The sequence below is a fragment of the Brassica rapa genome, chromosome A10 (genome assembly GCF_000309985.2).
Source record: "Brassica rapa cultivar Chiifu-401-42 chromosome A10, CAAS_Brap_v3.01, whole genome shotgun sequence".
Classification (NCBI taxonomy): Eukaryota; Viridiplantae; Streptophyta; class Magnoliopsida; order Brassicales; family Brassicaceae; genus Brassica; species Brassica rapa.
Window position 1 is genome coordinate 2,899,546 of NC_024804.2, and position 224,341 is coordinate 3,123,886.

Consider the following 224,341-nt stretch of genomic DNA (forward strand, 5'->3'; position numbering starts at 1 on the left):
CATTACATCGACTTTACGACGAAAGGTTTTTGTCGTTAGTTTACGAGGAAATAACGATGATACCGTTATTCACGTAAAATCCTCGTAAAGTTGACGTAAATTTACGAGGTTTGTTTTTCCTCGTTAATATTCCTCGTTAAGCTTGAGTTTTCTTGTAGTGAATTACTTATGCCTTTCAATGTCTTTCTAGGACTTTCTCCATCAGTTGTTATTGATCCCTCAAGTGACAAGCTTGAAAGTGGGTGCTCAAGCGAACCAATCACTTCACAAAGTGGAAAGAGGAAAAATTATTAGAAAGATACATTTCAGAAAGGTTATTTCGAAAATAGTATTTTGACATACACCTACAAGAGAATGCAAGCTTTTCATATTTAAATTAGTTGAAAGAAGAATAGACCATAAGGTACTTGCATTAATAAATACATAACTGACGTGTTCACAAAGTGAAATTTCTTTTTGATTTTTTCATTAATGGATTGTTTTGTATTTATTTATAAAGTTTTTATAACAAAACTACTACACTGCACGTGTTGTTTTTTTCTTTCAGATTGTTGAAAAAATTTGTGAAATGGAAAAAATTATGAGCTTTAAAGATAGAGTTTTTGCACTAGATGACTATGATATGCCAGTTATTTAGGTAAGTAGACATTTCCCCTTTTGAATGAACCGGGAAAATAAAAATACCTATGTTGCATATCGGTCAATTAGATTGACATGTTGTCGGTTTAGTCAAGCACGCTTCTGTCGTAATAATGTTCGATTTTAGTGGTTCGTTTACATATATTCATATCACATTTGGATTGTTGCATTTGTTATGAATATACGGAAATCCGGTAATTAAGCTTTAAAACCGGTTATGTATATGTTTGGACATGTTAAAACCGGATATACAACAGTGCAACTATATGCACGTGCACACACACGTGAGAATTATAAAAATTTATCTTCCTGTTTTATTGATATTCTTGCTTGCCTTGTGTTGCAGGGATCAGATGGGAGGACATGTCCTGCTACTTCACGGTTGCCTTTTGTTTTGCACGTTTGAAACCGGTTTCTGAGAAAACTAATGTTATTGTAAGCACGTTTGAAACCGGTTTCAAAATTAAATATCCGGAGTTAATGAACCATTATCGAATAACATTCCAATTAGATGTCTTTGCAAACCAATTAATTTCGGTGAACTAGTATTAGGCCACATAAGTGTCTCTACTTAACACTACAAGATGAAACAAAATATCCCAATTCTACATGGCCACATACGTTGCTTTTCTTACCACCACAAATATCAAACTAATTTTACACCATAAGAATGTCACAAAAGTCAATTTCGTTCAGTCTGACACATCTCTACTGTCACTTGATGTTGCGACACTTCCCTGTTTCACTCTGCACCTACTATCCCTATATTTCTCACGTAATACGGAGGACATAACCGACTTTGTCTCCACCCCAACTACACGGTTCGCCAATTAATAAAAAATATGCATAACTACCTAATGTCCATCGTTCCCATGTATATTGGGTTAATTAGTCCTTAAAGATAAGTAATAAATGGCTACTACTACTTCATACTCTTAAAATTCATGAAAGAAGTACATATGTTTTATTCAAGTAATATATCTTTTTCTTATTATTTGAGGAGCATTAGATAAAATTAACTTTTACTTCATGTGTTTATTACATGCGTGTCATTTCCGACGTGGCATTACCACAAGCTCTCACACACCTTATATTCAAAAATCCTTTCTTAACTAGACTAATTACAAAATTTGCCATTGCTAATTACGTTAAACCTTCTGTATATACTATAAGCTTATTGAGTGACAAAAACATTTATCCCCCGTCTACTACTCTTCCATTACAAACGGTTTCATCTTTAACTATGAAGAGATTTTATTGCCATAAACTGAGATTCTTCATAATTATCGATTTCAATATGGCAATTCGTATAGTCTAACTTAAATATTAATGCCTTTCTCTATAGTTAGACTACATTAAGTATTATTACCCACTTTCGTACGTATGTATCTCTATATCTGCTTATATGCGTGTTGCTATATAACAAATTCGTTATATATGTGTTGTCAATCACAATGTTCACGAATTCGTGTTGCTATATAACGAATTCGCAAAATTTTCTAGATATATACGTACACTTTTTAAAAACAAATAACATAAAACGATCCATTATATAGTATTTTTAAAAGCTAATAATAGTTTCAAATCTCCCCCATTGCATGTTAACCATGTTTATCGTTTCCATAATTATCAATGCAATTATGTAATTGACGACCATTTTATTAGAGTAGAGATTCAAGACAACACAATTTAATACATTGTGGGAACCGAAATTCGCACTGTCGATTTCCGTTTAAATAAAGAAACTAGGAAAACCCTAATTTCCCAGAGGTCTCGGATCTCTGCGAGAGCCAACGACAAGTGATCGAATATATGCGGAAATCATGAAAAGATAACAAACGAGTTTAGAGAAAACAGTAGATCTTATTTCGAGTCCGCGTAAGAGCGTTGCGATCATTACAAGAGAATACAAAGGCTTTGGCCGCAGGGGCCGTCAGCGAGTTACCTAGTTCTAGCAACATAAAACCCTAATCCTAGTTGAGTCGCAGCTCGATAACAAAGGACGAAAAAGATATCTAAAAGGCTTAGATTGATTTCGGACTGAACCTTGTTAAAGGCTGCCTACGTACCCCTTTTGAGGATCAAGCCGAACGTAGTTCAATTGATAGAGCTGGACAAGAGATCGAACTGCCTGGGCGAGTTCGTCTAGTAATTGAGTGCCAGTCATAGAAACCGAACTTGTCGAGAATAAGCCTAAAGTTTCTTAGTGCAGAGAATTCCGAATCTAAAAAGTTCTCCCCCTCTTGCTCCTCGCCTAGGACTCCTTGTATACTAGCTCCAAGGTCGGTTTACGCTTTTACTCTTCTGCCCTTAACCCGTCATAGCATAAAAATGGAGATATTCCATTTTTCCCGATCTTCACAATTATCTTCAAAACTTCCGTATTTATCCGCGGAAACTTGACATTTATCCTTCCTTGTGGACCAAGCGTAAACCAGTCTGTGGTTTACGGGCTTTTGGTTAGGAAAATCATAGGATGGGCCTCGAGTCGTGTTTTAGGTCCCTTTGGGCCGTCTTCCGACTCGACACGTTTACTACGAGTTTTCCGCGGTTTCTAATCCGCGAAGTTTGATCGATGAATTAGAATGGCGGAAAACATGGACTGAGCTTGCTACGGTCTTCGGGAGATAGCATTCGAAGGTTTTGACAAGAATGCAAGAACTGGTGTCGTATTGACGTTTGGAAAGGGTCAATCGCTACACAGCGACCGAACTGTGGCTCGAGCCCGGTCGCTTCGTAGCGACCGAGCGGGACGAGCCCTCGGTCGCTACGTAGCGACCGAGCTTTGGCCCGAGCTCGGTCGCTACGTAGCGACCGAGCTTTGGCCCGAGCTCGGTCGCTACGTAGCGACCGAGCTTTGGCTTGAGCTAGTTCGCTACGTAGCGACCTAGCGGGACGATCGCTCGGTCGCTACGTAGCGACCGAGCTATGGCTCGAGCTCGGTTGCTACGTATGGCTCGAGCTCGGTCGCTACGTAGCGACCGAGCTTTGGTTCGAGCTCGATCGCTAAGTAGCGACCGAGCGGGACGATCGCTCGGTCGCTACGTTGCGACCGAGCTTGGCTCGGGCTCGGTCGCTACGTAGCGAGCATGCTTGGTCGCCGCGTATCGATCGAGCTTGGCTTTTCCGTGGTCTGATTTCCATACTCGAGCTTGTCCGCGGCCGATTTGGATACATGTCCGTTTCCTTTGGACAATCGGTATTTAGTGGTTCGATTGAGATTTGGACGATATTTTACTGCAAGGCTGTTCGTAAAGATATCTTTACGAAGATTATTTTTCGTAAAAACGGTTATGCTGACTTTTACGGACTTTCAGGCATTGATTCCGTCGTGACCGATTTTGACCCCAACATACATTACCATTTCGAGTGTTCCCATAATATATGAATCAAATATGAATCGACAATCGCGTGATCGAATCAATTATTGTGAATGGCAATGTTAGCGTGATAATGGCAACAAAATATACGTGAAAAGAGTAGTTTTCTATAGAAGTGATTTAACGGATATTTCATCGTTGTTATTCGAATACGGTTTCACCACGCAAAAGTTATTATGAAAACATGATTGTCCATCTCTGACTTATAATAAATTTTGTACCAGAAGAATTTTTACATGAAATTTGTGTGATTGGATCTTCATATTGTTGCCTATTTTACGTAAAAACATATCACATTGCTATACAAATAGGCAAGTAGTATATTGAGTATCAATTTGATTACTGAAATATCGAAAGAGTCATTAACTTTCTTATGATTTGTTTTGTCTTAAATTCATAATAAATAATTATAAGTTATTGCACACTATTATACATTTTTTTCCTTATAATATTTCTAATTTACAAATAAATCAATTACACAACCATAAAAAAACAATTAAGTTTACATTATACATACATGCACAATTTTAAAATTAAAAAAAAAAACTGTTTTCGGTCACTCACCCCGCGCAGGGTGCGGGTATCACCTAGTGCATATGTTAAAAATAAAACTAATACAAATCAACATTCCTTAGTTGTTTGAGAAATTGCACCCAATAGCTAAGAAAAAAAACAAAATTCACTATCTAACTAAAATCCCACCCTCTCTCCTCTTTTCTCTTCCTATCTCTCTCTTCTCTCTCTAAAAATCTAATTTCTCTTTTTTTTTTGGTTATTCCCTAAATAAGCCCGTGTTGTTTTCCCCTTTTTTTGTTGTGCTATCAATTTTATTTAGCCATGAACTTGCAATTTCATGCAACTTTATTAACACAATCTTCTTCGTAACACAAAGTTGCATGAAACTTGGTCTAACTCCAATTTCAATTAATTAAGATCCAACATGAAATTATATTGGATCTTACAAACTTTGTATAAACGGGAGGTAGACCAAAATAATTTCATGCAACTGTAGTAACAGAGAGGTTTACAGTGTCGTCTCAAATTATATATGGATCTTGTTCAAAAACATATTAACGGTATATTTAACAATATATTAAAGTAGTTTTAAAAATTTATAACTATATATATATATTTGACTTTTTCTAAAATTCTAAATTCTAAATTTAATAATATATTTAAATTTCAAAGTTTAAACTATAATTTATATATTTATTTTCAAAAGAAATCTTGATTTCATTTTTATTTTTAATTTTGGATCCTATTTGACCGTTCCACAATTTTAAGCAAAGATGTTTTTCCTTCCCTGAAATCATCAAAGCCTTGTCAACATAACAACAAGATATAGACAACAAAAGAAGAAGAGAAAGAAAAAGTTTAGATATGGGAGGATGAATCTCACTGATCACTGGACGTCATAAGTGAGAACCAAACAGGACCATTCCCCATCTCCTGTTTTGCACTCTTTTCATACTCACGTTTATATCTGCTCTTGTGGTCCTTAACTCTGGGTTGAATTTGTTTGTGAGATGATGAACTAGCCTGCTCAGATTTCGAACCTGGCCCTTGAGAAGCACAAGAAGACTTCAAGGTCTGTGTCCTGTTCGCCACTTCAACCAGAAAATTCAAAGCTTTCCAATAAGATTCGGGATCCCAAGGCTCATCACTATCCTTTTTATTCTGAGTGGATTTGTTGGGTGAGCTTGTGCTCTCCAGAAGTTGACCCTTAAGAAGAGATTCTTCTTCCTTCTCGGCCAATGAAGCACTGTCTCGTAATAACTCTTTGCTCGTGACCGTTTTAGTTCTTCTTCTTCCAGCTTGGTCTGACGCCTTGGTTTCGGTTACATCAACCAAATAAGACATAGACCTCTCCTTCTTTCTTGCTGGCTCTGGAGCTTTCACTTTTCTTCCTTTTAGAGGAAAGATTTTGGCTCTCAGGTCTTGTAAATTGTGGTCAGGCCTGCATAAAAGTAGCTCATCAACATACACACACACACTTAAAGTTTACCTACAAAGCTCACATCTGTACAGGACAAGATTATTTGCTCACCTAAGCTTGTCCAATGGGGTGCCACCAAGGTCGATATTGCACACTGGACAGCACTCTATCTCGTCTTCTGTGATTTTCTCATAGATGCATTTCCTACAAACTGCATAGGAAGAGTAAACTCATCCCAGTCTCCAGTAGATAGCAATTAGAAATGTAGATTAGCAAATATTATTCTCAGCTGATATGTTAAACAACAGTTATGCAGCTAAATAAAACAAGTAACCTAACCAAGCGAAGAACTAATATGAAATTGACACATACAATCTTCAACTTCAAAGGAAATTAAAACCATGGCAGTGAATCTTGAAGCCTTTGTGGGTTAAAAAGAGGAACTAACAAGTGTGAAGGCACTCGGAGACAGTGGTGGCGTCAAGGAGGATACTGTCGCAGAGAGGGCAGCTCAAGCACTCCCTCATATTATCATATTGTTATGTATAATTAACAAAACATAAAATTAAATAATATTTCTAAAATTTATAAATATTTTTAAAAAATCATAATATGATTAGAAAATTATAAAAATCGACCACCTAGCCGCCTGGGCGTTACACGTCACTCTTCCGCTCTGATTTATGCCAAATCGGTTAAAAAAATCGGATATCCGATTTTCTCCGTCTAAGCGGACCGCCTAGCCGCCTAGGCGGCGGCATAATCTATTTTTTATTATTATGTTTTTTTTTAATATTATTTTTATTTATTTATTTGATCTTAAATTTTATAAATATCATTTATATTCATAATTTTGATGAAAATTACACTATATTAAGTTTATATATTCTATTTGTGTGTTTTATACAATCTTAAACATGAAAATATATTACTGTTATAAACAATTAAAAGTTAACATGTTTTATAACATAGTAAACAATCTCAAAATTCTGCCCCGCATAATTTTCGATTAATCTCCGATTTTCTTTTTAGGCTCTAGGTCCAACCCGACCGACAGACTATCGCCTAGCGCGTTCCCAAACAGGGGTAATTTATAGTAGAATCAGATATTATGTTTGAACCAAAGACTAAGTCATGTATCAAAAAAGTTACCTTACATAAACTCTTTCCTTTACGTTGACAATGTGATGATAGACATCACCAGTTGGAATGTCTGACCAATGAAAATAAATCATTCCACCACTTCCTCCACCACCCACTACAATTTCCTCCAGTACTAGATAGAATCGCAGACCTCGCTATGTCAAGTGTGCGCAAGAACAAAAGTACGGTTCCACGTGAACCACCGCTAGGTCCTAGATGTGAATTAATTATGCCTTTCACTGTCTTTCTAGGACTTTCACCATTAGTTGTTATCGATCCCTCAAGTGACAAGCTTGAAAGTGGGTGCTCAAGCGAACCAATCACTTCATAAAGTGGAAAGAGGAAAAATTATTAAAAAGATACATTTCAAAAAGGTTATTTCGAAAATAATATTTTTGACATACACCTACAAGAGAATGCAAGCTTTTCACATTTAAATTAGTTGAAAGAAGAATAAACAATAAGGTGCTTGCATTAATAAATACATATCTGACGTGTTCACAAAACTACTACATTGCACGTGTTGTTTTTTCTTTCAGATTGTTGAGAAAATTTGTGAAATGAAAGAATTATGAGCTTTAAAGATAAGTAATAAACTATATTATAACCCGCACTATGCGCGGATTTATATACATTATATTCATGTGTTATGTTTTTAAATTAACATTTCATGATTTAAAGGTATTTTATAAATCTTGAGGTAAAAGTGAATAAGAATATTTAGATGAGTTACTTTTAGATTAAGAGTTCATGATTCAATGGTATTTGATAAATTTTGCTATTTTGAATAAATTAGATTAAGTTATGTTTAGTTAGATATTATGGTATAATTGTAATATACCACACATAATTAAGATATGGTGGAAATGTTTTTTTTTCTTTTACTTTTTGTTCAGATTTAATTGAAATAACTGTTTACTGTGTTTTATATTATTAAAATATGATCAATAAATAATTTAGTGTTAAGCAGATGTTAGAAATATATATTTTTATTTTGTAATATTGTTTGTGTACGAAACAAAAGAACGTTATCTTGTCATATTATTATTCGGGAGTTTTTTAAACTTTGGAAAGATATAAAAGGATCATTTCTGTTTTTGTTAACATTATTAGCTTAATGTTATGAAACTGTTTGAGATAAATATTGTATAATCAAATTATAAGGGATGTTAACTTTAATTAATTTCTTTTTTTTTTTTTTTTGTCGTCAACTTTACAGACTCATATAGACTCTGTAAACCAAGCCGGAAGATATTGATCCATGTGAACGACGAAAGACGGCTGAATCCTAACACTGCGTGCTAGGCTATCCGCCTTTGTATTCTGCGCTCTTGGTACATGGACGATCTCTGATTGTAGGAAACTTGCTCTCAGCCTTTTGATGTCTTCCAAATAACTTGCAAACGCTGGCCACTCTTCTGGTTCCGAAACCATCTTCACCAATTGAGAACAATCCGTTGCAAACGTAACCTGAGATTGACGTAAATTCCTCATACATTCCATAGCCCAGAGTAGTGCTTCCATCTCCGCATGGAGAGGAGAAAGACTAGCCCGAACATTCCTCGCCCCTAGCAAACCAGCGAAGCCTTCTAAAGTGCTGTGCCAACCCTGGCCGGAAAAAGTATCTTTCTCTTTCCAGGAACCATCTGTGAAACACCATCGTCCTGGATTTAACAATGAAGACCGAATCTCTTCCTGTGGGACCATACTCTGTTCGTTTAACAATGAACACCATCGTTCATTAATTAATTTCTAATGAATGGTAAATAGATCCAAAACTTAAATGACAACTTTTTAAGTAGATAAAAAGTAGGACTCTATTTTAGTAGAGTAGACGGCTATGTTATAGTTACTTGATGATTGAACTAAATATTATTTAGTACTAGATTTGGACCCGTGTGTTGCAACGAGCTTTATTTGATATTTTAATTTAATAAAAAAATATTAAAAAATCATTTTATTATTGTTTAAAATTGTTTTGCATATGTTATGTGAAATTTATTTTATAATTAAGAACTCTTTTTTACACATAAGTTTCAGTTAATATTTGTTAGAGCTAGAAATAACATTTAAACGTAAAAATTTAAACCGGATCCAACCTGAAATAATAATTATAATGAAATAAAAAGGAATTTGGAAGTTAATTAAGGCCATGATGACAACATTATATACTTTCTTATGTAATAATTTAATGTTTTATTGAACTTATCTGATGTTAAATAATTTTCTGGATTCATTATTTATTAATGATATATTTTCATAATAACATTTTAATTAAAATATATTATAAACTACTACATATTAAAAATAAAAAAACGTAATAAGATAACAATGAATATTGATTTGTTTTTGACTAAACATATGTACGGCGACAGTAATAATTATCAATTTTTTATGAGCAAACATGAGAATATATATATCAAACATGTGTTTGATTTTCGTACAACCAAACACATAAATACCAATCACGACAACATCCTAAGTTTTGATTTTATTTTTAGGAATTTAGAAAAGGAAAAGTATTATCATATAAACTTTTACAATTATCTTCTGTTTAGAATTTCAGAAAAATCTTATTGCTATCAACTATAAATAATTTTAAAATTAAGTTTTTTACAGCTCATATAAATACTATTTTTACACTTCATTTTTAATTAAATACTTTTTAGTATCATGTTCATCATCAAATTTTCTTTTAAAATATACTATCAAATAACTTCTTACAATTTTCTTTTGGTTAGGAATTACAAAATATGATACAAATCTCTCTTGTTGAGGATTTTTTTTTTAAGTTAAAAAAACTATCAAATAGTTTTTTACAGTTTTAGGTGTTAGAAAACAAAATTAAAATTACATAATCTTTTATAATTATTTTTTCTAGGAGTTAGAAAATAAAAATACTATCAAATAACTATTTCCAGCAAATATTAACTATTTTAAAAAGTTGCTATTTTAAAAATTCGTTTACTCAATTTTACTAATATTTTTAATTAAATATTTTCAGTATTATATTTATCATTAAATTTTAAAAGTAAAAATTACTTTTACAATTCTATTTGGTTAGAATTTCAAAGGAAACAATCTCATTTGGTTAAAATTAAAAGAGGAAAATGTTATTTTTCAAATTTATTTTATTTAGGATTTTAGGAAAAAAAAATTATTTTCATATAATGATAAATTTTTATTAATACATGCACAATTTGTTTTTACAAATGTCACAATAATATCGGGTCAAATATTTGAAGTTATTTTTGGTTTATAATTTTTTAAGACAAAATTATCTATTAAAAAGAAAATTTATTATTTTAAAGAAATAATTTACTTTTAATTGTTTTAAAAAAAGAAAAATTCCAACTATAATTCGTTTTTGTTTAAGACTTTTATACAACTAATATATTTTCAATAAACAAATTATGTTTAGTCAATTATATATTGTGTCTTATACATACAAACATATATATTTCTCATATTCACACATACTTATGTACGACAAAAACATCATAATTTTAAAAAAATTGTGTTAGCATCATAAGATGTAATATGGATGATAAGAAATTGAGTTGTTTACAGAAATTGAAAGAAAATACTCAGATATTATTTTTCTTGTAAATACTATTTTTTGTAAAAATAATATGAAGAAGCTTAAACCTAAATAAATATGTGAAAATAATATTTATTTTGGTATATATTTTTGTAACATACATTTATCTGTTAAAAAGGAAACTTAGCTATTTATATGAAAATAATAAGAGTCCTTTAACATTTTTATTTTCTTAGGTTTTAAAAAAGGAATAACACTTATTTTATAGTTAGTTTTTCTATTTGATTTTTATCAAATAATTTCTTGTACATGTAGGATTTTATAATTCGTTTAAAAAAAATATTTTCTCTTATAATATCTTTCTTTAGTGTCTTTAAAGATGAAAAATATATAAAATATTTTACAAAGAAAAAATACTTTTAGAAAGCTTTTTACAATTATTCTTTGTTTCTAGAATTTTCAAAATTAAATTTACTATCAAATATTTTTAAAAGACTATAAAAGAACCATAAAATATATAATTGTAAAAGGCTTGGTTCTTCAAAATTGATAATTAACATGATCGCGACATGTGTTAATTAACTTATTAAGATTGTGACATGTGTCAAAAATATGTTACAATTATTTTTTATTATGATTTAAAAAGATTTAGAAAAAAAATTATTATTACATTTTTATTGAAAATAAAATTATTATTCCATTTTTTTGGACACTAGAAAAGAAAAATTATTACAAAATATAATTTATTGTTCTTTTTATGAGTTTAGAAAAGGAAAATTACTATTATATAGTCTTTTATAATTATATTTTTATGGTTCCTTTTATAGTCTTTTAAAAATATTTGATACTAAATTTAATTTTATAAAAAATTTATAAACAAAGAATAATTGTAAAAAGCTATTTGAAAGTTTTTTTCCTTTTAAAAATATTTTGTATATTTTTCATCTTTAAAGATACTAAAGAAAGATATTATAAGAGAAAATATTAATTTTTTAAAAAATAATCTTAAATAAAAACGAATTATAAAATCATACAAGTACAAGAAATTATTTAATAAAAATAAAATAGAAAAACTAATTATAAATTAAGTGATATTCCTTTTTTAGAACCTAAGAAAATAAAAAAGTAAAAGAACTCTTATTATTTTCATATAAATAACTAACTTTCTTTTTTAACAGATAAATGTATGCTACAAAAATATAAACCAAAATAAATATTATTTACACATCTATATTTAGGTTTAAGCTTCTTCATATTATTTTCACAAAAAATTAATATTTACAAGAAATATTATCTGTGTATTGTCTTTTAATTTCTTTAAACAATTCAATTTATTATCATCCTTTTTACATCTTATGATGCTAACACAAGTTTTTTTTAATTATGATTTTTTCGTCGTACATACGTATGTGTGAATATTAAGAATATATGTTTGTATGTATAATACACAATATATAATTAACTAAATATAACTGTTTTATTGAAAATATAATAGTTGTATAAAAATCTTAACAAAATGAATTATAGTTCCAATTTTCCTTTAAAAAAAAAATTAGAATTAACTTATTTCTTATAAATAACTAACTTTTCTTTTTGATAGATAATTTTTTGTTAAAAATTTATAAACAAAAAATAATTTCAAATATTTCACCTGATATGATTGTGACATTTGTATTAAAAAAATAAAATTGTGTATGTATTAATAAAAATCTATCATTATGTGAAAATAACTTTTTTTCCTAAAATCCTAAATAAAAAAAAATTTGAAAAATAAAATTATTTAACAACAAGAAAATTATCCTAAATATGTTTAATTAAAAACAAATCAAGATTCATCGTTATGTTATTACATTTTTTATTTTTACTATGTAGTAATTTATAATTAATTTTAATTAAAATGTTATTATGAAAATATATCATTAATAAATAATGAATCAAGAAAATTATTTAACATCAGAATAATTTAATAAAATATTAAATTAGTACATAAGAAAATTAATGTATAATGTTGTCATCGCTTCTTGGCCTTATTTAACTTCCAAATTCTTTTTTATTTCATTATAATTATTATTTCGGGTTGGATTCGGTTTAAATTTTTACGTTTGGATGTTTTGTCTAGCTTTAACAAATATTAACTGAAACTTATGTGTGAAAACGAGTTTTTAACTATAAAATAAATTTCACAATACATATGCAAAAATAATTGTAAAACAATAATAAAATGATTTTGTAATGCTTTTAATTAAATTAAAATATCAAATAAAGTCCGTTGCAACGCACGGATCCAAATCTAGTTGACACATATCGCGATCATGTTAATTAGCAACTTAAAAAAACTAAACTTTATATAATAAGATTACAATTACCAAAGAAAGTAAAATCGTATAATATTACAATGGGTTATATAATATTCGGAAATAGTAATAGTATGTTTTGGTAAAAAAAAAGAGGTAATAATATGTTTGAAACAAAATCTAAGTCCAGTTCGAAGATTACTAGGGTTCCTTGTTTTCGCTGTTCTCGATGGCTACTTCTTCGAAGAAATCGGCCGCAGAAGCTAAATCATTGGGCAAGCGAAAGAAGTCGGGATCTGATTCGGAGCCAGCTAATTTATTGGTGAAGCATAAACTGAAAGATGATTTGGAGACCAAACCTATGATTCTGAAGAAACATAAGGCGGAGGAGGTTGTCGTAAAAAGGAAAACAATCTTGCTTCGTGGTCTCCCTAAGGACGCTGGGATAGCAGATATCATCGATCTCTTCGAAGATGTTGGACAAGTTGTTCGTGTTCAACTTGTTGTACACCACGGTTTCAGGAAGACAGGGAAATAGGGCTTTGTCAAGTTTGCTTCTTCTAACGAAGCAGACAAGGCTCTCCAAACGATTAAAAATTTGCACGGTCGCCAGATTATTGCTCAGATTTTCCCTTATGTGTACATCATATCCAAGTATTGCAAAGATCACACAGTCCGGAACAAAGATTTCATTCTACGAGAAGAAGATGAGACGCCACCTCCCAAGTTTGTTGAGAATGTTCTCTTTGTTTCCAACCTCTCTCCTCAGACAAAATTATTCCATATCATCGACTACTTCAGTCATGTTGGAGAAGTTGTTAGTGTTCGACTTGTCGTAAATCCCGAGGGCAAGCATGTAGGCTATGGCTTTGTCGAGTTTGGTTCTGCTTACTAAGGCGCTGGAAAAAATGAATGGAGAATATTTGCTGGATCACATGATTTTTATTGACGTAGCTATGCTGCCTCCCTACCGTCTCCTACCCATGTACAACTTTGCAGAGAAGCTCTGTTACGAAGACTATCGTCGACGAGGGATCCTTGTGAGAGAGACAGAAGATAGACTTTATCAAGAGACAGTTGCTGTAAGATATAAGACGATCTTTGTCAACAATCTCCCTTGCCCAACTATAATAATACAACATCTCATCGATTTATTCAAAGATGTTGGAAAAGTTGTTCATGTTCGTCTTCTTATAGACTGTGAGGGCAACCAAATTGGCGATGGCTATGTTGAGTTTTCTTCTTCTGAAGAAGCAGAGCAGGCCTTGAAAAAGGAGTATTTGCCCGATCAAGAAATTTTCCTTTGTTCGGCTGAGGGATTTCCAGACCTTCGGGATCCCAAGTATTGCATTGATCACAAGGTTTGGTACGAAGACTACCTTGGACGAGAAAACCGTCTGATCGAAGAAGATGATGATAGGGAGGAAGGATTCGATGAAACTCATGATTTTGCTGAGGAAGTAGCCTTAAGAAAAAAAACTCTCTTTGTTTACAATCTCCCTCCCGGAATAAGAAGATTTAATCTCATCTGTTACTACAAAAATGTTGGAAAAGTTTGTCGTGTTCGACTTGTTGTAAACCGCGAGGGTGAGCATGTGGGCTGTGGCTTTGTTGAGTTTGCTTCTGCTGAAGAAGCAAAGGAGGCGTTGCTGTACGAGAATAGTAGAGTTCTGAATATTCTCTCCGACGTGGTTGAGATGGCTCCATACCCTATCCGACCCAAGTACAGGCGTGCAGAGAGGCTCTGGAACGAAGAGTGCCTTCGACCAGAAAGCCTTCCGACAGAAGAAGATTATGAAGAAGATTATCTGGAGAAACCGGAGGTAACTGAATTATTCTGCGGTAAGAAGAAAACCTTCTCTTACGATGACTGATGGAAGAAGATGAAGAAGCTATCTGGTGTTTTAAACTTATAATATACAATGCAAGAAGCTATTTGGTGTTTTTAACTTACGATACATTCTTAGGTTCTAGTTAATTTATTGTGTGAATGAATCTAGGGATTTTTACAAAATTGACCTACAACTTAAAGTCAAACACAAAACTAACCTCCTTTTTTTTGAAAATTGGTTTTACCCTATTCACCCCACAAGTTCATATAATTTACGAAAATGCCATCAATTTTTTTTTTTTTTTTCGAAAATGACATCTTTACTCTTTCACCCTCATCATCTTCAAGTAATTACAAGATTGCCATTGTCATCAATACCACAACCACCATGAACAACCAATTTGAAGCTCTTAATGCTCCTAAAATCGATTTACCCTTCTTCTTTTTCCATTCTTGTGAACTAAACACAACATATCTCTCACTTTCTCTCCACAATGAGCTAAAAAAACTCAAGATTTTGATTCTAAAATTTTTATGGTTCATAGGGTCATAGAACCTAACGATTATGGGTGGGTGACTTCCGTTTGTGATTCTGTGTGCTTGGAGAAGCCTTATGTATGCTAAGGAACTTATCTCACCAATTTAAGGTATGACATCGAGTTTTTTTCCAGATCTGTTCGTCAGACGACTTACTTGGGAAGTCGTCTGGCTGTAGACGACTTACCTTTCAGTCGTCTGGCTGTAGACGACTTACCTGGAAGTCGTCTGGTCAACGCAGAGGTTATTTTTGCAATTGACTTTGAAATCTGTAACCTGAGACGACTGAAAGTTAAGTCGTCTACAATTGTTTGGTTTCAAAAAAAATTCCAAAGAACCTAGACGACTTACATTTCAGTCGTCATAGGTTAGTTTTGTATTTGACTGGATAATTTCAGAAGTTTGACTTCCTCAGACGACTTACATTTCAGTCGTCTGGCAAAAATTAAAATAATAATATTTTTTTTTAAAGTAAACGACTTACAATTAAGTAGTCATAGGTTAGTTTTGCAATTGAAAAAAAAAACTTCAAGATTTAATTATACACAGACGACTTATAATTCAGTCGTCCACCAGACGACTTAATTGTAAGTCGTCCAGGATTTTTTCCGAGATTCTGGTCAAACCTCGTAAATTCTGGACGACTTACATTTCAGTCGTCTCGTGGATGACTGAATTATAAGTCGTCTGTATATAATTAAATCTTGAAGTTTTTTTTTTCAATTGCAAAACTAACCTATGACGACTTAACTGTAAGTCGTCTACTTTTTAAAAAATATTATTATTTTAATTTTCACTAGACGACTGAAATGTAAGTCGTCCAAAAAGTCAAACTTCTGAAATAATCCAGTCAAATGCAAAACTAACCTCTGACGACTGAAATGTAAGTCGTCTAGCTTTTTTGGAGTTTTTTTTAACCAAACAATAGTAGACGACTTAACTTTCAGTCGTCCGAAATAACAGATTTCAAAGTCAATTGCAAAAATAACCTCTACGTTGACCAGACGACATATAGTTTAGTCGTCTAGACAACTTAGATTGAAGTCGTCGGCGTCTTCTCCACTAGTTTTTAAGTCTTCTACGTTAGTTTTTGAATAACTTGTATTTTTAAGAGTGATAAGTAACTTCAAGATATGTAAAACTCATATTTACAAAATATGTTCTCTCCCTTAGTTTTACTAAATTTGACTAAGTTTTTCAATGCAAACTTATAAAAAATATGATATGCTTTGACTAGTTACTATTGTTTGTTTCCATCTCTTACCAACATTCTTGTTTATTAAGATGAGAAAAAGGCCATTGGAGTTTATTATTGCATATGAGAGATCCAAAGATAAGAAAAAGGCTACTGAAGTCTATTATTTCATTGATTTGTAAATGTGTAAACACATTGTTAGCACATTTAATACATCTTGGAAAATATTATTACTGATTTTACAAAAAATTCACAACTAAAAGAGTATACATGCAATTCATAAAACAGACCACAAACAAAACTATTATAGATCATTCATCTATAAAGACAAGCATGGATTCCACTTGAGTAGACAAGACCAGACAACTTTTAAGAAGTCCAGACGACTTCTAAGAAGTCCAGACGACTTCTAAGAAGTCCAGACGACTTCCAGGATGTTCAGACGACTTTGCCAGAAGACTTTTAGGAAGTTCGGACGACTTCCAGACGACTTTACAGGAAGTCCAGACGACTTTTAGGAAGTCCAGACGACTTCCAGACGACTTCCAGATGACTTCCAGACGACTAACAAGTAAGTCGTCCCAGAAGTCTTCCAGATCTGAAAAACCTGCATATTAAATCCATATCTGAAAAACCTGCATATTCAAAAACGTTCAAATGGCTTAAAAACAGAAAAAATGAGTAGAAGATTAGATAAATCTACCTTTACAGAACACACAAAAATACATATCTAAAAATAATAGATCTACCTTTAAATTAGTGGAAGATGAGTACCAAATAATTAAAAACCTGCAAAAAAAAAAAAATAGATTAGTAACAAAGACATGAGACAAAATTGAAAAATTCATTTAAAGTTTGGTGTTTTCAAGTCAAAGAGATTAAAGTGGGTTTGGAGAGTTTTAGTTTGGGAAAAAAGTAAGAACTTTATACAACAAGAAGTTACCAAATGAAGAAAAATCAGACATAAGAACTTACCAAAACGCTGAGAAAAATCCAGACGACTTCCTAGAAGTCCAGACGACTTCCTGGAAGTCCAGACGACTTCCTGGAAGTCCAGACGACTTCGTGGAAGTCCAGACGACTTCCTGGAAGTCCAGACGACTTTGTCAGAAGACTTCCAAGAAGTCCAGACGACTTCCAGACGACTTCCAGACGACTAACAGGTAAGTCGTCCCAGAAGTCTTCCGGATCTGAAAAACCTGCACATCAAATCCAGATCTGAAAAACCTGCATATTCAAAAACGTTCAAATGACTTAAAAATAGAGAAAATGAGTGGAAGATTAGATAAATCTACATTTATAGAACACACAAAAATACATATCTAAAATTAATAGATCTACCTCTAAATTAGTGGAAGATGAGTACCATTTGATTAAAAACCTGCAAAAGAGATAGATTAGTAAGAAATACATAAAACAAAACTGAAAAATTCATATAAAGTTTGGTGTTTTCAAGTCAAAGAGATTAGAGAGAGGTTGGAAAGTTTTAGAATGATGAACATTACATTTTTGTTGCAGCCATTTGAGAGGAAGAGAGAGAATGTGTAAATTTTTCTTTATATAGGGAGACAAAAAATCCAATTAGATTAAATATTTTTGACTCAGACGACTTCCTGGACGACTTACATTTCAGTCGTCTAGTGAAGAAATTAAAACAGACGACTTACATGTAAGTCGTCCAGAAGAGTTTAATATTTTTAGCGGGAAATTAAATATTTTTAGCGGGAAACTAAAATAGAAGACTTTCCAGACGACTTACAAGTAAGTCGTCTGGACGACTTACAAGTAAGTCGTCTGGACGACTGAAATATACGTCGTCCGGGTAAATTATTCAACAGACGACTGAAATATAAGTCGTCCACACCCTAAACATAACCCCTAAACTTAATTATATAATTAAACACTTCATAAAACCAAATCAAACTTGAAAAGTGTTTACTATACACAAAAATAAACACATATAGGTGAAAACTAATTTTTGAAAAAAACATTTTAGTTTTCCAAAATCTAACCCTAACAATACATACAATACTACAACATATGTTTGACAAACTCCTAAACCAAAGTATTTCATGATTCACTACTTCCACTCATATATCTTCAAAACAAATCAATTTTATCATATCTTAATTTATATCAGTTAAAACTGTTTATAATTACTTGATTTTTATTTTTTACGCATCAAAATATTTTTTACAAGATTTATAAATTATTTTTAAAATAAACTGGTACCAGACGACTTACACTTCAGTCGTCCAGACGACTTCCAACATCTCAGACGACTTAGACGATTTACTGGGGCTATATTCGTAAAAATGGCTTCTGTTTTTTTGTTTGGTCACAAGGGGCTGAGCTGTAATTTCACTAGGCTTTTAGGTTAATTTTACATTTGATTCAATTTTGGGTATAGGTTTGGAATTAAAATCAAGTTGTGGGTTAGTTTTGGCAAAAACCCCATGAATCTATGTTAAAATATGATTAACTTGTGATGTTTTGGTGGGTGGGCAAAGCGAAAAAGACTAGTGGTAGAATCATTTAGATTAGTAAAAAAAAAAGTATGTTTGAAACAAAATCTACAAGTGTGGTCCTTAAAGGATTTCCCATTATTATACGTGTTTGCCAAACTATAGATGTTTTGAAACCAAGGGGGAAAGAAAGTAATCTAAAACGCCGCCTAAACATGTCCGTTGTGTAAGTAGGATTTTCGTCAAAATAGTCGTTCCATAGTTGAATGTGGCCTTGTTCCCGATCTATTTCGATATAATTCCGTTTCTTTGGGTTGGTGGCTTGTTCATAGAGTAGGGAGTTGAGGATATTATCAAATTCTTCGTCAAAATATTCTTCAAAAGCTTCATCTACTCCATCGGATGATGAGGACGACATTATTTGGCTACATTTGATTTTAAGATAAAAAAGAATAGTTAGATAAGAAAATATAAAATGGATTAAGAAAAAATGGAGATAGAACAATATATGAATGGGGTTTAAGAAAAAATGGAGATAGATGAATTGTTTTTTTTTTTAATAAATCAAATGGAGATAGAACAATAAATGTGGTTTTAGAAAAAATGTGGTATTTTCAAAAGGAGATAGAACAATAAATATGGTTTTTTCAAAAGGAGATAGAACAATATATGATGACATTTTACAATTCCCATATATATTATAGTCTGATTAATTTAGAAACAAAGAGAGTGGAAAAACAATTCCCATATATATTATAGACTGTGGCTGTCTGAAATTAAGCAAAGTGTGTGAGTGTGCTTACTAGAGAAGAGATGCTGTCTGAAAGGAATTACCAAATTCGAGATGTGGGCTTATGTGTGCTTCAGTGTTGTTGTGTGATTAATTACAGAGAAGAGATTGGAAAGATGGTTTTGTTCTGATTGTTTTGAGAGAATAGATCGAGATGAAGATGAGAGCAATGCATAAAATGAGAGATAGATTATATAGTGTCTTTCTTGACATCATCCGCGACAAGTACATCATTAAAAAAAAAAACAAACGAGTTTCTCCCGTGAACTGAGCACATGTTTTCTCAGTAGTACAACCCGTGAGATGACCCATCAACCTCAGACTAAACCTTGTAGAACCCGTGACCTCCACAACCAACAACCCGTGACCTGTAGAACCAACAAACCTTGTAGAACCCGTGACCTCCACAACCAACAACCTTCACCTGTAAAACGAGACAGAAGAATATAAGTTAAAGTCAAGTAATCAGCAAAATCATCATGTAATGAACAAAGTTATCAAGTAATGAACAAAAGAATCAACTAATGAACTAAGAAAATCCTCAACTAAGCACAAGCAGTTGTCAAATTATCACCTAGAGCATCTCAGAAACGAGTTTCTCCTTAAGAGCCACCTCACTTTCAGTTAGAGTTTCATGTTTCTTAGAGAGGAGACGATCTAGAATTTTTTGTTTTGCTAGGTTGCGTTTCAAGTCTAGAATGGTTTCTAGTCGATCAAAGGCTGCTTCATTCCCCTTTTTCTTGCGTTTGGCTGCTTTGCAAGCCTTAACACCAGGAGGCCTAGCCTCATCCGAGTCAGGGACTGACTCTGCAGCTTCCTTCCGTTTCTCCTTTGCACCATCTTTTGAGACAGAGTTGGATCTCCACTTTTGATCAAACCTCAACTCCCTCCAGCCGTGTTCAAGATTGAACTTCGTCCCGTAGTCGTTGAAGAAGATGTCATGAGCAGACTTCATGACATCGTTCTCATTTTGGCCACTAGCTTGCTCCTTCAAAGCCGCCTCATAGCTTCCCACAAACTTACAAACCTGCTCATTAATCCTTCCCCACCTCTGCTTACACTGACTCCACTCTCTAGGAACAGCGCCAGTGAGCTGAGGGCTTGAATTAAAATAATCCTCTATTCTTTTCCAAAACGAACCTAACTTCTGCTGGTTACTAACTATGGGATCCTTGCTGGTGTTCAACCAGGCACTGATGAGGACAATGTCCTCTTGTGTTGTCCACTTTCTCCTCTCTACGGGTTTAGGAACACCTGAGGACCCTACATCTATGGTTTGAGTTGTTTGAGTGTTTTGAGTGTTTTGAGTGGTTTGAGTGCACTGGGAAGATAATAGGGTCACAAACCCGACAGAATTAAGAGAAAAGTGATCCATTGTGGTTTCAGGTTTTTGGGAGTTTTCACAAGAGCGTGGTGAGTTAGAGTGATTTGTTAAAGTTGGTTTGTGTTTACAGTGGTTGGTTTCAGTATCTATAAAAACGATTTACTTCCTTTGTGTCTCTAACTACCAAACATTCATTAGCCTTAATTACAGATGACGTAGTTTACAAAATGTATTCATTACACATCAAATCAATATTTTTAATGAACATTCATCACAGCAACCAACCAACACCCATTTAAATTAACCTAGGTGAGTTCATAGTTATAATCTAGTACAAATACTACTCCACATATTAAATGAACCTAGATGAGTTCCTAGTTAAGTTTCAGTTCAACTACAGCAAACAACACACCTATCAGTACACGGAAAGAACTACTTCGGTTTAGTTTCTGTGTTTACCTGTTTGAATTTCACTCGAAACACACCCTCTCCAGAGCAGCCAACTGCACTGTGAGGTTATACACGTCACCAGTGAGCTTATCAAGCAGCAAACTCAGCCTTTTAACTTGTGCCTGCACAAGAAAAAAAGAAACGTTGTAAATGACTTTTTAAAAACCTTAATTAAAATAAAAAATCAACTCTTAGACAAAGTGACAAACCTCGACACTCTCAACCAGCATTGGCACCGACTTGATCACCTCATCAGCCTCCTCCACACGCTTACGCAGCATTTCGATATCCTCCTGCACACCACAAACCCAAGGCTGACGATAATGTAACCCATCAGCCTTGGTTAAACAATAAACACATCAGACAACACATTCCAAATATTGAACTAAAGCACAGGTTTGTATCTAATAATTCAACTGGATAACAGGGTTTGTATCTAACCTCGTAGTTTACACAGCTGAAGAAGCGTTTCCCTGGCTGAGTGTCGAACTCATCCTTCACTCGAACCTCGTGTATCATTCTCCCACCACAAGCGCATCTTTTGGGCATCCCATGTTCCGAATCGGAAACGTAACTCAGGAGGTTTATGTGCTCCAGTTTCCTCTTACAATCTGTTCTCTCATCTGCGGGATCCATCTAAAGCACAAAACAAGAATTGATTAGCACAAAAAAAATGTAAAATACGATCATACCAACCGTCTATCCAACCACAAATCGAAACCCCCAAATTTTTTTTAACCCTTCATCGAAAACCCCTATTGGATTTTCAATCTGCAAATCTCGGACCATTAATCGATAAATAGAACCCGTAGACGAGGTTATACAACCCTAGATCCAAACACATCTCGATTTCGAACCCTAACCCGAGATCATAAAATCTTTTGACAATTCACAATGGCGATCTCGACAACAGAAGGCTAATATCTAAACGTCAATCGACTCGGAACTCACCTCTGGTCCTGGAGGAGACAATCCGGCGCCGAATCGATCGAGAAAAGAGGAGAAAATGGGTGAGAGCTCGGCGTCGCAAATGAAATCGCCACACAGAGCAAACCCTAGCTTTCTCGCAAAAATGAGAGAAATGATTCTCTCTCCGCGTTCAAGCGCGTGACCTCTACTCCCCTTCACCAATCAGAATGCGACACCTGTGCTGAACCCGTATCGGACGGGATCACAGGTAAGAGGCGGGTCGCCAAATTAAACCCAATTTCTCATTTATTTTTATCCAAAAGGCCTCAAAACCTGAGCCCATGAACCTGTTTAAAACCCTCAATGGGGTTGCTCTAAGGATGGGGAAAATCCATGATCCACTCAGCGGAAAAGGGCGAGTCAAAGATATTCTTTTCTGCGACATGATGAAATATATACACACTTTTGTATGTTTGTCTTATTTGCGATTTGTTATTGATCTACTACTTCATACTCTTAAAATTCATGAAAGAAGTACATATGTTTATATTCAAGTAATATACGCATCTGTTAAAATTAAAACTAATACAAATCAACATTCCTTAGTTGTTTTTCCCTTTTTTTGTTGTGCTATCAATTTTATTTAGCTATGAACTTGCAATTTCATGCAACTTTAGTAACACAATCTTCTTCGTAACACAAAGTTGCATGAAACTTGGCCTAACTCCAATTTTAACTAATTAAGATCTAACATGAAATTATATTGGATCTTACAAACTTTGTATAAACGAAGAAAATTGTGATATTTAAGACGGGAGGTAGACCAAAATAATTTCATGCAACTGTAGTAACACACAAGTTTACAGTGTCGCCTCAACTTATATATATGGATCTTGTTCAAAAACATATTAACGGTATATTTAACAATATATTAAAATAGTTTTAAAAATTTATAACTATATTTATATATATATATATATATATATATATATTTGACTTTTTCTAAAATTCTAAATTCTAAATTTAGTAATTTTAAATTCTAAATTTAGTAATATATTTAAATTTCAAAGTTTTCAACTATAATTTATATATTTATTTTCAAAAAAAATCTTAATATTATTTTTATTTTAAATTTTGGATCCTATTTGACCGTTCCACTTACTCGCTCGTGCTATTAACCGGCTCTCTGGGTTTATATGATATAAAACACATAATAAAATGTAGTGAATAGCTATTTCATGATAACAATTTGCTGAATTTTCGTGTTATATCTTATCACTTCGTACTCAATTTTAGTTTCGAAAGGAAAACATTCTTGTTCTTGACCATCCATCTTGAAATCTTTATATATAAAGTAAGGTTTGTTCTCTCCAGGATGCGCCACCTAGGATTCCACCTAGAAAAGTCGAAGTCCCAGGATGCAACACGTGTCCCGGCCATTTAATACGCTTCACTTCATTTAATTAGAAATCTGTTGGGTTTAAAATCGGTCTTTAAGCAGCGTGGCCTACACGCGCCTTTTGTTTTCTCTCTCCAAAGAGAGATCACCATCTGCGTGTGTGGAGGCTCTCCGGTTTACATTACGGCGACCTCGCCAGACCCGTGTGTAGCTCTCCCACCCCTCCCTTTCAAGATCTTCAAAGCTTAATGGTCGGAGCAGTCTAGATCCCGCCTCCGGAGGTACTCTCTTCTTCTCTTCTCGGTTTGATTCGGTAAAGGCTCTGTTGCGGTGGTCCTGGTGGCTCATCGGTTTCTCGGGCTTCTGTGCTCCGTTTCAGGATGGTGGAGTTGCGGCTGGAAACGGAAACATAGACATCGGGGCCTAGGGTTTATACTTTCGGATCTTCGAGAGAATTTGCCAACGACGGAGCAGTCTTTGAGGATGGCGGTTCCTTGGGATCTGTCTCCTCCGGTGCGGATTTCTTCTCGGCTTAGAGGCGATGGCGGGTTGTACGCGATGCGTCGGACCTGCGAGTTTGGTGGCGTAACAGAGTAATTGCGGTGGTTAGGGCTTTGGGTTTCGATTTCTTTATAGATCCGGCGTCAGTGGCCGCGGGTCCCCTCCGACAGTGGTCCCTTTGCGGTGAGTATTGACGAAGCAGAGGCTGGTTTGGACACCCAGCCGAAGTAAAGTCACGATTTCTGGATTTGGAGACTTAAGTATTCATCGGAGTTAAAGCTCTACTTCTCACCGAGGAACCGAATCATCTTGCTATTTGTAATTGCTGTTGTTTCATGTTCTGCTTGCTCTTTGGAACCTATGGCCGTGCTTTTCTCCGGTAAACCGGAATTGATGTACTGTTTCGAGATCCCTTTTTAAGGGTTGATTTTTAATTAATTTTATTATTAAAAAAAAATCTGCTGGGCCTTTTGCTACATTTCATCAAATCATGCGTGACATGTGTACTACGTTTTTCTTCTCTGCCTGACAGATTTAATTAAATGGGCTTTCTAAATTTGTTGTGTTTACTAATCAAACCCATAACATACACACTATAAATACCCTCTCCGTCTTCAACATTTTCATATTTTTGGTTGTTTTTTAACATTTTCATATTTGATTTCTAAGGTTCAATAATGTTCTTCATCCTCTGCTTCGGTAAACTGTCCACAGAGTTTTTGAACGGTGATGATAGAGGAGAATCTCAGGAGCAATTTGACATACGTGTCTTAACGCTGGGTAAGAAAAATTGAAACGTTGCGGATGCATTCAATCGTTGTCATTAACGACGATCTTAATTTCTTTATCCCATTCATATCATGATCCTCATTCAATGCATCTCTCCTCTCTTCAGTCGGTAAATCTCATTTATAAAAAGATTAGCCGTCATGTCCTGAACACCATCCTTTCATTTCTTACAATCCAAAAAAAAAAAAAATTCTGCAGAATGACGATCTCATCTATCCTTCCCACGGATTTAAAATCAGGTCTCTGTAGACCATCGTCGAAGTTTGTTTCCTCAATTCTGGGAGTCGAAGAATGTGCGAAGAGGCGGCGAGCCTATCTACGTCAATATGATTCCTCTTGACTCGAAGGTATCTTTGGCGAATCTAAAAACAAACATTTTCCTTTTCGATTTATAAGTAACGATGGGATTAATCTTACTTTGAATGTATCATAGCAGCCAGAATTGGTTCGAGGTTTATCAATCTTTACCTTACTTTAAGAGATTGAGAGACAAGTCTTCTCTTCAAGGAAGCTGCAATGATGGTTCTTGGATTTGATTCCATATGAAAGCTATAAACTATTTCAAAGCTTCTTGCTGCACAAGTAACTGATTATCTACATTTGAAAATAATTCCATAATAACGACCAGCCGACAATACTGAAGGAATCTATCTCGTACCATCTAAAGATTAACCATTTTATCTTAGTTTCCCCTTGCCAAAAATGGAAAGAACTAATTCCATTTTGAAGGTAAATAACAAAGTTCATTCAATAATGCTGTCTAAATGTTTGGACTAGGAAAACCATATGGCACATTGTGTTGTTTGGGGTCATACTATATCAGATTCACTTGTTAGATCGCAGTAGAGACTGCGAGATTCTAGAAAAGATAGCGAAGCCAAAAAGAAATGGGGGCCTTGGGTTTAAAGATATTACCTCTTTCAATGACTCTCTACTTGCAAAACTGGGATGGCGCATCTTAAAGAACCCAACATGTCTCCTTGCTCAATGTCTCCTTGAGAAATACTGCCATTCTGAGTCTTTCTTAAAATGTAAGACGCCGGCATCTGCATCACATGGTTGTAGAAGCGTTTTGATTGGTAGAGACCTCCTCTTAATGCAACTAGGCTGGATGGTCGGTAGGACGACCCTTGGCTGTCCCATTCTGAGGAATTACGACCAATGAGACCAGCACCTGAAGCCTTCACCACGTTGAATGTCGCAGACCTTCTCACACATGACTCCGCCGAATGGAACGTGGAAAAAATAGAGCTGATCCTCCCCTTCCACAAGGAGCAAATACTAAGACTCAAACCGAGTAAGCTTGGTGTCCCAGATGAGCTTGTATGGCTCAAAAACCCAACGGGTGAGTACTCCACAAGATCAGGATAAAACACTAATGGAAGACAAGACCAATGCAGCTCCTAGGGACCAAGCAGCCCCCATCAATTGGTACTCAAGTGTTTGGGACATCAAGACCTCTGAAAAGATCAAAACTTTTATCTGGAGATCCCTATATGGTGGACTACGAGTAGGAGAACAATTCGCCTTTCAGAACATTCAAGTTAGCCTTCTCTGCCCACGCTGCGACGCAATAGAATCAATCACACACTTTCTGTTCCAATGCCCGTATGCTGCTAAAGTCTGGGATCTAGCCCCATTTCCTACTGAGATCAAAGCAAATGACTTCGTATCCTTTCTAGAAGGCTGGGAAAAGGTCAGGAATCTCCCCTCTCTTCCTCTAGTGGGCCTTGAAGCGGGAACTCTTGCAGCCTCCATCGTTTGGAACATTTGGATATCCAGGAATCAGCGGGTCTTCGAGAAGAGAGAATTCACGCTTGAAGAAACCATACTCAAAGCGATCTCATATATAGGCGAGGGAATGGATGTTGGCACAACTACCTCCGAAAGCTCCTCTACCGAAACCTTTGATCATAATTGAACTAAACCCTAAAAGATCGGGAGTAACCTCGATCTATACAGATGCAGCTTGGAATTCCTCCTCAGAATCTGCAGGATTAGGTTGGATCATTGATGATCTGGTTTCCCCATCTCATCACTCAGCGACCTCAGGTCATGTGTCGTCACCCCTTATGGCAGAAGCCTTGGCTGTTCGATCAGCCATAAACTTTGCCCTCTCATGCGGAATCGATGCCATCTCGCTCCTCTCTGATTCTCAGACCCTCATCAACACCATCAACCTAGAGAGATGAAGCTACGTGATATCTACCTCAGTACAAGCTCATTTAAGACTATCCAGTTTATTTTTATTCCTAGATCGGCTAATGATAAAGCTGATAGTGTTGCCAAACATGCTCTGTGGTCTCTAAACCTCTTTTTAAAGTTTTAAATTAGTAACTAGACTTTGATCCGCGCGACCGCGCGAGTATTTAATTTTTGTTTGTATTTAATAATATATTTGTAAATATAGTCTTATTTGTAAATGTAAATGTTATATTTGTATTTAATTTTATATTTTAGAATTTTAGAGTAAAATGTATCACCAATATTGGGTATTATATAAAAATTATAACATTTATATAATTAGATCCATGTCTAAGATATATAGCGAATAATGTTTTTTAAATAAAAAGTACAAAAATAGACAATTGTGAATTAGCATGCTATTTATAAATGATACATTAGCTATAATATTTGTAAGAAAATAAAATGATTGTTAAATTTCTATCAAATTTGGAACATATACAAATTAAGATATAAATTTGTAAGAAAATAAAATAAAAATATAAATTTTATGTAACTGATAAGAAATTATAAATGAGCTTAAGTTTGTGTACATTTAAACCATGATTTTGCGGATGTTTGCTTTTATTTTTGTAAATAAATTATTTTGTCTAAGTGATAGTATATATTTTAAAATTTTACCTGTGTTAAATGATTATTTAATAACATTTATAAGAATAATAATTTATAGTTTATATTTTTTTAATTTAATTTTGTCTTGTAAACCGTCAATTGTATTACCACCATTTTTAGAATATGATCCTTGCATCTATACAAATGTTTTTTTTGTTTTTTTTGTGAATCAAAATTTTACGATAATGTCTAATAAGTTATTTTATACATGGTAAGTTGGTAAATAATTTTAATGGTGCATGTAATATATTTATATTGGTAAGAAGAAGAGTTTGTTCAAAAAAATGAAGAGTAACGTGAACTATAGAGGAGAATGAGACAAAATGTAACTTATATTGTTACATAAATATTTTGTGTATATTATTGATGTTCATTAATGTTTATAATATTAATATGAAATAGATAAGTTAAAAGATTTATATTGAATTTGTTGTGGTCACGAAATCCATGGTTCAGCCAGAGTCTCACAAAACCGTCCAAACCGGCCATCTAGGAGGTACCAGCGACCGAGGTTCAGTCCAAGGCGTATATCTCTACAACTAGAAGGAATTTAAATACGAAACCAATTTTATTGGATTATACACTCAAGCAGGAGTCCATCCCAATTGGAATAGAGCAAAAATATTCACGGAGCAAGAAGTTATGAATTTTACAAGTCATAGGTTTTCCAGCCCGTCCATCTGCGAGTATCCGACTTTAGAAAGTAATTCCAGCCCAAGGAAGGAGCGGCCTGAACCAAAGCCCATCATAGGATCCAAGAGGGATCTCTCAGGTTTCCAGAAAGCCCAAGATCAAGAGAAATGGCCACGGAATTATGAAGTTATGATCCAATCTCCAAAACCGGTCAAACCAGTTCTACACTTGCCTCAATTGGAAGCTAACCGGTTCAATCAGCTTCAAACCAGACATTGGCGACCAGGAGATATATCTATGCATTCAGGAAGTCTATCCAATGGTCCAGAAGAGTCAGACAAGTTCATTCCATACACCAGCCCACATAGGATCAGGAGGATCCTCATTAACCCCAACTTGCCTTATTTGGAGCTTCTTGCTATCCAGCTCCAACAGCTCTTTTTCCTTCAGATTAGGCACGACCTCAGCACCCTCCAAGCCATCAAGAAGGTTCCCAGGAAGCTTAGTTATCCCCTCAAACCGTCCAGATACAAGGAGAACACCATCTACATTCATTTGGCCAAGATTCTCATCATAAAGCCTCCAACGGCTAGTTTTCATGGAGCCATCAATTCCTTTGCTTCCAAGTTTATTATTTCGACTTTATTAGTTTCCTTATGTCATTTTATGACTGTAAGAGAGTCCCAGTAGTCGAGCCTATAAAGCTCAAGTTGTTTCTTCATTGTAAATCATCCTTGAACTTTTATGAATGAAAATACAGTTTTTCTAGTTTTGTCAAAACTATTGTTCTAAGTCTTTTGAGTGTGTGAAAAACAGCTCCAGAGCAATCAGGCTTATCAAAGATCCCTTCCATAGATCTTTGTGGTGTTTATCAATCCATTTGGTCCATCCCAACCACTGGTCAAGCTTGAGAGAGTTACACAACCAGCAAGCAAAGCTCCATCTCATTCCACTTCAACCATCATTTGATCAAGCTGAAAGTGTTACACAATCAGCAGCTTGATTCCATCATATCCTTTGTTTATTTATCTTCTTTTATTATCATTATCATCATCATCTCATTAGTTTTCATTTGCATTATAAAACTCTAAAAACTTATAAAAATCGGTTCTCATTGTTCTCAGGTTGTAGTTTGGATCCAACATCTATCAATTCGTGAGTTACCCCTCCTGTGCCTACAACAGAATTGATTGTGAATTTAATTTAAGAAATGTTTTATTAATTTTATAAAAGAAATGGAAAGCATAGAAGTAGGAGTAATTATTATTTTTTTAATTTAAAAAAAGACAAAGATTAGGTTTATTTAATTATTTCAATGGCATTAGGTTGTAAATATTGTGCAAGTTTAATTGTTAGTTTTAATTTGTATTTTTCTTTTAATAGATTAGATGAAAAATTTCCGGTTTAACAAAAGAAAAAAAACTTCGTACCAGGTCCTTTTCCGATTGGTGATTAATTTTCCAAAAGAAGACAAATGATCACATTAATTACTAGCAGCTTCATCAACGGAGTAATCAGTAATCACATGCCTTCACATGTACGCCTGCCCGCACCTGATCCGCATCACTGCGTCCTCGGTCGCTCTTCACGGTAACATGTGACATGACATGTTAACACGAACACCCAAAAACCTATAACAAATTAAAAAAAATAAATTATTTCGACCTATAGACTATACTGTATAGATAGTTGCACAAAAAATACTATACTGCATAGTGTACATAAATATAATTAAAAATATATATAAAAAGAGCAGAATCGCCGGATGATGCATGAAGGAAGGAAGGAAGGAAGCTCTGAATCTAAAAACTCCCTCCGACCCCAAACCTAGAATTTTTGAAGCCGAAGAAAACACACATAATCTGAGGAGGATCGTATTGTCTTCAGCTTTGTTGACCAATCAGAAAAATCTCTGCTGATTCTTCTTCCCGGAGAAGGAGAAAGCGTTTGATGAGATACGATTAGTTAATTTCTTTTTTTTTTTTGTGTTGGCGTAGTGATGAATCAAATTCGTCGATGGCAGAGGATTCTCTTCCTCTCCCTGCTATCGATCTCCGTGTTGGCTCCTCTCGTTTTCGTCTCGAATCGGCTTAAAACCATCACTCCCGTTGGTCAGCTTCTTCTTCCTTTTATTCCCTGTATGGATGATCCTGTAGAATTACGTAATTGCTTTGATCTTCGATTGATTGAATCTCATGATAATCGTTATCGAATTTGTTTCCTGGGCAGGTCGGAGAGAATTTATCGAAGAATTATCCAACTTCGTAAGCTATCCTTCATCACTGCCTTATGATAAAGCTAATGCAGTCACGATCTTAGTCTTGCGGTTTTATTATTTACTCTTTAGGCTTTTTTATCATGCTATCATTTACTTTGCAGAGATACAGGACTAGTGACCTTAGGCTTAACGCTGTTGAACATGTAAGATACAAGTTACTGCTTGGTTTCTCAATGTCCTTTTGCCCATTCATTTAATTAAAATTGTTGAGTTTAGGAGGATGGAGAAGGCTTGAAGGGGCCAAGGCTCATTCTCTACAAGGACGGGGAGGAGTTTAATTCTTCAGTTAGTGATGACAAAGAGAAAACTATCGATTTACCAAATATTGATGATGGTTGGTGGGGTCATTTTTTTTGCAACTTAGCTTTGTTTTCCTGTTAACTCTTCAGCTTTCTTATCGGTACTTGTTATGGCTTTCAGGAAATAATCATAAATACAGTGAAGAAAAAGTAGTTGATTCACAGCTGACGAAACTAGTCTCTGATTCCAAGGTGTGTATTATTTTCTCCAGCTGTTTTATTTGATAACATATGAATGCTCAGGGTATGAAGCAATTCTAGTATTGAATCCTAGAATCAGTTTCCATCAATATATAAAGATCAGACGTATTGATGTTAAGGTTTACTATTGTTTTGTTTTGTGACAGGATCATAATCTATTAGTTAACCAACTTGGTAATAAAACGGAGTTCAAACCCCCTTTATCCAAGGGTGAAAAGAACACAAAGGTTCATCAGTCTGATAGAGCGACAGATATGAAGATAAAGGAGATCAGAGACAAAATTATACAAGCCAAGGCCTACCTGAATTATGCCCCGCCGGGAAGTAATTCTCAGATTGTGAAGGAGTTGAGAACTCGGATGAGAGAGCTGGAACGGGCTGTTGGTGATGTGACTAAGGATAAAGATGTGTCAAAGGGGTAAGAACAACTACCTTGATTCAAAAGGAGACTATAACTGAATAGCATCCATAGACTTTCTGTTTACTTATGTTAACCTCTGGTGTGGTTGTTTCTTTCAGCGCGCTTCGTAAGTTGAAGCCACTGGAAGCTACATTATACAAGGCTAGTCGTGTCTTTAACAATTGCCCTGTCATTGCTACCAAACTCCGTGCCATGAATTATAACACAGAAGAACTAGTTCAGGCGCAGAAAAATCAAGCATCATATCTAATGCACCTTGCTGCAAGGACCACCCCAAAAGGGCAACACTGCCTCTCCATGCGGTTGACGTCGGAGTATTTTGCCCTGGATCCTGAAAAAAGGCAGATGTCTAACCAGGAAAAGTTCAATGATCCTAGTCTCAATCATTATGTTGTCTTCTCTGACAATGTTTTGGCTTCTGCAGTTGTTGCTAACTCTACAATATCTTCTTCAAAGGTACATTTTCACATGTCCTTATGTTTTACTATATGTTATGTTTCAAGTGCGTTGCACTATATCGTCTCATTTGTGTTAAGCCACTTGTTAATCTGAGTTCCTAATGCTATTTGTAGGAACCGGAAAAAATAGTATTCCACGTCGTGACTGATTCACTTAATTACCCAGCAATCTCAATGTGGTTTTTGCTAAACATCCAAAGTGCAGCTGCTATCCAAATCCAAAACATTGATGATATGGATGTCCTGCCTTTAGATTATGATCAGTTGCTGATGAAGCAAAACTCCAATGACCCAAGATTCATCTCTACCCTCAATCACGCACGCTTCTACCTCCCGGATATATTCCCGGGGTTGAACAAGATGGTACTCTTTGACCATGATGTAGTTGTTCAACGAGATTTAAGTAGACTATGGAGCATTGATATGAAAGGGAAGGTGGTTGGTGCTGTAGAGACTTGCAAAGAAGGTGAACCTTCATTCCATTCAATGAGCACATTTATTAATTTCTCAGACGCATGGGTCTCTGGGAAATTCAGTCCTAAAACTTGCACGTGGGCGTTTGGGATGAATCTAGTTGATCTCGAAGAATGGAGAAGACGGAAGTTGACTTCTACATACATAAAATACTTCAACATGGTACGCAGATTATACTCTCTACTGCATTTACTCTCCTCACATAACACTGTAACCTATAGCTGCTTAGGATTCGCTTCTTCAAATAATTTCCATGTGGGTTCTTCGATTCATTTACACACCATTCTATCTGAAAAGTCCTAACAATAATAAGTATTGGGTGTTAGTTTTGGCTGTGTTGGAGAGGAAAGATTTTGAATTTGGTACTTAGACTAATATTCAGAATAAAGGGCTGTATCTAGAAAACGAACATAAGTGAATCTAGTATAATTCCTAGAGAAAGAGTGGTTACAATCAGCAACGTCTCTGTTATGTGTGTCAACCTAAACCTAACAGTCGTTTTTGGAAATTTCTTTTCTGGCAGGGAACAAAAAGACCTTTGTGGAAAGCTGGAAGCTTACCGATAGGGTGGTTGACTTTCTATAGGCAAACAATACCGTTGGACAAGAGATGGCATGTGATGGGGTTAGGTCGCGAGTCAGGCATCAAAACGGTTGACATTGAACAAGCCGCGGTTATACACTACGATGGGATCATGAAGCCGTGGTTGGATATCGGAATAGATAAATACAAACGTTACTGGAACAGACATGTCCCGTTCTATCACTCCTACTTGCAACAGTGCAACATTCACGCTTGATACTAAGAAACAACTTCCCACAACATAGGTTCAGTTCTAGATTCTTTCTTTATTTATTTTTGTTAAAACAAGCTTATGAGCATGTTACGAATGGTATGGTATGATTAGCTTCATTCTTTTACTCTTCTGAGTGTAAATCTTGGCTTTTCTTTTTCATTTTTGTCGGAGCTTACTTAATCTTAGACCTAGCCACAGCGAGATATTAATGTCTTCTCTTTGAAACCTGTACATAATGGTTCCGAGCTCTTCGTTTGTAAATGCTCGAAACTTTAAAAGACGAGAACTCACTAAACATTATTCATGTGCTATGTAGAAGTTTGGTCAAAAAATTTGTCGGAACTCTAGTGTGGAGAGGCAAAGATTGTGTGGTAGGAAACGGCTGAGACGTGACAGGTGGAGAGAAACAATTGGTGAGATTGTTGATAGAATGCAGATCCAATTTCAGATTAAGTACTTTCCCCACCACTTGATAAAGCTACAAGCCTACAACTACCAAATCCCAAAAAAAAAAAAACAGAGGCTCATTTGATCAAGTCTTGCGAGTTTGGGAAAGCTAAAGACAATGGCGAGCTTCACTTCCTCCGTCACTTGTCCTACTCTTCTTCTCAAGCCTTCAGTCACAGCTATTTCCACTGAGCGTGTCAATGGTAAACCTCTGTTTGCGTAGTAATCTCTCTTCTACTTGTGAATCAGAACCGGCACTGTTATTTATGGTTTGCTTCTGTTCAGGTCTTCCAAGCATGATTAGGAGAAGCAGTGGAGTGAAATGCTCGATGGAGACAAACCAGCCGAAGAAAGAGAAGAACTCAACGCCAGTTTTCTCCGCGGTGGGGGTTATGTTGACAGCGGTGATGAGTAGTAGCCCAGCAATGGCGTTAGTGGACGAGAGGATGTCAACGGAAGGAACAGGATTACCTTTTGGTCTGAGCAATAACCTGTTAGGTTGGATTCTGTTGGGCGTGTTTGGTTTGATATGGGCTATTTACTTTAACTACGTTTCTTCTCTCGATGAGGATGATGATTCTGGTCTTTCCCTCTGAAAGCTCCCACTCTCCGGCTCTCCGCCTCTCTCATTTTTAAGTGAACATGAAGTGAAAATGCTTTGTACCTTCTTGTAAAGTTTCAAGTAAAGACGCGAGGACCTTTACCTTGTGTAAATGTACTATCGTTTGTGGGTTTAATATATTGGGCCAATAGAAAAGCCCATTAATATTCTTGGTGGGACTGGGAGTCTTGTTACCAGATAGAGCAGCAAGAGTGAGACCTGAGCCAAACCTCTATGTCGACTAAAAATTCTTCCAAATTACTGTTTATTGTCATAGCATAGGGGTTGAGAAGTTATTTCTTTGTAGTATATATATATAAAGCAACGATACAGATTAGAAAGATTAAAAAAACAAAAGAAAGTTTTGATGTAATTTACAAGAGAGTTAAGAAGGGTGATGGAGTTGGGTGAGAAGATGATGAATGTCAGGAGCATGGTGGTCCTCTGCACGGATGCGATCTGGTTGAATCCAACGGCCATCAGTGTGCCTAACCATTCCTTTGTTTGCATCTTGTCGCCAATAAGGAGGTACCATAAAATGGTCTTTCAGAAAATCAGACGCTTTGTTCACTAACGCTGGATCTCTCCCACTAGATAACACGAATCTCTGTCCTTTCCCATGATACCTGTTACAGAAAAATCATGAAACTGTTTAATATTATCGTTTTCCAGATACGTCAAGTCATACTGAAATGGTCATCTATGCGCTAAGTTACGTATACGACCAATAAGAGTGATAAATAGCAACCAAAGCCTGACAGATAACGACACGGCAACAACTTCTTTAAATTATTAACTAACTTTTTCTTTATTACTTTCAATAATTCTCTCCCTACCGTAAAGTCTGCCACGTTAATCAAACTGAATGATCACATTCTCATATAGTCCCGCATTTAAAAAAAATACAATACGTTTACTAAATCCCCTAAGATAGTGTATTATTAATAAAGAAAGTTCTTGGAAAATACGAGATTTCAGAATCCCAAGATACACTGAGATATGTCTCCTCGAGAAGTCTTTGACTTTTCTCTAAAGATTAAGCTGACAAGTTTGTGTTTCATACGTTATTGTATAATCATTAAATATTTCCAAAAATTATAATTAATTCGTTTAATCTCTAACCAAAAATACTGCCTGAAATTTGAAAAAAAAAATGACTTGTAAATTTCATAAATAGTTAAATTACTGACCCGTCAAGTAGATGGAGAAGAGCTTCCAAGTTATGAGCCGTGGAAAGATCAACGGACGGCTTCAAAAACGGAGAGTTCTGGTGATCCAACGCTAGCTTCTCCCCCACGTGGCAGTAACACCACGGCAACCCTCCCGCCAACTGCTTAAGCGCGTCCGGCGCGTGCTCGTTCAAAAACAGCCCCGGCGATTTCGGGACGACGTCGTGTTTGTTCACCACCCTCAGCACCTTCACCCCCAGCTCCTCCATCCTCTCCTTGAACCGTATGTTCCCAACCCGCGGAGCGCTGTACGTGAACACCGTCACCGGAACGACCTTCCCCTTCTTCGTCCTGTTCAGCCCCATCTCCGCCACGTCGTACGCGCTCAGCACCGCCAAAGCACCGCCGAGGCTGTGTCCCGTCACCGTGATGCTCAGATCGTCTCCCTCCTCGTCGCCGTATCTCTCCACCAGCCGCTTCACCTCCGTGAGAAGCTGCTCCCTCGCCGAGAACTTCGAGAAGTTGCACGACGTGTCTTTGTCCGTGTAGAGATCCAGGAACCCGGACTCGGCTTTAACGGCCGGGTCCCGGCACCGGAATCCGTTTCCGGATACCGGTTTGAGGAAGTCCTTGAGATCCGCTATCCACTCGAGCTGCGTGACGGTGCCTCTCCACGCGATCGCGATGTCGCGGCGTCCGAGACGGTGGCGCGTGGCTTCGCTGTCGTCGGAGACGGCGACGTATCCCATCCAGTTGGCGTTCTTGCTCCACACCTTGGACCATCTCGATTTCGAGAAGAAGTTGGGGAGATTGATGTTCGACGTCGCGTAGAGGTAACGCGCCGCCTCGTAGCCGGAGTCGAATATCCCGAGCGAGTCGAAGAGCTTTTTGCGCGTGAACCTGCAGCTTCCACAGTATTTGGAAAACGGATCGAAATCGAAAGCGTCGTAACAGGCCTGGGCCATTTCTCCGTAGCGGATCAGCTCTGATCTTAGAACCGGATCCATCGGATCCATTAGCCCGGCCCAGTCATCTTCCCCTTGGATCTTCCTCCACGTGTCCCTCAAACTCTTTGATTCTTTAGCTTCTCTATCCCGCCGGCGAACATCCTCCGCCGCCGTGATCCCGTAGTTCTCCAGCGGCTCGAGTCTTGAGGATGTCGAAGCTCCGTCGGTTGTGGACAGAGCCCTCGTGACGGCCACCGGTGATGATCTCGCCGGGAAATTAAGAAGAGTAGAGTGTGGTTTAAATGAAAGAGAGTGAGCTGATTGGTTGATCGGCTTAGGGAGAAGAAGGTTGTGGGAAGGAATGGTAGCCATTGTTGAGAGAGGTTGATGAGTTGTTTCAGGGACATCAAGAACCCTTTTTATATATGTATACTTAACAACATACAATAAACAATAATAAACACATGCGCTCATGCTGCATGCATATCATTTTCAAATGTAGGGTTCGATGCAGTAATACGTTGATACAATAATGTATTGAGATCCATCAATTATTCAACACCTATCTCTTCTATTTTCTTTAAAATATCTTTTTCCTCATTCCAATGCATCCCATCACATTCGCCATCACATATTATTTTTTTTCCTACTACAACTCTACAATAATAGATATGGTTTTCAATCGTAAGATTTTTTATTTTTTTTTTTTGGTACTCTTTTCAATCGTAAGATATTTTGCAGGTTTGCAATTACATCAATTCTGAAAGAAAAAAAAACGTGCATGTGGAGTCGAATGAGATTTGTAGCTAGTATAAACTTGGTATAATAACGAAGTTGAATCATCACAATGCAGTATTATTATAAGTTAATTTTTTTTTGATAATCCAGGTATCCGGACTTCTCATCCGACTATTCTACCGCATCCAACTAGAACTGGCGAAGAAAGTTCTGGAGACCAAACAGAAACCATATTAAATCTACAGTGGCCGGAGCTCGAACTCGTATTATAACTTAATTTGGTATTCATCATTTCAACAATTCACACGCGCATGTTATCAAATTCATTTTGAACTATGATTAGACGATATTAGTTAAATATTTCCTTTTGTATACTATTATGTTCCGGTTTCGCATAAATCTCTAAGATGGTGTTAACAAGTAGGATATATATAAAAATTCCTCAGAAGACCAATAATATCTCTAATATATATAAGAATTCCAGTTGTAAATTGTTTGACAGGGATACATGACTGACCCACTTGGCTAATAGATGCCATCTGTAATGTGAATCTATATATCTTTAATTTGATTTCGATTAATTTAAAATTATGCATTTGTTTAATTGTGTAATGAAAGTCTATATGAATATATTTGACTTGACCACACAACATAAAAATTAATCTAACATGTTCTCAAATGCGCATATACGTGTACAAGGTGTGTAAATGAACTTGAATTTGTTTTCCATATTCCACATTCAACACGTTTCGAAACGTGTTGATTTCGTTAGAAATTTCAAAACAGTGTTGAAAAACAAAGAAAATCGAATCAGTAGAATTTCTGTATTTTATTATTCTTTTAAAGATAAAATAAAAAGCTTCAGTAGCTCTGGTTAGAGCATGCGACTGTTAAGTTAACCTCAAGGCAAGAGGTCATTAACATGAAAAATGGTAAAAAGATAAGAACAACACATGTGGGGGGGGGGGGGGGGGGGGGGGGGGGGGGGGGGGGTTGAGGCAGCATAATTAAAATTTGACTTGTTTCGGTCCTAGATAAGGTTATATGACTCATATTTTTACCTTACAATGATCCTCTTTTTCAAACTAAAGCCGCCTTCATGGATTTGGGAACACTTACATTGATCTTTACTAGCTTTTCTCCTTTGTAACGCTAGAAATATGCTAGTGTTCGTTCTTAGCCAACCAAGTGAACGAAGGACAGCATCAAGTGCATGTGATTTTCTCTGAAGCCATACATATTAAAAGGATGAAAACGTGATTGATTCTTCTGCCCATACCATTCAACAAGTTACTCCATATCTTAAAAGGACGGCTTCTCTCACCAATGTGAGCAGCTACGCGATGAGCACACATCACTCCCTAGAAAGCCACGGCTATAACTCCCTGTCCAGGAAAACAACTATCCGCGACACAATATAGACCCATATATAGCTTATTATAATTCTCATTTCCTATGTATTTAATGTTCCTTCATCCTTTATATGTTCCAACAACTGCTTCTGCTGCTATGGGCTTTTGTCTTAAGACCCAACTAAGGCCTAATAGCTATGAAAAGTTGAATGCAAGTGGGTTTGTTTGTCGCAGTTTGGTCCACCAATATTCCACGTCCAGTATTCATCAGAATAAATCATAAATCATATGGTCCAAAAGCATCAAAGCGTGAATCAATATTCAACGACAACGGCTCTCTTTTTTAGCAACTTGTACGAGTATCGTTGAGACCGTATCTTTGAATCTATAAAGATGCAACTCTTCTTGGTTGGTTCTTATAAAACAAAACAAAAAAAGGTGAAACTCCCAACAAAAAAAGGTTCGGTCTCCTCGAATCATCTTGTTCATAGTAAAGCTGCTTTATGTAACCTTTTCACCACGATCTTCTTGTGATCTCTGCCATTCTTTAAATCTTTGGATTCTGATTCTTCCTCTGCCTTGTGTTATAAATAACCTGCAACTCAAGCAACTAGAGTCACAAGCAAAAACCAAACTCCAACTCCCGGTTTGGTTTAAGGAACCTCCTCCTTCATTTTCTTGAAGACAGCTAAAACCAAGAAGAAAATGGACAAGGTTCTGAGAATGTCATCCGAAAAAGGAGTGGTTATATTCAGCAAGAGCTCGTGTTGCTTGTCCTACGCGGTTCAAGTCCTCTTCCAAGATCTTGGGGTTAGCCCTAAAATCCACGAGATCGACAAGGACCCCGAATGCCGAGAGATCGAGAAGGCACTGATGAAGCTAGGCTGTTCAAAGCCAGTTCCAGCCGTCTTCATTGGCGGCAAGCTCGTTGGTTCCACAAACGAAGTCATGTCCATGCACCTAAGCAGCTCCTTGGTTCCCTTAGTGAAGCCATATCTATGTTAAAAGAAAAGGTCGGAATGTATTTCAATAAGGAAACAAATGTGAACCAAATCTTTGTAATGTGTTTTACTATTATGTTGGTTGTGTAACCTTACAAATTATATAAATGTCTTTTCGTTCAAGAACAAAGAAATGGGAAGCCCACACGGGCGGGTGGTACGGCAAGCTTGGAAAGACGCTTAGATAAACTCTGCACATATGTGAATAGATAAACTTTAGCCCCCACACCGAGTTTGCAAGGGGTATCAGCAAGAACGCAACAAAGCTCTCTCAAAACGACAAGGCTTCAAGTAATCAAGCAATGGGCCGTAATGATCAGTCCAACTCTCAGCCCATCAAGCAGAAGCCTAGTCCTCTGTCTCAACGGTCGGATGCTCTGTCGGATAAGAAGGGAAAAGGTAACTGATGACGCAAGACAACAGTACGACCGGCTCTCCACCATTACAGCTGAGCAATCGTTTCTCAGCCCTTGATGAAGCTAAATCCTCAAAATCTTGCCATCTAGAATAGTGAACTAGGGTTTCAATTCAGTTGTATAAATACACTACTCTATCTTGTAATGAAACCAAGCGGAAAGCAATTTATAAAACTTTATCTTTGAAGCTATAGCTTCCCTTACAGTTTGTCTCCTGGTCTCTGGAATTAGTCGGGTCTTTTTGGGATTCGGACGACCCGGGTTTCCAAGAAAAAAGAAAATTGAGGAAAGTGTAATGGAAAGTAGCTAGATGCATTCTTGATTAGTAAGTAAATGATCCAAACCAAACATACAAAAGCAGAACTACATAACGTACTTACGTACATAACAAGAATTGGCAACAAATTTCACAAGCGCCAAGACTATCTGCAACATATACTAAACTACTGTTACATGGATTACAATAACTTCTTTCTGTACAAAGTACAAAGAAAGAACAAAAACAAAAACACACTGAACAATCAAACAAAGAGTGTGTGGTATATATATGGTTCGAAGAAACTTGGCTATCTAGGTGCAACAGAGGGAACTACTCCACTGACGAGGTCAGAGCCAGAGACATCCATCGATGTATAAGGATGTGGATTCTTCAAGTATGAAGAGTTTGATGACGATGACGGCTGACTCGTTGTCTCAGACATATCCTCCCTTTTGGCTGTCTTAGATTCCGGCATCAGTTCCCATATGATTTCCAGTTCTCTTACAACTTCCGCCATTGAAGGCCTCGCGTCAGTCTCCTCTCTGCAGCATCGCAGAGCTAACGTTGCAAACTTCTCGATGCATTCAGCTGGAACTGAGCTCATTCTCTTGTCCACGACTGATGATATCGAACCAGACTGGTATGCGATGTTAGTCTGGCGAAAAAAACCGGTTATAGATAATGCCAAGAAGGAGAAAAAGGCTCTTACCATCTATAAATAGAGTTACCTCTCTAACTATGTTCTTGCCATGTGTGATTGGCTGCATTCCTGTCAAAAGCTCCAGGAACACTACGCCTAAGCTATATACATCGCTTTTGTCAGTCAGTTGATGAGTCAAGAAATATTCCGGGTCAAGGTAACCCTGCAAGACACAAAAAAGTCTAGTCATGAGACTGAGAAACAACTTTACAGCAACCTTGTCACCTTTATCCAAAACCGACGAACCGAACCAAAAAACAAAATTTGGTTCGGGTTCGGATCTTATCAATTATCGGATCCTATATCTCTAAAACAAAAAAAAACAAAATCAAGAACCCGAAAGGATATCCGAATTTTTATAATATAGTTTATATACTTATAAATACTAATTATATTTATTTTTAAATAATCAAATATTTCAAAAGTACTATTTATAAGCCGAATTACCTGAAATTACCGAATACATTTTATCTGAAATATTTAAAATTATCCAATTTTTTAATCCAAAAACTCAAAAACTGATAATAAATCTGAAAAACTCGAATTTTCTGACTTTTAAACAGCAACCAAATTGGACCCGAAATTATCTAGGATATTAGTTGTTTCTCAACTTTGATATTAGAACCGAACCAAAAACCGAAAACTAAAATAAATCAAACTGTTATCCGAAATGCCCAGGCCTAAAAACAATGCAGCCTGAAATAATCGAACCAAATTTTCTAAATACCCAAGCGGATCTTATATCTTTAGAACCGAAAAACCAAAAACAAAAATAAACCAAACGAACCTATACTTGCCCAGGCCTAGCAACAATGCAGGAGAAAGATCTTACCGGAGTCCCTTTTACAACAGTAGAAACATGATGAGGCGAGATGCCTTCCATATCAGGCACTGGAGCGAGTCTCGAGAGTCCAAAATCAGCAACCTTTGCAATGAACCTTGAGTCCAACAAAATGTTACTAGCTTTGATATCTCGATGGAATATTGGTGGATTAGCTTCCGTGTGCAAGTACAGGATCCCCTTTGCTGAGCCTATAGCAATCCGCATTCTCATCGCAAAGTCCAAAGGCTTTTCCAACTTAACTGTCACACCACAAAATTTGTAAATCAAATGGTAAAGTGTTATCCACAGTGAACAGAACCACACAAGAGAAACAAGTAACAAGCATACCAGAAATGTTGTCTCGCAAAGTACCATGTTCCATGTACTCATAAACCAGCATCTGCACGATTGAACAATAAGAAGCAATAAGAGAGAAACGTAAAAGGCTTTGGACCTTTAACCAGAAGAGGGGTGGGTACCTGTTCGCCTTCTTCATCACAGAATCCAACCAAAGCAACAAGGTTCCTGTGATGTAACCTCGACAACAGTTCAATTTCAGTTAGGAACTCCTTCTCACCCTGCAACGATCCCTCTTGTGCTCTTTTAATTGCCACAGCCGTTCCATCGACAAGGATACCTTTGTAGACTTTTCCATAACCACCTTGCCCAATTTGAGTGGAACTACTAAAATTATCCGTAGCCAGAGCCAGCTCAGCATATGTGAAGCTCTTTACCCCTTCTATCTTCAAAGAAGCCTTGGAAGCTGCCAATGGATATGAATCAGAAAACAAATCCTCAAAAGAAACTATTCTCAACATCCAAAAGAAAAAAAATGCTTACATCGCTTTCTCCTAGAAACTGCAGCGTATCCTTTCATACGTTTCCTCATAATGATAAGTGCAATAATAGCAGTTATCGTCACTGCAGCTGCAACTGAACCAAGTACTATACCCGCTATTGCACCCTTACTTACACCAGACGGAGAACCTTGAGGAAACACTAAAAAACAAAACCAAACCAAAGCATGCATAAGTTTTATGATCCATCAGCCTGAAACCACAACATGTAATATTAGTTTCGTCTCAGCAGTCATTTCCAGTTGAGCTAACGACCTCTGGTCTATTTTCAAAAATAAAACATCAGAGGACGTATATACTACTGCTACTGACCATCTCTGTAGACCTCTAACAATGTGAAATTCATAAGCTCATAAGGCCCAAAGAGATCTCCGTCAGGGATGTTCCATCCAGTGAACATGCCCCTTATCCGCCTAACCTCGCTCCGATTGAATATGAAAGAGTTGTTGGGATTTGAACCATAAACAGGAAAGAACTTGAGATACATTCGAAGTCTAGGTCCTTTTTGCCACCGGAACGAGTCAATGCGCAGCTGATACAGATCCAAATTAAGACCAGAGGTGATGTATTGCTGAAACTCGGATACGTAAGGAACAAAATCAGAGAAACCGGGACTTTTCAAACGATATCCAACGAGCAGAGGAGCAGCGCAAAAGCATTCTCTAAGAGGTTCTGGAGATAGCTCATAAGGAGGTGGGCAGATAGAACAAGTTGTATTAGGTCTGGTTGGGCCCTGGTTATTGTCTTGTTCGGTTAGAGATCCACACAACTGAAGAAGGTTTCCATTTGAGCATAACGGATTCCCCTGAAGCCTGGAAGAAAAAAAAACGATGATGTCAAATAGATAATGGAAAGGTGGACATTAATCCTTAGGGAAAGAGTGTAGCACATTTCAGAATGAGTAGACAAGATCAAAAGCTGTTATATTCATTAAGTAGCTAGTGTGAGTTGCTGTCTAAACCGATTTTTAGAACACTGAATTAATAAGCATGCATGAAGATCTAAAAAAAGGGGGAAATAGGAAAAGTGCAGAAGCAAACCAGACGGTCACATTTGGACGGGGATCAGATCTGCCAGTAATATTTGAAAATCTATTGTTCCGCAAATCCCTGAAAAAACATAAAGGAAATACAGATTGTCAAGAGATATGAGTGTAGGTCAAAGAAAAGGGAGATATGATTGTGTGTCATACACGGTAAGAGTCTCGGTTGAATTCAACACTCTGTCCTGGTATATGCTAGAGGGAATGGAACCACTCAGAGCATTGTTTGCAACCGACCTGCCACATTAGATAGCCAACCAAAGCAAAACCATTATCCATCTTCATGTCCAAAAAATGATAAAACTAATAGCAGCATCCAAAAAAATGATAAGACACACTTACAACTTTTGAAGCCGCGGAAGGTCTGAGAAATTTGTTGGAATGGTTCCAGTAAAACTGTTGTTGGACAGATCGCTGCAGTATTTTTTTTCATCAGAAGATATTAAAATTTAAAAGCAATCCATTTCTAACAAAAAAAAAAAGAATAATACTAATCATAGTTCATAGCTCGGAATAAATCAAAAGCCAGAATCACTAAAGGTGCTAAGAGTTTTACATGGTTGTGATGTTATCAGAAAGCTTCCCTGTAGGTATAGATCCATTCAACTGATTTCGACTTAGGTCCCTGGAAAACAATCAGAAACAAAATGATAATTAATACGCCAAGGCAACTGCAGAGATTTTGGGGACTGTATGCCACTTAGTATAGATTTCAATTAAAAAAATTTGTATAAATTTGGAGTCTTATATCTAAGAAATTTCCTTAAAAAAAAATTAAAACTTCGGAGCCATAGGCGAATGTTTCATTTGGTTTTGTCCAGGACTGGCCCTGCCAGGAAGACGTTAGATAAGTTACAAAACTTACAGATAACCAAGTTTTGGGATACTGCTAAGATCAGGCATTGGTCCTTGCAAGCTGCAGTTCCTAAGACTCCTGCACATGACAGATACAAAAACATGCGTAGGTTAGCTTAGCAAACGCATATATCTTATGTTAAATGCATTAACATATTATGACATTCCTTCCACTTTCACACTTCAGTGACTTTTTGAGTTCAAGATAGTACATTGTGAAATTAGCACTTACATCTTCAAAAGCTTAGTCATGTTTCCATAAGAGGGTGGAATCGTGGTCCCATCAAAATGATTGTTATCTAATTGCCTGCCAAAAAAAGAAAGGTGAAGAAGAGAAGAATAAAATGCATTGATCACCAGAAACTGTGACATAGACTTACAGGATAAGCAGATTAGGCATGTTTGCTAACTCAGGAGGAAGATAGCCAGTTAAATTGTTGTTGTCAAGAAGGCTGTAAGAAAAATAATAAATGTTCATCAAAATTAGATAGGTAAAAGCATGTGTGGCATGCCATCGACATAAAAGCTGAGTTTAAGATACCAAACTCACATGTGAACAATTGAAGGTAAGCTTCCAAGCTCTGGAGGAATCTGCCCGCTAATTGAATTATTGTTCATGTGACTGCAAAGAAGATAAGATGGACAAAGAAAATGCAATGAGTGTAACATACTCAAAAAATGAAGGAATCGTTTTAAACAAAATTATGTACAATAAGATAATATGATTAAAAATAACTCACAAGTGCTTAGTCTTGTTTAAATTGGCAAAGGATTTGGGGAGTGATCCTGAAATACGGTTTTCATCAATCTGTATTCTATCCAAGTTTGGAAGATAGCCAAGCTCCTCTGGTAAGTTTCCAGTTAATAGATTCCCATTCAATAGCCTGAAAGAGTTCAATGAGCCAAGACAAAACAGATAAAAGGCATAACAAGAATAAAACTTGATGGACTTTACAAGAGCTCCAAAGACTTGATATTCCCAATTTCCTTTGGTATACTTCCGGTTATCTTGTTCCACATGAAATCTCTGAAGATAGTACAATACACAAAGAAAAGTTATTCACCATTATTACAAAGGTTAAAAAATAGTTATTTAAGCACGTACAAGATAGTAAGACGAGTCAGCCGTCCAAGGTCCGGGGACAAGTTCCCTGAGAGATTCATGCTTAGCAATTGCCTATAAGTAACACAAAAAAAAGAACTTTTAAAACAATTCATCGAGCAAAATTTTATTGCAAGAAAAAAAAAAACAATTCATCAAGGAAGACAGTTGATAAGGATTAAACAAAAGAGCAGTAACGGAGAAGGAGAGAATACAATTCTTTGACATGGAGATAACCATCGTCAAGAGTGGAGTTCCAGCAGAGAACACCTGTCCAGTTGGAAGCACACGGATCACCACGCCCCCAATTTCTCAATCTCTGAACTGGATCGTTTAAACTTTCCTTTATAGCTCGCAAAGCCCTCACTGAATCCACAAATTATCAAACCATCAAAAATAAGAAAAGCAACGAAAACCCATTTGAAGTATTCGAAATTCTAAACCGAAGAGAAGGTGAAATTAACAACCTTCGACGGGATTGGTGATACCGTCTTGAGCAAAAACAGAGGACCAGAAACAGAGGAGGAACAGAGGAAGGAGACGAGAGACATGTGACCAACACATATTGGGAGAAGAAGAAGAAGTGACCCAAGACGCGGATAGATCGAGAGAGAGAGAGAAAGAGAGTTAAAAGGGAAAGAACATGATCAGGTTGCAGAGACAGTGAAACAGAGAGGAGAGAGATGGTCAGAAGACAAAGTAAGAGGAAAGTGGTTGGGGTTTTGTTGAAAGCATTGAAGAAGAGTGTGATGAAACGGACATTTTCTTATGTTTGACCATATCAAACCGTGGAGGAGAGCGTCGAGGCGTCATCAATAGTTTCACTTTCGCCGCCACCATTACTCAGCCACCTTCTCTGCTTCCGTCAAAACCGTATGTTTCTATTTTTCTTCATTTTTTTTATCATGATTGCGTTTTGTGACCTGTCTTTGACCTTTGTGTTTTTCAAATTTGAGTAATTGACATTAGGTAGATTAGATTAGTATAATATAATGTGCAAGTGCGATGAATTTACAATTATTGTACAGTGTTAATTAAATACACTAACCTTTTTGAATCTTCCATGATCAAAATTATTTTTTTGTATTTTAAAAAAGTATTCCAATGGCAAATAGCAATAAGAAAACAAAATAAATTATTGGTTATATTAGATATATGGAGTTTTGTTGATGTATCAATATCTATGTGCATTTTGGACCCCACGAAACTATAAAAAGTCACGACTGTATTGGAACATTATCAAATTTAGTGTTGAACTGTTGATTGTGACCGACTTTCTAGAATGTTATAGTCACTATGTATTATGTAGAAGATGTCGTATGAATGAATGATTATGATTCTAGCACACTAGAAAAATAAGAAGATAGTATTGACAGAAGAGAATGTCAAAACGTGTACTGACTCGTGAACTATTATGGATTAGATAACTTTCCTGACCCAAATTGATCTCTTTCTTGAAAAGACAATAAATCTACAATGGAAACCTACTTCCATTGATATAAAGCTTATCTCTAAATTCGAAGAAAAGTCATCTGTATACATTTGGTTAAATCATAAAATAAGACAAAAGGAAAATAAAACTTTAGCTGGTATAAGTAAGCATTAGGAGTATTCTTAATTGCCAGTGGGTCGATGTTTTAAATGATACCGGTCCACTTCCGGCGCTTAATTAAGATGCCTCCTAACTAAAAAGAGAAAATCGCATAAAAAAACCTTGAAAGTGTCAATTACTGGCATTTTAAACCTTAAAATTTTTTTACTAATACTTTTAACCTTCAACGTGACATTTTTATCATAAAAAACCTCCAAATAAGAAAAATGACCGGCTGAACAGGTTAAAAAACAGGGTTTTTTTTCAAAAAATAATTATTTAATCATTGAAATAAACAAAAAAAATTAATAAAAATCAAAAAAATTAGCAAAAAACTCATAAATTAAAAAAATGAGAAAAATAAATAAAAATAACAAAAAATTCAAAAAATAAATAAGATCAAATTAAAATAGAGAAAAATAAAAAAAAAATCATAATTTTTTTTTTAAAAAATGAAAATTCAAAAAAAAATTCATATTCAAATATTTTTTTTATCAACATTCATTTTCAAATATATTGTCAGAAATTAGCATTGGAGATATGCCAAAAACCGTCATTAGAGATATGTCGGAAATTATATTTGAAAATGAAAAAAAAAACTTTTTTGAATTTTCAATTTTTTGAAATTTATTATTTTTCTGTATTTTAATTTGATCTTATTTATTTTTGAATTTTTAGTTATTTTTATTTAATTTTTTAAATATTTATTTATTTTTCTCACTTTTTTTTAATTTATGAGTTTTTTGTTAATTTTTTTTATTTTTATTAATTATTTTTGTTTATTTATTAATTAAATAATTATTTTTTGAAAAAAAAAACTGTTTTTAACCTGTTGAGCCGGTCATTTTTCTTTTTTCGAGGTTTTTTATGATAAAAATATCACTTTAAAGGTTAAAAGTGTTAGTGAAAAGACTTCAAAGTTTAAAGTGTTAGTAAGTGACACTTTCAAAGTTTTTTATGCGATTTTTCCTAACTAAAAAGGTAAAAACAATTTAAAAGTAATAAGGACAAATTGAGGAGAGATCTCTTCTTTTATACTTTGACCAGAGCAAATAAAGTGATACCCAACTGCCAAATGGCCCCAGTGAAGACAAGGCCCAAAACCCATCATCACAGATTCACAGAGGCTATATTTATATTAACTAAAAATGTTAACAACGCGCCAGGTAGGGGTCGAACCTACGGCTTTCTGCTTAGGAAACAGACGCTCTATCCACTGAGCTACAGGCGCAACAAATTGGGTTTGTTAAATGGATAAGTGTTTCATTTATATAGCAATAACTGTCCCGATATAAGGCGTTGTTAGATAAAAAGAGCAAGTGAATTATAGATGCATTCCCTTTGCAAAGATGGATATGACAACTTATAAACATATAACTACAGTTTATTAAACAGATAACTGTTTACCTGCGTTTTGCCTAGGTAACTTTGCTCTGTTCCACACAAAATGCAACTCAGTGTTGTTTGGATCGATCAGAGAGACACAAATGGACTAGCAAACGAAAATACAGAGCATAGACTTAGGTTACAATAAATGGAACAACAAGCTCTGCTTCGTAATGGTATAATAAATAAATAAACTAATTCTTTGTTTGCATTTTGGTTTACTCTGTCTGCCTCAGTGATTTTCAATCTCTTGGTTTTGATTTTTTTTAAAAAATGCAAAAACAGCTTTAAACGGAGAAGCACTGAGGAAAGAAGTGGAAAGGATGAAGATTGAAACCGGAGAAGTCTCCGGTAATTCAGAATCTTCTGATATGGGAATCATGCAGCAGATTCAGTATTCTCCTTCGACGTTCACCGTATCAATTATGGTTCAGTCAACGGCCAGGATTTGCGGTTCAATCAAAACCAGCTAATGGAGAAGTCGAATTCTCAGAGCGTGTCAGAGACTCAGAGTTTCTACAGAACGGACGGTTGCAAGGGGGTGGAGATAGTCAAATCTGAGGGACCTTCCCTCACTAGCTCTGCGTATTGACAAAGACCATGAAGAATACAACTGTTTATAGGCCTTTTTATAAAATGATCACTTGATCCTTTGTTTTTTTTAGGTGCCAAAAATACCAGACGTATAAAAAAAAGTTCATGTATTTTATTGATTTTCATGAAAAGTGAAAAAAACGAAGTGTGATGAAATGAAAAAAATTGAGCTCAGGATTGTGCTATTCCATCGATGAGATGTGAATTCGATGGACCCAACCATCGCTAAGCGTTTTCTTCATAGCTCAGGAATGCACCAGCCGGGAATCGAACCCGGGTCTGTACCGTGGCAGGGTACTATTCTACCACTAGACCACTGGTGCTTAGATGTTAGTCATTTGGTGTTAAATTATAATATACCAATTTGATATAAAAAAACTTCTTTTTGCATTTCACTCATTTCTGTTGTTCAATATAAAGGAGGTTAAGTTAAAAAGAATGTTCCGTGAGTATTAAATCAGAGTGAAGAATCACTTTAGTAATTGTCTAGGACAACCCTGAAGCTGGTAAGAAGATTAACCAAATCCAATATCTATGGCCAGATACGTCCACTTATTCGGTTGCATATTTAGGCCCATTGACCCATAGCAATATACAAATAATACCAAAGTGGAGTAATCTCTTGTAAACATGTCTTATTTGCCTTTAGTCACTTTTGCGTGTTAAGAAAACCAAAGCTCGTATAAGAACTGGCACCAAATAAAAGAGAAAGGAGGCTCTCTCTCCTTTCTTAGTGAGAGAATTTTCTCTCCAATTCTTTAATCTTCGTATCAAAATTTCATTTTTTAGAAGGTTTAGAGTTTGATTTGAAGGAGTAAAAGTCTAGCGTGTTTGTGTACCGGTTTCGGTACTTTTGACCGGTTCTTGTCTCCGGCAATTGATCAGTTTTTCTGATCGTCCGGCTTTGTCTCTGAAAAGCGGTGATTTACATAACACTGACTTTTCTGGCTTTTGTCTCCGGAAGGTGATGGTTTCCTCACCATCGTTCTCGCCGGCTCTCTGTCGGGGTTCTCCCGATATCATGATCTATGATTTTGGACCCTCTTGTTTTCCAGCCTCTCAATTTGATACTCCGATGGTTTTTTCATCTCCTAATTGTTCGGTGTTGCATCTTCGCGCTTAGATAGATTATTAAAGATGTATGTAGCTGCATACAAGTAAGTCGAAGGCTTGAAGATCGATTGTAGGCGGTTAATCTCTTCGACGATTCGTAGATCCACCACATCTGACTTCGCGACTCTAACTTTGCGTAGTCTATTATGGTTGAACGGCTTGTCTCGGTTTCATCTTCCTTGTCGACGGTGATCCGTTGTGTCTCCTTGCTGGCTCCGGAAGAAGATGGCAGGCTTTCGTCAGTACTCAGTACACATGCATAATGGTCACTGCAACCAGACACGTGATGGGATGAGTCAGATTATTTCTTTTGGGCTTATGGCCTAATGTCGTCTAATGCAGTACTCCATTTGTTTTGAGCTTGTTATAAAGTTTTGTTCGTTTGTTGGGTCTTTGTGTACTTTCCAGTCGGACTTGGTCTTGTTAGACTATGTTCCATGAATAAAATATCAGATGACAAAAAAGAGAATTGACACCATGAATGAAATATGTTATCACCGTAGAAACTCGTTTGCTATCAAAATATGCATGCATGTAGCCAACATTCATGAATTATATTATTGAATTAATACTCCTTTAGATTTCTTAGAAAAATATAATACTATTGGATTTAATGGAAATCATTTGGAGTCGACATCATGAGATTTTATTGTTTGTTGTTATGGCATCTCCAATGGTACCCAAACATTATTCTATATTTCACTCTATTATAGAGTAATTCTATTATAGAGTGAACTATTTGAGCAAATTCAATTTTATAATAGAGTTACTAGAATAATGTTTAAGTACCATCTGTGGTTAAGGAAAATACCTCAGCTAGAAAAGTAGACGAGTGTTTGTATGTTTCGGAAAGACCTTAACTAAAAAAAAAAGGCTAAACAAAGATCAAAGCTGAATCTTTCTTTTGATTAGGTCGTGGCCAAACTCTTAGCCTCTTTAAGTTAACTACGACTAAGTATACAATACCATTATGTATTTTAATATAGTAGACTGATCTACTCCACCAGAAATAGCAGCGAAGCATCTCATATACGAGATGACGTATGCACTGATGTCATGCGCTTTCTTTCTTCATGCACTCCACATATTATTATACAGAGTCCGTACCCAAACCCGTTTACTTTGGTCCGTCTTTATGTAGCCACGTAGGCAACATAGAAACATACTCAAAGTTGATAGTGGAAGGAATGATGGCGAAGTGTGAATACTCTCTACTCACAAAAACATTTTACCAATTTTTTTGATTGGTTAAGATATGTCATCTAATAAAGTTTGGGGACAAGAATGTAAACTGCAAATTTTATGGGTCCCACCCATTTGGCCCTAATTTAATTGCTCTCTCTCTGCTCACAACCTTCTTCTTCCCCATACCTCTGGAGATCTCCAGATTTCTCTCTCCTCTTCCTCCTCATCGCACCTTCGCCGGCGTAAAGTCCCTCCTTTTCTCTCGCCGGCAGTTTCGAATTTCTAATTCCCCGATTCAATTTTCAAAATTATGGCGATTAGGGTTACCCTCACCTACTCCAGCTACGTCGCTAGGAACATCGCTTCCTCCGCCGCGGCTCGCGTCGGCGCCGGAGACGTCCGCTCGTGCTTCGAATGCTTGACCCGTCCCAGAACCTTCACCCACAGTCAGATCCCCGATATCGATAAATCCCCTCCTCGTGCTCGCCCAGCTTCCTCCTCCATGTACAGCACCATCGCGAGGGAGCTCCTCGAAGAAGGAAGCAAGAGTCCTCTCGTGCTGGGGATGATCTCAATCATGAGTCCGAATTTGCTAGGGATGAACAACAACGTACTGGGGATCTCGCCGTTCAAGACTTCTTCTGTGATCCCGTTCCTTAGAGGGTCGAAGTGGATGCCTTGCAGCAGCATTCCGGCGACTTTATCGACGGATGTGGGTGAGATTGATAAGGGAGGGAAGGCGTCGTGTGATGTTGTTGAAGTGAAGATGGAGTTGGGTCGTGATCATAAAGGCTCGAGCTTTGTTGGAAACGGGTGGGTTGGTAAGCTGTTGAATATCTGCTCCGAGGATGCTAAGGCTGCTTTCACGGCGGTTACTGTTTCCCTCCTTTTCCGTTCGGCTTTGGCTGAGCCCAAGTCTATACCTTCCATGTCTATGTACCCTACTCTCGATGTGGGTGATCGTGTTATGGCCGAGAAGGTGAGGTTACTAGTTTCTGGCTGTTTAATTGTGCATGCATTTTGAGTATCACTAGAGATCCTATACTGTTTAAATGTGTTTGATACTTAATTGCTAGGTAGTAAGTGGTGGTGTGTTCTTCATATCTGAGTACTTGACTCTGTGTATGTGTTTTTGGTGTTGGTCAGGTCTCGTACTTGTTCAGAAGGCCAGAGGTTTCCGATATTGTCATCTTCAAGGCTCCTCCGGTTTTGGTGGTAGGTCTCTAATCACCATTTCTTGTTTTCTTTTCACCTGTTTCAGAGGTGTTTGATATTCTTCTCTTTTGAAAAACTGCAGGAACATGGTTACAATTCTACTGATGTTTTCATAAAGAGGATAGTTGCAAGCGAAGGTGACTGGGTTGAAGTAAGCCCTTTTATCTTAAATCAATTCTTAGTTAATCCTATTTGTCCAGCCTCCTCAAGACAGGCCTTTACCCTGTCTAACCTATCGATCTTGTATCATGTAGGTCTGTGATGGAAAGCTCTTAGTGAATGACACCATTCAAGTAGAGGATTTTGTCTTAGAGCCAATGGACTATGAAATGGAACCAATGGTAAGCAAACTTGCACTTTCCTAGTTCAATGATTCTCGACCTTAAAGTTGTACAAGAGTAACACAGCTAAGTTGGTTTATTCTTTTATTATTTGCAGTTTGTCCCTGAAGGTTATGTCTTTGTCCTAGGAGACAACCGCAACAAAAGCTTTGACTCTCATAACTGGTAACCACTTTGGAAGATATCTGCTGTTTCATAGTTCTTGTGTGTTAAATGAACAATGTTGATTCATGGATGATTGTTAAATACAGGGGTCCACTTCCAATAAAGAACATCATTGGAAGATCCATGTTTCGTTATTGGCCGCCGAGCAAAGTTTCAGACACAATACACCACCATGAGCAAGTTATGCAAAAGGAAGCTGTTGATGTTTCATAACCGGTACAGATGTGTGTTGACAGTTCTTAGGATTAAGTAGGAGATTGGATAGATGATGAGGTGGTGCCATCCATTTTGGCCCTGAAGCCAACGGAGCAATTTTTTTCGTTCTATGTACTCTCCTATGGAGGACATGGAATGCAATGGGAAATCCCAAAAGAAAATGAAAGATGGAAACATTTGTTTGTTGCTATGATTTTTTTTGTTTGTGTTGAATGAAATCTAAAAATGCAACCTAATAATCGTAACGACAGTCATCAAAGAATAGGCGTAAAGTAAGTAGTAATCCGGAAAATAAGCTAGAAAAGCTTAGTTTCATCTCTCTAGCAAACTAGATAGAGTGACAAAGAAGCAACTAAAAGCGTACCTGCTTTCATGCACCCTGACCAAAAAGAAAGAAGAGCTCAGGTGCGGCGATGTCATCTGGATACCAGAAGATTGCGAAGGACCCAACCATCGCTTAAGCCACAATTTCATCACAGCTCAGAATGCACCAGCCGGGAATCGAACCCGGGTCTGTACCGTGGCAGGGTACTATTCTACCACTAGACCACTGGTGCTTTGTTGTTTCATATATTTCATATAAATTGACATAAAAGAAAAAAAAGAAGTGGGATTCTCTGTATATAATCCATGTAACGGAGTCCGAAATCAAACACACGTTTCCGGCATTGATGAATACAGCCACAACATCAAACATGAGATAAAAGAAAACAAGAAGTGAGGAGGTGTATATAATCCATGTAAAGGAGCATGAAAATCAAACACAAGTATCTAAATAGCCATAACCTTGGTATACAGTTGTACCACTAGTTCCAAATATGACAAAAAAAGTGCTCTGTAGAATAAAGTTGGATCATCGAAGTTGCGTCTTCCCTCTCACTCTGATTTCTTCCTTTTTCCCATACGGTGTGGAAAGCTGTTGTTTTCTTTCAGTCTCCCCTAATTCTCTGCTATGCGATTGTAAAAGTGAACAAACAAACAAAAGAGAGAATTAAACAAGTTTAAAAAAAAAAAAAAATCTCTCTGAACGAAGCTGATACAAAAGAGAGTTGACATATATATAAAAAAATATAACGATGTTCAGCTTTTAGGCTTAAAATTCTTTATTTGAGTTCCATACAGGAGCCGCCGTCTTTTGCACACCACCACCACCGTCTGATAACACTCCGCTTCCATTTTCAACTGCTATTAGCGGATCCTTCTCGCTCTCTTTCATCTGCTAAACCAAAACTAACATGAGTTTTTGTTTTCTCTTGTTTACTTAAGGACACCAATATAACATCACACAAATTCAGCATAGACCTTTTTACCAACCAAAACAATGCCTAAGATTCGGTTGTTAATTCTGATAGCAGCAGTCTTTGCCCTCTAATTATTTCTTTTATTGCACCAGCAATTAGACTGAAACCACTTTCTTAAGGAGAAGATGGTTTCGAACGAGAGAAGTAGGTTACTCCTAATTAGCTAGAGGAAATATACCTGAGGCAACTGAGTTGAAGATGTTTCACTTGCCTTCTGCTGAGTCTCAATCGAGCAGAAATAGGAATACACAACCATTCCAATCACCGCCACCATAATACCGAGAATGTTGCGCCAGTTGAATGGGTCTTTCAACAACACATAGCCAAATGCTAGAACCAGGCATGTCTTAAGATGTCCAAGAACCTGATATGTGACCGGAGACGTTTTTCCAATCACTAGAAAAGTGCTGAAGTTCACAGAGACTGATATGAGGCAGGACAGGACGATGAAGAACTGCAGTAAACAAAAGAAGCACGTGTAAATATATGTACACGGAAGCAAGAAGACCAGTGATTAAGTTGGGTAGAATCCCTAGTATATTGACTCTTACCACAACTTGAGAAGTGTACTTGAAAGCAAACACATTCTGGTTGGTTAGGAGCCCATCTAAAAATGGTCCAGTGACGAAAAGTGTAATTGCTTGATAAGGGCAAGACTGATAAAGAAGTTGCGTGGATGAAACTTTGAACTTCTTCTGGATGGTATTTGTCATCTGTATACAGTTGGTTAAGGAAACACGAAATGGCACAAGATAAAATATAAGCAATGGGCAAAGAAGGGTCAAGTATAGGATACAATTTGAGCAACACAAGTTGTGATAACAGCCAGCAGCGACAAGACAGAACCCAGCATATTAAGCTGAAGATCTGTGACGGTTGCAATTCCAACACCAAGGAGAAGGATGGTTAATGAAAACTGAATTTTTCGACTGCAAACAAAAAGAAGAAACGTGTCATAAACTAGGCCCTTGACCAGAGATTACAAAAGGGACATTAGAGTATCACTAAGTTGCTCGTCGTTAAATTAGAAGTCTGATAGTCAACTGCAAATGCATGACAATGGGAAAAGATAGATGATGTCGTATAAAACAGTATCCTCCAAACTAATAATTATTTAAGTGTAATAGAAATGTACATTGTGTAAGAAAACTTTTGAGTGCTAACCTGAACATTTTCCTGAAGAAGAGTGTCTCCAAGAGAACAGTACAGGGGATGATTGCTAGTTTCGTCATCTAATATCAACAGAGGAGAAGATGTGTCAAAAGGAAATCATCATGTGGCAACTGGAATGTCAAAGCTATTACCTGGTAAAAGCCAACGGAATTAAAGCCAAGGCTAAGGTTCAATAGTCCTATGGAGATCCCATTCAATATACCAAATCCCATCACAGCTCGTGGATCAAAAGGCTTGTGTTCAAACATCTTCATCCATAGTGCCACATGAAGGGAACAAAACGTGACCAGAAGATGCCAACTAGTCAAAGTAGTCGCTGTACATAGAAAAAAATAACAAGAATAAGTAACAAGATAGCCTATGAATGAAATCAATAGAGCATATCATGAGATATAAGGCTGACGCAGGCTTCAAAAAGAGTTCGATCATCGTCCTGCTCAGAAGTAAAATGATCTCTAACCAATCCTTTCAACACACAAGAACACGTATAGATCCAAAGGAAATAATCTCTAACCCCTATGATACCTATCCATCAACGCTTAAGAGTAAATTTAAGCATACGTATAGATATGGAGAGGAAATAATAGAAGATGGATACTCAACGGGGGGAAGAAAGAGGTTACCGAAGGTGAAGCCAAGGGTGCTAATAAGCGCCTTGTTACAGATCACGATCGACACAGACGATACGACGGATAAACTCAAAGCGCCGATTGTTCCCAGCTGGAACTTCTGGCCCTCGCTCATCTTCGCTCTCCTAATTTTTTTATTTTTTTATTTATTAATCTCTCGCTTCAATCACGATCTATCTATCCACCAAAATAATTTCACATCGGTTTCCGAATCACAGGTGAGAAAAAAAACGTTAAGGAAACAAGATCGATCTGGAGAAAACGAACCTCATACGGAAATGCGAGAGAATCGAAGCTGGGGGAAGCTCAACTGCAGCAAAAACGAAAGTCGTTAGATAAATTTTGAAACAGAAGTTGGAGAACGAAGGAGTTATAGAAACGGAAAGAAGCCATAAACCCTAGATCTGCCGTTGTGAGAGCGAGGGAGAGAGAGATCAGAAAATTAGTTGGAATGGATATTGAGGAGACGCGAAAAGGAAAGAAGGAGAAGATATTAAGGAGGGAGAGAGAGAGAACTCACGGGAGAAGGAGAGGTGATTCAAACTTCGACGGAGGAGAAGAGATTCAGATTCTTTTGGTATAGAAGAGAGAATCCTATTTTTGCGATTCGATGATGGTCTGCACTCACCACCATACAGAGGAAAATAGTGAGAGAGAGAGAGAGAGAGAGGACGAAGATAGTTTTCGCTTGATTCTTGTATTGGCCCCACCAGCAATTTACCGCGGGATAAAAACCTAATAAAAAGTTACAAACTCACCACTACTATATATTATAAAAATTATTATTACAAATGATTATATAATCGGTAATTTTATAATTTTAAATTATATAATACGAACTAGTTTACGAGTAACAATTTTCTTTGTATCATATAATAAAGTAGTTTATTTTTGTTAATTTATGATCAATAATATTTTTCTAAAACATTAGTTCAAAACTTTAATATATAAAATGTTAATCAATCATTTGACTTAGGAAGCTTCTACTACGATGTTATATTCTAAATCAAATTCTATTAAAATGGTCACTAGCTGGCATGCTTGTATAGATCTATACCTCAACCAACCGACAAAACATATTTTAAAATGCACAAACAATCATAATAAAAGCGACATTTTGGTGTTTTTTGCTCAACGTATAACAAAAAATTTAAGCTCAATGAAAAAAGAATATCAAATGAAGAATTGAAAACTAGAGTATACTAGTAGTGTTGTTTCTCACTAACTAACAGAGGCTTGGGTAAAATTTAGAAGTTGACTTGAAAGCCACAGCGTCTGCAATGACCTGCATCGACTTGGGATCTGTCTGAGTTTCTTTCATATCGGTGTTGCATCCCCACACCCTAACCGCAAGCCTACGGCATTTTCGTGATGATTCTCTGAAATAGGTTTTGTACCACTCAATCACATCTTTCTTCTCTATGCTCCTTAGTTCTTCTGCCTCTTTGTGGGAGAAATCAAACATGTACCTATGTGATAGATAGAGAGAGAGAGTTAACTCGATTTTTGTCAGCGACGATGAAGCAACTCACTGAACTTTGATATGAAACTACGGATCTCACGCTTTAAACCCTTGAGATCATTTACCTTTTGTCAACAATCTGACTCCATAAGTCATTTGTCTCAGACAAGAGAGAAGGGTCCTTTTCTAGCAATCTAGCAATCATACCGCTTCTATAATCTTCAAAGGAATCTTCATCCAGTTGTTCCTGCAAGTAACATTTGTGGAATGAGATGGGAAAAGGCTTCAACGTAAGCTTAACATCTTCTTCTTCTTTTTTTTATTAGAGACTTACCAGCAGAGCTTCGATGTCTTTTATGAAATTGTCGACTCTCTCGAGCAAATGTATTGGACCGTATTTGGAAGATTGAACACAGAAACAGAAACCCTGGACACGATAAGTTAAGCGAGGGCCACACTCGACAACATAGCCAAGCTGCTCCTTTGTCCTGTAACCAAAATTTATTTATATGACTATACATAAATACGGTTTGATCTATTACAAAAACTAGAGAAACATGTGATGACTAACCTCAACTGATTGAACAATGGCTCTCCTATGATTTCATGAAATAGATCCAGCATAGCTTTCATTCTTGTTGACTGAGCTTCTTCAGGCTCGATTTGATAGTAAAGCTGCAAAACAGAATTCATGTTCAAATTCATAACCATGACTATCCGAGAAACCTACTATATCTTCTACTTGGCTGACTTTACCTCGACTACTGAGTTTGTTTCAGATTTGTTCTTCACAGTGACATCTCTTACAAGTTTGGCATTCAGAGGGAAGCACATTATCTGCTCTCCATGTCTACATTTGACTGGGAGCGGTTCAACTGTCAGACTGTTCTTGAATATGTTTGATATGTTCACTGTTTCGTCTTCCGACAAATTACCATGACACAGAGCCTCAATATATATCTGCAAACATAAAAAGTTATAATCTAACCGTTGCCCAATTTAAACAAAACCAGAGAACAATTGCAAATGCAAGTAGTCAAGTATTTAAGTAAAAGGGAAATCACATAAACTGTGGTTGGTGAAGGATGTTACCTGAGAGCGGACTACAGAAATAAAGCTGTTGAGATCAGCTAGAGACAAATCATTTAGGACAGACAACTTCTCGTCGCTGTCATAGATTCGTTTACACAAGAGTTGCAGTCTCAAGTATGTGGAATGGTTCAACGGCTTCATATTACTATTTCTAAACCCTCTCTCCATGTTTTCTTTGATAACCTGCAAGGTTAGATAGAGAAGGTTGTCACCGATGAGGAAGTTGAAGAATGAATGAGAATAAAGAGTATTGACAAACTATACATGCAAAATTTCACATACCTTAAATCGGTCCAGGCTTGGCATGAAGGATTTGGCTATGGCTAAGATTTTTGATAAGAGAGCTGGAATTTTTTCATTAAAGCCATACACTTTAAGCTCTAGTTTATCACCATACATGGATAAAGAAGTTTCGAGTTTTGCTATACTCGCCTGCAAAAGATAAGACATTCATGTCAGTAAAAAAACATCTAAAACGATTTTCCTAAAAGGTATCTTGCCTGGTATATAATCTCATTTAGCTCGTCTTTCAGAAGGTTGATAAATAGTTCCGTCAAAAGGCAGTTCTTCACACTGTCATATGCCCCCTTCAGATTTATGCGGAAGTACGTATTTGCTCGGGGAACCTTAAACGTTTCGTCAAGCTTGTACCAGAACTTCATTAACGGTTCATCAATTAAACATTTAGGGGGAGACTGACTTTTAGGATCCGCATCCGAATTAATAGCCCGGATGGAAAAATCACAAGGGATGAACTGGTTTTTTGAAGGAAGATGCAAAGAAGTATCTACTTCTGAAGGATTGCTCCATGTTTCCATCAAAGTCAATGGAACATCTTCTTCTACGTAACGAGAACCGAACCAAGGCTCAGTTTGGAACTCTGAAACCAGGAAGTTCAAAAGAAAGATGAACATTAATATGCAATCCAAAAGTTACATTCTCAACAAATCTCGAAAGTACCTTCTGACTTGACTGACTTCGAAACAACATCAATCCTCATGTTTTTTGGTGTGAAGAAACCCATGAGATCTTCTATCATTTTTGGATCCCATGTCTGGTATACATAATCACCATAAATAACGTGCTCTACTGGATAAGCAAGCATATTCCCTGTAGAATAACACTTTCGATGGTTATTATACAACAATGCGTAATAAATTATGAAAATATTTAGGCTTTACATGCCAACATAACCACTATTAACGTCTTAGAAGAACTAGATGAATGACAATACAAGTACGAACCTGAAAGCTCAGCAGCATAATCATCTGCAGCCTGCTCCTCAGCATATCTAAAGTCCATGTTCCCAATATCTTGGAGTTCCTTGAATATCCATTCTTGTGGTGACGCATCACGCAATAACTTGAGATATTGATAAATGTAGCCAATGATGTCATAAATCTACAAATAGAAGTTGCCATAAGGTCCAATGAAAAGGAGTAACATAAAAAAAAAAAAAAGAGAAGGACGACGGTATATGAAGCTATATACAGTTGAAAACGATTGAATCAACCCCTGCGTTAAGCTTAGTTAAAATATGTTAATTTATAATATTAAATTACCTTCTCTAAACCAGAGTCAGTGAGATGTATGGACATTCCAAAAACATAGGCCAGAGACGAGCGGTTTATTCCATCATCCCCAACACCAGCAGACAGAGAGGTTATCAAGCCCTTAACTTTAAGGAATGAATGAAGACTTCCTCTACCCTCTAGAAAAGATAACGGTACAAACAACGTTCTTCAATATGCAATTTACATGAGTGCATGCAAAAGCACGCTTTAAGAAAACTATATATAAACCATTAAAAATGGATGTGATTTCTCACCGTGTCCTAATAGATGTGCTAGATAGTCCTCCGGCTTCTTCACATAGGCATGGCGAAGAGGAGGGAGAGTCCATGTCAAATTAAGAGTATGAACATCTCTGACCGCTTCTAGGCGATATAATTTACCGCCTTCCCAAATAGGACCTTCTGCCACCAGAGTTGGCCTAATTTTGGATCCGTTTTTGACATCGCCAAATAGTTCTGCAACCCAACTTTCAAGCAAATCGAGAGGTTCTGCAAGATTTAATAGGTAACCAATATGAATGCAAAAACATTTTCCAAGAATTAGAGCGAAACACATCATAAACCTAGAGACTTTTACCTCCTCCAATGACAACGAGTTTCATCAATCCACCGTGGTAATATTCCTTGTACAATTTCACGATGCATTCCCGTAGATCAACACCATTTTCCATTGCACCACTCAAGCTCTTCTTGTTACCTTACATCGCACACGAAAAACAGATTAACTATAACTTGTTTCATGAACAACTGAAGTGTGGCAACAAAGGTACACCGAGAAGTACTTACCCCATGCGAATCTATTTAATGGATGACCCTTTGTAGACGTATGGCACTGAAGTTGTTGCAGACGACATGCATCATTTTGGAGGGCCTGGTTAAATTCTACAAATTTGGATCTTGTTAGCAAGACACATTTAACTATATAAGAGGTTAGTTTATCTGATGATGATTGAAGACTAACAAAGGAACAAAGGGCATGATTAACAGGCATACCTGAATCAACAGCAAGGAGTTCTCGTTCCATAGCTTCAGTCTTCATCAGCGGTGCAACAAAAAACTGAGAGAACCTAATAACAAGAGAACAAACCAAGGTCAATGATAACAAACTCTAGTCATGCATACCGACAAACATATATCGTCCACCTTGGTAAATTTACAGCAGATGATAGTTAAATAGATAAGTGAAGTGTCAGCGGAACCAAATGTTGTACCTTTTTAAGGCACCCTGAAGGAATTCTCTCTTGACTTCAAAGTGATAGCACGTATGCTCCATTTCGGTGTATGCGTTGGAGGATCCTCCATGCTTAGACAAGTAACTATCATACTACAAGCAAAACAAAGTCAAACCCAGAAGAACTCAAAGGATATATCATTCTAACAAAACAAAGTATGTACAACGTTGAAAAGACGAAATCCATTATCCAAGTTCTAAGTAAACATCTCAGTTATATCTAATCATGCTAATATGGTTAGTTCCTTAAACCTTAATTCAACGATAGAACCATCAGCATATGAATCTATAAATAGTGAAAAAAAACATTGCAAACATAGAACATAATGCATTGCTTACTTCATTCTCATCGGGGAACTCAGTGCTACCCATAAAAAGCATGTGTTCTGAACAAAACATTAACATGAGAGTGAATCCACACCATAAACAAAGGAAGTGGAATAATAATAACTCACAGAAAGATGAAAATACCAAGAAAGTGAGCCAGGCCTTGCGCCTCGGGAGGATCCAAGAAGCTGCCCATTGCAACACACATAGCTGCAGCTGCCTATAAACCCACAACACAAAACATATGAGTAAAAAATAAAAATTTGAGAAAAGAGTAAGAAAGCAGGTGATGTAGAAGACCTTTTTGGTCTGATGATCCCCTTTCTCTTTCACTTCATCCTCATCCTCATCTCCTTCCATTTCTTCATCGTCATCATCTTCAGAGCTCCCGTCACTATCTTCCTCTTCTTCTCCGTCCTCATCATCCTTATCCATTTGATCACCGTCGGTTTTCTTTCCATCAGCCGCAGAGCCGTCGAGATAAATATCTGGATCGTGGATAAGCAGAGCAGACAATCCGTTCTCCAATTCAATCACTCTGTATAACCTCCGATCGTTGGGTGACTTCACCACCACATCGTCCAAGCTCGAAACGGCTTTCGTAACAGACATTGTTCTCGCTCTGAGAAGATAACGACTCGTGAAGAAGTAGTTGTGCTGCAAGAGTATCTCCTTCTTAGGTCTTTTGAATCCGATTCCGCCGCTATTGCCTTCTTCTGAAATTTCCATTTATTTTTTTATTAAAAAACAAATTAGAATCAATGGAAAAAAAAACTGCAACATCTTGCCGTTATCTCTTTAGAGATACGACATGTACGTCGTTTCAAGCTAGAGAAACGACATTGATGATGGTACTTCTTCCACGCTTAGTCTTCTCCTTCGCTGTCGCCTGTGAAATCGAACCTACATCCGGGAACGAAAGAGAATTGAAAATTTGAATAATGAAAGTAGTTACAAACCTAATTGACCTTTACTGTACAATCCAAATCGAGGCAATGAATCGACGAGCGATAGAGTGCGGATATCTCTGAAAAATCCTAACATTGTGTGGTTGAGTTGGCAACGATGGCACTGGGAGAGATTTTCATGGAGATAGAGGACAGAGTTGTGGAGGAGAAGAATCTCGAGCGGTTAGAGAATCTAGTGGAGATTCTGCATGAAGAAGGCTCCAAATCAGTGAGTAAAGCGTAGTGTGGAGTGCACAGCAAAGTATCTTGCTTATGTGAGAGAGAGAGAGAGAGAGAGAGACGCAAAAGAAGCAATCAGATCATTTGTTGGCTCCGTGGGAATATGCCTTTATGCGATAAGGTTGGTATTTTGGTTACTAGTGACCTCTTATATAAGCTGTAGACGATCGTGGACGGGCCCACCCACAGTGACGCAACGCAAAGGCTTGTGAGATGTATGAGAGAATACGAGAGACAAAAGCTATGGCTTCTTTGTATGCATGAATCGGAAGAATCTAGGGAAGAAACAGGACAGGAGAGACAGAGCCAATGAACAAGTCTATCAAAACTCTACAGAAGCTGAGTCCCCACCTAGTCGAGTCAAGACCATTTTACTCTCCAGTTATTACCAGAGCGCTTGGAAAGAAGCTTTGAGCTTCCAAAATCGACCTTAGAAAAAGGAGGACCTTCAAACTTCAACGTTACGTGGATTACAGAACAAGAACATTGACGTTGACGTTGCTAATCCTTCTGCTACAAACAGGCCTAGCTTGATGGAGCGAAGAGCCACAAGCATATACTTATGAGGTACAAAATATTTTAAAGTTCATCTATGATATTGTTGTAGGTCTTCCTGTGTTTGAATAGCTAGTTTGATGGAACACCCAAGTCACACGTATTCACTAAGTTCATAGAGCAATATTCTAGTGTGCAGCTTCTCTAATCAAGTTTCTTCATTTCTCTTGGTTGATACTAACTTAATACTATCACGTTTCTAATAGTAGATACAACATCCATGAGTAGGTGGGGTGGGCTACACATATAAATATTGTACATATAGCAAACTGAAAAGAGATTGCAATATTTTAACAACTAGTCTTTTCTCATTCAAAACTATCTTATATTACAAAAAATAGGACCGTAAAGAATTAAAAAAAAAAACTTTTGAATCTGAATCTACATCTTCTTGGCCTAATAAGTAAAGAACAAAAAGTCAAGTCTCTTTGTCTTTTCATTCCCTTATAATTGAGCAAACCAGAAACAGATAAGTCAGTTCCTCAGAAACTGTCCAATGCCTCAGCTGGATCGCTCTAGGGTCTCTTCGGCTAAGCTCCTTTCTGTGGTCGTGGACGGCGACTATTATGGCCGATCATCTGCTGCGGTTCCCTTCAAATGGGAATCTCAGCCCGGAACTCCCATAAGACTTTTCAAACGATCTTCAGGTTCTGATTCCGATTTCAACTCTCCTGTTTCAGCTCCACTCACACCTCCTCCCTCTTACTTCAGCGCTTCTCCTTCCTCTACAAAGCTTAAAAGAGCCAACGTTCGTTCTGGTTCCTTGGTCAACAAGAATCGTAGCGACCCCTCATCTCCGGTTGCTTCATCTTCATCATCCTCGTCTTCAACATCTTCTGTGCCATCCTCTCCAATGAGGACGTCGGATTCGTACGGAAGGAACAGCAGAAGACCAATGTGGTACGGATCTAGACATTATAATGCTAAGTCTTCAGGATGCTACGGTTCCATCATCAAGTTGTTTCTAAGAGATGTCAAGTAATTATGTTTTTAAATCTCTCAAAAAATATGTTGGGTTTCTACTCTTTTTTGTAATCTTGGGAAATAATTTTCTGAAACTAATTGTCCTCAGATTCATTTCATCTCAATGAATCTACTGGTTGGGTCATAAGTCATAATCATATGCTTTTCATTAAACTCTGATACTTCCATTTTTCTAAATTACTTACCACATAAAGATTACACTGCAGTCTATATGTCAATATGTGTATAGAATCTGTGCTCAGTGTAACTTCTCGTCATTTCAAATTCACAACTTACTCCCTCCATTTAAATTTTTTGAAATCTGTGAGAAACAAAATTTTCTTCACTTAAATATTTACAGCAAACCATAAAAATAAATTGACCTTTAAGCATAGTTAATTAAATCAACATAACATTACATGCTAGTATATATTAAGATCAGATCTATAAATGTTCAGTAGTATTACTTCACTTTTGTACAGTCATGTAACACCATAACAGATAAACAATACATTTCACTTACGGTCAAATCTTTTATTTTTAGTTTTTTTCATCGAGTATTGATTTGGGTATCATTCTCTCGTTTGGCGTTCATTGACCATCACGTGACACCACATGCGCATAAAAGTCTGCTATGGAGCTCGCTCACGTTGGCTGATTCCAAGCTCCGTTTTTTATTCCACACCACACGTTAGCAAAGCCTGGTTTGAGGGAATCATGCATGGTTCTCTTCTCGTCCGTAGATTTTCAAATTATTCCAAATCAGATCATGTTTGGTTCTGATACAAAATTTTCACAGGCTTTACTAAATTTTAACAACAATATCATTCAGCTCTCTCTCAACCATAACATTCAAAACAAAGGCCAATATTATCCAAAGACTCAGAAAACGAAGTTGCCTTCTTCTGCAGCAGAAGAGAATGCACCATCTTCCATCTCACTGAGGGCCGTCGCAGTTGAATCATCTATTCCCAGCAGATACTGTAGCCTCGACACCTTTTCTGGCGCCGGCTTGGGATCACTCTTTGAATAGATACTATATAGATCGGATAACTCCTCCGAGACCTCCCATGATAACGGCTCAGCCGGCACAGCTTTGTCGCATGCCAGCAAATCATTCAGCGACGAGACCTAAAACAATAAAAAGAAGCATGCACACAGCTAATCAGACACACAATCTGACTTGTGTAAGAGAGAAAAAGAGGATTTGCATACCACTCCTTTGGCGTTTCTCTGCCTGAGCAATGCCACGGCTTGGATCAGCGAGTTAGATAATCTACTCTGAGCAAGGTCATGGACAACGCCTTTGGCCTTTTCCACATCAATACTGAGATCAGATGGGATTGTCTCGTAGACTTCAGTTTCATCGAACTCACCTGTTCCTGATGAGAATATGTCATTCACCGTCTTCTTGAACAGTTTCTCTCTCAGACTCACAGCGATCATGCTGTCCAGACTCACGTTTGCCTCCTTGAGCTCCCGTATCTGCTTTATGTTCAGTCTTCCTTGGTTAACAGCGGTTTCTATCGCGTTCGCCATTTTTGTGGTCGTTATGTTCTTTATAACCTTCTCCGCTTGTGGCTGAGGCAACCCAACTTCTTTCTGGAGCTCGTCTAACTGCTCTACTCTTGCCTTCGTCAATTGCCCATCAGCTAAAATCACTTCGGCTTGTTGCCTGAAAGCCTGCTCGGCTAAACCTACGTGAATGTTGACTATTTCTTTCGAAGTCAATCCAAGGATCCCACCAAGCTGGTTCAGAAGCAAGTACTCTGAGTCGTCTCTCTTTGTTGTGATCTGGGCGCCGAACGGGATTCTTGTTACCTCTCCGGTTAGACAGTAGAGCAAGTATGTTTTGTAGAGATCGATCCTGTCCCTGTCCGGAAGGTCATCTTTAAGAGTTATCTCAGTCTGGCCAGGCTTTCCCATCTTCTCCGCGAGTTCTTTGTCAGGTCTTGTCTTTCTGAGAGATTCGAGAGATCCCCATTCCTCATCTTCACCATTTTCTTTTTTCTCTTGAACAGGTTCCTCAGGTTCTTTATCAGAAGATTCTCCCTTAATGTCAGCCACCATTTCAGTCACAACTAACTTGTTGAAAGCAATCATCTTCTTGAGCTCCTTTGCTGACTCGGTGCGGTTCTCTGCCGATCTTGCTCGTCTGATATAGTTTGTGAAAACCCTACGGACCTGCATCAATGAAGGTTTTTTTTATCAGATAAACTAAATCTTAATACCAAACATGGGAAAAGTAAAGAGTGTGATGATACTCACAGCCTTGCTAGCAATAGACATGGCAGTCTCTCTGGATAACCGAAGACCATGAGCAGCCTTTCTTACTGATTTACGAGTTTCAGCATCATAACCATCCACTCCAGAAGAAATTGCTTCTCTGACAACCTGCAAAAGATAAACAGAATAAACACATGTAAGCAAACCTTCAGGCAACAAGGCAATCACCTGAAATGTGTCTAAACGAAGTCAATGGAAACGGATTAAAAACAGGCAAATATGTACTATTAACATGAGAGTTTCTAAAAGACAGCGTCTAAATTGCAGTACTAAGACGAAAGACCATGGGAACAAACTGGGACATAGAAGGGGACTAATAAGCTGGTTTACCTTTTCAAATATGCTTCCACAGATTTCTGCATGAGCAGCCTCAATAGTTTGCTGAGGAATACAGAGCATGACTCTTAACCTTAATAAAGCAGCAACATTGTCATCGCTCAGCTCTCCATCCGTAACACATTGTTGAAGCTTCTGCCTATAGATATCTGAAGAAAAGCAGGTGATTTTCAGATGATTGGGAAGAAAAGACTTCAGCAAACATCAAAACTGTTAGATAACAGCATGTAATGTAACCACACAAAAAGTGCCAAACTTGTTGGAAGTCTGTTAAGAACCAATCGATAACAATTAAAGCTAGTTTGCTAGGCAAGGGACCAGCAGGTTCACCAGCAATCAACCAAATTGATAAGATTCTAGTTTTTCATGGTCCCATCCATCGTATCTTTGGGCGATACAGTGGCAATTCAAACTGTATAACGTAACAACAAAAGGTCAGGTGGTCCGAATTTACCTTCATGGATTGCGCTTGCCTTCTGTGCATCAAAGTGGAGCTCTTCGCATAGCTTCTGAAGATATTTTGCTTTACTGTCTTGTGCTTCAAGGTCACCACTAGAAAAAGCGTTAGCAAGTCTTTTACGGTATGCCTTGGACGTGACATCAACACTAATAGCTTCAGCCTCCCGTGTTCCCAGTCCGAGAATGTTTCTCAGTTGGCTCATCGCCACAAGCTGCCATTCAGCAGAAAGATGATCAAAAATGACATCGCAAGGGACGGTGATAGAGAAACTGATACAAAACTGGTTTCAGCTTACCTTGTTTTCTTCAATGCGCCCACTCGATAAAGCATCCGTAACATACGCTCTATAAAGTAGCTTTAAATCATCCATCCTCCTCTCAAAATCAGATTCACCACCTATGCCACAGAGATCCAACGTTAATAGCCTATAATTACTAATCAGAAAAGAGACCGTCAAAACTTTACCTATTAAAGATATAGGGCCAACACCCCGTGCAAAATTAGCTGCCTCTGAATGACTTTTTAAGGAAACCAACAGGTTGTTAAACTCCAGTACTTTTTCAAGCTCTTCCACAACAAGTGACATACTCTTCCTGGATAAATCGTTTTATGCAATGATTCAGTAATTAATAAAATAAGTACTTTTTCGGCCCGGCCATATTCAAAGTTCAAATATATAATAATTCTCCATAAAATCATTTGATGCATGAATAATTAACAAAATACAATGCCTTACACTGCTCGTGTGCGGTTTTTTAGTACGCCAAGTGCAGATGTAATATTCTCTATGGCTACTGTTCTTGTATGTTCTCTAAACAGCTCTTCAGCAAGCTGCAAGGGACAAGAAACTGTCAGAAGAACTATAGCTAGTGGCAGTAGAAAATCAATTCTACAACGAAATAGAGTACCTCATCAGAAAGCTTGAATGATAGTTGTGCTTTTCTAAGGTCCACAAGGTTTTCTACGTTAATATCTGCAAGCACATGTTGACAAACATAACTATTTAAGTTTCCATGCTTAAAGCTGAAGATAAGGCTAAGAAGTATCGGTTATCATCCATTGCATCATTATAGTTCCAGGCGGAGCATTCAGCATCTTGCTGAGAAATGAACAGTATAAAGCTCTATTTACAAGAAGTGACAAAGTAGTTGATATAACCAGCTCAGACAACTTCCTTAATTATACAAGTGTGACAGAGTTTGTAACATTACCTCTACCAACTAATTTCAACCTTTCGGCATACAGCTGCTTTGCATTTTCACGAATAGCAATCTCAACCTATGCACAAGAGTAATACATTAGCAGAGAACTTCAGATTACCAAGTTGGAGTAAGTTGCCAATATACAGATATTACACAAAATTAAAGGTTTGAAATGCCGACCTGAGCATCTGTGACCTTCAGCACTCGCTTCCAAGGTAAGAGGAAGGAGGCAGCGTCTCCAAAAACAAGAGCTGAAACATATACAAGCCTCATAAATGCCTGCACTGGGACCATACAGACTTGTGATCACACTTGTGCTCTCTTACTAAATCAAAGCTGCCTACAATAAAAAAAAAAAGGAGTACTAGGGACTAGCGACTCACCCGACGCTGTTCTGCATCCCCTTCACGCTCCCCAGTCTCAAGCCTTTGCCTAAAAATCCTCCGACCAATCTAATCAAAACCAATGAATTAGTGAGTATCCTTCTGAATCAACTGCAAAAGGCTAATTCAAACAAAGAAGAAGGAACTAGAAAACACCTCCATGTGCATGGAGGCTGCATCAGGGTCGTCTATTCCCAGAGCACTTTTGAATTTAACAATCTTCTCCACTTCATCTCCTTTAAGAGACTGTCCTTCAGCTGGAAGCACGGAAGTCACATACCTAATCAAGATGCAAAGATTAACTAAATAACTCTCCACACTAAGCAAAAGAAGAAGACACTATCCAGAGTTCGACTCACCGGCAATATATATCACATATCTCAGCCTGGAACGCCTCATCTCCTTTATTAACACCATACCTGCAACATACACAAACGATCAATAAGCAAACTTTGTGTGTAAATCCCAAAAAGTTTGATCCTTTCGTACCTAGAAGCGATCTTTTCTATATCCTCTTTCGTCACAGAGGCGGGATCTTCGAATTCCGCGACATAATTATGCAAACCGATGGCAGCAACCTCCGGCACGGCCGAGTTCAGAGCATAGACGAGAGCTCCACCAGCTGCTCCAGCTACAGCAGCTCCACCAAGGGCGATATTCTTTGAGCCCATTAACCGAAGCCCAAGCCCATAGCCAGTAGCTAAAGAGGCCGCTAGAACGACAGCGGAAGTCGCTAGCCTCACCGGCGGCGTCATTTTCTCTACAATCGGTTGCAGTCCAGTGAGCTCCTTCTTGTTAGACACCACCAGGGGCTGTTCGGAGGGAGTAGCTGCGCAGCGAGGGAACGAAGCTCGGTAGCGACGGCGAGTGTGAGACTGAGAGTTGGATAAACGGAGAGGTAACGGAGTGAGGAAGTGGCAGAGTAGAGGGGAGCGAGTGGAAGGTGAGATTGGAGCGTTGATTGCTGTGGGATTCATGGTTAAGATCCTGAGCAGTTGTAGAGAGAAGAAGCTCTCGTAGGGTTTAACGAACAGAGAGGAAGAAAGAGGATAGAAACGAGATAGGACTACTCAAAACGCCATCGAAATGCCTTTTCGGACGCCGAAACGTTTTTAATTCGATATTGAAGACTGCGTGCTGTTTTACGCTATGATAAAACGGTAAGCAGTTAAATGAATAGCAAATTAGATGGCGTGCGTCAAAGATTTCTGTTTATTTTTTTATTTTTTTGTTCAAACTATACTTCATTCATTGCAATCAAAATAACACAAGAGTTACACCACAATGGGAGAGTTCATACAAGAGCGGAGGGCAGACTTAGCTAACCCATCGGCTAAACCATTCTCTGAACGAGAAATGAAACAAAAGGAGATAGATGTAAGAGAACTACTCAACACGCGGATGTTGTGGAGGATCCCTTGAAGCTCAACAATAGACGAGTTCGTTGTGAGCATTAACACTAGACTACGAGAGTCGGATAAACACCTTAGGTCGCCGAGACCCATCTGAGATTTCTGTTTGTTTTGGGCTCGAAACTAAATAACTTTTCCAAGCCTCTAAGCCCATGTTTTTCTTGCTTCTATCCAGGGCCGAGCCTGGTTCGACTGATCTTCATAACAACCGTTTTTTTTTTGTCAACGGTATTCTATTGATTAAGCCCAAATGGGCATGTTACAAGGCTTGTACGTTACAAAGCTGAGATCCAATAAAACATAAGTACAAAGAGAAACTAATAATAACATAAGGCCCAAGATGATCGGTTAGTGATTGTTGTCCATCCCGTGCCCGATGAAGAAGAAGCGCAAGACACGTGCAAGACGGCAAACACAACTGCCGCAGTTCTTCGCCGCCGGGAGTTTTGTAGGTCGATCCTCCATCTCCTGTTTCTCCACACCATAAGATTCATGGATTTCTTTCTGCAAACGCCAAGACCTTGTACCTCTAGCTTTCGCTTCAACCTATGCTTGTATTCTGGAAGCTCCATCCTCCGTAGATGATAATACAGAGATAGTTCAGTTGATGAACGAGAGATCTTTTACCGGACCATCATCCATAAGGAGATGCAAGCTCTGCTAAACCTCTGTTAAATCAACCGATATCAACCCAACTCCACCGCTTCCTCTCCGCAAAGAAACTTTACTAAAAGAAATCCGATTACACGGAAGAGAAATTGATCAAAGATAATATATTTACATCAAAAAAGATAATCTCGATCCTCTGTGAAAGATAGATGTCTGTGAACAGAGGTTATCGAGAGACAAATCTCTCTCTCATAACAACCGTTAATTAGTCTTTTTATTAATTTATTCTATTTTTAGAGGGTAACAATAAAGGGTGTAGTTTTTTTTTTACAAAAAAAATCAATTAATTCAAGAGCCTTTCAGTTTTGCATGCTGAGATGGGATGTTTACTTTGGGAAACCTCTTGTACGATAGACAGAAAGATAACCTCAGGTTTGAGACGGACTACTCAAACTTAGTGAAAATGACTACAAATCTAATGGATTGGCCAGCGTTCACGACAGAGATTGAGACTTTCCAAAGACTACATGAAGACTTTGAAGATGTGAGTATGTTTCATATTCTTCGGAGCTGGAACGACCGTACGCATTAGCAAATGATGCAAAGACCAAATGCTATTTTTTTATATAGATCAGATCCGAACAGATGGAGGAGAATCGGTTCGTCTGTTCTCCACTTGATCTAGCTTAGATGAATAGACGAGAGAAAAAAATCAAGTTTTGAACGGATAGAAAATATATTTCTCCAGAGAGTATTGGGAGAAAATGAATGAGGGACAGATGAGATTGGAATCTTGCCAATAAACAAGAATTCATTTATAAGTAAAACAGAAACAAAAAGATTATAGAAATTGATTTTTGATTTACCATGACATGAACCAACAAACCTTCCATTTCTTAACGGATTGTCATTTGTATTTTAACGTTAGTTAAGTTTAATATCAAATGTACGTGTTATCATTTTTATTGTGCACAACTATTCTGGAGCTTCCCGAATTTTCAACTGAGTAACATGTTTTTTCAACAAATCTTCGGTAGTGAGTTGTGAGTCTTGTGAATTTATGGGCCGAAGTTTCAGTCTAACTATTCTCGTGTGTATTTGCAAATTTACAGTAGTGTTTACTGTCTGTTTTGGAAATGACTATTAATCACAGTATCGTTAATAAACGTTTGTGAGATGGATTCAAAACATTTAGATATATTAAAAAACAATCCATGTACATAAACTTGGAAGCATTAATGGCTAAGGCGTATGGTGAAGATGGGCTGTTTGGACAAAACTTAGTAATGTATGCATAGTTGCATACACATTTAACATTAATAGTAATCGTAGACCATAGACAGGAATAAAATAGAAGAAAAGGAAAGATGGGTGTCTTATGGAGATGGGGCATAGAATAGGGAATCCATGTGAAGGCAGTTGATTCAGATGGGCTCGCCAGCTTTCATTTTCGCTTTGTTTACTGGTCATTTCTCTGTAAATGTTTTAATAATAAGAAGAAGAATAGTTTAGTTTTTGTCTGATACTTTATTGTAAGAATTTCATTTTTTATAGATCACTTAACTTGTAGCTATAGCAATCTCCAACCTTTTTCCCCAATAAAGAACTTTTAAACAAATTATAATACATTTCAATGTAATTTCATGTTTAAAGCCTATGGTATTGTATCTGCTATAAGTGAGTTGTTGCATTAGACCTATATTAACCCATATTCCCTTTCAACGTTCAACCAATCACAACTAATTAATAATATAAAAATAGTCTTTTTTGCAAACATAACAATTAACATCTGACATGTTTAAACGAGAAGAATAATAGTAATTTTGGTTACGCATGGATATATAATTTAATTTACTTTTGTCAGAAAAACAATATATAATTTATAGATATCGGCAGCCTAAAGTTTAAAACGAAAGCTGTATAATCGACATAATTCATAACTAGATTTTTCAGGATGTGCGGGTAGATTTTTATTTTATAAATATATAACAGATATCATCGCAAAACTTTCAAAGATATAATTTACATTTTAGTGTTATATATTGTGTAAATCTATAATATGTTATTGGTTATGTTTGTTATTCGATATTATTAATGTATAATGATTTGTTTTATATATATTACTTTATTATTAATTGTTATTATATATTAATATATTTTCGAGTTTAGTAAAATAAATTCATAGTCTGAAATAAACAAATTGAAAATCTCATTTATTTTTTCTAATTTTTATAGACTGAATACAATATGTTTTAAAATTTTAGTTAGTTATACTATAGAACTGATATTTTCTTAGCATAATTTATATTTCTATGTTATTTATTTTAGTATATTGTGGGATTTTATAAGTAAATAGATTATAATAATACTATATTATTAATTATGAAATCAATCGCTGCATTAATTTAAAAATATTTCAAAATTTTATTAAGATTTTGTTAGATTTTTTCTAACATATTTTGTTATAAGTAAAAATAAAATTTAAATTTACAGTTAAAAATTTATTTATTAATATCTATATAATTTATAAGATTTTTTAGAAATGTTATATATTAAATAGATTAACTTAAATAATCAAATAGATGTAATTGATGAAATAGACCTAGTATGAATTTTTTATGGCATTTTTTTTAATAAATAATATATAAAATATAATAATAAAATTTGGAAAATAGCATACACTTTTATTTTATTTTGTTTTATAATAAATCTTATTTAAATTAATGTATAATAGTATATATTATTAATTACGAAATTAATCAATGGTATTAATTTAAATAAAATATTTTAAATTTTTAGAAAGATTTTATAGATTTTTTTAACATTTTGTTATAACTAAAAATAAAATATAAATTTAAATTTACAGTTAGAATTAATTTATTATTAATATCTCTATATATTTAATAGATTAATGTAAATAATTAAATAAAATGGACCTAATAAAGCTAGTATGAAATTTTTATGGTAGATAAAAATGGTAGATACACGAGAAGATAAAATTGTTTCGTCTAACTTTTTTTCTAATTCATAATCATTGATACACTTTCTTGTCCATGTATAGTGGACATTACAAGTCGTTCTCCTTTATATAGAAATCAAGTAGTAACCGTAACTCAACGATCAACCTCAAACTCAAGAACTCTTTTATTGCTTTTAGAAAGAACTCAAAAACTAAAAGCTCTCAACACACGATAAGCTCTATCACATCATGATAGCTTCTTATATACTAACTCATAGTTTCCTAAACTCATTAGGATAAGCTTAACTAGATAACTACAACTCAAGATATTCAAATCCTAAACTCATTAGGATAATAACAAGATAACTTCAAGCTTAAGTTAAGTCAACATTCTCCCCCTTAAGCTTGATGTCTTCTTCCTTCACTTCTTGAACACCAATGAAGTCTCTCATCTCCTTGAACTTACATCTCCCAAGTGCCTTAGTCAAGATATCAGCTTTCTGCTCCTTACCAGCTACATGTCTCACGGTCACCATTCCATCTTCTACACATTCTCTAATGAAATGAAACCGTTTGTGAATATGCTTGCTTCTACCATGGAATACTGGATTTTTAGTCAAGGCAATAGCAGACTTGTGTCGATCAGTATCATCAGCTTGCTTTACTAGGCTCATCCACAATCTCGCCTAGAAGCTCTTGAAGCCATATGGCTTGCTTAGCCGTCTCTGTCGCTGCCATGAACTCTGCCTCACACGATGAAAGAGCCACAATTTCTTGTTTCATAGAACACCATGAGACCGGACATTCATTGAAGTAGAAAATATAACCAGTAGTGCTTCTTCCGTCGTTAGGATCTACATTGTAACTGCTATCACTGTATCCCACAAGTCCTTTCTCATGCTCTCTTTTGTAAAACAAGCCAAGAGAATAACTTCCTCGGACATACCTAAGGACTTGCTTCAGAGCCACTGCGTGTGATACCTTAGGACTATGCATATATCTACTCAAGATGCCTACACTGTAAGCGAGATCAGGGCGTGTATGAATCAAATACCTGAGACACCCGATACTCTTTCTAAACTCTGTTTCATTAACGTCCTCTTCCTCCTCTGCCTTTGAAAATTTTACACCGGAATCCATGGGAACTTGTACTGCATTACATTCATTCATCCCCGCTTCCTCTAAGATCTTGGTTGCATATCGTTCTTGTTTCAACACAATTCCATACTCAGACTGAATCACCTCGATTCCTAGGTAGTAGGTAAGCTTACCAAGGTCTGTCATCTCAAATTTTGCCGCCATCTTCTCCTTAAACTCTCTTATGACTTCTATGCTTGATCCTGTTACCAAAAGATCATCTACATACACGGCAACTAGCAGATGATGCCCATTCATTCTCTTCTTAAACAGAGAAGGCTCCTTTGAACATTTACTGAAGTTTAACTCCTTTAGAATTGATTTCAACTTGATGTTCCAAGCTCTTGGAGCTTGCTTTAGTCCATAAAGAGCTTTATGTAGCTTGTAAACTTTCTCCTCACTTCCCTTTATTCTGAAACCATCAGGTTGAGATACATAAACTTCTTCAACTAAATCTCCATGTAAGAACGCGGTTTTGACATCCAGATGATGAACTTCCCATCCATTTGATGCTGCCAAAGCAATGATAACTCGAACAGTCTCTAGTCTCGCAACAGGAGCAAATACTTCCTCGTAATCAATACCATGACGCTGCACGTAGCCTTTAGCTACCAGTCTTGCTTTGTGCTTGCTTATACTCCCATCCGCATTGCGTTTTATCTTAAAAACCCACTTCAAACCAATAGCTTTACATCCTGTCGGAAGATCAACCAGTGTCCACGTCTTGTTCTTCTTTATGGATGTGATCTCATCTTCACATGCTTCTCTCCAAACCTTCTCTACTCTGGCCTCGTTCCAGTCCCAAGGCTCTTCATTGATGAGTAACAAAATCCTCTCTGTCTCGAGTACCTCTATCTTGAGAACATAATCATCTAAATACCCAGGCTTTGTACTCGTTCTTGTTGATCTTCTTAGTATTGGAGTCTCAGAATTTTCTGCTTCGCTATCATCTCCTCCGTCACATTCTTCTTCCTCCTTGTCACATGTAGACTCTTCAGTCTCGGACTTATCTTCTTCTTCTACATTTCGAGCTGGAAACTCAAGCTCAAGAGTGACTTCAGTCGAGTTCTTCCTACCTTTGTTCCAACTCCACGCTTTGTTTTCATCAAAAACAACATCTCGGCTAACCACTACTTTATGGCTTCTTGGATCATACAATCTATAGGCCTTTGAACCCGGTTCAACTCCTAGATGCACCAACTCTCTGGATCTATCATCAAGTTTCTTCAGGAGATGAGTATCACGCTTAGCATAACAGGTACATCCGAAGACTCGAATGTGTCTTACATTCGGTTTCTTGCCTTTAAAACATTCATAAGGTGACTGATCCTTCAGTGTCCTTGTAGCTAACCTATTAATCAGATAGGTTGAATGTCTCACGGCTTCTCCCCATAAGTAGTGTGGCATGTTCATGTGTTTCATTATACTCCTCGTCATCTCCATAAGTGTCCTGTTTCGTCTCTCAACTACTCCATTCTGCTGTGGAGAGTATGGCGCAGTCATGTGCCTTTTGATCCCATGATTATCACAAAAACTCTGAAACTCTCGAGACATAAACTCTCCTCCTCTGTCTGTACGTAATGTTCCGATGGTGACTTTAGTTTCTTGCTCAACAAAACTCTTAAATACTTTGAAACGTTCAAAAGCTTCACTCTTCTCTTTTATCAAGATCGACCACATGTATCTTGAATGATCATCAATCAAAACAAGTATGTATCTGCTTCCTCCAGCTGTTGATGGTGAGATAGGTCCACAGAGATCACCGTGGATAAGTTCAAGAACATGTTGAGCGCGATATGTTGTAGCTTTAGGAAACGAGCCTCTTGTTTGTTTTCCCATAAGACAAGATGCACAAGTTTCTTTCTCTATACTCATCTTTGGAATTCCTGTAACGATCTCCTTGCTTACCATTGCTTTCATAGAATCCATACCAACATGTCCAAGTCTAGTGTGCCATAGTGTGGAATCGCTAATCTTCTCAAGCTGGAGACACTTTGCTCCTTCCACCTCCATCACGACTTTATAAAGTCTATTTTTAGACCTCAATGATTTTACTAACAGGTTTCCTTGTCGATCACGAAGTGTTAGAAACTTGTTTCTCATTCTGACATCACAGCCAGATTCTGTTGCCTGACCAAGAGAGATTATGTTACTTTTTAACTCAGGTATGTAGTACACATCAGCCAACGACTTCCGTTTCCCATCGCTAGTAATAAAAAGAATTGATCCTTTCCCTTTGATATCTATCCTTGAGTCGTCTCCAAAACGAACTTTTCCTGTAACAGACTCATCTATGATTTTGAAATAGTCTCGGTTCCCTGTCATATGGTTGCTGGCTCCATTGTCTAAGTACCAAATATTGTCAGCGCTAGATTGAGTCTCGAACTTGCTTGGCACTACCTTTTCTTCATTGAGGTAAATCAACTCATGTACCATTAGCTCCTCAGCTTCATGTGTGCTATCATTCTCTGTCTCATGTGTTTCTTGTAGTTTAAGCAAGCGATCAGGACAATCGTATACATAGTGTCCTGTTTTATCACAGCGGTAGCAGACCACTTTAGACGCATCTCTCCCTTGAGTCCAATCACCTCCTTGTCTCCAGTTAGATCTACCACCATTATAACGTCCTCTTCCACGTCCTCTATTGTTATAACGACCGCCATGACCTCGTCCTCTACCGTAGCCTTCTTGTTGCCCTTGAGAGTCGGTATTAGTGTACAAGAGTTTCCCTTGATCCTCTTGTTGATCTTCATCTTGAACTCTCTCTTCATAAGCTTTTAACCTTCCCACAATATCCTCAAAGCCTGTTGTGTTTAGGTCAAGGACTTGTTCAAGCGCAGCTACGATATGAATGTATTTCTTCTTCGGCAAGCTACTGAGAAACTTCTTTACTAGTTTCGGTTCTTCGAGAACCTCTCCCAAAGCCGTTGATTTTGAAGAAATCTCAGCAATTTTTCCAGAGAACTCATCAATGGTTTCCGTATCCTTCATCTTCAATCTATTGAACTCATCAAAAAGTGTTTGTAACCTTGCCTCTCGGACCCTGTCTGCCCCTACATGCCTGGTCTTGATCGCATCCCAAACTTCTTTTGCGGTATCTAAAGTACCAACTTGAAGAACTAAACTCTCAGGAATTGATTGAAATAAGAACGCTCGAGCCATATCGCTTTTGTCTCTGTCGTCGCTTCCTGGATCAATTGATTCCCACACCTTATGAACTTTGAGCAACACGTTCATCCGCATGCTCCAAACTGTGTAATTGGTGGTGGTGAGCATCGGACACTTGATCCCGGAGGAACCATTCTCCTTTGATTTGTATGTAGCTATAGACAAATCCGTCATGCTTGTCTTCTCTTCTCAACGTATTCTTGATTTCAATAGTTTAAGCTCTGATACCAAATATAGAAATCAAGTAGTAACCGTAACTCAACGATCAACCTCAAACTCAAGAACTCTTTTATTGCTTTTAGAAAGAACTCAAAAACTAAAAGCTCTCAACACACGATAAGCTCTATCACATCATGATAGCTTCTTATATACTAACTCATAGTTTCCTAAACTCATTAGGATAAGCTTAACTAGATAACTACAACTCAAGATATTCAAATCCTAAACTCATTAGGATAATAACAAGATAACTTCAAGCTTAAGTTAAGTCAACACTTTAATTATATGATTGAATGTTTATAGTTTTATTTCAGTTTCAGATGCTTTTCGATTGGTCCACCTGCATGTGAAAACCTGTGCATTAACTATTATCTTATAACTACCCAACTTATATATTTAATCCGTCTAATCATTCAAAATGATACTTTCCCGTTAAACTCACATTTTATCATAATCATTAATCATTCATTGATGCTTTTGTCCGTCTACAATTCGATCATATTAGTGATTGGTATAAAATGTTAAGGTATATTATTAATTGCTACCGGCTGTATATATAGTTATTGTATTGTCGTCCTAACCATTACAGGAATGAGAAAATAAAAATTGCTATTGACTATAAAAAAGATCCCATTTAGGAACGAGAACAGAAAAAATATCACTTGGTCCATTTTATATTGTTATATAAACAATACTAACTTTGGAAGGTTTTTGGTAATTTTTTTTGTTGAAATAACGTTTCTATAAAAACATGAATATGTAATGTATAATTTTATCCAATATATAATATATAGTTTCAAATGATCATCTCATCCCGCGCAAAGCGCGGGTTATTACCTAGTTCGAAATTACAACAGCATTTTAACTCAGATCTTATCCACATTATATAATTTTTTCGTGAGAATTTTCCCAAAAACAAAAGTAAAAAACAAAAATCTCTAGGAAATAAAAATCCGGCTTCCGGACAAAAATAACACCCATTTTAGAAGCAAAAAAAAAAGAACAAAAAAAGGTAAAAAGGAAAAAAGGAATTAATTAACATCCTCAGAGATACTATCAAGGTGAGGCCTCCACGTGGATACAGACGCCGATCTACTATGTCGCCGGCGATGACGGTGTTCTTTACCACTCGACCTCGATGACACAACTTCTTCTAAGTATTTCTCACACAACTTGGCACATTCATCATCTTCTTTAACGTCTCCAGCATCAGCGCTAGGTTTGTTGATGAGAATCTTTTTAGGACGATTATGACCGTCTTTTCTCCTCCTTTTCTTCTCCGGCAAGGAAGAGTCCGGGATGAGAAAATAGATACTTCCTCGCTTGAGCTCGGATTCAGGGGACAAGATCAAGATTTTGCGGACAACACCTTGAGAACATGGTTTGCTTAAGACATGGTTAGGGTTTGCTTGGAGGATCTCTCCGGCGGTTATTGACCGTGTGATCTCTTCAACGTAGCCGTTTAGATGAACGATCCTGATCAAATCTAGTGCTCCACATGGTAGAACACAAGCTAGACAACACCTTAAGCTGTTTCCCATCTCTCTCTCTCTTTCTTTTGATAATCAGATTTATGGTGAAGATCAAGTTGGAGAAGACGAGGTTATATAGGAGCTAACAACAAAGCGGACTTGACCATAACAACAAAGCGGACTTGACCATACGGTCCATACGTATACACCGATAGTAAATGACGTAATTGTCCTTTTATCATCTCGTTATTAGCTGAACCTATCCTTATATATAATCATGTACTATTATCTTCATAAACTGATTTATATATCATTAACTGTCAAAATTATACTCCATTTGTTATACAAGTTTCGCACATATTAAAAAAAGACTAATAAAACTTCGTATATATATATATTCCTTATTAATGCATAAAACATTTTTTTCTAGATCAACGAAATTTTAATGTCTAGTCAAAACACGAGAACAATAGTGTTAAAGCTAGAATTTACTCAAAATTTTCATTATTAATTATTATATAGATTGTGTACCACTATATGCATGTGATATTTGTTTACTATATGCAGTTCAGTAGTATTAGATCTCTGAGCTGAAAAACTGGTGGAAATTCATATACTAATAATCTAAATAATAGTCTAAATAATAATCTACTGTTGAAAAAAGGTCGAAATGGATCGAGTAAAGATATTTTGACGCTATATGACAAATTTTACAGAAACTTTTTCTTAGATTCTTTCTCGAATAATACCAAATCTTGAAACTAGGAGCGTGTTGGGATTAGATAGATAGCTCGTAATTTACAGTGCGAAACAATGACCAAAGACTTGGAAACTGAAAAAGGACTATGTATTTAATTTCGAAGCGTACTGTACACTAGAAATACTTAAACAATAGTAGTATGTTTGATAAAGTAGTTATTATCATCTTATGATCCACACTGCACCCTATTTAATTCTTTTTATATTTTTCTCAAATCGTTTGTTTAGTTCAATATCTGATCTCTATCAGCACAATGTATGCATCTTATTCTGTCTCATCCACTGGTTCTATAGTGACACTCGAATCTTTTCTATGGCCACAACTTTAATATTTTCCTACTGCTGTGTGTAGTCCCATTTCCATCAATCCTTGAATGTCATATACTGATATACATATGTGTACTTGATTAATTTAACATTCAATCATAGGTCGGACGAGCTGAACATTAAACAAAATATAAGAAACCACTTTTTCTTTTGAAAAATAACAGCTGTCTTGAAGGAATAAACAATGCTACGCAGACACTATCATGAGTTCATTTTCTTCTTTACAAAATATACGTTATTCGCTTATATAGATATTTTCGTTTACGGTTTTATTCTCATGATTTAAACCATAATAGCACTCTCAAACTAATGTAGGAACTATTTAAGTATGCTTATTTATAGGAGCATAACATTTTATGTTACTTAAATTATTGTGTTGCTTTTAAGACTTTCTGCTAATGACTATTCTCACACTAATTAAAGTCAAAACCGTACGTACGTTAAATATGCACTTAACCAAGATATCTGCAACTTGCGGGGACTAAGTACTGGAGTACAATTGAAGACACGTTGGTGTCGGAGATTAATGAGTAACTAAGCGTACTTGATTAAGCAAGAAAGGGGACAAGTAAACCGCAGGACCACATCAATATCTACTTAAATTTTTGAATAAAAAGAAAATGATAAACTTATTAAGAGCCCCTAAACCAAAACTGATGTACTTTATTTACTGGTTTAGGAAAAAGGAGCTCAGCATTTAATTTCTCAGTCAGAGTTCTATTGTGAAATAATCAGGTTCTCAAAATGTATTCAGGCTTCTAACTGAAATAAGTTTGTACGAAAATCATCTCGATGCCTCTTCAATATATTTTAAATACAAGTTTATATTTACTTATTTATTTATATTAATAAGGGTCTGATCGGCAGATAGACTGTTGAGACTTTAGAATATTTAACAGCCCTTAAAGTTAATTTTTCTCCAATCAGGTTTTTACTAAAAGTTTCTGATTTAAAGTCTTCACATCCCCTAACTGTTTTTACTTCTATATTTTCGTTTGTTTTCTAACAGCCAGAGAATCATGGCTTTTAAAGGTGATAGAAATAGATTTAACTCTTTTTTTTGTTTTATTCTTCACATTCCCAGAAAAATTAAAGAGCATCTCTACATCAATTCATGTTTCATCGCAACAAATAAATTCATTAGTACACAATTACCATTTAATTTCTTTAGTTTAAGATTCATTTTTCATTAAAAATTATTTGGTGATGTTAGAGAGGGAAGTAAATTAATTTATTTAGTTTACTCATAACCCAAGACAACAATCAAACTTTTAATGAGATATAACTCAAAACTTTTTCTTGATTAAATTGTAATGAGATATAACTCAAAATTTCTTGATAAATTGATTTCAATAAAAATATTGATAATCACATGTATACAATAATTGCAAACATGTCATTAATATGTTTTCATATACATAAATTTAGAATACTTTTTAATAGTCAGAACTTCTAAAGTTTTCGATACCAATCATTTTTACAAATATTCAAAGTGACGGCCACAATTTTTAATGCCAAAATCTCTACATCTAAAAAAAATAAAAAAAATTTAAACCCAAAATCCTAAAGCGAAAGTCATTAATAATATTTTTGTTTTAGTGAATAAATTATAATCTTATTTAAAATTTAATAAAAAATAAATTTGTTTGTTTCAATTTTATATTTATTTTTAAAATAAATAAATAAAATATTTTGTTGAAATTTTTTGATTGTTTTTTCCCTAAACTATATAATATATTTTATGAACTTGAATAAATAAAAAACTAGATTGCAATAAATTGATAATACATTTTGGAAATGAATCATAATATATATTTATAAGAGTCACAACTTCTAAAGCTTTTGTCAATCAAATTTTTAATTTTTTCTAAAATAACAGTTATGGTATTTAAAGCTAAAATCTCTACAACCACAATTTTAAAGTCAAAGTATAAAGCGAAAGTCATTACCAATCAGACCCTAAGTCATATTAACAAAGTTACTTCCAGTGGCGGATCTAGGACGAATTTCTTCCCGGGACAAAACGACAAAACACTAGTAATATATTTATAAATTCAAAATTTCATCCAGGACATTACTAAAATTCTAAGCAAAATTACAGCAAAAAAAAAAAAAAATTATGGGGGCAGCTGCCTCCCCCACTCTCCACCTAGTTCCGCCACTGGTACTTCAATCTAGGTCTGAATTTGTCACGTTTCGTTTTAATACTGCAGCTTCAGAAGAGGATATGGCACATAACACGATCAAGAACGTAAAAAGAGCATGTATTAAACAAACACACAAAATCTCGTGGCAGAAAATAAATCATGGAAACGAATCAACGACATGAAAGAGATGAAGCTTCGTCGTACGGAGGTCTCGGACACCGACGACGTACGATTGTCAAGAGTATTAATTAATCTAATCAGAGAGTGGCGAACGTAATGAACACACGGGTGAGATTTTGTGCGTGTGTTTGTGCCACAATGTGTTACATACTGAATCTTCAAAAGGTTTTAATGTGATCATAATTGGAGAACGTGAGCCAAACCTGTCTTGTTCCATAATTTCACAACTTCCACGGTGGACCATTAACCGCTTAATCAAGTTTTCATTTAAAATTATGTTTTATTAGTAAGAGCATTTGTCCAATTTTTTCTTGTTTTCTCATTTATCCAGCTAAATGGTTACGCAGGTAGAAGTCGGCAAATTATTCTTATAACGATCGTAGCCACATCATGTACTGTAATGTGTTCACTTGTAAGTTGTGACTGGTGCTATATTTTTCCATGAGAACTCGAATATAAACAGGAAAATGTAAATAATTGACCAATTAATATATCGATATATATATCTAATAATGAGACCGTATTGCATGGCACTGTACATATGATAAATGGTACTAAAAGATATACAAAATGAAATGAAATACTCTCTTTTTTTTAAAGTAGAAACTACAATGTATTGTCATAAAAAAACACTAGAATGTGTGAGGGCATCATTATTGGTGTCCCTTAAGTTGAGTCCTTAAACGTAGGGTCCCTTAGCTTTTAACTAAAAAAGCTAAGGAACGGCCCTTAAATAAGGGATTTGAGAAAAGTTCCTTATAAGCGTTTTTAGTTAAAGGTTAAAGGACCCTACGCTTAAGGGCCTCAACCTAAGGAACACAAATAATGATGCCCTGAGCGTTGGAGGATTTTCTTTCTATTTTGGCCGCCTCGTTGAGTTTAAGTTGATTGTAAGTTGTACTCCCATTGTAAGTTGATTGTAAGTTGTAAGTTGGAGGATTTTCTTTCTATTTTGGAGGATTTTCTCTATCTGTTTCATAATACATGATGTTTTGGTTTGATGCACAAATATTAAGAAATTTAGTTTCCTCTAAAAAGCAACTTGAAAAATATATTTTAAAAATCATTCACCCAATTATAGAAATGACTGCAAAATCTGATTGGTTACACAGTTTTCAGTAAAATTAAAGATAATATAAAAATATCAAAACATCATCTATTTCAAATCCATAGGTTCACCAACCAATAAGATTTAGTTATTTCAAATCCGATATCTTTTAAAAAAAGAAACAAAATATTGTCAAATTATATTACGTTTTTAAATTTTTTTTTAAAAGTATAAATAATAAAAATAAGGGAAATTGCACCCAGTAACTACAAAAAAAAAAACAAAATTCACTACCTAACTAAAAACACCCCCTCTCTCCTACTTTCTCTTCCTATCTCTCTCTACTCTCTCTCTCTAAAAATCTAATTTCCTTTTTTTTGGTTATTTAGCAAATAAGCCCTAAAAATAATAGTAGTTGCAAAAAAAAATTAATACGATAAACAAAACACTAAACTCTAAATCTAAATCCTAAACCTTTTGGTAAACCCTAAACCCTTTGATAAATTTTAAATTCTTGAATTTAAAAAAAAATATTTTTAAGAAAATTAACAAAACACTAAACCCTAAATCATAATCCTAAACCCTAAACCCTTGGGTAAACCCTAAACTTTTGGGTAAACCCTAAACCCTCGGATAAATCTGAAACTCTTGGATCAAATCTTAAACTTTAAGATTTATGATTTATTCAAGAGTTTAGGGTTTACCTAAAGGTTTAGGGTTTAATAATTGTTGGTAGCGTTAAAAATATTTTTGAAAAACAAATTCTTTTTTTTGTCATTAAAAAATCTTCTTTTTCTGATTAATATAATTTTTATTTTAAAAATATAATATAATTTGATAATATTTTGTTTTTTTTAAAAGATACTGAATCTAAAATTATATAATCCTATTGGTTGGTGAATGAACCCAAAAATAAATAATCTTTTAAAATATCATCTATTATGAAACGGAAGAAGTAACATGTTAGAAGATTAAACTAGTTTAGTTTGCTTGTCTCTAGGCGCGGCTCTATTATTTATGAAGCCAATAAAGAAAGAAGAAGAATCCAAAGATATGCAAATGTAATTATTTAGAGAGCAATTATATCACGAGAAGTATAGCTGGCATTTCTGGTCAAAAGTCTTCTTTCTATCTCTATATTTACAAACCATTATTGTGGTAAATGACTCGATTCTATTCTTTTTGCGTTTCGATCGAAACATATATCTTCAACCACTAGTATATGTACATCATTTGTTAGTTGGAAAGAATGAAACATTGCATGAATTAATGAATATATATGGTATGAGTAAACATCTTCGCAAACAGATTTTCTTATTTTTTATAGTAATAAGTAAGAGAAGAAAAACAATATATTAGTAATGGGTTTTACTCGTGTTTCAGAAAAAAAACTAATGAACTTTACTCATATCTAAAAGTTAACTTAAAATTACAAAACTGCCGGATTATATATATATATATATATATATATATAGTCCAAGAACATTTAATATTATTGATGTGGGATATCTAATAGACTCTTTCAAAATATGGATGAGACTCAAATTATTGGAAACATTTCAAACACGATATCTCAGAAATACCACAACAAAATAAGTCATTTGTACAAACTACAAAATATGAACTTGATGAACGAGACAATGAACAGTGAAACAAAATCAAACAAAAGGAAAAAGTGGAGTGGAATATTAGTAAAAGGTCCAACTCACATTCAAAAAGTATCTCAAGAAGGGATGATTTCGCATCACATATATATTGTCCAAAAACACTTGATATCACCCATTTGGAATATCTAATAAATATTAATTACCTACTCTCCCAAAGTCGAGGAAGATTTGATTTTAGCCACTCCTTTTTTTTCTTTGTTGTTGTAATCAATGGAAACTATTTTTATATGCTAATAGGGGACGAAGTGGTGTTTAAGGGGGACGTACCTGATCGTGTAAAGACAAACCATTGTACTATAGTTTGAAGTTTTAATATAGATCATTGGAGATATCTCTATAACACACGTTTGGTTAGATTTACCCTCGTGTGCAATATCTTTTTGTTTTTGTTTTGGACGTAAATGATTTCCGTAATCTTCATTGATCTCCCGCTGCACGTACTTCTATTCCAAATTCGTTTTCGTGTTAGACTTTGGAGGATCCATTTTTTAAAGAGATTCTATACATATCAAAATCAAAATATCAACATAAACAATCACATACAATAATTATTATTTTTTATCAAAATCAACAACAACCACATATATGCACAATGATAGTGTTATTATGGTATATGATTTTCTTGCATGATCTCGTTAGTTTCTTTTGTACCTATATTTTAACGTTTTAGAATATATTTGAATGCACTTTTGGTTGTAAGGCTTATTATTGACCATAATTACACATATCAATTCTCCATATCTACCTTTATCCACTATAAACATTTTGTAAAAATAAACATATAGATATAGTAATGGCTAACCCCTGGTTGTCCGTCGCTCTCGTTTCCCCGCTGAACCCTGCTGCGCCGGCCGGTAGTTTCCACCGCCCACCGCCCTTCCCTGACCCCCCTGACCCTCCCGATCCCTCCCAGTTCCCTCCTCTTGGCACCATTCCTCCTTCTCGAAAATCCCCTTTCAAACCCTCCCCTCCTTCTGTTTCTCAATCTCCCACCAAACCAACTGTTGTTCAAGCTGTTTCTTCAGCTGTGAACTCCCACCCAGCTTCTAATTCTGCTTCTGCTGCTTCTCTCTTATCTTCTTACTTTAATCCTCCTCTCAATCTCTCAAATTTCAATTCTAGGTCTGTGAACAGTAGCACCGCTACAGTGAAATTCACAGAACCCTATTATAATTCTGGAGTTTCTGCTCCTTCTCCCCACGGATTACTTGGCTCTGCGCCACCGCCCCTTCAGCCTCTTCCTCCCGCTCTCAATTCATCCAAACCATCCCCCAATTTATCCAACTCCCCGCCACCCCCACCTACTACCCAAACCTTACCCTCGACTGCCCCTGTGCTCCCTACTGGCTCCATTCAACCCAATAACACTTGGGTTAATAAGGTCAAGAACAATATTGATAGGTCGCTAGAAAGACTATCTCCTCGCTCGTATGGCCCTACTGGGAATCCTAGAGTTATCATTCCAGATGAAGTCTATCAGTTGGGAGCTGAACTTCATCGAGATTTTGTGGTTTGCAGATTCTTTGGTAGAATCCCTGCTTACTCCCTGATTCAAAATGTTCTCAACTACATGTGGGGCAAAGGTAAACACTTGGAGATTCACATGTCACCTGCGACCAACTCTGTTCTCGTTCGCATCCCCAATGACTATATCAAACAAAAAGTGCTCCTGAAGGGCTATTGGTATGTCGACACCACCATGTTCTATGTCTCCCAGTGGACTGCAAATGCTGACAGCTCTTCTCCCTCACTTCAATGCGTACAGCTGTGGGCTCATCTTATCGATGTTCCTCTTGACCTAATCCACAAAAAAGGTCTGAGTCACATTGCTGGCCAGATTGGAGAACCTAAGGAGACGGATGATTGGACTCTAAAAGTCTCAAGTACCAGCGTTGCTCATGTAAAAGTGGAAGTTGACGCTACTGTCCCATTACCGAAAATAGTTGAAGTTGGCCGTCAAGATGGCTCATTTGTCAACGTCACTGTGGAATACCCGTGGGTGCCACCGATCTGTGCAAACTGCAAAGAGATTGGACACATTTCGAAGAACTGCCCCCAGCTTCCTCTACCTCCGAAACCCGCACCCTCTGGCTCTAAACAGGGGCATTCTTCTCACACTTGTTACTCTTGTAAGGAACATGGTCATCTCATGAAAAATTGCCCGAAGAAATCTCAAGAATGGACCCTAGTCAAGGATAAATCAAGGTCCACTCCTAAAAAGACTAGCAATGACTTCTCAGATACTGCTTTGCAGCACCCTTCCACAGCTATCACCATCCTTCTTCCCCCTACTTCCACTGTTTCTGACCCCACCACAAGTCAACAACAACCCCCTACCTCCCCTGATCCTCCTATTGCCTCTCCCCAACCATCCTCGATGATCGTTGATAATCCTCCATTACCATCTCTTTTGGAAGAGAAGACCCTAAACATCTGCGATTCTGAAATGGATGATGCTCCGGGTCCCTTGCCCCCTGATCTTATCCTAGCGCTTCCTGCTCCCCATATCTCTCGCCCAATTATCCTTCCCTTCCTTCGTCCACCCTGAAACTTGTTACTCACGTCACCTCCACTTCCTTTAACCCTTTTATCCCTCAATCCACGCCCACATTGAGCCCGACCTCTCCAAACCACCGACCCAAACAATCTTCACCCCCATCCTTCTCAGTTGTCCCCACATCTAACCCTTTTCTGCCCCTCTCTTTTGAAGCCTCTTCCACCCCTTCTACCTCTGGACCCTCGTCTCCTCCCTCTGCCCAAGGGAAGGACGACCCCCATCTTTAATTATGTCTATAAAAACCTGTTTTTGGAATGTCCGTGGACTTAATGATCCGGACAAGCATCGCCTTTTTGCTAGTTGGCTGTCTTCTTATCAGCCTGTTGCTGGTGCTATTTTGGAGTCACATATCAAAGAACCGAATCTGAATCTCGTTATGCAGCGAGCCTGCAAAGGTTGGAGTTACTTCGCCAACCATGATACTGATGATGATGGGAGGATAATTGTAATCTGGAAATACCCTGCTACTGTCCAGATTCTTCACCAATCGCGGCAATCAATCACTTGCTCTGTCTCTGTCCCTGGGTCGACAACTTTTCATCTATCTGCTGTGTATGCGTCTAATCTTAGAGATGAACGTTTGCGCCTGTGGGAAGATCTAAAAGAAGTGCAAACCACTTTATTCTTGGAAACAAGAAACTGGATTGTTGGTGGTGACTTTAACCAGATCATTCATCATTCCGAGCACTCATCCCCGACTGTTGATCATCTTACCCCAGACATGATCGAGTTCCATGATACTATACTTGATCTGGAGCTGGCCGATCTCAGATATCAAGGTAGCTGTTATACTTGGACCAACAGCTCACCCTCCAACCCAACCACTAAAAAGCTTGATCGTGCCCTCGTTAACTGCCAATGGCTTCAGACATACCCAAACAGTGTTGCCTCATTCCTGCCCTTTGAGTTCGCTGATCACTCACCTTGCCTCATAGACCTCTCCTGCCCCCTCCCTTCCTCAGGAACCAAACCGTTCAAATTCTTCAACTTCCTCACCAACCACCCTACTTTTGTGGACACGGTTGAAACGGCTTGGATTCAGTGTGGAAACAGGGCAAAGGACCTCTGTGTGTTAGCATATAAACTCAAACACCTAAAAAGAGCGTTAAAAACACTAAACAAAGAGAGCTTTTCGGATATTTCTAAAAAAGTGAGTGTAACTAACAATTTGCTTAAAGATGTGCAGGCTAAACTACTGGAGGACCCATCTACTGAGAATTTTGAGGCTGAAAAAGAACTACATCATCACTGGAACTTCTTGCGGGGTATTGAGGAGTCGTTCTTCAAACAAAAATCAAGGATCAACTGGCTCCATCTCGGCGATCAAAACACATTATTCTTTATGAGAGTTGCTGCATCAAGACTGTCATACAACTCTATCAGGTCTCTCATGCTCTCCAATGGTGTTCTCATCACTGATCCGGAACTGATGTGCAAAATAGCAGTTGACCACTTCACGTCGATCCTTGCTCCTTCAGAACTCCCTCAGCTTCACTCTCCTTTCCACTGGTTCCTGGAGATCATTCCCTTCCGCTGCAGTCAGGAGCAAAGATCCGTCATTGGCTCCTTTCCTTCTGATCTGGAAATCACCACAACAATCCTCAAATTAAATCCCAACAAGGCGCCAGGGCCTGATGGCTTCACATCTGCGTTCTTCAAATCTGCATGGAGCATTGTTGGAGAGGAAACTATTGCAGCTGTCAGACAATTCTTCTTGTCTTGTTTCCTGCCTGCATCAACGAACGCCACAATACTCACCCTCGTCCCAAAGAAACCGGGAGCTTCATCAATCACTGACTACCGGCCCATTTCCTGTTGTAACACGACGTATAAGGCAATATCTAAGCTGTTGGTGAAACGCTTGAAGATCATTCTAGCAGAGGCTATCTTACCCAATCAAACAGCCTTCATCAGAGGAAGACTTCTAATCGAAAACACCCTCCTTGCTTCTGAAATTGTGCAAGGTTATCACAAGAATGGGGGACAGAAACGAATCACCATCAAAATTGGCATAGCAAAGGCCTTCGACACGATTAGATGGGAGTTCATATTCCAATGTCTTCGAGGTCTACACTTGCCTGAGATTTTCATTCATTGGATTCAAGCGTGTGTGTGCTCCACCTCCTTCTCTGTTGGCTTCAACGGTTCCCTTCACGGGTTCTTCAAGGGCAAACGCGGACTACGGCAGGGAGACCCTCTTTCCCCTTACTTATTTGTAATTGCCATGAACTGCTTATCCCTTTCTCTAAATCTGGCAGCTCAGAGAGGAGACTTTAAGTATCACTCCAAATGCGAACGGACGGGCCTTACACATCTATGCTTTGCTGATGACCTCCTCATTTTCTGTGATGGGTCTGCTGAATCTGTCAACTCTATCCTAGGCGTGCTGAGGGACTTTGAAGCACGATCAGGACTCGGGATCAGTATTGAGAAGACATCTATCTACTATGCAGGGCTGAAACCCCATGAGATGGATGCAATATCATTGGCGACGGGTCTTACTGCTGGCACGCTACCTGTCAGATACTTGGGTGTACCCTTATGTACAAAGAAGCTCTCGATTCTACACTGCGCTCCATTGATCCAATCGATTAAATCAAAATTTCAAGGTTGGACCTCAAGATCACTATCATTTGCAGGAAGGCTTCAATTGATCTCAACTGTCATCTCAGGAATAATAAATTTTTGGTCCTCCGCTTATATTCTACCCAAGGCTTGCTTAGCGGAGATTGATGCTCTTTGCTCAAAATTTCTATGGAAAGGGAAACTGGATGGAAGGGGGGGGGGTGCAAAAGTGGCGTGGGAAAAGGTCTCTGTTCCCAAACAAGAAGGAGGGTTGGGGTTGAAGAACTGGGTCTGCTGGAATGCTGCGTGTGCGATAAAGCTCATCTGGATACTCTTCTTTAAACAAGATTCTATCTGGGCTACTTGGTATCTCGCTGAGGTTCTTGATGGAAACATTAACAACTTTTGGGTCATCAACACCAAGCAAAAGAACTCTTGGCTCGCGAACTACTTACTGTTACAGCATGACACTGTCTTCGATTGGATCAAGATGGTAGTGGGAAATGGCGAGACTTGCTATTTCTGGTCAAGTAACTGGTCCCCTTTCGGATGCATAATGAAATACCTGCGAGGAGAGAGCTCCCGCAATACTGGAATCCCGACAGCGGCGACCTTGGCGGAACTTTGGGATCAGGGGACTTGGCAACTTCCACCTGCGAGATCAGAAGGTCAAGTTAACATACATACTCATCTCACTACACTAGCGCTCACTCATGAGGCTGATGCCTTTCAATGGATGCCACACGGAAAACACTCAACTGTCTACTCAACAAGGGAAATTTATAACCTGTTGCGCGTGCACCACCAGCGAGTCCCTTGGTACAAGGAAGTATGGTTCTCCAAACGAATTCCACGCCACAAGTTCCTATCTTGGCTCTTCGTTCTGGACAGATGCCCCACTAAAGATAGAATGGTGGAGTGGGGTATTGCTACTGACCCTATGTGCATCCTCTGTAACTCGGGCCTTGAATCTAGAGATCATTTGTACTTCTCTTGCTCCTACACTTGGGAGATTTGGTACTCAGTGGCTGGTAGATCGGGTTTCTCCTCTCCAAGAGTGTGGAATGAAATCCTTCGAGACCTACAGAAACTAAAAACTCCGACACACACCAGACTCCTTGCTCTCTTGGCTTGGCAAGCTTCGATTTATTGTATATGGGCGGAACGCAATGCGCGACTCCACCGAAGTAGATTCAGACCCCCTTCCGCCATCGTCAAGGAAATACACACTATCGTCAAGCTCAGAATTGCTGCTATTCGTATAGATGATCCTCACCTAGCGTCTGTCCTCTTCCAAGCTTGGGTCTCCTAATATCCAACTGCCGTCAAGACGGAATGCAACTATCTCATCTTCAAATCATCACCATTCTTCTCTCCCTCCTAATTATTCACTTGGGCAAGTGCAATAGTTAGTGAGGTAATATTTTGGGCTGCTGGCAGTTTCGGGTTCGGTTCTTTGTAAGGCATTTGCTACTAAGTTAGGCTTTGTAAAACTTTTCTTTCTCATGCAATTTAATAGAAAATATTTTAGCAAAAAAAAAAAAAAAAAAAACATTTTGTAGTGACCAGATTGCTCCAGTTTATAGGTACTTTCTCCGAGTGATCTGTAGATGCCTTTAAATTTTTGTAGATGCGTTTGGACAAAAACATATATATTGGAGTGGTCATAAGATTGACAAATACTTGGGTTTAATTCAAGTACACCTGGACAAGATTTACCAAAGTTCAAAGTTTAAGATATATTTGTCAGAACAAATTGGTTCTTATCTTTTTACTCAAAGAGTACAAAATTTTCCATTTTTAGTATAAAATATTCTAGGGTTTGTTTCTTTTCGTTGGGTTATCTTTTCAGTTTTGGTCAAGCTTTAAATCTCTTTAATTAGATTTTATTATTTATTTTTTGTCAGGAAAACCGTTGTTTGACCCTTTTGTTTTTTTTTCATTTTCAAGAAATAAACAAACTCATAACAAACAATCCAGTTCAATAGAAAATCACTTTCAAACACTTATATAAATCCATCTCATTGAAAAAAAAAGATTTATCAAATTTTAATCAGAAAGTTGAACAAAAAGTAAAAGCGTAACAATTACAACTACAATGGCTACGTCCAAAACCATAGCGGTCATTCTATTCCTAATAACGCTAGTTAAGTCTAGCAACGCGGCTGAGAACGCCACAACGCAACCGCTCGCCCCAGCCATCCTAATCTTCGGAGATTCAACCGTGGACACGGGCAACAACAACTACCACGCCAATGCCAACTTCAAGGCAAACCATATCCCTTACGGAGTCGACCTCCCAGGGAAAGTAGCGAGCGGGAGATTCTCAAACGGAAAGCTATACTGCGACATCGTGGCCTCCAAGCTTCACATCAAAGAGCTTGTTCCTCCTTTTCTACAACCTAACCTCTCAGACGCAGAAATCGCCACCGGGGTTAGCTTTGCATCCGCTGGCTCAGGCTTTGACGACCAAACTATGCTCTTGACCAAGGCCATCCCCGTCTCACATCAACCTACAATGTTCAAGAGTTACATTGAACGTCTCAAAGGTATTGTAGGAGAGAAGAAAGCGATGGAGATCATCAATGGTGCCATCGTGATGGTTAGTGCGGGTACTAACGATTTCATCTTGAACTATTATGATTTCCCCACAAGGCGTCTAGAGTATCCTCAAGTATCTGATTACCAGGATTTCGTGCTTAAGAGACTAGAAAAATTCGTCAAGGTAAACATCTAATATAATTTTTTTTCTTCCATAAATCTATACTCTCTACGTATAAATTTTATGAGCAGTGTTTTAAAATACCCTATAGGATAGTCAGGCTGCTGACAAAAAATTTAGAACAATTCTATCAAATAATCATTTTTAAACTTTTGTCACAAAATAGGTTTCAAAAAAGAATGACTAAAATAGCTTTTTTATTTTAAACTTAAAAAAAAAAAAATATTTGAAACCGTATCCCCAAAATCCCACCCTTTTAACTCTAAACCCTAAGTGTAAATTAGTTAACCCTAGGGTAAACATCATTTTTTTGTCATTTTCTTCATTATCATTTATGTGAACATTAACTAAAAATGCTATTTTAGGAAATTTCTCATTACATATATTTTTATATATACAGATGTATACAAGATATATATGGTTATATTTTAAAAATAAATAAATATAATACTATATCATCCATAATTGTATATCGATTTATTAAATAAAGTCTGTATGAATAATGAAAATGTTTTTACCTCCAATAATATACTGGTCAAGTATGTCTTGTATATTGCCGTCATTAATTACCTAGAGACTACTAATGTACCCTTTACGTTTTTGATATGTCTAGGAGCTTTACAATTTAGGGTGCCGAAAAATGTCGGTGGGTGGGTTGTCGCCTATAGGCTGTCTGCCGATCCAAATAACCTCAAAACTCACCAGAGGCATATCCAGAAGATGCATAAACAGTGAGAACAAAGATGCAGTCTTGTACAATGAAAAACTTCAAAAGCTATTGCCTGCTATTGAAGCTTCTCTTCCAGGAAGCAAGATCTTATACGCAAATGTCTACGATCCTATGATGGACATGATCAAGCACCCTGCCAAATACGGTATGTTTTACTTTGCTTCTTCCACAAGTCATCATCACCCTAGTTTATATATTGACGGCTTGGATATTTTTATTCACGTGTAGGGTTTAAGGAAACCAGGAAAGGGTGTTGCGGAACAGGATTTTTAGAGACGAGTGACATGTGCAATTCCGGTTCTAAGTTGTGTTCCAATCACTCGGAGTATATGTTCTTTGACTCTATTCACCCTTCCCTCGCCACCTACACTCACCTCGCTGGTTCTTCTGCCTACTCTACCATATCGAAGCTTCTTGATGCCTAAAGCTCTCAACTATTAAGAATTTTATCGGTTATACAGTTTTTGTATTAGTCACCATGAGATTGATTTTATTCTTTGATGTATATTGTCACTTTTTTTTTAATTCCATCAATATTCTCACCAAACAAAACAAAAAAGACATTATTTAACAGGATTCACAATGTTACAAATTTTAGATTAATAATCCTTTTCTTTTCCATTTTAAATTTAATCAACTTTAGCGTTCTTTAAACAACCCCTTAATCCCCAACTCCAAATCTTCAACAGTATAAGCAATAGGATTAATTTTACAATTTTCTTAAATAAAAATACTTGTTATAAAAATAAAAACGATTATACTCCCTCCGTTTCAGATTACTTGTTGTTGTATGGTTAATTTTTTGTTTCAAAATAAGTGTCGTTTTATAATTTCAATATAAAATTTATTTTTATATTTTTATCTATTTTTTAATTGGTTAGAATGTGGTTGGGTGAGTTAATAATGATGTTCTTATCTAGTAAATATACAAAATTAAATGCTTCCTTAATTTGTGTGCCGAAGTATAAAACGACAAATTATCTGAAATGGAAGAAGTAATCTTTTATCTAAAATAGATGAATACATTAAACACACGTTTACTTAGAGTTACTCTATTGTAGAAGAAAATATAGGAAAATACATTAAAAATTATTTTATATAGATATTTCCGTTAATAGCAATCTCAAATTAATGATTTAAACCATAATAGCACTCTCAAATTAATGTAAGAACCATTTTAAGTATGTTTATTTATAGTAGCATAACATCAATGTTACTTAAATTATTGTGTTGCTTATAAGACTTTCTTCTAACGACTGTTTTCAGATTGGAGATATCTCCAGCCTATAACACCCGTTTGGTTAGATTTATCCTCGTGTGCAATATCTTTTTGTTATTTTTTTATTTTTTTACTCGATGTTTTATTCCAATACACAAATATTAAAAAAAACAATTTTTATCAAAAGCATCAATAAATTACAATATAAAATTAGTTTATTTAATTATAAATAAAAAAAAATTAATTGGTTACACAGTTTTTGATAAAGTTAAAGTTACATAGATTTGTGCAAACTTCATCTATTATGAAATAACAAAACTTCTCTAAAACATCAAATTCAAATATATTGAAAATGATTTCCGTAATCTTAATTGATCTCCCGCTGCACGTACTTCTATTTTAGAACTTTGGAGGATCCATTTTTATAAGAGATTCTATATTTCTATTCATACCAAAATATCAACATAGACAACCACATACAATAAAAAAAATCGTGTCAAAAACAACAACAACCATATATGCATATGCACAATGATATAGGTATTATGGTATATATTTTCTTGCATGATCTCGTTGGTTTCTTTCTTTTTCTTTTGTTTTTTGCTAAAACTCGTTGGTTTCTTTGTACCTATATTTTAACGTTTTATAAGATATTTGCATTTAGATTGTAAGGCTTATTATTGACCATAATCACACATATCAGTTCTCCATATCTACCTTAATATCTACTATAAACATTTTGTAGTGACCAGGATGCTCCAATTAATTCGTAAGAGTATTTTTCTGAGTGAATGTGCCTTTAAATTTTTGTAGATGCGTTTGGACAAAAACATACTCCCTCCGTTCCTAAAAGATGTATGTTCTAGAAAAAAAATTTGTTTTAAAAAGATACATTTTTTAATTTTTCAATGTATGATTTTATGAAAAATTGTAAGTTTCAAAAAAATTAATGGTGTTTATTGAATTTCTATTAGCTTAAAGTTATGGAAAATTGTTATTCACAAAAAATAATGCATATTTAATGAGTTTTCTTAATATATGTGAAAAGTATAGAATATGCATCTTTAAAAAACAGAGGGAGTATATTGGAGTGATCATGGATCGAGTCAACGAATACTTGGGTTGATTCAAGTACATCTGGACAAAAAATTTACCAGAATAATTTTTACCAAAATAAAAGTTTCAACCTTTTTTGTTAGAACAAATTGGTTCTTATCTTTACTCGAGAGTACAAAATTTTCCATTCTTAGTATAAAATATAATTAGGGTTTGTTTATTTTCTTTGTGTTATCTTTTCGGTTTGGTCAAGCTTTAATTCCCTTTAATTAGATTTCACTATTTATTTTTGTCAGACAAACCGTTGTTTGACCCTTCTGTTTTTTCCCATTTTCAAGTAATTAACAAACTCACAACCAACAATTCAATCCAATAGAAAATCACTTTCAAACACATATAAAATCCACCTCAATGAGAAAAAGATTTATCAAATTATAATCAGAAAGTTGAACAACGAGTAAAAGCGCAATAATCACAACTACGATTGCTCAATTATTCACAATGGCTACGTCCAAAACCTTAGCGGTCATCCTATTCCTAACAACTCTAGTTGCGTCCAGCAACGCGGCTAAAAAAGCCACAACGCGACCACTCGCCCCGGCCATCCTAATCTTCGGAGACTCATCCTTTGACACGGGAAACAACAACTACCTCCCCGATGCCAACTTCAAGTCTAATCATATCCCTTACGGAGTCGACCTCCCAGGGAAAGCAGCGAGTGGTAGATTCTCAAATGGAAAGCTCTATTGCGACATCATAGCCTCCAAGCTTGACATCAAAGAGTTAGTACCTCCTTTTCTACAACCTAACCTCTCCGACACAGAAATCGTCACCGGGGTTAACTTTGCATCCGCTGGTTCTGGCTTTGACGACCAGACTATGCTCTTGACCAAGGCCATCCCCGTCGCATATCAACCTACCATGTTAAAAAGTTACATAACTCGTCTCAAAGGTATTGTAGGGGAGAAGAAAGCGATGGAGATCATCAATAGTGCGATCGTGATGGTTAGTGCGGGTACTAACGATTTCATCTTGAACTATTATGATTTCCCCTCAAGGCGTCAAGAGTATCCTAAAGTATCTGATTACCAGAATTTCGTGCTTAAGGGACTAGAAAAATTCGTCAAGGTAACCATCTGATTGCAATGGAAATATATTTATTTAAAAATAAAATATTATATCATGCATAAAATATTATATCATGCATAATTTTATATTTTATTTATTAAATAAAATCTGCATGAACAATGAAAATTGTTTGTACCTTCAATAATACACTTGTCAAGTATGATCATCACTTGTATATTGCCAATCATGAACTAGAGAATACTATTTAATGTACACTTTGTGTACGTGTGTGTGTGTTGGTATGTCTAGGAGCTCTACAATTTAGGGTGCCGAAAAATGTCGGTGGGTGGGTTGCCGCCTGTGGGCTGTTTGCCGATCCAAGTAACCTCAAAACCCGGCAGAGGCATATCCAGAAGATGCATAAAAAGTGAGAACAAAGATGCAGTCTTGTACAATAGAAAACTTCAAAAGCTATTGCCTGCTATTGAAGCTTCTCTTCCAGGAAGCAAGATCTTATACGCAAATGTCTACGATCCCATGATGGACATGATGAAGCACCCTGCTAGATACGGTATGTTTGCTTTGCTTCTTCCACAAGTCATCACCCTAGTTTATTGACGGCTTGGATATTTGTTCACGTGTAGGGTTTAAGGAAACCAAGATAGGGTGTTGCGGAACAGGGGGTTTAAGTGACATGTGCAATTCCGGTTCTAAGTTGTGTTCCAATCACTCTGAGTATATGTTCTTTGACTCCATTCACCCTTCCCTCGCCACCTACACTTACCTCGCTGGCTCTAGCTACGCTACCTTATCGAAGCTTCTTGATGCCTAAAGCTCTCAACTATTAAGTATTTCATTGGTTATACAGTTTATGTGTTTGTCACAATAAGATTGATTCTATTCTTTGATGTATATTGTCACTTTTTAATTCCATCAACATTCACCAAACAAAAAAAAAAAACATTATTTAACAGGATTCAAAATGATACAGATTTTTCGATTAATAATCATTTTTTCTTTTCATATAAAATTTTAATCAACTTTAGCGTTCTTTGAACAACCCCTTAATCCTCAACTCCAAATCTTCAACGGTATACGGAATAAAGGGCTCTCCACGCCTCCCATTAATCTCCGGCGACGCCTTCAATCTTCCGACGAAGCTTGAGTACGCCGGAGACACAATGCCAGCAACTGAGCTTCTCAACTCCTCTCTCAACTGCTCATCACTAACAACCCATTGAGATTGCATCAAACACACTTCATCGAACCGGGCTTTGAACAGTTTAAGATTCTCTATCAACTTAGGATAGGGACTCTCGGTCCTAAGCAATCCCACGACTTGGTTCCACGAGCTCCTTAGGAAATTAGAATGGTATTGCCTCAGCTTCGCTGCATGCTTGACAATCCAGTCTTCTCCTAGGACCGAACCAAGCTCGTTATCCGTGGCCTTGTCAAGAATATACTTACCGTTGTTCATCATGAACAAGAAACACAAAGGCGGGTCACGGTACGTTCTTTTCTTGCCTTCCAAGTTACTCTCCAACAACTCCAAAACCCATATAAGTTGCACAGACAAAGGTCTTGTCTCCGATCCGGCATCGTTCCCGGTATGGTCAAGGATCTGCTCCAACGATTGTCGCGATTTACACGCCGCACGCAGATAATTCATTACGTACCGTGTGATCGGGTGAATCCCACCGCCGGGAAACGCGGTTTTGGGAGGGTCGCGACGGATTAAATTCTCAAGCTCCATAAATATCCCTCTAACCGCTTCACCTAAACGTTTCTGAATCGCAACCGCCTCGTGCTTCAGCGGCGAACAATATTTATTAGAGAATAACGTTTCCATTTTTGGAATCAGGTCTTCAACCGCTTCGTATAAATCCATAACCTTAAACAAACGTTCAGGCAAACGGCTCCCTAGAGCGATTGCGTCTGCGAAGTTCAAAAGCTGTGTGGTCGTCCCGCGACAAACTTCCATGAAGGATAGATCGGTTACGGACGAGACAGGGAGATCGGAGAAAACGCGGTCGCAGAGAAGACGCTCGCTAGGGAAGAAAACGCGGAACACCATTGTAACGGCTTTGATCCAACGGTCGATTTCGTCTTCAAGGTCTTGCCATGGAGAGTCTTGGACTTCTTCCATGCTTAGCCCTCTCAGATGTAACCTCGATAGACTCTCCTCTAGAAACTCTCTCCGTCGACTGCTGTACACTCGTGAACACTCTTTCCCGAATCCACCAGCGACCATCCGCACAGCGATCGCGTTGAGATCGCCTATGACGCTAGATTGTAGCGGCTCGATCACGATTTTGTAGTCAGTTACCGGACGGGCAATGATAACCTATTCAAAAACCAAACCGAATCAAGTTGAACTAACAAAATTTAAACCAAACTAAAAAAAATCTCCTTACAAAAAAAAAGAAAAACAAAATGAAATCCACTTTAATATTACTGAATAATTTAATAGACACAAAATTTGTTAGATGGTTATATTTAAAATATATATTGAACATAGACATGATAATTAATTATATTTCGAACCCATTTTAATATTACTGAATAATTGAATAGACAAAATTTGTTAGATGTTTAAATTTTTTAAATCCTATTTAAATGGTGTAAATTTTTACTACCGGTCTTAAACGATACAAACCCAAATCAACTTGGACCGACAATTTAAACCAAACTCATATGAAACTTTAAATCTAAACCGGATTGTCAACCAAAGGAGAAGTTAATGTGGATTTTGTATTCAGTAATTAAATATAGTTGTATACTTCTTCCATTTCAAAATGTAGTATTCCATCTGTTCCCAAAAGAAGGATTTTCTAGATTATTCACGCATATTAAGAAAACAATTAATTTTTTACAATTGAATTTATTATATATTTTACCATACATTTTTCAATAAATATCAACCAATTCAAATATTTTCAATCAATGTTTCTTAAAAGTATACAATTTTTCAACATTAACTACTAAAAATATCTTAAAATTTTAGAAAATCTATAATTTTGGAACAAAAAAAACAAATCTAAAAAATCATACTTTCAGGAACAGAGAGAGTATTTAGTAATTAAATATATTTGTATACTTTTCAGACATTTTAATAAAACACAAACTAAATTTACATAATTTTGTGATTATTTTTTTCTACAATTTTTGGCCAATAAAAATCTAAAAAATGCAAATAAGTTTTTTAAAATTTGCAATTAATTAATAACAATTAATTAATAAAACATATATTGAAAATGCAAAAAAATACATCTATTTGAAACAAATTTTTTGTCAAGAATACGAAACTTTACGAAAGAGGGAGTATTCATTTAAGTACCTGGTCGTAGCCTATGTCGTTGTCTTCTTCACCGGAGAACTCGTCGTCCGAGTCAAACGTGTCGGAGGCTCGGTCCATTACATATGCAAACTCCTCCTGAAGCCTAAACATCACCTGTTGAATCAGCTCATCGGCACGGGAGATACAGACGGCGACTGATTTATCTCCGGCCATGGATCTCAAGTCTCCAGCCATCGCAAGTAGGTCATCAACAGCGTCAAGGAAGCTCCGCGAGTCAACGGGATCAGACCAGATCGGTCGATCCTCCACGATGTAGCTGGAGATCTGTCGCTCTAAGGAGTTAAGTGATCGGTTGAGGTTAGCGTCGCCGCGGGATGCTGTGGAGGCTCGAGTGTTGCTGCTTGTGTTTCCCGTGGCGCCATAGCCGGAGAGAATCTGTAAGATATCACCGGCGGCGCTAGGGTCCTTGCCGAGAGCTCTGGCGATGTCTCTGGCGGCTGCGTAAAGATTCTCGTCGCCGGCTTCAGCCATATGAGTTTGATTGGAGAAGATAATAATAATAAAGGTTCGTGGAAACTAGGGGGATCGGTGGATTATGTGAATAAAGACGAAACTCTTTAAGATTATGAAATGGAAAAGTCTTCGGGCAGCAGAAGAATGAGATTAGACGCGGGAAGCATGTCTGACTTGTGTGCTTCTGTTTGTATTTTGATTGATTCTGTAATTTTTTATTTCGACGACCAAGACTTTGTCTTTGTTTCAATATTTTTTGGGTTCGGTCTGGTATGATGTTTAAATCAGAACGTGAATGCACTTTACCAACCGCATTATGCGTTTTGCGTTTGTCAGTGACCCTAAATTAATCGTTTCATGCATCGTGGGAATTGGTCATGGGCCAATGACTTCGTCGTGTTGAATTTTCGGTGTTGGGTCCACTTTATAATTAGCCAGTGACTTTTGTTTCCTTGCATTTGACGTGGAAATTAGTTATAGGCCAATGAACATGTGCTAATTTCGAGATCCATAATCTTTGGTCCGACGATACTGTCGAGTTTAGCAATTTGGTTGACAGGCCCAATGTTCTTCTTAATACTGTATTATATGCATAGCCTAGTCTAAGAAAATTGGGGGCCCATCTAACATCATATAATTTTATTTTCATAATATTAAAATATAAGAAAAAAATATACAAAATGAAAAATCTAATTTAAAAAATATTGTATAACAGTACACTTTTCCACATATCAGTTACAAAAAAAAAAGGAAAAAAGAAAAAGAAGAGGAACATATCTTACTTTTGCTTTTTCGCTTTGTGGCTCTCATTTTACTTTATTAAAAACAAAAACCAAAAACAATATTTGTGAGAAAAAATCTGAGCCAGTAGATATATAACAAAAGGATTACTCAGCAAGCATGCATTTGAACCCCAAGTCACAACTTTCATCAAGCCTCCGGAGGATCATTGCGCCTCCTCCTCCACAACCAATGACTTCCTTTTACCTCAACTCCTTACTTCCTCTTCCTCCTTCTCATCCCCAGAAACTCCTCGAACCTTCCTCCTCCTCTCCCTTGAGCATTTCCAATTCTAGCGAAGTTGCTCTGAAACCGATCGTCATCAACGGAGACCCACCCACTTTCGTCTCCGCTCCTTCTCGCCGTATCATCGCAGGTTCGTCACTAAAAATCAAATCTTTTTGGTAATACGACAACAAAGCTGAGATTTTTTGTACGTTTTGGGCTTTGTTATGGTACACGCATAGTTGGAGACCTTCACGGCGATCTGAGCAAAGCCAGAGATGCCCTTCAGATTGCCGGTGTCTTAAGCTCCGACGGAAAAGACCAATGGGTCGGCGAAGACACTGTATGTCCTTTTTTCCAACACTTAAGTGGAACATAGTTTCAGTTTCTGCTGCATATTAGTTCAACGGTTGATGCTGTCTGATACTACTATGCTTGTGTCAAAAGCTACCTGTTGTAATGTTTCTGTTCCTAAATTGATGTTTTAAGATCTCCTAGTGGTTTATAATAAGATATTTTTGAGATTACAGGTAGTAGTCCAGGTAGGAGATATACTGGACCGTGGCGAGGATGAGATTGCAATACTCTCCTTACTGAGGTTGCTTGACGAACAGGCCAAAGCCAACGGTGGTGCTGTTTTCCAGGTTAATGGGAACCATGAGACGATGAACGTTGAAGGGGACTTCAGATACGTAGACACGAGAGCTTTTGATGAATGCATAGACTTTCTTGACTACTTGGAGGACTATGCACAAGACTGGGACAAAGCTTTCAAGAATTGGATTTTCGAGTCAAGGCAATGGAAACAAGATAGAAGAAATTCTCAAACCTATTGGGATCAATGGAATATAGTGAAGGTACTTAAAATATTCGCTTGTGGCTTCTCTTGAGTCGATCTAAAGTTTCTGTATTTAAGTCGTTGGAATAAAAAAAACTATGTAGGACAGAGGCAAAAGGGAGTGATTGCAAGGTCGGTTCTTTTCAGACCAGGTGGTCGATTAGCATGTGAGTTGTCTCGTCATGGAGTTGTCTTGCGTGTTAATAACTGGGTGTTCTGCCACGGTGGTCTCCTTCCTCACCACGGTATAAACATAGCGTCCAGAGATGTTTTTCTTTTTGGATTTGAAACTCTTTTACTTATGATGTGTACTTGTTTTACAGTTGCGTATGGGGTAGAGAGGATAAACAGAGAAGTGTCTACTTGGATGAAGAGCTCTAGTGATGAGGAAGACAGTCCTGAGATGCCGTTCATTGCAACTCGGGGGTATGATAGTGTGGTGTGGAGCAGACTTTACTCGAGAGAGACTTCTGATCTGAATGAATATCAAATTGAACAGGCAAGTTGAATCCTCAAAAACTGTTAAATCATCATCAGCTTGGATTGAATGTGTGTTCCTGAGTAGTGAGTACTTATATAATCAGGTAGGTAAAATTCTCCGGGACTCTCTTGAAGCTGTTGGTGCCAAGGCGATGGTGGTGGGGCATACTCCTCAGTTATCAGGCGTAAACTGGTACATTTATCTAAACCCATTCCCAACATACCACAAGTCTATAAAAAGTTATAAACTATAATGAAATTTGGGTTGTCTTGTTAGTGAATATGGTTGTGGCATATGGAGAGTTGATGTGGGAATGTCCAGTGGTGTTCTTGACTCTAGACCAGAGGTATTTGTAACAATCTTGGTTCTTGATTAGTTGCTTTCTTATCTTTGTATAATCTCTTCTTAGACACTGGCTCTGGTGTTGTTTCTTCAGGTTCTGGAGATAAGAGGGGACAAAGCTAGAGTTATAAGGAGTAACCAGGACACACTTCACGAACTTCAAGTTGCAGATTACATATAAAAAGCTCGTAGTGACAAGAACCAGACTCTCATGTCCAAGGTTATAAGCTTGAACTTTGAACTCTTTAGGCATGAACAAATAAAAAGCAGCAGAAGTTTCAGACAAGACCCAGATGAGAGACAGATACAGCTGAGGTGACGCTAAACTTTCAATTCTATGTGTGTATTGTGTATATTTTGTGAATCATAAGAAACATACTATATTCATCAAGTACTACAATGTATAGCAAAACACTTTAGTTAGTGATACTTTTATTACAATGAGGAGTATTCTATTCTCTTATCAATCAAATGTGGATTTTGTGATGATAAGTAAAAAGACAGGACTCTTGCATAAGCCACAGAGCAGCTTGGAAGTTAAAGATTAGTAGAAATCAATTGGTTTACTCTTTTGATTGAATCAGCTCTGCTACCCAGAATTAAATCTTTTCAACCAAAAAAAGAAGAGCTCAGGTGCGGCGATATCAGCTGAATATCAGATGAGTGCAAAGGACCCAACCTTTGTTTAAGCCAATTTCATCACAGCTCAGGATGCACCAGCCGGGAATCGAACCCGGGTCTGTACCGTGGCAGGGTACTATTCTACCACTAGACCACTGGTGCTATTGTTAATAACATAAATATATTATTTGATATTTGTAGATAACATAACAAAAGACCATTTTACACTAGCTAGGCACATGTCCCACATCTAGCTCTGGTGGATGAGGAGGATGGTTCACCACACACTTGGAAGTAACGTGGTTTCTGTACAACTGAAGCAAAGTCAGCCATTCAAGTTGAGTGATATGGATTTTGTGTTTCCATATCCATTCAATCCAAAGTAAATTTAGTGGTGAAATGAGTCATATAAACAAATTTTAAGACTCTTGTAAATGAATCAAGCAGCTGTCTCATCTCTTTGATCTTTTCAGTTACTAAGAACATGCAAGCATGTATGTCTCATTCAGTTATTATTATTATTGAAAATTTTGAAAAAAAAACATAGTTTTGTACACATCAAAATTCTCAACATCATCAACAACACAAGCCTGGAAAAAAAAGAATCTAAAATGACTTTAAAGAAACCCTGACAACACAATTTTACAAAGAAAAACAAACAGAATCGTCAAGAGCGTGAATAACCTAACTCTTAGTCTTTTTTCAGGCAGTGTTTGGATCACCATTGAAATCCTGAAAGAAAGACTTGACACCTTCATAAGTGGACCAACAGATTGCTGCTGCAGGAGCATGAAAGAGCATTCTCGGAAGCCATCCCCTTAGTAGTCCTCTATATCCGTCTTTTTTCACAATCGTTTTAAGTACATCGCTTATCGAGCTACTAGTGAAGCGGTCGCATCCACACACACCCTGCACATCACCACAGATGATTGAGATCATTCCATACATTTTATTTTAGAGAGAAGAATCATGGACATTAGCTGATTGTGATGTTGCTGTTTTCAACGATGTGCTAAGTCAAATAAAAGTTCTCTAAGAGACACCTAAGCTTGAGCCACTACTGTTCCATTTACGAAAACACAAAGAATCAAAACATACATGAAACGAATATGCACCTTACGCTTCAACAAGAAAACATAACCATCTCTTAAAAATATTCTACACTTATTATCATACTCCTTCTGGATCTTCCCCATAAGATCACATGGTCAAACGAAACAAACATATATTTTCCATTCCATAAATGCTTTGCTACATCAATATAAGCTTGCATAGTAAGACCTGAGTAAATGATAAATCAATTGGGAAATGTCATTGCCTGAAACCATAAAACACACTCTACCCTATACATACACAAACCAGAAACGTACTGGTTGAAACATCTACCCATTGAAACCAAAGAACTGCCTCTTAAGATTCTTTCCACGCCAAGTTTTATATGATTATCAAAACCAGAGACACATGATTACCATCTCCCAGCAACTTACACATTCATAAAGCACAACACTTTGCATCTAATCACGTTGCCTTTCTATCCAAAGTTTTAGTCTTTCAACAATTAGAGACAAAGAGAGAAGGAATCATTCTACCTGACATTGCAGCTGCGTCTTGACAACATCAAGCGGCGTAGTCACAGCAGCCGCTAATCCACCAGCAGCTGCTCCAGCCGTAGCGTGAACCAACCAACCTTCCTCATCGCCAACTCTCTCAGGCGAAACCTCCACCAAGGCCTTCTTAGCCGCCTCGTAAGTAGCGAAATGAACAGCAGTAAAAGGCGCGTTCATCAGAACAGTCGTCCTATAAGAAGCGTAGAACGCACCAAACCCTTCCTCTCTCATAACCCTCCTCACGCAGTCCCACACCCCTCTGTAAGTCCCTTCCCCCATCTGCAGCCTCTGCTTCACCATATCCATCGGAGTAAACACCGCGTCGCTCGACACCGTCGCGAACACCCCGGAGACGGCGTGCGCGGCGGCGGAGTTGCTGCTGCTGGAGTCTCCTGATAGAAACTTCTTGGAGACCTCGTAGAAGGAGAAGTAGACGGCGTGGGCCGGGCCTGCGCCGAGGCCCATGGCCCAGATCCCGCGGTAGAGCGCGGAGGGTCCTTCCTTCTGGATGATCGAGCGGAAAGCTTGCCGGATCCCGACGGGCTTTAAAGGGCAGGGGCGGAGGGCTTGCATGTGGGTCTTGATGGTGTCGACGGGGAACATCGCCATGTGCTCCACGGAGCCGGCGATTGAGCCGGCGATCATGAATTGCCAGAACCGGAGACCGTCGTGAGCAGTTTCCGGTTTGAATTCGGGTGTCTGGGAGACAGGTCGGAGGTCCGGGTCCTGGAATTTGGATGCGGCTGTAGCCTCCGTAGCCATTTTAGGGTTTAGATCGGGAGTGGCGGCGGGGATGAAAGTTAGGGTTTTCCGAAAATGCTGGAGCGATGATTCCAAAGAGGGATGTGAATAACCGATAAGGAGAGACGGCGGTTACACGGATGTAAATGGGAGGATTAGTGGTCGTTGACTACATCATCTCCATCTTACTTTTCCGTTTTTTTGTCTGAATCCTTCATGTCAAAATGTTTGAATGTTCCGGTGGAGAATTCGGACTAGGATTCTGTTGTGACGTTGTTGGCTTTCAGGCAATTACCATTCAGACCAAATATGTTTTTGTTTGACCCTTTGAGGTTAATCTGGTCTCTGTTGGGCTTTTTTTTGTTTGAAAATGTTTGCGGATCCCAAGCCTGACAGAAAGAACCGGACTTTGGCTACGATCAGTAACCATCTTAATCGCAAAAGTAATAGTTAAATTGTGTAAAAAATTAATTAAGTAGCAAAAAAATTCAAAATTTGCGTAATGATGAAATATATATTAAATTAATTAAATCATTTTATATAATATTTAATCAAACAATAATAAAAGGGGAATAAGCTCAAAGGAGAAGCTGTCCACGTCGGATTAATAATTCAGACCAATCATAGAGTTGTATTGTGCCATGTCATCTATTCCTCACACGTCAAAAATAAATCTGATTACATCGACTTCATCTTCCTCATTTTCCTCGAAGAAACCCAGCCGTTTCACCTCTTCTCCTCTGTAACGTTAAAATTGTGACTCATAAAGCTTTATCATTTAGTTTAATCACTATATAATCTACCTCTTCACATCCTATTTTGCTGAGGAGAAAAAGAACTACGACGTAGAATCTATATTTCCCCGGTCATACCAATGTCATCAACTCTGGATCTAGATGGCTCTCATCTCTCCCCCTCTAAATTTGTCTTACAATATATACGAAAGCTCTATGTGTATTTGGATATTGGTTTTTTTGGTCAAAACCAAATTAAGTTGTAGTTTGAAGATTGATTGGATCTGATATTTGATTTTTTTTTTGGGTGTTTCTATTTATTTTGAATCCACTGATGATTGAACCTGCCGAGTTGATTTTTGGGTTTGTATTTCCAGCGCTAAATCTCTGTCGTCGACCAAACACTGATCATCAATTTTGTATTTTTTTTTTACAATGTCAAGTGGTTCAAGGTTCTTGATGGATTGCTTGGGAAGCACTGGAGGAATGTCGGGTTAGCATTCAACTGCACCTTTCTTCTCTTTGGATCTGTCCTTCAACTCATAGCTTGTGCCATGTACTTACTACAAATCATCTCAAATTCTTTATTGATCAGTAAAAGAAGATTACAACCCACATATATATATATATATATATATATATTTCTTTTTTTAATGAGATAGATGATGTTGTGGTTCTAATGAACAATGAATGAATGTGCAGCAACATATATTTACATAAATGACAATCTGTATAAGAGGACATGGACATACATATTTGGGGCATGTTGTGCAACCACAGTCTTCATCCATTCCTTCCACAACTACAGGGTTTGGTCTTTTCTTGGACTCTTGATGACCACTTACACTGCTTGGTACCTCACCAATGCCTCCATCCTCCATGGTCAGGTAAATTAATTACTGAAGGAATTTTTTTATGTTTTGGTAAGTTATTCGCTTAGATAGATTAGCTGGTGATGTTGTATTCGGGACCAAGCAAGCTGGTGTTATACTTCACAGGGGCCACAAACATTCTTTACACATTCGGTGGCCATGCTGTTACTGTGTATGATTTTTTTTTACCTTCTTAGCTCCACTAATCCATGTATCGTAAGGGTATAGTCAGAGTTACAGAGATTGATGAAAAGGACCACTCCGTTCTTTGTTTTTCTATTCACACATTTACTTCAATTAATTATGTAAATTGAATTTGTGTTCATGTGTTGTTGGAGCAGAGAAATAATGCATGCGATGTGGAAGCCGCAGAAGTATACGTCTATTTACCTGTTTGCGACTCTGTACGTTCTGACGCGGACGCTGCCTTCTGCGTCTGCGGTATATTGAGCGTTTGGCGATTTGCTTCTAAACCATTCAAATGCATTCACTCTCCTTCCAAAGAACCTTTTCCGCGACTTTGCAGTGGTGCTCATGCTCATCCACCAATTCATCACGTTTGGGTTCGCCTGCACGCCTCTATACTTCGTGTGGGAGAAGCTGATAGGCATGCACGAGTGCCAGAGCATGTGCAAGAGAGCCGCCGCGAGGCTTCCTGTGGTTATACCCATCTGGTTTCTGGCAATCATATTCCCTTTCTTCGGTCCCATTAACTCCACCGTGGGATCACTCCTCGCCAGCTTCACCGTCAACATCATCCCTGCGGTGGCTCACATCTTCACCTTCCGCTCATCCGCTGCACGTGAGAACTCAGTGGAGCAGCCGCCGAGGTTTCTAGGAAGGTGGACAGGAGCTTTCACCATCAACGCATTCATTGTGGTGTGGGTGTTCATAGTTGGATTTGGGTTTGGTGGTTGGGCCAGTATGATAAATTTTGTTCACCAGATTGACACATTCAGACTTTTCACGAAATGCTACCAGTGTCCTCCACCGGTAATGGCTTCACCTCCTCCGATCAGTCATCCTCATGTCAACCACACTCATAGCCTTTGAGCAACAATGAGCAGACACGGTTGGTGTATTCCAAGGAGATAGATTTGGGTTCGTTTGTTTAGATCTTTACCAAGGCTCTTTGATTTTCAATTTTAGTCGTCAAGTTTTACTATCGTCTTTCATGTTTGGAAATTAACGTGGACAACATCGTATCTTTTTTTGGTCAAAAGGATAACATCGCCCAAAATACTCCCAACGATTCGACCCGGCAAACTCTTAACTAATATCATAATTTTATAAAATACTCAAATAAATTGGATTAGTTTTCAACTTTCACAAATAAAAAGTATTATTTGTAAACTTAGAAAAATAATATATCAACAATATTCTTTTTCAGGAGAGAAAATAGAAAAATACACCAGAGACAAATTCATCTCTATTATGAAATTTTTCAATTTTAGAGAAAAAAATAGAAGAATACATTAAATATGGTATAAGGCATGGCCTACGTAAATGATCGACGTTGAGATTTCAGCTTTTCTGATTCTTACTATTCTAATGTTTCAATATAATTTGAATGTTCCCTTTTCTTTATAATATAATGGTCTAAAAGTATTTTTTGTTTCACTATATAAATTGTTTTTAAATTTCAATGTAACTTTATACTTATTGGATATTGTATGGCCAATCAAATTATGTAAATTAATGTGTAATTGATTAAATTTATATATTAAATGACAGTTTTCTAAAGTAATAACTTTTAAATATTACAGATTTTAATTAAAACTGGAGGATATAAGTCTCAGATAGAGTGTCCACGTAGGCGAAAATAATCGGCTAATGAAAAACTATTTTTTTTGCCATGTCATCTGCTCTATTTGTTTTTACAAAATGATCTTTTAACTTTTTACTTAAACAATTATAACCGAAAATATTTTTTAGTGTAATATATTATTTATATAAATATAATTATATTTTTTTTTACATAATAGTTTGTAAAGAAATATTTAGTGTAAATAATATCATAATTTTATTAAATACTAAAACAAATTGGGCTGGTTTTCAACTTTCACATATAAAAACTATTAGTTGTAAACTTAGAAAAGAATATATCAAGAATATTCTTAATTTTTATGAGAGAAAATAGAAAAATACATCGGAGACAAATTCATCTCTATTATGAAATTCTTCTATTTCAGAGAAAAAAAATAGAGGAATACATTGGAGATGGTCTAAGGCATGACCGACGTAAATGATCAACGTTGAGATTTTAGCTTTTATAATTCTTACTATTCTAATGTTTCAATATAATTTGAATATTCCCTTTGTTTTATAATATAATGGTTTAAAAGTATTTTTTTGTTTCACTATAAATTTTTTTATATTTCAATATAACTTTATATTTACTAGATATTGTGTGGCCAATTAAATTATGTAAATTACTCTGGAATTGATTAAATTTATATATTAAATGACAGTTTTGTAAAGTAATAACTTTTAAATATTACATATTGTAATTAAAATTGATTACATTTTGAAACATATAGAGTAATTTATAAACTAACTCTATATAGATATGAAGACAAAATTATAAAGTGGTATCACCTTGAATTTCTCTCATTCTGTGCATTCTTAATAGGAAGGAGATAATCTACATCTAATATTATATTACTCACAGTATATTAGAAATGGTCGGACTGTAAACCAATTAAAGATGATGTAAGGAAGAACTAAAAATGTATTTCCAGTTATCATAAATATATAATCAATTGACAACAACTTAATTATGTTCAGTATATGACAACAAAGAAGAGTTTTCATATCTTTTAATATTATAATATCTCACTATATTAGTGGCTAAATCAGTTTTTTCTAGCACAAATATTCATTCCATTCTTGGAGTTTAAACTTTTCTATATGATAATGTTAGTAGTTTGATCCCAAAAAAAAAAGAAACGGTCGAACTGTACATTGTAATTGGAGAAAGAAAACAAACAAAAATCAACCGAAGACTTTTAAGGTATGTGAAACAAAAATTAGAAGTAGCAATTCTCTCCAATTAAAGAATAAGGCAATAAAATTGTAAAAATACAAAATAAAACAAAAACTATACACATAAAGAAAGATTAAGTAAAATAAAATCATAATATAATTTCCATAATTGGTAGTGCTCAGTTACACTAAAAAGTCTAAATTTAGAACATACACAGTTTTATTTACATCTTTAAACCTATTATCTAATTAAAATGATTCAAAAAAGTGTCAGCATAAAGAGTTAGAAAATATACGATAAAATATAATACATAACGTTAAAAATACATTATCACTGATCAATAAAAAATCATGTTAGTAGTAATAAAAATGAAATGACAACACATTTATTAAAACCATATAACGGTACGCAACAAGGTGTTATTTAATATAGAAACTACAAATTAATATGCTCAACGCAAAGACACATAAAGATGAGACATCATATTTACATATATTTAAATAAATAATTTTAAATATATTATATTCTTAATGATTTTAAAATTACTTAAAAAGAAACTAAATTATTAAAAAATTAATATACAAATAAAACTAAAGCAATATTTTGTAACATCAAAATAATAAATTAATAAAAAATATATTATGTTAATAAAATAGATTTTAGATTTTAAAGACTTCTAATTCATGTAATATTTCAAAATTTGTTTAGTACAATTAATATTTTACCATTATATATATTAAAATAATATTCTAGATCGATATTCAATTGTCAGTTTTTAACTATTACACGTAAAAAAATATTTATAAGTACGTTTTTTTAAAAGGGGGTTTTATGTTTTAAGTAGGTTTTTGGAGTACTTTTTCTTTTCGTAAATTTATTCGAGATGAGATTCCGATCTTTTAAACTAAGATAATTTATGTTCTATACATAATTAATTTTTTTTTACATAACTCTAAAATCTCGGACTTGATTCTTCATATTTTATTAGTTAATTATGTTACATATAATAGAAATGCCTACTTCAAACTAAAATTATAAAAAAAAAACAAATTTAAAAATTAGTTATATATAATTTAACATACAAAAATTTACATACAAATAAAAATTATAAATGTAACAAATTTAAATATATTATCCGCGCGTAGCGTGGAGAAATGATCTAGTTTTTATAATAAAAGAACAAATAGCAATTAGCAATAATTAAACTAATGATTACAAATCCGAAAACAACTAAAATGTATAAAAAATATTTTAGTTTTTATTATAAATATCTAGCTTATCTTTCAATATATTTTAACAATAGATTAACATTTTATAATATAAAATTTATAATACATTTTTGTTTACAACATAACTATCATCATTAAAATATCGTTAGTATATATTTTAAATTTTAAGATAGTATTAACATATAACTCAATAATAAAAAAGTGTTAATTTTATAAACTTTTTCACCATAATCTACTAAAACTCACTTTTTCACTTAATAAACTTTCTCTTTATAATTTTGTCAGCAAAAAATACAGGTTTGCGTTTTTTTTTCATTCCGCAACATTTTCTTGATTGGTAAAATATTTGCAGAATCGCATTTCATATGCCATTCCACATGGTTACCAATCAAACGAGTTCATAGAAATCAACTTGGTTTTAGATTGTATGAAATGAGATGTCAAGAAACATACAATAGTTTAGTTGGGAGGTTTTTGGATTAGTAATTTTTACTGATTAGACATTAAAAACAGTTTCAGCTCTTATTCTTCACATGTATATGTACAAAGGCATGATGGAATTTATATAGCTGAAGCAGTGGCTATATGCTGCCATCAGCCGGTTCGTCGGGAAAGCTGCTCCTGATTTGTGCTTTCGAAGATCTTGTCTGCATTTCCCACCTCAAATCCATCTCGCCGATGACACTCTTTTATCTGCGTTTTAATAAGTGGTTAACTCACAATGTTGATGCAAAGATATGAATCAGCTTTATAAATGATTTCCACAGCAAGCGATTAATAAGTGAGATAAGACTCCACCAGAATCGTCACTTACATCGCTTTCGGGTACATTCTGAAACTGGGGAAGCACAAGGCGTTCAGCAAACTCAATGTATGAACAAGGGATAGATTTGGTGACTCCATCAGAGAACTTGAAAGAAAGAGAGTCTGCCACAGTTGAGCTTTGCAGCAAACCACCATCAGGGCTAACTGAAAAAAATGGAAAAAAGAAGCAGTATGTGTCAGTCAGTTGTTTGCAACCCCAATCTTCTCTAATTTATTTTAAACAAGGAATTAAGATTAGCTCATGAGTTTGGTGCTACTAAACCTTTAAGGACTCCTCCTTCAGAGTTCAATTTGAAACCTCTTTCTTCAAGAAACTGATTGAGCTTCTTAATCTTGTTTAGATGAGATTTAAGCCGATGGACAGAGATAGTGACGTGGTTTAGTGCATAGCCATTGGCAAGCGTCCATGCTGCGTATTCACTTTCCCTATAGATTAATTTAAACCCAACACACCATCATTTATGAGTAAAACATGTACCTAACCAAACAAACTCAGAAGATTAATTTAAACCCAACACACCATCATTTATGAGTCAATAATCTAGAAAATTCAATAGCAAACCAGGAGGAATTAGAGCATGTACCTAGCCAATTGCTCAAACTCAGAAGATAGAGGCTTTCCCCAGGGTAAACTACCCAAAGCACTAGAGAGAGCAGCATACTTTCTCCCATTAGGCGATGTTTCAGTGTATTTTCTGATCACATCCTGGAAACAAGAGACACACTTACTTTACTTCAAGAGACACTTAGCGTAATAACTCATACACAACAATCAACCATCGAGGGTCAAACCGTTACCTGTGTCTGTGTACTCATCTGGTCGACAAGGAGCTCTGAGATAAAAACTCTTGGTAAAGGACCATCAACACCACTTCCACCAGGAACAGCAGAAGAAGCATGAGGAGGCGCAAACCACAAAGCTCTGAGCTTTTTGGCAGGAAACCTCAGCTCATCCATTTGGGTATACCCATAGTCAAGGAAAAAGCTTGCAAGCGAGTCAATCCCATAACCACCAATCTAACCATATATTCCAACAAACAAAGACCGATAATTTAACTTTTGTTAAAATGTTTTAATCTTTGAAACTGTACTTAGAATAAATATAAGAAGCAAATAAAAAAGTGAAATTTATACCCCAAAGGTCCTGAAAGCGAGATGGTCATAGCAAAGCTGGTCGTCGTCAACGGATCTGACAAGCTCCAAGACTGATCTAGGCGTCGGGTTCCGGTTTAGGTAAACCGTTTCCATCTGTCCTAAAACGCTTCTGAAGAATGGTTCAGCGACCTGATCAAGGGCCAAAACAGGAAACTTAAATAAACAGGTAAATATGGCTTACATCGAATAAACTAAGAAGAAGTAAATTAGAACGGACCTGCGAGGACGATCCATGAGAGTCTTTGTTCGATGACATCGAGACACCTCCACAAGCAGCTACTGTGGAGTGATCGCGCTTCTCAAACCGGATAAGAGATCCAACAGAGAGTGATGGTGGTGGTGATCGGAGAGGAGGAATCGAAGCTTTGATGGTAGAGGAGTATAGAGAGAGCATAGTGGAGGAGGTTCCTTGTTTTTTCCGACGGAAAGCGTTTAAAACTATGAAAGATGCCATCTTTTTATGGATTGGACAGACAGAGGTTCCGTGTGATTCGTCTTCTTCTTCTTTCAAAGAGAGTCGTGTCGTGTCGTGTCGAATGTGTTATACAACTGTGTATAGTATGTATCACATCTGATGTGTCGACATCATCTTCACATTTATATATTTTCATCTGATGTGGCAACATCATCTTCTGCATTATATATTTTTGATTAATAAGGTGGGGGTATTGGATTTAGAAATTTGATAGAATTAGAAGGAATTATAGTTTCCATTAAATTCCACTGTTATTCAATTATTGATTTCATTAATTTTTTTAAATTCTTGTGTTATTGGATTAAGCATTTGTAATCATTCTTTTATTTACTTTAAATTTTGTTGTTATTTAATATATTTGATAGATTTTGTAGTAATGTTATTTGATAAAAATTTAATGGAATATGTCCTGTAGAAATGCAAAGAGCCAATTCTTTGCCTCAAAGGAGAGATTTGTTATGCTCATGGGAATCTGCATTTCACGAACTCATGTCCTATCATTTTTCACTCTGCATTTCATGAACTCACATAAAAACAAAAGAATTGAAGTAACATAATTTTTTCAATGGTCTTTTTTTGAAAAACGACTAATCTTTTTTTGATGTTTTCATAAAATCCCTACAAAATAGCATTTATTATAAAGTACTAGTTACAAAACTTCAAACTGGTGTTGACAATATATTCTAATCAAATAATCTAATATAAAATCCCAACAAAATAGTAATTACCATTTTTTTAAAAGTTCATTTATTAGATCTATCTCTCATATAAATCCTACTCAACCATATAGCATCTGATCCCTATAAAATAGTTCTTATATTTTTCTAAAGAAACAAAACATAGATCAGTTGTCCTATAAAGTAGTACTAATTATTATTTTTCTTTCAATTATAAGATTAAATAATTTTCATTAACTTTTTAAATATACAAAGATTTAAAAATTTCATAGAAGAGGAATTCGTATCCTATAAAATTTATGTATATTCCTTTAAAATCCATCATAAAAAGAATTGGATAAATGCATTAAAATCTCATCAAATCTTTTAATACTGCAAAAGTTCTTACTTATGAATTCTTTCAAATTCAATTACATTCATGGATTCATTGATTTTTTGGAAGAAGAAACTATGTACATACGAGGTTTCTGCCTTTCTGACCCACCGCAGGTCCACAGGTGTGAACTGAGTATAAATCACAATAAAATGGGCCTTAGGCCTGGCTTGGATGGATCTGTAAGTTATCAATAATATGTCACCTTATCAAATAAATTTAGTTAAGTGTTCCAGGTTTGGATGGACCTATTTTAGAATGGATGATGGGCTTTAGTTTAGTTTTTTTTTCTGAAAAAATGTAGTAGTGAGTGACAAAGGGTTTTGGGTAGGCTCTGGACGGATCGGGTATCCAGGAAATTTTAAGGTATCCAGATCCGGATCCTGATCTCACAGATCCATAATTTTACTATCCTTATCCGGATCTGGAGTTCTCGGATATCCGGATGTCGGATATCCTTCTAACAATTGTAATATCTGGCAGATATCCGGATCCGGATTTGGATCCTTAAAATAAATAAAAAATAATATTAATATATATATAATATTAACAATAATTTTAAAATAAATATATATAATGTCTTTAATTATTTCTATGGATAATATTACAAATACTATTATAAAAATGAAAATATCTTAAATAAAATTAATTTTTATATATAAATACTACTATTTTAAAATATTTATTAATATAACTTACGGATCCAGATATCCTGACTTAAAAATTAAGATATCCGGATCCCGCTTTGACGGATCCAACATTTTACTATCTGGATCCGGATTCGGCCCCTCTGAATATCTGGATTTTTGTCTTTGAGTTAGAGATAAGAGACGAGGAAGTATAAAAAAAATCGAGTTAAGCTGTAATATATAGTAGCTCAAGAGCATCAAATTTAACCGTAATCAATCCTCATTAATATAGATCTTAATTAAAGGTTTACAGCCTACTACATTTAACATCGCATAGTACAAAAGGTGTGACTGACTATTGATGTAGTTGCTCTCCACAGTCACAATTATACCCACAACTCTAAATTTACACCAATCTTGATATATTTTTTTTTAATGCTCACAACATTTTTTTTTATAAGTTCACAATACTTCTTTAAATTTATGTTTTTATAATTGCTCTGCAGAAACAAATTCATACAGTCCAAATTTAAATATTTTTAAAAGATAAAAATCTAGAACTAAAACCAAAAAAATCGCAACAATATTTGTACAGCAAAAAAAGAAATCACAGCTCTTACCTATTACACCAAAAACTTCCCGTTAGATTATTGATAATCTATACATGCACATGCACTCCTCCATCTACATAATTACCATCACTAGTTTTTTTTTTTTGAATACACACTATATAGTAAGATTTATGTAAATTATATTGAACAAGTATTAACAGTTTTTTTTTTGGGTAAAATGTTAAATTGAGTATTGACAGTTGTAGCAAGGTTAACTTAAAGCATTGTCGTAACATTTTCATCTGACATTTCAGATGCCGTTCACTGACCGTGACATGAAGTTTACATACGTTGAAACAAAGTTGGCACTTGGCCCCGACAAAGGATTGGTTAGTTTTCGACTCAAACATGTGGTGAATCCTTTTCTAGACTTAGACCCCACCAATCTCGATAAAGACTTGCCATAAACGTCCTCTTCATGTAATCTTCCACTCCTTTACTTAAAAGATATTTTTGCATCTCTTTTATTCGCGAAGGAGATATTTTTCGTTTCAAATTTGACAAAGTTATAAAAGTTGATAATGATATCTCTCACAAAAGCACAAATAAAATGTGAAATAATAATCGTCATAATAATAATACTAAGAAAATAGACGCATCGAAGATTGGAGATATTTTTCTTCCAGATATTTATTTCCCCTTTTAAGTCTCCCTTCTCACGAACCGACCCTACAAATAATTCAAAAGAAATGTATCGCAAGAAAATTCATAAGAAAGATATAGAGTTTGAAGTTCTCTAGCACAGATTAGTTAAATATGAAAATAAATAACTAGTTAACATTGAGTTTAGACTAAGATGTACAGAGAAGAAGGGACAAGAGAGAGAGAGAGACACCTTGAAACGAGGTCGTTTATCAGCGTTGAGTTTTCGGACTTGATACCTTATCTTCTTAGAGAAGAGCCTACTCTGTCTCTTCTCTTTGTACCTTAACACACTCGCTTCTCTTCTCGTGTTTCTCTCTTCATCCATCACCGGCACTTCACCCCTCTGGACACACTCAAAACCGTTAATACTAATTCATCAAGATTACATCACTATCCATAACTTGCACAACAAGTAAGAGATTTAACACAAACTCACATAAAGGGCACTGGCCGGAGCCATTAGCATTGAGGTATCTGTCCACAGAGGTTGCTGGCGACGATCAGACCAAGCATCAATAACTTCTTGATGGTTCAGATTCAGCTTCAGACCCAACTCTCTGTACTCTTCATAATCCGTCGACGTATTATCCCAAAACCCAGAACTTGAACCTTCGTGATCAGTACTCAAACTCTTCTCTTCTTCCTTCACATCTTCTTCGTCGTCTTCTTCTTTCCAGAAATCCCAGTTGAGCTCATGAGAGCAGCTTAAGCTGTCAATGTTCATGTCGAAAATGCGGTCGAAGCCATCGACAGAATGATAGTGTTGGTCTTGAGAGAAAGCGTTAATGGACTCGAAGATTGAAAAAGGTTGATGATCAGCCACTTCTTCTTCTTGCTCTTCTTTCTTTGGTAACCTTTGTGTATCCATGTCTTATCTCTTTTTTTTTTCTTGGTCTATCCGAGCATCATACCAAAAACATAGATATATACATAGATATTATTACAGAGCTAGGTTACTTTTTAATACTTTTATAACATGTGATGTAATATGATTCGACGTGGCGTCTTATCCCAAAAGTGACGGGATAATACCAAGCTGATTGGCTTCGAGAGTCCAGCTTGGAATGGGACCTCTCTTACTGCTCCTTTGGAGTTCACTAGAGACCATTTCATTTCAGCCCTTTTTCCACGTTATACTAGTAGCCGAATAAACGAAAGCTTCTTTTCTGTTTTATTAAAGATACATGTATCTAAATAATATATAAGTATTCAAAATATCTACGGAAACACTTATATAGCATGTTTAAGACATGAAGCAAATGATTTGGTTGAAAATAAATAAAAAACTAGCTCGCCTGACTTTACTTAAATTAGATGCCAAAAAGGGTAAAAATGATTCAAGCGCATCAATGCGGTTAAGCTTCATATGTTCTTCTCTGAACACAAAGTGATCTTTAGTAACAACTAAGTTGTAATGTTTGATAAGAAAGCTGACCTGTATCTGAATGGTCATGAAGTATCAAAAGAGCATTGAGGTTTGTAGCACCAGTTGCATCAAATACAGCGAGAGTGTAGTGGTTCCAAATCTCGAATCATCTGAGTGCTACGTAGATGTTGTAACATCCTTTCATTTCGCTTATTGATTCCTTCTCTGAACAAATTGCTACCTGTGGAATCTAGATTTTTCATGGGTCTTGTTTGCCTGCTTAGTATCCTGAGTTCCTTGCTCCTCAAGTACTCTGCACCTTGTGCCTGAACTGTTTATGAATTGAAAATTACTCAGATACACTATGCTAAAGTTTCTATCCATTCATATAAATCACCAACCAGAAGATTTTCAAGATCGTAATGTACAGCTCAATGAATCCTCCATAACAGTTACATTAAAATGAAGGCAAATGTGTATAATTTCAAAATCATATTCTATGCCTGAATTCACGGCGAGACGCTATACTAAATGAAAGGGGGTAATGTGAAACTCATTTAGGTTGAGAGAGTTTAAGACCAATATCTTTTCAAACAAATTGAATTCAAACGACACGGTAAATACTTGGTTTTGGGACTAGCCACGACGAAAGCAATGCAAAATGTAGCCAAATTCTGATCGAGGCAATGGACTATAAACAAATGAAAATACCTGAGTGTGAAGATGTTAACGACGCAGCTGAATCCCTTAGTCTCCTTACACTCTCAGCAGCATCCAAAGTTTCAGAATACTCCTCTGATGTTGGTTCAATTAGACTATCCCTCTTAAGGCCCAGCAGCGCATTTTCGGAGGCCTAGGTCAACGTCAGAACAATGTCATACCGTCACAGTAAGTCTTAAAGTCAAAAGCAAAATAAGCAGTTACAAAAGAAAGAGAAAAAGTAATGAAAGATAACCAAACTGATCATTACTTCCATACGGTAAAAGTAATCGAGAAAATTAGCAGTACAATATTCTGATTGTTCAAGCATCCAAGCTAACAAATTGCATAGGAAGGAAGCTCATTTTTCATTGAGCATGTTAAGAATCTTTAAGCAATGAGCTCATCATGTATTTACAGAAGGGAGACTACTCACCTTTGTAGCAATACAAGGGAATCCATGTTCCATAGACTGGACTGCAAAGTTGGTCCACTCCGAATGTGAAACTCTTAACCACAAACAGCTTGTGGACTTGATCTCTCGCAAAGTCAATGCCTCATACTTCATAGCTAAACAACTCTATTCAACACATAACGACAGATCATAACATAAGCAATTCGAGAAAGTAGCACAAATCAATCTGCTAATCTGAATACCTCAATGTTAATTTTTAGTTTATTCAGATCGAAAAGAACTTAGACACAAACCTCCGTATCACCGATAAGAGCGAAAGCACGAGCGAAGAATTCGAGTACTGAGAGCTTCGCAACGACGGATTCTCCAGCGAGTTCGCTGAATATGACAGACGATTCAGATCTCATGAAATCTCTCAGTCGGGATCTAAGATCGGAAAACGATTTCGCGTTGGTTGCAACCAGAGACAGCTCGAGAATCCGAAGAGACTCTGCATCGAACCTGCGAAATTAAACGAGAATATAGAATCGGTTCAAGCCAACGCGAAAGAGAAACTGAGATTTCAGGGGAATATCGGAGGAAACGAAAGAACCTCCGATCATGAATCCGATTGAGAAAGAGATAACTCTGATCAGCGATCGTCGCCTCCGACATTCTTCTCGGAGAGTGATTGGCGCTTCAAATCTTCTCTCAGTGTGAGAGACCTTTGATTTTGAATTATACGGCGCATTTTAAGATCTTATGTTGGACACAATTGATAAATGGGCTGTGAATAGATTTTAGATTTGTTGGGCCCGTTATGTAAATTTAGGCCCATGGGAATCACTTACTCCTTCAGATATTAGGGGCTGTCGTCTCCGTTTTCTGAAATCAAGTGCCGATTTGTTCCACCGGGAGGGTCGACTGCATCATTTGCTTATTTACTCTTTTGTTTCCGGTTGTGATGCAGGCTCTATGTCAGAGGAGTCATACTTGGGTACAAAAGGTGCGTCAATGACCTTAGATTCGTTGGTTATAGTTAATTCAAATGTTTTAGCTACGTTCAAAGCGGTTCATGATTATTTATTCAATAGAATGTGGCATGATCATTTGTGTTTTTGATTAATACTTATAGCAAAGTGTTGTTGTTCCTTTGTCCTTAAGACGTTTTATGGGCAAATATGATGAATAGGTTAAAGTCGAACCAGTATCCAAACACGTCCCTGATCCAAGTGGAAGGAGTTAACACGACAGAGGAAGCGGAATGGTACAAAGGGAAACGTATGGCTTACATCTACAAAGCTAAGACCAAGAAGAACGGGTAGTCACTACCGCTGCATTTGGGGCAAAGTCACAAGGCCTCACACCAAATTCACATCCAACTTGCCTCCTAAATCTATGGTATTCCAAGTTGATTGAAATTTTTTATTATGCCTTTTTGTGCTCCCAATTGTGATTGTCTTTGGCAGGGAGCTCGAGTTCGAGTGTATATGTATCCGAGTAACATCTAAAGCTGGCCTTTTGTCCTCAAGTATCTTCTCAAATGTTTTGGAGAAACAATATGGTTTAAGTCGAGCCTTGGATCTTTATTCAAAACGTTAGCTAGAGGATCCCTTGTGTTTACCAAGTACAGCACATCACAGTGTAAATTAGTTGACCATGTCTTAGGAATCTACACGTGGCTTAGGAATGTACACGTGTCTTTGATCATTACAACCATATATCTTCACCTCTTTCGCTCTGAACATTGAAGATATCGAATAGTATTCCCTGTCTTTGCATCGATGATGACAAGCAAACTTCTTCTCCTAGTCTGCTACGTTTCTCTTCTCTGCCTTGTATCATCGTCATCATTATCATCTGACCTTTCTGGAAAATCTCAACCATCTTCGTCGAAAGTCTCTCTGGGCCTGTACTATGAATCTCTCTGTCCGTACTGTTCTTCCTTCATAGTTAACCACCTCACAAAGCTCTTCGAAGACGGTCTCATATCAATCGTGGACCTCCATCTGTCTCCCTGGGGCAACTCCAAGCTCCGCTCCGATAATGTCACCGTCCTTTGCCAGGTCTTTTCTTGCTTTCTTTCTATACCTTCTTTATAAAGCATGATTGTAGCGATTATATAATATATTGTTGCTATTTGTTGCAGCACGGTGCGTATGAATGCTTCTTGGACACAGTAGAAGCTTGTGCGATTGATGTTTGGCCTGAATTGGTAAGTCTAATGATGAGATCTGACTGTTGAGTTCACATTTGAAACAAAGTTATACTCTTTTTTAGCATCAACCTTCTCTTGATAAATGGTTAAATGGTGACGCTTTCGTTTGCAGAGGGATCATTTTCCGTTCATCTACTGTGTTGAGAGTTTGGTGATTGAGCACAAGTACAAAAAGTGGGAGACTTGTTATGAGAAGCTCAATCTGAGTTCAAAACCTGTTGCTGATTGCCTCAGCAGTGGACATGGAAAAGAGGTTGGTTCCTTATCTATTGTTTATGGGCATAACGGTTCTGCAATGGTGTTGTCTAGTTGAGGAAAGAACATATGATGATGTTCTGAGCAGTTTTTTTACTTTCATAGACTCACTTCCATGTTAGATATGTTCTTGTTTTGAGCTTCTGGGTTATGATTCACAGATATGCACATTCTTTTCTAATCTTTTTTTTGTTCCAACTTGCTGCAGCTTCAGTTGCAATATGCTGCCGAAACGAGTGCACTTGAGCCGCCTCATAAATACGTGCCTTGGGTTGTAGTAAATGGTCAGCCACTTTATGAGGTTCGTTTACTTTGTTTCTTCTTAAAACCTGCTGAATTCTTGTTATTACACTCTCTTATTCTCTGTGCTGTGAATTGATATCTCTATATTCATTAAGATTTATGGTTGATTTGGAATGTGGTTGTGCAAAACCTTGGATTAAGTTTCTCTAGGGAATTGGGCATATGGCAGTTCAGAATCAGGGTTTTGTCGTAGCCGCCGTAGTTAGCTAATGAGAAGTGAAGTGTCTTCAGGAGAAGATGCTGCATTAAAATTCATTGATCGATAGGAACATAAGTTAATATGTATGTGTTTGTGCTTGATATTTCTTGGCTTTGAACTTACCTCAGTTTTTTTTTGTGTTCACTGCAGGATTATGAAAACTTCATAAGCTACATCTGCAAGGCGTACAAAGGTAACAAAGTGCCTAGCGCGTGCGCCAAATATTCTTCCATTCGCAGCCTCAAAGTGAATCGCTTCCCTATTGTTTGCCGGAAAGGAGTCAATACGATGTGGGAATTGTTGGAACGTACCAAGACCTCTTTGCTGTCGTACCTCACAGGCCTGCTTTAAACACCGTCTCTTTATTTTGTGCTGTGTAGCATGATACCCTGAAAAGCTTATATAGATTCTCAGATATGATGAATATGTATGGTTTATATATCAGAATGTATGTTTGTTGGGTCGTGTGAGTGACTCTGGTCTTGAGATATTAAATGGAACAATTCTTTTGCAAATTAAGTATATATTGGGTTCCTCTGGTGACCATCTGATTCGGTCCAAACTGTTCATGCACCGGTAAGGTACCGGCGGTACCCATCAGTAGCAAAGGAGACTATCAGGATTTAAGATAGAATAGCAACGCGAGGATGTACTAATGCATTGAATCGGTTAACAAAAACAAAATTGTTTTGTCTCGTTACAATTGCTGGTTAACACAAACTTCTTTTTCATTATCAGTAAAAATATAATAAAATTGCTTGTAAATTAATTTTTAAAATTCACATAGCAATTCTATTGATGGATAACAAATACACTGCATAATAGCATATATCCTATGTAGAAGCAAGTTTTGAGTAGAATTTTTCAAACAGGTGCTTTATTTTATAAAAATATATAGAAAAATTATTGAAATATCACGTTTTTAAGTCGCGTATAGACTCTAGATATGAGGCACGGGCATTACATCTCATGTCAAGATGATGAGTTTTCCTTAGCATATGCCTTTGAATTATTCGTTGTTTCTTTAAGCCGCCTGGTGCCCTGATGATGGGTCCATAAATGCTTGCTTTAGACTTCTAGACGTCTCTGATCAAAAGGAAATGTAATTAATGTAACCTAATAGGTTACAACCTTACAGATATATATATATATATGTATATTCATAAATAATAATAGAGTAAACTAACATGGCCTGGCTGTTGGCTCGTCCTTATCAAAGATCATGTGCTGATTAGGAACAAAACAAATTTAGATCATGATTTTCAAGGACCACAGGTGTCTAACCCATCTTTAATAACTAATCTAGGGCAAAAACTGCCTCAAATATATAGAGTCGTAAGGCAATCGCTAAAGTTCCATATCGGCTGAGGCGACATTTTATATAAATATATCAAGCTAGCGGTCACGGAAACTATTCGGTCTTGTACTGGTTAACCAAAAACTACGTTCATTACTGACGTCAAGAAAAGAAGCCTACTCCGATTATTTCACTATTGTTTACTAAACCATATGGTTGAAAGACACACGTGTGGAAAGACGCGTACTAGAACACAGTAAGAGGCCTCATGTTGGTCGGACATCGTGATAAACAATACTGTCTCAACTTCTCAACTTCTCACGAGTCACGATCTTGTTCTATTCATGTGACTTTTACCATCTTTCCAAAGTTATTTATGTACACGTGCGTGTGTACGTATCTTAAAACGCATACGTATGATCTGCTATTCATGCATGAGAGTATATATACAAAATAAAAATGTAAACCAATATGTGACTAAAAGACATAACTAGAGATAGTAAGTTATATATTTGGCATATTGTACACAAATTTGAATGGAAAAGAGAGTATTATACATTTATTTCAGAAAATGTTAAGTCGTTTAAATGCATACCGATGCATATGACATGATATTGTATAGTGTATACAGTATACGTATTCTTACCTCTTTCGTACTTAATATATAAATACATACGCAAGCTGAAAGAAACCCCCATCCGACTCTTGTAATCTTATTCTTCGCTGATTCCTGAACTCTTCAACACACGTTAATTTAAATTCCATGATTGTTTAGATGATACCGTTTGATTGATCACAAAAGCAAGATCTTAATAAATCGGTTAACAAAAGAAAACTCTTAATAGTTCATATAGAAAAATAAAATACATTATAGTACGAAAGGTGTGAGTTCCATGCTTAATATAACAAGAAAACTAATTAATATGATATAATAATTTAATTTAAGGCGGTACAGCTTCGGCGACAGACGGATCACTGACGTTACAACCACCACCTCCTTCACTTTGTCTCGACGGAGCAACGTCAATTCTAGCGGTGGTGACAGTTGGTGCCCGTTTCCGTTTCTTCTTCTCGTATGGAATCCCACGTGCCTTGGCTTGACTTTCTCTGACTTCTCTCAAGTAAATCCTGACCGCACGTGCGGCGAAAGGGTTGGAATCAGGCCTCCCACCGTGCTCCTCGTACGCAGCTCTCAACCGTCCGATCAGAGCATCGAGAGATCCCCAGGCTTGCTTGAGAGGACAAGCGCAAGGAGAGGGAGGCTGCTGATGTCCGAAGTAAGGACAGGTCGCCACGTGGACTTTGGTCTTACCGAACTGATCTAGGTACTTGAGGAACTCGATCACGTGCGCTCCGCTACATCGTGATAACGCGAGAGGCGGCTTATGGTTCTTGAGGTACTGCAAGAACGTGTTCCAGTCACGTCGTTTCTGCGACTCGTACCTGCTAGGTGGCGTCGCCGGAGGTGAAGAGGGCGTTACGGAGGACGGACCTGGGTCACCTCCATGTTGTTGTGACCCCGAATCAGTCGATTCCATCAAAACTAGGGTTTTTTTTTGTTTTTCTTTGAGAGTGTTTTTATTTAGCGTTGGTTTTGAGAATATAAGCGAATCGAGAATTTAGTGTTTTAAAAGAGAGAGAGAGAAATGAGAGAAAGAGTGTGAAGTGTTGTTAGGTTTTGGGGTTTTATTTATTTAATTTTTAAGACCATAAAAGAGGAAAAGTTTTGCATTTTGGGTTGAATGGTGTGAATTCTGAAAGAAGTAGAGAATGAAGAAAGAAGAGTGGAAATACAGAAAATTCAAGAAACTAAATCACGTGGCCATGGCCCTACTCACAAGCCACTTGATACTTTTACTATTCTATTTAGGTCAAGTGTGGGCCGATTCTTAAATCTTTATAACCTTTTTAATTATATTGAGACCACTATTATTAGGGGGAATTATTTCTATAGTTATAAGAATTATAAGCCAATAAGGAAATGAAGTATAGAATGTTGTAATTTAAAATTGTCTAGTTTATATATTGTGCTGAAATTCTTTTTTTTTTTGCTTAAATATTGTTCTGAAACTTCTTTTTTTTTTTTTTGCTTAAATATTGTTCTGAAACTTCTTAGTTAGACATTTTAACGATGTTTATTTTTTTTTTCTCTCGGCCATTTCCAACCTCGCTCGTTCAAAACGCATATATGTTACAGTGTACTTATTAAAAGAAGGAATGGGCCACCGTGTTGAATGATATCAATAAAAATACTGGTTATTTATATGGAATCTGACAGACATAAAAGTTTGAGAATTCAAGTCGAGTACATCTCCACCATCCAAATATAGAAAAAATAAGAACTGTTTGGGCCCGCGCGCTCTGCACTACACATATGCGTACGTGCGTGTGCTTGAAAGTTTTTAAATATTCTTGCATTTTGATATTCTTTTTCTTAATGCAAGTATAGAGAAGTCACATTTCTCAGTTACCTTGTACCGATATTTTACAGGTGCCAAAATACATGGGCTTTTCGGAACAGAAATGATCGAGCCATATGCTTTCTTACAGGCCATTCTGTTTGAATCTTCTTTAGTAATATTTTACTATCCATTTTATAACAGAGTAGAAATTGGTTTACTTCATAAATGAAGTAGTGAATTTTTTATTATTTTATATTGCATCTCGGTATCTTAAATCTTTGTACACCGAGTACGGACGTCGTAGGCGCAAGGAAAATAAACTCGCTATCAAAATTGACATCAGAGGAATGTGGGGGGTCAAGGCCCCCGCAGTATAATATGCCTTTTAGGTTTAGAAAATTTTACTTTTTCTAAATAAGTATGTATTTTTAAAAGATAAAAGAAATCGGGTTTTTGAACCTACTATAAATATGAGTCTAATGATTTATAAGATTATTCATTCACACAATAATAAGAAACCCTAAACGGATATTTGATTCAATACGTTTTGTTCTTTATTGTCTTCTTACTTAATTTGTGGCTGTTCACAACATTTTATTTCCATTCTAAAATAAATTAAGGTCAAAATAAAATTCAAGTTTACTATGGCCTTATTCAATTTTAGAGGGATTTTTTTTACATTAATTGGAGATACTACGTATCAGTATATTTGTTTGTTTATACAGCCCTTCTTGAACGAGGTTTTTATACGAAAAAGATAGAGAGAAAATTATTACGGTATAGTATGTGTTTGTTTATACAGCTCTTTTTGAACTAGGGCTTTATAGAAAGAAAGTGAGGAAAAAATTATCCACCTCATTTTTAATTTTACTCAAATCTGTTTTTTCCCCAAAAAAAGATATCTGAAATCTTAACTAGTAAACTAATATTGAAGCTATTATGGCGTTTGTTTTATTCCATTTGTCTGTTTCTTCCCCACTGCACATCTTTTTATTCTACTGTGGAAAATTCAAAACCATAATATGAAGAGAAAAATAAAAGAGCAAGACGATCAGGATCCGATGCTTATTGTCTAGCACTAAATAATTACTTAATTAAGATGCCATAGAAGTCAATGATGTAGCCCCTACAATGTGTTTATAAACAATACAAATATGAATAGAATGATAAAATTAAATTCAAATTATTGGTTGTTGGTGCTTACGACCCACCACCCACACACATCAATATCTTTATAACGACTATTCAATCCCATTTTGTTGCCTGGCGGATGGTGATCTTATCAAAACTATCAGTCTTTCCAATGTCTATAACAACTGTTCGTTTTGAAAACTTGATCCCATTTTTTGTTAACATATTTTGTTAGAACCTCAATTCAATTCAGAAAACATAACATTGCAATAAATGATATATAACGGTTATAAATCAATTCAGTTTGAAAAATGAACCTCAATTCAATTCGGAAAACATAACATTGCAATATATCTATATTTAAAAACACATGAAAATGGACATATTTTGAACTTTTGAAGACATGATAATATATAATACAATACATATAATGATTGAGTGTTGATCATATAAGTTAATCTTATGGTCATATAACTCTATATGAAACCTATAATGATATATATGTCACTGTCTATTGAAGATGACTATTCAACACAAATGCAAGATTTGGTGTATTGTGTGTTGGATGAAGAACTGGAGAAGAGACACAAAAATGTGATTTAGTAAGTATTATTGCATTAATTTACTAGTATAATCTCTTTCCTCTATAAATACTCAAATTCCACTGAATTCACAAATTATTGGAACTATGCTTTTTAAAACTAATAGATTTGTTTAAACAAGAGCACGACATGTAAGGTTCAACAACCACACACAAAAAAAAATTCAAGTTCCAAGACAAGTGATCAAAAGAAAATGAAAAATGAAACAAAATACAAAGTTGTTTGGGTGTCTCATCTATCATCCAATTTGATCATAGAAGTTGGAATATCCTGGAGACAAAAGGAAGAAACATGTTTCCAATAGTAACATTAAAATCGACCACACGATTGTCTAGGTTTCATTTTAAAGACAAATCAATCTTGTGGATTATTGAGTCCAGACAAATATTAGGAGAAATAAGATAATTATCGTAATCCCAAAAACATAAGAAGCAATTATTACCATCAACGAGTTTTGGTGTGTGCTTTTTTTGTGGTACTTGAGTTTTTGATGTGTGCGAAAAAAGTTCAACGGCCTCCAAAATCGAGAGAATCCATGACGAAATTAACTATAGAGAAAAATAAGAGATTGAAAAACTCCCTTAGTTTAGGGTTTGTTGTTGATTTGTGATTGGAGCTCTATACTAACAATCAAAAAGATGCATATAATTAAGAAAGTCACTTTGTTTCATAAGAATCCATGTTTTAGAAAAAAAAATTGTTTCTAAAAGATTTATATTTTTGACATTTTCAATGGATGTAATAATGATAAATTGTAAACTTCGAAAACATTAATTACGTTCACTGAATTTTAATTTGCTAAAAGTTATGAAAAAGCTAATAAAAAAAATAATTTATTTATAATCAACCAGAGGGAATAATTTTTTTATTTTTTCAGCTAATAGTTTGCTCAATACAAGAAGCTTTTAAATAATTTTATAAAATTTATTCTTAGTATAAGTAAGTAATTGATCAAGTGAAAAATGCATATAAATATATAAATATATTATACATGATCTTCCCATGAGATAAATTTCCTAAATTATTTTAGAACATGGTCTTGTAGCTCAGTTGGTTAGTTTGTAGATCTTATGAGCCGAATGTCGCGAGTTCGAGCCCAATGGAACCATGTACATATGGATTTTTTTACTTTAAATGGTAACCTGATCATTTTAAATTTGTTTCTTATCAACATTGGTTTGGATTCGGTTTAAGTTCCCATGTTTTTAACCATTTTACAAGCATGCACTAATAAGTAGAGGCGAACATTTTGGTTTAAGTTCAGTTTTGGTTTGGATTCGGTTCAGTTTGGTTTATAAGTTGGATCAAAGAAAACTTTAACCAAAGTCAACTGAAAACAGTTCGATTTTAGTTCGGTTTAGTTAGGTTTAATTTGGTTTTGTTTGTGTTTGTTGAATTCAATTCAATTGAGTTGATTTTTAGGTTTGTTCTAATTCAATTACAAAGTTATAATTTATAAGAACATAAAACACATTATCATTTGACATTGAATCATTATTTTTTTCATAAAGCCAAACATCATAATAAAATGTAAAAGATGCAATCCAATAATTTTATATTATTATCTTTAAACCTAATATAAATATCACAAGTAATTTTTTCGGTTTTGATATTAATGTATGGGATTCATATTTTTTTATTTTATTTTTACTTGTGTTTCTTCTATTTATTTAGAAGTAAAATGTCTAAAATTTTATTTAGTAGTTTAGGTTAAATGGTTAAATATATTAAATCTTAATATTATTACTATATTTAGTTAATCAAATTAAAGAAACACTTTGTTTTTTGGTTTGGTCGGTTTTATATAGAACATATTAAGTTTTTTTTTAACGTCTGAATCGATTAATAATCGGAAGTGGTGAAAACACCCAACAAAGAACAAACCTTGACAGTCAAGGTAATGAAAATAACGAAGAAGACAGCGACGACATTCTAAATAAGAATCAACAGTCACTTCTGATTGTTTCTCTAGCGATCCGATCATGAAGCCAGGAAGGACCCTCCAAAGCCAAGTATGTTTGCAATCTTCCATCTCTAAGCACACTCTTCGCAATGTCTCGAGCGATTCCATTGGCCGAAATCTTTTCCCCTTCAAAGTCCAGACTTTCAAACTCTTCCTTGAGTTTTCTGATTTTTTTCCAACAAATTCATGTATCTAGGCCATTGTTGAGGCTTCTTCAGAGCTTCTATTACCTCGTGATAATCCACAGCAACAGTCACTTTCGATATTCCTAGGTCCCGCAAGCTAGAGAGAGCCCATATCACGCTTCGGAGCTCCGCCACAAAGCGATTAGGAGCGTGAGTTATCGCATCACGAGCATGGTATGAGACATTATCCATCTGATCTCTTGCAATCCAAGCAACACCACTATGAAGAAGAGCATTCCTCCAGTTTGCATGAATATTACACTTTATGACTCCATTCTCAGGCGGATTCCATTTGTCTTCACTCTCCAATCTCGTATTCGTGTGAGCACCAGGAGCTTGGACCTTGTTCAACTCGAACCATTGCTCCACTTCTTCAAACATGGCTCGTAAAAGCCTCTCCAAAGATTCTTATACGTTAGCGTAGATAACAGAGTTCCTGTTTTTCCAGATTAACCATAGCACCCATGGGATAGAGCGACGTATAGCCTCTGTCTTACTCAAGTCCTGCATTGCGTCAAAACATAAGCCACATTCTCTTTCAAGGAATGTTGCAAAACCCCTGCAGACAACGCTACACCCACGTCTTCCCAAATTCGAGAAGCCGTCACACATTGAAATAGGACATGGTTTATGGTTTCTGCTCCATCATTGCAGAGTTTACAGGCCGGCTGAGTTTAGCCTCTCAGCAACAGCCACCGCTCCTGATATAACCCTCCATAGGAACAATCTAATTTTTGGTAGAGTGGGGATTTTCCAAACACGTTTCTGCAAAGCAATCCGAGTGAGTTCTTGAGGAGAGATTTGACCTGCTGCCTCAATTTTTCCTTGCAGTATCAAATCGTATCCTGTTTTGACCATGTAAGCACCATGTTGAGAGTAAGCCCAAACAAAGCCGTCATTAACGTCACCTGGCATCATCTGTCTGATACGGACCACTTCATTGGGATGAAAACGTTCCGACAGCATCTCAACGTTCCAGTTCACTATATCATCAAGTAATGTATCCACCTTTAGATTAATATCTATGAAGGTTTGTCTGTTAACTGGACGACGAGGCATCCCATCCATGATCCATTTGTCTCCCCACACCAGAGTATATCTTCCATTCCCAATGGATTTTGTGAACCCCTTAATCAATAGTTCTCGACCAAATATGATACTCCTCCAAACATACGATGGCCTATACCCTTTGCCACATTCCAAAAACTCTTTATTAGCATAGTATCGGCCTTTGTAGACTTGTGCTAGTAGACTTTGCGGATCGCTTAGCAGTTTCCAAGCTTGCTTGGCCAGTAAGGCTTGATTAAAATCTTCAATGTTACGAAAACCAAGCCCTCCTAACTCCTTCGCTTTACATAAATCTGGCCAAGCTACCCAGTGTATCTTTCTCTTCTCACTACACTCATTCCACCAGAACGCATCTATAACACTCATTATCTTTTGACAATGATGTTTCGTTAGACGAAAGCATGACATAGCATAGACAGGCAAGGCCATAGAAATAGACTTAAGGAGTACATCCTTTCTCCCGAGGGAAAGCGTTTTGGCATACCATCCGTTAAATCTTTTGCCAAGTTTCTCGCCTATAAAGACTAGAAGCTTCTGTTTTGATCCACTGAAGCATTCTGGGAGACCCAAATAAGTACCAGCTCCACCCTCATTCTCTATCTCCAGCAGTTCCACAATTAGACGCTTCATAACAGGGTCGATATCAGCTCCAAACGTCACCGATGACTTAAGAAAATTGATTTCTTGGCCTGACGCTTTACCATATAGCTCTAAGCAGTGCAGAAAATTGGAGCAGTCTGACAGAGTTACTTTGCAAAGGAAGAGATTGTCATCAGGAAAAAACAAATGTTGAAATTTTTTGTGTTAATCTCATTCCTGTGATGTTGCTTTGAAGCTCAGTTCTATTCATCACATGTACCAATGCCTAGTATGAACAGGAAAGGGGACAATGGATCCCCTTGACAGATGCCCGTCCATGTTCTGGTGTAATTCTTCCAGACAATGAAAGAGTTTAATAAAATCTTTTACCAAAGGGTTACACATATATTTGGTTTGGGTCAATTTGGGTTCGACTAGATCGGTTTAATTTGTTTGTTTTTTTTGCCAGTCGGGTCTTATTGTATAGCGTTAGTTATTATGAAGAGTACATAACATGTTGAAATTACAAGGCATTTGTGAGTATAAATAAAAACTATTTGATGGATAAAATTAAGAACTGGGAGGCCAACATACAGCCCAGTGATGTCTGCAAATCTTCTAATTCACAGAGTAAGTAAACCTTTGGGACGAGAGTTGTGGTTGAGATCCGACGTAATTGTGGTTATTACTTTCAGTCCATGAGCTTGTAGCGTTTCTCTTGCACACCAGAAACTCCCATTTGTATCTCTATGATAGTGTGAAGTGGCATCTGTTGAATACATTCATAGATGTCAATGCCGTGTTATAAACTATCTAAAATCTTATCCATCACTCGAATGGTTTTATCATACAATCTCATATTTCAGACTATACCTCGATCTGGGGTATTTCTTTGAGAGGACGGTCCGCAAAATATGCATATAAGGCCCTCAGAACGGCCTGCATAAGAACCAACCAATTGTAAGGTGAACTCATTGACAAGTCAGATAGTTCAACATGATCAAGTGGATTGTCGACAAATTCTTCAAAAACTAGAGCCAATGGTTTTAGACAATAAACTATAAACAGAGTTTGGACTATAACCTGGTGAGCTATCACGACGACAGGAGCTCTTTGTCGTTCTAACTCAATGATCACAGGTTCGAGCCTACATTGTCAAAGAAACATTATTTGCTTGAGGTTTAGTTTATGACTGAACGTAGAAGAAGAAGAAGAGACAAACATACCGTTGAATTACATCAAGGTAGGACTCTCCACGAGGGTATCTGTATCGCAATTTGTCTTTTCTCCGAGATCTGCAGTCATATGCACCACAAGATGAGCTAGAGAAGTCTGAGAGCTTATTGTCCGTTTCAGGATTGATAAACTTGTACCATAGAGATTCGATATGCAGTTGAATATGCAAATATGGGATGTAAGTTGGTTTCTTCAGATTTGTAACCGATTTTCTTGGCTTTATGATGAACAAAACTATAATCTAGTTCTATCCAGTTACAAGCATAGCACCCCTAGCATAAATTTATGTGCCCTTCCTCAGATTCTTTAAAAACTCTTGGAAATTAGAACTGGTGAAGTTTTTTCAGATATACAGATTCTACCAAGTCACTTACTCGAACTCTTCTGGCATTATCTTCTTTATCTCTTCATATGTCATTCCATCGCAAACTCCAGAATTAATCTCGTCCAGCGCACGCCATTGCACCTAAAATGAAAATAGGAGAAAACGATTATTTTGCATCAGCATATAGTACAAGACATCAAGAGTCGGAAGATATTTTGGCAGTTAGTAAACATCAACCTTAGGAAATCCAACTATGGAACCTGCTGTTAAGATTGTTCTCTGAAGTGTACTGGTCCAAATCTGAAATAGACAACGTCGGTGGATCACTATTACTGAATTATCAAGAGCTTTATGATTTCAAATTAACCAAGTATGGAATTGCTTGATCCTTTGTGGACTTGTGTGGCAAAAAGAGGTTTCGAGGATGGTTCCATGCCTAGGTTGGTGTAGGAAAACAAAATCTCGTTGTGCAGTTCCAAATGACCGATATTTGTTCTCAATACTATTTTCCGGATTTTAAGAATTGATAACTGACTTAGAGGTTGCACAAATTTTACGTAAGCATTCACTGGTACGCAAGACAAGCAACAAGCTTTCTTTGACACATTTGCAGATACATCAAAATTTAAACATGGTGTAATAGTCTGGAATACTTACCGAAGCAGCCTTTTCATTTTTTAGTCGCTTTTCAACAAAGTTAGCGAGTTTCTTTGCATAAATTTTTCCAGATTCACTGCGTTTCAAAGTTGACAAAGGTTATCAATTTCACATTTTAAACAAGAAATATAAATTCCATCCTTAGAAATTTTAGAAATTTGGAGGTGACTGAGTAAAAACATACCTTATAACACTATCTCCCCCAGTTCGGCCTCTAACATTATCCATACTTTCTCCATGCCGAGTGAGTAGTATTGGTCGTGGAGTAAGATGCGTGTTCACCTAATTAAAGGTAAGAAAATATTAGCTTCTTCAAAAAAGAAATGATCTCGTGATCACTTAACTTATTCTTATTGAATAAGCCAATGAATGTTGATGAAGATATAAATCACACTTGCAAGTATATAACTTGTATGCATATTACAAAAAGGCTAAAGGCATTTCAATTAAAAATGAGCAAGAGACATCGCTAATTCATACCAAGAAAAATACAATTCTTCCAGGAAGGTAACCACTTATATTGTTCACCTGCAAAAAGAGTAGATTAACAGTCAGGAGTAGTCAAAAATATAGAGTATCGGTATCCTATCGAGATCAGTATGAAATGCCATCAGTGGCACATTTCTTCATCAAGCACATATATAAAACGTACTTGTATCTGTCCACCATTACCGCTGACCATATCAATCATTTTGATGTAAGAACCTTCTTCAACAGGCTCATAAACCTGGTATGAAAACAATAAAACCAACATTTGAATCCATCCCCAAGTCCACAACTTAGTCAACTATGCTTTCTCAAAGTAATTAGGACACGTTTGGAAGCTGCAGATTTGTATACCGACCTTCTCATAATTGGCCAAACGGTCTCTAAAGTCTCTCACTCCAGCTTCAAAATCCGTCCTGCAGAAAAGCATACGGATTTAGCTGACAGGTAAAAAAGAAGTCGACTAGGAAGAGAAAATAAGTGTCTTAAAGAGGCATCGTACCCTTCTGCATAATCAGGACTTTGCTGGATTTTAAGACGTATGTTTCTTTCAATAATGCGTTCATCATTGCATAGTGTTTCCAGAAAAATAATCTACACAAGAGTCAAAAGGTAAATCAGTTACGTTACAGTTACACAAGAGTCAACATCACAGTATTTCGAAGCTTCAGTACCTTACACTTTCCTTCAGCCATTTTCATCAGCATATTCCGGCGAACACGTGTGCTATTAGTTGCATCAAAGATTCCGACCTATAGATGAAAACTATTTAGAATGGAATATATAAGAAACCAGGAAAAACATCTAACTGAAAACTACTTACTTGACCACCATCCTGCATCCAACCGATCATGTCCTCCATTGCAAGTGCTGCTACCTAGTAGCATGTGATATATTAAAACTAAGTGCAAAGAAGAAGATAAATGGTGTTAAAACTGATCACTAAATCAAACATCGTCCAATATAACAAATTAAGTTGAGAGTACCATAACCATGATGAATTTAGACGCACAAATTAGAAGAGACAGTCGCAAACTGGCTTTACTAAGCAATTCAAAATACCACCTACCTCTGTTCGTGCCTCTACACCTTCTGGATTGTCCCCTCGAAAGAAATCAGCAGCCTACAGAAAGCTCATTCGTTGTCCATCAGAAATATCCAAAATGGAGGGCAGATACTTATCCAATTTAATAATCCAGCTTACCACGTTAACTCCATGTTTTAGCCGTCGGTACTGTAAAGAAATGGAGCAAAGATTGAGTCAATATTTTCCACAAGTGTTGTTAGTTACAGAATACGTAGAAAAACGAAAAACAAATTTGCAAACCTTTCCAACATTAAAATGTTTAGTATCGTGCCCCAACCAGCGAAGATATCTTGTCAACTTTGCTGCAGTAAAAGTCTTTCCTCGAGCTGGCAAGCCTACCTAATACAATATGATGGGAATGGTGTGAACCAGAACTTCAGTCTCTACTTTTCATTCAAGTTAATATGTTAAACAAAATATCCAGCCATCCAGCTCCCAACAATTGAGCTGAAAAGCCTGAAAAAACTATGAACAGCAGCGCCTATATGGAAAAATTACCAGAACGATTGCTAGGTGACTATCTTCTTTCGGTCCAAGCATTTGATCAGCAACCGCTGCTGCAGCAACAGCTCCAGCGGCGGCTGGCATTGAATTCTAACAATTTAAACGAGAAATAGTGAAACTACGTCAAAAGATCTTAAATTTAAGATAATCCCATTGGAAATAGAAACTATCTCATGCCAAACCTTGGTTTGCGCATCAACTTTGAGGTCAACCGAAAAGGAGCTTGCGCTAACAGATTTGGCCAGCCTAGGGGAGCCAACACCACGATCAACAAAGAGTCCCCTTTGACCATCCTTCTGCTGAAAAGGTGAGACTACTCCTGAAGCTGAATAAGTATCCGAGGAATCGGGAACAATGACCTTCATTTCCTATGGGTAAAATGTATGCCAGTATTAAATAAGAAAGATGACCATTAACTAACGCATAGGCATCTACCATGCAACTAATCAAAGTGTAGAACCTTTGCAGATGGCGATCCATCAGCGCTAACACCAGAATCTTTAGGACTATTGGATGCTGCCTTTGGGGTATTGTCATTAACAAATGAACCAGAAGCTGAAAGAGATCGTGGATTCTCTGCATTGTCAGCCGCATAAACAAGGGAAGAGTGTGCAGAAGGTGCAGGAGCAGGAACTTCATAATGCTCAAGATCAAGCTCCAAACTTTCTGAAGGACAATTCTGTCAAAAAAATAAAAGAAAGTGTTCATTTCGAGCTTATCTCCATGGAACTTGTAAAGGATTAAATCACCTCGACAACTGTTGAATCAGGATTAATACTGACATCAGGGATACCACGAACTGTAGAAGGCTGAAAGTTCTCCCTATAAGCTCGCCAACTAGCAGCAAGATCAAACGGTGAAACTCTGTCAGCATTGATGAACACTCGGAATTCAAGAATCACATCACCTTCCAGCTTAAAAAGAGCTACCCTAGCATCTCCTTGCAACGAACCGCCAGTGAGAAGCCTATTTTCACCTTCCTCAACTATACAAGGCGCGTCTCTGTACTTTGGCTTCAACAAAAACTTGAAATCCAAAGTCTCTACACAAAAGAAAAAGAACCTTAGATCATAATATAACATTGGCATCAACGATCGCTTCTCCAAATTGAGTCAACTCACATACGGAAAAAGAAAGAACAATACCGTGATCAGGAGGAACAACGAAGCTCAGCTCCGAGATTGACCCGGATTCACGTTGCAGCGGAAGCTATCAAGAAAAAAATCGACAAAAACGCTATCAAATTATGAATCGGAAGCAATAAATTACAAAGTCAACGAATGCTCACAGCTTTGGAAGGATCCCAAGAGCCGATCACGGGAACAGAGCCGTAGACGTGAGGAGTAAGCTCGCCTTGAACCTTAGAGCTCTCCATTTTGAGTGAAACGTAGAGCTGACCTCCTCCTCCTCCTCCTCCGCCATTGGAACCGTCGTCCTCTTCTTCAGTATTCTTCGATGCACCCGACCCCATCGCTATTGTCTTTTCTTTCCGTTATCGGATTTGAATTTAATGAAGATGTCAAACGGATAAAGAGATTAGAGAAGAAACCTGAAGCGGCTCGCTCCCCCGCAGCTTTTTTTTCTTTTCTTTTCTTTTTTCCGGAAAAATTATTCGGTTGTTTGATTCTCAGTGGTATGTTGGGATAACCGGATAAGAGCAAATACGTGGTGTTTGGGTCGGGTTTGTTTTGTTTCTGGGCCTATGTTGCTTATTGATCCAGCCCTTAATAAATATCCATAGTAAATAATAGTACCTTTTAAGTTTTTTTCTTAAAAATAACACTAAAAGGAGAAACTCATAAAAATGACATTCATTAAATAGTAAAATATCTCTAATATACTTAGTTTAAAATTAACTAAACAAACAAAAATAAATAAAAACAACTAAAATAAAAATAAAAAAAATGAATTTTTTTTTATAGTTTCAGATTATATGTTTTCCGATTCGAAATTTTTATAATTTTTCCTTCTGAAATTTTCTTTTTCGAAATTTTTTTTTTTTTTTCAATTTTTTTTTATAGTTCAAAAATACTTTTTGAAACTGTTTTTTTCAATTTTTATTTTTAGTATTTATTTTTTATTTTATAAAATTTTAAATCCTAATTCCAAAACACCACCCCTTAACTCTAAACTCTAAAGTTTGGACTAATTAATTCAAAAGGTATAAATGTATATGTACCTCTTTAATGAAACATATTTATGTGACTTTGAGACTTGAGTGTTAGTTTGGAAACAAAAAATTGGTTTGTTGCTATCCTAGTCGTTTTCTCTAATATAAAGAAAATTATTTTTTTCTTTTTCTACTGTCATATCAGTGATATGATATCACTAATTCGCTCATCCTCAGAGCGACATTTGTCTGTTCATATCTCTGTGAAAATACATTTTAAACTTGTTTTATTGTTAACTGTTACTTGTCTGTTTGAAAAGACGATTAGTATGTGAGTGTGTTTGTGTTTTAAAAGACTAATGATGCTTTTTTCAGTGATCAGAGCAAGTGTCCCTAAGCTGCTTCTTGATGATGTCTTTGAGCAGAAGAATGAAATTGCCAAAGCTGTTGAAGAGGAGCTCGAGAAGGCAATGTCTGCTTCCGGTTTTGAGATTGTGCAAACTCTCATCGTTGACATTTTGAGCCTGATGAACATCTCCAACGAGCCATGAACGAGATCAACGCTGGTAACAAAACCGTCTCATCATATCCTTTATAGACTGGTTTTCATATTAGTAACAAAAATGGTTTTCTTTTCTCTTCTTTAATCTGTCAATTTAATTTCCATTTTCTAGACATCTAGATTAAACTGATATGTCTTTTAATATTGTTGTTTATTTTGTTGTTTATGCATCTCAAACTCACTCTCATTGTTGTTTATTTTGTTCTTGAAACTGATCAGAAGTTGCTTTATCCAGTTTCAGAAGAGATGTTGCCTCCTTGCACGCAGAGAAGAAGGTTGGTTCTCATTGCAGGAGCTGTTGCAGGAGCTGAACCAGAGGCTTGTTAAGCTGAGAGAGGTGGAAGAGGCAGCAGCGCAGGGAACGAGGAAGGGGATTTCCTTTGGTGATCTCAGGTCTGATATTCAACAAGCCAGAAAATCACAAGCCTGTACGTTCACAAACTCTATTACTTCCCCTGTGTGCATTGTTTTAGACTTTAGATGTTCAATGTATGCTATACCGGTCCATCTCTTACTTGTAAACTACTATGTGACAACAAAGAAGCTTGTGGCTTGATGTTGTTGCTTAGTTCTTAGTTTTGATTTGTTGTTCATTGCTTGTGATTTAATTTGGAAGGTTGCTTAGTTCTTGAATCGACGAAGCTGAGAAGAAGAGAGAGGAAGATGAATCAAAGGATTCACATGTCCTTTTGCAAGGGATTGCACGTAGACTGGTGAAAACGACACTGCAAGCAGCAGCAAAGAAGAGAAAGATGAGATACTCTGATCTGAAGAAGATAGAGAGACTTTCTGTAATCTTATAATTGTTGTGGATGATGAATGAATGTAGGTCTTTTGCTGTATTTTTGTGTTGCGTGAAACTCTCACGTTTAATAGAAACCCATTCTCACTTTTTGTTTTAAATAATGATCTCAATTCCCATCTCTAGAGTATGGTGGTTCAGCTGAAGTAATGGCTCAATGTTAAGACAATAACACATTAACACGTCAGGTCCCGTCCTTCATTGTTGTTCTGATGGACCGCGGGAAGCAGAAGCAGCTAATCATCTATAAAATCATCAACCGTAGAAGCAGAAGCAGCTTGAAGCAGCTAGTATCATGTTTTTCTGTGACGTCCTGCGGGACAGCCCGCGAAGACCTACACATTTCGCGGTACGGGATTGGGCAGCTAGTTTCAGGACCGCATCCCGCGCGGAACGGTCCAGCCGTGTACAGCCAGAAGACGAACCCGCAGCGGGTCGGGATGGGACGGGACGAGAGAGCCCAATTGTCATCCCTATGTGTGTGGACTCTGTGTTTTCTCAGATAACTCAGCCCAATAGCAAGTGACTTAAACCTCTCAAGCCGCGTGGGTTAATCATGTTCTTTCTTCTCTGCCGTCCGAAAGCTGATGTAGTCAGCGTGACGATTCCATTCGTAGGGTTTTGATCGCATCCTTTGAACTCCTTTTCCATCCATTGAAACTAAACTACTTACAGATTCATAGCATTAAACATCTTCTTACTTCCTTTAGCCATGATTTATGTGAAGTTATCTTCTGCGAGGCGGTGATATGCAGATATAAAAAGGTAAGCCTTCCTCCTCTCAAAAACATCTTCTCAATCTGTTGAATTAACAAAGTAAACTTATTTTCTGAGAAATGGCTAACTCGAAAGTTCTTCTTTCTGATTTGATGTCCTGTAGATGTTTCTCCACCACTGAGGTTAGGCTGACTTAATGGCATCGAGCCCAATTCTCAATGAGGCAGCAGAATACCCACATCCATTTACAGTCTTTCTATTGACACCTGTTGTAAAGACCCTCACGAGCGAATAGGATTTTGGTCGAGAAAAATCCCGCTCGACCAGTTCGGAGTTGGTTCGACCAAAATTAAAAATAAAAATCAATCCGGTAAATTAATGTCTCGACGGGACTGTCCTGTGGTCGAAAGAACTTCCCTTGATAGTTTTGGTCGAGTCTTAAATATTTGGTCGATTTTTTCTTTATTTAAGCTGGACGAGATATTCCGAGAGAAAAACGAGGGCCGAGGACAAATAATATTTGGTTGAAAAGCCTAGAGTGATATCTGATAGGAGTGTGGTGTTCTTTGGTTGTTGGTCTAAGGCGATCGGAAATATTCTAAGAACCTCAGATCGACCATCGAAAAACATCGACAGTCATTTCTGGTCATCTACGATCGGAGGTGTCACACACGTCCACCATTTCCACGATCTTATATATGATATATATCATCTTCATCAACCTGCTAAATGATTCGTATGACATCAAATTCATCGAAGCATCAAAATCTCCACCAATCAACTCCTTACGTAAAATATTTCAAAGATATAAAACTCCATCTTAACCAAACAAATAACTTTCAAATGCAAAATCTAACATAGCCAAAAACAGCCAACAAAATTCCAATATTTGACATGACAATGACAAGTTAGGATGAAGATCAAACCAGATCTACCAGAAGATACGAGCAGTTGGATCACCAGTTTTGTTTTTTTTTTCTATAAAATAGAAGACAGTGAATGTTACCTCACTTTAAACTTAAACATAAAATCTTTATCAAAAATATCAAAATGATCACAGAATTATATTTTTATTTGTTATTTTATAGTCATTTTAATTTTAGAATATTTTAAAATGCTTTACAAAATAAAAATATATTTTCGTATAAAATAACTTTTATTGTGTATTCAACACCTGTCCGTAGGGCGGTCCAACCCTAATATAATATAGAGTTCTATAATATATAGAGAAAAATTAGTTCTCATACTAGTAAAATCACTTACCTGTAAAATGTAATAAAATGTATTAAACATTTTACCTACTTACCAATGGCCCAATTAATCTCAGACCAATCCAGACATAATGTCAAACATCGACATCACAGATTTTGATTTAAATGGCCAACATATATTTTAGATCCTTATAAACCAATAATAAACCAGCTAAAACCAATAAACTCAACCAACATACAGCGCACACTCCCCCTCGAATATTTTGGCTGCTGCTTGAACGGTGAGATCCACCAGTACTATCGCCGCTAGGCAATCCTCCACCGCCTCCTATTCCTTTGCCACTGCCGCCGCCATGTGATCCTCCACTGCTTTCTGTTCCGTTGTCACTGTCGCTGCCGTCAGGTAATTTTTTACCGGCTCTTATTCCGCTTCTTATTCCGCTTCTTGTTCCGCTGCCGATGCCAGGAAATCCTTCACCGCCACCACTACCGCCGATGCCAGGAAATCCTCCACCGCCTCCTATTCCGCCGCTGCCGATGCCAGGAAATCCTCCACCGCCTCCTATTCCGCCACCGCCACCAGGCAATCCTCCGCCGCCTCCTATTCCACCGCTGCCGCCAGGCAATCCTCCACCGCCTCCTATTCCAGTACTACCGCCGCCACCGCCGCCGCCACCGCCGCCGCCACCGCCGCCGCCACTACCACCGCCGCCACCACTATTACCGCCGTCACCGTGGTCACCGCCGCCTCCTATTGGGGAGCCAAACCAGTCACGCAGTCTGTCTCCTATTCTGGAGCCAAACCAGCCACTCAATCCTCTACGTCCTCCTATTCTGGTGCCGCCACAGCCACCACGACAGCAATGCAATCCTCCACCACCTCCTATTATGGTGCCACCGCCGCCACGCCATCCTCCACCATCTCCTATTCTGGTGCTTCCACAGTCGCCACCACGCCATCCTCCACCGCTTCCATTTTTTGTAACTGCAGCTAATTCTTGACCTTTTCCTTCAAAACCATCAACATCTGATTTTGTGGCTCTGAGAGGAAAACTCTCATAGTACACATCAATAGAGGCAGACCTTGAATTAATAGAAGGAAAATTGTGCTGAAGATGAAAGATTAAGAGAATGTATAAAACCAACGATGTTCTTTTTGAACCCATTTTCGTTTTGTTTCTGTGTCTCCTCACTTTCTTGTCTGATATGCAATGTATGTATTTATATATAATTCTGTTTGGATTCTTAACTTGCATGAAAAAAAAAACATGTCACTGGTAGTTGCCTATATGAAGTATATGGTTATAAAGAAGCTGCTTAGGAATATCTAAAAAATATATTTTATTTATTTCTACTCCATATTTTTATTGAATCGTTCTCTTTATTTAATTAATATATAATAAAAATTTAAGCGACATCTAAGCAAAAATGTAAATAATATATATACAAGATTTTTTTTTGACTAAAAAATGTATATAAGATTTTGAGATGATCTTATCCTCTCTAAATTGGTATATTGTATATGGCATTTTTCCTTGGTCAACTTTCTTAAATAGTTTTTTTTTAGTTTTTATCTTCTAAACAGTTTTTAAAAGTCAAAATGACTTTCACTGGAAGTATAAATAACAATGATTTCTTCATTTATATTTTTCTTTAATTATCTATTAAATATATAAAAATAATAGATTTTAGAAAGTATAATACTTAATTTAAATTATAAACATTTACACTGAAATATTAAAAAATTTGGTTTGTATTATAGATAGGTTAATGTTTATTAATTATTTTAAATATCATGATAAATAAATATATTAAAATATTTTTTTCAATAAGAATCAGATAAACTGACTATGATATTAGTTATTAAAATAATAAACTAAGAAAAATGCTATTACGATATTATATTTAGATATTGATAATATATATTTATGAATTAAATGTTATAAATACCATGATAAGTATATATATATATATATATTAAAATAGTCATTTTTAAAATAATAGTTTATATATCGCAGAATAGGTTTATTTTTTTTAATTATTTCTAATATCACGATATATGTATATATATTAAAATTAAAATTTAAATAATGATATTACAAATAAGAAAAATAATGTATCACAGTATAAAATTTCTGTTTTCAACATATAAAATTTAAAATTTTTATAATATTTTGACAAAAACAAATAATGCTGTATTCCCTGCAGAAACATATGCATTTTAATATAATTTTAAAAATTATTATGATATTTGCTCATATGTAATTTTAAATAAGAAATACATTGATTTAAAAAAAAAAATTTAAAAAATTCAGTCTATTTCAAATCTATTGAAAAAAATAGATTAATCCCCAAAAAATATAGCTAACAAATGTACTCACCGGTGATATTCAAGTGGCATATGTAGTCTAACAAATTTAATACTATAAACCACATATTTTCACACCAAAAATATTATATTGTAAAGAATTAAACACCAGTTTTTAACTTCCACCTAATTCCATACATTATAAGTATCATAACCTATTATCCTTCAATAGAGCTAGGTTAGTGGGTCAAACAGCCCCGCTAAACCATGGGTCGATTCATTTTTTGACTCAAAATTTTGACCTGCATCTATGGATACGCTTAAATTGGCTGATACAGAGTCAACACTGTGGACTGAGGCACAAGTAGTGAATGACCAGAGGAAGACACCACAAATAATAGATGCGATATTGCCGTCGATCCTAGAAAGATGGTGTTTTACAGATGGCTCGTGGAAAGAGGGGGATAGTTTTTCAGGACAAGGTTGGCTTAGTACTTTGGAAGGTTTTGATGGATTGTTGGGGGCGAGGAATGTTACGGCTAGTCTATCGCCTCTTCATGCAGAGATTGAAGCGTTGCTCTAGGCAATGGAATGTATGAGGAATTTACGTTAATTTCAGATTACGTTTGCAACAGATTGTTCTCAATTGGTGAAGATGGTTTCCGAACCAGAAGAATGGTCAGCTTTTGCAAACTATTTGGAAGATATCAAGACCCTGAAAGAGAGCTTCACCGGATCAGAGATTATCTATGTACCACGGATGCAAAATTCAAAGGCGGATCGTCTAGCGCGCAGTGCTAGAAAGCAACCATCTTTTGTCGTTCACATGGATTCAGATCACCCGGTTTGGTTTACAGAGTCAGTATGAGTCTGTATTGTTGATGACAAAAAAAAAAATTGACATGCATGACCCGTAAAGAAAAATTATATACCGCATCCGCTCCGCTCCGCTCAGATTTGTGGGTAATTCACGACACCCGCATATAATATTATTTTGAAAAAGAATTATTTAATGCATTTTCTAAAATATAATATAAATAATATATTTATAATTAAATTTTCTATATCTTTTTTAATTTTTGATAATTTTTTTTAAATCTTATTTTTTTTAAAAATATACTTTTACTTACAAAAATAAATTTTTTTAAAAAAACTTTTTTTAATAAAAAATAGTATTATGGATTGGCGGGTACCCGCAATTCAAAATCCCCCAATCTGGATCGGCCCCGCATAAAAATCTCATACCCCAAACCTGCGAATCAAAATTTTTAAATCGTTCGATCCACACCCGCCCCGCGTCAGGTCAACAGGGCAAGGCCCGTGGACTATGATTCATATTCCCAGGCCTATCCTTCAATCAAAAAAATCGAAACCCATATCCACACAGATAATGGTTTGACTTGCTTTAATGGTTTAGTTCCTAAACTGATATCAATATAGTTGGAATTGAAATATAATTTAAATCGAACTAACATGAGATCAAACTACAAACCGACTCACCCTTCTAAAAAAGCTTTGGCAAGACCAAACTAATTTCCAAAATCAATTTTCTTCCCTACAAAATCTAAATTCGAAAACTCCAAGACCTTATAAACTGACTATAAACCAATATGTGTTGGTTTAAATTTGTATCTTAAACATTAAACTAGATTTTGACCCATATTAAATGCGGGTTATGTAATTTTAAAACAGATAAATAAAATGATAAAATAATAAATTAAGATTTTATTATTTTTTTAGTGTTGGACAAAATATCCAAACCCGAATAACTGAACCGAACCCCATACAAAAAGGTATCTGAACAGAAAACTGCTAAGATATCCAAATAGATCCAAAACTTTTGTATATAAAGAAGAAGATACCCGACTTGAATCGAGATATTTTGGATACCCGAGTAACAATTCTTTATTAAATATATTAATTATTTTTAAGTCAAATATTCTAAAAATATTCAGCATACAAAAAAAACACTCAGAATTATCCAAATAATTTGGAAGATATCTAAAAGTAAATGTCCAAAAAATATTCAAAACATGAAATTAGCTAAGAATAACTAATTTCATGTTAATTTTAGATTTTTAGCGTACAATATTCAAATTTATATGTTGCATATTTTCTGAATTAGTTTATATAATTTAAATGGATATCTGAACTTAGACTGAATCTGCAAAGATTTGATACGAACCCGAATCAAAATTTATAAATAGGTTTTATGGCTCTGAGAGGAAGACTCTCGTGGTATGTATCAACAGAAGAAGGCCTTGAACTAACAGAAGAAAAATTGTGCTGTAGATGAATGATTAAGAGAATGTATAAAACTAGTGATGTTCTTTTTAAACACATTTTTGTTTTTCTCTGTGTCTCTATACTTTCTTGCATGATCCGAATATCTAATACTATAAAGTTGGCTTTTCTCCCTCCTTAGAGTGCCACATCATCGGTTAGAAGGGGGCATATGCTGACACGTCAGCTTCTCTATCTGAAAACGCAAATGTTTCGTCTCTTCGAGAATTTCTTAATGGGCCAGTTATTATAGCTACTACACGACACTAAACTTAGTCTTAACGTTATAATTGCATGTTTGACCATTTTGTAAACGATGGGCTACTAGGTGAATTTAATTATAACGAGAAGCCCATCTACGTTCTGTAGTCTTATTCTTCCTGAACCTTGTGTTGTCTAACCGAAGAAGAACGCAGAGTGACAGTTGAGAATTCTTTCCTTCGATTTTCAAAGACAAGTAACGCCTTCCCATAGCATTCAATTTCTCCCTGTAATGATTGCAATAACAACCATTAAACCACTCTCTCCACTCCTTCGTATTGATTTCATTATACATCCATGGTAACGCCAGAATGTCTAAAACCTAGGGTTATAAATACGCTGGAGGCAGGACATGTCAATCATCTCTCCCAACAAAACATTCTAAACTTTCGAATCCAAGCTCACCTACCTCCGATGGCCACCTCAAGTATCATTCTCAATAATTAGAAAACCGGGCGTTGCTCTAACAAAGCGGAGATCTGTATGCTCTGATTCTGGGAAGCCCGTAATGTCAAGAAAGGAGGTATAAAAAGTGGGATTCAATCCGCTGCCATATGAGGTATTTGCTCTCCACTGCGATGTTAGTATATCAATCCATCCAATTGGTTAATCTAAAGTTTGTCACCAAGGTCAACAATTTACTTTCATTCTTTGCCGTTTGTATATTATGAGTTAAACAAGCGAAGGGATATGATCAACTCATTCAGTTTTGAATATAAATTTATAATGTATATTAAGAACTTTAGTGCCTTTTCAGCAAAAGTTGACTATGGAAGATCAAAACAAGCACTTCACTACAACCAGAGGCCATGCCGGCCCGATTGTGGGAAGAAAAAACTCAGGTCCTGAGATAAAGAATTCTTCGTTACGTTGCAGTATCTATATCTGTTTTTCTTTATCATATCACCATCAGCTAACTTGAGTCTATATGTTCAGAAAAAGTAACAATGAGGAAAAAGAAGGGCTCACTGGTTACTGGTACTTTCCAAAACCAGATCTTCCAGAAATAATACTCGCCCAAGGATACTTTGATAGCAGCCGAGCTTCTTAGCCGGAGGTACTAAGTTATGGGTCTTGAAATGTATCAACTTTTCTGTTTTGGATCAATAAAATTTATTCCATTTTTGCAGATAATGTTTCAGTCATTGGCCAAAGATGGAACTATCCAAGTAATGAAAAAATCATAGACTTTGTTCAGGAAAGTATATGCTATGCTAATCAAATAAATACATAATTTAGTTTCATGCGAGTCATTTGTAAAACTTCATTGATAACATATTTCAGGCTTACCTTACTGTAAAATGATTTTAGCTACTGTGTGATATATGTTACAGATTACCGATCATGTGGAGATTGAGATAAAGGTTATGACTGTTGTCTACGAATCTCAGAGATAGCTTGAGCAGAACATAAGTGGGAAAATCAAATATTCACGGCTCTTCATCAGCCAGGAATGGCAAATACGACCAGCCTTTTTCTTGATTCAGCCCACTGATGTATGTTTGGGTGATTGCAAAATTACCAGTGTAAACATTTCAATTGACCCCACATATTGTATGTTTTTTGTTTCCATATTTGTGATCGTGCAGTTGAAGACCATTAAAAAAATTACCAGTGTAAACATTTCAATTGACCCCACATATTATGTTTTCCCACTTGAAACAAATGAACTCGGTATAGTTGCCGCATGAGAAAATAATTTCAAATTCAGACCTCTCTATTGTATAGATGTTATTGAACTTACGTATATAAGAAAATCAAATTTGTAATCGACTATCAAATGTTTGGAAAGAAACAAAACTTTTTATATTTTAGATTTCTATCGTATTCATTTATGTCAACTTATTATTCCCACCCAAACATATTTCATGGAATCATTCCTAAATTAACATCAACCTCATGATCTTCTAAGAAATAGTAACCTCTTTGGATGTTTTTAATATATTCTTCACACAACTATTTAATATTCACAAATTATGTCCTCAAGAAATAATAATATATAGTCCAGACCTTGATTCTTCAAGACTTCCGTAATGAGGAGTTTGGAATCAAACGTTTAGGTAAAAAGTGCTCCACAATATAAATTATACCCATGCAAAACTTACAACAATACACAACACATGTTGATAAGGCTAGATGCTAAGATGAGACGACAATCACCAATCACACGGGATCCAAAATTCATGCGACACCAACAGAAATAACATATAAGTAGAGATGGAAATCAGCATGATATCCATAACTGTAAAAATATCTATATATTTAAATAATATGGCTACATAAACACACCAAAAAACATAATTCAGATCCAAGAACGATCATATTTAATTAATAAAACTAAATCTGTGAACAAAGATATTGTCTACACTTAAACTGTCATGTATTTATATGACCACCGTCATACAACGTAGTGGGACATTATCGCAATAAAATAGAAGTGATAATAATCACCCGAATAACAGAATCAGGAAGGCTGCAGGAAGCTGAAATCATGCTTAATGAAGATAACAAAATCAAATCACCAATCTAAAGAGACACACTAAATGCCCGAAAAAGTGAATAGCTGAATTAATATAAGATCTATAGTCTTATGAATAATTTATTTAAATCAGTTATTAATTATGATTTTAGTTAAATATCTATTGTCTTATGAATTAATACAAAAATTCATTACTTTTTTCGAAATTTAGAAGAAACTGTTTGATCAAATTATTAACATAGTTCATTTGGTTTTCAAAAATATTGACATATATAGATTCAAACAAACATGTATATATATAAAGTATAGTAGTTATTATTAGGTTTTAATTCTGCTTACCTAACTTAAAGTAATTTACTAATAATAGATTAGCTATTTTTCCATCGTTTCAATTTATAATTTGAGAAAATAAAAGAAGAAGATTGTGTTATTAAAGAAAAATACATATATTTACTGTGTTAAATATAATCAACTACTGTTTTAAATAAATAATTCAATATATAACTATTAAAACTAAAGTAGACAAATATTAAAAAGTAAAATAATTACACTTTCATGATTTTTAATGGTGAAATAAATATATGATATGTAAAAAGAAAAATAAAACAAATAATAGAAATATAAAAAAAGTATTACTTTTAATTGAAAATAAAGTAAATATTTAAGATTCATGTTTCTCCACTATATTAAAAAAAATACATAAAAAATAAGATGGTATCAGATACTTCAGTCAATACTTATAACTCAGACGAAAGCATTGACAACTATGACGGAAACTCTTCAGACACAAATCCTCCTGTAACCTTAGCCTATTATATTTTGCAGCGGAACCACTCATGATGATGAATCAACACATTCAATTAATGAATCAATGTTTGGATAATGACAATCCAGAGGCTCATTATATTGAGGGGTTAAATCAATACTTCTTCCAACACAAATCTATCAACGGACTCAACCATCTTCACCAATCCGCATATCTGAACTATGACAACGATACATGATACATATCTTTATGGTAAATTAATTTTGTGCAAATGCATTTTTGAAGAAGATAAATATTTTTTGGATAAGCTATCATGAAAAAATAATCAATTCAAGTCCGATCAATGCTAGAGCATGATTAAGAATTCACTTACTGGATTCGTGAAATGAAGCCTCCAATAAGTTGCCACATCTTTGACATATACAAAATATGCGAAGATTGTTAATAGTTTAAGAGGATGAAACAATTTATTATCTTTCTTCAAACAAGATATTAACAAAACAAACACAAACATTTACATGTTTCCTTTTCAAACATCATCTTTACTTTGTTTAAATTTCAACTGAATTTACTTTGTTACGATTATCAATTTTTTATACTATTTTTATTAAATCTATCAGTCACAACCACTTATGTTATTCCACATTGACCTAAGTTATTTCAAAACAAATTAATACACTATTGTCGTTAACCACTATCGATCAGAAAAAAAAAAAAAATTCTCTTTCCACATATATTTATCTTTAATTTTTTTAAACATATTTTTTTTAACAAAAACCACAAAACAAATTGTTAATCATTTAACAATAAAAAAGACGAACCCGGCGCGTAGCGCCGGAAAGCCACTAGTATTTATATATAATTGTGTTTGAATTCTTAACTTGCATGAAACAAAACGCGCCACTAGTGGTTGCTTGTTTCGTAGTATGGTTAAGAAGCTGCTTGGAAAAATCTAAAAGATATTTTATATATTCCTAATTTCCTATTCTCTAATTGTTTTTAATTGAATCGTTCTCTTTATTTTAAATAATATATAATTAAAATTAAGCGACGTGTGAGCAAAAAAGTAAAGAATATTATATATATATATATATATATATATATAAGATTTGGAAATACCAAAAAGAAAATATAAGATTTTGAGATGATCTTAGCCTCTTAAAATTGGTATTATGGTATTTTTCATTGGTCAAATCTCTATAATATTATTTGAGAAGTCAGTTTCTTATGTGTCACTCTCACGTTAACTCTCACGATGGTTGATTACACTGATACCCTTAATGAATTAAAAATATTACATGTAACATACTATTATTTATTTTTTTGTTTAGTGTCCTTTTTAAAATTTTCCAAAAAACATATCCATATAATAAAAAAGGAAATTATTTTATAAAGTAAAAAAACGAATTGAAAAACAAAAATATATGTATATATAATATGATTTCATAAAAAAAAGGAAAGGTCACAAAATAATAATATTACATTTAAAAAATATTTTCATATTACATAAATTATACTTTTGAAGTAGTAAAATACCTTCTTTATATCTATATTTTCTTAGATGAAAAATATAAATGTACATAATGTTGGAGAAAAAGACCAAAATAGCACTAAATCAAGTTTTTGTTCCCAAACTAGCACTCAAGGTCAAAAGTCACAAAAATAGCACTCAAGAGATGGGGTTTAGGGTTTAGAATTTAGGGTTTAGGGTTTAGAGTTTAGGTTTTAGGGTTTAGAGTTGAGAAGTGAGGTTTTGGGGATAAGATTTCAAATTTTGAAAAATAAAAAAATTTAAATTTTTCAAAAGATAAAATGCTATTTTGGTCATTTTAGTTTTTGAGTGCTATTTTTGTGATATAAACTTAGAAATGTGCTATTTTGGAGATTTGCCCCATAATGTTATTAGAAAAAAAATATTATCTCTTTTAAAACATAATTTTAAGCAATACAAAAAAATTCAAAGTAGTAGAAATGTTTATAAAAATAGTTTATAATTAGTATTATTGAAATGTTTTATTTATTTCGTATATTTAGTTGACTATAATAGCTTTCAATTACAGCAAAAAATATTGATAAACTTTATTTTACTTATATAATATTATTTTCAAATACAATCATAATTTTGTTTACTACTTACTTTTAAGAGTTATTAAAAAAAAACTAAAAATAAATTTTAAAAATAGTTACAAAATAGTTTAATGAGGTAGATATATCATATTTTATAATTATTGAAGTTATTTGCTTTCTTAATATTAAGTTTGATTTTAAATTTTATGTTTGTGGAACTTAATAGAACCATAATCAAAATACCAAAGCAAATCTGAATTCTCATTTTTAAAATTATTTAAAATAAATTTCAGTTTTCATTCAACAAATCAAAGGCATAAAATTATTTAGAATTTATAAAATATTTAATTATTGTAAATAATGAGACAGCGTTGCCTATTGCTACTGTTATGAAGTTGGTAGAGAAGGGAGTTAGGAACAAACTGAGTGTACTGAGAAGAAAGCATGTAAAAGGGTGGGAAAGTGGACTTCAATTTTGGTTTAGCACTCATCTTTAATCAAGTTTGTATTAGTTTAAAGTTTGTAGGAAGATATGAAGGTTAAAATAGAGGTTCACACTTGATGTAATAAGGTTTTTTTTTATGAATAAATTTAACATTCATTCAAAAAAAATAATATTGATATGTGTTGATGAGCTTCCAAAAATGTGTTATCTACTTATTTCTTATAGTGGTTTTTGTCTTTTTACTTCTATTCTCTCTGCTCTGTATTGGTCTTCCCTTGTTTTAGAAGGCAAGCATTTGAACTATTGCTCTCAATGAAATCCAGTGTTAAAAAAAACATCAACATTTAATTTGATAAATATTATAAAAATACATGGACATTTCAACGATAAACAAAATTGATTTGATTTTACTTAATTATAATAAAAATAATTATAGCTCATTTTGAATTTGAAAGAATATATTTAACTACAATATCTAAAATCATAAATTTAACTACGATAATAATATATAATTTCATAAGAATAGTAATTTTTTTTATAAATATAAATCATAGGACAACTCAAAACATATTAAAAATGAAAATAAAATATTAACCAACTGTTACAATTTAATACTTTTTTAAAATTTATATATATGCATGAGACTTCAGAATATTATCGCTATTATTAATTTATTTAATTTGGAATCACACAATTTAGTTTATTTTTTATTTCATTCTGAGCACAATTTATCTTAAGTTATACATAATCTTTATAAAATATATTTACATTTCTAAGACAACAACCACCTAAATGAAAAAAAAATTATTCAAAATTTTTAATATAGTTAGAATAAAAATATTACAGTTGAATTGAGAGATGCAATCCAACTTACCCAAATGATAACTAAATTGACTGTAAAAACAGCAAAACCGATTAGATATAACATATATAAAATAATATGTATAATTAAAGTAATATAATATTATTAATATAAATGATGCATACAAATTATAAATTAATTTAAAATTAAAAGTAAATAGCAATCAATTATTATAGTATATTTAATTTAAAAATATTTATATTCGTGCATTAGCACGGGAAAATCACCTAGTTTCTTAAATAGTCTCCTTTTACTTTTGTTTTCTAATAAGTAGTTTTTCTAAAGTCAAAGTGACCAAATTAGGTTCTATAAAAAATATAAAATAACAATTATATTTACATATAATATATCTACTAAGGCCGGGCGCCAAGCGGATATTCACAAAAAACTTGGTATTTGTGTTTTGCTTCGTACGTTACGAATATCTAATTTTTTTATTTTCTTTGTTTCAAATATTTACGGATATTTGTGAATACTTGTGGATATCTCATACGCTTTTTTTAAACAAAAATAAATCTAGAAAATGATAATAAAAAGCACAAGTAAATCTAGAAAAATGATAAACTTTGTATATTTTTTTTTCTTGATTTAATATTTTCATAAAAGTGTGCAATCAAATTTATCAAATTTATGTTAGAAACAGTAATAACATAAAATTTTATATTTAAATTTCATGTTTAACCATAGACTGACATATATGTAACTATATCTATGTCGGAGTGGAGTGGATATCCGCTACTTAAAATTTTAGTATTTGTAATTTGATTCTTTTTAACTGATATTGAATGTAATATTTGTTTTGCTCCGATAATTTACGGATATCCAGATTTTTCGGACTGAATAAAACCGAATAACAAATTGAATCAAATTTAACGGATAAAATGTCCGTCCCTAAATTACCTACGCCCTAATATCTACCGTTTCTCAGCATTGCCTAAAATATTCTTTCACTAACTTCATTTCGTGTGTTTTCTGCAAATAAAAGAGGCTAAGTTGAGATATACTGTATAAAGTATAAACAAATATTATGAAAAGAGTATTAATAAATAGATCACATGAATACAATTGTGTATGTTTTTTTTTTGTCCATGAAATAAACACCATCTCCAATAATCCTCAAAATAAGACCATCAAAAAACGAATAACAAGAAACTTTAGACAATGAATCCAATGTAATCTTTCAGACAACCAACTTTAAAAAAAAATCTCTCATCTCTCATATCACTCCACCGACGCTTTCAACTCAAAAGAATAGACCCAAAACGACTCAGCAAAACCCAACCCCAAGCGATCCCCCGACCGCTTGGAAGATAGATACTGCCAAGACAATGGAAGACTCGAGATGGATGCATGAAAACACTTCAGGCTTATATAACCTTGCCAGGATTTGGCAGAGTAAACTTTGATGCATCTTAAGTTGAGGGAGCAGCCTCTTCGGTTTTCTTTTCTTCATCAGCCTTCTCTGGTTCGCTTTTTTTCTTTTCCTCAGCTTCCACTTCAGTCTTCACCTTCTCCTCTGTTTTTGTCTCTTCCACGGTCAACTTCTCAAGAAGACCAGCTGTTTCAGAGGCATCTTTGCTCTCCTCTTTCTCTACTTCAGATTCAGCAACTTCATTGAACTTTTGCATAAATAATTTGCAGTCTGAAAGCAAAAAGAATTTGATTACCCTTTAGATAGTGAATTAATAATGAGAGACTACTACTGTAAGAAATGGAAAAATCAAGCAATTGACACTTTGACAGTCTAACTCCTGAACACAATAATCAAAACCCTTGAGATCTTCGAAACAGTACCCATTGAACAAAGCTTAAGTTCAAGGTTCTCCTATGGTAATCTAAGGCCGTAACTCTAGCAATTATGTACTCAGAATAAACAAGGCAAACCAAAACCAACGTGCATAAACGGTAATGAAACAAGTGGTAATACGAAAGTGGAGAGGAGACAAGTATAAGATATTGTATGCCACTCAATAGCCACATTCACCAGAAAACAAAGTAACAAGAGCACAATCCAAAATCATACTCACTCTCAATAGAAGCAAATCTGATGCAGAAAAGCTCATCCTTGAGTTCCCCATCAGCAAAGTCACGAGCGTGCCATACACAAGACTTTTCATTTCCAACGTGTTCCTGAACCGCCATGCCCGGTTTAACTGCACAAGATAACAAAGACAAATTCAGTAAAAATTAAATTTAGAAAGTAACCAGTAAGAAACGAAAGTTTACCAAAGTGATTAGCACAGATCCTCAGAGTTTTCGATTGCCTCATAACGAGACGAATCTTGCCAGTATCCTTATGCTTCAAAAGCTTAACAGTACCAGCTCCTCTCTCCTTCCACTGATTCGCTTCCTTGTCGAACCGATACAGCTTCGATTTCCTAAGAGATTCACAAACCAAAATCTTTCAATCAAGACCATCGCTAGAAAAGTTCGATCAGATCTAAGTTGATAGTACGACACTTACAGATCGAGGACGGCGTCTTCGTCTTCCTCACCGGTAGTGATGGCAACCTCCTCAAGCCTAACGATTGGAGCGATCTGAGCTCCTGTGTCCTCGTCCTCGTTGGCTCCGGCCTCTTCCGCGTCTCTGGTCTCGTGCTCGGGTTCGTTGGTCGCCATAGTATCTGCGGGCCGAGATATCCTCGCGGGTTCGCTCGCTCGCTGGCTACGGTGCGGCTTAAGGGGGAGAGAGAGAGTGAAAAGGTTAGAAGCAAAAACATAAAAACACAATCTTATAATTGGAACTGTAGCGCGTCCAAATGAAGCTAACAATGGGCCGATTTTTAAAGAATACATTATGAGGTCCATATTAGCGTTTTTGAGGCTTTCTAAAATATATATACAAATATAGAAACACGATCTTAATAGCTTCGGAGAAACGATGGAGAACACACAATCTTATTTTTTGGCAAGATATATTTGTCCAAAAAAAATCATTATAAAACGATTATTCTCTTATTTTCCTATACGCCGGAATTTGATGATAGTATATGTTCTAGTAAAATTTAAATAAATTTTATGATCTTGAAAAGTAAAGTATTCGTCTAAAATATGAAGATGCATTAATTTTTTTTCACTCCGGCATCATTGTTCCTAAAATTATTTTAAAAGAAAATAAAATTCCGATATATGGATAAGAATATATTAGCATTTTATATTAGAGGATTTTGTAACATTTTGTATTATATTTGTTGATTTTGAAATAATTTGTAATAATTAGATATAGTATTCTTACATTTTACAAAGAGAGATATGTATACTTGTAATAATTAGATATATGGCTTCAAAATTTTAGAAAGAGAGATATGTATACTTGTAATAATCTTATGATTGGAATTGTAGCGCGTCGAAATGAAGCTAACAATGGGCCAATTTCTAATGAATACATTATGAGGTCCATATAAGTGTTTTCGAGGCTTTCCAAAATATATATACAAATATAGAAACACAATCTTATTTTTTGCCAAGATATATTTGACCCAAAAAAAATCATTATGAAACGATTATTCTCTTATTTTTAATGTTAAACTCTTCAGTTATTAATTTTATCACAACTCTTCGTCCATTCAAGAATTTAAATTATTTAAATATTAAAATGACTAGCTAATTTAAAAAGACTAGGGCATTGTCTGCACGCAAGCGCGGAGTTGTGGATAAAGTTCTTGTTTCATCTCAAAATTTTTTAGGGTTATTGTACCTGTGAATTTTGCGTTTTGGTATCATTGTTTTTTATCGTTATAGGGTTAGAGTTGTGATGATGAATTGTGTATGCACTGTTCTCCAATCATGAAGGACTAGACTTTGTTAGTTATGTGATTGATATAGTTCGTGGTGTTGCTTACTGTGTCACTCAGACTTTTTGTTTGTTTGTCTTTTTAATTTGTTACTTGTACTGTTGAGGTTACATAAATTATATTAATGTTGTTGAAAGTATATTGTATTTCTAAATATTTTTTTCCAGTTTAGTTGTGTAAGTTATGTGTATTAAGTAATATTTTTTTAATTCTTATTATGTTGGTTAATATTTTTTTTATTTTTAAACTTGTTGATTTTACTGGACCTTTAGAACAAATACATGAAGACTTATAGAAATAACTATAAAATGAGTGACAATTAGTATTTGGGTCTTAGTGGGTTTTAAACGAATATATGTATTTCTCATAAGAAAACAATAGCATTGGCCTATTGACATTTAGCATGTAAGCTATTTTCATAAGACAAGAGGAGTGAGCAGGTGGAGATGTTGTTGCCGTTTTTGTGTCTGTTAGGATTTTCTCTTGCATCTCCTGGTGTGGTTGTGTTTGTTTTTCTTTTATTTGATGGATAATATATAAACAAATATCATTGTTAGTTGTATTTATTAGAGTTTTTAATTTACTCTGCCTTTTTGTTTAGATAATTTCACTGATCTTGGTTGTCGTCTTCGTCTTCTTCGTAAGCATCTGTGAAAGTAAGTTTGTAAATTGTTAAATAGTTGGCTGTATAGTTTGTATTTTTTTAGTTGACTCAATGTATGTGTCGTTGAGTTTTAGTTGAGTTGATTGGTTTTGGTATATTTATTTTTGAAGTTTATTTGTAAGATTAGACAAAAAGAGAGGTGATCATTAATGATTCGTCTTTTTTGGGATTCTAGTTTTCGGTGTTTTGATTGTTTAGGTTATTGTGGTTTTTTTAAGCTGTAAAATACAAATTTGTGTAAAATTAGATTTTGATAAGTTAGGGAGATAAATAGACGACCACAAATCTTGGGTAGGAAATATTTTTAATTATTGATGTTAGCACAATATATACAGTAATATAAAGGGAATTATGTGTTGATTGTTCCTTATACGGATCAAAGAGGAGATGAATAATGACTCGAGTTGTTTCTTTGGTGAGGTCAGAGTCCTGGACAGAACGAATTTGCCCAACCACATCTGCGAGTTTAAATATCAGTTATGATATCAAAACATAATATAAACCCATATGTAATATGATAATATACCTGGGAGTTCTAGGTTTGTGTTCGCAATCACTTGGAGATTGTCGAACGGTCTAATCTTGACTGGAGATTGATCTAAGGAGCACCCGTGATGACTTCATAAATAATGGTTAGTGAGATGAAACAAATGAGGAATGGATGATCAGTTATCTTGTACATGCTTGAGCATCTAGCAACTTCAAAACGATCGACTTTCACAATGGAATCTGTTTTCAAAGATGGCATGTAATGATTAGCACGTCCGACGGGAGTAAACCCATGAATCACGGAATCTGAAAATAATATTATTCAACAAAGAATCAGGAAATCAATTAAAACAATTATGTTAAATAAGTGTGATAGATCGAAGATTAACTTACCTTTACACTAAGGAAGAGAACCGTGATTCCCACAAATTCCCTATCTTTCTTGAAGTTCAGGGAATCCCAAAAGCAGAGAAAGCCAGAGGCTATGCTCTGACTACTACGACTAAGACGGAGAGACTCGAAGGTTGAGTGACGGACACCGTGATGCCGGTTTGAGGAACTGGAGAGGCAGAGAGAAAAAAATTCTAGAAGATGGTTAAAGCTAAGAGGAATCAATGAATTTTGTGGAGATGCAGATTGGGTTCATCAATGATGAGAATCATAAATATATATGGCTTACAAATCATAAACATTTATGATAAAGCAATTTAAGATGGGGACATGATGAAGAGTTCACCGGTGAAAAAATAGATTAGGAACAGACACACGGCGCAACTTTGTAACTCAAACTTGTTTGAGAAAATGATGCAAAGAACTCAAACTCATGTTCAACTACAACAGTTTACAATAAGGAAAAACTATAATTGTTGCAAAGTTGAACTTTTTCATATAACGTGATGAATCTCATTTAAAAATGAAACTCATAATACACTTGTAGGCCCGACCCTCAGAGGAAGCCGAAGAAGCAAGGACTTTCGACCTTCATAATTATATATTAGGTTCGGCCATCAATGTACAAAGTATCATTTAGTTTAGTGTTATAAATGTTGGTGTTTATATCTCAATAACCCGGGTTCAAATCATGGGCTTGACACTTTTCACACTTTTTAAAAGCAGGATCCACAAAACGCTAACGTGACGCGCTGAGAAGTGAGCAAAAACTCAACTATTATAATCTACATTTCCATTAATTTGTTCAAATTAAAAGCCATTGTTAAAACTTATATATCTTATTCAAACATAAACATTGTGTTGGATATAATCTTTATTTTGTAAGTTTTTAAATTAAATACATTTTTCAATTTTATAGTTAAAGCTACATTAAATCACTAATATTCTTCTCTTTATACTATTATTATTTATGTTTCAAACAATATACTCTTTTGTTTATATTACTATCTATATTTTCAAACAACACTATAATTAGTTTTGTGTCCAAACAATATAAAACATTAGATCTCATCTTTTTAACAATTTCTAACCGTTTTTTTCAAATTATTTAGATAAATTAAATAATTGAAAATTCAAATCTATATAAAATAAACAAAAATAAATCGAATATATTCTTTACATGTTTAAATACTACAAAACATTATAATAAATAATAAATCAATTCAAATTATTTAGATAAATTAAATAATTGAAAATTCAAATATTTATAAAACAAATAAAATAATCGAATATATTCTTTACATGTTTAAATATAACAAAAACATTATAATAAATAATAAATCAATTAAATTAACGGATTATTATATTTATATTTCCTAAATAATGGCTAGATTATTTATCAAGTAACATAATAATTCAATAATTGATATTACATAATATATATAAACATTATACATTGTACAAAAAATATAATAACAAAAATAATCTGAAAATGTTCAAAATATATATTATCTAAAGAAAAATGGTTACCACAAATTGCTAACAACGAATTTAAACCGATTATAATATAAACCAAATTATTAAAAAGATATGTTACATAAAACAATTATAATAAAATTAATTAAGCTATATAAGAAATATGATCAAGAAATATTTATAGTTCTTAATTATTTTATATCTATTATTTTCTTTATTAAAATTTTGTAGAAACGTCATAATTTTGTAAAACTGCAAAAAAAAAAAAAAATTTAAAATTTGAATTAAAATGTGACAATTTATGAAACTATAATGATTTAGATCAAATTGGATCACATCTCGGTCATCCATCGGTTCAAGTGGTTAGTTTCGGGTTAAAGTGATGTTTTAAATATGGATATTATAAAAAATCTAAATCGAGTTATCGGGTCACTGGATTAACCGATTTGACAGCGGGTTCGGATCGAATGTAAAAGCACTGTTTTAAATGCAAAAATATTTTAAATACATAAAATTGTTATAAATTAACAAAATATTTGTTAAGATATTAGTGAAATTTGTGTTTTCAAAGCGTGGATCAAAATCTAGTTGAATGTTAAAAGCTTATCTCTTCTTGATATATTTAGGTGGTGTTATTCAATAGTGGATTTAAAGTTAATTCTATATATTTTATAATCTATTTTTATTCAATGATTGATTTTAAATTCTATACTCAAATCTAGTGTTATTTGTTATTACTTTTAAAATATCTCAACTTAATGATTTTAAGTCTAGTGTTATTAATTTTTAGATTTACATTCTCTTCATTAAAAAAAATTAAAATCCACATCGTTATTCAATCAAATATTTGAATGCAAAAATTGAAATCTAGTGTTATTCATGTTTGATAAAATTCTTAGAATCATTTGATTTGAAAGCTGTTTGAATGGTTTGAATCGAGTTTTATGTGTAAACTAAACTAATCAAAATCTAACGTTTTACCATGAGATTTTAAATTTTTTCTTACTCAAATAAAAAACAGTATTATTAGTCACTATCTATCAGTTTTAATCATCATCACAAAAATCATTGTCACAAAATATCCCTCGAAAAATAACTATAGCATGCATGCGTGTAACACATTGACCATCATTTCTATTATGACATTGTTTTATAATTCATTCAAACAATTATTTTCATTTTAACCAAGGTCGAACAATTATTGTAGAAGTTTGAAACATTGGTAGATTTGTCAATCATTTAATATTTGATTTAATTCTAGTATATGAATTATGATGAATTTATAAATACAATGATATAGATTTAAAAATCTAGATTCAAACGAATAATGAATCAATTTGAAATGGACAAAATCTGATGTTTTCAATATCTAATGGAGTTGATTTAAATTCCAATAACTCCCCATTAATTTAAATTATTTTGTGTGGATAGAAAATTCCTGGTATTATATGTCCTGCTTTGACTACTACTCACTTTCAATAGTCAAAACAATATAACCTTTTGCATAACAAAGAAATATATATTAAATCAAGAACTTGGTTTACTTTCCATGTTTTTTGTTTGACCAGAGCGCAAATGACATCTTGCACGTACATGTATCAGAAAATGCTTTAAATATTAAATTGTTTTCCATTTGTAGTAAATGTCAAATAAAACCATAATTAAAAATAAAATTGTATTCATAAAATCGAACTAGGGTTTGAAATTTTGGTATAAAAACACCACGGCTCAGATCACTTGTCTCTATCTTTCACACCTCTTCATTTTCATAGTCTTTCCCTCATCTGTTGAGAACCTCACATCTTTTCTTCTCCCGTATAGTTGTCAAATTTAAAACATATCTTCCCCTCATGTCTCTTCCGCAAAACCCCTTCACTTCATCAACAAGACCATCCATGAAGAAATCACCATCGTTAGAGAAAGAAGGCAACCAGATGCATATCAAAAACGTCGACCGAATCAGCAAACTTCCGGACGATATGTTGCTCAAAATAATAAAGAGCTTGTCAACAGAGGAAGCGGTTCAGACAAGTTTGTTGTCCAAACGGTGGGAAGGTGTTTGGAAGCAAATGCCTTATCTCTTCTTCGATATGAAAAATGCTCTCAAGGTGGAGTTGCCTCTAGCCGAACAATCCCATTTCATTGCCCAGTTGATAACCAAGGTTCGTTAATTTTCTATACTTCTACTCATTCATTTCCACGATAACAAATAATAACATGATATTTCATGGGAAAATAATACATAATGATATATTACAAAACAAATTATTGATATTTCGAAAAATAGATCATCAAAATAGATCATCAATATTTTCGAGAAATAGATCATCATTATATATTGACTAAATGTAATGAGAAACGACGATAAAAAATTATGTCAACATATATGGTTGTATGATATGTTGTATCTTTCGATCCACTGGTTTAACAATTGATCAACTCTAGATATACAAAAAAATATTTATCAGCTAGATTAATCAAATATATAAACCTCTAGAAATTGTCTCAATTGTTTTCTTTAAAGTCCCAAGGTTATATGATATTAATGAATTGGATTTATATACAAATTATATTGTCTATGTGTGTAGCTATTTTTTAATCGCTAATGTTCTTTCTCTTTCCTCAAGGTTATAAACAATCACAGTGGCAATCTGGAGCACTGCAAAATCCTGCATATGACACCCCAAACTCAAGATGGTACGCTGGAAACTTGGATCCGATCATTGATCCACGTGAAACACACTAAATGTCTCGAACTTAAGAGATTTCGTGTTAATCGTCCTGGGAGAGCTCGTGTGCTCCACTTACCCCCAAACATATTTTCACATCCAATGCTCACATCACTCCTTCTGTCTCGATACCAATTTGAGTCTGCACATGCCTTTAACAATTGCAATAACCTCATTATTCTTAAACTTTTTAAATTCAAAGTTGAAGGTGATGTGCTCAACACAGTCATTGCATCGTGCCCCTCCCTCAAGATGCTGGTACTAGAAATCTTCCAAAACAGCCGAACTGGCTGTCTGAAGATTCATAACAACAACTTAAAGTTTGTGCATTTGACTTGCACTGAAATTGATAACGTTGAAGTGTCTGCAGCTCTTCTGGACATACTCTCTATTCACAATGTTAAACTTAGTAGGGGGGTTAATATCGTTCTTGACGCCCCAAGATTACTTCAGTTTAGTCAAAGATTGTGGAAGGTATGTCAAAGTTTGCCTCACATAGTCTACAATATCTCATGCGACACTCAGGTACGAGCACACACAATTGCACTTACACACACACACACATATATATATATATATATATATATATAATGGAGGATTAATTAGAATATTGTTTAACATGCTTAATTTGCTAATTTGAATTGAAGGGGAATGAAAACATTGGGCATGAATTCGTGATGAACATAGAAAATTACTTCATGGTTGTGTTTGCAACTTTGGCGGTGAATGTGGATATGATGAATCCAAAAGAAGTTTACATGCTAAAGCAAGTTTTAGAAGCATGGGCTAGAGACTTGCAAATTCTCCAGATCTTCTTTAAGGTACATTCATCTTATGAATCAGTTCTTATTAGATAAAGTTGATCATTTTTCTCCCGTTTATCAGATTTTCTTATAAAACATGATACATGTTTATATGTGTGTTTGTTCTTGTATATGTAGGATAACGATATTGACAAGAAAGAAGGTGAATCTTCTATTGACGGAATACAAAATAAGTGGGGAAATTACTTTTTCGATATTGATTTCTGTGTGAAAAGTGTGTTTTTGTATAACTTCAATGGTTCGGATGAGGATCAATTTGCTTTGGCTGCAAGTTTTGTGATACAAGGGAAGATGATGGAAAGTTTGACGATCGATACGTCTTCGCTTCCTGCAAACAAAACGTTGGCGATAGATACTGTAGTGGCGAAATTGATGAAACTTCCAAAAGGTAACAAGAACCTTAATATTAAATACATTTGATTGAATTTGATTCAATCTAGTTATTGGGTCACATGAAAAAATCTATACTTTCCCTTTATTTGAGTAAGGATAAATTACATGGGTTAAACATTCAAGTAATATGTTTGGTGATTTTATGTTTTAATATTTGGGATTTGTCTTGTATTAATCTGAATATTGTGAGTTGTTCCATTAAGTTATTATCATGATCAATACTTTTTCAGAACAATTAACGTGTTTTCAAAAGGGATAAAGTATTTTCAATTATATTATACTGCTGAGTGCTGACAAAAATCAACATAACATTAAAAAAATTATGTAAGATTTCTCTAAACTTAATTTGGCCACTGCGTCAAATTTTTATTTGTTAGAAGCAGTTTAGGGTTACAACATTACAAATATGGCATTTTAAAAACGTAGGTGAAATACTTGTAGTATGTTCCTCCAGTAACCGGATTGTTGGCAATTACTTACCATTTCTGTGTATATATAGTTAGTTTCTATTTTTCATATTTAGACCTTAGAAACCCTAACATGAATGATGAATCAACGTATCTCCCCTTCTAAAGCACAAAACATAAGTCTCTCTTCTCCATCTGCTTATGAAGCCACAACAATTCTCACAATGTGTTTTACATTTAAAACTTTTTGGTAGCTCAATCATATCGGTTTACCATCTGATCATGCAATTGCATGATAGACGAAGAGATATAAAACTAAAATGATGGCTTAAGTTTCCCTCGTAATATTTTTTTTTGTGCAATAAATTTACGTGTTAAACAAAACAAAATGCAAATATTTGGAGCAGAATCTACAAAGTCTGGTCTCAAGTAGTGTATAGCCATGAGTTATCAAGAAGAGACAACAGAATTTGGAGCAGAATCTATAAATCCTGGTCTCAGAACACTCACTTTCATGATTTCATCTCACCACGATAAATGATAGTTTCGTCCAAACTAACAAACAAACAAAAAAAACTAAGGCTTGCATTAAAAGACAACATTTCCTTGCTACAATATTGATAACAAGAAGTAATGAGAGTAGCTTCGGTGGATACACATGTAATTCTATACTAATAAAAGGGACTAGAGACTAATCGAGGCTCCAGAGAGCGTCTACGTCAGCGTATAATCTCTCTTCGAAAAGAAGCCACGTGGCATTAAATCATATCATCAAAAATATTGATATAATGTATATTTTACATTTTAATATTACTGATAATTATTATTCCGAAAATATACATTTACATTTCAATATTGTCATATAAAAATAAAATCATACGAAAATAATATATACAATAATATACGAATAAATAAATACATAATATAAAAAATGGAAAAAATACATTAAGCATTAAACATCTATCTTAAAATGTAAATACACTTTAAAAGTACATTTGGCATTTTATTAGAATCTTAAAATGTAAAATATAGATATTAAGTAAATACATAATATACGAAAATAATATTAATAAGTAAATACATAATATAAAAAATGGAAAAAGTACATTAAACATCTATCTTAAAATGTAAATAAAAAATGAAAAAATGGAAAATATATCTTAAAATGTAAAATATAGATACTAACTAAATATATAATATACAAAATTAGTATTAATAATTAAATACATAATATAAAAAAAGGAAAAATTACATTAAGCATTAAACATCTATCTTAAAATGTAAATACATAATTAAAAAATAGAAAAAGTACATTAAACATTAAACATCTATCTTAAAATGTAAAATATAGATTTAAATAAATATGTAATATACGAAAATAATATTAATAAGTAAATACATAATATAAAAAATGAAAAAATCATTAAGCATTAAACATCTATCTTAAAATGTAAATAGAAAATTAGAAAAAAGGGCAATACTACATTAAACAAAAGAAGAAAAATGTATAGTTTTACATCAAACAAGTCCCTATAAAACCCATTATTCCTTTGACCAAAAAAAAACCATTATTCCATTGACATCAATCTTACAACTATCAAACAAGAGTCTAAAGAACTCCAGCAACGAGAGAATATAATATCGTCATCAAGCATAAACCGTAATATTAAGCTTCCGTAAGATTCCCTCTTTCCGTCTGAACCCAAGTAACGAAGTGGATGATAGTTTTCAAAACACATTCAATGCCAGTAAGGCCTGAGCAAAAAAACGGAACCGAAAATCCGAACCGAACTAATGGAAGCCCGACCGAAACACTTTAATACTTGACCAGTTTCTACATTTCTATATCCGAAATAACCGAACTGAACTGGAACCGAACCGAACTGGAACCGAACTGGAACCGAACCGAATATATAGTTTTATATCCGAAAGTATCCAAAAATACAAATCATCAAAAAAATCTGTAGTACCCAAAAGTATCTGATACTTTATCCAAAATAATCCAATTTTTTTTTGTTATTTCGAGTAATTATTACCCGAACCGAAATAGTATACCCGAACAATAAGTATCAGACTATTCTCAGGTGTTTACTGGATATTAAAATCAATATCCGAAGTCCGAACCAAACCAGATCCGAACCAAAAATAGCTGTTGTAGCATAGAGAAATCAAAGGAAGAAAAAGGTGGACTCACTGTCCCGCAACGTTTGAGTCAGAGAGAAGCTACACTGATGAAGATTCTGTTGAAGAGGAAACATCGCTGCTTTGGTCAAAAGGTAAGAGGTCTAGTTTAAAGGTCTCACGATCACTCTTATGTAAACCCAATCAATAAGACTAACTCTCTTATTAATATTCTTAAGGAAACTCACTCAAAACCTTAAGTTCTCAATCACAACTCTTAAGTTATGCAACATACTTGCATCTCCTTATATAACACTTTAATTGTCCTGATCTCATTAGGATAAACATCACTTAAATATTTCCTATTCTCTCTAGATAACTATAACTCAATAGTTTTAGGAAACTTGCTTCTCAAGCTATTTCAAGCTTATCCAACATTCTCCCTCTTAAGCTTGAAAACCTTCTTGTGGCAACTCTTGCATTCCAATGAAGTCCCTCATTTCTTTGAACTTGATACGTTCTTTGAACTTGATACGTCCCAATGCCTTGGTGAGAATATCCGCCTTCTGTTCGTTACCCGGTACATGCTCCACTTCTATAAGCTCCCTCTCAACACATTCTCTTATAAAGTGATACCTAGAGTGTATGTGTTTACTTCTTCCATGGAAAACTGGATTTCTTGTCAAGGCTATTGCCGATTGATTGTCAATTCTGATGGTGATCTTCTCTCTAGCTTGGCCGGTGACTTCACTCAATAGATCACGCAGCCAGATTGCCTGTCTCGCAGCCTCTGTGCCGGCCATGAACTCGGCCTCACAGCTTGACAGAGCGACCATATCTTGCTTCTGCGAACACCATGTTATAGGACTCTTTCCTAAGTAGAAGATGTGTCCAGTCGTGCTTCGTCCATCATCTGGATCAACATTATAACTGCTGTCGCTATACCCAATTACCTTTGATATTTTCTGTGATGATCTTTCGAAGAACAGACCGAACTTTGTGCTTCCTTGCAAATAGCGCAAGCATTGCTTCAGTGCAACCCCGTGTGATTCCCTTGGGCTATGCATGTAGCGGCTTAACACTCCCACGCAGAATGCTAAATCAGGCCTTGTGTGGAGTAAGTACCTTAAGCAACCAATATTTCTTCTGTAGTCTGTCGCATCAATCTCTCGTTCTTCTTCCGCCTTTGATAAGCACAGACCAAGCTCCATGGGAGTTTGAACTGAGTTACACTTATCCATCCCTGCATTCTCAAGTATTTTCTTAGCATACTGACTCTGATCAAGCGTAATCCCTTGATCATCTTGGACCACTTCCATTCCTAGGTAGTATGTTAATCTCCCAAGGTCGCTCATGTCAAACTTACTCGCCATGCCTTTCTTGAAGTCGTTTATAAGCTTCTTGCTTGTTCCAGTTACGAACAAGTCGTCCACATAGACAGCCACTACAAGTAGATCACCTTTTACAGTCTTGCGATAGACTGATGGCTCTTTAGTACACTTACTAAACCCAAGCTCCATGAGTATTTGGTTAAGTTTGTTGTTCCAAGCTCTCGGTGCTTGTCTCAATCCATACAATGCTTTGTTGAGTCTGTATACCTTCTTCTCATATCCTTTCTTCTCAAAACCCTCTGGTTGGCTTACATAGACGATCTCTTTTAGCTCTCCGTGCAGAAAGGCAGTTTTGACATCGAGATGATGGATTTCCCATCCGTTGGTCGCCGCCAAACTAATCAGTAGCCTTATGGTCTCAAGTCTTGCAACTGGTGCGAAGACTTCCTCAAAATCGACTCCATATTGTTGTACGTAACCCTTCGCAACCAATCTCGCTTTGAACTTGTTGATACTTCCGTCGGCATTGCGTTTGATCTTAAAAACCCACTTCAATCCTATAGCCTTTGCACCAAACGTAAGCTCTACAAGCTCCCAAGTTCTGTTTTTCTCGATAGACTCTATTTCATCTTCACAAGCTCTTGTCCATTCCTTAGAGTTTTTAGCTTCCTCAAAGTTTCTTGGCTCATTGTTTAAATATAACAAGACGTCTTCCGCAAGTTCCTCTGCTAGTAGAACATAGTCTTCGAGATATTTTGGTTGATGAGTCTGTCTTTCTGACCTCCTAAGGTATTGTGGCTGATCTTCGGTTTCGCTAGTGCTCTGTTTTTGAACAGATTCTGTCGGATCAGGAGCCTCCTCTGTTTCTTTAACGTTCTCTATAGCCTTTGATAACGTTTTGTCTTCGTTATTTTCTTCATTACTCGTTTCAAACCTTCCTCCTGAGATTACAAAACTTTCGGTTTCTTGTTTATCTTCCTTACTCCAGTTCCAGCTCTTTTCCTCGTCAAATACAACGTCTCGGCTAACAATGACTCTTCTTGTATTTGGATTATATAGGCGATATGCCTTTGATCCGGGCTCCGTACCGAGATGAACAAGCATAAGAGACCTATCATCAAGTTTCTTTAGCTGTGCTCCCTCTATCTTCGCGTATCCTATACATCCAAAAACTTTTAGATGACTTATATTTGGTTTCTTACTTCGCAACATCTCATATGGTGTTTGACCATACAACACTCTTGTAGCTACACGGTTAATCAGATATGTAGCATGCCTGATTGCTTCTCCCCAAAGATAGTTAGGCATTGACATGTGTCTGAGTAAACTCCTAGCCATCTCCATTAAGGTTCGATTTCTTCGCTCGACCACACCGTTCTGTTGAGGTGTGTAGGGTGCAGTAAGATGTCGTCTTATCCCCGCACCATCACAGTAAATATTAAACTCATGATTCACAAACTCTCCCCCTCTATCAGTTCTGAAAGTTTGAATCTTCTCACCTGTTTCACTTTCAACTAGACTTCTTAGTCTTTTAAACTTGCAAAAGGCGTCACTCTTCTGTTTTAATAGTATCGACCACATATACCTTGTGTGATCGTCGATGACCACAAATATATATCTATTTCCACCGTGTGTCATTGGTGTTATAGGGCCGCAAAGATCTCCGTGAAGTAGCTCTAACACCTTTGTTGCTCGGTATGAAGTGGCCTTTGGGAAAGTTTGCCTTGCGTGCTTCCCAAGTAGACAAGATCCGCATACTTTCTTCGCAATAAAACCCTTTGGTAAGCCTAGTGCAAGCTCTTTCAACATCATGTTCCGTATAGTCTCTGAGTTTATATGCCCCAATCTCTCATGCCATCTATTTGTTTCACTTTCTGCACTCAAGTAGAGACACGCTCCGCTTTTGAGACCCATATGCACTTTGTATAGTCTATTTCTAGACCTCTTGGCAGTGACTAGTAGCTTTCCAGACTGATCATGCATTGTTAGTAATTCTCCTCGAAGCCTTATGTCACAGCCAGCTTCTGTTGCTTGCCCCAAACTTATGATGTTACTTCTTAAATCCGGTATAAAATAAACATCAGTCATCTGTCTTGCATCTCCATTCATATCAGTAAAGGAGATTGTGCCTTTGCCTTTGATGTCTATTCTAGAGTCATCTCCAAAGCGTACCTTCCCGGAGATCGTGTTATCGAGCTTTAAGAAGTATCTCACATCTCCAGTCATATGGTTTGAGGCTCCATTATCAAGATACCAAACGTTTACTCATTTATCTTTGCTCTCGTATTTCTCAGGCAACACTTTCTTCTCGTTTAAAAACACGATCTTGTGCATCATGAGCTCGTCGGCTGCTTGTGTTTCTGTGTTGTCTCCTTCTTGAGTCTCTTGTAGCTTCAGCAAGAGCTCCGGACACTGTGCGACGAAGTGTCCAACCTTATCACACCTGTAACAAGTTATGTGGGACGCGTCTCTAACTCCTTCTCTTCCTCCATTGTAGTTTCCTCCATTATAACTTCTTCCTCCATTATAACGACCACGGCCTCTGCATCTGTAAGAGCGTCCTCCTCGACCTCTTCCTCTATAAGAATCGTTATACTCTCGATTTCCCCATGAAGAGTTTTCACCTTGGGGTTTAACTGCTTGGCTTGTTTGTCCTTCATTATTTGTATACAACAGTTTTCCTTTATCATCTTCTTCTGAATTCTCTTCACGAATACGTTCTTCATAAGCTTTTAAGCGTCCAAAGATGTCTTCAAAGCTTGTTTTATTGAGATCAAGTACTTGCTCTAGGGAGGCAACAATTTGTATATACTTTGTGCGAGGTAGACTTGATAGAAACTTCTTAACGATCTTGGCTTCTTCAATTGTTGTTCCTAAAGCAGCTGATTTAGATGCCAATTCTGATAGCCTTCCTCCAAAGTCATCAATGCTCTCTGTTTCTTTCATACGTAGCCGATCAAATTCAGATATTAATGTTTGCAGTCTAGCTTCCCTCACACGTTCTGCTCCTACATGCCTAGTTTTAATAGCTTCCCACACTTGCTTTGCTGTTTCAAGTTCGGCTACCTGCAGTATGAGGCTCTCCGGTATTGATTGAAACAACAGAGCCATTGCTAAGTTATTCTTCTCAGTATCAGGAGTCTCTGTCTCTATAACCTCCCAAGCTTTGTGTACTTTCAGTGCCATCCTCATCCTTACAGCCCACACAGTATAGTTTGATGTGCTAAGCATAGGACATTGTATCGAAGTTCCTCCTTCTTTAGGTTTCCCTGTTGCCACAACGATGTCACCCATGGCTCTGATACCAAATCTAGTTTAAAGGTCTCACAATCACTCTTATGTAAACCCAATCAATAAGACTAACTCTCTTATTAATATTCTTAAGGAAACTCACTCAAAACCTTAAGTTCTCAATCACAACTCTTAAGTTATGCAACATACTTGCATCTCCTTATATAACACTTTAATTGTCCTAATCTCATTAGGATAAACATCACTTAAATATTTCCTATTCTCTCTAGATAACTATAACTCAATAGTTTTAGGAAACTTGCTTCTCAAGCTATTTCAAGCTTATCCAACAAGAGGCTCACAATCCATGAATTCTTCATCAAATACAAGATAAAACTGATTCACAGTAATTGTGTATAAAATGGGTTTACAGTTTCAATATCAGAGCAGCAGCCACCAGTGAAAAGATAGTTCGTGAATGACGTTAATTAGATGCGTCTACTAGAACTTGAAAACCCATGGAAACTTCCTTTCTATCTTTTGTTGGTATTATGATAGAAACTTTTTTATTTTTGTATTTTAATGTTATGTTCTCAGCTAATCAGAGTCAATTTCTGAGGTACTTTTGTCACCTATGTATATTGATCAACTCTGCAAATGATCCAGCTACATTAAACCGTGTTTCTGTAGAAGATAGAAGTCCTTTTATTTTCTCTTATGTGTCATATTTATATCTATATTATGATGCCAAAAGAACTGGTTTTCCTTCTATAGGCTGTGCGGACAATAACAGAACAACAGAATATGGAGAATTCATAGAAGAAACATTGCACATCAACAGACCCGACATACAAGAGCATCTCTTCTTAGCCTTCCAAAGAGAAAATGAGTGTTTAAGATATACATGATCAGTAGGTTTCATCGCATTGTAATACAGGAGTCTCTAGAAATCCAAAAGATCTGATTTCTTTGTGATGATCAACCCATCTATTGTTGTATTCGGAAGAATATGTGGTATCAAAAGATGGACAATGAGTTGTAGGAAAATATTTGTGAGTAAGAGTGATCATGTATTTCTCTAATTTTCGAGTAGGATTATATTGAGGTCCAATATAAAACAATAATAAAATTTGCAAGTAAAATATATTGCCAATTTGGAAACTTGCAAATTATGAAAATGCAAGCAATAAGAATTTGTTTAATTCAATATTTGTCGCATGAATGTGTGTAAGTGATTTTTTGGTTGGGTTCTTCCATGAGATGCATTACTTTGAGTGAATCAGTCTTCACTTTCACTTCTTTTTTTTTACAAGCACAACACACAAACCTACTCTGGACATTCTCCTCCTTGATGAAAAGGTATATCCAGTAAACAACCAAAATGATTTATCCATAACTCTTAAAGCACCCCTAAACAATTTATCTGTTACATTGCAAGCTTTTTCAAGAATACTTAAATCGTAATTAAGCATTGAAAGAATTAAAAAATTAATAAACATACAGAAAAAGAAAAATAAGATTAACCAAATAAAAACAACCATAAGTAAATTATCAATATAGCTCAACTACAAAGGTAAAAAACACATTGTCCATATCATCATAAAATTATTATTCGAAAAGAAGCCATGTGGCATCATTACTATTATTACCTTATTACAGTAAATCAAATTATTACCATTTAAATATATACATATATAATATACGAAATATAAGTAAATATATATTTAAATATAATATACAAAATATAAGTAAATATATATTTAAATTAGTAAATATATAATATACGAAAATAATAATAATAAGTAAATATACAATTCAAGAAAATAGAAATATTACATTAAACATCTATCTTAAAATGTAAAAATTAAATATAAGTAAATATACATTTAAATATGTAAATATATAATATATGAAAAAAAATAATAAGTAAGTACATAATTTAAAAAATGGAAATAGTACATTACAAAAGTAATATACAATATAAAAATGTCAATACTTATTATTTGTTTGATGTTGATTTAGTGTAGAAGTCGAGCCGTCGCCACCACAAGAGCTCGCAAAGCCGCAACGTGGACCTCGTCCTCGCATTCTCGAGGCGAGAAAGTGTTTCTTGAGGAAGAAGAAAGACAGATCTTTCATTTTTATGTGTTTGGATATTGCCTTAATGATTTGAAACTGATGGTTACGGACAAGAAGCCATGGTGGGTGTAATGGTGTGTGGCGTGAGTCGAATGAATTTAGGGGTGGTGGGAGATAGTTTATCTAAGTATAGTTATGTTTTAATGTATGTCACGTAGAAAAGTTTTCTCATCTTTCACGTATTATATAAATGCTTTTGTTTCCCGAACCATCTTTCATGATTCTTTTTGTTTTTTTTGAAAAAAGGCTCATCTTTCATGATTCTTAGTGATGTTTTTATATGAATGTTAAAATTTATACAATTTCAAGAATACGCTGATGTATCAATACTATTAAAACCAAATGGACTTTTTTGAGATCCCCTTCAAGTTTTAAAGTATTTACCATTTTCTGCCACTAAAATATTTTTAATCTATACTTTTATATTTTTCCTATTTTCCATGAAATCTATTTATTCCAAACTAAATCTATTTAAACAACTATATTTAGTTTATAGTTTTCTTTCCAGTTCACGAACATAAATTAAGTTTCTTTTCTTTATAAAAAAATTTCATTTGTTTTACATTAAATGTCTTCGTGTTGTAAAATTATATGACCCATGACTAAACATGTATTATAATTCAAAAAAAAAAACATATGTATACATATTGAGACTTTGATCATCGGGCTCCATAAACAATCGCATTACAACAATTGGAAGTTTTGATATTCATACAATTATATAAGGATGATGCTTAATACTAAACATTTTTCCTATTCAGAATTATGAAAACGTAACATATATGAACAGATTCATGTTAATATATTTTGTAAGTTTGCCTTATTAGATGTAACACAAACTCCTAAACCCCAAATCATTTTATTTAGTTTTATTATCAATAATATTAAAAATAAACAGCGAACTACATGGATAACAATTAAAGCGTATACTAGATTTTGACCCGCGCTTGGAAAGCGCGGGTTTTTTGAATTATATTATAATACAAAGTCTTATTATATCGAAACTATAATTTTTAACAGTTATATAATCTATGAATTAGTTTATTTGATATTTTATATATACACTTTTACGTAAACTTCTTTTAGGCATGAGAATTATATTCGGATAAAAAAAAAACCGAACCGACCCGGACATATAGGTTTAGTTCAGGTCCAGAGAAGATAACCTATTGGGGATTTGTTTTGGACCCGCAGGTCTTTGTTTGAGTACGGGTCCTATCCTAGACCCGATCATAAATATGTTGTGTTTATTAGGTATATTTGGATATTTCGAATATGTTTCCAGCATTATGGATATTTTTTTTAGGTTTTTGGTTTACGATTATAGTTTTTGATTTCAGGTAAATTTTCAAATTTAAAAAAAAAATTGGGTATTTGGATAAAATTTTGGCTAGTTTCAGTTGAGTGATAGATTTTGAATAAAATTTTGAATTCTTAGGTATTTGAATTTTTTTGGATATTTGTTTGGAGTTTCAAATACTTTTTGTGTTTCAGATATTTTTCAGATTTTTTAGATATTTCAAATTTTCTTAGAATCCTAAATACCCGAACAGATGTGGACCCATTACGTCCATATCGGGTCTAACAACCTTTTGATATAGATTTTTAATGTTATTGTACAAAAACATGGTTGATGAAATATTTTTAGAAAACTCATTTTTAAATATGAAAATATCTATCAAACTATAGACAGTTGAATATAATATAAGATTTTAGTAGGAAAGTTTATATATGATATGATTACGATATTATAAAGGAAAGAGGAAGTTAGAATGTACACATATATGTCGTGTAACTTCTCTTGCTTTAAATCATATATTATATGATAAAAGTGATAATATAAAACATTAGTTTCAATGCTTTTATGATTAAAAGTCAAAAGTCAAAATGATAAATATAGTAATAGTAATGATTAAGATTTACGAGTGATATTTGAATAAATAAAGGAATTGAATAAATTATTGTTAGAGAAATATATGGTAATATATTGTTAGTCTAAGTTTAAGGTAAGACCAAAAAATAATGAGTTAAATGAAAGGGTCCAAACAACTTTAATAAATAGATTTTTTGAAGACTCCTTCCCTTTTAATAGTATTGATATAATAAAACTTATACTATCCAATTACTCTAAATTTTAAATATATCGAGATGTGCAATATACGCGGGATATTATCTTAGTTGCACATCTATTTTCAAATCAATAACCCAAAATAGCAATGGAAGAAGCCCTAGCTCTAATGGCGACGCCGACGACGACTAAGGAAACGAAGATCCTTTTCTGATCGATTCACCCTTGGTGATTGATTAGTCTCTCACTCCAGATCGATTATTATCGTATGGTTGTGCCCGGCTCATTCCAAGCATTCGGTGTGTTCCACGCAAGCGATTTCCTTTCCAAGCAATCCACCTCTGTTCACCCTCTTTGTTTACAAATCGATCTTCGTCGTTTGTTTCACTGAGATTTTACACGCTGTATCCATACGATACCAATGGCGTCAAGCAAAGGAAAAGGTCCTCTGTATCAGGATGACGACGATGAACCTATACTACTTCCGGATCAGGCTGATGAGAATCTTATCAAAGAGTATAGCTTGTCTCTTATAGGCAAGATCTTAAATCCCAAGAAGCAGAACGTCGAACGTCTCATTGTCGCGATGCCAGAACAGTGGGGTATGTCAGACAAGATCTCTGCGTGTGATCTAGGCAATGGTCGGTTCCTTTTCAACTTTGATAATGAGGAGGATCTTACTTCTGTTCTCAACCAAGGCCCTTTTCACCACAATTATTGTATGTTTGTGCTCGTACGTTGGGAGCCGGTGATTGACGATAACTACCCATCAATGATCCCATTTTGGATTCAACTGCAAGGAATCCCTCTGCACCTGTGCACGAAACAGAATCTGGAAGCTATTGGCGATAGGCTGGGCAAGTTGGAGACTTCAGACACGGTGGAGGGGAAGATCAAGGTCTCAGTGGACTCAACCAAGCCTCTGAAGTTTTCACGGAAGCTGCAGACAAAGAATAAGGAGGATATAATGATCAAACTTTTCTATGAAAAGCTGTTCAAACATTGCTCAACGTGTGGTCTTATGTCACATGAAATTCAAGACTGCTTACAAAAGCATGTTCTAAACCAAACGGCTCCTCGTGAGAACGTGTTTGATAGAGTCCGTCAACCAAGACAGGATGAGGCATCTCGTGTGAATGCAGAACGTGGTAAAGAGGAGTCTTCTTATAGATCTCTAAATGATGGGTCAAGTTCCACGTCGAGAGTCCAAAGATCAACTCACTCAAACCGTGTAAATCGTATCGACAGCTCAAGAGAATCTCGCTACAATCCGTACTCGTCAGTACGGAATAAAGGACAAGAAAAGCGATTCCCTCTTAGGGATAAGGAATGGAAGGAGAAACAGAGGCCCCTGAGAATTGTTGAACCAGTTAGGAGGAGTATGGATAGGGATACTGATCGTACATCAATGAATCCAAGGACAGCAATCGGAGACAGAGGAAAGAGTGTGGTCGAACCAGACAGGTCGCAGTATAAACGAGATGACACGAATGTCACTTACCGTGGGTCAGGAAGTGGCAAGTCGACAGTGGATGTTGGGACAGTGGATGATCTTATTCCACCATATGATGCTCTAAAGATTGATGCATTAAGTGAACAAGACCAAGATGAGGAGGATCGTAAAGGTGATGCGGATATGCAAGACAGTCCGCTGGGTAATGAATTAATGATAACGGAGGAAGATGATCTCCTCGGAGAGGAACTAAACCAGACAGAAAATCAAGAGCCCCTTGAGCAGGACATATCGCAGCCGGTGTTTGCCTCAGAACATGGTACTTCAATCCTTATGATTAAAGCGAAGGAGAATTCCAGAGATGATGGAGCTGGAGATGACTATGCGAAAGCTATAACGAGAAGTGCTACGCGTTCCTTGTTCTCATCGTCACAAGCTGTAAGCCGTAGGGCTTCACCAAGGATAAATGCACAAACAACATCAGGACATGGTAGTGGTGCGAGAGGACAGAGTGGACACCAGCAAGGAGCGGCGGTGAGGAGATCGAAAGTGAATCAAAAGAAGGGTACGGTGGAGGCCAAACATCCACCCCACCATCGTCAATGAAGACGCTCAGTTGGAACTGTCGAGGGATAGGAAACGACCTCACAGTTCGACGCCTTAAGGAGATGTGTCAGAAGCATCGCCCAGGATTTTTGTTTCTTTCTGAGACTAAAAATAGGAAGCTGCTGTTGCAAGACATTCATGCTGATCTAGGATTTAATAAATTGTTCACCGTTGAGCCTCTTGGCCAAAGTGGTGGTTTAGCTTTATTTTTTATGGATGAATTTCAAGTTGATGTTTTGTTTTCTAATAATCGAATGATTGATGTAAAAGCGGTCATTAATGGAATAAAAGTCTATATGACATTTGTTTATGGAGACCCTGTACTAGAGAGAAGAGATGAAGTTTGGAAACGTCTTACGCGTTTCTCAACAACTAAAGATGGACTTTGGTTTATGATAGGGGACTTTAATGAAATCACAGGACATCATGAGAAGGAAGGGGGGAGGATACGATCTGATTCTTCATTTCTTTCTTTTAATCAAATGATATCAGATTGTGGAATGCTAGAATTCCCATGCACTGGGAACAAGCTATCATGGGCTGGAAAGCGCACTAATGGCACTGTTCGGTGTCGCCTTGATCGTGCTCTTGGCAATGAAGACTGGCATGAACAGTTTCCACACTCCAAAGTCCAGTACTTGAGAATGTGGGGATCAGATCATCGTCCGGTCCTTGCGGATATACTATCTAAACCGACCAGAAAGAGGAAAACTTTCAAGTTTGATAAGCGTTGGTTAGAAAGTGAAGAAATAAGACAAGTAATCTTAGACGGCTGGAACTCCTCTGATCTTTCCCCGGATGCAAGCATAATGGATCATATATCCAGCTGTAGAAAAGCATTATCTCAGTGGAAAAGAGAAAGGGATATAAACTCTGCAAAAATGGTCGAAGATCTTAAAGCTAAGGTTGATAGCCTTTACTCTGATGACCAGGCCACGACCGAAGAAATAGCAGAGGCCCTGAAAGAATTAACTGATGCTCTTAAGGCAGAAGAATACAAAATTTTTTCATGCCATTACGAAGCAACGTCGAGCCAGGAATAAGATTACAAGTCTTTTGGATGCCGCATGTTGGGGTCAAAATCGGTCACGACGGAATCAATGTCTGAAAGTCCGTAAAAATCAGCATAACCGTTTTTACGAAAAGTAATCTTCGTAAAGATATCTTTACGAACAGCCTTGCAGTAAAATATCGTCCAAATCTCAATCGAACCACTAAATACCGATTGTCCGAAGGCAACGGACATGTATCCAAATCGGCCGCGGACAAGCTCGAGTATGGAAATCAGACCGCGGACAAGCCAAGCTCGATCGATACGCGGCAACCAAGCATGCACACAGCTCGGTCGCTACGTAGCGACCGAGCTCGAGCCAAGCTCGGTCGCTACGTAGCGACCGAGCATCTGTCTCGCTCGGTCGCTACGTAGCGACCGAGCCCGAGCCAAACTCGGTCGCTACGTAGCGACCGAGCGATCGTCCCGCCCGGTCGCTACGTAGCGACCGAGCTCAGCCAAGCTCGGTCGCTACGTAGCGACCGAGCTCAGCCAAGCTCGGTCGCTACGTAGCGACCGAGCGATCGTCCCGCTCGGTCGCTACGTAGCGATCGTCCCGCTCGGTCGCTACGTAGCGACCGAGCTCGAGCCAAAGCTCGGTTGCTACGTAGCGACCGAGTGATCATCCGCTCGGTCGCTACATAGCGACCGAGCTCGAGCCAAGCTCGGTCGCTACGTAGCGACCGAGCGATCGTCCCGCCCGGTCGCTACGTAGCGACCGAGCGATCGTCACGCTCGGTCGCTACGTAGCGACCGAGCTCAGCCAAGCTCGGTCGCTACGTAGCGACCGAGCGATCGTCCCGCTCGGTCGCTACGTAGCGACCGAGCTCGAGCCAAAGCTCGGTCGCTACGTAGCGACCGAGCGATCGTCCCGCTCGGTCGCTACGTAGCGACCGAGCGATCGTCCCACTCGGTCGCTACGTAGCGACCGAGCTCGAGCCAAAGCTCGGTCGCTACGTAGCGACCGAGCGATCATCCCGCTCGGTCGCTACGTAGCGACCGAGCTCGAGCCAAAGCTCGGTCGCTACGTAGCGACCGAGCGATCGTCCCGCTCGGTCGCTACGTAGCGACCGAGCTCGAGCCAAAGCTCGGTCGCTACGTAGCGACCGAGCGATCGTCCCGCTCGGTCGCTACGTAGCGACCGAGCTCGAGCCAAAGCTCGGTCGCTACGTAGCGACCGAGCGATCGTCCCGCTCGGTCGCTACGTAGCGACCGAGCTCAGCCAAGCTCGGTCGCTACGTAGCGACCGAGCGCTCGTCCCGCTCGGTCGCTACGAAGCGACCGGGCTCGAGCCAAAGTTCGGTCGCTGTGTAGCGATTGAACCTTTCCGAACGTCAATACGACACCAGTTCTTGCATTCTCGTCAAAACCTTCGAATGCTATCTCCCGAAGACCGTAGCAAGCTCAGTCCATGTTTCCCGCCATTCTAATTCATCGATCAAACTTCGCGGATTAGAAACCGCGGAAAACTCGTAGTAAACGTGTCGAGTCGGAAGACGGCCCAAAGGGACCTAAAACACGACTCGAGGCCCATCCTACGATTTTCCTAATCAAAAGCCCGTAAACCACAGCCTGGTTTACGCTTGGTCCACAAGGAAGGATAAATGTCAAGTTTCCGCGGATAAATACGGAAGTTTTGAAGATAATTGTGAAGATCGGGAAAAATGGAATATCTCCATTTTTATGCTATGACGGCTTAAGGGCAGAAGAGTAAAAGCGTAAACCGACCTTGGAGCTAGTATATAAGGAGTCCTAGGCGAGGAGCAAGAGGGAGAACTTTTTAGATTCGGAATTCTCTGCACTTAGAAACTTTAGGCTTATTCTCGACAAGTTCGGTTTCTATGACTGGCACTCAATTACTAGACGAACTCGCCCAGGCAGTTCGATCTCTTGTCCAGCTCTATCAATTGAACTACGTTCGGCTTGATCCTCGAAAGGGGTACGTAGGCAGCCTTTAACAAGGTTCAGTCCGAAATCAATCTAAGCCTTTTAGATATCTTTTTCGTCCTTTGTTATCGAGCTGCGACTCAACTAGGATTAGGGTTTTATGTTGCTAGAACTAGGTAACTCGCTGACGGCCCCTGCGGCCAAAGCCTTTGTATTCTCTTGTAATGATCGCAACGCTCTTACGCGGACTCGAAATAAGATCTACTGTTTTCTCTAAACTCGTTTGTTATCTTTTCATGATTTCCGCATATATTCGATCACTTGTCGTTGGCTCTCGCAGAGATCCGGGACCTCTGGGAAATTAGGGTTTTCCTAGTTTCCTTATTTAAACGGAAATCGACAGTGCGAATTTCGGTTCCCACAGTTTGGCGCTAGAAGGAGGGGGGGTTACGGATTACTCTTACTCATGGCCACAAAACGCTTGATCGAAACGATGTTTGGATATATGAAAGACAAACTCGCAGCACTGACTGCTCCTATGGCCAACGCTTACGCAAACGCCGTAGTTTTCAACAAAATCGAAAACTTAGTCGCGACCTTCCGCCACAGGAAGAGCACTAAAACAAGCTCGCGATTCCTCCCTGTAAACAAGAAGGGAAACGATAAATCTTATCAAAACCCCGTAAACAAATCTCGATGCATAAGGGTTTTACCAAAACACGTTTTCCGAAAACATTTCGGAAGGATAAAACTTGTTCTCCCAAAAAAACCGCTGAAAAACCCCTACGTTAATCGCGGAAAAAGGAAACACAACAAAACGATTACACAGCTCGGTCGCTACGTAGCGACCGAGCACACACGCTGCTCGGTCGCTACGTAGCGACCGAGCACGCACACGGCTCGGTCGCTACGTAGCGACCGAGCACGCACGCTGCTCGGTCGCTACGTAGCGACCGAGCACACACGCTGCTCGGTCGCTACGTAGCGACCGAGCACGAACACGCTGCTCGGTCGCTACGTAGCGACCGAGCACGCACACTGCTCGGTCGCTACGTAGCGACCGAGCACGCACACTGCTCGGTCGCTACGTAGCGACCGAGCACGCACACGCTGCTCGGTCGCTAGCGACCGAGCACACACACTGCTCGGTCGCTACGTAGTGACCGAGCTCAAGCCAACTCTCCACTCGCTACGTAGCGACCTGTAAGGCCTCAGAAAGGTCCTTCTTTGGGTTCTCTTTTGAATCCTCGTCGAAACGCTTTTCGTTTCGTCTCAATCGGAGTTTCCGTTGAGATTTTATGACGAACACAAGTGGGACTCTTCTCGGCTTACTTCCACTCGCTACGTAGCGACCTGTCAGACTGTCAGTCGCTACGTAGCGACCTGTAAGGCCTCAGAAAGGTCCTTCTTTGGGTTCTCTTTTGAATCCTCGTCGAAACGCTTTTCGTTTCGTCTCAATCGGAGTTTCCGTTGAGATTTTACGACGAAAACAAGTGGGACTCGTCTCGGCTTGCTTCCACTCGCTACGTAGCGACCTGTCAGACTGTCAGTCGCTACGTAGCGACCTGTAAGGCCTCAGAAAGGTCCTCCTTTGGGTTCTCTTTTGAATCCTCGTCGAAACGCTTTTCGTTTCGTCTCAATCGGAGTTTCCGTTGAGATTTTACGACGAAAACAAGTGGGACTCGTCTCGGCTTGCTTCCACTCGCTACGTAGCGACCTGTCAGACTGTCAGTCGCTACGTAGCGACCTGTAAGGCCTCAGAAAGGTCCTCCTTTGGGTTGTCTTTTGAATCCTCGTCGAAACGCTTTTCGTTTCGTCTCAATCGGAGTTTCCGTTGAGATTTTACGACGAAAACAAGTAGGACGCTTCTCGGCTTGCTTCCATTCGCTACGTAGCGACCTGTCAGACTGTCAGTCGCTACGTAGCGACCTGTAAGTCCTCAAAGGGTTCTTCCTTTGCGTTCTCCTTTGAATCCTCTTCAAAATGCTTTTCGTTTCGTTTCAATCGGAGTTTCCGTTGAGATTTTACGACGAAAACAAGTGGGACTCGTCTCGGCTCCCTTCCACTCGCTATAGCGACCGAGATGACATCCTCACTCGCTATAGCAACCTGTCAGGCCTCAAAGGGGTCCTCCTTTGCGTTCTCCTTTGAATTCTCATCGAAACGCTTTTGGTTTCGTCTCAATCGGAGTTTCCGTTGAGATTTTACGACAAAAACAAGTAAACCTCATCCTAAACTCCTTGGCTTGTTTCTGCTCACCCTACCTCCATCTTTGCGTTCACTTTCGAATCTCGATCGAAACGTCTCTTGTTTCGCCTCGATTGAAGTTACCATTGAGACTTTACGATATAAAAAAAAAAACCGCAAAGACCTATTTTCTCGCATGGATTCAGATTAATCGTATAAAACGGCAATGGTTAACTTAACACCTTAGCCGCCTTAACTATACGATTACGTTGGACCTTTTTACAAAAATCGACGTCTTATCTAAGGAGAAGATAACAGTCAAGTTCGGAAGATAAATGTCAAGTTTCAAAGGTAAACACCAATATCGGAAATGGCGAACATACACGAGAATAGGAAACGGAAATGAGCACGCAAAACTGAGAAGGGACAAAACTGCATCTTCGAGAGAACTAAGGTATTTCCGACTTGAAATTTTTGAAATCAGACTTGGAATTTTCGTAGGAAATTACTTTGAGGCTGCCATAGAACTTTAGGGAACGTAAAACCTAGGCGGATAGTCTAGCGAACTAAGTTTTAAGCGATTTTTCCTGTCTCGATATATTGTCCCATAATTGTTCATCCAAATCTTGCAAACCGATCTAAACTCTCCGAAAGTCGAGAAATGATCGCCACGCATATCAAGCTCGCTTCCTAAAGAGAGAAAAAGTTAGAGACATGAACGTCGTCTTAAAACCGATTCGTTTCTGGCAATTTTCTCGGAACCGACATATCCCAAGTCGTCAACGTGGAAACAACCAAATCACAGTCCAAGCGTCGTCTATAAATCGTCCCGAATTATCGATCATTCCAAACATCAGGAGAGGAAACGTACACAACCCTTCAAAGTATCGGTTCAACCGTTTTTCTTTCGTAAAAAAAAAAGGGGGAGTAGGTACGTATACTATACTCGTATACTCCCAAACTTCAAAAAACTTCTGCAAATCGTCAAGAATAGGCAAACGACAATCTTAATATTCGTCTAAACGCTAGCAACATATCCAGACGATCATGAACATAATCTCAAAAACTATACATCATTTCTTGTCGCAATCATGCGTACAGAAAACTTGTACCAATATCAAACTGAAACTCGACGATTAGCCAAAGTATTGAAGCCTTTTCCGGCTTCAGAAAGCCAGTTTCGTTTTAAACTTAGCGGCGAGAAATCTTCAATCACCAAAGCATTTCTTTCAGTTTCCGTTGTACCAAGTAAGTCACGGAAAAGTATCGAAAACATTTGCGACGAAGAAAACTCGAGAATATATGTAGCATCGTGCACATTAAAAGAAGCACTTTCCTCCCGATGGTTAGCTAGATCCACTTCTGGTTGACCAATTCTTTCAAGAAACAAATGTGTCATGAGAATCCTCTCGAAAAACCTATGAACAACGTTCTGCGACTAGATCGTATTGAAATAAACTTCGGTAATACTCCATGGGTAACGCCAAGCAACTTTCACCTAAGATCAAAATCACAGCGGGAACGTTTCTCGTAGAACCCGCAGAAACAATGCTACTTTGACATATGTATACATATCACTGATTTACGACCTTCGTAAAATCGGTTATATGATATGATAAATTATCGTATAGCCCACAATCGGAAATCATATGATAAATTCTTCATAACGAAACTAAGTCCTAACAACCAAACGGTTAACGGAAAATCTAAACTTTTCGAAAATTGACCAAGTTCAATACGCTCCACAATTCACTTTAAGCCCGCAACGTTTTAACCACAATACGCGGCATGTAAGGAAAAATTCGTAACAAAGCTTCTAGAGCTATACGAAACATCCTAAAAAATGCACGAAATACATCTCGGAAGGCCAACTCTTCACAAAGCACCATGAAGGAAAACACTTGTTCCCATGGACAAATTTACACGACACCTCAGTCATAATTCCTCGATCGCAAACAAAACTATTAGCATCCGAACAGGAACAACAATTTTTGGCTGCGAACATTCTTAGTCAAACCAGAATGTTTCTCAAACACAGGGCTAATACTAAACCCTCGCAACATCGCGAAATATCTTCAAAGCCCGCGAACATTTCAAGCACGAAACGTGGCATACGAAAGAATAACAAATCTTCAGCATCGCGAGACGTCGCGGACGCCTGAAGATTAGTTCTTCGACGAAATTTCCTTCCTCGATAAAAACACCTTCATGGAAGACCAGACAGTCATACGCACTAACATCTTCTCAAAACATATTCTTCGCGAAGACTCAAAATAGTAATTTTTACCATTAAGTTTGTTGCTGATCACAACAAACTCTTAACGTCCTAAACAGACTTAGCCATCTCGTAGAAGATGACTCTCTTACATCCGACACAAGGATAATAGCGCTATAAAAGAAATCCGAAATTTTGGTCCAGCACTTCCGGTCTCCGGAGAGATGCTCGATTCCAACCATACAAGTCGTATAAGCCGAGAACCTATCGCGGACTTTAAATCGGTATGGAATCAGGATGAAACTGAAACGGGATACGTAAGTCGAATTAGTCATCGCACCCTCTAAAACCAGGAGTAAACCTAGGTCTTGCCCTAAACCCAGCGCACTGGTCTCTAACATCTCTAGGCATAGTATCAAACACCCTGATACGAGATCCCAAAATTTGTCTCTTTGCCAATATTCGAACGTCTTCAGAAAATCCCGCAAGTTTACACACTGCGGAAAACTCTCGAAACAGATTATGGATATGGCAATTCACACAGAGTTAGATTACGAGACGACAACTCGTAGTCTTCCCTCTACACCCATACAAAATGCCATCGGCAGCAACACGCCTTATAACCGCTACATAAAAACTAGACCATAAAGGTCCTACTGGAAAACTAGTCATAAGAACCTTAACTCCAAGATGAACTACGAAAGGCTTGATCCCTTCAACAAGGGTACGTAGGCAGCCGTCATAAGGCGCAGCCCCAATCTTATCGCGTTTTCTACTTTTAGGAGAGCGAGAAGATCACTTACCACAGACCTTTTCAACCATTAATTCCGCCTAACTCACCTAACTTGCCAAGCCACTCGCTAGAACCTCACGCTAGAAGCTCATGATTCTAACGAGCTGGGGGGCTAACTGTTGGGGTCAAAATCGGTCACGACGGAATCAATGTCTGAAAGTCCGTAAAAATCAGCATAACCGTTTTTACGAAAAGTAATCTTCGTAAAGATATCTTTACGAACAGCCTTGCAGTAAAATATCGTCCAAATCTCAATCGAACCACTAAATACCGATTGTCCGAAGGCAACGGACATGTATCCAAATCGGCCGCGGACAAGCTCGAGTATGGAAATCAGACCGCGGACAAGCCAAGCTCGATCGATACGCGGCAACCAAGCATGCACACAGCTCGGTCGCTACGTAGCGACCGAGCTCGAGCCAAGCTCGGTCGCTACGTAGCGACCGAGCATCTGTCTCGCTCGGTCGCTACGTAGCGACCGAGCCCGAGCCAAGCTCGGTCGCTACGTAGCGACCGAGCGATCGTCCCGCCGGTCGCTACGTAGCGACCGAGCTCGAGCCAAAGCTCGGTCGCTACGTAGCGACCGAGCGATCGTCCCGCTCGGTCGCTACGTAGCGACCGAGCTCGAGCCAAAGCTCGGTGCTACGTAGCGACCGAGCGATCATCCCGCTCGGTCGCTACGTAGCGACCGAGCTCGAGCCAAGCTCGGTCGCTACGTAGCGACCGAGCGATCGTCTCGCCCGGTCGCTACGTAGCGACCGAGCTCGAGCCAAAGCTCGGTCGCTACGTAGCGACCGAGCGATCGTCACGCTCGGTCGCTACGTAGCGACCGAGCTCAGCCAAGCTCGGTCGCTACGTAGCGACCGAGCGATCGTCCCGCTCGGTCGCTACGTAGCGACCGAGCGATCGTCCCGCTCGGTCGCTACGTAGCGACCGAGCGATCGTCCCGCTCGGTCGCTACGTAGCGACCGAGCTCGAGCCAAAGCTCGGTCGCTACGTAGCGACCGAGCGATCGTCCCGCTCGGTCGCTACGTAGCGACCGAGCGATCGTCCCGCTCGGTCGCTACGTAGCGACCGAGCTCAGCCAAGCTCGGTCGCTACGTAGCGACCGAGCGCTCGTCCCGCTCGGTCGCTACGAAGCGACCGGGCTCGAGCCAAAGTTCGGTCGCTGTGTAGCGATTGAACCTTTCCGAACGTCAATACGACACCAGTTCTTGCATTCTCGTCAAAACCTTCGAATGCTATCTCCCGAAGACCGTAGCAAGCTCAGTCCATGTTTCCCGCCATTCTAATTCATCGATCAAACTTCGCGGATTAGAAACCGCGGAAAACTCGTAGTAAACGTGTCGAGTCGGAAGACGGCCCAAAGGGACCTAAAACACGACTCGAGGCCCATCCTACGATTTTCCTAATCAAAAGCCCGTAAACCACAGCCTGGTTTACGCTTGGTCCACAAGGAAGGATAAATGTCAAGTTTCCGCGGATAAATACGGAAGTTTTGAAGATAATTGTGAAGATCGGGAAAAATGGAATATCTCCATTTTTATGCTATGACGGCTTAAGGGCAGAAGAGTAAAAGCGTAAACCGACCTTGGAGCTAGTATATAAGGAGTCCTAGGCGAGGAGCAAGAGGGAGAACTTTTTAGATTCGGAATTCTCTGCACTTAGAAACTTTAGGCTTATTCTCGACAAGTTCGGTTTCTATGACTGGCACTCAATTACTAGACGAACTCGCCCAGGCAGTTCGATCTCTTGTCCAGCTCTATCAATTGAACTACGTTCGGCTTGATCCTCGAAAGGGGTACGTAGGCAGCCTTTAACAAGGTTCAGTCCGAAATCAATCTAAGCCTTTTAGATATCTTTTTCGTCCTTTGTTATCGAGCTGCGACTCAACTAGGATTAGGGTTTTATGTTGCTAGAACTAGGTAACTCGCTGACGGCCCCTGCGGCCAAAGCCTTTGTATTCTCTTGTAATGATCGCAACGCTCTTACGCGGACTCGAAATAAGATCTACTGTTTTCTCTAAACTCGTTTGTTATCTTTTCATGATTTCCGCATATATTCGATCACTTGTCGTTGGCTCTCGCAGAGATCCGGGACCTCTGGGAAATTAGGGTTTTCCTAGTTTCCTTATTTAAACGGAAATCGACAGTGCGAATTTCGGTTCCCACACCGCAGGAAACCGTGTAGAGGAGGAGGAAAAATTAGTAGCCATTGCTACTAGTTACTTTAGAGATTTGTTTCAAACATCCAATCCTCAACTCATTGATGAGGCATTGGCAAATGTTTCCACAACCATAACTGACCAGATAAACACGGATCTTACAGCTCCTGTATCTGAATGGGAAGTTAAGTTGGCTCTCTTTGCGATGCATCCTGAAAAAGCGCCGGGTCCGGATGGTTTCACTGCCCTTTTTTACCAAAAGTTCTGGGACATTGTGAAGGACGATTTAACTCGTATGGTTAATGAGTTCCTTTTCGATGGAACAATGGCCAATGGACTTAATGATGCAAATATATGTCTTATACCTAAGAAGGAGAAGCCAGATGAGATGTCACAATTCAGGCCAATAAGTCTATGTAATGTCAGTTACAAGATTATATCCAAGGTCCTATGCCAAAGATTGAAAAAAGTATTACCAGATCGAATATCAGAAACCCAGTCAGCTTTTGTTGCTGGAAGACAGATAACAGATAATGTCTTGATAGCTCAGGAAATGTTCCATGCTCTGCGCACGAACTCTGGGGGAAGGGAGAAGCGAATGGCGATAAAGACTGACATGAGTAAGGCCTACGATAGACTGGGATGGGAATTTATTAGTGCGGTCTTGAAGAAAATGGGATTTTCAGACACATGGATTGAATGGATAATGCGATGTGTATCATCAGTGAAATACCATGTCTTATTCAATGGTCAACCAAGAGGAAATATAACTCCTCATCGAGGTTTACGACAAGGAGATCCTTTGTCTCCTTTCATATTCATCTTATGCACGGAAGCGCTCGTTAGCCTTCTTAATCATGCAGAGAACCAAGGAAAGATTACGGGGATGCGCGTTTCACGTGCTAGCCCCCCGGTATCCCACCTTCTCTTTGCTGATGATAGCCTTTTCTTTTGCAAGGCGGAGCCACATGAATGCGATGAAGTTATGAAAGCACTTGGGACCTATGGAAAAGCCTCGGGACAATGCATTAATTTTCAAAAATCCTCCTTACTCTTTGGTAAAAGGATACCTAGACATCTCAAGGATACTCTGAAACTATCAACTAGAATTACAAACAAGGGAGGAATGGGCTCCTATCTTGGTATCCCTGAAGATATCAGTGGGTCAAAAGTAAGGCTCTTTGCCTTTCTGAAGGAACGTCTACAAAACCGTGTTAATGGCTGGACAGGAAGATGGCTGACAAGGGGAGGAAAGGAGGTGCTTATAAAGTCTATACTGCTGGCTCTACCTACGTATGTAATGTCGACCCTTCTTCTCCCATTGGAGACCTGCGAGAACTTAGCTAGTGCCATTGCACAGTTCTGGTGGAGTTCGAACCCTCCGAAGAGAGGAATACACTGGGTTAAGTGGGAGCAAATCTGCAAATCAAGGGAAGAAGGAGGAATAGGATTCAGGATGATACATGAGTTCAATCTCGCATTACTTGGGAAGCAATTATGGCGATTAGTGCAATTTCCGGACTCTCTATTGGCAAGAGTATTGAGAGGAAGATATTTTCGGTTTAGCTCACCATTACGACTAAATGATGTTAACAATCCCTCATATGGGTGGAGGAGTATAATGGCTGCAAAGCCATTAATAACGATGGGGATTAGACAAAAGGTACACTCTGGGAATAAAATCAGGATGTGGGAAGATCTTTGGATCCCAACGATACCGGCAAGACCAGCTAGGCCAATTGCACCAGTACTTCATCCAATGATGCCAGTGAGCAGTCTGATGATTGGGAACCCGAAGAGATGGAATACAGAGATGATAGAGAATTATGTCCATCAGGAGGATATCCCATTGATTCAGTCACTGGCCATAAGCCAAGATTATCAACGAGATGGATATTGCTGGAGCTATACGAGGAATGGGATGTACACTGTCAAATCAGGTTACTGGGTGGCAACAAATTTACTAAAGAAACAGTCATTGGAGACGAAGGAACCTAGTATCACAAAGCTCCAGGCCTTTGCTTGGAAGATAAAAGCCCCCCCCAAAATGAGACATCTCATTTGGCAGGTGGTATCGGGCCAATTAGCAGTAACGAGTAATCTGACTCATCGTCATATGCGATGCGATAATTACTGTCCTTGATGTGGTGCAGATGATGAAACTGTAAATCACGCCATCTTTGAGTGTCCTCCTGCAATTCAGACATGGGCACATGCATCAACCCCAACGCCGCCGACTATATTTCCAAGCGGAAGTCAGTTCACGAATATAGATTACCTGTTCTGGAGAAAGAATGATATTGTAGAACCAGAATTGGATAGGGACCCATATCCATGGATCATATGGTTTATTTGGAAGGCGAGGAACGACAAACTCTTTAAAGGAATTGACAGGGACCCTTTGGAAACTGTTAGACACGCTGAATCTGAATGCCAAGCTTGGTTTGACGCAAATCAAAGAACGGACGAGATGGTGGAAGAACAGAACATAGTAGCGACCCCAATCTCTGAGAGATGCATGATAGATGGGTCATGGACACATGATGCACTCTTTAGTGGTTATGGATGGACATGGGTAAGTTCAAGTGGTGCGATACAATTATTGGGAGCAAGAAATCAACGACGTCGAATCTCACCCCTGCATTCTGAACTGGAAGCATTATCATGGGCAATGGAGTGTATGCTACAGGTATCAACATGCCAATCTTTTGGGACTGACTGCAAGGAATTGATCGCGATGACCAAAGACCCTAGAGCATGGCCGAGCTTTTCTACTGAGCTGGAGGAGTTTATGAAGTTGAAAGCAAGATTCACGGAGTTCTCGATTGTTTTTGTACCTCGTCAGGAAAACGTATCGTCTGATTCACTAGCTAAGATAGCGAGATCATTCCATAGGGAATTGTATTACATTGGTTGTTCTGTTTCGGTCTAGTTTCCCAGGCCACCTCAAGTTTGAGTAATAGAATATCCGTTTGAAGAAAAAAAAAAATCAATAACCCAAAATAAGAAAAAACAATATGGAAGATTTTTAAAATCGTCTACCGGTCGTTCAAAACAATCTAAACAAGAAAAAAAAAACGAAATCATAAATACCCGGCCAATCATGATATTTCAAATCTTTCTTTTTACAAGTCACTAACAAAAAAGTAAAACAATAAAATTATAATTCTGTTAACGTAAACATTTAATATAATAAATCACAATATCTAATTTTCCTTACACGTATATGCAGGCTAATCTTCAAAGTATTTATATTTTTTTAAACGGATATTTCAAAAATATTCTGATCAAATTCAAAGTTTGACTCCCTTTGTCTACTGGTTTGACTAAAAGTTCATTAATGCTTTTACACCAGCAAGTTTGGGTTTCGATTCCCGGAGAAAGCGGAATTACGCGAATTAATGGAAAAGCGGCTTACAAGAGATTTGCAGCATGTCGCAAGGAGTATCGTCAATGGTGGATCCGATATGATGGTTCAGGTGATGTAGTCAGACGTGAATCTTCATGAGGCAGGTAGAATTATCGGCTGTAGAATCGTCTGTAATATTTCTCCGAGTTTGTAATAGCATAATATATCCAGTTTCAAAAAAAATACTCATAGTTTAAAATATCGCTCCGCAAAACACATAAATTTGTGGAAGCACTGTGGCCTAGTGGTCAAGGTTTAAAGGCTTCTACACCCAGGTCTGGAGTTTGAACCCCAGACTACGTAATTTTTACAGGAAGAAGTTTGGGTTTCAGTTCCTGGAGAAGGTGAATTATGCAGAAAATTATAGAAAATGCTTACAGGAGATCTTCAGCATGGCGCAATGAGTACCGTCAAGAATGGATCTCATAGGACTAATCAGGGTGATGCAGTCAGGTGTGAATCTTCATAAAACAGGTAGAATTATCGGCTGTAATATCGTCTATGTAATGTTTCTCTTAATTTGTAATAGCATAATTAACCCGACGAAAAAAAAACACATAAATTTATTCTGTGTCTAACAACAATATACTCAGTTTTAAAAGTTACTAACTATATTAATAATTTGAAGCGGAAAGTTAGTAATCAAAATATATAGTGAATTATTAATGAAGTACATTCCAAGTAATATTCTAGATTGACTAAATCTTTCCAGTTCCTATGTCCCATCCGTGTAATCCCTATGAAAACCATCCCCACTAACTATGTACAACAACCATCTAAACCCTTATGTAGTACCATGAAAATCTGAACGATATTATTTCAGATGATTGAAAACAAGCAACCAAGATAGGAAAAGCTCTGGAGATTCTCTTTACCTCTAACATGTTTGAGGGTCTGTGCGAAAGGGAGAAAGACTTGGTTACTCGGGAACCAACAAATTCTAACGCATGGAACAGTCAATGGAGTTGCTTGGAGGGATGCAGTAGTATAAGGATCGACGCCATAGTTTGTCCATTCAGCTCGGTGAATTCTTAAGAAACAAATCATGTACAAGGGGTGGAACATTCTTCAAGGGAACAAAAGTAAGAGAATGGAGTTAATACAATAATTAAACTGATTCTTTTATCTATTCATATGTTTAATCATATAAGCATCTACAGCTTGCATATACGCTGAACATGCAGCGCTTTCAAAACTTAGAAGTTAGAACAAACGAATTTACAACTAAAAGCCAGAGAAATGATCAGAAGAAGAATTGATCATGATAGTTATATGGGTGTTTTTCAAAACCAACCCACTTTTTCAAGTCGAACCCAAAACCAATCCCTTTTTTTTTGTCAATACTATTCATCAATAAAATTTCTATACTATCCTTATGTTTTTGAATTATTCACAAAATTACCATTTTTATTTAATTTTTTATTAATTCCAAAATTAACAAAAAAACAAATACACCCTGACTATTTCTTCTTATTTACAAAAATGTCATCATCATCAATTTTTTCAGCCACCATGAACCACTATTTTTTAGCTCCAAAGCTCTAGAATTCAATTTTCAACCATTTTTTTCTCATTCTAACCCAAAAAGCTTCATTTCCTCTAATCTCCTCTACATTTCCATCAAAAAAACTCTCATAACTTTCATTTTCATAATCACAAACTTCATATTTTCGATTTTCTTCATTAGTGAATCGTCAAAGATGCTTCTTTTTGCTCATATTTGGAGTTTGGACGGTTGAAATGGTTGGAAACGAGCTTTACACAAGAAAAAGGTAACTATTTACATGGTTTTCGTTTTTTTTAAGATCTGTGTCGCGACGGTACACTGCTTTGTATGTCTACGCCTCCGTGGAGACTTACGATGCAGTCTATTTGTCAACGCACGAGTTAGTTTTGCAATTGACCAGACAAATTTTTTTCTAACGCAGACTTCTCCAGTAGTTTCCATCTATACCTTTGACAACAAAAATAAAACTTTCGGTAGACTTACTAAGACGTCTACCTAAAAGAGGTTAGTTTTTCATTTGACCGAACTTTTGATTTTTCATAATAGACTTCAACGGAAGTCTACAAACTGTAAACTGCCAACAAAGTCTATAAAAGATCAGTTTTGCATTTGACCAAAACTTTGACTTCGTGGAATAGGTTAGTTTTGTGTTTGACCAAAAAGTTTAAAAAACAATCAAAAATTTATTAAATTGTATACTTCATATGCAGTCTTCTTATCTTAGAAAAAAAAATGTAGACTGCATATAAAGTCTACTTTTTTATTTTGGTCAAATGCAAAACCAACCTGTCGGAGTTGAGAGTAGACTTCACAAGAAGTCTACACACCCGTAGATGTTCATTTCAATCTACTGATTGGAAGTCAAACTTGGTCAATTGTAAAACTAACCTCTTTCAAAAAAATTCAAACAAGTAGACTGCATATGAAGTCTAGTTCTGAAAGTCAAATCTTGGATGAATTCTGGTCAATTGCAAAAACTAATATTTTTAAATTGTAGACTGAAATGAAAGTCTACATGTACAAAATGACAACTTTTTTTCAACTATAGAAAACAACCCGTAAAATAGTCAATTGCAAAAACCAACCCAAAGAGTATACCTATTTGACAGTCTACGTCTGTAAACTGAAAAGAACGTCTATATCTTCGAGACTGAATATTAAAGCTGCATGGAAAAATCTATAAAAATGTGAATTTGTGTATTATTCATTAAGTTTTTTCTAGTTTTTTTGTTTGACAGTGTGTGTTAGTTAATCCTAATGGGTTTGAGTGATTTTGAAAAGAAATTTTTTATAATTATGAAGTTATAATTCATTTGATTTGACAATGTTGTTAGCTAATAATTGTAGACGTATTTGTAAGTCTTCATTTATAGTTTTGCTAGTAAGGCTGAGCTTGTTTCAAAGCTGAAGTCGGTGGCTGTGGAATATAAATTTACATTCTCAGCATATAAGACAATGAAAACTCTGTATGTGGCTAAGTATCGTGACCAAGGATGTGGTTGGAAGCTTAGATCGAGTGTGAAGCATGGGCCAAAGACATTTTGGGTGACAAAATATTCGAAAAGGATGAAGAATCGGAAAGGATGAAGAATGTTCCTTGTGCATGATGGTTGTACACATGGTAAACTTCTTGAAATGACACAAGAATGTGGCTAAGTGTCGTGTTCAAGGATGTGGTTGGAAGCTTAGAGCGAGTGTGAAGCATGGGCCAAAGACATTTTGGGTGACAAAATATTCGAAAAGGATGAAGAATCGGAAAGGATGAAGAATGTTTCTTGTGCATGATGGTTGTACACATAGTAAACTTCTTGAAATGACACAAGAAGATTAAGATTTGGACAACAAAATTGAGAAGATGGTGCTAACATATTTCTTACCAGACATCATTTTAAAACAAATGACTCCGAATAGGCAAATATTCCTCTTATGCCTGTCACGAATAATCGACAAGTACGAAACTTGATCGAGTTATCTAAGACACACTTTGTACGCCTTTGTGTATCAAGCCTGCGCCAAATACACTAAATTTTTTTGGATTGACTATATGTTAGATAATAAGTGTAGACGTTTTTGTAAATCTACAAATGTAGACTGCAGTTGAAGTCTACGTCGTAAATTCTATTAAAAGTGCAGTTGTATTATTCATCATATTTTTTCATGATTTAATTATTTTACAGTGTGTGTTAGTAAAATTTTAATGGTCTTAAATGAATTTCACAATTTAATGTGTTCTAATTATACGTTTGATACTTATTGCAATTTGTTTTGATTAGTTTTACTCTTGAAATTTTTTGGGAAAATTTTGTATAGGTTTTCTTCTTCTCACATGTGTGTTAGTTATTATTTTAGCTTATGGTGGTTTTACTTGTTTGGTTGGTTAGATCTTGTGAAAAAATTAATATCTAACAAAAAATTAATAATATCATACAAGTGAAAACAACTAAAAATGAATACAATGTTATAGATTATGCATTAAAAAATTATTTAAAAATTAATATTTTATCATGAAAATTATTACAGAGCAATATATTAAAAAGTATTCTTGAGTATGTTTGATTTTTCATAATCTTGATGCCTCAAATAAAGTCTTGAAAAAAGTACATGTAAAATAAGATAGAGTTATGAGAAAAACATAAGATAAAAAAATTAAATCATATTTTAGTAGACTTTTTATTAAGTCTACGTAAAGTTATTGTTTAGTAGACTTTAGTTGAAGTCTACACTAATGGAAAGTTTTCATATCAAAAAATGTACATTTAGAAAATTTGAAAATACTTTGTTCTGAAAAATATTTCAAAAATGGTTTTTTGTCATCCTTATAACAAAGCAAAAAGATCATGTATGAATGTATAAATTTAGTTCATTATAAACAAAAAATATCTTATAATGAATATATGTAAAGCTTACATTTTTGGAAAGATGATTTGAAATGAAAGAGAATACCTGCAAAACAAAATAAAATTATGAAAAATAAGATAAAAATTAAAATCATATTTGAGTAAACTTCTAATGAAATATGCTTAAAAGTCAAGGCTAGTAGACCTAAGTTTTAAGTAAATTTAAATGAAGCCTACTCTATCAAAAAAAAATAGATCTGAAAAATAAATACATTAAAAATATGAAATAAGTTTAAATCTAAAAACCTTTTAAAAATATTATTTAATAGACAAAATAGTAATAAATTAAAGACATAGAATTTTAATATGTAACTTTATTTGAATATAAATACTAGAACACATATTTAAAATCTATAGATGTAAACCTTACATTTCTAGGAGGAGAAGAGAACAACTACAGAAGGAAATACCTGCAAAATAAGATAAAATTATTAAAAAACATAGAATAAAAAATTAAACTCATATTTTTATAGACTTTCAATATGAAGTCTGCTTAAACTTTGTGGTTTAGTAAACTTCATATGAAGTCTGCAAGCATTAGTAAACTTCTTTAGAAGTCTACTCTGTCTGATAATTTTCAGATCTGAAAAAATCTATACATTTTGATATATGAAAATAATTTTAAATCTGAAAATACTTTACAAAATAGAATTTATAAGGTAAACTAGTAGCAAATTAATGCAGAGAGCTTGATCTATAAATTTATTTGAATATAAACATATAAATACATATTTAAAATCTATTAATCTAAAACTTACATTTTTAGAGGAGAAGATGAAATCCATGAGTGATAATACCTACCAAAAAAAAATAATACTGTGAGAAATAAATAACATAAAAATACACATTTAAAATCTATAGATCTAAAACTTACATTTTTTAAAGGAGAATATGAAAACCATGAATTATAATATCTAAAATGACAAGATAATATTGTGAGAAAGACTTGAGAAAATTTTAAAGAGAAGGAAGATAAATGAGAGAGTTTTAGAAACAATTGAGAGAATTTTAGAGAGAAGAGAGAGAGTTTTAGAGAGAAGGGAAATAGTTTTAAAAACTTTTGCAGCCACTTTAGAGAGAGACTGTATAAATTTTGTTTATATAGGGAGACAAAAATGTAATTAGGTTAAAATTTACGATACTGTAGACTTCGTTTGAAGTCTACTAAAATTAAAATTTTGAAGTAGATCTTACTATAACATAGTAGACCTTTTTGGAAGTCTACTATAATAATTTCATTATTGTTGTTTATTCTTTATTATTTTAATAATTTTAATTTATGATTTATTAAATTTATTTCTTTATTTTTTAATAGTTATAGTATATGATTTTACTTTTTTATTCTTAAGGAACTTAACTTAGTTTAAATATAATTATTTTTTGTAAAACAAATTAAAAATGTAGACTGAAAAAGACGTCTTCAGATAAATAGACTTTATTGTAGGTCTAAGAAACCCTAAACCACAAATCTCAAACCCTAAATGTTTTGCTTAATAATAAAAAAGTCTCAATTATACAAAATATAAACTACTAAACATTAATATGCAGATTTAAGTTAATAAAACAAAAAAAAAATCTAAAGTCTAACCCTATGAAATCAACCACAAAAAAGACATAACACGTTAGAACCTTTTGTTTCTAAACTATGAACATTGTCTAACACATGATAACTAAATTAGTATATATTCTTCAAAATTGTTTGATTATATGAATTTTTAATTTATTTACTTCATCTTATCCATTATATTGATGATTAGTTAAAAATATCACAATAATTATTTTTATACATTTTTAAAATTAAATTATTATATCAAATTAGAGTGTAGACTATAAAACAAGTCTAAAAGGTAGACTTCGTAGGAAGTCTTATATATATGTAGACTTCCAAAGGATAGAAACGTAAAATACATTTATGTTTTTTTTTTGTCATAAGAGTTAAATATTACTTTCACTATCCCTTTATGTTGGTTTTGCATTTGACTGAAAATGGGATACACTTTTAGATTTGACTTGAATATTTGGGTTGGTTTTAGCAAATGTCCCTAGTTATATCCTATCCAACATCACTATTCACTGAACCATTAACATCATCAGTGAAACCCCTAAATTTAAAGAAATGTGATTAGAAGAATGCTTGGGACAACCATAGTAAGCTTACTGAGGAAATGTAATACCTGCATAACATTTTGCATGATCTTGAGTGTTGATAACCAAAAACTCGAGCTATCGTTTAAAAACATTATCAGCCCATGAGTGTAATTGAGAAATACAAATCCAAATACGACAAAGAAATTAATTTTTGGAAGCTCACTTATTTAGTCTAAACCAACTTAAATTAATATAAGAATAATGTCTCTAAAAGTCCAGCATAACTTAAATTATATATTGTATATATAATACTACAACATAAATAGGAATAGTTAGGTACTAAATTTGGGAATTTATAATATTCATAATAACATAGGATAACTAAAGTATTTATAATATGTTATGAAATTTAAAGTATCAATATAAATTGTGAAAAATATAATCAATTCAAAATGAGATTTAAACTAAAAATATAAGTTGTTACAAAACTAAGAATATACAGTAAAAACTCTATAAATTAATAATGTTGAGACTTATTAATTTACAGAGTTATTTATTTACCAAAAATTTTCATTTTAAAATATTTACTATATAAACATTTATTAAATTTTAGAAAATTGAATTTCCTTTTATTTTATTTTACTATTTGGTGTATATCAAATATATTTTATATAATTATAATGTTTTAAGATATAATTTTACTAAAGATTATCAAAAGTTTTGAAGTGTTCAGAAAAAGATGAATTTTATTGTGAATATAAAATAAAGAATATGTTTCTTTTATACTTATAATATATATATATATATATATATATGTTTTATTAATTTATGATTTTAGTAGGACCATAAATTTATATTAGATTTTTAAATAATTTATCATTTTATTATATTATTGATTTGTATCATATTTTGAAACGGTTCAACTCGAGACCAAAGAAATTTATTAATTTAACGATTTTATTAATTTATAGAGCCTCTACTGTATTACACAAACAAAATCGTTAATATTATGGAAAAATCATTTCTTTTATGTAAAACGCTGATTTGATAAGATAAATTTTACACAAATACACAAAACAAATCATATATTTCTTTGCATACAAAAGAAAAGTAATTGTAATATTCTTAAATAATGGTATAACATAAAATTTATTGATTATGAAATAAAATGCTTATAAAAGCGACAAATTCCGCGCTTTAAAAATCTAGTAAACCATCCATTCCATTAATAAACGTAAAATCATCACTACTTCATATGGCACCTCCGCCGCCTGAGTCCTCGTTTCCTGGCGGTCTATTGGGATACACAGCAACGTCACTCCTCGCCGAATCATCATCCACGTCATCGTACGGATTCAATGAAGCATTGTGTTCCGAGTATTGTATCTTTGCCCTTTCCTCTTCCGAAGGGTGGTGACTTCTAACATCCACCCAACCATCCGTTTCCCAATTTGCCCCTCTAGTCGTTGCTATTTTACAGATCCTTGTCATCGCCGCACTCCACTCGCTTCTCTCTACCTCCTCATCTTCTTCATCCGAGTTAAACCAGTCCAGCACATAACGCGGAGATGAGTGTTGGACCAATTATTATAAGCTTAACATGGGCTGAGTAATAATTTGATCTGTGAATAGAAAAAATTTATAAGCCCAATGGATGATCAAAATTATGATTTTATGTGAAGAGTTATGGAGATTTTGGACTCACTTTGCAAGCTAAATGAGCTGAGCAAATTGATTCATTTGTTGGGTTTTGGACCCATGATGTAAAAGACTTAAGCCTTAAGAGAAAAACTTGGCAACCAAGTTAGCAAACAAGCTCTCGTGGTGACCAAGTCAAGCTATCTTGGTGGCCAAGTCAAGCCAACTTGGTTACCAAGTTTAACTTGCTTGGTGACCAAGCTAAATTCTTTTATAAATACCCATGCTCTTTCCATAATCTCAACACATCTCACAACTCACACAATCATCTCTCTAACTACCACTTTCTGTCACTAGAAAAAATACTCTTTAGATTTTATTTTTTAAAGTAAGTGTCTCGAGAATATATCGTAGTAGTTAGTCCGTAGATTCTGTTTCGGGTGTTGCAAAACGGTCTCATCACGGTTGTATTCTAAGATTCAAAAATCGCATAAAACCGTTACACATTACGGACGATTTTTGAGTTAAGGAAAAAGATCAAATCTCGACTCCGTGAATTCGTCTAAACGTTGTAAGTCTTTATATTATCGGTTATATGCTTTTTTGTTTAGTAATTTTCAATCAGGATTTTCGCGGTCCTACAATGAGTACGTTACTTGCCTTGACGTCGCAGTGAACGAGTCCTCGCGAGTGGACGTGGCGGAGAGCGGAGATGAGACACGCCGCGTAACGCCGTAGGAGAGTCTCGTCGATTCCGTTTTTAGCCGCGTCACCTTCTGGGAGATACTCTAAGTGGAGGTTGCGAAACGACGTCATCCCTTCTTTCGAGACTCCGTCGCCGAGGAACCGCACTATGTGAGGGTGAGGCTTGAGTGAACGAACGGAGATTTCGTTCTCTAGAGAGTCTAACTGAGCGGGAAGACACGTGGCGAGATCCACGGACTTCACGGCGAAAACTTCACCGTCTGTTTTATTAATCGCCGTGCTAACTGTACCGAAACTACCTCTTCTGATGCACGTACCACGGATCCAAGAAGATGACATTGAAGAAGAGGAAGAAGAAGTGTGACTTGTGTGTGATGCTCTGTTTCTCCATGTTTGCCAACTTTCATATGTCGTCCTTACAAAACACGAAGCTATTTATATGTGTGTTTTCGAAATTTAAGACAGAAAATGTGAACGTGAAATAAAGTTGCAATTGTTTTTTGTTGCTAACATTGACAATCGTCCTTTCGATTTGCAAAGTCTCATCTTTTTTACTAATCTTCCACGTGTTTATGTCATGTAAAACCCAAGCTCTCGTGTCTATCACTAACATTTTTTTCACAAATTCTACGATGTTCGATGGTCAGGTTATGGACTTTAACGATTATGTTATATTATATATATAGAATAAAATCTATAACTTGATCTATGCGAAATGCTACTATGATCGAATGAGTAGTTCATTAGTTGTTTTGAAAACAGAACAAAAAAACAGAAAGGATAATTTAAAATTTAGAGGAAATTAAGGTTGCATGGCACGAAGGACACTTGGAGAAGTTATCGGGATATTTGTAAGAATCAATGCACTTGCCAAAATACTCCTAGCTTAGTCCTTATCTAACAAGAATCAAGTTGCGTTTGATATTTGTCTCTTGATTTTTTACTCCCACGCAATCGTTTTGGTTTTTATAACTTGAACATTTTAAAATACTATGTAGAGTTATTAGAAATATGACAGGATCACGTTGATCCAATCACTCAGACAAATCGTGGTGAAGACAAATGAGCAGTTAAAACGTGCCGATAGATTTGGAACGCTTGATATCTCTTTCACATTGTTGGTTCGTGCTATTATTTGACTCCTACATGATCAGACATGGAATATACGGTAGCCGACGTACAAATCATTAGCAAGGGATTCATGTATCTAAATATAGCCAGCCAAGTGCACAGTAACTTGATATGTATGCAAAGTAGAGGATATCAGGACTAATATCGGGAGTCAAAAAGGGTATATGAGGTTGCCGAAAGGGAGTGGATTTTAAGACGGTGGTCCATTGTGGCATGAAACCATTGGTTGATGATCTCCAGTTGTCTGAACACAGATATTGGGAATTGATGTGCTTGATCAGGCTCCACGCATAGTGAAAGTATTACTAAATTATTTGTCGTTGGGATCATCAAGCACGAAAACTTACTCTAAAACTATCCAAAGAACCCCACGTGTTTTCCCCTATCTCAGCCTTTTATCCTTTGTAATTCCCTGTACTTTTTCAAAAAGTTTCTGATTGTAGTAATACCCATCGGTCCAAAGCCAGCTTCTCTACGCAAACAGGGTTTCTGACCGGAACTCCACCGGGTTCTGCCTCCGACGCCGTCGGAGGGTCAGCCAGGTGCAACGCCCCTGTGCCGTCGTCGATCTCTCACTCGCCTTGCAAGACGTTCTTTGTCTACTTCTGAAAGTAGATCTCGGTCCTATGGAGTTATTCTGCTAGAAGAACATCGTTACTTTGGTTGTAATAACCTCTCTCTTACCCCACTACTCATAACGCTCAACAACTTTTACTATCCGAGCATTGATTACCAACGATTCTAAGCGGTGAGATACTCAAATAAGCTACAATACGGTTGGTGGGTTGCCATAACCTCGTACAAACCCTATTTTGGAAACACTGGAAAGAAACCCCTGTTTTCAAGCAACAAACCATACCCCTCTGAGTATGGATCGAAGATACAGTCGAGCTGAGAAAGGAAAAGGGCAGGCTCCCCCTGAGCTCCCAGCTAAACGTCCTCCGGTGCGCATACCGCTAAATGACAACGAAGACCTCATTGAGGCCAACCGACTGACGATCATTGGAAGGCTGACAAACCCCCAGATGCAAAAGCCTATCAGAGCTGTAATCGATTTTATGGCTCAAGTATGGAACATGGAAGGTAGAATTGTCGGGAGAGCTCTGGGCCTTGACAAGTTTCAATTCAAATTTGAATCGGAATATGATTTACTACAAGTCCTTGAGAAAGGTCCCTACCACTACAAGCGATGGATGCTACTGCTCCAACGGTGGGAGCCGACGGTGGCTGATAACTTTCCATCAAAAATTTCCTTCAATGTTAGGATCCATGGAATCCCCTTGCACTTTTGGTCTGAAGTTACCATTCATCCCATTGGAAAGGAACTAGGTGATTATACCATAAAGGACGTCAAAGAAGCAAAGATCTGGGTAGAGGTGAATGGCCTCGAGCCTTTGATTATGAAACTGGAAATTGAATTACCAACTTCGGAGATTACTGAAGTGGAGCTGGAATACATCAAGATTGAGAAACATTGCTTTTCTTGTTTCTCTCTGCTCCATGAAGAGGGTACTTGCCCTTATAGACCCTATAATGCTCTGCCACCGAAGGAGAGAGCTCTTGGAATTACGCAGCGAATTGCGCTCCAACGGATTGAAGCAGAAAAGAAACGTCACGATGACAGACGAAGGTACAGAAGACCCGATGAAGCTCGTTCTTTCTCTAGATACCCTGAAGATAGCTATGCTCAAGCGGGAAGAGTCAGAGGTGATGAAAGAAGTAGCCACTTTCGACGCGATGATCATGGGAGGGATCAATCTATTCTATCACGAACAGCACGACCAATCTCTGAATATGGTAGAAGTAAGGCATCAACTCCCCAGTACAGGGTGGTAGAAAGGAATCGACCTAGTTCTGCGTCCTCGACCCCGCAAGCAGAGGGAGCTGATCTTAGGACAACCTTACCACCTCATACTACTAAAACAGTCCCACCAATTGCGGAAGTCGAAATCACCCCTACTAGAACTATTAAAGACCGGTTAGGAGACTCATCCAAAACCAAGGCAAACTCGAACTCAGGTTCGAAGGATCGCAGGTCAGCTCTAGAACGCCTCTCGGCATCAGAACCGGCAAAAGAGATTTCTGGACGAAGAGCCCCTAGCTTTGAATCTGGAAGACTCCAGATAGGAGAATGCAGGGGTGAGGAAGAAGTCTTTATGGAGGAGGAACAGGCAGGTGAGCCAATCACAGGAGCCGAAAGAGTCCCGGCACCCCTCCGTTTAGGGACTTCGGGTGCGGAAACTAGAAGTAGAAGAGGTGTTATACCGGTAGCTACACAGAGCAAGGTAGCAAGCAAACGCAGAGTTATTAGCTCCACCAGAAAACGCGTACTGAGGAGCCCTCGACTGGGGATTACTCAAAAGAAATCAACGGCTGATCATCCTTCCACCACAACAAGGAGAAAGTTGAATGTTGATAAGGATAATGAGTTACCTTGCAATAAGGTGGGATCGAGCAAGCAACGGAAAAAGAGTGGCCAACCGATTACGGTGTTCATACCGGGAAGTACTAGAGGTGGGGTGGATTTTCGACCCCATCAAAATCCTCTTCCTTAGCCATTCTTAGCTGGAATTGTCAAGGACTTGGGAGTGTCCAGACAATCCGGCGAATCAAGGAGATCCATAAGCATATGGCTCCTAATGTAATGTTTCTTATGGAAACAAAAAATGACGATGTGTTTATCAATAAGAAGTTGCAAGCTCTGCGTTTTTCACATTATTTCTCTGTACCACCGATAGGATTAAGTGGCGGCCTATCTCTCCTTTGGAATGATGATACCGATATAACAATTCTCGAATCCTCTCCCAATCTTATTGATACGAGAATTGTTTATCAAGGATCTGTTTCATATGTCTCCTTTGTATACGGAGAGCCGGCAACGGAAAACAGAGCCTCTTACTGGCAAAATTTAAGCACCGTGGGGCAGGGGCGAGACGAACCATGGCTGTTGACGGGGGACTTCAACGACATTCTCAGTAATGCTGAAAAGATGGGAGGCCCGGTTAGACCTGAGGGTTCCTTTGCGGCTTTTCGATCATTCGTTGCCTATAACGGACTCTGGGACCTTAAACACTCAGGGGAACAATTATCGTGGAGAGGAAGTCGTCACACACACTTTATCCGATCTCGATTGGACCAATCTATGACCAACTGTGCTTGGGCTGAAGCTTTCCCTATGGGTAGAAGCCGATATTTGAGATTCGAGGGCTCAGATCACAGGCCCTTAATGACATACTTCAATGCTGATAAACCGAATAGGAAGGGTATGTTCCGGTTCAACAGAGCTCTAACGGAACAAGAAGAAGTGACAGACGTCGTAGACAAGGCTTGGAACTCCTCTCCGCTGGATTCAGTCATTATGAAACTCAACAAGTGTAGAAGAGGCATCATTCTTTGGGCTAAGGAAAAGCAGAAGCAAAGTAACTTGGTCATCAAGCGAAATCAGGATGAGCTTGAGAGAGCTTTATCTAACCCAGTTCCCGATACCTTGCTGATTGAAAACCTCAATGCTGAGCTCCGCCAAGCCTACCTAGCCGAGGAACAATTCTGGCAACAAAGGAGTAGAATACAATGGCTTAAAAAGGGTGATCGCAACACGGGGTTTTTCCACGCTGCAACCAGAACTAGAAGAACGATCAATGCAATCCCGGTTATTGAAGACTTGCAAGGGGGGGCAGTGTATGAGGAACAACAAATTGCCCGAGTAATAGCTGAGTATTTCACTCAGATTTTTACGACGAATGATAATGACTCCTTTGCCCAGATACAGGGTCTTCTGGTAAAGAAAGTCACGCCAGAAATGAATGAGATGTTGATCTCTATACCGAGTGATTCGGAGATTTGGGACGCGGTGAAATCGATCAATGGAGGCAAGGCCCCGGGACCGGATGGATTCTCAGCCACTTTCTATCAGGCCTACTGGCATCTAGTTGGGACTGATGTAATTACGGATGTTCGGGAGTTCTTTACCTTGAACCGTCTCCACCCTCAACAGAATGAGACTCATATCAGGCTTTTACCGAAGATTTCGGGACCGAAAACAGTGGCTGACTATCGTCCGATTGCCTTGTGCAACACACACTATAAGATCATTGCGAAGATCCTAACCAGACGGCTCAAACCACTGCTGCCGCTCCTCATCTCCAACACGCAATCAGCTTTCGTTGCAGGCAGGGCCATCACGGATAATGTCCTCATTACGCATGAAACCCTCCACTTCTTGAAGACCTCGGAGGCAACAAAGTACTGCTCAATGGCCGTAAAGACGGACATGAGTAAGGCGTATGATAGAATCGAATGGGGGTTCGTTAAAGAAGTTCTGTCTCAACTTGGTTTTGATCCGTTATGGATCTCCTGGATCATGAGCTGCATCGAATCAGTGTCATATTCCTTTTTGATTAATAGATCACCGCAAGGATCAGTGAAGCCGACTCGAGGACTCCGCCAAGGTGATCCCCTATCGCCCTACATATTTATCCTTTGTACGGAAGTACTATCAGCTTTGTGCGAAAAGGGGCAGGCCGACGGATCACTGCCAGGAGTGCGCGTGTGCCGCAACAGCCCATCGATCAATCACCTACTCTTTGCCGATGATACCATGTTCTTTTGCCATTCAAAAAGCTCATGTGTCTCAGCGCTAATGAAGATTCTACACACATATGAAGCTGTGTCGGGACAGAAGATTAACCCACACAAATCAGCTATCACGTTCTCGGCCAAAACACCAGCAGCGATCAGAACTCGGGTAAAGGAAACAATGGCTATCTCTATAGAAGGGGGTATAGGGAAGTATCTGGGATTACCTGAGCAGTTTGGTCGTCGAAAAAGAGATATATTCGCGTCCATTTTGGACAGGATAAGGCAAAAAGCTCACAGCTGGACGTCGAGATATCTCTCAGCGGCAGGAAAGCAGATCATGCTTAAGTCCGTGCTATCTGCTATGCCTTGCTACGCCATGTCATGCTTCAAGCTTCCTGCCTCGCTGTGCAAACAGATCCAGTCCCTACTTACAAGGTTTTGGTGGGATGCGAATCCGGACAAAAAGAAGCTGTGTTGGGTCGCTTGGGAGACAATGACATTGCCAAAATATGCAGGGGGACTTGGATTTCGAGATGTTGAAACTTTCAATGAGGCCTTACTCGCAAAAATTGGATGGAGATTATTACAAGATCCTCGCTCCCTTCTTGCCCAAGTTTTACTGGGAAAATACGCAAAAGACTCCACCTTCCTGGACTGTCCGGTCCCGTCCTCAGCCTCCCATGGGTGGAGAAGCATCTTAGCAGGGAGGGAACTCTTGAGAAAAGGGTTAAGTTGGGCAGTGGGAAATGGCGAGTCTATTCGCTTATGGTCTGATCCCTGGTTGTCTTTCACCACCCCGACCAAGCCGATAGGCCCAGCACCTGAGGATCACCAAGCTATTAAGGTCAGTACGCTGTTATGCCCTCTTACGAATAGGTGGGATGTAGATAGGATTCGCAGGGTGTTACCTCAGTATGAGGATGCGATTTTGTCGATAAAAACCAGTACTACATCAGCCCCAGACTCGGTGATCTGGCTTCATGAAAAATCAGGTCGCTACTCTACAAAAACGGGTTATGGGATTGGCATGGCTGATGAGTGTATGAGGAATGCTGATAGAGCACCGGTTAACTGGCTTAAACACGTTTGGAATGTGAAAACGGCACCTAAACTTAAGGATTTCTTGTGGAGGATTCTAAAGCAAGCCCTACCTGTCAGTGCCAACCTTGAGAGAAGAGGAGTTGCGCGCTTCAGCTGTAAAAAATGTAATGGGCAGGAGGATGACCTACATGTCCTTCTCAAGTGTACGCTAGCGGAGGAAGTGTGGGCTTTAGCTCCGATCGCACAAAGACCTTCAAGTTCCCTCCCCTCAATGGCTGAACTGATAAAACAAGGAAGCAACTTTGTTCCCTTACCACCAGCGGGAGTGACTACCCCGCTATGGCCATGGGTTCTATGGAACTTATGGAAAGGAAGGAACAAATTGCTGTATGAAAACAGAGCTTTTACGGCCAATGAGATTGTACTGAAGAGCATAAAGGATGCTAAGGAATGGGCTAGCGCGCAATCTGATAATGAGGTGCAAATACCTCGAGACATTTCGCTACAACCACATCAACTACGGTCGCCTTGCCCTCCTCCACCGATTCAGCCGGGCACTCTCTCGGTTAAGGTCGATGCGGCTTGGGACGCTAGGACTGGTAGGTGTGGTATTGGAGGAAGTTACTCGGGTGAAGTTTCGATCCACCCCCCTGCTTTCTCGGAAGCCCATAGTCATGTTTCGTCAGCACTACTGGCAGAAGCCATTGCTGTTCATCGCGCGGTTTCCAGCGCTGTTTATTCAAACGTCCGATCCTTGGCAGTTCTCTCGGATTCTCTAACCTTAATCAACCTGTTGAAGAGGGGAGAGCATCAACCTGAACTGTTCGGTATCATGTTTGATATTTATCACTTTGTCCCTCTCTTTGATGTAATATCTTTTAGTTTCATCTCTCGTAATTTCAATTCGGAAGCAGATTTGCTTGCAAAAACTGCTCTTGCTGGGTCTGTAAGCAGCTCCACTTTTGGAGTCTAAACTCTAGTTTGAAATGAAATGCTTGTTTGTTCAAAAAAAAAAAAAAACTATCCAAAGAAATGACGAAGAGACCAAGTTGGATAGGAAGGTTGAAAAGGATAAAGACTGGTATTTTTAACTTTTAACTGAAGAGATGGCTGTTAAGAACATTTGAAAAAAGGGATATTTGAAAAAAAAAATCAATATAAAATACATCATATATACATATATATCTCTTTTTGAGAAATACCGTATATGATTGATTATAGATATAGTCTTCCCGGTCTTTGGATTTGCGTACCCAAAAAAAAAACCCACCGCAACAATTTATTTTGTTTGTTGTATGCCTGGCAAATCTTGTTCAATAACGTGAAATGCTATATCAACGGCCCACCACTTGTTCAATATCCTCTTAGGAGTTAGCAGCTATTTCCGTATATATTTTTGTGCGAAGCATTACTTGAAATGTCCAAAGATAAGATATTGTATGGATTTCGGGGGGTCGTACCATATTTTCCAACCTAGAAGATATTCATGTAAAAGAGAATCTACTTGAAAAATAACTTAAGAGAATGACATTGCAACATGTACTTAAGACCGTATACTAAACTTCCAGACGTTCAGATTTATTTTTTTTCATCGAAACATAACTTAGATTAAAAGACTCATAAGAGTTAAACCGTTGCAGCTACAGAAGATTGAAGAGAGTACAATGCTGATTTCGCAGCTACAACATTTGCTAAACGCGGGATGAAATAAAAAGAGATAGATTCAAAGGAGTGAGCCATGATACTGATATCATGAAGAACACCTTTCAAGGCGACATCCTGTGTTTGAGACTTCAGCAACGAGATGAGCGCCTTAGAGTCAGAGAAGACATTTAAGCTACTGACATGGGAAGAGGTAGATGCCATAATTGCAGCTTTGACCGCCAAAGCCTCAGCTACCAGAGCCGAGGGAATCAGACGTTCAGATTTTTTAAGATTAAGTTAATAGCTGAATTATGTATTTATCAGCTATATATGTAGGGTATATATGGAAATTACAGATATCCTGTGTTACGTAACAATAAAGACTCATGCACATACGGTATGTTACTATACACAGAGTGCCCTAATAACTAATATGACAAATGAAGTTTAAAACATCTTAAGGTGTTCTTTAATCTCTACATATTTCCACTGGTCAGATGAAGCGGCGTAACGGAATCAACATCACACTGATAACGTCCAAGGAGCCTCGTGAAACAGAGAGGTCAACGAGCTTCTTACATGCTAACAATGGCTAAAAAAGGTCTCTTAACTGGAGTTCTTAGTTTCGGTTAAGAGACGGTTCTTAGCTTTTCTTAGATTTTAATTAAGAAAAACTAAGAACTGTCTCTTAAATAAGAGATTTAAGAGCATGTGTCTTAGCCGAAAAGTGTAAAAAAAAATGTCAAATCATGAGTTAAGAACCCCGGCTAAGAGACCGAGGTTAATCATGCCCTAAAGACTTTTGGTCTTCTCTCTCTTAATTTCTTTATTTTGTTCTTTTTCTTAAATATTTTTGAATTTCTCCTGATACTCACCATTGGAAGTGTTCTTATAATTAGATTCGTAGATTATCGAAATGAAGCTAACAATGGGCCGATTTCTAATGAGTAAATTATGAGGCTCATATAAAGCCCTGTTGTAGAGGCTTTCCAAAATCAAAATATATATAAAAGGGAAACGCAATCTCATTTTTTTGGCAAAATATATTTAATCATCATAAATGATTATTCTCTTTATTTTAGTGTTAATTCTTCATCTATTAATTTTATCTATTCAATCATTTCAATTATTTAAATAATTAGTTCTAATGTTTAAAACTTTACAAGAATAAACAAGTTTTATTTGAAAAGGTTTCCATGAATTTATTGTTCAAAAAATTGTTAAAAGTTATTGAATTCTAAAAGACTGTCCATTTTTTATTTAAAATTTGTTTATTTGATACAAAAAAGCTAGTATTATATGTCCTGCTTTGACTACTACTCAATTTCAACAGTCAAAATCATATATTTTGCACAACAAAGAAATATATTTTAAATCAAGAACTTCGTTTACTTTCCATATTTTTTTGTTTGACCAGAGCGCAAATGATATCTTGTACGTACATGTATCAGAAAATGCTTTAAATGTTAAATTGTTTCCATTTGTAGTAAATGTCAAATAAAACCATAACTAAAAATAAAATAGTATTCATAAAATTGAACTATGGTTTGAAATTTTGGTATAAAAACACCACTGCCCAGATTGTTGTCTCTATCTTTTGCACCTCTTCATTTTCATAGCCTTTCCCTCATCTGTTGAGAACCTCGCATCTTTTCTTCTCCATAGTTATCAAATTGAAAACATCTCTTCCCCTCATGTCTCTTCCGCAAAACCCCTTCACTTCATCAACAATACCATCCATGAAGAAATCACCATCGTTAGAGAAAGAAGACAACCAGATGCAGATCGAAAACGTCGACCGGATCAGCAAACTTCCGGACGATATGTTGCTCAAAATACTAAAGAGCTTGTCAACAGAGAAAGCGGTTCAGACAAGTTTGTTGTCCAAACGGTGGGAAGGTGTTTGGAAGCAAATGCCTTATCTCTTCTTCGATATGAAAAATGCTCTCAAGGTGGAGTTGCCTCTAGCCGAACAATCTCATTTCATTGCCCAATTGATAACCAAGGTTCTTTCATTTTTCTATACTTCTACTCATTCATTTGCACGATAAAAAATAATAACATAATATTTAATGGGAGAATAATACATAATGATATCTTACAAAACAAATTATTGATATTTTGAAAAATAGATCATCAGTAATATATTTGAGTATGAGTATAATGAGAAACGATAAAAAAATTATGTCAACATATATGGTTGTATGATATGTTGTATCTTTCGATCCACTGGTTTAACAATTGATCAACTCTAGATATACAAAAAAATATTTATCAGCTAGATTAATCAAATATATAAACCTTTAGAAATTGTCTCGATTGATTTCTTTAAAGTCCCAAGGTTATCTGATATTAAAGAATTGGATTTATATACAAATTATATTGTCTATGTGTGTAGCTATTTTTTAATCACTAATGTTCTTTCTCTTTTCTCAAGATTATAAATAATCACAATGGCAATCTGGAGCGCTGCAAAATCCTGCATATGACACCCCAAACTGAAGATGGTACGCTGGAAACTTGGATCCGATCATTGATCCACGTGAAACACACTAAATATCTCGAACTTAAGGGATTTCGTGTTAATCATCGTGAGAGAGCTCGTGTGCTCCACTTACCCCCAAACATATTTTCACATCCAATGCTCACATCACTCCTTTTGTCTCGATACACATTTGAGTCTGCACATGCCTTTAACAATTGCAATAACCTCATTATTCTTAAACTTTATAAAATCAAAGTTGCAGTTGATGTGCTCAACACGGTCATTGCATCGTGCCCCTCCCTCAAGATGCTGGTACTAGAAATCTTCCAGAGCAGCCGAAGTGGCTGTCTGAAGATTCATAACGACAACTTAAAGTTTGTGCATCTAACTTGCCCTGAAATTGATAACATTGAAGTGTCTGCAGCTCTTCTGGACATATTCTCTGTTCACGGTATTGAACTTGAGAGCGGGAATAATATCGTTCTTGACGCCCCAAGATTACTTCAGTTTGGTCGAAGATTGTGGAAGATACTTCAAAGTTTGCCTCACATAATCTACAATATCTCATGCGACACTCAGGTAAAAGCACACACAATTGCATTTACACACACATATATACACATATATATATAAATATAAATAAATATATATATATATATAAATATATAAATATATATATATATATATATAATGATGGATTAATTAGAATATTGTTTAACATGCTTAATTTGCTAATTTGAATTGAAGGGGAATGAAAAGATTGGGCATGAATTCGTGATGAACATAGAAAATTACTCCATGGTTGTGTTTGCAATTTTGGCGGTGAATGTGGATATGATGAATCCAAAAGAAGTTTACATGCTAAAGCAAGTTTTAGATGCATGGGCTAGAGACTTGCAAGTACTCAATATCTTCTTTAAGGTACATTCATCTTATGCATCAGTTCTTATTAGATAAATTAAAGTTGATCAGTTTTCTCTCGTTTATCAGATTTTCTTATAAAACCTGATGCATGTTTACATGTGCGTGTGTTCTCGTGTGTTCTTGTATATGTAGGATAACGATATTCACAAGAAAGAAGGTGAATCTTCTATTGACGGAATACAAAATAAGTGGCAGAATTGCTTTCTCAGTGTTGATTTCCGTGTGAGAAGTGTGTGTTTGCATAACTTCAATGGTTTGGATGAGGATCAATTTGCTTTAGCTGCAAGTTTTGTGATACAAGGGAAGATGATGCAAAGTTTGATGATAGAGACGTTTTCGCTTCCAGCAAACAAAAAGTTGGCAGTAGATATTGCAGTGGAAAAATTGATGAAACTTCCAAAAGGTAACAAGAACCTTAATATTCAATACATTTGATTGAATTTGATTCAATCTAGTTATTGGGTCATATGAACAAACTTTCCGTTTATTTGAGTAAAGATTAATTACATGGGTTAAACATTCAAGTAATATGTTTGATGATTTTATGTTTTAATATTGGGGTTTTTGCCAAAACTAACCCACAACTTGATTTTAACCCCAAACCTATATCCAAACTTGAATCAAATGCAAAACTAACCTAAAAGCCTAGTGAAATTACAGTTCGGCCCCTTGTGACCAAACAAAAAAACAGAAGCCATTTTTACGAATATAGCCCCAGTAAATCGTCTGAGTCGTCTGAGATGTTGAAAGTCGTCTGGACGACTGAAGTGTAAGTCGTCTGGTACCAGTTTATTTTAAAAATAATTTATAAATCTTGTAAAAAAATATTTTGATGCGTGAAAAATAAAAATCAAGTAATTATAAACAGTTTTAAGTAATATAAATTAAGATATGATAAAATTGATTTGTTTTGAAGATAGATGAGTGGAAGTAGTGAATCATGATATTCTTTGGTTTAGGAGTTTGGCAAACATATGTTGTAGTATTGTATGTATTGTTAGGGTTAGATTTTGGAAAATTAAAATGTTTTTTTCAAAAATTAGTTTTCACCTATATGTGTTTATTTCTGTGTATAGTAAACACTTTTCAAGTTTGATTTGATTTTATGAAGTGTTTAATTAGATAATTAAGTTTATGGGTTATGTTTAGGGTGTGGACGACTTATATTTCAGTCGTCTGTTGAATAATTTACTCGGACGACGTATATTTCAGTCGTCCACATCGTACCGAACCTTTAATTTTACCAATGTACGTTTTAACCTAACCGGATCATTTACTGGACATATAAAAGCTAGTTTAGGGTTATGTTTAGGGTCTAGACGACTTACATTTCAGTCGTCTGGTGAAGAAATTAAAACAGACGACTTACATGTAAGTCGTCCAAATATTCCCGCCTAAAATTTTTTTAAAAAATTATTTTCCCGCTTAAATAATTTAAACCAGACGACTTACTTGTAAGTCGTCTGGAAAGTCTTCTATTTTAGTTTTCCGCTAAAAATATTTAATTTCCCGCTAAAAATATTAAACTCTTCTGGACGACTTACATGTAAGTCGTCTGTTTTAATTTCTTCACCAGACGACTGAAATGTAAGTCGTCCAGTAAGTCGTCTGAGTCAAAAATATTTAACCTAATTGGATTTTTTGTCTCCTTATATAAAGAAAAATTTACACATTCTCTCTCCTCCTCTCCAATGGCTGCAACAAAAATGTAATGTTCATCATTCTAAAACTCTCCAACCTCTCTCTAATCTCTTTGACTTGAAAACATCAAACTTTATATGAATTTTTCAGTTTTGTATCATGTATTTCTTACTAATCTATCTCTTTTGCAGGTTTTTAATCAAATGGTACTCATCTTCCACTAATTTAAAGGTAGATCTATTAATTTTAGATATGTATTTTTGTGTGTTCTATAAATGTAGATTTATCTAATCTTCCACTCATGTTCTCTATTTTTAAGTCATTTGAACGTTTTTGGATATGCAGGTTTTTCAGATCTGGATTTGATATGCAGGTTTTTCAGATCTGGAAGACTTCTGGGACGACTTACCTGTTAGTCGTCTGGAAGTCATCTGGAAGTCGTCTGGACTTCTTGGAGTCTTCTGACAAAGTCGTCTGGTGATATCTTGCATATTTGCATTGTTTTACCCATTCATTCATAAACATTTTCATCATATAGATTAGGATTTAGACATGTTTAGGTTGCATTTTGCATACATGAGTCTCTATTAGGTACTGGAGTACCACATGAGGTTATTTGGAGCTCGAAAGAGGTAAAAAGGTGACCATTGGACGAACCGAGCATGGGAGCGACCTCCCGGAGCGACACCACGAAGTCGCTGTGTCCCACTTCTCAGAGCGACCTAGCTAGAGCGACCCCGTGAAGTCGCTCGCCATATTCATCCCGTAGGAAGCCCAGAGCGACTTGCCCAGAGCGACGCACCGAGGTCGCTCGCATCTCACACCCCTCTCGGAGCGACCTCCCAAAGCGACACCCCGAGGTCGCTCGCGTCTCTATGGCGAGACGACACGAAGCGAAGCCCGGAGCGACCTCTCAGAGCGACCCACTGAGGTCGCTCCCAAAGGCCGGAGCGACTTGTCGGAGCGACATGCCGAGGTCGCTCTGCGTCTATTGTTGGGTCGATTTCTATTTTACCTAAGGGCCTTTTGGTCATTTTATTATGCACGTTTTACATTTCAAAAACCTATGTTTTAAACATCTTTTGTAGCCACCAGTGGCAAATTATCTTTTATCTTTTATCTTGGAGAAATACATAAAAACTCTCTGGAGAAGTTCATCTCTTGGATTTTGATTGTTATGTTCTTGTGTTATTGTTGATTTCTTATCTATTTCTCTACATGATTAATCTGAAATCCAATATGGGTTTAAGAGGAATCATGGAGATTAGTGAGTAATCACCTTTTGAATTCATGGGTTAAGGAGATTAAGGGTGATTAGGTTAGAGCTAGGATGTTTTAGTGTAGATCATTCATATTTCCTTGCTAGTAGAGTAATCATAATGCATCTTTTGAGTTGGCCACTCAGTTGTTGATCCTTAGGCATTTCTCACCCGAAAGGTGTTCGATGAAATGCCCGAGACAACTCTCCTAGGCTTTTAGTATACTTTGCCAAAGACATTTGTTGTTAAAGGTGCTAAGATAGCTAATAGACTTGTTAGTAATGATTGCTTTCATATTATTCAACCAAAGACATTTGATGTTTGAGATATGTTAGCAAATGAGCATTCATCTAGACATAGAGCTTGCTTAGAATTGTGTCTAGGCTTAAGGTTGATAGTTTGATTGATCATTTGCCATCTTAGTTCGATACTTGATCACCCAAGGTCTAATCCCTATGCCCATGAGTTCTCTTTTCCCTTAGTCAAGAAAGTATCATTCTGTTATTGCTTTCTAGTTTAGTAGTAGTTTAAAACCCATCTAAATCATTGGTTGCACTTAGATTAAGTGAGTACTTGCATTCTCAGTGCTTTGATATCCCTCAGAACTGGTTCGACAATCATTTATACTACAACATTTGTCTTAGGAGCCTTGAAAACTCCTAACATCAAATTGGCGCCGTTGCCAAATTCTGAGTAGATTTCAACATTGAGATTTAGTCACTTGCTTGAGACTAAGTCATTTTTATTTTCTTTTGTTACTGATTCTTCTTCACCTCCCTTTAATCTACAGGTGTATGAACTTGAGGAGCAGGGGTCCATCAAACCTAGTTCCAAGAGCTGCAGACATCAGAGCTTTAGAGAGAGAGTGTGCTAGAAAGAGAAGAGAAGAAGAGCAACAGGCTCAATTGCAGAGATTGCACACTGATATGGGGGACATACATCAGATGATGCAGGCGTAAATGGCGCTAATAACAATGCTCCAAACCAACAGCGAGCAGCTCGACCATTGGCACTTACGACCGCCCCAACATTCATGGTCATAGATTGGGAATCCGAGCACCCGCTGTGGCAGCCAACAACTTTGAGATCAAATCAGGACTCCTCAACGTGATCGAGAACAACAAGTATCATGGCTTGGCTCTAGAGGATCCATTTGATCACTTGGACAGGTTCGACAGCTACTGTGGGTTGTCAAAAACCAATGGTGTGTCCGAAGATGCCTTAAAGCTCAAGCTATTCCCTTTCTCTTTGGGGGATAAGGCACGTCAGTGGGAGAAGTCTCTACCCAGCGACTCCATCACCACTTGGGATGACTGCAAGAAAGCATTCTTGGAGAAGTTCTTCTCTACTTCAAGAACTGCTAAGCTGAGAAACGAGATTTCCAGCTTTCAACAGAAGAACTTGGAAGGTTTCAGTGAAGCCTGGGAGAGATTCAAGGGCTACCAAGCTCAATGCCCACACCATGGCTTCTCTAAGGAGAGCTTGCTGAGCACATTCTACCGTGGTGCTCTTCCTAAGTACAGAGCCAGACTGGATACAGCTAGCAATGGTTTTTTCTTGGGGAGAACTGAGGAGGATGCAGAAGAGCTGGTTGACAACATGGTAAAGAGTGATGCAGTCTACAGTGGAGACCACGACAGAGGCAGTAGAACAGATGATAAGCAGACGAGGAAAGAGATCAAAGCTTTGGAAGACAAGATCGACCTACTCATTGCTGAAAAAGCAACCCAAGAGCAGCTGAAGTTTGTTGGTAACTCCAAGCAGGAAGATCCACTTGCTGTCAATGAGGTTGAGGGTTTGGAAGGTCAAGAGGAGTTGTGTTTCATCAACAACAATGGTAGCTGGTACAAAAAGGAGCCCAATTTCAGTACAACAACTACCAACAGAAATCCTATCCCAACAACCAACAGAGTGGCTATCCGCCAAGAAACAACCAGCAAGGCAGCTATCAGCCTCAGCAAAATCCCTCGTCTGGTTCCTCTGCTCCTCAAGAGAGCAGCACTGATACCTTACTGAAACAAATCTTGGAGTCTCAGACTAGAAGTGAGAAGCATGTTGGTTATGAGTTGAAGAACCTTCATACCAAGATTGATGGGAGCTACAATGAGCTCAACAACAAATTCTCACACCTTGCTTCTACAGTCAGGAATTTAGAGAATCAGTTTGCTTCCATGAACACTCACCAAAATCGCCAGCAAGGATCTCTACCTGGAAAGTCTGACCAAAATCCCAAGGAGGCCAAAGCTATCACCCTTAGGAGTGGTAAGCAGTTACCTCCTAAAACCCTCACCAAGGATGCTGAGAAACTAGGTGAGGGGGTTGCCATCAACATAGATGATGAAGTGGTGATTGTGGATGAGAAGATCAATGACGAGATCTTGGAGAAGATAGTGGAAGCCAAAGGTAAAGGAAAGGTTGGAGAGGAGAAGAAGACAGTAAAGGATGGTGAAGTTGTTACTCCAGCAAGTGAAAGTTCTTTTGTTCCCCCTCCCTATGAACCCAAACTTCCATTCCCTGGTAGATTCAAGAAGCAGCTGCTAGAGAAGTACAAAGCTCTGTTTGAGAAGCAAATGAGTGAAGCTCAGGTTGCAATGCCCATCATCGATGCTTTCATGTTGATTCCTCAATACAACAATTTCCTAAAAGATGTTGTAGCTGCAAAGAAGAAGGAGATGGAAGGCATGATGATTCTTACCCATGAGTGCAATGCCATCATCCAGAGGCTTGATGTTCCAGAGAAATTAGAGGATCCAGGAAGCTTCACACTACCTTGTGCTCTTGGACCTATGGTATTTGAGAAAAGTCTCTGCGATTTGGGAGCTAGTGTCAGCTTGATGCCTTTGTCTGTTGCAAAGAAGCTTGGATTCACTCAGTACAAGAAGTGTAGACTCTCTCTGGTGTTAGCTGATCGTTCAGTGAAGTACCCTGTGGGCATCTTAGAGGACCTCCCTGTGAAGATTGGAAGGTATGAGATACCTACAGATTTTGTGGTGCTTGAGATGGGTGAGGAGGCTCAAGATCCATTGATTCTAGGAAGGCCATTCTTAGCTACAGCAGGAGCTATTGTTAATGTGAAGGAGGGCACGATTGATCTCCATTTGGGTACAGAGAACATCCTCCACTTTGACATCAAGAGGAAAATGAGGAAACCAACTGTGTTCGGGCAAGCCTTCTACATTGAAAAGATGGACACCCCTGCTGATGAGCACCTTGAAGAGTTACCACCTGAAGACGACGAGGAGGGAGCATCTCCCTCTACTCATTCCCCATAGAAGGTAAACCACCACACTCCCTTGTATATACCATTTCATTTTTGCATATTAGTCTTCTTTTCTGTATCTCTCTCAACTTGACAACACAGAGACTGTGTAACTCAAGTTTGGGGGAGGTACCAAGTATTTGATCATGTTTGCTTTGATGTTGTTTCATTGAGTCATGCATGGCATACCTATTTGCATAGATAAAGAAAAAAAAATCAATCATTTAGTTTGCATCATTTGCATTTTTAGGAGAGTCTAGAGCATATAGGTTGCATTCACTTGCATTGGGAGCAATGATTTTGAATGCCTTGTAAAGAACACTACGTTGCACTTGACTAGCTTTTGCACCTCTCAAAAAGACTTGTATGTTTCGAGCCTTGAAAACTCTTCCTGAAACTTGTTGATTGCTGAAACTCAGTCTTTGAAGCCAACTACAACCTTATTTGAACTGAACGAACTTAATGCTTCTTGCTCATGGTCCCTTGTGTACTGAGTCATGGCTATACACACTTGAGTTGTCACATCTTTTATACCAATCTTTTTTGACGAACTCTAGTGGTAGACCACTCCCAAAACCTTTTCCTCCTTTTAAGCTTTCATTGTTTGATGAGTGAGGCCTTTTTCGGAAAGTCTTACATGTGCATAATGTTGAGAGTATCGGGAACGACAATGCTTGATCTTCATTCTTGCTAGATTGGACACTCTATTGTCTAGCTATAGGTGGGGGTGAGTGTTGTGATTATGATTTGGGAGAAATGAAAAAGGAAAAGAATAGACTCTTTGTGTTTAAGTGAATTGTTTTATTGGGATAAGTAGAGAAACCTCTAGCTTAAGTTTTGAAAAGTCTTGGCCCCCAGCCTTTAAAAAAAAAAAAAAAAAAAAACGAAAAAGAAAAAAAAGAGAAAAGAAAAAGAAAAAGAAAAGAAAGAAAAGGGGGCTAGCAAAGTTGTTAGGAGCTAAGAAATGTTTTGAGGTTGTGAAAAATCCCTTGTAGATTTCAAAGAGAAAGAGCTGATGTTTTTAGAATCTCTTGGTGAGAGATGTGAGTTGGGTTTGACATTGAGAAATGATTGTGTAATTGTATGTTTGGGAAAAGGGTAGAACAATGGAGATTGAGCATTGTATGCATGAGTTGATCCCTTTCTTAGATATATTATGTGCACTGTCAAGGCTACTTGTTTCGAGAGTAAACCACCTTAAAGATCATATGTTTTGAATCTCTTGAATCACTTGAATAAAAGCCTTCCCTTACCCAACCAAATGACTTGGACCAACTGACCATTTGCAAGAATTCACCTGATGTTTTGTGCTTAATGAATGTGAGAGTTGGTTGATTTGAATGTGTGGATGCTTGATGATGAGTGTAAGAACAAAAAGAGTTAAGATAGGCCTAGAGAAGCTAGAGTGTAATAAGAGAGTGTGCTAGTTGTGTTTCTTTTGGCTATGTGCTCCCACCTTCAACCTCTCTCCCTATGAGTTCTAGAAAGTTCACTTGTGGACAAGTAAAAGAACAAGTTTGGGGGAGTTGATATCTTGCATATTTGCATTGTTTTACCCATTCATTCATAAACATTTTCATCATATAGATTAGGATTTAGACATGTTTAGGTTGCATTTTGCATACATGAGTCTCTATTAGGTACTGGAGTACCACATGAGGTTATTTGGAGCTCGAAAGAGGTAAAAAGGTGACCATTGGACGAACCGAGCATGGGAGCGACCTCCCGGAGCGACACCACGAAGTCGCTGTGTCCCACTTCTCAGAGCGACCTAGCTAGAGCGACCCCGTGAAGTCGCTCGCCATATTCATCCCGTAGGAAGCCCAGAGCGACTTGCCCAGAGCGACGCACCGAGGTCGCTCGCATCTCACACCCCTCTCGGAGCGACCTCCCAAAGCGACACCCCGAGGTCGCTCGCGTCTCTATGGCGAGACGACACGAAGCGAAGCCCGGAGCGACCTCTCAGAGCGACCCACTGAGGTCGCTCCCAAAGGCCGGAGCGACTTGTCGGAGCGACATGCCGAGGTCGCTCCGCGTCTATTGTTGGGTCGATTTCTATTTTACCTAAGGGCCTTTTGGTCATTTTATTATGCACGTTTTACATTTCAAAAACCTATGTTTTAAACATCTTTTGTAGCCACCAGTGGCAGATTATCTTTTATCTTGGAGAAATACATAAAAACTCTCTGGAGAAGTTCATCTCTTGGATTTTGATTGTTATGTTCTTGTGTTATTGTTGATTTCTTATCTATTTCTCTACATGATTAATCTGAAATCCAATATGGGTTTAAGAGGAATCATGGAGATTAGTGAGTAATCACCTTTTGAATTCATGGGTTAGGGAGATTAAGGGTGATTAGGTTAGAGCTAGGATGTTTTAGTGTAGATCATTCATATTTCCTTGCTAGTAGAGTAATCATAATGCATCTTCTGAGTTGGCCACTCAGTTGTTGATCCTTAGGCATTTCTCACCCGAAAGGTGTTCGATGAAATGCCCGAGACAACTCTCCTAGGCTTTTAGTATACTTTGCCAAAGACATTTGTTGTTAAAGGTGCTAAGATAGCTAATAGACTTGTTAGTAATGATTGCTTTCATATTATTCAACCAAAGACATTTGATGTTTGAGATATGTTAGCAAATGAGCATTCATCTAGACATAGAGCTTGCTTGGAATTGTGTCTAGGCTTAAGGTTGATAGTTTGATTGATCATTTGCCATCTTTAGTTCGATACTTGATCACCCAAGGTCTAATCCCTATGCCCATGAGTTCTCTTTTCCCTTAGTCAAGAAAGTATCATTCTGTTATTGCTTTCTAGTTTAGTAGTAGTTTAAAACCCATCTAAATCATTGGTTGCACTTAGATTAAGTGAGTACTTGCATTCTCAGTGCTTTGATATCCCTCAGAACTGGTTCGACAATCATTTATACTACAACATTTGTCTTAGGAGCCTTGAAAACTCCTAACATCATCTGGACTTCCAGGAAGTCGTCTGGACTTCCAGGAAGTCGTCTCGACTTCCAGGAAGTCGTCTGGACTTCCTGGAAGTCGTCTGGACTTCCTGGAAGTCATCTGGCGAAGTCTCTCTTTCATAATAGATCTGAGCGTTTTGGTAAGTTCTTATGTCTGATTTTTCTTCATTTGGTAACTTCTTGTTGTATAAAGTTCTTATTTTTTTTTCCAAACTAAAACTCTCCAAACCCACTCTAATCTCTTTGACTTGAAAACACCAAATTTTATATGAATTTTTCAGTTTTGTCTCATGTCTTTCTTACTAATCTATCTCTTTTGCAGGTTTTTAATTAGATGGTACTCATCTTCCACTAATTTAAAGGTAGATCTATTATTTTTAGATATGTATTTTTGTGTGTTCTGTAAAGGTAGATTTATCTAATCTTCCACTCATTTTTTTCTGTTTTTAATCCATTTGAACATTTTTGGATATGCAGGTTTTTCAGATCTGGATTTAATATGCAGGTTTTTCAGATCTGGAAGACTTCTGGGACGACTTACCTGTTAGTCGTCTGGAAGTCGTCTGGACTTCTTGGAAGTCTTCTGACAAAGTCGTCTGGACTTCCTGGAAGTCGTCCGGACTTCCTAAAAGTCGTCTGGACTTCCTGTAAAGTCGTCTGGAAGTCGTCTGAACTTCCTAAAAGTCTTCTGACAAAGTCGTCTGAACTTCCTGGAAGTCGTCTGGACTTCTTAAAAGTCGTCTGGACTTCCTGAAAGTCTTCTGACAAAGTTTTTTTCCATATCAAGTGGAGTCCAAGCTTGTCTTTGTAGAGAAATGATCTATAATAGTTTTGTTTGTGGTCTGTTTTGTGAATTGCATGTTTACTCTTTTAGTTGTGAATTTTTTGTAAAATCAGTAATAATGTTTTCCAAGATGTATTAAATGTGCTAACAATGTGTTTACACATTTACAAATCAATGAAATAATAGACTTCATTAGCCTTTTTCTTATCTTTGGATCTCTCATATGCAATAATAAACTCCAATGGCCTTTTTCTCATCTTAATAAACAAGAATGTTGGTAGCTTCATATTGATACAACATTTTAAGAAGCATTTTAACCCTTCTTCCAACTCATAACAATAGTCATCATTATTATCTATAACAATAATACTTAAGAGATGGAAACAAACAATAGCAACTAGTCAAAGCATATCATATTTTTTATAAGTTTGCGTTGAAAAACTTAGTCAAATTTAGTAAAACTAAGGGAGAGAACATATTTTGTAAATATGAGTTTTACATATCTTGAAGTTACTTATCACTCTTAAAAATACAAGTTATTCAAAAACTAACGTAGAAGACTTAAAAATTAGCGGAGAAGACGCGGACGACTTTAATCTAAGTTGTCTAGACGACTAAACTATACGTCGTCTGGTCAACGCAGAGGT

At 36.6% G+C, this 224,341-nt stretch overlaps 32 protein-coding genes, 2 long non-coding RNA genes, 6 other non-coding genes and 3 pseudogenes across 52 annotated transcripts; 16 read left to right on the forward strand and 27 right to left on the reverse strand.

Annotated features, from left to right (window-relative positions):
* Positions 1-4,228: 4,228 nt before the first annotated feature.
* Positions 4,229-11,203, reverse strand: LOC103844010 (E3 ubiquitin protein ligase DRIP1). 2 transcript variants are annotated; one of them, XM_009120784.3, is made up of 3 exons: positions 6,404-11,203; positions 6,067-6,166; positions 4,229-5,976 (listed from the first exon to the last, which is right to left on the reverse strand). In XM_009120784.3, exons 1-3 carry the CDS (start codon positions 6,480-6,482, stop codon positions 5,415-5,417), a joined length of 741 nt encoding a protein of 246 aa, XP_009119032.2. In that variant the 5' UTR covers positions 6,483-11,203; the 3' UTR covers positions 4,229-5,414. The 2 variants fall into 2 exon arrangements, with proteins under 2 accessions (XP_009119032.2, XP_033138547.1); XM_033282656.1 differs by having other exon boundaries at positions 6,328-11,202.
* A 1,959-nt stretch (positions 11,204-13,162) lies between these two features.
* On the forward strand, positions 13,163-24,791 carry LOC103844416 (annotated as a pseudogene).
* Positions 20,074-21,126, reverse strand: LOC117129017 (glutathione S-transferase T3-like). Its single transcript, XM_033282325.1, has 2 exons — positions 20,344-21,126; positions 20,074-20,175 (listed from the first exon to the last, which is right to left on the reverse strand). The coding sequence occupies exons 1-2, from the start codon at positions 21,124-21,126 to the stop codon at positions 20,074-20,076; spliced, it is 885 nt and encodes a 294-aa protein (XP_033138216.1).
* A 5,489-nt stretch (positions 24,792-30,280) lies between the features above and the next one.
* On the forward strand, positions 30,281-33,742 carry LOC103844008 (probable galacturonosyltransferase 6). The gene is made up of 9 exons (XM_033281892.1): positions 30,281-30,750; positions 30,842-30,876; positions 30,992-31,033; positions 31,107-31,224; positions 31,311-31,381; positions 31,537-31,808; positions 31,910-32,267; positions 32,384-32,905; positions 33,267-33,742. The coding sequence occupies exons 1-9, from the start codon at positions 30,612-30,614 to the stop codon at positions 33,540-33,542; spliced, it is 1,833 nt and encodes a 610-aa protein (XP_033137783.1). The 5' UTR covers positions 30,281-30,611; the 3' UTR covers positions 33,543-33,742.
* A 187-nt stretch (positions 33,743-33,929) lies between these two features.
* Positions 33,930-34,756, forward strand: LOC103844007 (photosystem II reaction center W protein, chloroplastic). Its single transcript, XM_009120782.3, has 2 exons — positions 33,930-34,189; positions 34,272-34,756. Exons 1-2 carry the CDS (start codon positions 34,105-34,107, stop codon positions 34,580-34,582), a joined length of 396 nt encoding a protein of 131 aa, XP_009119030.1. The 5' UTR covers positions 33,930-34,104; the 3' UTR covers positions 34,583-34,756.
* Positions 34,508-37,360, reverse strand: LOC103844006 (phospholipase A1-Igamma1, chloroplastic). The gene is made up of 3 exons (XM_033281893.1): positions 35,778-37,360; positions 34,966-35,213; positions 34,508-34,846 (listed from the first exon to the last, which is right to left on the reverse strand). The coding sequence occupies exons 1-2, from the start codon at positions 37,175-37,177 to the stop codon at positions 34,973-34,975; spliced, it is 1,641 nt and encodes a 546-aa protein (XP_033137784.1). The 5' UTR covers positions 37,178-37,360; the 3' UTR covers positions 34,508-34,846; positions 34,966-34,972.
* A 1,847-nt stretch (positions 37,361-39,207) lies between these two features.
* Positions 39,208-40,401, forward strand: LOC103844005 (monothiol glutaredoxin-S11). The gene has a single exon (XM_009120779.3). It carries the CDS (start codon positions 39,499-39,501, stop codon positions 39,796-39,798), a length of 300 nt encoding a protein of 99 aa, XP_009119027.1. The 5' UTR covers positions 39,208-39,498; the 3' UTR covers positions 39,799-40,401.
* Positions 40,402-40,649: 248 nt separating this feature from the next.
* On the reverse strand, positions 40,650-47,485 carry LOC103844004 (probable LRR receptor-like serine/threonine-protein kinase At1g06840). Of its 2 annotated transcripts, XM_009120778.3 has the most exons (20): positions 46,316-47,485; positions 46,064-46,214; positions 45,852-45,923; positions 45,702-45,773; positions 45,487-45,630; positions 45,297-45,368; positions 45,127-45,198; positions 44,979-45,053; positions 44,757-44,825; positions 44,448-44,516; positions 44,234-44,305; positions 44,042-44,128; positions 43,890-43,958; positions 43,162-43,661; positions 42,833-42,991; positions 42,472-42,755; positions 42,341-42,392; positions 42,002-42,252; positions 41,198-41,332; positions 40,650-41,124 (listed from the first exon to the last, which is right to left on the reverse strand). In XM_009120778.3, exons 1-20 carry the CDS (start codon positions 46,410-46,412, stop codon positions 40,777-40,779), a joined length of 2,850 nt encoding a protein of 949 aa, XP_009119026.1. In that variant the 5' UTR covers positions 46,413-47,485; the 3' UTR covers positions 40,650-40,776. The 2 variants fall into 2 exon arrangements, with proteins under 2 accessions (XP_009119026.1, XP_033138672.1); XM_033282781.1 differs by lacking the exon at positions 46,316-47,485 and having other exon boundaries at positions 46,119-46,214.
* Positions 47,486-48,597: 1,112 nt separating this feature from the next.
* TRNAR-CCU lies at positions 48,598-48,670 on the reverse strand. The gene has a single exon. It is a non-coding gene; the product is annotated as a tRNA-Arg (tRNA).
* A 1,001-nt stretch (positions 48,671-49,671) lies between these two features.
* TRNAG-GCC lies at positions 49,672-49,742 on the reverse strand. Its single transcript has one exon. It is a non-coding gene; the product is annotated as a tRNA-Gly (tRNA).
* A 2,131-nt stretch (positions 49,743-51,873) lies between these two features.
* On the forward strand, positions 51,874-53,913 carry LOC103844003 (probable thylakoidal processing peptidase 2, chloroplastic). Its single transcript, XM_009120776.3, has 6 exons — positions 51,874-52,696; positions 52,864-52,932; positions 53,015-53,083; positions 53,187-53,273; positions 53,371-53,438; positions 53,525-53,913. Exons 1-6 carry the CDS (start codon positions 52,028-52,030, stop codon positions 53,649-53,651), a joined length of 1,089 nt encoding a protein of 362 aa, XP_009119024.1. The 5' UTR covers positions 51,874-52,027; the 3' UTR covers positions 53,652-53,913.
* A 138-nt stretch (positions 53,914-54,051) lies between these two features.
* LOC117129470 lies at positions 54,052-54,136 on the reverse strand. Its single transcript, XR_004453117.1, has one exon. It is a non-coding gene; the product is annotated as a small nucleolar RNA snoR114 (small nucleolar RNA).
* A 4-nt stretch (positions 54,137-54,140) lies between these two features.
* TRNAG-GCC lies at positions 54,141-54,211 on the reverse strand. The gene has a single exon. It is a non-coding gene; the product is annotated as a tRNA-Gly (tRNA).
* Positions 54,212-54,360: 149 nt separating this feature from the next.
* Positions 54,361-57,464, reverse strand: LOC103844001 (UDP-xylose transporter 3). Of its 5 annotated transcripts, none has more exons than XM_009120774.3 (10): positions 57,278-57,464; positions 57,025-57,067; positions 56,752-56,934; positions 56,260-56,444; positions 56,120-56,187; positions 55,752-55,884; positions 55,507-55,668; positions 55,134-55,409; positions 54,775-54,873; positions 54,361-54,601 (listed from the first exon to the last, which is right to left on the reverse strand). In XM_009120774.3, exons 3-10 carry the CDS (start codon positions 56,870-56,872, stop codon positions 54,584-54,586), a joined length of 1,062 nt encoding a protein of 353 aa, XP_009119022.2. In that variant the 5' UTR covers positions 56,873-56,934; positions 57,025-57,067; positions 57,278-57,464; the 3' UTR covers positions 54,361-54,583. The 5 variants fall into 5 exon arrangements, with proteins under 5 accessions (XP_009119022.2, XP_009119023.2, XP_009119017.2 ...); XM_009120775.3 differs by having other exon boundaries at positions 54,775-54,870; positions 57,278-57,463; XM_009120769.3 differs by having other exon boundaries at positions 54,364-54,873.
* A 345-nt stretch (positions 57,465-57,809) lies between these two features.
* LOC103843999 (nardilysin-like) lies at positions 57,810-63,745 on the reverse strand. 3 transcript variants are annotated; one of them, XM_009120767.3, is made up of 21 exons: positions 63,411-63,741; positions 63,284-63,345; positions 62,743-63,158; positions 62,587-62,662; positions 62,455-62,501; positions 62,096-62,208; positions 61,878-61,951; positions 61,671-61,766; positions 61,462-61,581; positions 61,140-61,373; positions 60,874-61,022; positions 60,556-60,712; positions 60,272-60,421; positions 59,812-60,191; positions 59,594-59,743; positions 59,312-59,494; positions 58,976-59,179; positions 58,791-58,894; positions 58,554-58,707; positions 58,345-58,466; positions 57,983-58,226 (listed from the first exon to the last, which is right to left on the reverse strand). In XM_009120767.3, exons 3-21 carry the CDS (start codon positions 63,052-63,054, stop codon positions 57,983-57,985), a joined length of 3,069 nt encoding a protein of 1,022 aa, XP_009119015.1. In that variant the 5' UTR covers positions 63,055-63,158; positions 63,284-63,345; positions 63,411-63,741. The 3 variants fall into 3 exon arrangements, with proteins under 3 accessions (XP_033138671.1, XP_009119015.1, XP_009119011.1); XM_009120763.3 differs by lacking the exon at positions 63,284-63,345 and having other exon boundaries at positions 63,402-63,745; XM_033282780.1 differs by lacking the exons at positions 63,284-63,345; positions 63,411-63,741 and having other exon boundaries at positions 57,810-58,226.
* A 486-nt stretch (positions 63,746-64,231) lies between these two features.
* On the forward strand, positions 64,232-65,327 carry LOC103844000 (putative protein TPRXL). The gene has a single exon (XM_009120768.3). The coding sequence runs from the start codon at positions 64,681-64,683 to the stop codon at positions 65,164-65,166; it is 486 nt and encodes a 161-aa protein (XP_009119016.1). The 5' UTR covers positions 64,232-64,680; the 3' UTR covers positions 65,167-65,327.
* A 550-nt stretch (positions 65,328-65,877) lies between these two features.
* On the reverse strand, positions 65,878-70,791 carry LOC103843998 (protein TIC110, chloroplastic). The gene is made up of 15 exons (XM_009120761.3): positions 70,304-70,791; positions 70,174-70,233; positions 69,971-70,094; positions 69,815-69,883; positions 69,612-69,710; positions 69,441-69,507; positions 69,138-69,202; positions 68,966-69,060; positions 68,695-68,822; positions 68,525-68,625; positions 68,224-68,440; positions 67,764-67,918; positions 67,416-67,541; positions 66,363-67,331; positions 65,878-66,278 (listed from the first exon to the last, which is right to left on the reverse strand). The coding sequence occupies exons 1-15, from the start codon at positions 70,789-70,791 to the stop codon at positions 66,030-66,032; spliced, it is 3,012 nt and encodes a 1,003-aa protein (XP_009119009.1). The 3' UTR covers positions 65,878-66,029.
* Positions 70,792-80,159: 9,368 nt separating this feature from the next.
* Positions 80,160-84,840, reverse strand: LOC103843997. The gene has a single exon (XM_033282508.1). The coding sequence runs from the start codon at positions 80,857-80,859 to the stop codon at positions 80,350-80,352; it is 510 nt and encodes a 169-aa protein (XP_033138399.1). The 5' UTR covers positions 80,860-84,840; the 3' UTR covers positions 80,160-80,349.
* A 7,913-nt stretch (positions 84,841-92,753) lies between these two features.
* On the forward strand, positions 92,754-96,947 carry LOC103843996 (GDSL esterase/lipase At2g30310). Its single transcript, XM_009120759.2, has 3 exons — positions 92,754-94,765; positions 95,376-95,637; positions 95,721-96,947. Exons 1-3 carry the CDS (start codon positions 94,139-94,141, stop codon positions 95,915-95,917), a joined length of 1,086 nt encoding a protein of 361 aa, XP_009119007.1. The 5' UTR covers positions 92,754-94,138; the 3' UTR covers positions 95,918-96,947.
* Positions 96,948-97,158: 211 nt separating this feature from the next.
* On the forward strand, positions 97,159-99,726 carry LOC103843994 (GDSL esterase/lipase At2g30310). The gene is made up of 3 exons (XM_009120758.3): positions 97,159-98,895; positions 99,145-99,406; positions 99,480-99,726. The coding sequence occupies exons 1-3, from the start codon at positions 98,269-98,271 to the stop codon at positions 99,665-99,667; spliced, it is 1,077 nt and encodes a 358-aa protein (XP_009119006.1). The 5' UTR covers positions 97,159-98,268; the 3' UTR covers positions 99,668-99,726.
* Positions 99,727-99,733: 7 nt separating this feature from the next.
* On the reverse strand, positions 99,734-103,250 carry LOC103843993 (exocyst complex component EXO70B2). The gene is made up of 2 exons (XM_009120757.3): positions 102,173-103,250; positions 99,734-101,179 (listed from the first exon to the last, which is right to left on the reverse strand). The coding sequence occupies exons 1-2, from the start codon at positions 102,662-102,664 to the stop codon at positions 99,878-99,880; spliced, it is 1,794 nt and encodes a 597-aa protein (XP_009119005.1). The 5' UTR covers positions 102,665-103,250; the 3' UTR covers positions 99,734-99,877.
* Positions 103,251-103,437: 187 nt separating this feature from the next.
* Positions 103,438-105,775, forward strand: LOC103843992 (shewanella-like protein phosphatase 1). Its single transcript, XM_009120756.3, has 8 exons — positions 103,438-103,802; positions 103,894-103,994; positions 104,182-104,508; positions 104,599-104,734; positions 104,813-104,988; positions 105,074-105,162; positions 105,247-105,316; positions 105,407-105,775. The coding sequence occupies exons 1-8, from the start codon at positions 103,547-103,549 to the stop codon at positions 105,491-105,493; spliced, it is 1,242 nt and encodes a 413-aa protein (XP_009119004.1). The 5' UTR covers positions 103,438-103,546; the 3' UTR covers positions 105,494-105,775.
* A 162-nt stretch (positions 105,776-105,937) lies between these two features.
* Positions 105,938-106,020, reverse strand: LOC117129471 (annotated as a pseudogene).
* A 4-nt stretch (positions 106,021-106,024) lies between these two features.
* On the reverse strand, positions 106,025-106,095 carry TRNAG-GCC. Its single transcript has one exon. It is a non-coding gene; the product is annotated as a tRNA-Gly (tRNA).
* Positions 106,096-106,428: 333 nt separating this feature from the next.
* LOC103843991 (mitoferrin) lies at positions 106,429-108,643 on the reverse strand. The gene is made up of 2 exons (XM_009120755.3): positions 107,523-108,643; positions 106,429-106,842 (listed from the first exon to the last, which is right to left on the reverse strand). Exons 1-2 carry the CDS (start codon positions 108,300-108,302, stop codon positions 106,636-106,638), a joined length of 987 nt encoding a protein of 328 aa, XP_009119003.1. The 5' UTR covers positions 108,303-108,643; the 3' UTR covers positions 106,429-106,635.
* Positions 108,644-108,879: 236 nt separating this feature from the next.
* Positions 108,880-111,101, forward strand: LOC117129262 (annotated as a pseudogene).
* Positions 111,102-114,503: 3,402 nt separating this feature from the next.
* On the reverse strand, positions 114,504-116,642 carry LOC103843989. Its single transcript, XM_009120754.3, has 7 exons — positions 116,300-116,642; positions 116,062-116,211; positions 115,726-115,944; positions 115,512-115,633; positions 115,190-115,353; positions 114,917-115,071; positions 114,504-114,795 (listed from the first exon to the last, which is right to left on the reverse strand). Exons 1-7 carry the CDS (start codon positions 116,534-116,536, stop codon positions 114,697-114,699), a joined length of 1,146 nt encoding a protein of 381 aa, XP_009119002.1. The 5' UTR covers positions 116,537-116,642; the 3' UTR covers positions 114,504-114,696.
* A 2,429-nt stretch (positions 116,643-119,071) lies between these two features.
* LOC103843988 (protein CHLOROPLAST IMPORT APPARATUS 2) lies at positions 119,072-120,414 on the reverse strand. The gene is made up of 3 exons (XM_009120753.3): positions 119,929-120,414; positions 119,683-119,835; positions 119,072-119,516 (listed from the first exon to the last, which is right to left on the reverse strand). The coding sequence occupies exons 1-3, from the start codon at positions 120,358-120,360 to the stop codon at positions 119,490-119,492; spliced, it is 612 nt and encodes a 203-aa protein (XP_009119001.1). The 5' UTR covers positions 120,361-120,414; the 3' UTR covers positions 119,072-119,489.
* Positions 120,116-122,729, reverse strand: LOC103843987 (protein DOUBLE-STRAND BREAK FORMATION). 2 transcript variants are annotated; one of them, XR_004452918.1, is made up of 6 exons: positions 122,565-122,729; positions 122,266-122,473; positions 121,994-122,137; positions 121,570-121,711; positions 120,928-121,189; positions 120,116-120,346 (listed from the first exon to the last, which is right to left on the reverse strand). XR_004452918.1 is itself a non-coding variant. In XM_009120751.3 (5 exons), exons 1-5 carry the CDS (start codon positions 122,624-122,626, stop codon positions 120,987-120,989), a joined length of 759 nt encoding a protein of 252 aa, XP_009118999.1. In that variant the 5' UTR covers positions 122,627-122,729; the 3' UTR covers positions 120,641-120,986. The 2 variants fall into 2 exon arrangements, 1 of the variants encoding a protein (XP_009118999.1); XM_009120751.3 differs by lacking the exon at positions 120,116-120,346 and having other exon boundaries at positions 120,641-121,189.
* A 4-nt stretch (positions 122,730-122,733) lies between these two features.
* Positions 122,734-123,717, forward strand: LOC103844415 (60S ribosomal protein L35a-1). Its single transcript, XM_009121202.2, is given in 6 exon segments — positions 122,734-122,740; positions 122,784-122,856; positions 122,922-122,957; positions 123,144-123,270; positions 123,272-123,352; positions 123,421-123,717. Coding segments are annotated over 6 exon segments (366 nt in total). The 3' UTR covers positions 123,463-123,717.
* LOC103843986 (gamma-interferon-responsive lysosomal thiol protein) lies at positions 123,673-125,450 on the forward strand. Its single transcript, XM_009120750.2, has 5 exons — positions 123,673-124,017; positions 124,101-124,166; positions 124,282-124,422; positions 124,633-124,725; positions 125,077-125,450. Exons 1-5 carry the CDS (start codon positions 123,736-123,738, stop codon positions 125,275-125,277), a joined length of 783 nt encoding a protein of 260 aa, XP_009118998.1. The 5' UTR covers positions 123,673-123,735; the 3' UTR covers positions 125,278-125,450.
* On the reverse strand, positions 124,620-125,139 carry LOC117129263. The gene is made up of 2 exons (XR_004452919.1): positions 125,050-125,139; positions 124,620-124,967 (listed from the first exon to the last, which is right to left on the reverse strand). It is a non-coding gene; the product is annotated as an uncharacterized LOC117129263 (long non-coding RNA).
* Positions 125,451-127,040: 1,590 nt separating the features above from the next.
* On the reverse strand, positions 127,041-128,240 carry LOC103843985 (protein LIGHT-DEPENDENT SHORT HYPOCOTYLS 6). Its single transcript, XM_009120749.3, has one exon. The coding sequence runs from the start codon at positions 127,759-127,761 to the stop codon at positions 127,165-127,167; it is 597 nt and encodes a 198-aa protein (XP_009118997.2). The 5' UTR covers positions 127,762-128,240; the 3' UTR covers positions 127,041-127,164.
* Positions 128,241-132,301: 4,061 nt separating this feature from the next.
* Positions 132,302-132,887, reverse strand: LOC103844414. The gene is made up of 2 exons (XM_009121201.1): positions 132,552-132,887; positions 132,302-132,475 (listed from the first exon to the last, which is right to left on the reverse strand). The coding sequence occupies exons 1-2, from the start codon at positions 132,885-132,887 to the stop codon at positions 132,302-132,304; spliced, it is 510 nt and encodes a 169-aa protein (XP_009119449.1).
* A 1,731-nt stretch (positions 132,888-134,618) lies between these two features.
* On the reverse strand, positions 134,619-140,088 carry LOC103843983 (6-phosphofructo-2-kinase/fructose-2,6-bisphosphatase). Of its 4 annotated transcripts, XM_009120748.2 has the most exons (24): positions 139,737-139,920; positions 139,594-139,657; positions 139,378-139,488; positions 139,198-139,285; positions 138,909-139,127; positions 138,631-138,816; positions 138,443-138,538; positions 138,185-138,283; positions 138,062-138,091; positions 137,927-137,980; positions 137,681-137,734; positions 137,532-137,609; positions 137,360-137,451; positions 137,216-137,273; positions 137,024-137,098; positions 136,852-136,899; positions 136,556-136,653; positions 136,372-136,447; positions 135,952-136,014; positions 135,764-135,855; positions 135,380-135,448; positions 135,237-135,300; positions 135,027-135,092; positions 134,619-134,922 (listed from the first exon to the last, which is right to left on the reverse strand). In XM_009120748.2, exons 3-24 carry the CDS (start codon positions 139,383-139,385, stop codon positions 134,845-134,847), a joined length of 1,791 nt encoding a protein of 596 aa, XP_009118996.1. In that variant the 5' UTR covers positions 139,386-139,488; positions 139,594-139,657; positions 139,737-139,920; the 3' UTR covers positions 134,619-134,844. The 4 variants fall into 4 exon arrangements, with proteins under 4 accessions (XP_009118996.1, XP_009118995.1, XP_009118994.1 ...); XM_009120747.2 differs by having other exon boundaries at positions 139,231-139,490; positions 139,737-140,088; XM_009120746.2 differs by having other exon boundaries at positions 139,198-139,490; positions 139,737-140,088.
* Positions 140,089-140,917: 829 nt separating this feature from the next.
* On the forward strand, positions 140,918-141,676 carry LOC103843982. Its single transcript, XM_033282327.1, has 2 exons — positions 140,918-141,052; positions 141,356-141,676. Exons 1-2 carry the CDS (start codon positions 140,918-140,920, stop codon positions 141,674-141,676), a joined length of 456 nt encoding a protein of 151 aa, XP_033138218.1.
* Positions 141,677-143,880: 2,204 nt separating this feature from the next.
* LOC103843981 (glycine-rich cell wall structural protein-like) lies at positions 143,881-149,621 on the reverse strand. Its single transcript, XM_033282747.1, has one exon. The coding sequence runs from the start codon at positions 145,104-145,106 to the stop codon at positions 144,012-144,014; it is 1,095 nt and encodes a 364-aa protein (XP_033138638.1). The 5' UTR covers positions 145,107-149,621; the 3' UTR covers positions 143,881-144,011.
* Positions 149,622-156,344: 6,723 nt separating this feature from the next.
* On the reverse strand, positions 156,345-158,058 carry LOC103843979 (ran-binding protein 1 homolog a). The gene is made up of 4 exons (XM_009120744.3): positions 157,786-158,058; positions 157,548-157,699; positions 157,349-157,474; positions 156,345-156,963 (listed from the first exon to the last, which is right to left on the reverse strand). Exons 1-4 carry the CDS (start codon positions 157,938-157,940, stop codon positions 156,734-156,736), a joined length of 663 nt encoding a protein of 220 aa, XP_009118992.3. The 5' UTR covers positions 157,941-158,058; the 3' UTR covers positions 156,345-156,733.
* A 242-nt stretch (positions 158,059-158,300) lies between these two features.
* LOC103843978 (putative F-box protein At1g67390) lies at positions 158,301-167,684 on the forward strand. The gene is made up of 4 exons (XM_009120743.2): positions 158,301-164,296; positions 164,762-165,388; positions 165,511-165,684; positions 165,805-167,684. The coding sequence occupies exons 1-4, from the start codon at positions 163,985-163,987 to the stop codon at positions 166,105-166,107; spliced, it is 1,416 nt and encodes a 471-aa protein (XP_009118991.2). The 5' UTR covers positions 158,301-163,984; the 3' UTR covers positions 166,108-167,684.
* A 103-nt stretch (positions 167,685-167,787) lies between these two features.
* On the forward strand, positions 167,788-176,426 carry LOC117128952. The gene is made up of 2 exons (XR_004452473.1): positions 167,788-168,770; positions 173,527-176,426. It is a non-coding gene; the product is annotated as an uncharacterized LOC117128952 (long non-coding RNA).
* Positions 176,427-200,415: 23,989 nt separating this feature from the next.
* LOC103844410 (protein kinase byr2) lies at positions 200,416-202,412 on the reverse strand (the record flags this gene model as incomplete). The annotated part of the gene is made up of 1 exon (XM_009121197.3): positions 200,416-202,412. A coding segment is annotated over one exon (519 nt), but the record flags the coding sequence as incomplete, so codon positions are not given.
* An 8,316-nt stretch (positions 202,413-210,728) lies between these two features.
* LOC103843976 (putative F-box protein At1g67390) lies at positions 210,729-214,525 on the forward strand. The gene is made up of 4 exons (XM_033282033.1): positions 210,729-212,377; positions 212,809-213,435; positions 213,604-213,777; positions 213,913-214,525. Exons 1-4 carry the CDS (start codon positions 212,066-212,068, stop codon positions 214,213-214,215), a joined length of 1,416 nt encoding a protein of 471 aa, XP_033137924.1. The 5' UTR covers positions 210,729-212,065; the 3' UTR covers positions 214,216-214,525.
* Positions 214,526-218,042: 3,517 nt separating this feature from the next.
* Positions 218,043-218,149, reverse strand: LOC117129385. The gene has a single exon (XR_004453034.1). It is a non-coding gene; the product is annotated as a small nucleolar RNA R71 (small nucleolar RNA).
* Positions 218,150-224,341: the final 6,192 nt, after the last annotated feature.

Coding starts and splice junctions, on each gene's coding strand:
- LOC103843982 (XM_033282327.1), top strand. CDS start 140,918: ATGATGCTTTTTTCAGTGATCAGAGCAAGTGTCCCTAAGCTGCTTCTT. Junction 141,053..141,355: donor CTGCTTCCGGTTTTGAGATT/GTGCAAACTCTC, acceptor TGCTTTATCCAG/TTTCAGAAGAGATGTTGCCT.
- LOC103843985 (XM_009120749.3), bottom strand. CDS start 127,761: ATGGAATCGACTGATTCGGGGTCACAACAACATGGAGGTGACCCAGGT.
- LOC103843999 (XM_009120763.3), bottom strand. CDS start 63,486: ATGTTAGGATTTTTCAGAGATATCCGCACTCTATCGCTCGTCGATTCA. Junction 61,767..61,877: donor ACTCCTTGCTGTTGATTCAG/GTATGCCTGTTA, acceptor CCAAATTTGTAG/AATTTAACCAGGCCCTCCAA. Junction 60,422..60,555: donor TTATGCTGCTGAGCTTTCAG/GTTCGTACTTGT, acceptor GTTATTCTACAG/GGAATATGCTTGCTTATCCA.
- LOC117129017 (XM_033282325.1), bottom strand. CDS start 21,126: ATGGATCACTTTTCTCTTAATTCTGTCGGGTTTGTGACCCTATTATCT. Junction 20,176..20,343: donor TGGCTCTTAAGGAGAAACTC/GTTTCTGAGATG, acceptor CTCGTTTTACAG/GTGAAGGTTGTTGGTTGTGG.
- LOC103843997 (XM_033282508.1), bottom strand. CDS start 80,859: ATGGGAAACAGCTTAAGGTGTTGTCTAGCTTGTGTTCTACCATGTGGA.
- LOC103843979 (XM_009120744.3), bottom strand. CDS start 157,940: ATGGCGACCAACGAACCCGAGCACGAGACCAGAGACGCGGAAGAGGCC. Junction 157,700..157,785: donor GAAGACGCCGTCCTCGATCT/GTAAGTGTCGTA, acceptor TGAATCTCTTAG/GAAATCGAAGCTGTATCGGT. Junction 157,475..157,547: donor GATCTGTGCTAATCACTTTG/GTAAACTTTCGT, acceptor TATCTTGTGCAG/TTAAACCGGGCATGGCGGTT.
- LOC103843993 (XM_009120757.3), bottom strand. CDS start 102,664: ATGGCTGAAGCCGGCGACGAGAATCTTTACGCAGCCGCCAGAGACATC. Junction 101,180..102,172: donor ACGACATAGGCTACGACCAG/GTACTTAAATGA, acceptor GTTTTTGAATAG/GTTATCATTGCCCGTCCGGT.
- LOC103844007 (XM_009120782.3), top strand. CDS start 34,105: ATGGCGAGCTTCACTTCCTCCGTCACTTGTCCTACTCTTCTTCTCAAG. Junction 34,190..34,271: donor TTCCACTGAGCGTGTCAATG/GTAAACCTCTGT, acceptor GCTTCTGTTCAG/GTCTTCCAAGCATGATTAGG.
- LOC103843981 (XM_033282747.1), bottom strand. CDS start 145,106: ATGCAAGTTAAGAATCCAAACAGAATTATATATAAATACATACATTGC.
- LOC103844414 (XM_009121201.1), bottom strand. CDS start 132,887: ATGTTTGAAGAAGTGGAGCAATGGTTCGAGTTGAACAAGGTCCAAGCT. Junction 132,476..132,551: donor TTGCTGTGGATTATCACGAG/GTAATAGAAGCT, acceptor AGAAAACTCAAG/GAAGAGTTTGAAAGTCTGGA.
- LOC103843986 (XM_009120750.2), top strand. CDS start 123,736: ATGATGACAAGCAAACTTCTTCTCCTAGTCTGCTACGTTTCTCTTCTC. Junction 124,018..124,100: donor ATGTCACCGTCCTTTGCCAG/GTCTTTTCTTGC, acceptor TATTTGTTGCAG/CACGGTGCGTATGAATGCTT. Junction 124,423..124,632: donor GCAGTGGACATGGAAAAGAG/GTTGGTTCCTTA, acceptor AACTTGCTGCAG/CTTCAGTTGCAATATGCTGC.
- LOC103844010 (XM_009120784.3), bottom strand. CDS start 6,482: ATGAGGGAGTGCTTGAGCTGCCCTCTCTGCGACAGTATCCTCCTTGAC. Junction 6,167..6,403: donor CTCCGAGTGCCTTCACACTT/GTTAGTTCCTCT, acceptor CTTCCTATGCAG/TTTGTAGGAAATGCATCTAT. Junction 5,977..6,066: donor ACCCCATTGGACAAGCTTAG/GTGAGCAAATAA, acceptor ACTTTTATGCAG/GCCTGACCACAATTTACAAG.
- LOC103843996 (XM_009120759.2), top strand. CDS start 94,139: ATGGCTACGTCCAAAACCATAGCGGTCATTCTATTCCTAATAACGCTA. Junction 94,766..95,375: donor GACTAGAAAAATTCGTCAAG/GTAAACATCTAA, acceptor TGATATGTCTAG/GAGCTTTACAATTTAGGGTG. Junction 95,638..95,720: donor CAAGCACCCTGCCAAATACG/GTATGTTTTACT, acceptor ATTCACGTGTAG/GGTTTAAGGAAACCAGGAAA.
- LOC103843991 (XM_009120755.3), bottom strand. CDS start 108,302: ATGGCTACGGAGGCTACAGCCGCATCCAAATTCCAGGACCCGGACCTC. Junction 106,843..107,522: donor AGACGCAGCTGCAATGTCAG/GTAGAATGATTC, acceptor GGTGATGTGCAG/GGTGTGTGTGGATGCGACCG.
- LOC103843976 (XM_033282033.1), top strand. CDS start 212,066: ATGTCTCTTCCGCAAAACCCCTTCACTTCATCAACAATACCATCCATG. Junction 213,436..213,603: donor ATATCTCATGCGACACTCAG/GTAAAAGCACAC, acceptor TTTGAATTGAAG/GGGAATGAAAAGATTGGGCA. Junction 213,778..213,912: donor TACTCAATATCTTCTTTAAG/GTACATTCATCT, acceptor TTGTATATGTAG/GATAACGATATTCACAAGAA.
- LOC103844004 (XM_009120778.3), bottom strand. CDS start 46,412: ATGTGTTGGTCACATGTCTCTCGTCTCCTTCCTCTGTTCCTCCTCTGT. Junction 44,517..44,756: donor ATCCCAAAACTTGGTTATCT/GTAAGTTTTGTA, acceptor ATTGTTTTCCAG/GGACCTAAGTCGAAATCAGT. Junction 43,662..43,889: donor CGTCCAAATGTGACCGTCTG/GTTTGCTTCTGC, acceptor TTTTTCTTCCAG/GCTTCAGGGGAATCCGTTAT.
- LOC103844006 (XM_033281893.1), bottom strand. CDS start 37,177: ATGAGCGCATGTGTTTATTATTGTTTATTGTATGTTGTTAAGTATACA. Junction 35,214..35,777: donor CTTCTCCATCTACTTGACGG/GTCAGTAATTTA, acceptor TTTCTGTAACAG/GTATCATGGGAAAGGACAGA.
- LOC103844000 (XM_009120768.3), top strand. CDS start 64,681: ATGCCTCAGCTGGATCGCTCTAGGGTCTCTTCGGCTAAGCTCCTTTCT.
- LOC103843983 (XM_009120746.2), bottom strand. CDS start 139,919: ATGGGGTCGGGTGCATCGAAGAATACTGAAGAAGAGGACGACGGTTCC. Junction 138,284..138,442: donor GTCACCTAGCAATCGTTCTG/GTAATTTTTCCA, acceptor ATATTGTATTAG/GTAGGCTTGCCAGCTCGAGG. Junction 138,092..138,184: donor AACATTTTAATGTTGGAAAG/GTTTGCAAATTT, acceptor ATTTCTTTACAG/TACCGACGGCTAAAACATGG.
- LOC103844005 (XM_009120779.3), top strand. CDS start 39,499: ATGGACAAGGTTCTGAGAATGTCATCCGAAAAAGGAGTGGTTATATTC.
- LOC103843994 (XM_009120758.3), top strand. CDS start 98,269: ATGGCTACGTCCAAAACCTTAGCGGTCATCCTATTCCTAACAACTCTA. Junction 98,896..99,144: donor GACTAGAAAAATTCGTCAAG/GTAACCATCTGA, acceptor TGGTATGTCTAG/GAGCTCTACAATTTAGGGTG. Junction 99,407..99,479: donor GAAGCACCCTGCTAGATACG/GTATGTTTGCTT, acceptor GTTCACGTGTAG/GGTTTAAGGAAACCAAGATA.
- LOC103844001 (XM_009120769.3), bottom strand. CDS start 56,872: ATGAGCGAGGGCCAGAAGTTCCAGCTGGGAACAATCGGCGCTTTGAGT. Junction 55,885..56,119: donor TTCTTCAGGAAAATGTTCAG/GTTAGCACTCAA, acceptor TTTTGTTTGCAG/TCGAAAAATTCAGTTTTCAT. Junction 55,410..55,506: donor AGTACACTTCTCAAGTTGTG/GTAAGAGTCAAT, acceptor TGTTTACTGCAG/TTCTTCATCGTCCTGTCCTG.
- LOC103844003 (XM_009120776.3), top strand. CDS start 52,028: ATGGCGATTAGGGTTACCCTCACCTACTCCAGCTACGTCGCTAGGAAC. Junction 52,933..53,014: donor AGGCTCCTCCGGTTTTGGTG/GTAGGTCTCTAA, acceptor GAAAAACTGCAG/GAACATGGTTACAATTCTAC. Junction 53,084..53,186: donor GCGAAGGTGACTGGGTTGAA/GTAAGCCCTTTT, acceptor TGTATCATGTAG/GTCTGTGATGGAAAGCTCTT.
- LOC103843998 (XM_009120761.3), bottom strand. CDS start 70,791: ATGAATCCCACAGCAATCAACGCTCCAATCTCACCTTCCACTCGCTCC. Junction 68,626..68,694: donor TGGCCCTATATCTTTAATAG/GTAAAGTTTTGA, acceptor TCTGTGGCATAG/GTGGTGAATCTGATTTTGAG. Junction 68,441..68,524: donor GGCGCATTGAAGAAAACAAG/GTAAGCTGAAAC, acceptor GCTGAATGGCAG/CTTGTGGCGATGAGCCAACT.
- LOC103843989 (XM_009120754.3), bottom strand. CDS start 116,536: ATGGCATCTTTCATAGTTTTAAACGCTTTCCGTCGGAAAAAACAAGGA. Junction 116,212..116,299: donor CTCATGGATCGTCCTCGCAG/GTCCGTTCTAAT, acceptor GCCCTTGATCAG/GTCGCTGAACCATTCTTCAG. Junction 115,354..115,511: donor GAGTTTGAGCAATTGGCTAG/GTACATGCTCTA, acceptor ATTAATCTATAG/GGAAAGTGAATACGCAGCAT.
- LOC103843978 (XM_009120743.2), top strand. CDS start 163,985: ATGTCTCTTCCGCAAAACCCCTTCACTTCATCAACAAGACCATCCATG. Junction 164,297..164,761: donor TTGCCCAGTTGATAACCAAG/GTTCGTTAATTT, acceptor TCTTTCCTCAAG/GTTATAAACAATCACAGTGG. Junction 165,389..165,510: donor ATATCTCATGCGACACTCAG/GTACGAGCACAC, acceptor TTTGAATTGAAG/GGGAATGAAAACATTGGGCA.
- LOC103843992 (XM_009120756.3), top strand. CDS start 103,547: ATGCATTTGAACCCCAAGTCACAACTTTCATCAAGCCTCCGGAGGATC. Junction 104,735..104,812: donor TGGTCTCCTTCCTCACCACG/GTATAAACATAG, acceptor CTTGTTTTACAG/TTGCGTATGGGGTAGAGAGG. Junction 104,989..105,073: donor ATGAATATCAAATTGAACAG/GCAAGTTGAATC, acceptor TTATATAATCAG/GTAGGTAAAATTCTCCGGGA.
- LOC103843987 (XM_009120751.3), bottom strand. CDS start 122,626: ATGTCGGAGGCGACGATCGCTGATCAGAGTTATCTCTTTCTCAATCGG. Junction 122,474..122,564: donor AATCGGATTCATGATCGGAG/GTTCTTTCGTTT, acceptor TTAATTTCGCAG/GTTCGATGCAGAGTCTCTTC. Junction 121,712..121,993: donor TCCCTTGTATTGCTACAAAG/GTGAGTAGTCTC, acceptor ACGTTGACCTAG/GCCTCCGAAAATGCGCTGCT.
- LOC103844008 (XM_033281892.1), top strand. CDS start 30,612: ATGAATCAAATTCGTCGATGGCAGAGGATTCTCTTCCTCTCCCTGCTA. Junction 30,751..30,841: donor TCTTCTTCCTTTTATTCCCT/GTATGGATGATC, acceptor TTTCCTGGGCAG/GTCGGAGAGAATTTATCGAA. Junction 32,906..33,266: donor ACATAAAATACTTCAACATG/GTACGCAGATTA, acceptor CTTTTCTGGCAG/GGAACAAAAAGACCTTTGTG.
- LOC103843988 (XM_009120753.3), bottom strand. CDS start 120,360: ATGGATACACAAAGGTTACCAAAGAAAGAAGAGCAAGAAGAAGAAGTG. Junction 119,836..119,928: donor CTCCGGCCAGTGCCCTTTAT/GTGAGTTTGTGT, acceptor GAGTGTGTCCAG/AGGGGTGAAGTGCCGGTGAT. Junction 119,517..119,682: donor ATAAACGACCTCGTTTCAAG/GTGTCTCTCTCT, acceptor AATTATTTGTAG/GGTCGGTTCGTGAGAAGGGA.